Consider the following 243,103-nt stretch of genomic DNA (forward strand, 5'->3'; position numbering starts at 1 on the left):
AATAAACATTACATGGCAATTTCCCATTAAAAATTTATTAATTTTTTTACAATTTGGCACATATGAAATTAATTTATTACTAAACACAAAACGATAAATTTGAAAACGCGTATCAAACTGTGACTGACGGCCCACTTAGTACTATAATCTAATGGTATTCATCTTCATTTGGAAGTGAAAGGTCTTAGGTTCGAATCTCGTAGATGGCGAATTCAATGCCAAATTAGGTTGCTCATTGTGTGGCTTAGTTGAACCCCTTTTCTCTTAGTGTAAAAATACCGATGTATTAAAAAAAAAAAGCTGTGTGATTGACAGGATAAGTATTTCCCATTCTATACTAATTAAGCAACAAAAAGGGGAAAGCCAATATCATATAATTAGGAAGCTTAGTTGGCAACATAATTTTGTATATTAAAGTGACTAATCGAGTTCACGTACAAAGATACATTTTGAAACGTCCAAATCTGGAGAATCAACACTTGAAATACACATTTACAAATAAATTTATTTAGTCATAAAGTTAAAGAGTTAATTAGTTAAGCTTTTATGGTTTCTTTATGTTATATTCCCATCATTATCGTTGTTAATTAAATGGTTTATTTCTTTAATTGGTGAGACCCCACAAAAAAAAAATATGTGGTAAGCTCCACCATAGAAATCAGCCCGTTAAATGCAACCAATAATTCTAATCACAAGACGACATGAGCCTACAACTAGAGAAAATTTTTTAGTGTGTCGGGAACATTAGCCAGTACACCAAGTGTCATAATATTATTGGTGGATTTTTTTTTTTTTCAAGTTTCCAACTTATTGTATTATTACATTCAATATACAATACTGTATTTCCAACAAACTGTAAAATTTGTCCTACAGTTGAGTTTGGCACGCATAGTTGGTGTGGATCCATTATCTTAACTTTTTCCCTCTAATTCTATAATTTCTTTTAATCCTCGCCCGTTCATTTCACATAACACTTATTACTATATGATATTGTAAGTTTTCCGCTTAACAAGAACAATAAGTTATGGGGTTTTATTTGTCATGTGCTTAATGATTTTAACTTTTAAGCTTATGCAATTTCAACCATTCATGCTCAATTAATGGTAAAGTTATTGTGTTTAGTGGATAAACACACTATCTATGTTAATTAGGCTTATAATTAGTGGTTGGGCATTGGAGAACATACTTGAACTTGGATCTAACCAATGTTGGACCTATTGCAAAGGTAAGGATGAAACTTGGGCTTGGGTTGAGATGAAAAATTTGGGTTTTGAATTTTGATCAATGTTTTGTGGGTTAGCAATTGAACTTCTTGTTTGGATATTCCAATTTGTTGTTCTCATTTTGTTTATTTAAAATAAAGTGATTTTCGCATTCTTTTTTAATATTTTGAAATTCTCTACTTAATTACTCGTCTTAAATCCTCTGCGATGTATTCAAAACCTTATGCACTCCTCATGGTATTTTCTTACGGCGTACGCAAGTTGGAGTCCCAGTAATATGTTTCCGTTTCTGGAATGACGGAATTGCCCTTGCGCTTTCCGGGGCCGTCATTCGTACCGACATGGATGGATTTTGACTTTTTGTAGGCGTTTGGTATATTTCGATTCACTGCGTGGGACAGATTTTAAAGATTTGATTGGCTTTTAACCCAAAAAAGAACGTCCCCCCATAGGACTTACTTTTTCGGATTTTTTATATTTTTTTAGAGAATTATTATTAGGATTATAAAATTATTATTCTATACTCCTTATAATTATATTTTTCTTTCTAACTGTAAAAAGTTTAGAGTGTAAAATAAGATTTTTGAAGTGCTAATAACAATTATTTTTTTTAAACTAAAATAAATTATATCATAAAATTTCCCGCTTGTATCCCATTTTTAAATATTGCAATGTCATATGCAAAATTATTATTTTGTTGTCGTGTTAGATTTATGTTAATTATGATCACATTAGTTGTCAGTTGATGACGTGATAAACGTGCATCCCAAATATTACATTGACATGTTTTACTTGCTTAAGATTGAGCAAAGTAAATTAGGGATGTGAAGAAGGATTTTCTATACAAAAGTTCTAAAGTGCTCCAGAATATCTCATACTTCGAACCTTTTAACCATTATGTCACAGTTTTTGTGATTTTTACCAAATATTTAAAGAATAAAAGCCTCGAAATATTTGATACTCTATAGTATTGTGGAAATGATTTTCTATAAAATCAACTGACTCCACCAAAATGTGTGGTAAGCTCCACCATTAGAACCCGCATTTTTTTGTGTTCTATATGTGTGGATAAAAGCGCAAAAAGTCGACAATCAAATTATTTTTCATTTTACATAAATAAACACGCTCTAAAATTAAATTGTATGGTAAACATTACATGTCAATTTCCCATTAAAAATCTATTTATTTTTTTACAATTTGGTGCATATGTAAAATAATTTATTAAAAAAACACAAAACGATAAATTTGAAAACACTTATCAAACTGTGATTGTATTTTCCATTCTATACTAATTAAGCAACAAAAAGGAAAAAGCCAATATCATATAAAAACATATTTTAGGAAGCTTAATTGGCAACATAATTTTGTATATTAAAGTGACTATTTTTTTGTCAAATATTAAAGTGACTAATTGAGTTCACATACAAAGATACATTTTGAAACGTCCAAATCTGATTGAGAATCAACACCTGAAATACACATTTACAAATAAATTTATTTAGTCATAAAGTTAAAGAGTTAATTAGATAAGTTTTTTTTGTTTTTTGGTTTCTTTATTTTATATTCCCATTGTTAATTAAAGGGTTTATTTCTTTAATTGGTGAGACCCCACTAAAATTTGTGTTAAGCTCCACCATAGAAATCAGCCCATTAAGGAAATGCACCCAATAATTCTAATCACAAGACGACATGAGCCTACAGCTGGAGAAATTTTTTAGTGTACCAGAAATATTGGCCGATACATAAAGTGTCATAATATTATTGGTTGGAATTTTTTTTTTCAAGTTTTCAATCTACTGTATTATTACTTTCAATTTATGATACTGTATTTTCAACACACTGTAAAATTTCTCCTATAGCTGAGTATGGCACGCAGTAGTTGGTGTGGATCCATTATCTTAACTTTTTTCCCGTAATTCTATAATTTCTTTTAATCCTCGCCCGTTCATTTCACATAACACTTATTACAATATGATACTGCAGGTTTTCCGCTTAACAAGAACCGTAAGTAAAAAACATGAATTTATTAAAAAAAGATTATGGGGTCTTATTTGTCATGTGCTTAATGATTTTAACTTTTAAGCTTATGCAATTTCAACCATTCATGCTTAATTAATGGTAAAGTTATTGTGTTTGGTGGATAAACACACACTACCTATGTTAATTAGGCTTATAATTAGTGGTTGGGCTTTGGAGAATAAACTTGAACTTCGATCTAACCAACATTGGACCTCTTGCATAAGGTAGGGATAAAACTTGGGCTTGGGTTGAGATACCAAATTTGGGTTTTGATCAATGTTTTTGTGGCTTAGCAATTGAATTTCTTTTTTAGGTCTTTCAATTTTAATGTCTCATTTTGTTTTTTGAAAGAGAAGTGATTTCCGCACTCTCTTTTGACCTTTTGCAATTCTTTACTTAATTACGCGTCTTAATTCCTATGCGATGTATTCAAATCCTTAAGCACTCCTCATAGTATTTTCTTTTAGGTTTATGCATTCTCTCCTTTAAATCAACAGGGGAGGACGAATTGAAATTTATAGTTTCTTCGAGTTTTCATTAGTCATTGATCACTAGGCCAAGAACCAATTGATCCAATTATACAAGCTTTAGAGCATCTCCAACATTTTTGTTAAATTTTTGCTAGTTTAATAGGTGAATAGTGTCAAACAACTACTTTAGTTAATTTATTTAATTTTTGATCTCCAACAACTTGCTCTATTTTAACAAACCTTGAATGTCACATATCGGGTTCGACTCCACCGTAGCACGATATTGTCTGCTTTGAGCCCCGACCATGCCCTTATGGTTTTGTTTTTGAGAACTCACACAAGAACTTCCTAGTGGATCACCCATCCTGGGAATGCTCTCGCCCGAACTCGCTTAACTTCGGAGTTCCGATGAAACCCGAAGCCAATGAACTCCCAAAAGACCTCGTGCTAGGTAGAGATGAGAATATACATATAAGGCTTATAGGATCCACTCCCCTGGGCATTGTGAGATCTTACAATCCACCTTCCTTAGGGCCCTGACGTCCTCATCGACACACATCCGGCCAGGGATTGGCTTTGATATCAGCACGCCTTGATTTTGGTCGGGATGTGTCATTGAATGTTTTAGAGTGCTACTAGACCTAACCCATTATCTTATTTTCCCACCTACTTATAATTCCATTGGCCATAAAAAGTTAAAAAATTAAAATATTAGTTTCCCACCCCTATTAATCCTAAAATAACCTCCACATGTTCTTTTTCTTTCTTTTTTTTCATTTCTTTTTTCTTCACCTTACTCTGCCTCATGAAAGAAGCGCATATTGAAGCTCAGTATTGCCCTTGATTCATTAAAGTTCTTGTTTGGGGTAATCTAAAAGTGGTTTCAATGATTTGAGGTTATTTTTTTCTTTTAAACCATCAACAACCACATCATTTAATTTATAAAATTTAGTCTTCCTATTATTACCCTTTTCTAAAATCATCTTCTCTCTTCCCTTTCTCCTCGGCTCACGGGTACACCCTTGAGTTTTATTATTTTTTTAATATTCAGCGTATGAACAGTTGATCTCTAAATCTAAAGAGTAACCGTTCATTTTGCTATAACGAAGACTCTTTTATGAAGTATGTTGGAGATAAATTTTTTAGATTTCACTCTTGAAATAAAAATTTTAATAATTTTACAACTTATCTCGAAGATGCTCTTAATTCCCCAGATATTTAGGTTTCTAAAAACCTAGAAGATACTTTTAACATATCTTATTGCTTTACAATATTTTGAATCACTAATTGGAATCAATTACCTTTCTTTTAGGTTTAACAACTCATCAACTTCCTTTTTTCCCTACATATGATACGACTTGAAGGGAGTTGAGTTGTCTAATTCAATGGCATTGGCTATTAACTATCCCCTAGCCACTCAAACTAAATTTTTATGGACCACCTAGTGACTGATTAGCTTATAATAATGAAGGTTTGGGATAAAAGAAGACAGAATCTTGGCCCCTTAAAAAAGAACACCAAAGCTTTGAGAGATTTTTTAGAGTGCCGGGAATACGGTTTGGTATACAAAATGTCATAATATAAGTGGTTGGATAAGTGAAAAAAAAAAACACAATTACTTGTTTTATGAAACTTGATGTATCGAGCAGTGTTCCTGAATACTGAAAAATTTCTCCAAAGCTTTAATCCCAAATCTCTTGAATTAATGTGCTTATCTTTAATTTCACCAAGCTCCTCCATGCTAGATTTTAGTGTGAGATCAAAGGAGTGTAGACATATTAATTTAACAAGTTCTTTAGCACACAAAAGTTTCCCATTATTTTGATCTACTATTTTTTTTTCTTTTTCTGTTTGAGCAATATTTAATCTAATCTAAGTTATGGAGGAATATTCAAACTTAATAAAATTGTGGACGAGTATAAGCCATTTAGTCATTTAGACAATGCGACTTATGCTTGTCCGAAATCTCATATGATAAGTTGTATTTATTTGTTTTGGGAAACAAGTTCGGCAACACCCTTTGTCGTAGTTACATAAAGGCTCCTTTCCCGTTTTGCCAAGTAAAATTGAAGAGGCAAACATCAACGACTGCAAATAAGCAGAACACCCATAACTTCGACATAAGTTCAAAATGAAATTTCTTTCAGTTAGGAGTGTGTGCTAAACATTTAAATTAACATATTAGTCCTGTGTGTGATAGTCACACTGCACTAACACACTTAACTACATGATGCTGGAGCATTAGACAAACCAATGTGGAGAAATGTCACCAAGTGAGAGAAATTACATGTTGTAACTTTGCCCCTTACCTCCATCTTATTTGGTTTGGTCCAAAAGAGGCCAGGCAGCAAAAGACATAGAATTTTGATCTTGTCATGATTTAGGGGGAAAGTGCCATGACTGGCTTGACTCACCAGCCACAACTGCATATGATGGCCTCACTTTTCAACATGTTTTATTTATATGCTTCAAAATTATGAAAATTATGATAAGTTTTGGGTCCTGTTAGGTTGAGATTTTTTATTTCACAAAAAAAGGGTCAGATGATTGGAATTTGGACATTGGATCTTGATGTTCCTTCTACGTTTTTTTGAGTGTGCAGATCCAAAGTGCAAACCAAAGCCCTAATCCCTGAGCTTTACGTTGGTTCGGATATCTAGTGTTAAATAGCCAAAAGTGTTGGGTCAGTGAGATCCAAAATTGGAGAGAATCTTACATACAATTGACATCATGTATTGAGTGTTACTGAAAGACGATGATACATCTATACGTACAGCCAAAAACTTCTCTTATCTTTCATACAACCGAGATCATGTGTTTATTGTTATATGAAGGGATGTATCTCCGCAAACAGCCAAAAATCTCTCCTCAATCATGATTGTCCTTCGAAGCTAGCGATTTGGTGCAAATGGGGTGCCATTATCTAGTTATGGTGGCAAGGGATGATAATTACCAACACCTATAGTGGTCTTAATAACGAACAAGCTCCATGTATGTCAATGATTGACAATTATTGACGACTACTGCATCATTTGTAAAAGTAATTCCTTATCATGCAAAGCAACAATGGTATAAAAAAAAAAAAGACATTATCACATCACAGTTCACTAAACTTTGTGGGACTCATTAAGATGGATCCCTTAAGTTTAGAGATTCTAGTTAATTTGGAAACATAAGTGTCCTGCAACTTTAGACAATGACTAACTTGTTTGGAGATGGAGGGTCTCCCGCTTTGGCCAAACTAAAAAATATGCATGGTCTATTTGCAACCTAAACATGTGCACATTTGCTTTCGTCCCTAGGAAGGGACATGCCTCTAGGCTCTATCTCTATGATGTCATTCGTTCACATTCATTTTGATATCAATAGTTACTCGGTACTACGATATGACGGTATTCTTTTTCACTTATAAGTGAGAGGTCTTAGGTTCGAATATTGTACATGATGAATTCGATACCAAATTAAGTTGTCCATTATATGGCTTAACCGAACTCTCCTTCTCCCTTAATGCAAAATATATCGTTGCACCAAAAAAAGAAAAAAAAAATACTGATATCAATAAACTATAGTACAACCATGTTTACTTGGTTTCATTCCAAATTGGTCCTCAAACTTTTAAAAGGTGTTCGTCCGAAAGTTTCTACGTCAAACACATTCAGTACCGTTGTCCTTGTTTGACACATTAAAAGTTTTGAGGATCCACTTATAATGAAAACAAGTACAAGGACCAAAGTGGAACAACCACTAAAATTAAGGGGACAAATTTGTAATTAACTCTGATTAAAAATAACTTACGATGTGAATTTGTTGTCGTGTTTGTTTATTGGGTAGGTCTTTAACCGGGCCTGTGGGGCCCACTTGTGTGATTGTTGGGCTTGGGCCAGCAGCCTGATGTCTTTAACTAAATATTACAAAGCCAGCGTGGTGCTTTTGGGTCCTACTCGTGTGGACCTCTTAACTTTTGGGCCCCACAACGGCTTTTGTCAAATCTTCGACCAACGAACATTTAAAATTGGTGCCGAACCTGTCTAGGCTCGTAATCCGAACCGGGTAAGTTTGAATAATTCAACCGTTGGAGGTAACAGAGCCCCAATTGACACCGTACCTATTTCTCATTTTTTTTAACAAATAATATGATATTTACAAATATACTCACTAATATTTTTAACAAATAAAGATCGTTTAGAAATGTTTTTAATATGACTGAAAACTTTTTAAAAGTACTTACAAACGAGCTTGTATATCATCTTTGCAATTTATATGAACCAAACTTAAAACCTTCTCGAACAAGGTAAAAACTGAATACTGTTAGAACAACTGAAAAATGTGTTTTCTTCTTTTCTTTATTTACCATGATGCTCATAATAATTATTTTGTAATTGACAATCTTGAATTCATTTTTGGGGCCATTCCATTCAAATGGAGTTTGGATCATGAATTATAAGTTGCTTCCAATAGACCCTAAAGAAAAAAACTTTGAATATCATTTGCATATTCACCTTATCCCCACCCCACCACACCACAATGACAAAACCTAGAAGGATCTAGGGTTATGCAACTTTACCAAAAAAACATTAAAAAATAAGTGAACCCAAATGAAAGAAATATTATTAGCAAAGTTTAAAGTTGTTAGTTTATAAGCTTGTAATAGAAAAGAATTTTTTTTTTATTGTGACTACAAGTGGACTAAATCATGAAGTGGTGCACATATCATGTGCTATTCAAATGAGTCATCTATAATCTTTTAGTGACAAGTGGAATGAGGGGCAAAGTGGATAGGGTGGTGCATGCAACTGGTGTTTTTTATCTTTCAATTTCCTTTTCATTACTTTTAAAAAAAAGAAAAAAAAGAAAAAAGAAAAAGGGAACTAGCTGGTGGCTTTGTCATGACAGTACATTTTTTTAGAGGCTGAGAAGATTCACTGAGATATTTCAGCCTCTCCTTGGCAATCATCGTGTAATTCACGAGCGTTAAGAATCAAACACAAGGCATGCCGTGTAAAATACAGACTTAGAATTCGTCCTCAACCACTGAAATTTATATTTTAAAATTTTGTTTTTCATAATTGCGAATTTGTTTATATGGTGTTTAATTAAATTAAAGTGCTTTATGAAGAGTTTGATTAATTGCATGAGAACTAGCAGCTGAATAATATTAAGTTTAATTCAAGTAATAATATCTAAAAAGGCCAAGTTCTCAAATTTAGGTCAAGTACAATGGCCCTAATGATCATATCCTAAATTTGAAGATTTATCTATTTATTTATTTATTTTGAATATGGTCACATGTTTAGGCTTTACACATAAGCAAAGTGAAAGCATAGACTAGGTCATTTCTATCAATTAACCTAATGTCAAGTAGATGACTAAGTCATTTGAGAAGATGTAGACTTTTCTAAGAAATGTGTGGAAGATTATATTTACTCTTTGAACATAAAAAGGTTTTGACTACATTCTGACTCTTATCAAATGTTATGTTTCTTAATTTTCGTTGTGTTTATGTGGTGTAATAAATTCACTTACGTTATAATATGTATATTTTATTTGTTAGTATTATATATTGTTTATATATATTTTAATAATGTCATACAATGTATAATAACACATAAATTTGTAATAGCAAGACGATATTAAAAAATTTCTCAGTAATCTACCTTACACAAAGCGACACGAGTATTTATCAAATATAGCCAAAAATTAACTCTTAATTTTAAAAATGTCAAATTTGATAAAAACTTTCAAATATGTCCAAAATTTCACTTGAGTAGACACAAATACCCTCAAATTTAACAATTAAATAAATTAAAGGTTTTTTAGCTATTGTCACCTCAAGATCCGATCCAACTTCACCTTCACTTCTACACTCCACCACCACAAACCCTATCCCCTTCGACCCCCTCATCACCGACATTGAGCGCCGCCGCGATTACCGCAAGTGGGAGCAACATAATTTCAATCATGCATTCAACACCTTTTTTCTTACTAATATCATTTTTAGTTTTAAATATAAAAATAGTTTTTAAAGTTAATCTAAATGTCATTATATGATTGTATTTGTGAGACCCACGTGGCGCCACATCATCACACTAACAGAGCAATTGACAGATTTTTCACGAAAAAACTAAAATGACCACAATGGACAAATTCAAATACAGACTAAAATGATTCACGATAGACAAATTTAAGAACACTACTATTGATTATCATTAATTGTTAAGGACCAGATTAAAGAGTTATGTCAATGTCACGAATCATTTTGGCTAAAAAACCTTTAATTTATTGGGTAAATTACATTTTCATACCTCAGGTTTGGGGCCTATTTCAATTCCTTACAACATCTTCAAAATATTTCACTTTCATACCTTAAGTACTATTTTATTTCAAAATAATACATCCGTTACATTTTCCATCCATGAATCTGTTAAGTGCTGACGTGGCTGCCACATATATGCCACGTGGCTGCCAAATGTGTGCCACGGGGCAAAACAATTAAATTTTTTTTTTTAAATCTGATTTTTCTCAAAAAAAAAAAAAAAATTGAAACCCTTCCCATCTCCCCGCAACCACCCCCAACATCCCTAAACCTGCAACAACAACAACAAGAAGAAGGAAGAAGGAAAAAAAAAAAAAAAAACCTAGGAAACACAGATCCCATCACCCCACCCCTACCCGAAACCCCATTTGAATCTTCAACCAGGAAAGAGCAAAAAAAAAAAAAAAAACTTACAAAACCCAGAACTACACCCCCCCCCCCCCCATGTTTCCCATATGTAACCCAGAAAAGAAGGGGAAGAAAAAAAAAAAAAAAAAACCCATCCCATCTGCAACCCAGAAAAGAAGGGGAATCAGAAAAAAAGAAGGAAAAAAAATAAAACAAAAAAAACCCATCTCCCTTTCCCTGCAATCCAGATCCTGTCTTCCTAATGAGTGTGAATTTAAGGAGTGGGGTGTGTAGCGGAGATGCGAGGGTGGGACGAGCCCACTTGGCGATGCGTCGGGGAGCACTAGGTCCGGGTTTTTTGGGGGAGGGGGGGAGGGGGGAAAGGTTCGGATCTGGGTATGTTTGGGGGGGGGGGGGGAGAAGAGAAGGTTCCGGCAGGTAAGGGGAAGGGAAGGTTTCTGGGTTTGTTGGGGGGTATGTGGGTTTGTAAACTTTGTATGCGGGGGTGCAGGGATCATTGCTTCTCTTTCTTTCTTTTTTATTTTTATTTTTATTTTTAAATCAGGTTTTTTTTTCTCCAGGTTTTAAAAAAAATAATAAAAAATTATTCTTTTTGCCACGTGGCACACATTTGGCAACCACGTGGTACAAATGTGGTAGCCACATCAGCATTTAATGGATCAATGGATGGAAAATGTAACGAATGTATTATTTTGAAATAAAATAGTACTTAAGGTATGAAATTGAAATGTTTTGAAGATGTTGTAAGGAATTGAAATAGACCCCAAACCTAAGGTATGAAAATGTAATTTACCATAATTTATTTGATTGTTAAATTTGAGGCTATTTGTGTCTATTTAGATGGAATTTTGGATATATTTAAAATATTTTATAAAAAATGACATTTTTGAAATTAAAAGTTAATTTTTAGCTATATTTGATAAATACCCAAGCCACACCTCCTTTAGTCCTTTTTAACCAAAAAAAAAAAAAAAATGAGAAACAAAGGCAAAAGTCAAGTTTCTTAGAGATATTTGATCCAACACGAATCCAATTAACCAAAGAGGAAGGCAAGGGTCAAACTAGGTTTCATGTTACCACAAAATTGAAGAAATACCCCATTAACCCACTTCCAAGAAAGAAAAAAACTCATTCTCATGAGAATGACTTATATGGTATGGATACACTATCATGGTAGGGTCTCACGTCAATAAAATAAAGGCATGTGTAAGTTTTTGTTCACATATATATCCTTACTTCATTGATACGAAACATCACATTGATGATGTACTCGTATTGTGTAAGTTGTTCTCTTCTTCTCACAACCAAAAATGAAATAACAAAGTAACAAAGAAAATGTTAATATTAGAGACAAAAATGTTTGACTCAAGACCAATCCAATTCACCAAAGAGATTCTCTCCTCTTTTTATTATATTTCACACATTTTTTTTTAATTGGTTAAATTTAAAAGATTTTGTGATCCGTTAAATACAAACAGTTAAAGGCTTGAAGCCAAGTTGCCGGCGAGAGGCTCGGAACCAGGTTCGGGGTAGCTTTTGTCCTTCAATATTAGACAAACCCACAAACAGAGAAAGAGAAGGAAAACAGTGCTAAAGCCTAAAACGAGAGAGAGAGAGAGAGAGAGAGAGAGAGAGAGAGAGAGAGAGAGAGGGAGAGGGAGAGGGAGAGAGAGAGAGAGAGAGAGAGAGAGAGAGAGAGAGAGAGAGAATCAAGTCATCCGAACCCAAAAATCTTCTCTCTCTTTACTTTCCAAAACCTATTTTATATTTTTTGTATCTTCACATCCAAGTCTTCCCCTATTTCTAATTTGAATCTATACCTCATAGATTTCCATATTTTTTTATAAACTTCACATTTTTTTCAAACAAAAAAAAATTCAAACTTTTCGGTATTCCCATTGCAATTTCGGCTTCTGAATTGTGATTTGGGTAGTTTTAGCATGTTGGATTAATGGGTAGGAGTTGAATTTTAACGGTCAGATTTTTGGTGTTTTCCTGGGGTTTTTTTTTTTTTTTGGCGGTAAATGGCGACGGAGCAAGTGTTGCCGTTCTCCATAACTTCTGTGGTTGAATGCGTTCTTCAGGAGCATGGGAGTCGTCTGAGCGATATCGACTTGGCTTCCAGGAAGGCCGAGGAAGCATGTAATCATCTTTTCTTCATCTGTTTAATCTTTAATCTTGGATTAATTTTTGTTCTATTTATCTGTTTCATTGGTTCTTCCAAATTTATGACAATTCCATAGCAGAAGCAAATCTTCTGATCCTATGAATGTTGCCTTGTTGTTGAGCAGCCTTGAGAAGGTATGAAGCAGCGAGGTGGCTACGAAAGACGGTTGGCGTTGTGGGGGGTAAAGATTTGCCGGCTGAGCCTTCTGAAGAAGATTTCCGGCTTGGATTGCGAAGTGGAATAATCCTCTGCAATGTTCTTAACAAGGTTCAACCCGGAGCTGTGCCAAAGGTAATGCCTCAACTTGGTTTTCGCTTTGCATTTGTTCAAGCCCTTTTGTTTATTGACTGGTTTTGATAACGTTAACTGGAGATTTGTTTTTAGGTAGTTGAAGGCCCTTGTGACTCCGTTATTATTCCCGATGGGGCAGCTCTATCAGCGTATCAGTACTTCGAAAATGTTAGAAACTTCCGTGTGGCTGTGGAGGAAATGGGGCTTCCAACCTTTGAAGCTTCCGATTTGGAACAGGTTTGTGCTCAGAAAACAATTATCGTGTTGATGAATCCATATGATTTAGGCTGAAGTGCATGATTTCTGTGGTTATTTTGTCATTCGGGTGTGACATATTCCACATTCTGAGTTTACAGGGAGGGAAATCTGCGAGGATTGTGAACTGCGTTCTAGCATTGAAATCATATTATGAGTGGAAACAAGGAGGTGGAATTGGATCATGGAAATATGGTGGAGCTTTGAAACCACCTGCCTGCGGGAAATACTTCTTGCGGAAAAATTCAGAACCCTTTTCAAGGACCTTATCATGGGGCGAAAAGCCACACGAAAGTTTGTCCTGTGAAGATCTCTATGAAGCAGTAGGTGTTTCTCAATTTTTCATTGTACACTCGTAATATTGCAGGAAATTAATTGTTCTTCTTTCTGATCTGCAGAGTTCCTCTCATTCTTTACATGCGCTAGTATGTGAAGTGCTTTCGGACAAGAGGCAAGAAGACATACCAATCGTAAGGGTTCCTCTACCTTTTATGTTGATTATCTTAATAAATCACACTAATGCAGATGGCAGTCTCCACTCGTTTCACCCGAGCACGCTCCTGTTTATATATGCATATATGTCTAACTTAGAGAAACAATTTCTTGTTGCATTTGACAGATTGTGGAAAATTTGCTGAGTAAAGTCATGGAGGAGTTTGAGCATCGGTTAGCTAGCCAAGGCGAACTGGTAAGCAGCAGCATTTCTTCAGCATTGGCTTACCGTTTCATATGTGCATTGCTTTTTTCCCAAAGAAAGCTCATTGCCTCCTTTCGAGAAAAAATGTTATACGTGGGATGATAGAATTCTTTATAACATGACAGATGAAAACAACTTCCAAAGATATGATGTTGTCCGGCCCTGATAGACCTCTTTCTGACTGTGCCTCTGAATGTGCTTCTGGTGATATGAAGGTACAAGTTTTAGATTCACCGTAGAATTGGCAAATTTGTGTCATTATGATTTCGTTTTGTGCAAGTGTCTCGGTTTTGTTTGTATGTTTTATCAGTAGCACAATTGGGTGACATTTTGCTTCCATTGATGGATGATTAAGATTGAAGAGAACGCTGCCTCTGAAAACAAAGAGGAGGAAATATACAACCATGACGAGGGATCAAAAAGTCAGTCTCGAAAGCAGATAACATTGGTTGACCGACAACAGAAAGATATTCAGGTAAACTGCGGTTGTATCATATTAGCAGCTACAAAATTTTGTTTGCCCTAAGGTACTGGAAACTTATGTTAATAGTCTGTATTCTGTAGGAACTGAAACATACTCTATACGATACAAAAGCAGGAATGAAGCTTCTACAAATGAGGTACCGGCAGGAGTTCAACAACCTAGGTATGACTTGTGACGAAAAATGATTTGAAATGCTTTTAACAAGGCTCGCTTAGCTCACATTTTTTCGAATACTTTAAAGTTGTTTCAAGTTCTCAACGGAGGACCATGAGTAGTTTCCCATGCATGTAGGCAAGCACCTCCATGGTTTGGCTTCTGCAGCAACAGGATACCAGAAGGTTCTTGAAGAAAATCGCAAGTTATACAATCAAGTGCAGGATTTGAAAGGTACTATTTCCGGTCTTCTTTAAATTGTCTCGAGTTCTATAAGTTGTGTTTTGTATGAGATTAATTGGTCCATCTATTATTTTGGTTAGGTAATATAAGGGTATACTGTCGAGTGCGGCCCTTCTTGCCCGGGCAATCAAACCGGGCCAGTAGCTATGATCACATAGATGACAGAAGTCTTAAGATTATCACCCCTTCCAAATATGGCAAAGAGGGAAGGAAATCTTTCACTTTCAACAAAGTTTTTGGTCCTTTTTCAACCCAAGGTTAGCTACTCTCGATATGGATTCATTTCTAATCTTTCATATGTGTCAGCATTTTTCACTGCTACTTTTCTTTCTCTGCAGAGGAGGTATTTTCAGACACGCAGCCTCTGATTCGGTCTGTTCTCGATGGTTACAATGTCTGTATATTTGCTTATGGCCAAACCGGATCAGGGAAAACTTTTACAATGGTAAAATATGTGCATAGATGTTTCATCATATAATCTTTACTCTTTGACCAAACCACTCCTGACGAGTTATAAATTCATATTTTTCACCGATGTAGACTGGACCGAAGGATATTACAGAGGAAAGTCGAGGTGTAAATTACAGAGCACTCAGTGATTTGTTTTATCTCTCAGAACAGAGAAAGGACACCATTTGTTATGAAATTTCTGTTCAGATGCTTGAAATTTACAATGAGCAAGTCAAGGATCTCCTGGCGGTGGAGGGTTCTAGCAAACGATATCCTTCTTGAGTGCTGACAATAATAACTTCTCCTTACTATTGCTTTCTGTAGAATGCATATCATATTCATGTGTTTCCTTAACTCCAACATACATTAGAAATTCGCAACAGTTCTCAGAACGGAATTAATGTACCTGAGGCGAACCTTGTTCCTGTTTCATCGACATTTGATGTTATATATTTGATGAACCTTGGGCATAAGAATCGTTCAGTGAGTGCAACAGCCATGAATGACCGGAGTAGTAGATCGCACAGGTAAGATTAATGATGTCCTTTTAGACAGACGTTGAGTTGATCCCTTCTCGTTTCACATTACAAGTAAAACTCTGAAGTGATCATGAATCCGTCTAAACTAACTCCTATCACATTTCATAAACAGTTGCTTGACAGTTCATGTTCACGGAAGAGACCTGACATCGGGAAGCATTCTCCGGGGTTGTATGCATCTAGTTGACTTGGCAGGAAGTGAGAGAGTTGACAAATCTGAGGTGACGGGAGACAGATTAAAGGAGGCACAACATATTAACAAATCTCTCTCAGCTTTAGGAGACGTCATTGCCTCTCTTGCTCAAAAGAACGCACACGTTCCTTACAGAAACAGTAAACTCACACAGCTGCTCCAAGACTCACTCGGTAAGATTGTTTAATAAACTTGCAGACATTTTTCTCATTTTTGTTGGTCTCCGTTGTAATCATTTGATGCATCCTTATTCCATCAGGAGGGCAAGCGAAGACGCTCATGTTTGTTCATATCAGCCCTGAGCCTGACGCTCTCGGAGAGACACTTAGTACACTCAAGTTTGCAGAAAGGGTTTCTACAGTTGAACTTGGTGCCGCCCGAGTTAACAAAGACAATGCAGATGTAAAAGAGCTCAAAGAACAGGTAGTTAATTTATATCCAGTTATAACGTACAATAAAACCTCTTGTTTACCAGTTTTTCTGTCCATACAAGATTGCTACACTTAAGGCAGCCTTAGCAAGGAAGGAAAGCGAGGGAGCGCGAGCGCAACTTAAATATTCACAATCCATGAGTCCAGAAAGATCCAGAATCAAGTCTGCTGGGTCTTCCCCTTTGCATTCTAATTGGAAAAGCACCGGAGATTTGTCTGGGGCTTCCATGCAAGCAGCAGATGATTTTGGAAACACAGAGGTATTGGTTAAGTATTAAATTGATAAGCCGAAAATTTTGTTTTGTCCATGTTATTTGATGAATCTAACAATTGAGGTTCATCTTGATTGCAATAGGTTCGCAAATTTTCTGCATTGAAGCCAAAAAGGCGAAGTTTAGATCTTCAAGATATGATGACACAAGGGCGTTCGCCTCCCTGGCCACCCACTAATAATGAAGGACTAAATGTAAAGGAGGAAGCCGATAAGGATTCAGTACTCTCTGGAGATTGGGTTGATAAGGTCATGGTGAACAAACATGAAGGTGCAAATAGAGAAGAGAATCTATTAGGAAGTTGGGATATGGACAACAGACAGTTGCCGGAGATGTTTGGTCCAAGTAGCCTCCCTGACCCTCCGAAGTTATACATGGAACCACATTTTGGAAAGTTAACGGCGAGCAAAGAGGACAGCCCAGACAATGAAGCACAAAGGAGTCGGAATGAGATGGCCAACACCGATGACTCTGATGATCAACTTGATGCTGCAACTAGTGATTGTTCAGAGCCAGACATGCTTTGGCAACAAAACCTTCTGAAACCTACCTGCATTCCAAATGGATTGGGATCAAAAGCGAAGAAAACTAATTCAAGGCCAATAAGGAGCCCGGAAACTAGGTAAACTCCGATTGTTATAAGTTTACGTTGTTTTCTTTAAGCTGCATTATGAGCATATTGTTTCCTATGCAAAATCTCTTATATACCTATGTTCTAATAAGATGTTTCCGCCTTGTCACCAGGAGCATGATTCCATCATTGATTCCTTCGCCATCACGGAAACCACCCAATGGGGTGAGCCAACCTCTGCACAGGACCGCAAGTGGAAGGATCGGTGAAGGGAAGCGAAGACCTGGGAGTGCAAAGTAATATCGACGATGAGGTTGCTTTTTAATGGTGTGTTGAGGGAAGTTTGCTTTATGATTCCTCTTCTTTTCTTTTTTTGGGGTCATTTTTTGTGTGTTCATATATACCTAGAGAGAGAGAGAGAGAGAGAGAGAGAGAGAGGTTTTCTAAAAGTGGCAATATTTCCGGTTGCCTGAGTTTCTCCGGTGGTGCTCATAAAATGTATGTTGTCGATCGCACCCCGTTCCGTCTTTTTTTATGAGTGTTGATATTACAATCAAACAACGATGATATATATTTTTTATCTTTGATGTGTCCTTCAAAAGAAAAATGAGAGACAGTGTGGATTACTGTTTCAGATGTAGAGAAATCAAACGCAACATTCTGATGAACTACTATCCCCTCGGGACTGAAGTGAGTCTATATTTTTCTTTTCGATACAAACGATATTAGGAGCATATCTTGGATGCACGGTAACCGTTTTTAACAACTTGAGCTACAAGTCCTTCACGCATGATTGAAGTCATACTAGTTTGAAAAACCCTATGTAGTTCATGCAAGAGTATCCACATTATCAATTAACACAAACAAATCAATGTCGTAATGCAGTTCCTATTTGATTAATTAATTACTAAGTACAAATTTGGTCAAGCTTCCCGACTGGAGAAAGACTGGGAAACTATATCTTCCTCGTTAAGTTCTTGCCTCACTTAATCGAAAGTACGTGAGCATGCATGAAATGAACAACAGCTTGACAATGGTCGAGATACACATCGTCATCGGAAGGTACTTGAACTTTCCGGTACAAATGTTGAAGAAAATCACCGCTGATTCCTCCTAGCTGAAAAGTTCCTTTACGTGTTTTGTGAAGCAGCAACTCAAACCAATTGGCAATGGAAGGGAGGGGGAGTAGGGATTGTTGACACATTCCAGACAGGTGGCATAGTCATAAGATAAAATGATATGTAAAAAATACGAATAAATTAAAGATTGAAAGTAAAATAATAGTGGAATAAAGTAGACTGTGCAGTGAAAGTAATGAACCTTAAATAAATGTATGTACTCGGCAGCAAAGAGAAAGTGAAGCGAGCACAGGGGAAGAGAGTGATAATATTAACGGTTAAATCTTGCATATAGAAATTCGACGGTCGAAAATTGAGATAAATGTTGGGTGTGTGGATAGTATTATTATTAACTGAAACTTATATTATTGAGTGATATGTACCATTGTGGTAGACCCAATTAATTAATCTAAACTACAATTGAGATTTGCATCAAATGTAAATTTTTTTTTTGTCAAACGGTAAATTTTGTTAGATTATATCTAAGATACAAGATTCAAACTCACACCATCATGTAAGGCCATTACATCTCCAACCAACCTGACCAAAGAGTCATAGGCCAAAATATAGCCCATTTTGACATGAAAATCGTCTCTAACCGAGGGCTAGGCCAAATGGCTTGTGGGTCCCATTGGGCCATACTTCATCCACCAGGCCAGCGGGCTGGCCAAAAGGAGCCAGCTAGCCAGCCCGTTTGCACCAGCCCAAACCCATGCTAGCAGACATCAGGTTACTGTTGGATTTGAATTTTTTTTTTTAAGACAAAATTTAAAGATAAGATAAGAAATACTTAAGCTATTTCTACACCATTTATCACCTCATTTTTACCATCCCATACTACTTTACCTTATTTTATTTCAAATTTTCACATCCTTTTTATTATATAGCGATAAGAAATCCGAAGGCTTATTCATTTAGCAACAAATGACACTCAAAATATGTCTGAAAAGTTGAAAACCTTACTTTTATATGATAGTTTAATTTAATTAAACTACCATCTTAATTCAATTAAAATAATAAATTATTGAGGGAGCTAAAATATAGCCCCCTTCGGTTAAAGATGAGTTTTTTGTCAAACGGACTATGTTTTTGGCCCATGGACCTTTGACTCACTCGGTTGGAGATGGTATAAAATATGATCTTACACTATTCATTAAAAACAATTTCTTGCAGGACTATATGGCTAAACATGGAGAAATTTTTCATTATAACCGGAATACGGGTGATACACCATGTGTTTTTATATAAGTGGTGAAATTTTTTCTTTTTTAAGTTATTAATTTTTAACACACATATCTTACAATTTATATAATAATACATGATGTATTATACTGTATATTGATCACATTAAAAAATCTCTCGTAAACATAATACTCTTTCGGCTAGAGATAGCCTACCGGCTCATCTGGCAGATACGAACAGTGAGGCTCCCCAGTCCCCTCCACCAGCCGATGAAAAGTGCGGGTAACCACATCCAGCTGTCAACCAAACGCCACTCCATCATCAAAGGTCACTTTCGTCATTTCCCCCACGAATTCGCAATTCTCCGCCGGAAATTTCGGACATAAACGTCATTTCAATAGAATCTTGCCCACCCTCTCTCTCTCTCTCTCTAAAGCTGTCTTCCAATCAAATCACAGAAAAAGTGCGAAGCTCTCTCTCTCTCCTGGGGTTTATTTCCGAGCAACCAGTGCGAGCTCAGTTCCAATGAAGGATTTTTAGATGGACTTCAATGTCAGATCCTCCGTGCTCGATCCGTCTCTGGATACCAGTGTTTTTGCTCTGCATTCAAAGGTACCCCAATATTTCCCTCTGATTTTTCCTTTTTTTTTTTTTTTTTACTATTTCTGAATTTCCTCAATTTTTGAATATTTTTATAGTTCATTTAGTTCGTGGGTTAGCTCAATTTTACTTCCTGGGGATTCTGTAGACTTGCGTGTGAGTTAATTGTAATGGGTTCTGCAAGATTGCTTTAGATTTCGGGCTCTGAAGGAACTATCTTTGCATAGTTTGTGAAGTTTTTTATTTGAATTTGAATTTTGCTATTTAGGGAAGTTGAAAATTTTGATTGGTAGGTGGGGTTTTTTTTGTCAATTGCTTGTACTCTATATAATTTTCTCATGTTGATGGTGTAAAATGGCTTCTGATTGATTGTTTTGAGAAACTGGTACTAAATTTCAAAAATTATACTGGCAAGAACAACCTTTTCTTTTTGCCCTTTCGGTACGAATTCTGTTAGTTTTTCTTTTCCCTTTCAAAATTGTATGTAGTATGTTTCGCTTGTAGCTTACAGTTGTTTTGAACTATGTGCATAGAAGCACCAGGTCAGTTTCCGGTGACGGTTTTAGATTCAGTAGGCCTAGACCGATGGGCAAGATTCTAATTTATGCTTAACATTATTTTGTTTGCTTCATATTTGACTTAAAATTTAGTGTCATATGCTCCATTATCTAATTATAATTTTTAACTTTAATGTGTAAATCATTCAAGTCAGTTGGTGGACGTATGAGGTGATTTTAGTACATTTAGATGTACACGTTTGCAATGAAGTCCTGACAAGATTAGTTTAATCGTTTGGATGAATAGGGTTTTGGCAATTGGGTCCTGGAAATGTCACAACGGACACTAAAATGAGCCAGATTGAAGTATCGGCGATGAAATCTCCTCTCATCCCACTTGCGACTCTGATTGGTCAGGAGCTTAGGGGTGAAGAAGTTGAGAAACCTTATTTGAAGTATGGCCAGGCTGGTTTGGCGAAGAAAGGAGAAGATTACTTTCTTATAAAAACTGACTGCCAAAGAATTCATTCGGATCCGTCAACAACATTTTCTGTCTTTGCGGTACTTTCCTCCCTTTATTTTCTTTCTTTGTACCTATATAAAGAAAAGGAAAAGAATTTGAGAGTCATTAAAAGTGTAAAGATTACCTTGAGTGAATTTGATAGTTGCATTTGTGTCCGGTTAAGTGTAACTTTGTTTTTTCTCAGGTTTGAAACGGTGTGATAAAAGAGCAATCACTGTTTAGTAACTTTTCTTCTTTTCATACATTTGTCAGCACCGATAGAGCATCACTTCATTCCCTCACTCTTTCTGATACAAATTTGAAATTATTGTCTGCAGATTTTTGATGGGCATAACGGTATATCAGCTGCTATTTTTACAAAGGAGAATTTATTGGCTAATGTTTTGAGTGCCATTCCGCAAGGAATCAGTAGGCATGAATGGCTGCTTGCCCTTCCTCGGGCGCTGGTTGCAGGATTTGTCAAAACTGATATAGAATTTCAGCAGAAAGGTATACATCAAGCCGTTTGAATTTCCAATAATTATTTATTTCATTTGCTTGATTTTGCTTATCTTAGCATTCTGATTTAATATCAACCTCAGGGGAAACTTCTGGTACAACGGTGACTTTTGTTGTGATCGATGGTTGGACTGTGACTGCTGCATCTGTTGGGGATTCTCGATGCATATTGGACACCCAGGGAGGTGTTGTTTCACTCTTGACTGTTGATCACAGGCTGGAAGAAAATGAAGAAGAGAGGGAGCGAGTTACTGCCAGTGGGGGTGAAGTAGGAAGGCTAAATGTTTTTGGGGGCAATGAGGTATATCCTGGTTTATTCTGTTCTTCATCCTTCTGCCTTGTAAACGGAAAGGCATTTCAATTTTCAATGGAACAACATTTGTTTGATGGTTGTAAATTTCTTATGTTTACGTGGTTCATAGGTTGGTCCCCTCCGCTGCTGGCCTGGTGGATTGTGCCTTTCTAGGTCAATTGGTGACACAGATGTGGGAGAATACATTGTCCCAATACCACATGTCAAGCAAGTGAAGGTAAATTCATCTTGTGCTATAACCAATGGTTCTATTTACTATTCTCTTACAATTTAATTTTCAACTTATTTTTTCCCTGGTTATGTAGCTTTCAAATGCTGGGGGAAGACTTATAATAGCTTCTGATGGCATCTGGGATGCTTTGTCTTCCGATATGGCGGCAAAGTCATGTCGAGGATTGCCTGCAGAGCTTGCTGCAAAGATGGTCGTTAAGGTGATGCGCCTATAATGCAAACATTACCTTAAGCCCAAGAGAACAAGTCTGATTTTACTGATCTAGTCCTGCTTTTCTTTGTTCTGTTTCAGGAGGCTCTGAGGTCAAGGGGACTGAAAGATGATACAACCTGCGTAGTTGTTGACATAATCCCTTCGGGTCATCCTGTCTTACCTCCAACACCGATGAAGAAACCAAACATGCTTGCTTCACTTATCTTTGGGAAGAAAAGTCAGAATTCTGTGAACAAAACAAATAAGCTTTCTGCTATCGGAGTTGTAGAAGAGTTGTTTGAAGAAGGTTCAGCAATGCTTGATGAAAGGTCAGTTCAGCATGGTTTATTATCTAATTGCTAATCATAAGATTGTATTTCTAGTTTGAGTAGAACCCTAATTTCTTTCCTTTCTCGATGGAAATACAGGTTGGGGAAGGATTCTCCTGTGGATGCAAATTCTGGGATTTTCCGATGCGCAGTCTGCCAAGTGGATCAGCCCCCAGTAGAAGGTTTATCGGTAAACTCTGGGTCTTTCTTCTCCCCAGCATCAAAGCCATGGGAAGGCCCCTTCCTCTGCGCAAAGTGTCAGACCAAGAAAGACGCCATGGAAGGGAAAAGACTAACCAGACCTACTGTGGTCTTGTAGTAATTTACCCGATTACGTATCCTAAATTGCATCTTTCTTATCTGGCAGTGTGAGCATATACTTGGTTTTCCTTTTTCAGGTGGTGACTATTTATAGATGTGTGTAAGAAATGAAGTTGAGATATGCAGAGTAAAGTAGGTGTTTTGCAGTTTGAGTTTGTGTCGATTCTGGTTTGTGCTCTCGGCTGTTTGACTGACTCACAGAGGGTTCAAGTGTTCTCATCGCTAACAGCGTTAATTTGTAAGTAAATCGAAGATTTGTGTAATCGTTGTGTTAGAACGAATCTAACTGTGTGTTGTTCTCCATACTCATTGTGTTAGCACAAATGAATATATAATCGATAGGCAAATTTTTTTAGCAATTGTCTGCAAATGCTGCTTAGATTTTGCCTTGCCACTTTACTATGATTCTTTTTTGTAACGGGGTTGACAGAGTATTACATAATTCATTCTTTATTTATTTCTTATAAGATTAGAGCCGTCTTTAATTACCTGATTGTGTATTGCTCCAAATGTGCTTAATTGGAGAACAACTTGCATGAAACGAAATCATCATGTCTGTAGTGTCCCGGTCCATTTAAATCCCTCTCGTTTAATTGGTGTTTTGAAATACAAGAGTAAGATTTATAAGCACCACCTTATTCGTACTGGACATTGTTGCGATGTTAAAATTGACGAAACTCTGTTTAGGGACTCACTTGAATTTTTGTTATCGATTTTTTTTTGGGACTTAAAATTTAGATTAAAAACACTTATTGGACTCGATAAATGGTAACCCTGCTTCGAAATGGCTTGTAACAACTTCCTTACTGTGCAAGCTAAAGGTCTTGCAAAAACTCTACACATTAAGCTCCTTTACAATGTTATTGCGAAATGCTAAAAACAAAAAATTTAAATCCAATTTTTGTAGAATTTTCTCCACACCATAAGCTTCTTAAAATACTTTCAGGATGTTTTTAAGATGTTTTAACGTACAAAACTCCGTTCTGACGGAGAGTTCCTTCTCCCCTTGTGAGAGCTTGTTTTCAACTGCTTTCTCCCTCTTCCGTCGCCGGCCCTGGCTGTGTCCAGGGTCGGTGGCTGTCTCCTGTTTCTCTTTTTCTTCTTTTATTTTCTGCATGATCGTTGGCCTGCGTTGTCCCCGTTGTTTCGGCCCAATCTACCTGCACTCCTAGCTCTAATCCCCTCTTCTTCCAATCTCAGTTTCCCCTTCGCATCCTTATTTCTCTTCCTTCACCATCCTATCCATCAAACCTTGCTTTGTCCTTCCTCTATCTCACTCAATTTGGGCTTTGCAGACCATTTTTCCTCACGCGACTTGTCACAACCTCTCGGAAGGTGCGTACAGCTCCGGCTTCGGTGGAAACACCACCACCTTCCATGTGCATGCCTTTATTGGCATCGTTACTGGTGGGATCTCCTTCCTTTGGTTTCCTTTAAAATGTTGCTCTAACCACAATATATGGCTTAGATCTATTTGGTGCTTGATGGAGGCAGGTTGGAGCTCTCTTTTCCACCACTTATGGGACATCGGTTGGCTGGATCTCTGGTATTTGCTGGGGATGGAGGTGCACGATGATGAATTCTGATCGATGCCGATCGTGGAGCAGGCTGCTTTGGCTTAATTAGTTAGTAGTCATATACTATATTTTACTCTAGGGTTAAGAGTCTACGACTCTTTTTTTCTTATTATACAGTGACATAATGAAACGGCACTATGAAATAGTGCTTAAATCATTCTTCAAATATTCCAGCCAGTTCTCCTTAGAATATTCCAGCTAGTCCTCCTTCAAATATGTCGGCTAATCCTCTTTCAAATATTCCGAGTAGTCCTACTTTGAATATTCCTGATATTCTTTCTTCAAGTATACCGGGTAGTTCCTAACAGAATGAGGTCACTGAGTTTACATAGAGAAAGATGTATTTATTTTTTATTGATAATGAGCATATTATGCGACGTTTTTATGATATGAAACCTCGCTGGCAACAATTGTAATTTGTTTGTATTGATAAATTATGAAAGATACTATATAAAAGGATTTGATTGTTGCCATTTTTTTGAACCTTACACTCTTAAGTTCGCCTCTCCCCTCGATAGTTCTTGGCTTCGCCACTACTCTTACATTTCCCTTACCAAAGCAACACATGACAAATTTAAACATGAAACCTTGCATGAAAGCAACTACGAACAAGAGAAACGTCTTTCTAGAAAACAACATCATTTGGGAGTAAATTAGAACATCACGATGGACTCAGTTAGGAGGCATCCACTGCAGCTCAATGCCATAGTTCCATTTATCAGCAGGATCTTGGGGTTGAATATCGACCACAGAAGTATAAGCAGTGCACCCTCCAACCCTAACCCTAATCATGTACGACGTCATGTGCGAGTCTTTCAAGTAATGGCAGCACAGCCTGCTTTTGCATGCATTATTCCTCCCCTCCAACATTTTACCCTCAAAAACCCTACAGAGACTGTTTGAGGAACAGTTGAGAGGCGATCGGAGAAGATTGTCCGAGCAGTTGAGCAGTATGACGGTGTTCCGGGTAGACACGTTGAAGGGCAAGTTTTCGTCAAGTCTCAGACCTTCTGAAGAGAAATCAGTAGTGCGACACATGTCGTCATCCTGTACGAGATCAGGTGGTTTTATGATGAGCTTCTGAGCAGCTAGGTCAATGCTTAGGACCTTGTAGCTGAAGCCTTCAGCTGACTGGAACTCAAGAACTCCATTGTTGTTGCAGTAGAGTTTATACCTTGAGTCCCCGCACGTGTCGTCTGTGCTAAAAGGGTATGGAACTTCCATGTTGCCACATTTAGGGCAAGCACCAAGAGTTGAAACATGGAATGTTTTGATGGTGATCACGAGGCTCACGACCATGAACACAAAAGATTTCAAAGCCATTGTAGAAGTGAGAGGATGCAAGAAATGCTGAGAACTGAATGTCTATTTATAGGGTTTAGCATCACAGGGACCAATTATTTGAGAAATTCCAAGGTACTCTCTCAAAAGTAGGACTCTCTGTAAACTCTCTGTTATCTCGTACTTTTGACACAATATTTATAATGTTGGCACGGAAATTAACCTTAAACTGTGAAATGGTAGAGAGTTCACTGGACTTGGCGCTTCTATAATTAGTTTATCAATATGGGATCTTAAAATATCCGCACCTATTTATGTGATTAGCACTAATAGAATCTCGGCATATGTGAGTTACGCTAGTTGGCAAAAGTCATTTTTTCTGTTTCTTTGTATCCTAAATTCCTAATTCGACTTCCTTTTTCCTTTCTTTTTGTAAACAACGATATTAGTAGTGTGAAGAATTGCCTAATGCTAAACAACACAACAGGTCAATCATTATTAGGTATTGAACACGCCATTTATGGCAATCAAACTAAAACCGAAACCTCCCAATTAAAAGTCACGAGCAATACCACATAGGTAGTGCCATTGGCTTCCTTTCCTTAAATTCTAGTTAAACGTCACTTTGCCAAAAATAAAAAATACATTGTATCATCAATTATATGGGTGTGAAAGTAACGTCCTCATTGAAACTGAATAATGGTTAAGGTGGTGTGCCAACAGCTGTCAGTGTATTAGGAATTTGATGAAGAGATTAAGAAATGGGTTTGAATAATCAAATCCTAATTACCAAAAGCATTGATACTTTATAAGGCTTGGCACCCATGAAGGGTGAAGCTAATTAGCTGATTTCAACCATTGGTTTGTCATATATGATATTGGATCTAGAATTTTCCTCCACCATGCCCCTGCTTTCCCATTCTTTAAAATTTATAAACCAGAGGAAATAGCAAGTGGCAACTAATTTGGAAAGGAAACAAGAGAGAAAGCAAAGGTTAAGATCAATTAGGTTAATCGATCTTCAAAGATCAACTAAAACGTCCCCATTTTAAAATAGATTTCGAGTCTGAATTCACATTCTCGTCCCATTTGTGAGAGTACTTTCACATCTCTCTCTAGATATCTTTAGAGAGAGAGAGAGAGAGAGAGAGAGAGAGAGATCCCTTGCCCGACTGTGCATTATATGTGCTCTACAGGCCGCACTCCATCTTTTGTTCAAATTCGAATCCATCTTTCTACGATTTAAATTAATTTAATGTGGACTATCGTTTTGTCAATACGTTTGAAGGACGTTTGGGTTAAGATGATAGGCAGACTAATATTTAGATCATACTAGTGCTTAATACCCGCGGGTTTGAAGTTAAGATAAGATGTCAAAAATGAAAAAAATTCGGTTACAAAATAGGAACAAGGATAACAACAATGAATTTGGAAAAGCGTTAACTGGAAATGGTTAAATTTAGATAATATGACAAATTATAGTTATCCATTATATTGTAGCAGTTCTATGTATTTCTGGACCAGGAGGATTACATTCAGTTACAAAAAATAGAAATCTTGGTATAAAGATACAAAAAACATTATAATAACTAAATTTCTTCTAATAACCCCATCTAATATACTATGTTCCAGCTTTTGCATACAAAAAATGAGGAGATGCTGTTGTATGGGGATGCAAAAAATATTGTTGAGTTTTGGGCAAAAAAAGATATGTACAGGTTTTTACACGTGTTAAACATGATTTAATATAGATAAACAAAACACGGTAAACATTCTTGATCAGAGTAGTGAAAGGTGTCTTCAGCCCTTGTTGTCATTGATAAAGCAACCTGAACAACGAGGAATAGGGCATAACATATTTAGATAGGATTTAGTATCACATTTAAATGGTAATGGAAGAAAAGATAAAACAACTTGAAAGCATACTAACCAAATCATTATTTCTAGTGCTGATGTGTGGCTTTGCCTGAGTAGGAGGTGATTTTTTTTTTAATAACTTGATCGGAACCTCATCACATTCTCTTGGATCAACTTCTGAAATTTCTTCAGATTCACTGAGTTGAATGATTATGCAACATTAATATAGTTTTTCATAGAAAGAAGAAAATATGGTTCCTAGTTATAATTCATAGTATTGAAAATGTTTAATATGTAAATTTTAAGAAAGTTGAAGTGACCACATGGAAATTTTTTACAACATGATGTAAAAATATAAACATAATATTTGAGAATAGTATGAAATTAGATATCAAACCCTTGTTCGCCAGGAATGAAAAACGCTATTCTCACAGATTCTCTTTTTCGTTTATAAGATTGATCACTTGGTTCAGGTGTTGAGAACGATTCAAAAACAAAAGAAAATGACTGGCAAGAGCGGGAGAAGCAAACAAAGACAACGAAGAAAGCAAACAACTGCCAAAAGCGGGAGAAGCAAAGAAAAACAACAAAGAAAAATTGAAAAGAATATGGAAGAAAGAAGAACAAAAGTAGAGATACTACCTTGTGGTGATGACTGACACGTGGGCTGGTATCAATTTTTATTGTTTGTTATGCCACAAATCATGTGGCCCGGTTTTAATCACATTTTTTAAATATTTTTTTGTCTTCCCATCAGATAAACATGGGTTTAAAAAGTTAAGAAGGTATAAAAATTTTATTGTTTGTTATCACAGAAAAATTTAAAAAAATGTACAATGATAAATTATACATATACTAAAATTCAGTTCAGTAGCACAATAAAGAACAAAGAAAAAGGCACTTATTATAAATCACCTGCTTTGCTTATGTTTGAGCAGCTCTGGGAATCGATGGTTTTCATATCCTGCAAATTCAGACTCTTAACTTCGTGAGCTTTATATACGGCTGTAATTTATCGATAGGAGTTGGAGTTATATTTTTCATTTACCCTAGTCAAACAAAGCATAAATTTTTTAATTTCTCTTTCGTTCTTTATTTATTATTTCCTATTTTCTCTACTATAATTTAAACATCAAATTCATCCAAAAACAGAATTTTTTAATAATTATTTCCTATTTTCTGTGCTCTAAATTAAACACCAAATTTACCCAAGAACAGAAAATAAGCAAAAGTAAGTGGAAGAAAAAAAGAAAAAGAAAAGAAGAACAACATACCTGAAGTAGAACCAGCATGAAAATGACAGCATAACACTTGGGAAAAACGAAAAAAAGACGAAGCACCGTTTGCTAAAACGCGAAAGAAAGAAGCATAAAAAGCAAAGGAAAAATTAAGGAAAGAAAGAGATAAAAATGAAAGATAAAGGGAGAAGCCCTCTTAGCAGAAAATCCCCCGATGATCAACACGTGGAAGACAAAAAGCAGAGCAAAACCAAAAAATAAAATAACGAAAGGCAAGGTGGAAGACATCGGGGCTTCTCACAATTTTTAATATTTGGTTTCCATACAGTCAAAAATTTTTATAATTTTTTATTGTGTTATGTGCCACAAACCTGGATTAACTCATTTTTTAAAATATTTGTTGTCAGTTTTTTTATTATTATTTTATCTTTCTTTGTGCCTACACTCTGCATTCAAATGTTTTTATAATATTTTATTGTGTTCCGTGCCACCTATTGCAGGTGACTCGGCATGAAAGAAAAAAGCCGAGCAAAATCAAAAAATAAAATAATCAAAAGGCAAAGCAATGGGGACAGGTGGGTTTCTCACAATTTTTAATAATTATTTTGTCCACGCATTCAATGTTTTTATAATTTTTTATTGTGTTGTGCGCCACAAACCATGTGGTCTGATTTAAGTCATATTTTTTAAATAATTTTTTGTCAATTTTTTAATTAATTATTTTATCTTTCTTTGTACCACAATTCGACGATCATAGACACGCAATTTGGGAGGACAAAGGATGATGAACATGTGGCAATCATGGGCAATACATGTATTTTATTGTGTGAAGCAGGCAGCAAAATGGTAATGGACCGAAAAAATCAGGGGCATTTCCGCCCTTTTACTATTGTTGAACAGTGCTAAAACTCAACTAAGTTTTATTATATATAATTTGCAGAATATATGATTTTTTCACCAATAAAAAATAAGTATGTGTTGATTAATAACCTAATCATCAACCAGATCATATAGTTTACAAATTATTGTTTGAATTAATAATCTCTTTAGCATTAGAGAAATTTTGCAGTGTGCCTGATACACTGGTTGTACACCACATGCCATTATATAATTGGAAGGAAGTTTTATTTTCAAGTGTCTCTTCACTTGTATAATGACACGTGATGTATCATCTCGTGTTACAAACACTTTGGCAAATCACCAATCAATCAAAGTCACACCAGTCCTAGTCCTACTTTCCAATTTCCAAGGAAGTTTTTTGGTTTTTTTTTTTTCGAGAAATGCTAATGAGACTTTCTCAAATATGAAACTATTTGTCACCTTATATTTGTAGCACAATTTTTATGCTAACATTATAAATTATTATGCCAATATAGTAAAGTGGCAGAGAGTTGAGAATCACTTAAGAAAGTCCTTTAGGCCATCTCTAACCGAAGAGTCCAGAGGGCCAGAGTGTCAAAAATAGCCCGAAAACCGTCTCCAACCGAGGGTTAGGCCAAAGGGCTTGTGGAATCTGAGAGGGCCCCACATAATCTGAAAAGGCTGGAGGGTTGGCCAAAAAACTGATTAATCCTGTCGGTTATAACCGACAAGAATTCTTAAAAAGAATTTTGAATCCAATGGCTAGTTGGTGCCAATTACCTTTGGATTCAATTTTTTTTTTTTTTTTTTTTTTTTAGGGAGAATTGTCAAACAAATGACGGTGTTTGGACTCGTGTGTCCAAAAAATACTTAGAGTTCTATGAAGCTACCACTCTAGTGAATATTCGAAACCACGAGAGTTGTTCTTCAAGATGGAAGAAACATCTTCAATTAAGTTTGAACAAATGGCATCAAGCATTGTTAGCAGCTGCAAGTAGGCATGAAAGCGGCGCTAATTATTACGACGAAGTAAGTGTTTTCACAATTTATTTAAAATATTTAATTATATTACATTTAATTTCATAAATTAATTTCCTTTAATGTTTTTCTAGGTACGCCAAGCGGAGGAATTGTATATGAACAGTAGCTCGAAACCCTTTTAGTTTCACAGTTGTTGGGAAATTTGTAAAGGGTGGGTGTTATTTGAAGATCCACCACAGAGAGCTTCTACGCCGGTGTTCGGAACTGCATCCTCAACTGCAGATATGGATGAAGATGGATCTCCAACCATTCAACAAACAAGGGTAGAAAATCCGTCTTTGGGTGAAGGTTCCATACCTAGGACTATGGAACGAAACAAGGTGCGAAGGTTGAAGGAAAAGAGCAAGACAAATGATGATTACGCCGCTCAACATGAAGTGGTGGCCTCATTGCAATTATTGGCGGAGCAAAATGCCCTTGAGGCGGAAGAAATGAAGTGTAGGCATGAAGAACGGGCTAAACAAATACAATACAAGAAGAGATGGATAGTAAGAATATGGAAAGGAATACTTTGAATTACACTTCAATGAGCAAAGTCTATTTTGATAGGGAAAAAAAAAAAGAAATTATGAGCCAACAACAATTGTTTACCTCTGACTATACTTCTACGCTGGCGGATGATGGAGATGATGTTGATTATGGATATTAAATTTAAGTTGTTGTAGTTTTTAAATTTAAATTAATGTTGTTTTCGAATTTAATTTGTAGTTTTTAAATTTAATTTGTCGTTTTTAATTTTAGTTGTAGTTTTTAAATATAAGTTGTAGTTTTTAAATTTAAGTTGTTGTAATTTTTAAATTTAAATAATAAATTATGTTTTGCCCTATGGCCCTTGGTTGGAGACGGTTTTTTGTGACATGGCTAAAACGAGCTCTCTGGCCCTTTGGCATCGATTGGAGGCGGAGGCAAATATGGCCCTATACTATTCATTAAAATATTAATATCCTGGAGGGCTAGAGGGCTAAAACAAGCCCTCTGGCCAGCCCTCAGTTGGAGATGACCTTACAATTTCTCTTCTTATTCCTTTTGAGGGGCACTGAGGCACCCATTTCCTAAAATTTTGGCCCTCTACCCAGCCCTCGGTTGGAGATGATCTTACAATTTCTCTTCTTTTTCCTTTTAAGGGGTAGTGGGGCACCCATTTCCTAAAGTGGCCTCCAAAAAGCAACATACACTTTGGGATCAAGCAAAAGACAAACTTACAAACACATTGGAAAATCACCAATCAATCAAAAACACGTTTTGGTTTCTTTTTTGAGAAGTGCTAATGAAACTTTCTCAAATGTGAAACTCTCTATCATCTTATATTTTTAGCATAATTTTCATACTAACATTATAAATTATTGTGTTAAGATAGTGAAGTGACAGAGAGTCTAAAAATACACTTAAGAGAGTATCCTCAGCATTTCTCCTTTTATTTTTGGGAGTTTTAACGAAAAAATCCGCGGTACTGTTCACTTTAACAAAAAATCATATTTTTACACTAAAAAATCAAATCTGATACTATTCACTTTACCCTTTATTTTGTCGTTAAAACTCAAAGTTTTCAATCTTTTTTTATTAATTTTCCTCTTCTTTTTTTTTTTTTTCCTTTGATGGGCAGTGGGTCACCCATTTCCTAAAGTGGCCTCCATAAAGCAACATACACTTTGGGATCAAGCAAAAGGACAAAGTTCCAATTGTACAATTTAAGAACTGTAAATTTAAAACATTAGGCCACGACTCCTTAGTACTCATATTTTTGAGTTAAATAAATAAATTAAAATTAAAATCAATATAGATAAACAAATTATGTGCAAAAGAAGAAAAGTAGTGCAATCATGTGTAAATACTAGATTGTTGACATGTGTAAAATCTACTGAAAATTGTATCTTATATTGTAAGGAATCAAACTAATAATAACTCGTTTTTTGAAAGAATAAATGGTTTATACATGGACCCGATAAACCATCCACAAACAACTTTTGTTAATTAAATTTCTAATCTTTAAACTTGAAATTTTGAGTTTAATTCTTTCAGGTTCACTTGTATAAAACATATAATTTAAAGGTGTGTATAACTAGGTTATGACGAGAACAAGGATAGGCAAAGTATATGGAAACAAATGGTTTTTTTGTTTTCATTTTTTGAATCCATATAGTTAGACGGTAGGCCTGTTTAAAAGTGCTTTTAAATAACAAGCATGTCCATTTCATCAAAAATACTTCTCACAATATTTAGCTGACAAAGTTAAAAAGTCTTTTTGAGTTGCAAAGAACCCTTGAAGTGCGTTCTGAAAGAAACACATGCTCAAGAAGCACATAACAGGAAAAACTGAGTAGAAGTGCTTTTTTATTAAGAACACAGTTGTGCTTCTAATAGGCGCTTTTATGTAGAAGTGCTTTCTAGAGAAGCATTTCGAACCAGGCCCTAAAATAGTTCAAGGAACAATACATAACTTCATTAATGGGATTTAAGAACATTAAAAGTCTTTACAAGATCTCAATCGTTAAGAACGCTCCGTTCTGCGAACGAGAGGAAAGGATAAATGGCTTCACTCACTGGAGTAAGAAAGCAATGAAGAGCAGACTAATAAACTGAGTGATATATCAACACATCAGAAGAACGAAACCCCATCAATTTTTCTTTCCCGGGTTACAACCAGACTAGACACGCAAATATAACATGTGTTTCCTACAAAAGTGGCTTGAGCTAGGTTTCGTTTCCAAGTTGGAGTTTTCCCTAGTGTGCCAATCAATTTTTCCGTTAGCTAAAGCAAATCTTCTCCTGCAAGTAATCGATGAGCACGTTGATCAAAAATCAATGTCAAAAGATGGAATGGTGTAACTCAAATACCTACGGTGGTTGGTCTGAAAAACTTCAGCAGAAGCACATAAGTAACAATGATTACACGTAATTTAAGTATCCAACCAGAGTCTCAACTCGGGATAGCACAGGAGTACATTACTGTTTACTAGTTGGGCATGACAATGGTTTAGACGTTAAAATAAGTAAGGGAACTTACGCAGATCATCCAAGGATATACTGCTGATGCTTTCTCCGGTCTTTATAAGACGAAGCTTCCCTGTAAGATGTATATCACACTATTAAGAAATTTCACACTGCCAATATGGAAGGAGAACAAATGAATAATATAGCATCTACGGAATCAGCCTATATATCAGGCTACATGAATATGTTTTCGATTTCTACACTTGTTTATGAAAGATTGGAGGGATGGGGTAGACCTTTCAACTATCTATGGAATCAGCCTAAATATCGATGTTGATCCTTACGATCTTATTTGCCATATCAGCATTTTCTATTGATGCAGAACACGACCAAAAAATATGAATCCTCATGGCCATGTTTATTCATCTGTTAATGAAAGCTTAAACTCAATGAATTTCGGGCATCAACAATATCCCATCTAAGATTACTATATCCCTTCAAGTTATCGTCGCAACAAATGTTGGAATACATAGCAAAAGTATACATATGAAACGCAATTCAATCCAAAAGAACTGCAGAGCAAAGAAAACCGAACTAAAAAAATAACATTTAGTAAAATAAATGGAAAAGAAAATGTTGGTTTTTATACCATCGTGACGAATACATATCTCTGGAATATGTTTCACTTCACCATTGATGCTGTCATTGTAAACTCTAGTTTCAATGTCACCCTCGACATAAATTGATGCACTGCAGAAAACCTCCAATCATTAGAGACACAACATATAAGGACATTCATTCATATTAAAAAATGGACACATACTTCTTAACCAATTGTTTAACCGCATAAGCCCCAAGTGCATCATTATGCACAGCAATTCGATGCCATTGAGCAGGTCTTGGCAAGTCCTTTGCTCCCATTACCCTTTGGTCGAACATGCCTCCCGTCCCAACCGTGAAGATGGTTACAGTTCGACCATTCCTCAAGATCTTTTGCACAGGGGCTTGCCCAACTTTTCCACAGATAATTGCCTATATAAATTCAGCAGAGCCTAGCATAAACATATGAAGAACATATCCCTACTCAACTTTTTGATTGCTCATATAAAAACTAAAGCAAAACTACTATCTGAATCTTTATGCTGTTTCTGTTTCTTAGCATCCCCAAAGACATATAATTTTTTTCCGTGAGACGTTAAAGATCTTTTACAAGTTATAACATAATGCACTCAAATTTGTAAACTTCTAAGTAAATCTATATGCAAACGACAGCTCGTTAACATACACATGAGTAACAATTACGTTTTTGTTTTCTACTGAAACGACATATGAAATACCTTGTGCACACCACGAAATCCCCATCCCCTCCTGGGATCAACACCTTGGGGTTGCAAATTCACATCTTTCTTCGCACCAATAAAGTCATCAAAATCATCTTCTGCCACATTGTTCTTTGTGTCATCGTTGCCAATGTCAGAATCAGACGGGGTGCTCGAGAACCACAACTTTGAGCTTCTTTGCACACCCACTGCTGTAATAATGGTAAAAAACCAACATAAACACCAATTAATCCACCTAAAACAGTCATTCTTCACTATTCGAGAAAATTGTTCTTCGAAAAACATGTAATCATGCCGAATTTTATGCAACATGTTATTGAAAATGCTTTTCTGGACTAAACCCATCTCTGGAAACATAAGATAGAAAACAATACAGCAAATGAACCAACAAGATCATCAAATTTTGCAGAAACTTGCATTGGGGAAAATTATCTTCCATTTAGAAGGGGTTTGAACCCAACCCATTAACAAAAATAAAAACTTTAAGCAAATACCAAATAAGAAATCAGTAATGAGCAACAAAATAATAATATTTTGGGAGAGAGAGAGAGAGAGAGAGAGAGAGAACCAAGTGAGGATGTAGGCGAGGAAGGAACGGAGACCCTCAAAAACTTGACGAATCTGGCAGCGACTGAACTCATTTTCTCTGCTGAAAAACTCAGTCAGTGCAGGGAAATCGAATTGGGAAGGAGTGTGGACTGCGGCGGGTTCAAGGAGGGTTTAGGTGTCAGGAGGCGAGACCGAGCGGGGGTAGACGCGAGCTAAACGAGCCTCCTTAATAATAAATAAAAATAAAAATAAATGTTCTTAATCCCAAATTTACTCCAATTTTATTTTTATCGTAAGTATAATTTAGTGGCCCGAAAAATTAATAATTTCATCTAACATATAGAGATTTGATTAGTCTTTACAAACTATTAAATCTTTGCAGGAAATTCATACTACAAAGTGAAACATAGCATTGTCGCGGGACTTAATTTACACACAATTGTATCTTTTTTGGGCATTGTCGCGGGACTTAATTTACACACAATTGTATCTTTTTTGGGTTTTGTAGCTAGAGTGGCTTAAGAGCACACCGTTTCTGTAAGTTGATAACTTGACATTCACAACATCGAAAAGTTGTTGAAAAGTTGGCAACGAAGAACAATGGGAAACCACCATCGAGAGAAGCAAGCTTTGTGAGAATCTAAATACGCATGGTGAGAACAAAATCAACTTCCAAGTCTGAATTTTCAAGATAACAACGAGCATTCGACCGAGAAGAGAACATTCAAATTCGACGGAGAAGAGGCTCGTAAGTTGGCAACGAAACAGGCAAAAAGAGAATTTAACTTAACGCAAAGGTTATATCCACTCTAGTTTATCTAGTACTTCAATTTAAATGACCACTTCTTAGTCCAAACCCGGAGCACTCCCAGCTTAAACAAAATCAAAATGCCCCGGGATCAAGAAATGAGAGACCAAAACTCCGCATAATCAGCGGGTTGGACCCCTGGATGAAGACCACTTTGCGCCACTGCTACCAAGGGTGGGTCTGCGCTCATCGCTGCCGCTGCGCCAACTACCACTTGAAGGTGGTAGGCGGTCATCTGGCCTGCTTCCCCTTCGGTCAGGCTCTGGAGGAGCCTGCCCGGGTGCCTCAGCTCCCCTTTGTCGAAGGTGTCTGGGTACATATTTCCCAGGAGCAGGTGCAGCAGCAGCAGCAGCAGCAGGAGCAATAGCGGGCTCCGCACGTGGCTCAACAGGCCTAGGAACCTCAGCTGGTTTCCCAAAAAGTGCTTCTTTCCTTAGCCTTTCTTTTTCTTCCAGTTCCCTCTCTCTTTGCCTCTGTTTTTCAGCTATGTCATCCAGTTTGGCCTTGCGCTCCGCCTCCTCCTTTCTTTTCCTCTCAGCTTCTGCATGGTTCAAAGCAGCAATTATGGATGCACATCAGAAGACAATACTAACAAGACATAACAACCGCAAGAGCCATCATAGAAAGTAAAGTTACTCAACAATGTTTCCCTAAATTGCCGAGAAACAGCCAGAGGAATCAGAAACAGTAAAGCAGTAAATAGTCAGGGAGGACAACTACCTTCACGTTTGCGCGCTTCCTCTTCTTCACGAAGCTTCCTCAGTCTCTCCTCTTCAGACCGCACGAAGAATATCTTCTTTCTCTTGGCATCCCTCTCTTGCTTCCTGGCCCAAATCAGTTGGCTAATCTGTTCCTCTCTCTCTGCCCTCCTCCTCTCGTATTCTTCATGCCTACGATGCAACACCCTTTCCTGGAAGATAGTCTGCCAAAAAGAAAAAATACTCACAATAATTTTGTTTATAGTAAAAGAAATTTTTGTGCATGCATACATAATCTCTCTCCCCAGGATTAGAGCATGCACATTTTTTAGGGCAGTATATATAATCTAGACATATCCATCTATGTTAAAAATGAAGATCAGAAGTGTAACTCCTTTTTTGAGCAATCCTCCATAGTTAAGCCACATAAAACTGCAAACTCACCTTATTGTCCATCATCCGTGACAGCCTATTCTTCTCCTTCAGATCTCCTTCATGGCGCTGTTGGCTCAGCTCAACTTCCAGCTGTTAAAGCAAAATATTGAATTACGGTTAGCATACAAGGCAGAAAGACAAAATAAAAACGAATTTTAAGAAAAAGAAATGATAATGCAGTCATTAAAATGGCCAAAATCAGCAGAAAACAAAAGGAAGAAACCGCAGGCCATGGCCAACATTGAGGAAAGTTGCAGTTTAAAGTGAAAACTGAACTTTAAGACAAGAGTACTATATAATGGATTGATTTAGTTGGTAAACTAAATACAAACAAAAATGCAACCATAATACATACCGTTTGTTCGCGCTCATGAAGCAACTGCTCTTCAACTAAACGTTGTTGATATGCAGCTTCAATTAGAGGAGCAGACTCTTCTCTTTTTGCTCTTTCCAAGTAGTCCATTGTTTTCCCAAGTTTTAGTAACTTCTTCTCCATTTCTTGCCTCTCCCTGAGCTGTTCGCTCAGGGCCAACTCCATTAAAGTTGCCTTGGTCACCTTTTCCTGTACACAAATAATATAGATAAAGATCGGGTCTTCCATCTAAACCATAATTCATGAGAAAACTTTCACTTACTCCATCCAAAATGTGTTTCTTTCCTTTCTTTTTACTGCGTACTTCGTGAAGGAGCTTCTGTGCTTCATCAATTTCTTTCTCCTCTATTTCCTTTAGGATCCTTTGATTCTTCCTTTGTTCTGCTTCTTCAGCAAGCCTCTTCTGTTCTGCTGCTTCAGTTATTTTCTGTAGTTTGAGCCTCTTAGACTCTTCCTCACGTTCCTGGGACATTGAAAGCTTAGTCTATGATTTGTCCATTCCCGTACTATTACTAATTGCAACTCAAGGTAGATGTAAACAGAGACTTACCATTTCCAGAAGCTGACGTTCTTGGTCTTCCTTCCTTTTCTCGATGATTGATTTCCTAGCAAGAAGCCTTTTGTGTTCCTTATCAACAGTATCAGCTAAAGAAGGCAGAATTTCAGCTAGTTTTGACACTCCCTTAACTGGAAGGTACATCATAGACCTAGCCTTATTTAGAGACTTGGCAAGATTAGTCAGGTGGTCTCTAAGCCCATCAGATTCCAGAACCTGAAAAAGTTAGTGAGAAAACAGTCAGTCTGACTTGTACAGCTTGGAAAAATGATGAAATTACTGTCTGCAAGCTCAACTTACCAAGTTACCAAACAACATAACACCCTTCATATGGTCAACTTTCATAGCTATGAAGTTATGTTTAACAGCATCCACATAAATCTTCTCAACAGCAGAAAAGTCGTAAAATGGGATCATCTGGGATAGACATTCAATCTTCATTATCTGATACACTTGGGAGACCTGAAAATTGTAGACGGAAGAATCAACAACTATGTTAAAATTTATATGAACTCAGAGATACTACTACAAATCATTGAAGATAACACACCTGCTGGAGCAACCTCAGAGTACCAAGCTTTTCAAGGGCAGGAACATATTGAGACAGTTGCACTTCTGGAACAGAAGATGCTGAAGACAGCTTACCCCCAAGTTTTGAGATTTTGGTCAACAATGGTTGCATCTTTATAGCAAGATCTAGGGGTAGGAATTCATGCTCCACGAGATGGTAAAGATCTTTAACTTCCTGGGTTGCACAGCTCAACACACCCTTTGAGACCTGGAAATGAAACCGAAATCAGATCATATTACTTGCAACTTAACAAAAGACAAAATATTCCATGGTGGACAAAACATACACATTTAGAAAACATTTGAAACATGAAAAAAAAAAATTATTTCCTTTATGGTCTGCAAATAAATATTCCCAAATATCACTTTATGAGCAAATCTCAACAGCTATTAAAATTTGAAAAGAAAAAAAAAACACTACTGAGTACTGTGTACCAATAAGTAATACCACATAAGGAAATGATATCACAGCGAGGCATATATGACAAAATAAAAGCCAACTTTCATCCACAGTACCAAAAAGATAAAATCTCAACATGATACATAATTGTCATGGTCTGAAAATCACGCAACATTACGAAGAAGCATTGGCTTTATTACTAAGAAAAGTTTTTGCTAACGTTCCTCAGAAGAAGGAACTCAAGCTCAATTGACCATGTAAATAACGATAACACAGCAAACTTACCAATTCTGAGAGAAGAGCTGATCTTGACAGCTGCACACAAAACAGATGGTCAGAAAGGAGAACTGAAAAAATGGAATCATAAGAAAAACACTGGAAAATGACAATACCACATCTCCTCTGTCAACTCTTGGTTCAAGATTAAACCCGATGAGATTAGCCATTCTCAAATTGCGTTCTTTCTCATTTTCAAGTTCCAAATGCGATGCAGCACGTGTTTGATCATAGGGTGGAACTGATAGTGCAGCCAAAACTACAGATGATGCTATCAGTTGCAAATCCTTCTGGCTAAGGTTCTTGTTAAAGTTCTTTTGCAGTGTAAAAAGCTTGAACCATGCATAAGCATGATTAAGATGGCTAGCTGAAATCCAAAAGATCTCTGTCAATTTGGCATAATAAACCACCATCAAGGACGCTTTAGGTGTTTTCTTGACCATGCACATCAAGCCATGAATATCTTCAACGGAACGAAACGCTTCCTGCAGACACATTCATGAAAAACCTATTGTGAGAAATAAACAGGACTTACAAGCAGATAGAAAAAAATTTCAATTTGTTCACAGAATCCACGCATAATAAAAACTTTAAAAACAATTTAGACACCTGCCACAGTTCAAGCTCGGTGGCCATCTTCAACTGCTCAAATCTCGTGTCCAAATACAGCTGCAAACTCTCAGGTGCAGACAGGTCAGGTCGGTCCCTTTGATCTCTATATTTGTTCAGATTCGCAAGATGGTTTCTGATGATTTCACATAACCTACGAAACTCTGTCGTTCTCTTATATTGTTTGCAGAACTGGAATGCTCGATGTGCCGTCATCTAAAGATTAAAGATTGCAATAAGACCCCATATTTTCTTTCATGTACCAGAAATATTAAGTATTACAATACTATTTAACACAAACAACAAAAGTAGATCATGATAAAAAATAAAAAAAAATACATAGCACCATTATGTGGAAAGATTGAAAAGAAATACCACTCATCTTTCTGTAACAAAACACAGCTAGAACAAAATCCAGGTATAATGCAAAACTATAAAGTGTATCCTTCCAACTCCACTGGTAATTGACATTAGTATTTTGAAAGAACTATGAAGTGTTAAACAAGTTTAAGTAAACATCAGCAGGATTTTACTACTGATTGATTGAATTCCCTTAGTTTCGTCCTTCGAAGCAAGAACAAGGTTTCTACAAAAATTTAGCTAAATCTCAACCAATTAACCTTGGAGAACACCCAATAATCCAGAAATTAATATTTGATTACTGAGTTGATTTCAGTACTAGAACCTTGGAGAAATTCAATATGCCACAACCGCATTTTCAGTAACCGAGTGGTTTTAACAGCTAGAATCCGTGCAACTTATGGGTGATATATTTTAAGGAGCAGAACAACCAAAATAATGGTATCAAAAGTTTGTTCTGGACAAGAAACAAATTACCGCGTAAAGAGCTTCCAACTTTGAGTTATTTCGCAAGATCTCCAGTACTGTCCTGTACGTTTCCCACAGAAACTTGAACCAGGGAGTAACGACTTCACGATCAGACCTATCTTTTCCTTTCTCACCACTGACATAGCTCAGCATCAGATCTTCTGGCCTTTTATCAGCTTCAAGGTCGTCGACATCAAGTGCTTCTTCAAGGGCTTCGGCCTGAGTACGCGCCTGCTCGGCTTTCTCAGTAGATAGATGCATGAAATGCTTGATAACTTCTTCCAGAGAACTAACATTAACTTGCTGGCATATAATACGGTATTGGATGAGACCATCTTTGGCGAATCTACCCTTGCGCAATTCAACACAAAGCTCTACATATTTGAACATGATCTTTTCAAGTGGTTTTTGCCAAGCTCTGTATCTCTTTGAAGTGATAAGATCATGAAGCGACTGTAATGCATCTTGCTTCTGCCCAACATTGATCAACTCTGCATCCACACATTATAATTGTCAACTAAGATATACAGGGCATTGCTGAAGCCAGATAATTGATCCTCAAAAAATTGATATCCCAATCACTATCATAAACCAACATACAGTAGCAAACCACTCGTGTGTTCTAAAGAAGCTCTGTCATTGACATCATGATTTAACCAAATTTATTCATTTACTAATTTACCATAATATAGTGAAACAGTAACATGCTGACAATAAATGGTTAGGACAATTCAGTAACAAAAATTATAAAACTAACGAATCAAACATTCATATTAGCTAATAGGCCATAATCAGCCATATCTCACCTTCCGCTCGCTTCAATGCATTCTCCGGTTTTGCAAAATTCGCCATGTTGAATTCAAAACTCCAGCCGCCTCACACAATGCAACAGTGACCTGAACCACAAAATTCCATCTTGTCAATATTGAACTTTACCCACAAATCATCGAAATCAAATCAGTCTGCTTAGAACACCAATCAATCACACAATTCAAAAACATATGCAGATACTGTGTTATTTTAGGGCACACTTCAACGTTTCATCCCAAAAAAAAAAAAAATGCAAAAATTGGCAAATCAGAATCGTTTCGGGGAATAAATTTCCTGACTTTTCCTGAATCCAAGATCCGAGAAATACATGGCGTCCGAGATTTCACGAAATCACATAAAAAAATCCAATCTTTCTGAGGGATTCATCGTGAAATTTATATATCGCGAAAAAAAGGGAGAATCTTCGTACAGATTCGGTTGCTACCAGCTGCAATTACGAACAGAAGAAGGTTTCCGATTGGAAACGAAGTTGGAGATAGAGAGATAGAGAGAGAGAGTACCTGAAGTGGCCGCAATTGTATGCACAGAGAGAGGAGCGAGAGAGGGGGAGAGGAGAGAGAGAAGGGGAGAGAGATAGTGTTAGGGTTTTAGGTTTGTCGCTGTCGAATTCGAGATTGGTTTTAGTCAGATTGGGCCATCTGTGGATATGGTGGGTTAAGTGAATGCAGGGTGGCTCATTATTATATTGGGCTGGGCTTTCGTATAGACATACACCCAATTCCTCTTGGAGTTTGGATTTTTATAGGAGCAACTTCCTTATTTAGAAGGGCTTTTATAACAAGGAAAACTAAATTATTCACTTGACCTGTTTTATGTATTCCGTTTGACAACCTTTAAGTTTAGGCTTTATTTCTAATTACGTTCTCTGGAATTTGATTGTGAGTTCATTTTGTCATTTGAAATTCAAAAGTAGTCATTTTATTTTTGGAAACTCAAATTTTCACTCCACATTACGTTGTTTATGTTATTCCCGACTCTTAAGACGTCACGCTCCTATCTCTTTCTGATCCCCCATCTCTCCTCATCTCCCTCTTCCCATAAACGAAATTCAAATCCCTCATCTACCATGGCCCGTTTGACACCTCTACTACGTCCACGATTGTTCTAAAAGAATTAAAAAAAATAAAACTCAGGGATTGTTTATGTTATTTTTTGGATTAAAAATATAAGAAATAACAAAATTAATGGAACTAATGATAAGGTAGTTGAAGATTGAGGGAGAAGGAATAACAAAAACAAGTCAAAGTGGAAATGAGTATTGAGTTTGAAAGAATAAAGCGATGACTTTTAAGTTTTAAAAGGCAAAGTGGAATCAAAATCAAATTTCAAGTAAAGTAGCTAAAAAACTTATTCTGAAGCTGTATATTTTTAATCCACATCAGCATATTGACGATTTTTTGACGCAAATAACATAAAACGCGGCAATGCAGAGCGAATTTTGAGTTTCAATAAGTAAAATGATGACTCTTGAATCTCAATAAATAAAGTGAAATCAAAATCGAGTTCCGAATAACACGTTGAAATTAATCACATTACTGGTGCAAGGAGCTAAACCGCGCCCGCTCACGTGTATGAAAGAAATCGAAAAAAGAAAATCACAACGTCTCCGCCCACGTCTCCCAACTGCTCTCCACTTTTCAAATAAACTTTCATTCGATTCAACTCAACCTATTTTCTCGGACGCCACGAAAAATGCTGCATAAAAATGGATATTTTGGCAATTAGCACAGACAAAGCATTCATTCGCCATTTTGATTTGCAGATGGAGAAAAACATGAACGAAATCACAAAAAACAGTAGTTTCAGAGGTCTTGATATTTCTATGGACCGGAATAAAATTCCACAAAACCCCCCGTTATCGTACTTTATTACCATCTCCATCCCTCAGCCGAAAATAAGGATCAAGGTCCCCAAGTTGCTACTCAAAACCATGCAAAAACGGTTTCGCTATGGATCCAACGTTAACGACGCCGACGGAGGCAATGAGCACAGGCAGCATTGCGCGAAAACAAAGAAGGAAGTGAGGAAGAAGCCCGGAAAGGTTCTGACAACGAAGATCCGTTCAGTGTTTGTCAATGCGTTCGGCAGCATGAGGATCAAGTCACCAGATGGCGGAAGCTTAACAAAAAGCAAAACCAAGAGAAACAGAGTGGTTGGGGAACATGGAAGTTCTGGCAACTTGAATCGGGCTCCATCGAAACTAATGGTAACCGATGGCCGGAAGTCAAGTACGGGAAGGTCCCTAGGGAGGATGTTAAGCAGGGAGTTTGATGAGGGAGATGATTCAAAGCAAGAAGAAAGAGAAGGGGAGGAGTTGTGCAAGAAGAGGATTCTCATGGGAGGCAAGTGCAAGCCACTGAATTTATCTGGGACTCTTCAGTACGACGAAAATGGCATTTTGGTAACTGAGTTCATCCCATGATTTCTGTTGGTGAATATTTTGATTTCAAATCCCTTGTATTTATGTTAAATGGAAGAATTTAGCATTATTTTCATAAGTTTTTCGACGGGCAAGAGACGTACATGCAACCGGGACAGGGCGACAGAATTCCACCTTGACGTCCGGTTGCATATCTACTGTAAACAGTAAGGCTCATAAAAGACACAAGCAAAGTATGTATAATCGTTAAATCATCTCTCTATACGAACTTGGGTGCCAATTAATGGATATACAGCAGATACTGAAAGGACTGGCAGTAGAAAGTCTAGATGTAATACGACAGTGCAGACACATTAACATGAACTAGTCGCCAAGATTATCGCTACTTCAGGGGTTTCAACCCAAGAGATGCTCGGAGTCTGTTTGCTTCAGCAATCTCTGGATCCGGATGGTCTGTGCCATCATCCTTCTTCTCCTTCTTCTTTTCTTTCTTCTTCTTCGGCTCCTCACGATCAGGTCTTCTGGGACTAATGCTGCGGGCGTGTCTCTTGTGATCTCTATCCCCACCATCACGATCTCTACTGCGACTTCTGCTCCTTGAACGGCTCCTCCTCCTGCCACGATCCCTTTCTCGCCTGTCCCGATCCCTTTCCCGATCCCCATCCCTATCACGACCATAACCCTTTTCATCTCTTAGCCGATAATGGTCCCGATCCCTATCCCTGTCTCTGTCCCTATCTCTATCACGCCCACGTCCACGTTCCCTGTCAAAGTCTCTATCTCTATCATAGTCTCTGTCATAATCTCGGTCCCTGTTTAAGGTAAGGAAAGAAACAGAAATGACAGTGTCAGCTTATAAATGACAGTTCCAATCCTTTAAGAAGGGAAAGGGTACGCAGCAGAATTCAACATCTACAAATGAAAGGACATCACTAAAGCATAGGTGACACAAATCACAACCGTGGCCTTCAATTAACTACGTCGTGGAATTAAATCCGAAAGAGCTTATGATTCTTTCATCGGGATCGATCACAGCCAATACATAGTAAATTATACTCTAACGCCAGACAAAAAAAGAAAAGCAAGCAAATGTACGATCCATCATACTTCTCACTGCACACTGTCAGTGCAGAGAAATCATGGATATCACTGTAGGAAGCCATTATATAACACCTATGGCCTAAAATGCTATGGTAGAAACCTCAATGACATATGAATGTACTAGTCTGAATTTGTATACACAGGCAACAGCTTCCACTACAAAAGTAATACAATCACAAGGTAAAACTTCAAACTCTAATGAATTTCTCACAATAAGAACAAGAATGATTCACCCAAAGAGAGACGAAACCGCAGAAAAGCAAGTCAGTTGAAGTTCACCCAGACTCTCATTTACGAAACAAGAATAAAATCAGTTTTAACTTGCTTATTTTCTTTTCTAAGAATTTTCTTACGCCTGTCATTCTGTTACTTTTTGTACTCTGTTTACAACAAAACTTTACTTACCCTAAAAATAAAAATAAATTCAGTTCATTCCAAAATCCTAAAATAATCTCCATTCACCACAAAGAATAAGAAGCTAAACAATATGACATTCTCAAAGCTACCAACCAATATGATATGCTCAAAGCTGTCAGCCAATCTAGCATCCACATAAACCACAAAAAGGAAAAAAAACAAACCTGTATCTGTGACTGTCTCGTCTTCTATCCCTTTCCCTTTCCCTGGCAGGGCTTCGGCCATGATAATAATCCCTATCATGGACATCTTCATCCATTCCATCAACTTGATCATTCTCCTCTTTCTCTTCCTCCTCCTCAAAGTCCTCCTCCAAAGCACTTTTCCTGAGTTCCAATGAACCAGTTGCTTCAAGAGTCCATCTGTACGTATATAGAAAAGAATCACATATACAAATCCAAAGTTCAAAATAAAGATTGGGGGGGCATGTAACTGTCTATAGCTAAAACAAAATAAAGGAAACAAAACAGACCACTATGATAAAATCAACTTTGAAAAAATTATTCCAAAAACAAACCTTTTTTTAATTCGTGGCATTGCAATGTCACATGAGTAATCCTTTGTGAGAAGTTCATCAATAACCTCATCCACATGCGTCAACGTAAAATCTGGAACAATTAGAGCAAGAGATTAGTCATACTTGTGTTAGCATGCTCATAAATATTCAATAGTAAGTATGGTAGCATAGACTAGTCATAAAAAGTAATCAAGGAAAATTTCAGATAAGGATCATATATCTTACTCCCATCGGGCAGTTTCCTCCTCAACTTCCGATAGTCATTATACAAAGGCTCTAGGTACTGATAGACATCAGTATCAGTTCCCGTAAGCCGCAAATAAAATGCACCGAGTATCCGGACGTATCTGAAACCCAAGTGAAAAAACGTTAGATCACATTTGAAAGAAGAACTCGAAAAACGCCCACATTGAAAATAAATAAATATTCAGAATTAAGACTCATAAAGGCTACTTCAAACCAAAAACAATCTCCACCATACTACACAAACTTGCACTACTATCTAAATCATTTCTGTTCAAACCTTCCTAAACCAAAATTCGCAAAGAAAAAACACCAATTTGTACTACTGTATGACATATTAACAAGAAGACCCGATTACTTGCCGCCTTCTTCCTTTACCTTCACCTAACACAGCAGAGAATATTAAATCACTCCTGCATTTTTACATAAAGAAACTAGGGTTATTCATTTCATACTCCAATGTACCCAAACCACCACAAATACCTGATTTCAACTCATGTTCTCTAATATTATACTAATCATACAAAAACCAGAAGAAAAAAAAAATCAACCGTTGATATCCACATCCGAAAGAGATCAATGTTGAAAACACAATTTTAGGATTAGGGTTTCTCAGAAAAAGACCACAAATCCCAAATTCTCAGCCCCGTTTAACTCTATTACACTCCCAGCTTACCAGAACATGCACATTGCCAATCATATACGCACATCCATAACAAATTAAAATAATTTATAACACGCAATTAATTAATGAGACAGTGAAACGCACTTGTAATCGTCATTTTTTATGAACTCGATAACGATCTCCTTCTCCGGCTGGATCTGAAGCATCTTCATGACGAGGCACATGAAAGGCGTGGGCTTCCGGTTACCGCCGAAGGTGCCGCCGATGTGGTCGAGCTCCATGGCTTTGTCGACTAGGGTTTCGGCCGTCAACCCGAAGCACTGCTCCTTCCAGTACGTGTTCTGGTATATCTTCGTCCGTACGATCTTCTCCACCAGGTTCTGCGGGTTCGTCCCCCTTATGCTCTTCGCCGAAGGGTCCGTACGGTTCGCCATAGCTGGAAGACGGAGAAATTTAAGTGGACGAGACTGAGGATACTTGGGGCAGAGAAGGACAGATAAACCCTAACCCTAAAATTAATGTGTGAGCGAGAAATATGGTTGCCGTTGGGGAGTCGTACGGTGCCTTTGGATATTAACAGGAGTTGTCCCCGCCAGGTTTAAAAACGAAGTGTCGTACCTTTCCAAAAAAGAAAAGAATTGTGGAAAGCGTGTACTTAAAAGCCCCGCCACCAAAGATTTTTTAATGTGATAAAAACACGGCAGATACTTAAAATGTCATAATACTAATGATTGATTACATACTTAAAAAAATATTCAACCGCTTATATTATCACATTACATATTCAAAATTTTGTTTCTTACGAGTGTCCATGTCCGAAAATCAGAATATAAATGAACTCGAATTTTGGATTACACCGATCCGATCCAAATCTGATTTGTTTACTGTCTAATCAGAACCAAATGTAGGGCTTCTTTTGGAAAACAATCAAACACATAAACCCTTTACATGGGTACAAATAACAACAAAACCTTATCCCACCAAATGAGATCAGCTATATGAATCCTAGAACGTCATTACATCCAGTTTTACATCAGGTCTTCTGTTTGCTCAAAATACCTTCTCTTTTCTTAAAGTCTCGTGAAGTCCCTTTGAAGTAACATAACATTATCTTAATTACCAAAATAAGCAAACATGACGTAAAAATTGTCACTTTCGAGCTGACTACTCGACTACAACTAAATGCTACACAAAATGTCCACAATACCTTTGATAAGGGACAAAAGAGCAACTTAACCTAAGTTCTGTAATCTGTACCCGTAAATTACAGCCAAAGACATGTGCCAAGAACTCGAAGCTACTCTCGTCTTTGCTTTTGATCAAGCGCGTGGTTGCTGGTGGTAGACGACGATGTTCTTCCATTAGGTATTCCGTTGTCAACAGGTGGAGACGAACCCCACTTCCCTTCTGATTCGTTGGGTTCAATAACTTTAACAGAACCATCGCCCAACCCAACAGCGAACTGGGTTGGTTCTTGTGGATGTACTGCAACGACCAGCGGGTACATGGCTTGGCTTCTACAATGCAGTACGCCACGCGATTAATTAATAATGACTGAATCAAGAACTAATAATAACAATCTTGAATGTTCGTGGTGAGTTTTTGACAGCTTACCCGTTCAAGACCACTTGTGGTAAGTATGCTGATGGAGCAATACGGCATCTGAGTCTTAGGCTATCGGCATCAAACACCCCAATGTTACCGTCACAAAAGGCGGCATATATTAGTTGGCTGTTGCAGGAGTATGCTGCATGAGATATTGGTGCAGGAAGTGGATCTTGTGGAAGCCACTGAAATGGAAGAATAAAGTCAGAGTAAGCTAATCTGTGATCAGCCCTTGTTTATGTCAAACATTCAAGAGAATTTACTACCTGTCGGATGCGATCCATCTTTGAGGCATCATATATTGCTAGTTGTGTCTCGTGAACCACCAGCAAGTGAATTTGATCGGAATGGAACTGCACTCGAGTCTCACCAACAGTTGCCTTTGCAGAAACCATATGAATTGCAACCGATTTCCGCTTCTCCCATGTATCAATGCTCCACACACACAGCTGCAGGATGTAGTTAAAAGTATACTTTAAATATGGAAAGGGCAAAACCATCAAGCATGGCAAAGGATCGTTCAGCCTTTTATCAAAGTTGGCACATAAGAAACCAATTCATTTAGCAGGTAGATTAAAACGAAACACGTGGGGTCAACATATGCACAAATATCAAGCACTAGAATACTGTACTTTTTACACATGTACGCTTCACTATTTTTCATTTCAAATATGACATTTGTAACAGTTTGCATAACAAAAATTCTCCGTGGTTAAACGAGATAAACAAGACAAAAAAGAGCCAAAATTTCACTTACTTGAGCATCAGCACCGGACGAAACGAGTATATTAAGATTGGTTGAGAAAGCTAAACCAGTTATCCGCTTTTGGTGACTCTTCAATTTTGATTTCACCTAAAATCAACAGAAATCATGTAGGTCTTTAGCAATGCAACATAAGAATTAAAATCTTTGTGGTGAGAAAGAAAATAAGACTATGTAGAAAACAGAAGCAATTACCTCATCAACTCGAACATTGTAAATGTGGATGGTAGAATCTTCCATTCCGATGGCAAGGATGTTATTATCTTGAGGATGGAATGCTAGGAAAGTGGAAGCAGGAGGAGGCGCCATGAATGTTGTCATTACCTACAAAGCAAACAAAATCACGGGGAACCATAAAAAAAGAATCCCAATTTTTAAAAAATTAGCTAGACATGCATGTAAAAATTTACCTTGAATGTCATCATGTTGAATAACGAGACCTTTCCGCCACAAGCTGACATTACATACGAGTCATTCTTTGAGAGCGCTATGCATGGAATTGCTTCTTCAAGGTTGACGCCTGCGACGTCGTTAGCCATAAGAAGACCACTGTTTGGTTGCCAATGCAGCGGAGCAACACTGGCAGTGGCCTTTAAACACACAAACTCAGAAGATTGCATTTACAAGGAAAAAAAAAAAAAAAAAAAAAAGAAAAAAGATGATTGAAACTTTTCTAGGTTAGGTGTTACCTTTCCACTTGGATTTTGTTCATTACGGACCCACTTCCACAGCTTCTGCACACCATGTGACCCAAGTGCCAAAATGCCAGCACCCGAGTTTGTATATAGGAGTCGAACGACCTAAATTGAAATGCATTGGTTTAAGAATCTCATGGCAGATAAACATTTCAATACAATATCAAGAGCGTGAAGTACATAACAAACCTTGCTAGAAGTATCAGTTGTGTCAGGCATGGTAACTAGCCGGCACTGTATAGGATCCTGAATTTCAGTCAACAGCCAGGGTTTAGGTTTATCCACTGCATCCTCTCCGCTTCTCAGTTTGTCGAAACTTCTACTGAGGTGATCAACTCCAAGCTTGAAAGAGAGCCAAAGAAATCAAATCAACGCAATGCCACTTTAGGAAAAAGAAAAAGAAGATATTTACAAAAGATCGACTGACATACAATAATTGGAGTAGACCTAGCAGGAGAGCTCCTTTCCACTTTACAATTGACCGCATTTGCATTTGTAACAGAAGCCGAGCCGGATGCCTGAGACAAATAAAAAGGTTCTCAAAGATGTAAATGAAGAAAAAATTGGTAACAAATTCACAAAAAGCAGATTAAAGAAATTATTGAAACCTTGATAGCAGTGGATTCAATGGGAGGCCTTAATCCCTCAAACAATGTGGTGGACTCGATAGCTTTCAAAGTTTTAACTCCAGCAGCATTTACAAGTATTTTGAATCCGTTGTCTGCAGTTGTGACAGCAAGAAGATTTCCTTCCTTGTTGAATCTCAAGCGAGGGAGGCTCTGAAACATATAATATGATAACATCATGCTCTAGTTCAACAGCCAGGGGAGTTTTCACGATAAACGAGAAGTTATAACAATATACTCACCGGAAGTCCACCCTCAGCATCTATGGTAGTCATAACATTGTTATTGTCCATATCCCAAAACTTTATCTGGCTATCTTCACCGACAGCCAAAAAATGATTTTGTGTTGTGTCGAACTGCACAACACCTGCTGATTTCTTCCTGAGTCCAGAATATGTTCTCTTTATTGCTCCTTCACTTTCATTCCATTCAACTAGATACGAGTCTCCCTCTTTACTTGTTCCACAAGAGAACAATCTGAAGGATAATTGGAAATGATGGAACTCGCATAAGTTTTGATAAGACATTTCAACTATGATGTAAAAACTCTTACATTCAAATAACATGGAGTAAATTGTTTTACTAAATATTCAGTTTGTAAAGGTCCATCTTTAAAAATTTTACATACCGACTTCCATCTGCACTGTAAAGCATTGTGGTACACGACTGGCTAGGAGCATCATAGTCAACTCTTGAACCCAAGTTGTCGTACAGCCAGGCCTTTATTTTCCCATCAGTAGCAGTTGAAAATATGAACTGAAAATTCAACGAACACCAATTACTGCAAATGGTAATGAACAGAAGACAACGAGGTTGCAGGGTAGTTGACCACACGTTCAAAAGAAGTTTCAAACAAATCGCCTCAACCGATAAATCTAAGTAATTAGTTGTTTCAGATAAGCAAAAGGCCAAATAAAACTTCAGTAAATCAGAACAATCATTTGAATTTAAGCGAACTTGCTCGAAAGATTTGCTTCCCAAAAAACTAGCAAGAAATTGATTAAGCGCACAAAAGCATTCCATGTTTCGCAAACATACCTGAATGTTCTCCTTGTAATGAGGACAGATCGAATAGACAGGAGCATCATGACCTTCAAAGTTATATAGCTTTCGTCCGGTTAATTCCCATACCTGTTTCACTTCATTTAGATAAAGTGGAAACTTTGCATACAAAAACAAATATCATGATGAGAACTCTAATTCTACCTTTATTATCTTATCATCTCCACAGGTCACAACACACAGTTGTTTATTTGGATGAGCAAATGCTAAGTCGTTCACAGCACCGTTATGGGCATCAACCTGCGAAAAATAAGGGATGCAATTTGAACAGCTGTCACAAGTTTAGCCTTCTTGATCAATTTGAAAAATTATCGTCATATGACCTCACCTCCAAATGTTGGCGTAGATCATTAGGTCCAGTATAAACGTACAAGTGAATCAAATGTTTGGTAAATGCAACCCCTACAGCAGATAAAAATAAAAAATAAAAAAATAAGATACACAAACAAAAATTCAAGAAATATTTGCAAACTTCGAATTGTACATACCCACAAAACTCCCATCTTGACTCCACGTCACACGGCTGACAGATCCTGGTGTGTCCTTGCCAACAGTGGCCTGCATAAAAACTAAATTGTTACTATAGCCGCATTTCAAATCCCCAAACACTATACAAACGTATAGGCAAAACCCAAAACTGCTTCCGTAAAATTGCTTTATTTAACACCAGACCATATAAACTTCATAGCAAGCAAAATTTTAACATGAAAAAAAAAATGAACAGAACATAAACATGACCTGAAATTGCAGTGAACATTTTGTTATATCCCATATCTTGAACGGCTTTGAAACCAACCTCTCCCGCGACATAAGTTCCCAAAGCGTAATGTCGCCATTATTAGAACCAACTGCCAGACATGCAGTACAGAAGACTTAGAAGAGAATGTGGACAGCCCAGAGGCGAGGCAACATATTAAATAGGAGCTTATTTATAATACTACTCAAAGTTTAAAAGCCAAACAAGATGAGAAAAAGTCAAACCTAGCAACAACGTATGGAGAGCCGGGTGAAAATCCATGCTTGTGACAGTAGATCCTTGATGCAAGTTAAAAGCCACTGTTCTGGGTAGATCATCCAGTGACCAAGAAGTTTGTTGTCTAGACGTTGGATATGCAACCTATATGTAAATCAGTGACAAGATTACTGCACACAGAAGGGAAAAAAAAAAAAAGGAACACCAGATATTCCAAAATTAGATATGAAACAGAATATTGCCTAGATTACCTCCTCAATAGATTGAACAGGTCGTAGTCGTTTCATAAGTTCATGATCAGCACTCTGATGATCAACCATACTTGGAGCAGCTGGAGGTGTTCTTGGACGTTTCAAGATTGCAATGCCTTAAATTCAAAAATAGAATGTTCCGACATAGATATGCTAGGAAATAAGTAAATTTGCAGAATGGAAACCATACTCAAAAAGATGAATTCCTTTGATCATGAAATCAATTGAATATTACTATAACCCGTACTGTAACATTAGACCTAGAATTGCTAAGAGTTTCCAATTTGGCTAGCCACGTAAAACTTGAAAGTTGTCGAAAGTTCATTCCACAATATGTGCACCACAGAACTCGAATAACATTGCAGGGAACATCAACATCACACATATATCCTTTTTCCTTATAGTTCTTTTCTTTCCCAACTGGAAACAAAAGAGATATTATATTAAAAAAAATCCAAGTGAAGTACTTACCTTGGTTCTGTGGAATGGGCATGGATGATGCATTAACAACGGCTGCTTGCACAGATGAAGAGACTGAGGAATTGGCCATCCAACCTGCTAAAGCATTAGAATTCACAGCGGCTGCACCGACCGAAAAGGGCTATACAAAGAAGACAGTTATTAGTCCGCACTTTTATATCCCTAAATTATAATCAAGGTGGCAAAGAAAAAAAATATCAATGCTTATAAAATGTAAAATATCATACAGCATGAGGTCCGAGTGAAGGATAAGCAGTGGGTTTTGCAACTGCGGCAACTGGAGGAGTAACAGGTGTAGGAGTAGAAGTATGAGGGCCATTTGGAGCTGTACATGTATGATCAGTAAATAAAGTCTTGATGTCCGGATTTACTCTTGGATTTTTGCATAACTGGTGCTGCCAGTTCAAACTACATGAAAGTATCAGATATCAGACAAATATCAGCTTAGCACAATAACCCGAATAATAATGACAACTTTACAATACGAAAGTTTTAAAAGAACTTCATTAGCCCTCCAAACCCTTACCAGGGTCCCAGACTGCTATACAACCCAAAAGAAGCACAAAAGGCCTCTACTAGCGTATGATTTTCTTTCCCTTTGGAAAGAAGAAAGAAAACATGAAAAAACACAAATGTTATTGATTGCCGGTTGGGCACAATTTCAAAATAAAACCAGCTTCAGTCATTCAATCGTCGTTCATAAAGGTGACACAAGTGCTAGAAGCAACCTGTGCTTGAACGAAATGAATCAATTAGAAAATAATCGATAAATAAGACTTTATTTGAAACGTTCAAACCAAAGAAAAAAACACTGAAACGCTGAAGCACAAGCCAAGGAAGTCAAAGCTTAGCTAATTTACGGAGATAGGGGAGGGGCAGAAATCTCTATTTCAAAATGTATAAAAATGTTTAAAACACCTATGAGAGGAAAGACAAGGGGGAACCCAGGTTTTTTCATCCAAGAATATCACTCTGACCTTTGATTGATTAGAGTCCGCAGTCTTGATGCCTTCAGAGCGGGAAACACAAGCTTATCACGAAAGAGGGGATTTGCTTCTATAAGTTTCTTAAGCTCTATCAACATAATGCTGCGAGCCGTTTTGGTGTCCCCATACTTGGAAAGCTGTTCATTTTCCCTGGTAGTTATTTCCAAAGAAAGAGGTTAGTTACATACATGTACCGTAAATTAGGAGTTCTAGAGTATCATAGAAAAACAAGCAATCCATATAGCCGTACATTTTCTCTTTCCTTTTTTTTTCTGCTAAATTTACGACATATGGCTGAGGAATTTGAACTTAGATCATTATAGAACAGGTCCAACAACCAATTGGCTACACTCTGGCCACCCTAATTCTAGATCTCAATTGTCAAGAATACGCATTGCATCTCCTTTAAAGTAAAATTTCAACTACAAGATGGCCCACTCAGTTGATGACAATACATCAAAGACGTAAAAGAACTCACTCCTCGATAAATTCTTGTCTTATATGCTAATTTGGCTTTGTCGTAATAAAAACCGACATTAAACAAATATATGCAAGAAACTACCTGAAATTTCCAAGAGTTAGAAGCTGTGTGATTTCTTTGAAAAGTTCTTCATTAAATGTGGAGAACACTCTCAAATCATTAACTAAGATTTCAACAGCCTTCGGCTTTTCTTGCCTACACAAACAGAAAAACAAAACATAAGATTACTCTTCCCCTTCCGGAAAATGATATTTCCAAAAAGCAAAGAAATACTAACAACAATAGTAGACTTAAGGATTACCGATCAAGTGCTTCCAGATATTTCTGCTTCCTTATTTCGAAAAATATCTTCATAGAGTATCTGTTGTCATCAACTTTTGTAAATCCTGATAAGTACTTCTCCACTTCGTCCCATTCTCCAGCCTGAATTTTCTCTTCAAAGTACTTCATGTTGAAAAAGAATCCTGATTCTTTCTCAAGCCTACAACGTAAAGGTGTCAGCTTTTATTTTTTTATGAAATTTACAAACAACAAAATAGAACAATTTGGGGAGCAAAAAAGAAAATAAATGTTGAAACGATATCTTTAGCTAAAAATCAATTACACACATGGAAATCATTTGAAATTTTTGTCAAACAAGTGACTTCTGAATCTTGCCTTAGTTTTCTACTATCCTATTGTTTGTTTACGTTAGATCTCGTTATCATTATTTACCAAACTAAATCCCAATTAAAACAAGACGCTTGCTTGACCAAGCTTAATAAACCAACTTAGATGAATTTCTCTATCATTATTGTTTGTTGTATATTCCTATCTTCATCTTCCATCTCTTCTTTACTTTCTCAATTTCTCTCACACTACAACCTCATTTATTAGTCAATGAATTCAGATTTCAAATAGAGACAGAGGCCACGTTATTGACTCTAATTTTCACTAATCAACTAAGCTTAAATGCTACTATTTTGCTCAAACTAAGCAAAATGTACCTCTCTCTCTCCCCCGGGAAATGCTAAGGAGACTCTCAATGTCCTGTCTGCCACCTCATGTTTTTGGCACAATGTTTTATAGTGTTGGCACGGAAATTATCATTAAACTGAGAGGTGGCAGAGAGTCCGTGTAGAGTCTCCTTAGCATTTCTCCTCTCCCCCTCCCCCCACCCAACCCAATTTTCCGCGCAAGTCGCCACCAAAACAACGCAATTTAAAACCGACCACAAGGGACTTTACACATGTATATCCTTCCATCTCTCAAAATTCACACCAATAACGCGTGTAAAAACCTCAATTAAGCCAAAAACCGGCATTAATTGTCCATTTTTCACAACAAAACCGGCATAATCAAGGCCAAGCCAGCAAACACGACTCACTTTCGTAAAAAAATTCAAGATTAAAAACAACAAAATCGAATACGAAAAGACATAAACTCCATCAATCAAAACCACACAATCAGCACGTAAATCCAAAACCAAAACCGGCCTCAAAAGTAACGGGTTTCCGTACATGCATGTATTAAACCGTACACACACGTGCACACGTGTACAAATATTATATATGCAAGTACAAGAGGATTTGGGAAAGCTTTCAGCTCACCTGTGTACGGACTCCTTGAACTTCTCCTCTTCCAGAAATTGGAGTATCAGAAACACCAATTCTCTGCTCAAAGACGACATTTTTCGATCCTCAAACCCTCAGCCCCCAGAAATCCCTCTCTTCTTCCCGAACAAAAACCAGACCTCTCAACTTTCACTACACAAACAGACACAGATTAACGTCAAAATTAACACGCTCGAGCTCCGAATCCGAGCTCAGAGAAACCTCCAAATCCCAGAAACCATCGATATTTCTGAGGATGTTGTACCTCGCGCTTCGAGGACTTCTAGGGTTTTGAAGACCGCACAGATAGAGAGAGAGATGGGGGGAGAAAGAGAACGCGATGGATTTATAGAAGTCTCGCTGCGTTCGATGCAGGAGTCTTTCCCTTTCTACTGACCTATCACTGATAAGCCTAACTACTTATCGATAAGCAGTCGCACTTATTTACGTACGTTTTTGAACTTATCGTGCGTGTGGGAAGGAGATGTCGCGGATTCGAAATCAAAATACAAAACCAAGTTGAATGTTCGGTACTCACGTCCATTCGAGCACCGTGCCTTTACTTTTCGTACTTTCGCTTTCGAGGGTGGGGGCATTAATTAGGGGAGTTTAATGAATGGAAGCGACTGTCTTTCTGTCACCGATATATCGGGAGATAATCGTGAGACGATATGAGCGAGGCTTTTGGATAAGAAGGCTGATTCTCTGTTCTCTTACTTTCTGCCATCTTCTGTTTTATGTAATCACAGTTAAGTCATATCAATATTTTTTATTATTTTTTATAGAGATAATAAAACAAAAATGAATAGTAATATAAAATGTTGACATGATTTAACTGTGATCACATAAACAGAAAAGCACAAAAGGCACAAGAAGTAAGAGAGCAAAGAATCCACCTCCTTTGGATAAGGTTTGTTTGTTGGGACTCAGCAGGCATGAATGGACGAGGTTGCTTACCTCACGCGAGTTTTTATCGAACTCGTGGCTCGCCTCGATATCTTACAATTGCTGTCGTAAATTGTTATTGTCTGTGGTCCTGTCGGCGCGACTCAAATGGGTTGGGCTTATGTTGCTAGCCCAATAGCACGATAGCGTAGTTTCGTCCTTTGTAGGGGTTGTAGTTTTCAAGTCTTGTCCTTGAAGCTTTTAGAAAATTCGTCGAAATAGTTGTCTCGAGGCCTTTGTGGGAGCAGAGACTACCTACTAAACAGCAAACAATGCGACATTTGATAGTCGTTTTTTATAACGAAAAACTAATAAAAATTGTTTGAAAATTTTGAGTTTTAATCAAAATGACAAAAATATGTTATGAGTGAATAATATCAAGAGTGTCTTTTTGGAGGAAAAATATCATTTTTCATTAAAATAAACAGTACGGAAATATTTCGTTAAAACTCTTTTTTTTATAAATAACATCTTTTTGCGATAAAAAAATTATGGATGGGGTTGCAGCGCAATAAAAAGTGATTATGAAAAATACCTGTCAAAACAGTTGTCTCGAGTTAACATCTTTGGGACACTGCCCACTCGCTAGCAAACGATACGGCCTTTGATCGTCGTTTTTCTAAAAATAACAACGTTTATTCGCCATAAAAAAAGTGATTATGTATAATATTTGTACCGACGTAATGACGAACCTTACAATACGAAATCAACAAGAGATGCAAAGTTGATTAAGTTGGTAAGGATCATTCTCTTCGCTAAATCAAGATTTACGTTTGAGTCTGATTAACTCCCTCTTGGTGGTCGATAAACCAAAAAAATGTCTAAGGTCCCCTATGTAAGTTCTTAAAGAAACTTATGGTATGCCTTGATCCTGAAATAAGTAGTCTACCCTGGTCTTGAGATGTGTAGCCTCCCCTTCCCCTAAACTTTTTGTTTAAAGAACAAGTGTTTCATATGCTTGTATCTTACAAAATTTAGGAATTTAGGACTAAGTTGATGGAAACACCGATGACTGTTGGATTGAAACTTGAACCAAGATCTTTTGGTTGCGGAATTTCCTAAATAAAAGACCAATAAAAATTCAAAGGTACAAGATGAACAAGGAGAAGGAGCAAAGATTCTGCGTTTTTTATTTTGGGGTGGCAACACTAATAGGGTGCACTTGCTGGGATTCAGAGAGAGGGGAAGTAGAGTGAAAGAAGAGGCAAATGGCAGAAATGTCGTCCATCGCTATTCCCCTCCTCTTCCGCTTCCATGCTTGCGCAGCGCACTCCACCAGACGCCTTGCAGCCTTCGCCCTGTCTGCCGTGGAACCTACAATCTGCACGGCTTCTTGATTCGAAACAACATCCCAAACCTACAAGCAAAAATATCAAAAATGTCTTTAGAGTCCGCGAGAAATGGCTCTCTAGAAAATACTTATGTTCATAAGCGCTTTTCCTAGAAACACGTCAAAACTTCATTAAACGTTCAAGTGCTTCATGCAGAAAGTGCTTTTACGACATCAAATTACTTTTGAAAACAATGCAGTACATACCCCATCAGTTGCCAACACAACAAACTGATCTTTCCTTGTTATATTTCTATGTGACACTTCAGGCACAGAAATGAGACCAAAGTCCTTCAAACAGTAATCTCCAAAGGCTCTGGACATGGCTAGACCGGGTGTTTCCCCGTCCGGCTGCCATACCCTTTGCACTCCAGGCTCATCATCTAAACAAAAAACCTGCCCATTGCTTTGAATTATTCGCTCCGCCTCCTCTGCAAACAAAACCATTAAAAACATGTAAATATGTGTAACCATATGTTATCTTCTTCAGTTTTATGTGTTGGGAGAGGCATAGAGACTGACGAGGTAAACTAGGCTTGAAATCGACAGTAAGCTGAACCGGCATTAAGCTTCCATCGTCTAAAGTTGTAGCCAAAACAGCACGAGAGTCGCCAACATTGGCTATGAAAATAAGCTCACCCTAAACAAACAAAATTCGGAGATACTTTCGTGTCAATGCCGATGAAAACTGCATAAGGTCATTAGTTTATACTTGATTTTTTTGGTAAACATCCAGCTACAATTGCAAGCCTAACAACAATTTAAACTAGTTCAAGTGAAAATGAATCAATACCTGTCTGACAATACTCAGGGCAGTTGTTCCACTGTAAAAGGAATCGATCCTACGATGCTGTTCGAGCTCGTGATCAATGGCAGCACAAGTTTTGATATAGGAATCCTTCCATATGTTAAACCGGTGATGCTTTTTATCCGACTCCAAGTCCGAATCCGGGCCAATAGAAGTTTGACCTAGTGTCTCTTGCCAACTGCACAACAAAGAGGGTGGCATTGTTTCTCTTATCTGTTTCGCCACGAAATGTCCCCATGGACCGTGCCCGTCAAAAATCCCACAAAATATCATGTCTTCTTGGCACCCAAATTCCTAAAACCAAAACAAATGTCAATATTTCGGAGACGGACTGTGGAACTCCTTGCTTATATATCGTATTCTATTTTATCAAGTTTTCGTCACGCGATGCGTATAAGTTTGTTTTGTATTTAATTTCCAATGAGTACTAATTTAAGGTAACAAAAATGCACAACATTTGCTTACCTCCCACACAATGCAGCAATCCTGGTTGACTCCTTTCTCGCCTCTCTTCGAAAAAACAGAAGCAAAGTTATTTGAACCATCGACATTGACAATCCCCGAAGAGCGTAGGATCATGTCATTCTTCTTCGCCTCCTTCGCCATCGCTTCTGCAGCTCCTCTTGCACCTGAATCCCCACCATTGTTCTTCCCTTTCTTGATCAATAGGGATCGCGCCAATCCGCTGAACATGGAGGATAAGTGCCCCATTAGCTATGTCTTTACTTAGCTATTCCAATTCCGGATTTTCCAGGTTGTAGATTCAACAAAATCTGAACAATATTGAACATTTATAAACAATTAAACATCATTTTAGGCAAGAAAATGCTTGACCTATTTGTTTTTTTTGAACTTTTTTAACATTCTTCTTAGAAAAATACAGAAGATTTAAGCAAGTTGAATTGAACAACTTGACCTGAGTGAGAGTACTGTCACTGACAAAAAGGCATTCTCTGACTCAGGCAATTCTTTCATTAAAAGAGCAAAAGTTCATAACATACGTGTATGGTAATTACAAGAAGGGAGACTTTGAATGAGGTCTTAGATATGAATATTTTTTTACTGAAATTTTGTTGGTTTTCAATTTTTTATCAAAGTTCTTAAAATGAATGTGACAATTTATTTCTATGTATGTTACTATATTTTTTACATTAAAATTTGAAATTTATAGTTTATATTAATGAGATTTTAAATAAAAATCATAATTTGTGGGATTAAAAATATTAAAATATAAATATACTATTGTGTGTGTGTAAACATGGGTACATTCATCAAAATTAACCAAAAAATTATTGTACCAAAACATGGGTACATTCTTCAAAATCACAACCAAAAAAAAAAAAAAAAAAAAAAAAAAGAGAAGCTTAAAAGTAAATTTCCTCAATTAAACTCGATATAGATACATTATCAAAGAAAAAAGAATGTACCAATATAAGTTTTAAAATGGATTAGAAAAAAAATTGAATAGATTTTATTTAAAGAAAAAGGGTACATTATACATATAACAAATTAGTATATTTAAGAATGAGTACATTTTAAGATTAAAATTTTGAAAAAAATTACATGAATGGGTACATATAAGATTAAAAAATTGAAAACAGTTTTTAAAAAAACTAATGGGTGCAAACTTATTCTAATTTATTTATTTATTTTGGAAATGTTTTGAATTGAAAATTAGTTAGGAGTTTAATAAAGGTGTGAGCATTAAAATTCTAAATCAATTATTAATTTTTATTTTAAAAAATTACATAACTGACATGTAAATTCATTATTACAACATTAATGTTAAGTACTTAGATCAAAATTTGAAATCTAATAAAGTTTCAGTCAGTGAAAATTAGTTAGGAGTTTAACTAGGGACGGATACTAATTTTTCCTTAGATCTATACTAAATGGGGAAATAAACAAGTAAATTATTCTCCTTTCCTTCACTTTCTTCGCTTCCATAAACTAAATGCTCTGCCGTTTGAACCCCCTAACCCTTGCCTACAAAAGTTACTGCAACCTAAAGAAACCCAGATGAGACTTGATTAAGAGAGGATTAAAATAAAAAAGTTGGGTTTTGAACTTTCACAGTTACCAAACAAAACCCAGAAAGGAACATTCATAAAGGAAGCCAAAAACAATTCAATTTGAGCTTCTAAGCTACCCCAAAAACAAAACTTTTCATTTTCTCAGCAACCAAACAAAAGGCTCCAGTAAGGGAAGAAAAAAACAACCGAAGTAGACAAAGAGATCAAAACCTTGATATCAACTCCAGCAAAATTTGACCAGAAAATTTCAGAAGCTAGAAAGCTGGAAACTTGACGAAGTTGCTGGAAAGCTGGTAATCCGACCGGATCCCGGCGTAATCCCTACGAACCCAGCTGAAAACTTGAGGAACTGAAATTGGAGACCGATGAGAATCCATAACACCCAGTCTCTCTCTCTTCCTCTTAGTTTTGTCTTCGTGTTTTTGTTTGGCAATGGTGGAAGTGAAGTGATATATATTTATCTGAGGAGGAGGAGAAGATAACAAAGCTTGCTGTGCATACAAACAACACACTATTTCTCAACGCAAACTCTACGAGACTACGTCATGAAACCAAAAGGGTTTTTGCTTTTTCAACTTACAAAGCTATTTTATTTTATTTTTCCTTCCACTTATATAGGCAACTTATGTTTAAGTTTCAGAGAGGACCGGCTTCCCTGCGCTCTCAGTTTCATACACTCTCATCCCCTCTTATCTCATCCCCTCTTATTTTATACGATGACGGTTAAGTTACGTTAACGTTTGATATTGATTTTTTTTATAAAAATAATAAAATAAAAAATAATAATGATATAAAATGTTGACAAATAAAAAATGATGAGAGTGTATGAGAAATGAAGGGGCAGAGAAGCCAGGTCATTCATAGAGACGGTCACAGTGCATCCATTTGATATAAGATACGATTTGTTTCGTGAGATGGTCGATGAGGTATTTTTTTATTTTTTCAACAACTTGTGTTGCAAATACAGAGAAATTATATGCTGTGTAAAAAATGCTTGAATGATCTTCATAGATATTTGGCCTTCTGTATATTACGTTGTACACATGTGATGTGCATGTAGACGGTCAACAATTTGTGGCTAAAATAGTGCTGAATTTTCTAGATATTTGTGGAAGGCCTAACAGTTCAATATTTTTTAGCAGCCAAAACAAAACCAAGAAGAACGAGAAAGATGTTTTATTTTCCAGTTAGGAAATTAGTACACCGAGTTAGGTTCTGTGTGTTGACTCATTTGCTTACCGTTTCTGAGTTGCTTCCCTCTTTCTGCGGATGAAAATATTTTGGGTGTGACGGTTATACTAGAATATGGTAGTATTAATTTACATTATGTGCCATAATTTGATGGTTGACTTAGTTAATACACCCCATGCGCCTTGGAGAGTGTATGCTTACTTGCACTCAAGTTTGAATTATTTTTTCGCATCATTCATATTAGATTAAAGTATCGTTCGAATAAAAATAATGTGACTAATAAATAAATGCACATGTTATATTTTAAGTCAATTTGTAATGTCACGTAGAACTATGGCGGGTCACAAAAAAATCACCTTATATATTGATACAATTTGAAAATTGTTATTAACCCTTTAAAAATTTAATTGTGCACTGTAAATTTTTAATATTTAGAAAGAAAAATAATCTCATAAGAAGAGGTCAAATTAGATTTTCAGAATGTAAATAGTAATTCCCTTGTCTTTTTATATACAAATGATATTCAGAATAAAAATTTGAAACAAAACCTCATATGCAAATAATTACGAGCTCCTTGCATGTTAATTAAATATAATATAAAAACGACAATTATGTCTCATTCATAAACTATTATATGCTTGCTTTATATATAATATTATGTCTGGTACATGAAATAATTGAGAAGAAATGATAAGGGGACTATCTCAAAAGTAAAACGTTATATGAACTCTTTATTACCTCATGTTTATAGCACAATATTTTATAATGTTGATCTAAAAAAACGACATTAAATTGTGAGGTAACAGAAATTCAACTTTATGAAGAATTACTCTTTTGAGATAATCCCCCAACATTCCTCCTAATTAATAATTGTTTGTTGTATAAATAAAAATTAGATTTAAAATAAATTAATGGACTGTCCCAAACATGCCTGCCATTAAATAACCACACAAAAATTAAAACCAACGGTCGATGCTAATTTTATAGCATGTAATTTGTTGATCATCCCTATCAATCAAGAGTGGTCTACCGTATATATGACTGTCTCTTTGCCAGTTGCAGCCATGGACGAGTGCAATGTATTAAAATAAAAGTTTAGTAAACCATCATAATCATTTGGTTATTTATTAATTCTACAAAAATTAACATAGTTAGGTGTGCATCGAAAATAATAATTGTATTAGCTCAAGATATAAGAAATTAACTAATTAAGCTGATGAACACGTAATGTCCATTTTTAAGTTTATGTTTTGTAAGTTTAAAAGTGTTCAGTAAAATTATTCCACCGTGAGATCGTCAACTAAATTTTTTTAATTCCTTGAAAATCATTGACAATCACATAAATTAGAATTCTTAAATAATTCAGAGGCTGAATGTTACCTAAAATAAAGGAACTGATTGTTAAGTTTGCTATGATCATTTAGGGAGAATTGTATTGAGATTTATATGGCCGAGTTTTTTTTTTTTTTTTTCCATGTGGTATACTTTTGTAGATTTCGTAGGTTTTTATTGATTATTAGAAACTTTATGAAATTGACAAACTTTTTAATGTAGATGTATACAATTTTTTTTATAGAGTTAATGATAGAATTTGTAGAATTCAAAAGGAATTTAACAGACTTTTGAAATAACTATATATATATATATATATATATTTTTTTTTTTTTGTTATTGAGAAAACAATTAGGAGTAAAAAAGGCTACCCTTATGTAATGTGGTGTTGTGGTGATAAAGAACTGGGGGTTTAGGTGGTGATGGGCAAGACGGGTGTAAAGGTTGCGATCATGATGTTGGTAGTGTTAGTACGTAGTGGTCATGGGTGGGGTGGCGGCAATAGGAGGTTATGGTCACAATGACCGTTACAAGTTGGTGGTAATATAGGTAATGGTGGGAGTGGTGGTGGCGGGCAAGGTAATACGGTGGTACTATAGGTGGCGATTATGTTGGTCACGTCGATCGCAACATGAAAATTCATATACTCTCTTTTTTTCTTATATACATTCTGTTAACTTATGTTTTTTAATTTTTTTTAATTTATTAAATTTAACGATCAAAAATTAAAATGTGTGAAATTAAAAAGAAATATATAAATAATTTTTACAACAGAACCTCTATTTAAATTTATTCTCGAGCACCACCCTATTTTTTAAGTTAGGTAAAAACAAGCACAAACTTCCACAGAAAACAAACAGACTTACTAAAATGCGAAAGCAAAGCACTCAATCATAGGGCTTACCAAAAGGAAGAAAAAGTTGCACAAAAGTAAAGTAATAGCTCCACGTACTCATCCAAATCCACAAAATCTATGAGATGAAATCTATCAATGTCCCATAAAGTTAGAGAGTAAGAGACCCGTTTCAATGTAACAAGAACAACTGTCCTGTTGGGCCTCGAAGAAAGTTGAAGAAACGCCATTTCAGAGGGTCCTACTGACTTCCTCCCATAATATTATGCTCATTTGAACATGCATGTTAGTTTCTATCTGTCAATCATCTTCGCTTTCCTCTCAAATGGGGTATTAGGTTTGGAGGATGATTCTCTATCCTCGTAATCTTTTTATATTTCTATGTCCTCTTATTTGAACGATTACGGTTAAACAACGTCAACATCTTATATTAATTTTTTATAAAAATAATAAAATAAAAAGTAATATGTGAGAAGAAATGATGAAAGAGAATGAGAATAGAAGGGTAGCGAATCCTCCTGTATTAGGTTTTCCATAACATTGTCGGTCCATGGAGATTTATATGGTCGTGGATTAATCTCTATATTAAATAGTTGGCAAGGAAATTATTGGTGAACATATGGTGACAGCAACTTTTTACCGTATGAAGTTGGGTAAGTGGTTCAGATCTGCAATCTGTCACACCAGAGGACTGTAGGGAGACTCTTACCGGCACATCTCGACTCTTACAGGCACTAGATCTAGATGTGCATTTCATGTTTACTATTTCTCCCTTGCGTATGCGAGGAAATTCTTCAATGTTGTTATGGAGTGTTATATTTCATTACGTTATTACTTGACGTGATGAGATTCTTAAATGTAGTCATAGGATATTCTTCTAGTGATGTTTCTTTCATCACGTGACTTTCATCTCATATGACTACTGAGATAGTTCATATTATTAATGATGCAGCAGCAATAGTTTATTAATTGGCAGCCCATGCGTATTGGAAGTCTAAAGCTTAATTAAGTTTGAAATATTGTCACATAGGAAGTTGTCAAGTTATTTTCGGAGTTGTAAAGGTTTTATATAAACTTGAGGTTTATTAATTTGTAAACTCTTATAAATAATGTACTAGAAAGCTTTAAATAGCAAAAACTTGTTTAATTAAAAAAATTATATATTTGCTTGGAACAATTGAAGTGAGTGAGTGTTTCTTACTTTTAAAATCAACCGTTTAATTTAATTATATTGAGTGACTCCACGATTACGAGCGTCGGGCGAAATCCATTGCTGATAATTAAATGTTTTTCGGATGATAATCCCTCATCTTCGAGACTCGGTTCTCCAAGTGAGTTCCTCATCTTTGACCTTACGAGATCATGTATTAATTCTTGGTCCTTGCATGATATTGTTTAGTGCGCAGAATACTATATGCATGATGAGAAATAACATATATGCACCCCCAATTGTAGAATCAAATCACACGTAAGATGACTACTAGGGTCTAGGGGATGGGATGTTCTCAAGACTTTGTGGCATAATCCAACCTGTTCATGATGTTGTAGTGATTTGATCCTGCATATTTTTCAACTAATAATCGTATGTCTATGACACTTGAATGAGGATATTTTCTTAAGTCGACGCGGAAGCCAAATATCATTAAATCAACTAATCAACAACTTCTAATTCTTCATTTTAAACAGTACTTTTTATTAAATAAAAATTCAAGAAGGTTTTGAAGCTTATCTAACTCTAAACGAAATCCGAACTTGAGCATATTCTTACCAAAATAATGAATTGAATTATAGAAATGCTAAATAAACTCTCTAAGAAATAAGAGTCTTATATAATCTTCGTCATCTCGCAGTTTAATATTAATTTCTGTGTCGATATTACAAAATATTATACTAAAAATATGAAATAACAAAGAATTTACAAAGAGCTTTACTTTTAAAAGAATCACCTTAGCATTTCTCGTTGAATTATTGGTTGAGGAAAAAAGAAGACAAACTCAAGAAGGTTTTGAAGCTTATCTAACTCTAAACGAAATCCGAACTTGAGCATATTCTTACCAAAATAATGAATTGAATTATAAAAATGCTAAATAAACTCTCTAAGAAATAAGAGTCTTATATAATCTTCGTCATCTCGCAGTTTAATATTAATTTCTGTGTCGATATTACAAAATATTATACTAAAAATATGAAATAACAAAGAATTAACAAAGAATTTACAAAGAGCTTTACTTTTAAAAGAATCACCTTAGCATTTTTCGTTGAATTATTGGTTGAGGAAAAAAGAATTCGTTGAATTATTGGTTGAGGAAAAAAGAAGACAAACGAGTACTTATACCGGCAGGCATGCATGAGACACGAGTCTAACTCTGCTGCTTTTTCACACGTGATACCTTTGAACAAACTTATCCTGTGCTCCGCACCGCCATCACACATGAGGTCGGTGCAAAGGAGCAACGATTACGTAGGGTCCGGTACAGCGTGAATTCCGACAAGATGCCACGTAAGAGCCAACAATCGGGTGTGGGGCGGTGCACTGGATGGCAACATGCGATGGCAAAGTTTCCGGCGAAAACGTTAAAGTAGGTGAAGGACTTGGGCCATGCTAGGACCTACGAACAAAGTTCATTAGAATTTATGGGTCCAATTAACAATTTTTTGTTTTCCTTGAATTATGAAGTGATCATTGTCCCTATGCTTTTGCCCTTTTACCGTTCAGGATTTCAATTTTCACTGTTGAATTGGTTGGGTGTGGGAGGGTAATTTGGTCTTTCAATTAAATTTGCAAATAAAAAATAAAGAAATGATTTCCGCACCTTTATCTTTTCTGGAAACCACGGTTTATTTATGACATTTAGATTGGATGATCAAAAGACATAAGAGGTGCAGAAGAAGAAAAACGTGCACGACAATCATTTCCCTTAAAAAGAAGGAAACTGTGTATGAGACTTTATCAAAAGTGGGAATTTCCACGAACACTATGTCACCTCATATTTTTTGCACAATATTTTATAATGTCAACACTGAAATTAACGTTAAACTATAAAGGTGTTACTAGAGTAGGATTCTCTCATTCCCTATCCCCATCCCCTTCCTCTCACACTTTACTTTTTGTCTTTTTGTCCCTATAAAAAATCAATATAAAATATTGACGTAACTTAATCGCAATTGTTCAAGTAGAAAAGGAGCGATGGGGAGAGAGATTAAGAAGGGAGAGAATCATCTTCCGGCAAAGAGTTCATATAGAGTTCCACTTTGAGAGAATCTCCTTAGCTCTCTCGAAAAAAAATGTTTACAAAGACGAGAGAAACTTACCCATACATAGGGTGCAAATGTGGAGTTGCTAAATACACTTTGTCAAGTATTTTAACTTTACAAAATGATAATGTATTATCAGCTTGAAATACTGCAACAATGACATATCAAGCGTAGGTAAGGTCTTTTCAACAAATGCGTAGGTAGGGAGTGCGACACGAAGGGGACCAGGATAAATTTCAACCACATGAGCCTTTCCAAAAGAATAATTGCATTAAGTTGCTGGCTTCTTCAAATGGTTGGCCTGAAATTGTCCTATCAGTTGCAGAGACTGATGATATAGATTGAGGTCAATGCCGTCGACATTCCTTTCCACACGTGCCTGCAACACTGCCTGAGAAAAAAGAGTACGAACACTTGACCTTTCTTGCTTTCACATTCATGCGTGTGTGACTCGTGAAAAAGACCGGCACCAAAAAAATCATCAAGTGAATGTAAATGTAAGTTACCACTTACCTCATTATCCGGTTGAATAAGCAGCTCGCCGATGAACTGGTAGATGGATCCAACTCGAAAGCTGAGCTCCCGGAGGTGCTGCGTGTTGATTTTTAACCTCTCACTTCCATGGGCGATTGTGGCAATGGCCGTCTCTACAGAGTAATCGTGTAACCTACGAACGAAACAAGGAATACTAATTCATAAGCTGTTTAATGAATTTGAATCTGTTTGATCTATCACCAACTGTTTTGGGTTGTATAAGTGACATTTTTCTAATTATTAAGCTCAGTCAGAGTCTAAAGTGTTTCTTAATGTCTACTTCGGGCACAACCAGAGATGCCAAATTTGCCCGAAGAAGATCATCTCGGACAGTTCTGCATCCACTCCAACACACTACCATCTTGATGATGATCTAAGTGAGTCAAAAGTAAGACCCTGGGATAGGAAAGTTTCCCTCGTCCTGAAGACCAACCGAGCCAGCCTTAGCTATAAACTACTTGTACCCTAAACATGTGGAAGGGAAGAAGTCTTACCTTCCGGTTACTCGTAACGATGCTCCTTGCTTGAAATATGGGGAAGATGGATGCAAATCTTGCAATGTAACCAACGCCCCCGATGTTATCTCAGATGATGCCATCGACTAAACTCTCTAGCTTCAGAAAAGCATCCAAATCTCTCCTGCAATTTTGAGTAGTGAATAAAATCAATTACCAAAAATTACTAATGCAAGCATTTGAACAATAAGTTGGAACTTTTAGCAATTTTAACAACCTATCGAAAGAAGTAAAATTTGGAAAATTAAGAAAAACAATGGGGTTAAAGGAGCAGAAGGCATATATTTGCACTTCAAAGTTCAAAGTTCAAACCCACCACCCAATTCAAAATATACCCAATGTCTCAAATAGGCTCTAATGTGTTTTTAGAGGAAAAATCATGAGGGCAAGAACAATTTAGCAGAAACCCCATCCCCCAGATTCACTATTCAAACTAAATGCAGATAAAAGATGACATCTTTCTCCTTCAATCCATTCACCCAATTCAAATCAGCATAAAACCCAGTTACAAAATGATACATATCAACAAATCAACCATACCCAGATACCCATATTAAAAAAAATAAAAAATAAAAAGATTCAAACTTTAAGAAAATAGCAAAAGGGGGAGGCTTACCTCGCTCGCTTTCTGTGTGAGGAGGAGAAGAAGGAATAGAGGGAAAGAGATGATCGTTCGAATACTGGTAGTCTGGAAGTATCAGCAAAGATTCAAACTTTAGCAGCAGCAGGCCTCCAGCCTACCTCATCTATTTTATCTGGGCTTTTACGAAATCGAATCAGTCGGTTTCATTGGTCCTTTTCTCAAGGAAAGTTATGCTTTCATTTGGGCTGGAATAACATCATGCCCAAGTGGACCAAATTCAATTTTTTTTTTCCCAAAAGAATATAATCTCCGTATGAATATTTTTCACCCTCTCCACACGCTATTATCTCTTATGCACGAAAGTTTATTTTGTGAAATTTGTTATATTTATCGTAAAAATAATTTTGCTGATGATTTGACTCTTTAGATTTGTCATGCAGTTTGAGTCCAGTCTTTTTTTAGCAAGCTATTTCTTCATACAATTCGAATGAAGTGAGGATGAGTGACCACATAACCATGGTGACATAGGATTTGATGATAACACCACCTTTTATGTATATTTTGCCAAAATGGTACTTCATATCCTTAAAGCCAAATACTTGAGAATTGGTACGAAGAAAAGATATAAAATTTGCTACATTCCAAATGAACAGGTGTTGTTTAGTTAGAAAGTAAAAAATTGAAAAGGAAAAGTGTCTCGCATATAACTGTTGAAGAATAATTAATCTCGCCTAATTGTCTTTATAAAATAAAAAATTTAAATTAAAAAAAAAAGTAGTTTGGAGAGGGGGTGGTGTCTAAATGCGCATGACTATTGGGGGAGGGGGAGCTTAACTTTCTCTTTATCTTCCCCTTGAGGTGGTTGACAGCTGAGGAAGAAAGAAGAAGTTAAAGCATTTTGTGACTTGTGATGTAAACCAATCAATATCAAGGCACTAACCAATGCACGCCCATGCCCTAGTATGATATCACCACTTACTATTAATTCTTGAGTGACACTTCATCTCTTTTTCAATGCTATGCTCACGATAACGACATATTTTTTTAGTATAATCACCACACTACTAAAATGAAGATAAAATTTTCAATAAGACTGCTTGATTGTGCTAGTTCTCATACTGAATTGGACTAGCTACCTTGGTGTGGGGGTATGACCCTAACATTTTTATTCATATGACTTTATACGAGATTTTCTCTTACGACGACTCATCCACTTATGTTTGAAATATAGAATATGTATCCATTGTACTTTAGGTGTATGTGTTCGTCCAGACGTACTTCTATACAAGAGTAAACAATACCAAATACAATACGTGACCATCACATGAATTTACATTAATTGTCGTTAGATAAATTTACATCTTGAAATTTAATAGAAATAAAATAAATCACCCTCATACAATGACAATATTGTGGAGTGCCAAATGTTAATATTGAATAAAGTTATTCATATTATGTTTTTGTACCACATTTTCACATCACTTTAAGTAACATTTGATATGGACAGCCACATCATTTAAAAATCAAATTATTAAATTTAGTTTATTATGTAATAAACTAATAATTAAGAAAAAATAGTTAATTAAATGATGATTGTGGTATACGAAAAGTTTTCTCTTTCATTTTCTTATATTTTTCTCTTTCATTTTCTTATATTTTGCAAATTTTTCAAATGATTATGGTATAAAAACATGATATGAATAACATTCTTCAGGAACTAAAGTCAGGACAGACCCCTAATATTAATTAGTTTTTTGTATTAAATGCCCCTACCAAAAAGCCACCACCCATTAATTGCAGAACAAAAAGTATAGCTGTATAGATCATCCTCTTCTCCCCGCAACCATCTCTCAGAATTCGCAGATTCAAACTCTCCGTCAGAAATGGAAAACAACGCCAACATAAATTTAACTCCTTTTTAAGCAGTTTCTGATACCAAAAGATTCCAACTTTGAACACGCTCGTTCTGCATGGGAATTTCAAATTTCCATTCTTTGTAACCAACCTTCGGTCAAATTGACAGAGTCTTCGTTTCCACACTCACGTCTGTGGTTCCTCGTCGTCCTACATAAACACGAGTAGAAAGCTCTTCTGGGTCGTGTGCAATATCGGGGAGCTAGCGAGAAATTAAGTAACATGCCATACGAAACTGAAAAAACGAAGAGTTCAGCAGCGGCGGCGGCGGCAGGGCATGCTATGATCGAGATAGAAGTGGGAAAGCCGTCAGGAAACGGGGTTGTGGCCGGAGGGCTGAGCCCTCTGAGTGAGACTCTGTGGAGGGGGAGAAGACAAGTTTGGAGATTGTGGGAGATGTGTCTGCAAGGCTGACGTGGAAGGATCTGACGGTGACGGTGACTCTGAACAACGGCGAGACGCAGAAGGTGTTGGAGGTTTTGACTGGTTACGCTGAGCCTGGAACTTTCACGGCTCTCATGGGGCCTTCTGGTTCTGGGAAGTCTACTTTGCTTGATGCTCTGTCGAGTCGGTTGGCCGCCAATGCTTTTCTTTCTAGTACTATTCTGCTCAATGGCCGCAAACGGAAGCTCTCTTTTGGCACTGCTGTGAGTAGTAATCTCTTTCTCTCTTAATTTGAATGTTTTTTGTCTACTGAGTTGCTTTACGTTTGTTTGGGACTGTTTACGTAGGAAGCACTTCTGCTCATAAGCGCATTTGCTAAAAGTTCTCTTTTTAAAAAGTTAAAAACACCTTGAAATTAGTAGGTTATGTTTGATCAAGCTAGCTAGGAAGGCGTCTAGATGTGATGTATTCATGATGTTGTTTTTGTGGATGTTGGTGCAAATTTAAACAGGCCTATGTGACCCAAGATGACAATTTGATTGGAACTTTAACGGTGTGAGAGACGATTTCTTATTCGGCAAGACTAAGGCTGCCGGATAAGATGGCTTGGTTGGAAAAGCGGGCACTGGTTGAGAGTACAATCATAGAGATGGGACTGCAGGATTGCGCCGACACAGTTATTGGAAATTGGCATTTGCGTGGGATCAGTGGGGAGAGAAGAGAAGGGTCAGCATTGCTCTTGAAATCTTGAAGAGGCCTAGATTGCTGTTCCTAGATGAGCCAACAAGCGGACTTGATAGGTATATTTGTATGCCTTCATTTAACTGGTTTGAAGTGCTTTCAAATTATTGTGTTGTAGGGTTAAATCTTAATGATCAATTGGTTTTTTGTGGCAGTGCTTCGGCGTTTTTCGTGACTCAGACATTACGCGCCCTGGCACGAGACGGAAGGACTGTCATAGCCTCAATTCACCAGCCTAGTAGTGAAGTCTTTGAACTGTTTGATCAACTGTACTTGCTTTCTAGCGGCAAAACAGTCTATTTTGGTCAGGCGGCGGACGCATATGAGGCAAGAACCCTCAGTCTTTGCGTTATGAACATCTATTTGTTGATTTAATGTAAGTGTAACAGAGCTCTTACGAACGCATTGGTTGGTTTTTTCAGTTCTTTGCACAAGCCGGCTTTCCGTGCCCTGCTTTGAGGAACCCATCTGATCATTTTCTTAGATGCATAAACTCCGACTTCGACAAAGTAAAGGCCACACTGAAAGGGTCCATGAAACTCAGGGTACGCATAGTACTTTCTCTTTTCTACTTCTATGTTATGTAAGTTTAAATGTTCACAATTCGTAGCAATAGTTTCGGTCTTCTGATAAAATTCGAAATGTTTTGTTTGTTGTTATCAGTTCGAGGCAAGTGATGACCCGTTGGAGAAGATTACCACTGCTGAAGCTATAAGAGTTCTTATTGATTCCTATCGTTCTTCTCAATACTCGTACACAGCTAGAGAAAAAGTTGAGGAGATATCGAAAGTTGTAAGTGTTCATATAAACCGAGATTTTTAACCAGTTGATCATTAATCTGATTACTCTGACTGACGTTTCTTTTGCCATTTGCTGCAGAAAGGAACTGTGCTAGATTCTGGAGGAAGTCAGGCTAGTTTCTTTATGCAGGCCTTCCAATTGTCCAAGCGTTCGTTTATCAATATGTCGAGGGACTTTGGATACTATTGGCTCAGGCTCGTCATTTACATTGTCGTCACAGTTTGTATCGGAGCCATCTATTTGAATGTGGGAACAGGTTACAGTTCGATTCTGGTATGTATTATTTGCAAGGCGGAACCATCTATTTGGAGTCCCAAGTTCATTCATGCACTAATACTTTCCCCTCTTTCATTCTGTTGCAGGCACGGGGTTCATGTGCATCTTTCGTCTTTGGTTTTGTCACGTTCATGTCAATTGGCGGGTTTCCTTCTTTCGTAGAGGATATGAAGGTTTGTTCCCTACACCCTTCTACCGGTTCACCCCATGCGAAAAGACCCTAAATATTTACTTGGACAGCAATAGTCTAATTTTTCACCACCTAATTTCTCCAGGTTTTCCAAAGAGAGAGGCTGAACGGCCACTACGGCGTTACTGCATTTGTCATCAGCAACACGCTCTCTGCAATGCCATTCCTGATACTAATTACCTTTCTCGCTGGAACTGTTTGTCACTTCATGGTCCGGCTCCACCCGGGCTTTGAGCATTGTCTCTTCTTTGTGTTGTGCCTTTATGCAAGTGTCACTGTCGTTGAGAGCTTGATGATGGCGACAGCCAGCATCGTCCCCAACTTCCTCATGGGCATTATCATAGGGGCTGGAATTCAGGTTTGTAATAATTTCGAAGCGTACGACTTAGAAGCTTGTGGAAATCGGCACTTAGTAACACTTTTCCTCTTCTTGAACCATGTTTGATGAACTGTGTGGTTTTCTTCACATGTCAGGGTATCTTCATGTTAGTCTCCGGGTACTTCAGGCTCCCGAATGACATCCCAAAACCCATCTGGCGTTACCCTATGTCATACATCAGCTTCCACTTCTGGGCTTTACAGGTAAAAAATACAAAATTTGTTTGATTTTTGAGTCGACGGGCCAAGGGTGCCACTAACTTGATAATTACCACCTGCTCAATTGGTCAGATGTGGAGTTCTGTCACAAAAAGTCTTGGTATTAGTTGATAATTACCACCTGCTCAATCGATCAGATGTGGAGTTCTGTCACAGAAGTGGGATAGCCGACCTCTGAGTCAAATCCAACAAGAAAAAGCATAGGCAATGTGAAGGAGGCAACAAAATTTTTACTCGACAACATGACATCCGGAAAGCTTAACGGCAAGTCGACATCAAACACGAAGCTGTCAACGTCTCTGTAACTGAAACCATCGAACGGTGTTTGCTCGTCTTAACGGAGGACCGAAGTGGGCGACGACAGAGCCTCACTGGGCTGCGACTCTACCCTTGCCCACTTCAGTCCTCCCCAGTGTTTACGACAGAGCTGCCATCCTTCTCACGGGTCCTGACGTCGTCACCAACTTTTCTAACGTTGTTATAACGGAGGAGAAATTTGTTGCCGATGTGGTGGTCCCAGCTGCAGAGGAGGGATGCAGTTGTGTATTTCCGCCATCCAGCGAGGCTCTATCGTCACCCACTTTGGTCTTCCGTTACGACAAGCAAACACGTTTGATGGTTTCAGTTACAGAGCCGTTGACGCCTTCGTGTTTGATATTGACTTACCGTGGATATTATGTTGCCGAGTAACAACTTTGCGCGCGATGAGCTCGGCAAGTTTGACGTCGAAGATTTCTTAGCTGACGTCATATGTTGAATCCAACAGTATAACTGTATACTCCGAGTGTGCACGTGGATGTTAGAGGATTGTTTTGTAATTAGCTAGAGGGAATTGTGCTTCAAAAAACTGATGTCTATGAACATGTTTCACCTTCAGGGACAATACCAGAATGACCTGAGCGGCTTATTGTTCGACAACCGGACACCGGATCTTCCTAAGATCCCCGGCGAGTACATCCTGGAAAATGTGTTCCAGATTAACACAGCCAGATCGAAATGGATAGACCTGAGTGTGATCTTGAGCATGATTGTCGTGTACCGGATCATCTTCTTCATCATGATCAAGTTCAGCGAGGATGTGATGCCGTGGATTCGAGGTTACATGGACCTTCTTTGAGGAACTATGCAAGAAGGTAGACTGAAACCTCTGAATGCAATTCCACAAAATTAAAATACACTTGAGGGACTTTAAATTTAGAGATTGTACTGTATGTTCTGATGCTTGATTTCTAAATATTATGAGTTTTTAAGGATGAATGTAGGTTTCATCCTGGTGATCATTTACTTACCTTGACGGGCACGATCTTGCGTAAGTAAAAGATGTAAAAATACATTTAGGGTTGGTTTGGAAGTGATTTTGAAATGTCTAGAAGTGCTTTTAATGATGTCTTTAAAAAAAATTAAAAGTGATAAAGTATAAAATTATTTCGACTTCTGTTAAAATTTCCAATGTGCTTCAATGCGCTTATGAGAAAGCTCATGAACAGTGTCTTTTCATAAACATTTTAGAGGAGAAACTTCAAAAGGGTTACTGCAATAGGGCACCTCCCTCAAAAGGGTGGGATTAGTGGGGTCAGATGAGATCATCAAGCTTTGTTACGTGAGAACTGACAAATAGTACACGTGATCCGGCTGTCCTACACAAGTTTTTCTTGCAATCTAATTTCACTCATCCGATAATCGAAGTATAGTTTTTGTTCATCTAGTATTCTGATTAGGGTTAGTGGCATGAATTGGGTCATTATTCGTCTACGAAGCATGGACACGATGGTATCCCCTTGTATCCCTATGTCGTATCATGTCATATTCTCTTGTGGGCATACATCAACTCTTCTTGTTAATTTGACGTATCCCCGTAATATCACAATCGATTTTTATGAGGAACTATGTACAATTTCAAGTCAACAGATTGTTCCTGCTATTTACACATCAATTTCAGATCAATGGAAAATCATACCTAATGAAATACTTGAGGGGATGTATAAAATTCACTTTCATTGAAAACTGGCCTCAAATCTTCTTGCTGCATAAACTCTAAAGGGAAGGAAACAAGATGCCCCCTTACATGCTTCAGTCTTTCCATCGGATCTGTTTCTTTCGCCTCTCCCTCCTTGCCGGACTCCAACAGCTTCTCGGGGGCTATTCCCAAATCGATCGTTGTGTGGCCATGTTTGTCTTTCCATTGAGCCTTGCATTGTCTGAGAGCAGCTCTGCATTTTAATGGCAAAAGTAGAGATTTTAGAGTGCATAGAGCAAATAAGTAAAAGGACGACCCCAAGCCAACAAAGCTCCCCGCTTTGCAAGGGCCGGGGAAGGAACGTCTATTGTACGCAGTCTTGCAGTCAATATTGCACTGCTATTGTTAACAAAGAATCGAGATATCGACACTATTGATGGCATAATGCCGGTTCCATAGACAGGCTAAACCTGATCATTACTGTACCTTGAGTGAATAGAATCATTTGGGATGCAAGAAAAGACATCGTCGTAAATAATTGAATTTTCCTGGAAAACAGAAACATGAGAAAGTTACTGAAACTGAAAAACAATCGATCAAACCAAAAATAAACACTAAACATATCTTTTATTAGAGAATTGCAAGTTTTACCTTCGCAGTTTCTAACCACAGATTCTTGTATGTTGTGTCTAATACAGGATCACTGATTTGATTTATCTGAAAGATTTGAGATTCACCAAACAATGTTAATATTAACAGAGGAAAGTATACGTCAGTAATGAACTATAAATTAGTGAATGTTTCATCGATGTTTCCAACCTCCCCTGCCTGGAGACCAAGGTGCTCGGACCACAGCGAGCACCTAAGACTATATGCAAATTTTCCGGCCTTCCATGGTTGTCCATTCATAGATGATTCAAGAAACTCCTTGTCCTCAATTACTACACCAATCTGCAATGAATATCACATTGTTCATAGGTCATGTGTTTGAAGGATCTCTTTCTATGCAAATTTAAAAAAAACTAGACGATTATCCAAGTACAACTACGGAAAACAGAGAATCTGACTGCTATAGAAAACTATTGCTTCGTACTAGAGCTGTTGCGGAAGTATGAACAACTCATTTGAGCAAAAAATTCTTAGGGAAGCGGGAGTATTACACAAGTAAAGAAACACTATGTTTTCTTCACAAATATGTCTAGATGTCAGATAAAAATCAACTTCTATGCTCAATGGTCTGCACTGCAGCACACAATAGCGTTTCTGTTACTAGTGAACTTTAGTTGAGGTGAAATAAAAGAATGAATGAAATGCAATGAACGTGCCGCAACACTTATTTGCTTGACAAAAAAGAGAAATTTACCTCAGAGTCTCTTGATCCGAGCAGACTTCTGTCATTAATATTAGATGATCCAATCAAGGAAATACGATCATCTATTATCATCACTTTGCTGTGTACATAAACCTGATAAATTCATACAAAGAATGAAATCCAGCAATCAATTGACAAACGAAAGCACATATCATATGTACCGCAGAAAATTACCTGACTTGTTGCCACAGGGCCACCTTTGAAAAGTCTTCCATATGTCCTCAGACCATAGAAAGAAATGTAATCGTGTGTCTTAGGACCAAGCTTAACTTTAAGCTTATGCAGTATTGAGTGTTTTTCCCAGCTAATGGTACGGTACTGCCAATGCATTATGGCTCTAACGGTAGCTGCACCACCATCGTCCACACCACCCTATTACATGTACCATGAATTAAAACCAAGAGAAAACATTGTTACTGAAAATTCACAGCAAATAAATGGGCAATCAAATTAAGAAAATAAACCAAGAATTGTACCTGAAAGCCGGGTAATAGTGGTATGACAACAATAACCCTAAAACACTTTTGTTCTTTGTATGCTAGCACAATACGCCTGTACAACGTTTCCAGGACACGATTCTGTATAATCTCATCCCCCGAAAGACCTGATATGAAAAATTGATTCTGGAAACAAACATCAACCAACATAGCAAAATAATCAGCACATGAACTGAAAATCAAGACTTTAAACAGCATCTATTCATATTTAAATTACAAGTATTTGTTTGATTCAGATTAAAGAATGATTCATAAAGTGAGGACAGTGGTGCAACCTCAATATAAACAAAATGTTCTGCGTTCTCAATGAGAGAACAATAAGCGCTGTGTATGCTATCTTCAGTTTGGCTAGATCCAGCAGACCACTGGCTCACACTTCTCACAACCTACACATCACATATTCATTAGATAGAACTATATGCCTAGGCCTAGCCAAATCGTGAAGTCTTAAAAAACAAAATTCCAGGTATCCAAGAGGCCTCTCTAACCTGACAATGGCATGCAGTACGAGGACCTATTTGTCCGTAATCATCAGCAGCAACAGTATGATCACCTCCCTCTGAACTTTCTGACAATTCATCTGAAGTTGTCGAGCCAGATTGTGTCATGTTGTTTAAATTTGCTTCACTTTTGAGATCCTTAGAATGAAGGTCATCTGTGAAACCTTTCATCTGTGTATCAGGGTCTAGATCATCAGCATTCAAGTTCACGGCGCTTAACTTTTGGTTTTCAATAGGAGCATCCAAACCATCTTCTTGAGGCAAAAGCAATGGAATATTTTGCACCGGTGATAGCGAGGAAAAAGAGTTCTCTCTGCAGATTCCATTCTGGTTTTCTTCTTTGTTTTTCTTCTCAATGTCTATCTCGCTACTTCTTCCCAAGTAGTGGGGGAGAACCATGTGGTGCTGAGGCATAAGTAGCGGAATTGTTTGTTCATTTGGAGCTTTGTTTCTCTAGAAAAGGTTCGTCAAGTTAGCAAATTTACTTAATTAAAAAGAGAGAATGTCTCCGCAAGACCAGAACTAGCAGAAACTCAACCTTAGCATGATTCCAACGCTGAACAAAGTGCCGAGCAATGTCACGACAGGGCGGTCCCCAAAGAGCACAATGGACATCATGCCATGGCATACGCGGATACTTTTCACGGTCCAATTCATCTTGCATTGCGTCCTCCCAAGAATTTGGTTCGGATTCTCTACCCCCCATCGCAAAAAGGAAAATGAGTATGAGTTGTATATGATGATTTTTTTAGGAAGAAACCGAGAAATACCTTGGGTTATAATAATCCTTTCCCGGCCATATATGAGGAGGGCAGTCACCCACTTTGTGTTCAACCGTGTCATAGCGGCCAAAGCACAAGTCTAATCCTCCCATGAAGCAAATCTGGTAATCAACAATGACAAGTTTTTCATGATGTGACCTGTACGTTTACGTAAATAATTTATGGAGAACCATCATCAAGCCAAACAAAAAACAAGTTAATTAAAAAAATGTGGATAATTTTAATTCAATTTTGCATACCATAAATAAATGCCTGTGGGGAAACGATCAGGATAGCGCATTACTCTCACATTCTCATGAATGTTAGAAAGCAATCTCTTGCTGTAAGAACTGTTGATTTTTAAAGCAATAGAAACCTCCTTGTAGAGAAGAATGAAAATCTGCATATAAATCAACATTCGAACAAAAAACATGTCAAATCAACCCACCAAAACAGAATAAATGCCAACAATGAGAGAGAATAGTTGTGTTTGCACCTGAACTCCTTGCTTAGCCTTTTCTTCTAGTAATGCATCAAGCCGAGAAGATGAATTGCTATGAAACGGACGTCTAAGATACAATTCTGGGCAAAGCCACCAGCCAGTAATGAAAATCTGGAGGCAAGCATTTTACGGTTGAGACCTCTCACCACTAGAAATACACTTTAATTGGCGTAAACAAGGCAAGAAACAAACCTCGGATTTTGCACCTTCAATAGAAGTAGCAATAGCTTCAAATGCTGCTTCGCCATCTACAAACCATTGAGCTTGACTCCCGTCATCGGCCAAACCCCTTGGAGGAGCAAAGGAACCAAACTGATGAGGATGACACCAACCTTCATGAGGCCTTGAAACAGCATCATTTATTGCAGTAACCCATCCTTTAACTTTAGCATTGCTAGTGGTTCTTAACCTTAAGCTTTGATTTCCGCAAGCAACCTTTTGACATTTACAAATCATGTGTCGGTCATCAGAACTAAGCCAAAGATGCTCAAAGCACATATAAGTCATACATAAAATACAAGAACTCACCCTAAATGTATAGCGCAAAGGGTTACGTTCCTTTATTTGATTAGCCAAATATATTTGAGACTGCCCAATTTCATTGGAATCTGGCAGTACATTGAAAACAATAATGTCTAAAAGTTCGGTGTCAAAGGGATCCTCCAGTAAGGCCAGGAACCCAGGTTTTAAAACAGCCCACACCTGCAGTTAGATGAAAAACATCACGATAATCAAAATACGATTCTCTCGAAATAAATAGACATATTGTAGGAAGCATAGTTTGATTTTTCTGTAACAAACAACTAAAGGAAAAAAGTTCATTCAAAAAACCTTTTGCCAGTTGTTGCTGCAACAATCAAGACAAAAGTATGCACATGATTTCACATCAGAGTTAGCCCCGGTAATTTTTGGTAGATGCTTCACCATAACATAACCTTCTTTCAACTTTGGTCCATACTCCTGTAAAAAGGAGAGCTTTGACACCTCCAAAAATTTGCAGACCTACAATCCGAAATCACATCTTATAACAAGTGTGAAGAATGAGTACCACCAAATTACAGCAGCAATAGAAAAGGAGCACACCTCTCGAGAATTGACTAGATCCATGTTCCCCAAAAAATGGTTCAAATAGCCCTGCATTGCCACCTTTCCTCTGTCGGAAATGGACTGCTGGCCTCCTAATGCTGGACGGAGGATGGGAAGAGCAGCACGAGATGGAACATCTCTGCATCATAACCAAATTTAGGGAACCATAAGTACTATTAGCATAAAGGCTTAATTTGTGCCCAAGAATGAAAGAGAAAAGGGGATACGAAAGTCAGAAAATCACCTGTTTCTAACACTTTCGTCATGATGTAAAGGGACCGCCCCATCATCTGGTTCGTCATCATCTTGCACTACTGCTGTCTGATCAACTATTCCAATACTATGAAGCCATTCTTTAACCTTTCGTGTAAAGTTCCCATGAAAAGTACATTTTTGTGTTAGGCCAAATTCAAATGAGAAAAATCCAGTATACATAAATGTTACGAAAAATGAAAGAATGGCAGAGACATATCAAATAAAATTGGCAAACCTGTTCTTGTTTCTCATGAAACTCCTCAATTATCGCGCGTTTCTTCAAAGCAAAATGTAAATAGAGAACTTGTGATGCTTTCTTCAGCAACCGCCACTTGAACTGTTACAGCAGAATACAAAACAAATCGTTTAGTATGGAATAACAATACTTCCAAACCATCTGACAATCGAAGAGTTTTGCGAATCGTTAGATGAGACAATCATGAACAATGTACCCAAAAATTACTATGACATAGCATTGGTATTAGTTACGTGGAAATATTGGAAAATCAGACAAAGATATGGAATGGGGTGCCATATCGGGGAAACTCTTAATTAAATATCGACAAACTGACATATGACATTCCCCAAAGTTTTATTTTAAATTTCCATATTTTTGTCCTTCATTTCCATAGATGGCAACCGATTCAATATCGATATATCCATCCATATATACACAAATTTGCATATCAATACTTGTTCTGGTACCAATATTTTAAACACGGGTACTAGTAGAAGAGCAATCATATGATCCAAAAACAACATATGCTTGGAAATTTGATTAACAAAGTACCCAAACTATTTACCAATATTCAACTTCAATTGATTTACCAAAATAATAATAAAAAATTACCAAATTTTAGTTTCTAAAAACTTAAGCTTTGAAGAACAACCATCCCAAACAGTTCATACAGATACAAATTACACAGAGAAAGAGAGAGCTTTGCCTGCTTGTACTGAAACTCAATGGTGTAAGACAAAAGCATGGGGCTAATATCTCCGGTTTCGGGCCGCGAAACCGACACGATGGTGGCAACCGGAAGCTCTTCGAAAATCGGGGTGAAGGAGAAAGACCCCACATTCATATTCACTGCATCGGACTGCACAAAACCGGTGGCAAGGAGCTTCTCCGACGACATCCGACAGTTCTTGCTTTCGGAGTCCCAATAAGCATATCCTTAAAAAACCAGACCAAAGATTGAGACTTTTGGGTTGTTTAAGAAAAACCCAAATGAAATAAACTAAGAAACAAGAGCTTGCTTGTGAAATGCAGCGGTTTTTACAGTTTGCAGAACTCCCGGGAAATTGAGGAAGGTGGGCTTCGGGTTTTGGTGAACCCGCGGGTTTTTCACGGTATTTGGTAAGTGAAACGACACGTGTCGTATTCAGGTTTTGAATCCGTCTGTTTATCCACGTGGCAGTAGATAAAGTCGGTAGTATGCACTTTGAGTGAGCCCTATGGTCACAAAAAGAGTTGGAATTAGAAGAACAATTAGCAAAACTAATTAGAGTTATTTAGTTGGTATATGCTATATATGGATCTGGTATTTGTATTTCATAATGATGGCAATGGCTGCTTGCCAAATGTCCAAAATACCCTTTTAATTTTTTTTGCTTTCATTGTAGTTCCTTGAATCAAGAAACCAAAATTCAGATTGTACTTTCTTCCAGAGTTGATCAATCTGAAGTCAATTAATAATTTTTTTTTATCAAGAATTATTTTTAAGAGCAGGTACGGTTCAGATTGGATTGGTCAAGTTTAATTAATAATATGGTTACAAGCCAAAGATCAATAGTTTCAAAATTGTACTAAACTTCAAATTCAACATTTGTATATAGTAATGTCAGCGAAATACTATACATGTATCTTAATTCTACCAAATTTCAGTTTAAGCCAATTTAAAAAGCTCAAAACTACAACCAAACCAACCTATTACCGTCTGTTTTGGTCGGTTCAGCCAAATAGATGCGTGCCCCTAACTGTTTCCTATGAGATTCGAACTCAAAATAGAATTTAAACATTAGTTAAAAAGAACTCCCTACATAGAAGCCAAATTTCATGAAAATAAATTGAGGGCATTATGGTAAATGCACATAGGATGTCATTAGGGTTCATGTACTCACAGCGGCAGTTGCAGACGGCATATCCCATTGGAGGATCAGAAGAAAAAGAATATTCAAATTTATGCGCTTACCTCTGCGAATATGCCGAAAAGGGTGTTAGGGGGTATCTTCCAAAACACTCACTCGTTAAGCATATGTAATTATCTTTGAGAAAGATTAATTAGACTACATAATTAAGCATAAGTAAGCGTAATTACTAAAATAAGGCATGCACATTGTTGTTGGAGATTCCATTATGCCAACCACTAAAGCAACAAATTAGTACTTATTTAAGTTTTTTTAGCTAAAATAATTCATGAGAGTGACAAAATTCTTCATTTTGGTTCCTGAGATTTAAAATCGATAGAAGCGGTCTCTGAGATTGTCCACCATTAATTATTTTGGTCATTTCATAAAAAATTTCCATTTTAAATAAGAGTATTTTTATCAAATCAACCTCTTCACTTGACCTAGTGGTTTTTTTTTTGTTAATTTAATTGAGATTTTTCATAAAATGACCAAAATTATTGACTGTGGGCATTCTCTACCACTTCAATCAATTTTAAATCTTAGAAACTAAAGTGAGGTTATGACAATTGCAGAGAATTTTTTTGTTTGAACAATTTTTATTTCAAAAGAGAGACAACTATTGGCATGCCACAATTATCCACTTTTTCTGGACCTAGAGAGCTTATGGGGAATTTCACTATGCCCATATCCACAATCAAGCAGACTCATCAACTCTAAGCATTGAACCCAAAACCTTTCACATTTTTTTTGTTTATTTAAGAGTCACAATCTGCTCATTTACCACTAGATCACTTGCTGTGATTTTGCTGAGACTATTTAAAAAAAAAAAAAAAAAAAAAACCCCTTAATGTTAATTAATGTTTCCGACCACAACTTGTCGTGCACGGCTAGATTGTGCAGTTTATGTGACAAGTAACGAAAATAAAATTGCAATTTTTGGTTCAATAATTGCGTGGCACTGATGGTTGCATAATTTGACACCTGTTTAAATTTTATTTATTTTTGGTCGATGACGCACACCGGACAATAACCAAACTCAACAAGCAAGACGAAAACAGTCATAAACGTGATAATGAAGACTCTTGTGTTTCGTTAGAGGTAGCAAGTCTGATTTTATTGAGAAATATTTTAGTGGTTAAGAACATAGTTTGGTATACTAAATGCTATTAATAAGTGGTTGAAATTTTTTTTTCAAGTATTCAATCACTTGTATTATGACACTTGATGTATTGAGCTGTGTTACTGCCATACTAAAAAAATCAAGAGATATAGTCGACCCTTGTGAAAACTCCTTAGAGCATCTCCTCCAAGATGTACACATCAGCTACAACAGTAAAAAAGACCACACTAATATTCTCCAACCGAAGTGCCAAATCCTATGTGGCGATAACATAGATTGGCGGCAAAAGAGGTTGCTGTCAAATTTGACAGTAGCTTCAAATGTTTGTTTATTAATTATTAAATGCATTTTATTAATTTTTAATTAGTTTAATTAGTTATTATAATTAAGTTGAGTTGACCGATGCAATTATCATACTTTTTTCTTCTTTTCGATCAAGGAAGATGAATAAATTACTGATTAAATTTTAAATGTCATTTATTAAATTTTAATTAGTTGAATAATTTATTTTATAAAATAACAATTTGATATGACATATCGGTTGGAGAACAAAACTTTAAAAAATATCAAAGTGCCATATAAGCTGTCAAAATTTAAATCCTCTTTGTGAAGAGGCTCAAAAAAAAAAAAAAAACAGTTGAAATATCAAATGATATATTTAAATCCATATATCCTAAGCCCATTAGGAAGTAAGAATTCCTAAGCCCATTAGGAAGCAGGAAGGATTTCCTAAGCCCATTAAAAAGTAAGAATGCCCAGTAGGAAATAAGAATTCCAAAGACCAGTAGGAAGAAATCCGACGTCTTTAAATACCAAACCGGCAGCATCCCACCAACATATCTCATCAGTTTTACGCTTCTCACGAGCAAAGCTTGTACGAGAAACAGCACAGACACTCCAACTCAGTTGATCAGTTTTCTTTCCTTGTGTGAGAATCCATCTCCTCCGTCGACACCACGATGAAGAACCTCCGGCTCTCAGTTTTCAGACACGGCTTCAACTCTTCTGAAAGCAGAAAAACAGCGGAGAATGCCCTTGCTACTGCTACTGCTAGAATACGAATGCTGAAGCAAGAGAAAGCGTTGGAGGCGGAAACTAGTACTGACATTGCTCGTGACTGGGATGAACGTTTGATAAGGCTCAAAACAACAGAACAGCTTTTAGATTTGTATGTTTTGTTCGGGAGCTTCTGCAAATCGGTTCTGGACAACCTGTCGATCATGGAAGAACAAAAGAAGTGTCCGGCTGAAGTGAAAGAAGCCATCACTAGCTTGATATTTGCAGCTCCGACGTGCTCTAAAGATATTCCGGAACTGATGACACTCCGGAAGATTTTCGAGAAGAAATATGGGGAAAAATTTGTATCTGAGGAAACTAACCTGCAAAGTCCCGATTGCGCTGTGAATCTGGCGATGGTTATGAAGCTCAGATACTACTACAAGGAAGCGTCGCAAACTCAGGGAAAATGTTTAGATTGATCAGCTGTCATGAACCATGTAAAATGTGTTTCCTTTTTGTTCATGTAAAACTCTTTCAAGTTCGTCGCTCTAAGTAGTATGTAATATCCGATTGAATCGTTACTTTACTTATAGGTTCCTTAGACTTGTCTGTTCTTATGCTGAAAATCATCCCTTTTTGAAGTAAAATCATCGAAACAATTACACAAAGAACAAGTAATTTCTTCTAGGAAAAGCACACATCCATATTAAGATTGTCGCTGCACACGATAAACCAACTTGCGTGGAAGATTGACAGAGCTTCAGCCAAATGCTTCAACTGGTCGTCCAATTTCGACAAAGACAGTGAACTTTGGCAAGAGAAGCCATGTAATCGTCGGACCTAATATGAAATCAAATTTATGTTTTTTAACGGATACTTTAACTGTTTTTATTAAGAAATGAGTTTTGATTGAAGAACTAAATCTAACCTTTGTCCATAAGGAGACTGGCATGCAGCAACAATATGGAGTTTGGCCCCGTCGGCTTTCTTCTGCACGGGTTAAGATAGCTAGTTAGCAATCACTGATAATTTCTCAGCACCATTGTAGCGTAACATAAGAGATAGTATAGCTAAAAACAATTAATCAATGTATAGGTAACGAAAACGAAGATAACTTGGACGGTTAGTATTTTCTGCAAGTGTTTTGTTTCTATGGCTCAAGAATTTAAAAGGGATGTAAAGTTAAAAACACATGATTTCTGACTACAGGATCAATGGAGAACCGTTTCCTGCCGTCTCTAGTTATTGCAGGAACACTCATATTCGGTTGACATACAACATGTGACACCAAAAGGATATCAAAAGAAAATTATCATAGTTTGAAGCAAACCTCAGATTCGTAATAAAGTCCGGCGTATAAAGAAGCGTAGAAAAAATCACTCTCACGGCCATTCAAAAACGCAGCAGCAAGCTAGGCATCAACATCAATCAGTTAATTTAGAGGAAAGTCATGAACCACACAACAAGCTCAGATAAGAAATGGTTTGATCAAAGAAGAAAGGTTTCACTCAACACCTTTTCCGGATCACCACCATCTTTAAACATGTTATAGGATTCTCGCATGACAGGTCTTGGATCTCGGCCAACCTGCATTCGATCTAATATATAGTTAGAAGAATTTATTCAACTTTCCGCTCAGTACAACGGAGTAAATAGCACTTCAAATTACGTCTGCCAGTCTATAGTGTCAAGCTTAAAGCCTAATTTAACTTTGTAGCATTGACTTGCCTGAAGAAATCGTTCCCTTGCTTCGTTAACTCCATACAACTGAGCTTCACAGAGAAAGCACCAAATGGACTCCTCTGTATCATTTGGATTCTGCGCAACATCTAACCGAAACTGCTCTGCCCCATCTTCAAACCTGTGTGGAATATATACCCGGTTTAATCCTTGACATGAATCTCAACCAATCAGTTGGTAACAAAACAAAAGCATATGGAAACAAGAAGTAGTACCTATCAAGATAGTAAAGTGAAAGCCCCCTTTGCCAAAGATCTGATCAGAACAACAGGAAACATTTACTGAAACAATTAAATATCCCCAAAACCGTGATTAGTAACTATAATCAATAGACTTACATGCCTTTTGGCGAGGATCCAACTCAATTGCCTTGTCAAATTCTGCTAGTGAACCTGAAACATCACCCTTAACAAATAACAAAGTTGAAAACTTTAATTACCAAACTATGAGAGCAGGTTTCAAAAGAAAGTTAGGGTCAATTCGGAATGCTTTTGGAAGGGTAAAGTGTTTTCTGACAATCAGAAAGCCTTTCTGACTACACGTTTGAAAGAAAAACTTCAAACCTCTTCCGGGGTGATTGTCTAGTAAACACTTCCAAGTGATTTTCTACAATGCAATTCCAAGTGCTTTCCATGAAGCTATTCCAAGTTCTATCCATGAATCACTTCTATTTGATATTTTATAGCTTGTGATGAAATTGAGGTTCCACCATAAAACCAATTGGCAATATGAGGAGTAGCCCAAGATCATATAAGCACATAGCAAACCTTGTCCCTCACCGATGTGGGACAACTCTCAACACGCCCCCGCACGTGTGGCGGATTTTCAAGCCTACACGTGGACAACAACTGGGTGACGTGGAGCGCGTGTGGCCGTTTGGCTTCACACGAGGACAACTCGCTCTGATACCATGATGAAATTGAGGTTCCACCATAAAACCAATTGGCAATATGAGGAGTAGCCCAAGATCATATAAGCACATAGCAAACCTTGTCCCTCACCGATGTGGGACAACTCTCAACAGCTTGTTCGGGAAGTGCTTTTAAATGACTGAAAGAACTTTTAGAGAAAATAATTTTTAGTGCAAAAAGCACTTGAGTTTATAAAGCACTTCTCTAAAAGAGTTTTCAGTCATTTAAAAACACTTCTCAAACGAGCCCTTTACTCATTTTTCCATAAAGCACTTGGACACTTCCAAGTGCTGATCAACAAATCACTTGAATTTTCAAAAACATGATTATAATAAAGCACTTGAAACATAATTTCTTTTGAGCAAAAGTGCTACTTACAGGTGTGGAAATCACTTGCCAAAATGTAACAAGGAGTAGAAATTACCTGCCTAAAAAGCACCATCCCGCGTCGAATCGCCGCAACGGCTTCACGGGGATTGTTGCCCCCACTAGTCAAGGCATCCCAGATGCCGGAAACCTTAGGAAGGAAGAGTCTTCTGGTGCTGAAGATTTGCGAGTTAGTAGCAGTGCGACTTCTGAATGTCAATGGCGGCGGCTGGACTCCGTGGCTGTGAACTGTTGAAGTAACAGTGCCAAAGAAGAGTGAGGAATTGTGGGTTTTGGATGAAATGGAAGGGGAAGCCATGGAAATAGGGGGTTTGAGGTTGTGGGTAATCGCCATGGAAGAAGAAAGATGCGACCTTTGATGTGTTCTCGTGAGGAATTTGAAGGTGGAAGTGGAAAATCTGGTGGTTCTTGCAGTTGTTCTGGACTTGCGGTTGGAAGGGAGAGATAAGGCGCCAAAAGCCAACCGAGCGTGATTGCTAGAGGACTGTCAACGGTAAAATTTTTACTTTTTACTTTAACCGAGTGGTAACTTATTGTTTTGTATAATAACAAAAAAATTTGTATTGAGGCAACTTTTTGTTTGCATCTTCATATTCGTAAATTAAAATTAAAATACCGTCTTATTGTGAGAGGTTTGTAATTCAAGTAATTAATGGTGTTTATCATTGCACACAAGAATCTAAGTTCGATTTAGTCCTTCTATTAAATCGATTGTATGTAGAAAAATATGTCAGATTGTCAAGAGAAAATAAAGAGCTCAAACGGTCATCTTAAAGACTAAAATTAGAATATCGTCTTATTATGAGATGCTTGTAATTTAAACAATTAATAGTATTTACAACTGCACACAAAAATTTAGGTTTAATTTTATCCTTCTATTATATTGCTTGTATGAAGAAAAATGTATCATCTCAAGAAAAAAAAAACCTACCTAAAACGTTTTACATTTCTATTGCCTTTTATAAAGAAAAGCTCAATAAGACAAAGGAGCACATCAGAAATTTAGTAGAAACATGTTATTTGAAATCAATTGGAGAATGACTTATACGAGATGTATTAACTGCTACTGTGATACCTTAATCTAATAATACAGTGTCATGCACAGATTTCTCATCACAGAATATTATATTATTGAATCAAAACGTTATGTGAAGTAAATACATCCCCGCAACTTGAACATTACCTTTTATTATTCATCTAATTTTCAGTTTCATAATGTTGTCATGATGTTGACTAGAACCAAATAGATGTTGCCTGCATGTTGTCATAATGTTGACCGGACATTCGAAAGAAAGTGTTGTCACATTAACGATATCACCGTCGATTAGGAGTATAAATTACGTGCCTCCCTCCAGGCAATGTCACACCAATTTCAGAGATGAACTTCGATCACTTGCCTGAAGACTGCTGCGCGCACATTTTATCGTTCACGTCTCCGGGCGATGCATGTCGTTCCTCGTTAGTTTCATCGTCTTTTCGGGCCACGGCGGATGCCGATAGTGTGTGGCGGAAATTCTTGCCATCAGACCACAAACAGATTCTATCCAGATTTGTGAGTCCCATAGCTTGTTCATCTAGCAAAGATTTGTTTATGAAGTTATGCAGTCCAAACCTAATCGACGGTGGTGATAAGGTAAATTTATCGATCTGTCTTTTGGAATTTTACTTGTCTTAAAACGTAAGCATCATTGTTAAAAATTGTTAAATATAAACGTAATGTTCTTTTGTCATACAGACCAACAATATTAGATGCTTAAACTGTTATGTGGCAATGTAACACATTCTCAAAGAAAAATTAACCCAAGAGCAAGTCCACCCGTTGTCAAACGGCAAAGGCAAGAGCTTGAAAGATGCCCTTCAATCCAAAAAAAATAAAAACCTTTAGCGGGCCAAATTGAAGAGGGCAAGTGATGGGCCATGCAAAGCATGCTCAAAAGCCTGAGCAAGTTATGCTCGACCTTGTGCCAAAATGTTGCTTTTGCATTGACAGGCGGGGAAACAAATATGAATTTTGCTAAGTCGTCAAAATTCATATTTGTTCTACCGCCGGTGGATGCACTAGCGGCTTTAAAAACAAAACTTATCTAGATTGAGAATGTCACTGTGACAATTTCTTATCTACAGTATACGTCGCTCTAGGCTTAAGAGGTGTTCTATAACTTATTTATGTACTAATGATTTGATTTTGATTGAAGTCACGTAATTACTTTCTGATTGGTGAACAACACAGATGTTCTTCATAGAGAAATCAACAGGTAAAAAGTGCTACATGTTAAGTGCAAGGGACCTTTCTATTACATGGGGCAGTCATCCACTGTACTGGACCTGGAGACCTTGTCTTGAATCAAGGTTTGCACTCTTTAATTAACCCTAATCTACTTTCAAGAAAGTACAATTTTGAGACCCTTGGTCTAAATTGCACTGTCTTATATGATTAACTTAAATTAAAATAAGTTATGGGCCCTTTCGTTTATATACCTCTATGCTTTGACGAAAATCTCATTTCACTCCGTGAAATTGTAATTGTTTAACTTTACCTTTTTGCTTTCAGTTTGTGTCTTAAGTCATCCCGTTCCGTCAAGTTGATCAGGAAAATTGTTAATTAACTTGGCTATTGCGGAACCAGAGTAAAAAACTTGGCATTTTCTTTGTTTTAGAAGTTAACGGTTTTCTTGACCACCTTAATAGAATGAGATAACTTTTAAAAATATAATGAAAAGCACACGAGACAAAATCATACAGTTACAAGTTTGGAGTACAAAAGTGAGATTTTCATCGTTGTGCATATAAACACTTACATGAGCCTGAATTCTAAAGGAGCAAATTCAGATTTGCAGAGGTGGCTGAGCTTAGAACAATTTGGTGGCTGGAAATATGTGGCACAACAAATACTCAAATGCTATCACCAAAAACTGCCTATGGGGCCTATCTTATTATAAAGATAGCCAATCGTGCTTACGGGTTAGACACTTTGCCTTCTGAGGTTTCACTTGAAGTTGGTAATTCAAAATCACAAAGTACGATTTACTTGAGCAAACGCAATGATAGTGGGAAGCAAGCCTCATCAGAACACGAACATTTCCCGAAAGGTTCAAGGTGGAGGGTTCTAGACGAAGATCGCAGTGGCGGCCGCGGCGGCGAGCGCGGGGATGGATGGATGGAGGTTGAAATAGGAAGCTTTTACAATGGTGAGTGTGATGAGAAGGATGTAAGGATGAGCCTAAGAGAAGTGAAGGGTGTGCATCTTAAAGGTGGACTTATTGTTGAGGGAATTGAGCTTAGGCCTAAACAATAATGTCACATGTCATCATGTGAGATGAAATTGCTTAATTTAAGAGTTTATTCTTTTTGTAAGCAATGTTCTTAAGTTCAATTTACTCTAATTTACGAGAGAGACATTGAATTCTTGCATAAAAGGACGGAAAATAAATAAGTCAAACACAACATCGACTTACATTTGCGCTATATAATTGGTAATATATTTTAAGTTGTATACCCTAACTTGAAAGACTTTGGTTGTCACCGTTATAAAATGATACATTTGGCTTCAATATGTCATTTTTGTAGTAATGGAATATGATTCTTCTACTTTTTGTGAGTGGTTGAATTTGAGAATTAAAGTAGCATATCTCATATTTTTCAGTGTTCATGTTCCAGTAATGCGGTCTGATACACAATTGATTGATTTTAATCATCAACAAAAATAAGAAGAAATTAACAACCAAATACATGATATTTTATCAAAGATTTTATGATAAATAAATGAAAAACTGAAACAAAAGAACTTACAAAAATCAAGGACCACAAATTTTAATGATTTTAAAAACCAAGTTAATTCAAAATAAACCCTTGAAGTACTTCGAGTAAAAATATATTTTCCACTTTTCAAATATTTTCTTTAAAATCGATTTCAGTCATTTCTAAGCCTTTTTCCCAAGCGAATCCTCGATCAACACAAATAAAAACTAAACAAAAAAAATCTAAAAAATCAAAGAAATTAAAAATAAAAACTAAAATAAAGATTGATTTTCTGGGCTCAGATATATATGGATAACATTCTACTCCCTGACCACAAAAGGTCTCATAGAGATGGGATTATCATGGATCATCATTGCAAAAAACAAATATAATTAAATCGATGAATAAATATGAAGAAATAAAACCACGGACCAGAAAATCTTTGAAATTGAAGAAGAAAATGGATGGAAGAAAACTGGTAGGTTCTGACGGAAGAGGATGAGACGGCCACAGACGAACTGGAGAGGAGAGAGTAGGGTTTATAGAAGATAGCAAATCATGTTTTCTCTAACTTCCGGTTGTGCCCCTGGAGATTGCTTGAATTACAAATTTGTTTTGGATTTGTACAACTGGGCTCATAATTTGAAGCCCAATTTTCTCTTCCTCTTTCTGGCGTATACATGCACTATACACTTACGCAAGGTTCTAAAAAACGCTAAGAGCTAGTCAAACAGTGGACTGGGGCCTGATACTTAGGCAGACTAGATAGATTTAATTAAATTTATTATATTTTGTGAAAATAAGTATCTATTTATACTTAAAATATATATGATTTCATCATAAACTACAAAATGAATGACATATATATTATGAGCTAGTAGAACATAATGAAAATATGGGGAACAAGTATATAATATGTGTTCCTTTAAGTATTCAACAAGTCTCTTACAATATATTGAAAAAATAAAATGCAAAATGAAAGTTATCTACTTTCTGTCTAAGTGAGTTGCAACCTAGACGGGTTTGGGTGGGCTAGGCGATTTAGACACCTTTTCTTAATTTTCAAACGCCTAGACATTAATTAAGACGGTGGCCAACCGATGGTAGGTGGGGATTTTTAGAACAGTGCACTTACGTCGTGGTCTCTAGGTCTCATATGTACTACATATAACTAGTGTTTAAAATATCAGTTTTGGTGAAAATATTAATACGCAAATTTTTGAAATATCAATAGATATATATAATATTGATACCTATTGATTTCGAGTTTCGATGGGAATTTAAAATGAAACTATAGATTGTAAAACATTAGTTTGAATGAAATATAAGAGTTTCTCATGTATATGATAAAATCTAAACTAAACCTTTCATTTTCATGTCTTGCTCTGATTTTTTAGATATTTTCGTAAAAGTATCGACCCCAGGTCCATATCGAATAAATTTTACACACTGATTGACCTTTGTTCTTCTTTCCAATATGATTTTGTGACAAAAAACTGAAACTTGTTGATGTGTATGTGTGCATGTAATAATGTGACACGTACAAATAGAAAATAGTTAGGAAGATAAAACAGCAAATAACTCCAAATAACGTGACACGTAGATTTGTGTTCGACCCTACGACTACACAAAACAGCAAGAAGACCATCAACAACTTGCCGGCTTAGTTCAAACAAAACAAGTGTGCTTAGGTTTAACTCCAAATAACGAAAACAAACTAATAAAAAATAACCTCTTAGACTAAATGAATGCATATGCATGACAAACTAATTACAAGAGCGGATATCTTTGAAATGTTTGTAATTTTTTTTATCAAGAGCATGAGAGATAATTTTAGATTAAAATAATTACAACAAAGAATATATATCAGTTTAAGACATTACAAACTTGTACATTTTGTAAGGAATTGGCAATTTTACACTAACAATCTTTAAATAGTAATTTAAAAATAAACGGTTTTGTTTATGACATATTTATACTACTGTCATTGCTAGTTCTTAGCCCTTGTTTAAAGGATATTAGGCTTGATCAAGATACATGTTCTTATAGAAGTATAAGGGCATGTTCAATACTCTTTACTTGAATTCAACTTTTTAGACTCAAAAACACTTTTTTTCCACCTTGAAGACTTGTTTGGTAGGATTATTTAAAAAACTGAATTCAAAATTAACTTAAAAATTAGTCTACTTCTAAAAAACACTAAAAGCGAGTTTTTGAACTTTCATCCCACTATTTTTTCTCTCCTCTCCTCACTCCCAATTTTACTCTATCTCTATCCTATCTTACTCTCTCCTCACCTCCTCTCCCCGAATCTTTCTCTTCTTTCTCTCCTCCCCCTCCTCCCCTCGAATCTTTCTCCTATTTCTCTCCTCTCTATGATCCTTCTCTCCTCTCTTCCTCCCCTCCTCCCTGAATCTTTCTTCCCTTGCTCTCTAATCTCCCTCTCCTCCAACCCTTCCTTTGAATATCTCTACCTGTCCAATTAAATTGTGCAGTAGTTTCCAAATCGTTAGTTGTTGTTAGGGGTGGGCATAAAAACCGCCAAACCGCAAAACCGCATCGAACCGTAAGAAAAAAAATCGAAAAAAACCGTGTTGACCGGAAAAGTCAACTTTGAGTGAAAAACCGAACCGAACTGTTCAAACCGGTTCCGGTTCCGGTTTCGAATGACCAAGAACCGGCCGAACCGAACCGAACCGTTTTATTAATAATAAATAAATAAATTATATATACACACACATGTCATGGTATAATAGGTTGAAAAATAGGTTGAAAAATTGTGTACAGGAGCTGCTGCTTCTTGCTTGCTCTCTGAAGTCTGAAAACTTGCAATTTGTTTCATCATTTTTTTGTTTGTTGACTGATTGACCAGTGCATATGTATTTTAGTTGTCTCTTTTTGTTGACTTGGTGCCACTACCAAAGACATTTGCATTAAAAAAGATGTGTTGTATGCAACTTTATGTAATCAGTTTTAGAAGATGTATTTGAATGCATAATGATTTGGTGTTCAAATAATTTATTATTAGGAACCGTAAACCGGCAAGAACCGAATCAGAACCGGTGTAGACCGAACCGTAATGTTCTAGTCATAAATTTAAGTGGAACCGCACCGAATCGAACCGTTAATATATTTCGGTTCCGGTTCCAATTTAGGGGTGGAACCGTACCGAACCGCACCGTGCCCACCCCTAGTTGTTGTAGAATTTTTTTATATTTAATTATTAAAATTTACAAACAATTTTGAATCTCATACCAAATGAGTTTTTAGATCATAAAGAAAATTATTCTTAAAATATGTTCTTAAGAAATGATTTGAGAAATTATGATTTTTTTTTAATACCAGACCTAACAGACTCTTAAATTTCCAAAAGATTAACAAACCAACTGATATTATAATCTACATAACTACTCTAAATAGACTACGATGAAATGAGAGTTTGAACTCAAACCACAATAGATTGAAAAGAACAAAAATGTTATTTTTACTATCTATTTGTAGCATCTCTCTATTAGAGATAAAAACTATATGTGATGCTAAGCCCTACCTCTATTAAAGAGATAGTACAAATAATATTACAGAGAAACTGCAAGAGTAATACTTTCATAAACATTCTATCTATCAGGAACATTCACAGTAGCCGATAGTGAAATTATTTTGAAAAGCATAAAGTGTTCTTTCAATCTCATCACAAAATTTAAAGGAAACTAAAGAAAATGATTTAAAAATTTTGAATTTTAACGATAAGGATAAAATAAAGGGTAAAGTGAATAGTATCAAAATTGACTTTTTAGTGTAAAAATGTAATTTTTCGTTAAAATGAACAGTATCAGAAACTTTTCATTAAAATTCTCAAAATTTAATCGAATTAAAAAAAGTTAAAAAAAGAGTAGTTTTTTAATCACATATAATGATTAAAGGCAACGAATCATCCAAACCCTTCTTCTACCTCTTGATCCAGATCCAGACACAGAAAGACAACTATCGAGCGGCGCCACCTGTCACAGCCCCTCCCACTTCCACTTTCTTTTAGTTTTTGGTTTTGTTTGTTGCATGGAACGACCACCTTTCCACTTAGAATCCGGATCCACGCCGGATGCTTTACGAGGATTTCATAGATCTGTGAATTATGTTTTTTTATCGTACATTGTGTGGTTAAGAATTATTTTAAATATTTTTATTTAAAATTAAACACAAACAGTACTTGACAAAAACACAATCACAATGTACAATGAACAAACACGATTCACAGATCCCCAAAATCCTCATCAAAAGGATCCGGAGAGGAACCTGTTGGTTCCAGAATTCGGATCCTCGTCGGATCTTCTTTGTGAGGATTTCGAGGATCTGTAAATTGTGTCCGTTCATCGTATATCATGCGATCATAAATTATTTTGAATATTTTTATTTAAAATTAAACATAAACAGTACGTGACAAAAACTGACTGCACGATATACATGATTGATATATTCCTAAGATCCTCACCATCCTTTTGGTTCCACTCCAGCGAGGATCCTCTTTGTGAGGATTTTGGGTATTCTCTAATCATATCCGTTCATCATATATCGTGCGGTCAGAAATCATTGTAATCTTTTATTTAAAATTGAATATAAACAGTAATTGACAAAAACTGACCGCACAATATATGATGAACGAATGTGATTAGAAGATCCCAAGATCCTTATAAAGAAGATGATCCAGCGTGAATCCTCTCTCGGTTCCACTTAACCATCCACTGTTTTGCTCCTGTCATGTTTCTTTAAATATTCTCTCTGTTCCTGTTCCTTCTCGGACATAATTAATTCAAAAAACTAAAACTCCAACCTCTTTGTCTCTCTGATTCGCTCGCAGCTCGCTCTCCCTACCACCTACGACATGTCGTTGAGTACTGGCGGCTCCATGTCCGCGGCGAGCAGCCTCAGCGAGATATCGGATATGGAGACGCTGAAACTCGGATTGGATCTTGTATCGGCCGCCAGGCGAAATATCGGGTTCCTGAGAACGGTGGCCGAGTCTAAGTGGCTTCATCAAAAGGCGACGGCTGTTGAAGCCGTTAGAAGGTCAACTTTTGGGTCCGGGGTTTCGGTGAAGTAGTTGTGTGATCGGACGGTGGATGTTAAAGATTGTTGGGTTGGTGTTTTGCAGGTACAATGAGCTCTGGATGCCGTTGGTTTCTGATCTGACGGCGGAGTCAGCGGCGGTTCCTGTGATTCATCCTCCTATAGACATTGAGTGGGTTTGGTTCTGCCACACTCTGAATCCGGTAAGCAAGCTCTGCGTTTAAAGTTTTGTTTGACTGCTGGGAAAGTTAGGATTTATTGGGCTGCTTGTGTAGAAAGCACTTTGCTCACAAGCACTTTTGTTAGAAGCGTGTCCAAATTTATATCAAGAAATCAAAGTGCTTCCTTTAAAAACAAATGATTTTCCCAGAAAGCTTTAATACGAACAAGGAATGTTTTAAGTTCTCTGTCAAACGGAGTTAGAAGAGCTTTTATCTAGTAAGTGCTTTTGTTAGAAGCTAGGTGCTTTTGTCAGAAACATGTCGAAATTATATGAAAATTGTAAGTGCTTCCCAGAAAAACAGGAGCTTTCTCAAAAAGCGCTTATATGAAGGAGAAATTTTTTTCTTTTGTTCAAAAGCGCAAAGATATGCAGGACAAAATTTCAAGTTTTCTACAATCGAAGTCAAAGCTGTTTTAGCCGTTCTAGAAGCAGGCGAAACAGACCCTTGATAATACTGTTGGGTTTTCCTGGCAGGTTTCTTACAGGCAATACTGTGAACAAAAATTCTCAAACTTGATAGGAAAAGCAACCATTTTCAACGAAGAGAACAAAGAGTATGCACTGATGAAGTGCAGAGAAATATGGATTAGAAGGTACCCAAATGAGCCGTTTGAGAACGAAGCTGATTCGGATTCAAATTCAGAGTTGAGGGTTTTGGAGGTAGCCGATGAAGAAGCAGAGCTTTTGGAGCAAGTGAAAAAGAATAGGTTTTTGTATTCCAAGTTTTTGGAGCCATACAGGTCTGAAATTGTGTATTTAATAGCAGCAAGGCAGAGGTACAAGAGGTTTTTGTTCATGGTGCAGAGGTCCTCCATTGATTTGGATTCTCCTTTGGTCCCTGCCTCTGATATTATGCTCATGTGGCTGACCCATCAGGTGCTTCATCTTTTTCAATTTTGTTTAATATCTCTCTTTATCCTACTAGTAAGTAGTCAGGTAAATTTTTTCCATCGGCATCCCGTTGCAGGAAAGTTCTTCTCGTGTGTGTGTGAAACGAGTTACATGTGACATTTTCAACGGTGCGGTTAGACACAAGTTTATAAGTAGTAAAAACAGTCTGACAACTATAATTTTTATTGAAATAACACTGTGAAAGCTCAATTGAATCCGTTTGTTATGTTAAAGTTAGGATTGAAAATCAACGCGGTGTTTTGTTGAAGTATTGGATTTGAAAGTGTTTTTCTCTAATGTGTAATGTTATCAAAGGTTTCTGAAAAACCCGAGGACTGGGCTAGTTCTGATTAGGGCCGTGGTAAAAAAAAGGTTGAATGTTTTTCTGAATTGCTGCTTGTTTTGTTTTTTATTTTTTGTATGAACCAGAGTTACCCAACAGTGTATGCTGAGGATTTGAAAGGAATGGAGGGTGATTTGGGGAAGGTGGTGACCGTGTGGGCTGTCGTGAAGGAAAAAGAGGTGAAAGAGACCAGGAAGCTTTGGGAGAGGACGTTTGATCAACCTTATGAGAAAGCTGGTGGAGAAATAGCTTTAAAATTGGACGGGGGTGTCTCATTCAAGCCGCTTGTTTACTGGGAGGCATCTGATACAGATGTCAATACCAAATACAAGCCCATGCATCCCAGGTTCTTACTTGAGGTCAGTTTAACACTCTCTTCCGCCCGTTGCTCTCTTAAACCTAAGGAAAGAAATTATCACAACTAACATGAAAATAAAGAGAGTATTACTCGAAACAGCAAAATACCAAGAGTTGTATTTTTTCTGCTAATCTGCTAATGGTATTATCTGATAATGATAACTTGTTTCGCCAGGGCTCAAAGTTGCGTGCTTCTTTTAAGACAAGCTATTTGATCCTGGTTAAATATTGCGTATTATACTGATGGTGCCTTGGTGCCTCAATGTAGGTCTGTGTGCTTGTCAGGCTTACGGATAAAACAAAGGTAATGCAAGAGGATACAAAGCGCAATATCCTTCGTCTTCGGATGGTGAGGTGCCACAGGGAGTTAAAGCTTGAAAAACCCATTTCTGACTTTCCGTATGCAACCTGGCAAAAAGCTTGGCACCTCTATTGTGAGTTTGGAACCAAAGGAGTCGTACTTGAGCTTCGCCGGCGAGGTGGCTCCTGTTTTAAAGGGACTAGCGTGCAAGAGACTGTTACATTCCATTGGAATGACTTACTTAGAGCACCGTCTCTAACTTTGGATAAAGAATATCAACAAGTGGATATCGTTGCTTCAATAACTCCACCTGTTCAAGCACCATACCTTTTGAAATGTGTGCCAGACCGTGTCACAGATGACTCGGGGGCAATGATATCGGATGTGATTCTGAGAATGAACCAGTATCGTCCCCAAGAAGGCCGGTGGTTGTCTCGCACTGTTCTTGATCATGCAGGGAGAGAGTGTTTTGTGATCCGAATAAGGTTAAGTTCTAACTACTTATCCTTTTCCTTATGGATGGGAAGGACCAATTTTAATCTTTTGACAGTTGTGACTTTTATAGAGACATTGTACCTCGTACTTATCGAATGAAATTGGAAATGCAATAATTGTAGGATGGGAGAAGGATTTTGGAGAAGAGGAGGAGAAAAACCGTCAGCTGTGAAATGGGAGGATAGGATTATAGAGATTCGAGAAGGTTCTTGGTCTTATGTTGCTGGTTCCATTGGTAGAGCCCCTGGTATGTTTTATATAGCAATCTACATGCACTTTGTTGACTGTTTACACAGAAATCTTAGACAACTTTTTGTTAAGAATGGTGCGTTCATTGCTTTTCTTGGGACAAATTGTAAACATTTTGACGCTGTTCTAGTACAGCGAAACTGGTAGGAACAGCAATACCCAAAGAACCGCTGGAAGAAGGGACAGCTGCATGGAATTTTTCAACAGGTGATGAATTGATGATACAGTGGGACTTGTCATCATCGATATCAGGTCTCAGTTTTGGTATACAGAATCAAGATGCAGAATCAACGGTACGGTGGAATTCCTTTTCTCAACTACATACAATAGTACATAAATTCTCATAGTTTGCTTTAAAAATTAAATCATAAATTGCAGGTTAAGCTGTTGAAAGGACGGAAAATGCAGTATCGAGTATGGAAAAAAAGGCCAGTGACCGAAGATGAAGATCATCAATATGAGGAAGAAGGTGAAGACGAAGGAGGAGATGAAGAAGAGGGGTTTTTAACGCTAGTACGGTACACAGAAGATAATCCAAATGGAAGAGCAACAGCTCTCTTAAATTGGAAGCTATTGGTAGCCGAATTGCTGCCTGAAGAAGATGCAGTATTGGTGCTTCTTCTATGCATTTCGATACTAAGAAGTGTATCGGAGATGAGAAAAGAAGATCTCGGATGTTTGCTGATTAGAAGAAGACTAAAGGAAGTAAAACTTGGGACTCGAGATTGGGCTTCGGTAGTACTTCACCCTTCCTCAAGTTCTTCCATTTCTTCACCTTACCTTCAACCCTGGTACTGGAATGCAAAGGTAATTATGGCATCAGAGGGTGCAGATCATTTTACTAGGCAACCGGCTATTAGTTATTCGCCGGAGGAAGGCGGCGATAAGTTGTACAAACGAGGGATACTAGCTGAGAGACGGTGAGCCCTTTTCATTTACAAGCTTTGGGATGATTTGTACATACACAATCATGCATGATGCATCACACGGTTGCATATTATTTTCGGAAACATGTGCTCCTTCCATATGACTCAAAAGTGAGGAGAAAAACTTTAATGTACCTAAGATGCCATGTTGGTGGTAAAGTTAAAATACATAGCGTGTATGATTTGGTTGAAATATCGTCAGCTGTCATCCCAGATGCATGGAAGTTTTCTTTTCCAAAGCAAGACTGATTGGGAAGACTAGGGTACGTCTCTCTAATATTTTAAGCAGTGTGAAAAGGTTAACTTGTATGACAAGGCAACCTAACGTGTCAATCCAAAATAGCATGGAATATTAGGGCCACGCCCTACAGAAGAAAGCATGACGTAGAGCCTTAGACTTCGTCTAAAAAGCCAAAAAAAAAAAAGGAAAAAGAAAAAAAAAGAGGTTAAATATTCCTAACTCCAAGGACGAAACTTTCCTCTACAAACAAGCATTCCTACATTCGTCTCCTTTCCCACACGTATAAGTAAATATCTTCTTTTTACCATGATCCTAAAAAAAATTACTTCCTTCCCTCCAACATAGCCAAACATGGCCTTGGCCAATTTTCTGCTTCTTCTACTTTCACTTTCATGTTGTTCTTATGGGGTTACTTCCTCCCATTCCATTCAATCCATGGTTACACAAACTTGCACTGATATCGACGACCGGAATTCGTGCCTTGCGAATGTGCAAGCCGAGCTCCAAATAACGGGGCCTCAAATTCAAGATTCGGTGTCGATCATAACTGCTGCTCTTAGGCACACGCTCAATGAAACAAAAAATGCAATCCAAATGATAACAAAGTTCAACTCTTTGTCCATAAGTTACAGGGAGAGTGTAGCAATTGAGGACTGCAAGGAGCTCCTGGACTACTCCGTCTCCGAGTTGGCTTGGTCTCTGGGCGAAATGATCAAAATCCGCGGTGGCGACACAAATGTTCACTACGAAGGAGACTTAAAATCTTGGCTTAGTGCTGCCCTGAGTAACCAAGATACCTGCCTTGAGGGTTTTGAAGGAACCGACCGACGCCTCGAAAGTTTCGTTAGGGGAAGTTTGAAGCAAGTGACGCAGCTCATTGGTAATGTTCTTGCCTTGTACACTCAACTATACAGCTTGCCCTCTCCTCCTGGGGATCATGGTCCCCCGATGAATAAAAGTTCGTCAGGGGATGATTTCCCGGCGTGGATGAGTGAGGATGATAAAGCGCTGGTTAAATCGAATCCAAAATCTGGTGCGAAGCATGCTGTTGTAGCAGCAGATGGGAGTGGACAGTACCGTACGATCACAGAAGCTGTTAACGAAGCTCCAAACTACAGCCCTAGCAGGTACGTTATATATGTGAAGAAGGGAATATATAAGGAAAACATCGATCTGAAGAAGAAGAAAACCAACATTATGTTCGTTGGGGATGGGATCGGACAAACTATCATCACCGGTGACCGGAATTTCATGCAAGGATGGACGACGTTTAGAACTGCAACAGTCGGTAAGTTGATGGTTTTTCACGTTCAGTGCATGCATTTGTCACACATTTTGCTAATAGTCCACGTAAATTCACACTTTCTCATGAATACCATGTTTGATACAGCGGTATCCGGGAAGGGATTCATAGCAAGAGAGATGACAATTCGCAACACCGCCGGCCCTCAGAACCACCAAGGCGTGGCGCTAAGAGTCGACTCCGACCAGTCGGCCTTCTTCCGGTGCAGCATTGAGGGTAACCAAGACACCCTCTATGCTCACTCCCTCCGGCAGTTCTACCGGGAATGCAGCATCTACGGCACCATAGACTTCATATTTGGCAACGGAGCTGCAGTCCTCCAAAACTGCAAAATCTACACAAGGGTCCCACTCTCGCTACAAAAGGTCACCATCACCGCCCAAGGTAGGAAAAACCCGCATCAGAACACCGGGTTTACGATCCAGGACAGTTTTGTTCTGGCCACCCAGCCAACTTATTTGGGCAGGCCGTGGAAGGAATATTCCAGGACTGTTTACATGAACACTTACATGAGCGGGCTGGTCCAGCCCAGAGGGTGGCTCGAGTGGTATGGGGATTTTGCTTTGAGCACCTTGTGGTATGGTGAGTATAGAAATTATGGGCCGGGTGCGGGTCTCGCGGGTCGGGTCAAATGGCCTGGTTACCATATACTCAAGGATGCCGCCGCCGCGAGCTTCTTCACCGTTGGGAGGTTTATCGACGGGAGGGCTTGGTTGCCGTCGACAGGTGTCAAGTTTACAGCGGGTTTGAGTAATTAAATTAAAATATTAGTATTGATTATTATTTGGACCCTTATAATATTTGGCTCTTTTGTATCATCTTTATTGTGTACGTTATCTATAAATTACAATGCAGTGAATGTAACCTAAAGATTAGTATTTACTAGTAAAATTGCCTGCGCTATGTTGCAAGGAGTACGAGAAGTATGATCTTATACCATCTTATTTGTTTTGCAATTCCAATTTCTTTTTAGCATCATGTGCAAAAAAATGTAAACTTCGAGCACCAAATTATAAGATGTGGAAAAAAAAAATGCAAGCACATAAATTAAATTTCAAGTTAATTTTAAATTTTCATTACATTTAAATTGTAATTAAATAAAATAAATACACAATAATCATATCACAATAAAAAAAATCTCAAAAAAAAACTGACGCGCATTTCTAAATCTCCTGCTTCAAATTCCAATCCAATTTCCACACGAAAAGGGATCATTTTCATATCCTTTCCTCCTAATCCACCAAATCGGGAAATCCGTGCTATTGAAATTTGATCAAACGGCTACAAACAAAGGGCCACTTTAAAAATTACAATAACTTCAGCCGTTGGATCAAATTTCAATGGCACGAATTCTCTGATTTGGTGGATTAGAAGGAAAGAATCCCGGAAATGATTAATTTCCTTTCAACACAACTATTGGGAGCTTTGCAATTGTACACTCCAAGACAATATGAACATCCTGATTATATAATTTCTTTGCCAAATGCAGATCACGGTGTATAAACAAAAAAGAAAACATAAGAAACGGGCACGCCTCTTCAATCCTATCTTCGAATGTAGTCTTTCGCGTAGATAAATTCATATAAACATGGAATATTGTGAAGTGTGTTAATAGGAGTGTCATGAGGTGCTATTAATTGCGTAGAAATCATATAAATATTGGGAAGTTTGTTATGAGGAGTGTCATGAGTTGCTATTAACTGCTACAATATAAATGACAAATATGGTTGATATTTCATCGACCTAGGACATAACCTTAATAAATTGCTCATCAAATTTACAGTATAAGTAAATGTGTAACATCACGTGACAATTCAACGAGTTTCTCCCAATATATCATCTCTACTAATCAAAATGGTGATATACTACTGAAAGGAATTGCTGCTTCAACTGCTCCTTTACTTTTAAGAAGCTTTAATGGTCGTCGATGTTTCTCTGTTCTCCCTGTTTTTTTTTTTCAAAAAAAAAAAAATGCTGAAAAGAACAGTGCAAAGCTTAGCCATTTTTTGGGATACATCTGAAAACAAAACCCCATAATCATAAAACAGCAAAAAAAAAAAAAAGAAAAAAAAAAAAGAAGCAAAACCCAAATTCCAATCAAGAAAAATAAAAATTTATGTATGTAAATTTAAGTTTTACCTGCAGATTTGCAACAACAAAAGCAAACTGAATCCAACGATCTGGATAAATTTAGGTTAATTGAAATTGATCTGGATGAGCAAATTTTTGTTTCGATTCGTCGTGGAGCGAATTTGGTGAAAAAAATGGTGAGAAAATTTGGATGAGCAGTATTTGGTATCGATTCGAAGTCGAGCAAGAAGGAAACGGTGCAGATGAGAGGAATAAAGCGGTGCTGGTGCTGCAAAGAAATCTCCCTAGCACGCCACGCGTGCAAAATAATTTTTTTTAGAAAAATTAATGAAAAATGTTTGGAAATTTTGAGTTTTAACGATAAAAACAAAATAAAGAGTAAAATAAATAATACCATGATCGACTTTTTAGTTTAAAAATATAGTTTTTCGTTAAAGTAAATAGTACCGAGAATATTTCGTTAAAGTTTTTTGTTTTTTAATGCAGAGAGCCAACACGTATGCCTATAGGCAATTTGGGGATTTCACTGTAGAGGGACAAAAAAGGGAATCACAGAAACATTAAAAATGAGGGCAAAAGAGTAAAAATGTTGTTGCTTATTTCGCAACTACATAAGAATGAGAATAACGTATTTTAAGCAAATAAACTTAACAATTAAAATTGTTCAACTTCTTAATCATCGTTTGTAGATCACTCTTGAAAAAAACCCTTCGAATTAAATCGTTGAATCATCCAAAAATATCAAATAAATGAGCATTTAATAATCAATGTGTTACTTGGTATCTACACCGTTGATTTGTTCTATATATTTCAATTACTAATGATTTACAATTCAAATATTTTTTTTTGTAGGGGTGCTCTCCCAAAGAAGATAAAGAAATCAAACGGTTTCGGTTATGAAATTTTTAAGGTAAGTATACATATTTGCATAGGGAGAATGAGCTCATCCCTTTAAGGGGGAACAAAATTATTATCCAAAAGAAAAAGGGGAGTGTGATTTTCTATTTTTGTATAAAAGTAGGTGTCTTGTCTATTTATGAGTACTTTACGTCTGCACTAAAAGTTTTAAGTTCGATTTTCCCTATTGCTTGTATCAAAATAAACACTCATAATTTCAAATATGATTTTGCTTGCAATTACTCATCACATGTAATTCGTCAAGTATTTTCCTTTTATAGACGAACACTTTTATTTTTTGAGAATTTCAATGTTTCATTGATTCACGACTACTTGAAAAAATATAAAAATGTAATTTCTTCACTTTTTTTTTGTCAAAATGTTATTTCTTCACCAAGGGCATGTTAATCTTGATGCGACATATCACTTTTGTAAGAAATTCTATGCGTATTAGAAGAAACGCTAGCACATAAATTTTCTATTTCATTGTCTAAATATAGAAGATACTTGCATGCAGCTGTGTGTATATCTTTGGGCCTAAGTTTTAGCCCAACTATTTGAAAGATGTTAATTATTTTCCTTCCAATTTTATAAATTAAATTATTCTTGATTACAAGCATCCATATAACCACTTTTTTTAAACATTTAATTAGTAATTAGTAATTCCTAATCCTGTCAAAGTTAAGGTAGCCTTTGCCAGTAGGTAGAATTGTTCTTGTTTTTGTGAAAAGTAACGACATCTAGCTTGGCATGGAACCTTCCTTGCCCGCCAAGTCACATCTTCTGCTAAACTGTTATAGCCTAATAAGGACCACCATTCAAATCTCCCTTCCTTCTTCTTCACCCTTACAAATTCACATTTCCCCTAATGCATTTCCCAAAAACAACAAATAGAGAAGAAAAATAATATTTTTTGCTTCGAAATTGTTCGAAAATGGCGTACGGAGACGATGCAGATCGGAGATCGAGAAAGCGAATCGTCATTATCAGCGTCTCGGCGTTTTTATTGGTGGCAATGGTGGTGGCGGTGACGGTTGGTTTCGCCGTGGAAAAGAGTTTCTACAACAGTCCATATAGTGGCAACAAAGGCAGCTCCCATGACATGTTAGCTTCAATGAAAGCAATCAAAGCCATTTGCCAACCAACCGATTACAAGCGAGAATGTCTCGACAGCCTCAGCTACGCCTCCGGAAACACCACCACGGATCCAGTACAGCTCATTAGATACGGCTTCAAGGTTGCAATGAAGTACATTTCCGATGCTGCCAAAAAATCCGACTTCCTGCGAAAGCTCGAGAAGGATCCCCGAACCTCCAGTGCCCTCGACACATGCGAAGAGCTCATGGAATTGGCGCTTGGTGAGCTCAGGCAATCGCTTGTGCGATTGGGGTTCATCGATGATCTTACGAAGTTTAATGAAATGTTGATGGATTTGAAGGTTTGGTTGAGCGCTACAATCACTTACCAAGAAAGCTGCTTGGATGCTTTTGAGAATACAACTAGTTCTACTGATGCAGCGGAGGAGATGAAGAATGTGTTGAAAACCTCCATGCATTTGAGCAGCAATGCCCTTGCCATGGTTTCTCAAGTCTTTTCAGCCTTCACTGACTTGAACAACCCTGACCCTAGCCACCGCCGCCTCCTCCAATTTGATGCCTTCCCTGTTATTGGCCACAGTGAATTCGAAGACCCCAAGTGGTATGGAGGTGAAGGCAGGAAACTCCGCCGCCTCCTCCAATTTGACGCCTTCCCTGTTATTGGTCATGGGGAATTCGAAGATCCCAAGTGGTATGGAGGTGAAGGCAGGAAACTCCGCCGGCTCCTCCAATTTGATGCCTTCCCAGTTATTGGTCATGGGGAATTCGAAGATCCAAAATGGTATGGAGGTGAAGGCAGGAAACTTCTCACAACCAGTACCACTTCTGCTCCGAAAATTAATAAGCCCGACATCATTGTGGCAAAGGATGGAAGTGGAAGCTACAAGACCATCACTGAGGCACTAAAACATGTCCCCAAGTATGGCAATGAGACCTTTATCATCTACATCAAGGAAGGTATATATAATGAGCATATCCTGGTTTCTAGGAGCATGACAAATGTGATGATGATCGGCGATGGTCCGAATAAGACCAGAATAACCGGAAACAAGAACTTTGTAGATGGCACGACCACCTACCGTACTGCCACTGTTGGTAAGCATGCTTCTCGTAAATTGCCTTAAATATACTCTTAAACACACTTATGTCTGTAGATAAATGTTTATGTTGTCAGACTATGAATTTGCGTAATAAGACATACGATTAATTTGGTTATTGGATGCATGCAGCTATTCAGGGAGACCATTTCATGGCAATGGACATAGGGTTTGAGAACTCTGCTGGTCCGGAGAAACATCAGGCTGTTGCATTGAGAGTAAGCGCTGACAAGGCAATCTTTTACAGGTGCTCAATGGACGGGTACCAAGACACCCTCTACACTCATGCTCAACGCCAATTCTACCGCGACTGCACCATCTCTGGTACCATAGATTTTGTGTTCGGAGATGCCACTGCAATCTTCCAAAACTGCACTTTCTTGATCCACAAGCCATTGCCAAACCAGTCTTGCATTGTGACAGCTCAAGGCAGGAAAGAACGGCGCCAGCCATCTGCAATCATCATTCAAAACAGCACAATCACCGCCGATCCTGATTACTTCCCTGTCAAGGATGAGAACAAGGCATATCTTGGCCGTCCATGGAAGGAATATTCGAGGACAATCATCATGGACTCATACATTGATGACGTGATTCAACCGGAAGGTTGGTTGCCATGGGAGGGTGAGTGGGGGCTCAACACATGCTTCTATGCAGAGTTAGGCAACACAGGCCCTGCTGCTAACAAGGCAAGGCGCGTGGCATGGCGCGGGATGAAGAAGATTACTGAAAACCATGCTGCAGATTTCACACCCGGTAGGTTCTTCAGGGGTGATAAGTGGATTAGGCTCTCCGGTGTGCCTTATATCCCCGGCCTGACCGCTAGGAACCAACCGAAAACTGCAACTGTAAGTACTCCATCTGTCTTGAAAGGCGTCTGATTTATATAACTTGATAATGTTTGAGTTGTTTTTGTTGGTCTGAAATTTGTATACAAATGTATAATTATGTAAAGCTCGATTGAATTAATTCTTCAAATATCTTAAACCACATGCCATAAAAAGTGTTTTACGCTTCCTTAATTGCTTACCATCAACGCCAAATGGGATTTACGAATCGAAAACACAGTAAATATGGCAGCCCCAGGCATGATGCCGGAAGAGATGGTGGTGTAAATCTTAGCAAGGCTGCATCCGAAATCTCTAATGCGATTCAAGTGCGTTAGAAAGTCACGGTATGCACTAATCAATGACCCCCAAGTTTGTGAGCAAACACCTCCATTCGTACAACGATGTCTCCTCCTCCACACATCCTTTTCAAACGGACCATGGCCAAGGAGACCGAAACTACCAAGGAGGAAGTTGCATTTTCGTTCCTCGATCTTCCAGTATGGCGAATGAAGAATTTATGATAGGCGCAAATCGCGATTAGAAATATAATGCATTCCTCAAATGTACTAAACACTGTTCTCTTTTGGTGAACTGAACACCACGTTGAAATAATAGAGACAATTGGAGCTTAACAGTGAAATAAAGTAAACACGATCCCAAACACCTAAAGCCAAAGCAAAATTGGATTCCAGAAACAGCGTTTTCAATCCTAACCGGCTTAAACTCTAAAGCCCTTGCTGTTCCTCTTTCCTCTAGCCTTCTCAAACTTCCTTCCCTTGGACCGCACGTAAGGTTTAGTGTGGCTGTGTGGTACACCAGGAGCTGGACCGAAGTGCTTCACTGCTTCACGAGAATTCTTAGGACCTCTGAGGAGAACCTGCATTGGCGGCCAAAACAAGGTTACTTAATATCTTGAGAAAAAGATTTTAAATTTAACAGTGAAACTATTAAGTGGTACGGATCAATTTAGCAGACGTTAAATTAAAACTACTTGGCCGTGTATTAAGAACTCATACCACGTTCTGACCCAATGGTGCTCTCAAAGCAAGCTGATCAAATGTCAAGCACTCTCCTCCTGCCTTCTCAATCCTGGCCCTTGCAGTCTCAGTGAACCTCAGTGCTGTCACCTTCATTTGTGGAACTTCATAAACCCTAATGTCATCGGTGACAGTCCCCACAACAACAGCAATCTTGTTGTCCTATACATAAGACCCAAGACTTTTTAGAGCAGAAAAGAATGATATAAATACAAATATCTCGATAGTTTGTATAGAATTTACTTAGAAGTGAAAAGGTGATGAAGATTGAGAAAAAACTAACCTTTCCTTGCATATACTTAATCAACCTCGATAGAGAAAGTGGTGCCTTGTTGACTTTGCTCATGAACAAACGTTTAAGAATGACTGCATTGAACTTGCTTCCAGTCCTCCGGACAAGAAAACGGTACAGCTGACCAGGGAAAAACCAAGAACCCAATCAGACTACACGCTCATACAATTATAAAATATGGGAAACTAAAACGACCATAGATTTACAGAGAAATGAGGGAGATTTCATAAGCCTTGCTAAACAAAATCTGACCAACTCAAACGATCAAATTTGAAAAATAGAAGCTAGTTCCCTCAGAATATTTAGAAGTAAATAATCATGAAAAATCAGGATTAGCATGGTTCATAAACATCACAGGGAACAATTCCTCCAAAGTTCAGCAATGTCAAATAGGAAGATACCCAAACTTGGGATCCAAAATAAAACATAACCGCTTTCTAGATATTTCGAACCAGAAAACAATCGAAGAAAAATACTAAATATGTTGGCATGATAGTACTAATCCCGAAAATCCAAAATCTTTACACCAAACAATGCTCAATTCCATTGGAATGTAATTCAAAATCTTTACAGAAACAAAAGTAGATTACTTTTCGATACGATACATCCAGATTTAACAGACCAAAATTACGAAAGGCTCAGATAGATATGGAATTAGTTTTATTCCCTGACCACAAAAGGTCTCGTAATGAGCTGGGATTCACATATATCATCATTGCACAAACAACAACATCCCCAAATTATCAAACCCAGAAATTAAAATTGGATTTAAAGAAACTGGAATCAACAAAATACGAACTTTCATTTGCTACAAGCCTACGAACATTCTTCAAGTAAAATACAAAATGGCAATCAAATCATAATCCGTATAAATTCAAATACGTACAAGTGTTCAAAGATATAAAAAAGTGTATATACCTTGACGAGGAGCTTGAGATAGATATCATCGGACTTGGGCGCTGTGCGCTTCGTCTTCTTGCTCTTACCTCCTGCCACGAGATCGATCCCCTGTTTCGCACCACACCACACCCAATGTTGTTTACATATTAATACAGATGCTAATAAAAATGGGGAGAGAGAGAGAGAGAGAGAGAGAGGGAATGATACCATTGTCGCTGCTGGTGTTGAAGCTCGGTTGCTCGGGACGCCGCTTAGTGAAGCTAGGGTTTTGACAAGCTTTATAAAGTTTACAGTTGATACTGATGTCGGGCGGGTCTGTTGGGGAGTGGTCCAATTGGAGCCCTAGCAGTTTTACATGCTTCTGTTTTCGGCCCAATCGAACAGCCCATTATCGAGCTTGGCCCAATGAGATTTGTAAATATGTATAACTTGAGTAATGATGGACTTGTTTGGCGCTGCTTTTAAGATGGCTGAAAACGATTTTGTGAAATTGTTTTTGTAGCCAATCTTGTTAAAATGCAAGTGAATTCTGAAAAACAAGTGATTCTTACAAGAAGTACATAACCAGTGCTTACCAAAAGCATTGAAGTGATTTTTGAATTCAAAAATATTTTTTATAAAAACGCTTTCAGTCATTTTAAAAGCACTTTCCAAACGAGCCAATCTTTGCCGGAAGTTCCCCATCGGCAGCTATCCATCTTTTAGCTTGGAATGAATCACTCTTTTGTGGCGCCTGTGTATTTGGAAGTTGGGGTGAAATTATTCATCCCAAGACGTGTGAAGCGTGGGTGATGGATACTGGCATTGATGACCCAAAAACTAATCGACTCGGATCATATGGGATGACATGGTAAATTAGACGCTAAAGAGTGATTAATTAACTTGTTAGTACTTGGGATGGATCACGATCAAAATCTTTATCAAAGGAAAGATCGACAAATGGAAAAACAAGAAAATAAGAGGGTGTGTGAGAAGTAAAAAAAGACGTGTGGATAGCACCATCCTTGATTTAAAGAAGTGAAGACTAATCAGGAAACCAGCGAAACTTCTGAAATGCTGTGACGATAATTTACAAATGCTCAACAAAAAACAAACCAGAATGAGCAGATATTGACCAAAAAGTAGAGTCTAAACCGAAAACCTCTTCCCTGCACAAGCAAGAACAACATATGCAGTTACGATTTACAAATTTCATAAAAACACAAGAAAATCTTCAATGTGATCAACGCTTGGAACTCTCGGATTAAGATGGCGCTTCTCCCTTGTCAAGCTCATCTATTAAACAGAATCCAAACTCTAGCACCTGTCGAGCTTCTTGTATTTTCTAATTGAGCTGTGAGAAATCTCCAAATAATCAGTTCTTTTTAGGAGGCTGCCCAAAGACGCACAACATAAGGACATCGTGATTAAATAATATCATCACACAATTGCTATCGAAACAAATATAAATGGCGATACAAATACCTTTTTAAGATTTAACTTTGAACCGCTCGGGGATGCTTTATGATCAACTGGTTTCAGTATCTCAAAGGAACACACCAGAGCTTCATCAACACTCAATAGAGCACCGGCATTATCAAACTCCCCGCCATAGTTGGGAGCTGAAAATATTGTGACTAATCTTCGTTTTGCGAAAAACTCATAGCCATCCTCCACCACCTACAGTGTAACTTAAATAATCATTCATCTGGACAACTTGGATTAAATGATCACGAAAAAATTCAGCAAAAAGTCATAATGGTTTGCACAAAGGATGCCTAGAGGTACCATCAACCATAAAAACCGAGGTAAATTGTAATGCCTACAATATTTCTACAAGTCCAAAATATTGTGGACATAATTTATAAGACTACTAGGGGAATGGGAAAAGAAAAGGCGGGGAACACATATATGGTTAGGTTGTTTGTAATTAGGATTCAATTTGTTCAAGTAAGTATAGGATTACCTGATGACCCCGGCAAATGAGATCAAGCTCATTCTTATCTAAAAAATCACTAACTCTATCAGCCCCAAAAGTACAGGAAACACCTCGATCACTCTCCGCCCAACCCTCAACCCTAGCATCAGGATCAGACCAAAGCAGATCGCATAACAGACCATTATCTGGAATGTCAGTTGGCCGTGAAATTTCTTTTATTTGGTCCAAGTTTTCCAACTCTGGCGAGAGACCCCCGTGCATACAAAGTATCTTCCCATCAATAAGTGCAGCCACAGGCAAACAATTAAAGCACTCGGTAAATATTTTCCAAAGCCTTACATTAAACCTCCTTTTACACTCGTCATAGAACCCATATATTCGATTAATCTTTGCATCTTCATGGTTTCCCCTCAAAAGGAAAATTTTGTCAGGGTATCTTATTTTGTAGGCCAGAAGCAAACAGATTGTCTCCAAACTTTGCTTGCCTCGATCCACATAGTCTCCTAGAAACAGGTAATTTGCAGAAGGAGGATAACCACCATATTCGAACACCCTTAGTAGGTCTTGGTATTGTCCATGTATATCACCTGTAAGACGCCTGCAATATTAGGAAGACCGTGGACATAAAGAAATATAAGGAGATAATTGTACTATGTATGCCTTCAAGTATCATTTCTGCCCTCTATTTCATGCAAGAAACACTAGAGCATCATCAATACAGTGTACCATGATGTACAATTAGAGGACCAAGAAACGTTCTGAATACAAATTCGACGATACCAAGTACTCAAAATGCAGCAAAGGAACATCCAAGTCAAGAAATTCTAAGGTGAATTTTCAAGGTGAATGTGTACGTTGGCTGATTAAGGAAAAACACAATCCAAAAGTACATGATTGTGATATCCTTATAACCAGGCAAAAAACCGGTCATTACGAAAAACAAAAATCATTTCTTTGTCTTTGTCTTTTCTTTACATTACTGACCAAAAAACGAACATTATTGGGCAGAAATTGAGACTAATGAACCAATGGCGTCCCAAATTGATAACTCAAACATATTCCAAATTCATCTAACGAAATGAACGTAGTGTTCCCCCGACCCGCTTGCGGTCCGCCTTGTTGGCTTGGGGTCACCCTTTATTTCGCACCTCAATTTAATCGAATTATCAGTTCTGCCACCATTCTGATTCAGTACCAAATTTCTTACATAATCATCCACAAGCAAACACCAGAAAATAAACGGGGTACAGTAAATTAGACAATTCAACACCATCATGATCATGAAAGATACTGTAAGAGAGGATGAGAGAGCTGACCGCAAATTCGAACCGGAGCTCGGACCTCGAGAAGATTAGGCTGAGAGAGGAAGATTTGGCGGGCGTTGACGCAAAGTTGACGGATCTCCGCCTCCGAAAGCTGCACTTGCTTCCCTCCTTTGCCTTCCAAAAGCCTCCTGATTATATCATCCAACACACCCTTATCCATCATCCCCTCCATTGTCATCATCATCATCTGCTCTGCTCGAAAGAACCCAGATTGAAAGTTCTAAAATTTCTGAAGAACCAGAGAGATTGGAGAAATGGGTTGCTTTAAAAATCCAGAGATTCGAATCAAGATCCCAACTTTTTGGATTGAAGGAGAAGAAAGGTCAAGTGGGTCAACAGAGAAAAGCTGAGAAATTTATCAAAACCTGAAAGAAAAAAAAAAAACAAAAAAAAAAATGGTGCAACTTGAGTTTTGGAATTAGAAGGAGAAGCAACAGAAGGAAGGGAATGATTGATTGGGATTAGAAAATTGGGATTTGCCTTGAATGTTTCTTATCTCTAATTCTTTTTCTATTTTTTTTTATTAATTTCCTCCTAAATTTTTCTCGCACCGCCATGTAGGTTTCAATTTTGTTGAAACCTTCAAATATGGACGGACAGGTGGGGGTGGTGAGAGGAAGATAGACCGGCGCATGATAGCAACGTTGTACACGTGGGTTCATGTTAGGAATCCGGATAACAACGTGGGTTCATGTTAGGAATCCGGATATGATCCGGATTTCTTTTATAAGAATTCTAAAATTCCATAAATTGTATCAATTTATCATATATCATTTTCATATTTGAGCCATCAGAGGAATAAATCGTGTTCGTTCCTCAGTCAGTACTTATTCATGAGATGACGTGACCTCTCATGAGATTCGAATTTAATATTATGTATGCCATTTACATGAGATTTGAATTTGCATCCAAAACTACTGACACAGAAATTTGTAATATTATTTAAAGGTTTGCGTTTTGCATGTAAAATTTATCGTGGATGAAAAATTTGGTGTTAAGAATCACGTGCTCCAAAGATTAAAAAGTGATTTTCGCACTTTTTTTTAACTAGTCACCCACCCTCTTATTTATGGTCATCAAATTGAATAAATCAAACAAAATCAATATGAGAATTAGTGAGAAGCTAAAAACGATGTGTGAAAAGCAAAACTTCGTTTGTCAAAATTACCTAGTTGGGCCTTAATAATGGATCAGTCTCAGTTCACAGAAAAGTCACCTTGCCGAAGATCACACATAGCCCTACCCAAAACCCAAATTCTACCTCCAGGCGAGCCCAATGCCAAAGGGCCCAAAGATGGGTTACCAGCTACACCGGCGCGGGGACACAGGGCGCAGCCGAGCTAACTGATTCCGCACCAGTCAGTGCTTCAAAACAAAACTTTAGAACCAGAATTCAAGGTCCATTGTTCGATCTTAAAATCAATCGTCGAAGGGTTTTATTTGCTTGCTGCTGAAGATCTTAGATTTTCTCTATCCTCCATTTCCAGAATGTTCAAGAAGTAAGCTTTATGTTCTGTATTTCTAAATATATGCTATGTGCGTTTTAATTTGTTGATCATTGAGGCATATAATTTCTGGGTTTGCTTTGATTCGATGGAAATACAAACAGTTTGTTTTAATTTGGATTTTCGATTATGTGATTATATGGGTTATGAATCCTAGAACGCCAATGCCCTCGGTTTTGCGATTTATGCCTTGAATTTTATTGTTGCTTGTGTAATTGGAATGGTGCCATTGATTCTCTGTGTGTAAGCAATCGTTCTTTTAGCTTTTTCGGAAGAGGAGGTTCGTGGAGGATGGTTAGGGTTCCCAGTAGTTTGTTTTCGAGTGGAAGTGGTTTGGATTAGCAAATTCTTCTTGTTGCAATCGAGATACATAAGGGGAATATTTTGTTGTATAATTGCATGTATGTGTTACGTTGTAGGTTTTCCACCGAAGAGGTGTCTGCACAAAACCAAGTTAAGGCATCCGTCCAGCGCAAAATTCGGCAAAGTATTGCAGATGAGGTAAGATGTTCATAGGGATTTAACTGATGCTTTAAGATATACTTTACATTCGTTTTATCGAAAATTTAACTTCAACTGCAGTACCCTGGGCTCGAACAAGTGTTGGAAGATTTGATTCCTAAGAAGTCTCCTCTAATTGTGGCTAAATGGTTTGTTACTCTGTTGGATTTACTTCTTGACTCAGCTGTTCGTTTGGTGCTGTCTTATCCCGTATATCTAACATTGTTTCCCACTTTCTCCACTTTTTTCAGTCAGAACCATCTCAATTTGGTTGTGGTAAACAACGTGCCACTATTTTTCAACATTCGTGATGGACCATATATGCCTACCCTAAGACTCCTTCATCAGTGTAACAATTTCTTTCCCACAAATTTGTTTTCTCATTATTCTATTTTCTTGAAGAATCATTTGTCGGTTACTTTATTTGTTGATCGTCATGTCTCTCTGCTGATAAGTTGTAGTAAGGTGAAAATGCAATTCTGGTGTTTTGGAAGTAAATAATTTGGAATGAACGTCTAATAATGAGAATGATAAACTTTAACTGTTACTTATACCAAAAGAGTTGCTTGTATTTTTAAATCTTAGGATTCAATGAATTTAATGAGAGTGATTAGAAGTTTTCTCAATCACAGGCCGTACAATCAGTAAATAAGAATGCAATGATTTGTTGAGATCACAGTGGAAAACCAACTATTTTGTGGGTTTCTTGCTTTTCTTGGCATCCTGCATGGGGTTCCAAATGTGATATGAGCCCTACTGTAGTGGAAAGCCTAGGAAGATTCTGTCAATATTTTCAGCCAAGGATTTTGGGTGCGGGCAGGTGGAGCCATTGTACATCTACTCTAGAAAGTGAGAATTGTTACCTTCGGGTGAGACCTACCAGGTGAATTGATTCTCATGGTCGAAAGTTCCGATTCAACAATGTTCCGGTACCTTATTAAAGAGGAGAGAAATATTTCAGACTATGCCACAAGTCTATGCATATGAATTTTGGGATTTTTCTTTTTTGAAGGACAGCGAAGAGGGCTTTGTGCTTTTGTTTTTTAAGTCTGGTCTATGTTTTTCTATCATGCAATCTTCCTTTTTCATCTTTTTGTTAAATTAAAATCTATGTTATTTGTAAAGTTTTCCTTCCAAAAATATGTAGTTGAGAAAATTCAGGGTTTCCTTGTTGGGTTTTACAGATCCAGATGTTATGAAAAAGTTGCAAGTAGATAGGGGTGCCATAAGGTTTGTTCTCTCTGGTGCAAACATAATGTGTCCAGGTCTAACTTCTCCCGGTGGTGCTTTGGACAACGAAGTGGGAGCAGAAACTCCTGTGGTACGAGTTTGTCTTTTTTTTATTTCTTTGGATTAATGTAAATGTCATACTCACGCTAGAACAAATATGATGTTGAGTCGATTTAAATAATTTCCGTATAATGAGATGGAAATGTTGAAGTTCAGTTTGATTTGTATGTATCCCAGGCGATAATGGCAGAAGGGAAGCAACATGCTCTCGCTATTGGCTTCACAAAGATGTCGGCAAAAGAAATGTAAGTTATTATCTCACTTGAAGGACGTTATAGTTGCTTCTCCTATACTATTGCCTGAGAAACCCTTGGAATATCGAGAACAAGATATGTAACATATAGAACCTAACTTGTCTTCACCGACCTCAGAATATGACATTAAATGATAAAAGCTTAAAAATTCAGAATAAATCATAAACCTCTGATTGTTAGCTTTTTAAAGTTTCTTCCCTTGTTCTTCGTAAATTTGGGCGGTAGGGCCAAGTTCACTCTACAGTGAACTAATAATTGTATCAAATCCAGCTTAGTAATCCATTGCTGATTGCCTTATCTGCATGGCTTACAGAAGAGATATCAACAAGGGAATTGGAGTTGACAACATGCATTATCTTAATGACGGTCTTTGGAAGGTATGTTGTTAAATTTTACTTCGTATCTATAGCCATTGCCGGTGTTTTAATTATCGTTTCCTCGATAAATGTTTCACCTTGCTTTGCAGATGGAACATCTAGATTGAGGATATTGAAGACTAACCGTGGTATCATCAAGAAGACATGAAGAAATTTATGTTACGGTTTCATCGATGTGGTGTTGAATCTTCTGTCGCGTTCGGCTGTTAGATCGGAGCTTAAAGAGTTATTTGTGTACCCTATTCGAAATTACTTAGTTTTGTATTTGTATGTGGAACCTTTATCGAATATTTCACCCCTTAATCAAATTGATTGTAAGATGGTCATATCCATTATGTCATACCATTCAGAGGTACTTCTCTTGTGTTTATGTAAGGTGGTGAATTCTCAATTCCCAAGCAGATGTTCTAGAGATTTCTCCGGTGATGGAATATACTCTTTTGCAAAGGAAAACTAATCAAAAGAGTTTGAAAACTTTGAGTTTTAACGATAAGGACAAAATAAAGGGTAAAGTGAATAATACCATGATTGACTTTTTAGTGCAAAAATGTGGTTTTTCGTCAAAATGAACAGTATCGAGAGCTTTCTGTTAAAGTTCTCCTTTTGCAAAGATAAATTAACAAAATTATGATATCCTCTTAGGGATGAGTCAATTTAATATTATTAAGAAATTTTAAAATGACAGTATTTTATTTTTTTTAAATTTGTGAATTTTATTGTTTGGCTAACCTAAAAAAACAAAGGAATTCAAATATGAGATTAATGTGTGTATAGAGTTATCTAAGTGAGCACTCTAAAATGGTGAAATATTCAAAATACCATAAATTGCCCTTTAACAATTTCATGAATTACAATTGAACCAAAAAAAGCTAAAGTATTTAACCATATTTTTATTTTGAATGCATTTAATATTTAAAATTATAGAAAAAAAAAAAAAAAACAAAACCTCCCACATTAGGGGGTGGTTTCACGTCTTTAATTCATTTCTTTTAAAAAAAATAAAAATGTAAATTAATTATTTAAATAAAAAATATATAAAAAAGCCAATTGCCACATGCATACGCGTGTGGCAAGAGGCTAGTTAATATATAAATGAGAGATTGTAGTTGGGAAATGTGCTAGTGACAGTGATGGTGATGGAGGTGATGATAGTGGATGGTGGTGGCAACGACAATGGTGGTGATTATGGTTGCGATGGTGGTGATGGTAGGAGGCGGTGGTGGTGGTGATGGTAGGCGGCGGTGGTGACAATAGTATGCAGTTATAATAAAGAGCAAAAGGCACAAACTTTTTATAACAATATATTGATACATCAACTGTAAAATAGTCATAACTAAACGTTTTCCCGTGCAAGAGAGAAATTCATCTTTTACTTGTTTTTCCTACTTCCTGGACTATTAGGTGATTTCTGGCTTTTCTTGGCTTCAAATTTCCTGATTCGTAGAGCGGCTACATTGTGGCGCTGGTTATGTCTTTTCCGTTTGCTGCATACACACATGAACAAAGAAAATATCAACAGCGGAGCAAAAACGATCCGCCCTAGCTACGCTAGCAGAATTTCATTTTGGAAATTGACATCGCAACAGAAGAAGGGCATACCTTACAAACAATAGGCCTGCTGTAAGCACCAATCCTCCAATGGCCCAAGAAACTCTTTCGCTAAATGGCATTTCCCTCCACCGCTGCTGGAATTCCTCTAGCAGCCTCAAGCTCTCAGCTTTCTGGGGCACCTCAGATGGTGAAGCCTTCCATGAATCAGCAATCAAATCAAGACTGGCTTTACCGCCATAGCAAAATGGTTCTTCCTTGCTCGCCGATAGGTCATCTTTAACGTCAAATCCTGCAGCATGGCAGAACTCTGTGCCATTACGAATCCATTCAGAGGCCCTGCCGCAAACATAATCATTTACTCCACATGGTGCTAGAACCTGGCAGAAAATATTTAATCATCAAAGTCGTTCTCTAATACATCTGGAAGGAGATAAGTTTGATGTCTTTAGCAAGCAGTGTCAGTTCAACTACTATTTGCATCGTTAACAAAACATTGCACACGAAAGAAACATTAATACTATCAATGATGAAGATACTTCAAAGAAGACCGTCTAGGCGGACAAACCAAGCAGCATGTCACACCCCCTCCAACCCAACACTTCATATTCCCCCTTCACTTTAATAAACTGGCAAGGAAAATCTTGGACTGGAAATTAAAAGCCACCCACACACCTGTGTTATTGCATCCGTAGAGTAGTAAGCCTCAGCACAAGCCTCAAAAACCCTGTCACAGAAAGAGGCACAAATAACCGGAGGTCCTGACTGCACACCAATGCGGGGATCACAGATGGAACATTCCAGCAATTCCCATAAATGCAAGCACTCTGGGCCAGCTTCCCCTGATGAAGCCAACTTCCTAACAGATACAAGTGCAGGATGTGTCTGGGCTACATCACAGCAAGTTTTTTCGCGGAACACCCTGCAGAGAGTCAGATCTTTGGATCCCTTGGTCACACGTTTTGGAGGCTTTCCCTCAGAAGAGAATGGCGGGAAACGACCACCTTGGGAAATGCATACACTGTCAGGCTTACCTGCAGGAAAACGAATTCAGATAATGTTTCGTAATAAGTTCTACACAACTATTAAAGAAAAACAAAAACTCGATAAAGTGACATATTAGAAGTAAATATCTTCTGATAAGAGAGCAAATTCAGAAAGCAAATGCCATTCTGCTGATTAAGGAGAACATAAAACAGGGAAACAACAAGCAGATTGCATCCAATTTCCACACCACCATTACATATGAAAAACGAGCTATGACCATACACTCGTAAGATGTGATAACGCAGTCGAGGCACACCAAAGATCAACTTATGCCAGCTTTAATAAAAAGCATGCCCCTCCATGGCTTGTCAACTACAAACATAATAAACATAGAGCTCCACCTCCAAACTGATTCTAGCCCATCTCAGCTTCCCTCGAGCCGAGTCTGTTGCATCCGCCACACCGGAACTACTGCTCATATAAAACCTATGTTTTGACACTCTGGGGACAGGGAGTCTAACCTAGTGTGAGAAAATGAAAACCCCAATGTTGCAATTCATGTAACAGCAGCAATACAGTGTTTCTGCATATGGTAAACTAAACTGCACCGATTAAGTGCAAAAAGAACGAGGCTTTCTGAATCCTAACTAGATTTTGACCAATACCCAATATCTATAATCCAGAAAAAAAAACAAATACAAATTCATGATGTCGTTATTTTCATAAAAAGATGATAATATGATAATTTTCGATGGCTGAAAAGCTGGGATAATATGAAATCGACCCCAAAACTGTTCGTCGAATAATTTCAACACAGAGCTCCCGAAAATCAAACAATTAGGATCTGAAAACAAACAAGAAACTTGAAATACACACACACACATATATATATATATATATTTATGTAATTACCAGATAAAGAGGGGACGAGTGTATTGAGAAGGAGCAGCAGGATCAGAGACGCGCAACCCATTTTTTTGTCAATCGGTGGTTTCTTCCATTGAGCTCCTGGAAGACTCGGAATCAGAGCATTGACGGAAGTGTGAGGCAAGAGAAAAATTGACTCGCTGAGAACGGTGGCTCGGTGGGTACCCGATGACCCGGTTACTAAAGACCCGTGTTGATTGACCCAACTTGCTAACTCAGTTGAAGGGCAGACTTGGGCTCAGATTGCTAGTACCAGCAAAGTTGAACAAGATCGAGGCCCACATACGCGCCCCTTTCGATTCTATACTAGTTTTTAGGACCTGTTTGGTATCCTATTAACAAAATTTCATCATTTCTCAAAATATTTATTAAAAACAACTGCTAGTGGAGGAAGGCCTCCAAAGAATAAGAGACATAAGGCTAAAGAGAGAGCCAAAAAGGGATCCTTTGTGTATAATCCTGCATAATCTCGAATGTTATCAGTTCCGATACGTAGACCAAATGATACAAATCATACAATACAAGCAAAAGTTCCCAGATTCATGGAGATATAGAACAACATATAAGTTACTTTCAATCAACAAAATGAGAAATGGGGGAGAAAGAAAAGAAAGAGAGAATGAGGTCTTTATTGAATAGGCCTTGCACCAGAAATATGACTAATGAAGATCCAGAATAATGGGTATGGGCTTTCGAAAAGATGAAGATGCAAAGGGTAAAGAGAAAAAGTCTTTTGAATAACCAACCTGACATAAGGATTCTAGCTCGCCCACTTAGAGCATATGGAGATTCTCGGACGGGGAAAATCGGCACTCAAAATCCATTAAACAACACCAAACTCTATCTTTGGATCTTTTTGATGTTTTTAGAGAATAGACTATTTTTTTTAGTTAGTTGTGAGTCCAATTTCTAAAAATAGTCATACCAAACAAGTTTTTAAAAACCAAAACTTAAAAAGTGTTTTTGAGTTAAAAAAAAAGTTGGATTCAGTAGAGTATCAAACAGACTCTTAATTTTTAGAAAAACTAATAAGAAGATCTTTAAATTTGAATCTCAACAAAAGCATTTAAACAACTTTATTTAATAATTAGAACAAAAAAACTAATTTCTTAAAAACATATCTCTCTCTCCCTCGTACTCTTTTTTCCAACTTCCTTATCTTCTTCTTACACAAAGGCCACAAAGAAAATTCATGAAAGAGGAGAGGGGTGGGGACGATGTGTGAGCGAGAGATGATGGGACGGGTGAAAGAGAGAGAGTTGACCAGCGCATGGTATTCACTTGTAATATGCACGCTTTAGTTGCCAAGGGCATATCTAATACTTTATATTTTTTTTGTTAGAGAAGTATTATAAGCACTTCTAAAATCTCATTATACATTCTTTATAAGTGTATTTTTCTTTCTAATTATAGAAAATTTGAAGTACAGATTTTTGAAATGCCAATAACAAACTCTTTTTGTTATTCTTATTAAAAAGTTGAGTGTGTATAATTTGTGTCCTTTCTATTAAATAAAAGTTGTTGAGTGCTTTTGGTTAAGAAAAAAAATTTGTTGAAGCCTTTTTAATTAAAGTGCCCTCATTTTTTTAGCTAATTACAAAATACACCCACGAAGAAGGTTGCGATCACTTTCATGTTGAATCTTTTGTTTGATATATTTGGACAAATAAATGACTTATATAAGTTTCTGTTAACTGTTTTCGTAGATTCCACTTTTTAAAAGTGTAATCAAATCACACCTAAATTTCAATCAGACATTAAAAAATTGCAACTTAAATTGTTAAAAGTTAATGTTTCGTTTGCATTTACCAACCATACTTTGGTTTTCAGGTAACCTTCAACAAAAAATTGATGACAAATTTTCTAGCAAAAGAGCTTTTACGACATTTGTTTCAACACAACATAATTGACAGCAACTATGAAACTAACAGATGTTAAAAGCTAACCTTATTCATTTTTCTTTAATCTCATTCTTCGTTTGTCTTCATGATAGACTGTCCCTCGTTATCTCATTCATTTTTCTTTAATCTCTCTTCTTTTCAATTTTTATTCGTATGTTATGTATCGTTTAGTGCTCTGAAAAATATGGTTAAATCTTGCATATAATGAATCTTTTAACGGCTATATCTTGTATAAAACTTGTATTTTAATGGTATACATGATTTTAACCGAACTTTTTTTTAGCATATTTAACCAAATTTTTTTTTATTTTTCTTGCTGTTCTAATATTGGATAATAAAATATTTAGTATTGACACTCCACAAGTGTAGTGTCAACTTCCCAACAGGATCCTCTCCGGATCCTTTTGGTGAAGATCTTAGAGATCCGGGAATCGTGTCCGTTCATCGTACATTGTGTGGTCAGTTTTTGTCAGGTACTGTTTGTGTTTAATTTTAAATAAAAATATTTAAAATGATTTATGACCACACGATGTACGATCAACGGACATGATTCACAGATTCTCAGGATCCTCACAAAGAGGATCAGGCGAGGATCCGGATTCGTCAACTTCAACTCTCATATTTTTCTCTCCTCCAGTTCAACTCCGATGGTCCAATGACCATTTGAATGCCAAGAAAGATGTATATATGTACGCGACTTAGTATTACGGTCTAGTGTTATTCTTCTTTACTTGTAGGTAAGAAGTTTTAGGTTCAATTCTCGCCAAAGACAAAATTGAACCACATTATTATGACTGGCTTATGGTGAGATTTAGCCGACTAATATCGTTTATTAAAAATAAAAATAAAAAAAGATGCAAGTACAAAATCTTTTTGTGCTCATCAAGTGTATGATGAAATGCTTTTCAAAAATGACATGACATTGATGTCCACAACACTCAACATGAAATCTTAACATCATTCGGCAAATTGCTTTGACATTTGTTGAATGAATGCATATACCACCCAACGCTCGACAAATTTCCTCATTTATTTTTATTTTTGCGTGCACAATTTCCGTCTAAAACGACTAATATTGACACAAGCAGCAAATTATAGATATAATATAATTTTCTTATTCAAACACCAAAGCAAGAACTTGCAAGGGAAAATTAAGCACTCACTTTATAGATAACAGCAGAGATCAGATGCAACTCCAACTCCAAATCCATTGGCATTCTCACATCTTACAAACAACTACTACTATATTTATATAGTCGCGCACTCACTAGATTGCAACCTAGAACAAACAACACCCAAACCCTAGCATACAAAATGCATACTTATATCAATACATTATTAGCACGTGGAAACCCTAACTAAACAATTTCTTTTTCCTTCCGGCCATGCATGGCTGATCCGTCCACAGAAAACACGTCTATGCATGGCGGGTCCCATGAGCCGGAAAGGAATCATCTCTGGATCTTTTTCTCCTAATCCACCAAATCAGAGGATCCGTGTCGTTGAAAATTGATCCAACGACTGAAGTTATTATCACTTTTAAAATGAACCCATGTTTGTAACCGTTTAATCAAATTTCAACGGTACGGATCCCTTGATTTAATGGATTAGGAAGAAGAGATCTAGAAAGAATCCCTTTGCCCATAAGCCCATCCCATTTTCACACACGGAGCCCCACCCTCCTCCTTTCTCTCCTCTTTCCACTTTGCGAATCCCACCTATCTCTCTCTCATCTTTCCTTTTCACTCGTCCCTACCTATCCCTCAAATCTCGATGTTTCTCCCCCTTCTTTATCTTCTTCTTACACAAAGGCAATGATAAATGGAGTATGATTATCTCCCCTCTTTTTTTCCTTCTTTTTTCTTTCTTTCTATTTGAACGGTCACGGTTGAACCACGTTAACATATTATATTAATTTTATATAGAAAGACAAAGACAAAATAAATAATGTGAAAGAAGAGGAAGGAAGGCGATAGAAAGAGGAGAATGAATCCTAATCATTAAGAAAATTCATGAAACATGAGAGGGGTGGGGACGGAATGAGATTCTCTCTGGATCCATTCTTCCTAATCCACCAAATCAAGGAATCCGTGCCGTTCAAATTTGATCCAATGACTGAAGTTATTATAACTTTTAAAGTGGACCTCTATTTGTAGCCATTGAATCAAATTTCAACAACACGAATTCCTTGATTTGATGGATTAGAAGGAAAGAATCCGAAGAGGATCCCTTTCCGATGGGGACGATGTGTGATCGGGAGATGATGGGACGGGTGAAAGAGAGAAGGTTGACTAGCTTGTGACCTCACATGTGGTATGCGCGCTTTAGCTGCCATGGCTTATTAAATAATTTATATTTTTAGTTCTTATTGTTGATAAAAGTTGAGTGTGTATAATTTGTGTCCTTTCTATTGAACTAGCTTTCATGCACGCGCTCACGCGCCAGCATAAAATATTTTTTAAATCACAACGTGCTATGCGCGATTTAAACGTTTTAAATACATATATGCGTAAATTGACAAAAGAAAAGTCAAATATTTGAAGTAAATGAATAATCTTAGATCATACTAGAAGAAACCTCTTATAAACCAATCAAAGCAGTTGAATTTACATGATAAAACCGGTCTCTATTTAATTTACATTAAGAAAAGAGAAAATAATATTTAATAAACAACTGATTGAATCATATTATTGCTAGCCCATTGTGAGGCTAAGCCCACCCCTCTCCCTTAATGTAGATAATATCGTTTGTTCAATAAAAAAAAATCATCGGACAACTAATTTAATCACGTTATTATGCAGGTACGAAAAACCTTTTTTATAACCAGTATTACACGCCTATGTTTTGAACGTGTTTTAAAATAGAGAAAATAATATTTAATGAACAACTGATTGAATCATATTATTGCAAGCCTATGGTGAGGTACTAATTATTTAAAAAAAAATGCACAAAAAAATTAATTATTAAAAAAATCACTGTTAAAATGACAAAAATACCCATGCCCCATTTGATGCATTATTTTGAACTGTTTTTAAAATTTTTTGTTTGAGGGGCATTTCTGTCCATATCTTTTGATGAAATTTGTGACCCCAAAAGGGACTTTATATATGTATTAAATAAAAGTTGTTGAGTGCTTTGATTAAGAAAAAAATTGTTGAAGCCTTTTTAATTAAAGTGCCCTCATTTTTTTAGCTAATTACAAAATACACCCACGAAGAAGGTTGGGATCACTTTCACTTTTATGATGAATCATTTATTTGATTTATTTGGAAGAATAAATGATTTCCTCTTCGAGACTCATATAAGCCTCTGTTAACTATTTAGGTAGTAGGTGTAGATTCCACTTTCTAAAAAGTTATCAAATCACACCCAAATTTCAGTCAGACATACAAATTTGACAACTTAAATTGTTAAAATTAATGTGTCTTTTGCAATTATCAACTCTATTTTGGTTTTCAAGTAAAACAAAAATTTGATGACAAATTTCTAGCAAAAGAACTTTTACTACATTTGTTTCAACAAACATAATTGATAGCGGAAAGGATCCTCTTCGGATCACTTTCTCCTAATTCATCAAATTAGGAGATTTTTGCTGTTAAAAATTGATTCAACGGCTAAAGTTATTATAATTTTTAACGTGGACTCCTGTTTGTAGCCGTTGAATCAAATTTCAATGGCACGGATCCTTTAATTTGATGGATTAGGAGGAAGGGATCCCTTTCCATTGACAACAACTATGAACCTAACAGATGTTAAAAGCTAGCCTCACTCCACAAGCATTCCTCGTTTGTCTTCATGATTGAATGTCCCTGTTTATCTCATTCATTTTTCTTTAGGGTAATACTAAAGAGACTAAATTTAAAAACTAAATTTGCAAATTAAATGATGTGTCACTAATAGAAATGAGTACGTTTATCAACGCTTAAGTAATAAACCAATCATCAACTTTCATGTTCTAATGCCATTCCAACTCGGGTGAATTTGATGAAGCGTAAGGTCTTGCCGGAGGTGACTTGTATGTTCTATGATAAAGACCGGGAAACGGTGGAGCATGCTTTGCTGCAATGGTCGAGGACGAGTGCAATTTGGTTATCTAGTGCACTTGGTTTGCACACTGGCACGGACTTGCGTGAAGGGTTCATCATTGGCTAGCTAGGATGGTATCTTCTCTGTTAAATGATAGCTTTGAGCTGCTGCTGCTTACGGTGTGGAGCATATGAACGGATAGAAATTCCTTCTTATAGCGGGGTGGTGATATGCTCCGTTCACCCAGTCGAGGGGGGGAGTTCGTGGCTGCAAAAGTGCAGCAATTTGAGGGTATCACCTCACCACTGCTGCCTAAGAGTTTGGCTGTTCGTGGAGCAGCTGAATTTGCGCAGAAATGAGGGGCTCTGCAGGTGGAAATGGAAGGGGATGCCTTCATGGTGGTGGCGAGTAACCAGAAGGACACTAGCGCCAATTTCAGTCAGTTTGGTCATATCATTGATGGCACCTGGCGTTTATTGTTGAATGTTTCTCAGGAGAAGATCAGTTTCTACAAACGTGAGGCTAATAAAGTGGCTCACCACCTAGCAAGGTTTAGCCTCACTTCCATTCTCGACGCGACTTGGTTCGAAGATCCACCAGATATCATTTTATATGTTCTTGTAGAAGATAAAATTTAAGTTATGATTATGTTGGTGTGGGACGTTCTTTTTCCCTTAGAGCGGGTTGAAATTCCTAACAATATTTTTATCAAGACCCATGTTATGCACCTTTCTTTCAGCTTTATACGTTTTCAATTGTTATCTATGAATATCGTACTTCAATTTCAAAACAAAAAAAAAAAAAAAAAAATTGTGTGTGGAGTGTAGTGTCAACTTCAACTCTTATATTTTTCGCTCCTCCACTTCAACTCCGATGGTCCAATTACCAAATCTACATAGGAAAATGCCAAGAAAGATGAATGTACACGACTTAGTACTACAATCTAGTGTTATTATTCTTTACTTGTAAGTGAGATGTTAGGTTCGATTTTCGCTAAAGGCGAATTTGAACCACATTATTATGGGTGGCCTATGGTGAAATTTAACTCACTCCCCCACCCCCTTAATGTAAATAATATCGTTTGTTCATAAAATAAAAAAAAGATATATGTACGAAATCTTTTTGTACTCATCAAGTGTGTGGTGAAATGCTCTTAAAAAATGATAGGACACTCATGTCCACAACACTCGACATGAAATCTTAACATCATTCGGCAAATTGCTTTGACATTTGTCGATATGAAAGCACATTCCACCAAGCGCTCGACAAATTTCGTCATTGATTTTTTTATTTTTTTATTTTTTATTTTTTTGCACGTAGCATACAGGTTCCATCTAAAACGAGTAAAAGTAATGCTAGAAATACTAAATCCAATCATCAACTTTTACATTGTTTAGTTTAATTTAATCTATAAATTCAGTATTCCTAGCATTACTGAACGAGTAATATTGACACAAGCAGCAGATTATAGATGTAATATAGTTTTCTTATTCAAACACCATAGCAGGAACTTGCAAGGGAAAATTAAGCACTCACTTTACAGATAACAGCAGAGATCAGATTTTACCAACTCCAACTCCAAATCCATCGGCACTCTCACATCTTACAAACAACTACTACTATATATATATAGTCGCGCACTCACTAGATTGCAACCCAGAACAAACAACACCCAAACCCTAGCATGCAAAATGCTTACTTATATCAATACATTATTAGCACGTGGAAACCCTAATTAAACAGTTTCTTTGTCCTTTCGGCCATGCATGGCTGATCCGTCCACAGAAAACACGTTCATTTCATCTCATGGAAGATTTCGATTGGACAAGAACGCAGCTTTCATATGTCACACGTCGTAAGGAGAACGGGCGCTCCTTCCTCCAACGACCTGGCTCGCCTTCTCGTATGCATCCGACCCTGACTTCCTTCGAAACCGCCCGAATGGCTCCCTGCCACCTAAAACCACCGTCAACACAACACTATCAACATTTGCTTACGGACACTGCTCGACTCCTTACAATGCATTTATAAATCACTAACAATTAGACACAAATCACTATAATCTAACACGTACGCAAAAAAATATACTCATAACAAAGAATAGCTCTATATGCACATTCTTCATATTCGTTATTGTTACTAAATGACAAAAAAAAATCTGGTTTAAGAATGTAAGATTTGATGATATTTCAACAAGGGCAAAAACGTCAATTAACAAAGACATCCATACCAAATTCTAGAACATAGATATTGAGTTAAATTACTACTACACCCTTGTCTCCCAAACACATCAGTGATGAGTGGAGGCTCCACCATTTGTGGAAACCTGGTCCCACATGCAATGAGGCAGAGGCATATCTGACATTTCAAATGCTTACCAGAAAACGGGGACACCGGCGGCGTAGACCCAGCTGGCGAAATTGGAGAAGTAACCCCAGCTGGCGAAACCGGAGCTGATCCGCCGTTACCGCTCCCATAACCTGGGGGCTTCACTATCATAATACTCCGCGTAACTTTAGCCTCTTCCGGCGAATTCCCATCGAACGATCTTACGTTTCCGCCATCTGACGATCCTAATTCAACCAAACCAAAACAAACAATTAAACTTCCAACAAGATTTCCACCCCTAATTAATATCAGCCGCATGATCTCAACATTTTCATGTTTTAGTTTCATTTTCAACCGTTTGATCTACTTGCAAATGATCAGAGATTTTCGATTAAAAACTTTTATTCCTGGAGAATTTAATGTAAAATTGGTAAAGGCTTAGCAGTTAGTTGCGTTCATCACGTGTGCTAACACGCGCCGCCAGAAAAATACTAAAACGACGACGCACCAGTGGCTGAGCTGGACCGGAAACTGAAGGTTTTGTGCTTGCGAAGTTTCCCGAGACCGCTGTCGGGCTGAGGCCCGGCGAGGGTGTCGTCCCAAAGCTGATCAAGTAGGCCCATGTTTCTGAATGAACGGCGTAAGTTAGCAGATCAGGCGTACTTTAACGACTTTGTTAGTGCGATTGGACTGGAGACCAGAGAGGGAGTGAAATAAGGAGACCGGGTAGTTATTTATCGGCGGCGTGGGCGTTAAAGGTCGAACAAGTATTCAGATCGAGAGAGATCTGGAACGTTCGTCGGATCCAGAGGGAATGCTCATGTGGCGTGTAGATTGAGAAGCGTGTAGTTGGGGATAAGACCGATGTGACATACGCGGACCCCGGGCTAATGGGAGATTTTAAGGGCGGCTATCTCGCATGAGTAAGTGAGAGTGAAGATACTAGATTGCCCTCAACTTTATCCAGATTTATTTTTAAAAAGTTTTAACGAAATACTTCTGATATTGTTCACTTTTAATGAAAAATGACATTTTTACCTTTCATGGTACTATTTACTTACATCTTTATTTATCATTTTTTATTAAAACTAAAGTTTTTGAGAACTTTTCGTTCGTTTTTCTTTTTATATATTAATGAGAAATATTAAGGATAGTCTCTCAAAACTTGACTCGGTATGAACTTAGTTAGTATCATCTCACAGTTTAATGTCAACTCTCGTAACTATTTTATCGGAGTATGTTTTGTGTGCATGGTTCATCAAAATAAGTTTGACTTCATTTGTGTTCTCCATTAGAGATGATCTAACAAGAGCATTCACCTTAACATTTGAAGTCTTGCTCATGTTTCGTTAGAGTACATCCAACTTGGACGGTAAGATGATGATATCAGATAAACCAATCACGAGATGTCACGTAAGTAAGTTAAAACATATGCTAACTTGTGATAAGTTTGAAATATTGCTACCGAGCCAGTTTGCGCACTCCATCCAAGTGGACTTGGTTTGTTTGCTGAGTGCGCTCACTAGCTTCTAGGCCTACCACTTGGATTTGGATCTGGTTTCGCAACATGGCCCGGGCATATGCGCACTCCATCAAATTCAATCCGTTCAATCTCTTCATCCATGTTAGTTTTCTTCAATCAGAATTCAGAACCATAAAACATCCTATAAGTTACACTTTTGCTCATAAACGCTTTATCTTCTATTAGTGCTTCTCCATTACATAAGCACTTTTAGTTATTTATGTCACACACCAGAATCGCTTTCTGCTTCTCGAAAACTCTTTCAACCCCGAATACGCCCTAAACCAAGCCGATGATATAATGACTCTCGTGATCACAATTTATAAGGTGTATTCGGATGAATAATGTTATCGAAATCAAAATCAACATCCAACGGGAACATTACATCGAGAATCAAAAGTTCCACTAGTGTTCATCATCACAATAGCATAGCAATCAAAAGACTGATCCTACTACACAATCCTCCAGTTTATATTCCCTCGCAATCCATCCAGGATTAAGACATGATACTGACTACCGTAATGTAAGCAAACTCGAATGATTCATCAGAGTAGTTTGACACCTGCTTCGACCACACTGTCGATGACAGCTTTAACCTTACCATGATATTTCTGTTCTTTCTTCAAGTGGACAGATACAGCGGGAATGTTTTTGAGCAGCAAGCGCTCCCCCAATATCTTTCCTATCTTTGCAGCAGCAGCAACGTCCCGCTGTATCTCCATGCTTTCTCTCAAGGCCTTTTCCTGGGAGCTTGCAGAAGAGGCTACAGTGGCAGTAGGTGTGTGGATCACCTGGGCACTTACGTATTTGTTTGTAAAGTGCATTTTCAGAAGATACGGCTTCAGATACTTTGCGATACTTGGTGGCCTGACCGGAGGAATACCCATCTCTGTTTGCAAATAAGTCAGAACTTCAATCAAAAATGTTAAACTGGAAATTTTGACTATCTATGGACCACGATTAGGCACTCGAAAAATGAAACACGAAGAAAAACACCAGATTTATTTAGAACTAGACTAGTACTAGAAGTAGAAGAATGAAGAAACAGTGCAGTATTACCATCATACATAACTCCTATAATGCAGCAAAACATCAAAAAACAAACCAAAGCTACTAATTTAGGTAGCGATTGAAGGGAATTCCTCAATTTCCACGGGCTCTACAATTCGGTAAATCAAACCAAAATTCCCAAAAGATCTTCGGTTCAAACTTTCCAACCTGAATATACTCTCTATCCCTATGCCTCTATGGTACCTACACCTACACAAAGTATGTGAACCCCTATGATTGTATAGGATTCAAACCACATCGTGGCATGTATCAGATCAAAGGAAGAGACATAAAAGCTCGAAGGGAGAGATTGAAATTGATTGCTCAATGTTTGGTTCTTTGGGTTTTTCATTCGCAACTTCTATCAAACAATTGGTGTGCAACTTCTTAACCTCCAAACTTAGAACAAATGCGCTTAAAGTAATCGATTTCACGACATGGGTTCTTCCTAATGCAATACCTAGTAAACGAAAAACGAAACTTTACATTATATTAATCTCTGTTTAATAACCAGGAATTTAAAATAAAATGCAAAATGAAATGGGTATTGAAATTTAACCAAGAAAAAACCAATTTCTCCGATCACAATTGGCACAAAATGAGAGTTGGGTTGAATAGACTGAAGGTAAGAAATATATAGATTTCGATTTTCAATATTTCCTGGATTTTCTGGGGAACCAAACAGAACCTTGACTGCCCGTTTGAGAGATTTAAGTTCCGAAAATAAGATCAAGAGAGAAGTAAGTCTAAGAATGGCTTACCAAATCGGATGTCTCGCAAAGGAAGCTTGAAGCGATAGATTCAGAACCCACTGAAGTGCTCAAAGTTCAGCACTTTCGAAAACGGTTTGATCGGCCAAAACGAAGCAGTTGAGGTTTAGTACGCCTTTTCTTTCTTTGTTTTCTGTTTTCTGATGGCAAGAGAAATTACAAACCGAGAAAATTAAGGCAAAGGCTGTTGGGCCATTTTTTACCGGGATATTTGAGTTTGGGCTTTTCTTTTTTTCAGGTGAGAAGCTCATATCGTAGATATGAGAAAATAAGAATTTAAATATTTTAAATTTATTTTAATTAATACCGATATTTTGTGACAGATTGTAAGTGTAACATGTGAAGTAAAAAATAATCAAGAAAAATAAGGAGGCGACACGTGGATTATAGGGTTAAAATGACAAAATTACCTTCGAGGAATACCGGAACTCTTATGCACACATTCATGACTCAATCAAGGTCAACAATGCTCAAAATATGTAATCATTCAAAACCTATTTCATCAATCCTCATCAAATCTTCTTATACCCTTAAATCATTACTTTCAAATTATATTTATTAGCTAATTAATTGATTTATTACTCAATTAATTTATTAATTAGCTAACAAATTATGCATCACACCCAAAAAACTATCCAAGCGGCAAGTCCCCATCCTCCCAAAGGGGCTGGCCATACCCCTATAAATACCACCTCATTTTCTTCAAAACTCAATTCCAACTATTTTGCAAAATTCTCTAAATTCTCCAAACACTTTTCCCTCAAAATTCTAACTTTGGCATCGGAGGTTTTTCGTAGGCACGTGAGGCTCTTGGTCTTGACCAAAGATGTTAATTGTTTTGTAGGTGCAATTTTGTCCAAAAATAAGAAGGCATAAATTTGCATCTACATAACCTACTAATTGGATCTCATGTCAGGAATGGAAACAATATCAACATTATTGGAAGTGTGGATCTTTTGCCCGTCACTTTAATAGTTTCACAAGAAGTTTGGGCATGTTTTTGAAAGTGTTAGTTATAATTTTATAACAAAGAAATGGTGTTATACCACTCGCCTCTGAGACTTTATTACCTCTCCTTTCCGAGAACGAAGATACTCGATCGTTTTTTGCAAACAATCATTGAGAATTTAAATTTAGTTACCGTAACATATCAATTCGAACAATGCAAGCAGTTCATTGTTTTATCAAGGTATAAAACACATGACATGCATAATCTTTCTTTCACATACATTTTGTGTTTTCAGAAGTATGATAATAAAAATTGAAATGTAAACTTGGAGGTGAAATAACTAAAAATGAAAAGAAAGTCATGAAGATTACACGTCAAATTGTATCCCTAAACATAACAGAAAGTTGATGCTAAGAGCTTAATTAGGAGTTCATTATCAGCTATCTAACTTAGCTGAACTCCCATTCCTCCTAATGTAAAAATATTAATGTATTTAAAAAAAATTACTTGATTTATAATGATCTGTTTATAAATGGAGAGTGCATTGAAAATTCGAAATGTGAGAGCGATTGGCTAGCAGAAGATCACAGGGAAATAAAAAAAATTTGTGGTGGTGGTGGGTGGGGGTAGGAGGAAAGAGGTTAACTAATGAAAAAGATTTGAAAACTTTGAGTTTTAACAATAAAGACAAAATAAAGGATAAAGTGAATAATACCAGGATTGACCTTTTAGTGTAAAAATGTGATTTTTCGTTAAAGTAAATAGTATCAGGATTAACTTTTTAATGTAAAAATATATTTTTTTGTTAAAGTAAATAATACCAAAAAGTTTTTGGTTAAAATTCCTAAGCACGTATTTGTTGCTCTTTTAGGAGTGGGGTGTTGTGAAGTCTTCGGTTGTTTTGCCTCAGTACATTAAGTTTTTTTTTATTTATTTATTTTTATTCGTTTTTAATTTTACAATAATTAGTTTAAAGCATTGTTTTAAAAAAAAAATTGTCCAGGCGTTAGGCGGTGGCCAATCGTCCCGATTAATGCTTATACGTTTGAAAATTAAGAAATGATACTTAGACCACCTAGGCACCCACTTAACCTGACCAGACCCGCCTAAGCACCCACCTAGATTACAACTTACTTAGATAGGTAATAGATAACTTTCATTTTGCATTTTAATTTTTTCAATAAATTTTAAGAAACTTATTGAACTCTAAAATGAACACACATTATATGCTTGTTCCCATATTTTCATTATGTTCTAATACTTCATAATATATATGTCATTCTATTTTGTAGTTTATCATGAAATTATATATATATATATTATGTATAAATTGATATTTATTTACATGAAATATAATAGATTTACTTAAATCCGTATAATCCGCTTAGGTGTCCGTTTAGGCCTCGTCTAGCCTCCTAGGAGTTAGGCCCCAATCCACCCCCCCAACAAGCGTCTAGCGTATTTTAAAACCTTAGTTTAAATGACATTTTTAGTCATTTCAAAGTTCTTTTAAATGAGCTCATAGCATTATAAGCTTATATAAGGATTTTTCGAAGTCTTTGAGAGGAGGGGAAAGGTGAATTCTCTCCCCTCCTCTCTCCTCTCTCCCCTCCCTTCCCTCCTTTTACAGTTTTTTTTTTCTTTTTTTTCTTACTCTCTTTATAAAGATGAAATCATAATCGTTGAAATTAAAAAAAGAGAAGATGAAGGAAAAAAAAAGAAAGAAAGAAGAGAATTTCGAAAAGGACCTGGCTTCTCTGCCCTCCCAATTCCTATACATTTTCATCTCTTTCTATTTGTACAGTCACGGTTAAGTCACGTCAAACATTCTATATCACTATTATTTTTTGTCTTATTATCTCTATAAAAAATTAATATAAAATTTTAACGTGACTTAAGCATGATCGCACAAAATAAAAAAAGATAGAAATATACAGAAACTGGAAGGGCAAAGAAGCTAGGTCCGTTCGAAGAGGGCTACTCCTAGCAGAGACAGGGTAATCATATCCACCTAGGGACTCACCCTGCTCTCCCCAGAACCAACACAAGAATCAAACGCTTTTGCTCCCAACACGCAAACCCTCAACAGCCAGTGTCATCTTGTCATTCACTCACTATCCTCCTTGTCTTGCCATGCAGATATGCAGTGTACCATTTTCACCCAGCTTTCACTCTTCATCCTAATCATGGATTCATGGCCATTGCTTGGTCAAATATGTCATCAAGTATGGTACCGGGAAGATTATCTGCAAACATGTGAAAATTCGGGCAAATTTTACATCTTTTTGGTACACAGAACTGGATCGTGGCACTGAAGAAGCATCCAAAATTTATGACACGTAACGATATTTGATATTTTATTTATAATTTCAAACAATACAAAAGTGTTAATTGGATACAATATTCCAATGATCAAGAAGATAATCTGAAGATGAATTTACACAAACAAAAAGCACCCAAATTTATAATCATCAAACAAAGGTTTTGAAGGAAAATAAAAAGAAGTACACACAAATTAATTACAAAGCGTTTGGGGAGGTGTACGTGTTAAGTAAGGTGCTTGCTCACATCATCCGCATGGCAATCTCGCAACCAAGTGAAACCCATGCATGCATTGCAGACAAAACTATTTTGAGTTCGAGTGGGACTTTAATACATGAAGACCTGCTTAATTATGAGAGAGAGTTTTCAATTACCATATTCCGACGATTTTACTCAAGATTTTCTAGTTGGAGGGACCTCTATTTCGCAAATTGGCGGCAGGATGTACGTACCTCCACAAAATGACGTTTATTGTTCACTGAAAATATCTCAAGGTGACTTGATCAAACAGGTAATCATGAAAAGGGCAAGAATAAGATTCATTGAACTCGGATCCTTCTCATGAGAATCCTAAAGATCATGTGATCGGGATTGTTTATCGTACATCGTGCGGTCAAATATCATTTTAAAATTTAAAATTAAATATAAGTAGTACCTAATAAAAACTGATTGCACGATGGACGATGAACAATCTCGATCATGGGATCCTTCGGATTTTCAAGGATCCTTTTCCCATTGAGCCAATATCATAAGGAAAACTAAAGAAAATAGTCTGAAAACTTTGAGTTTTAATCAAAAGCACAAAAATGTGTTGTAAGTGAATAATACCAAGAGTGGCTTTTTAGAGTAAAAATGTATTTTTTGTTAAAATTGAACAGTACTGGAAGTGTTTAGTTAAAACTCACAGTATCATTCGCAGGGTCAAATCTATTATAATGCCATGCCATCAAACTTCTGTTCATTAAGTTGTGAGAAAAGGAAAGGGATCCTTCCTTCCTCTTAATCCACCAAATCTGAGGATTCAGATCATTGAAATTTGATCTAACGGTTACAATAGAGGCTCATTTTAAAAATTATAATGACTTTAGCAGTTAGATCAAATTTCAATGGCTCGAATTCACAAACTTGATAGATCAGGAGGAAAGGATCCGGAAAGAGTGCATTTCTGTAAGAAAACCTACTTCCGTAAATAGTGTGTGGATAAGGATTATCCTTTTTTTTTCCCCTCTCCTGTTTCTTCTCTTTCTATCTGAACACTCAAAATTTTATCTTTGTAGAGAGAGGAAAAAGAAAAAAAAAAAAAACTGAGATGAGAGAGAGGAGGGAGAAGAGGGAAAAAGAGAGGAGATAGAATCCTCATTTATTGTGTGTTACTTTAGTGAGGGAGGGGAGGAAGCTATGTCTACGTGTGAGTCCACTGTTTTTGAGTAAATATGTACATTAAACACCTTCAAGTCTTTTTCTTCTTTTTAAATAGTTCAAGTGGCTGCAAGTGATGCATTATTGCTCGGGATGAATAAAGCGTTCTTTTCTAAATCACTGTTTTCAAATTCTCTTTTATAATTGTAATGTAGCGTAGAGTAGTAAATATTGTTTTGAATAATAAAAAAAAAACCAGTTGAAATCCTTTTATTATTCAAAACTTCGATCCATTGCTTTTACTTGTGAATTCAAATGAGGTATTTAAAGAATGGACACTCCAAGACTCAACGTCTTTACTCTATTTCTGTTCGAGTCTTTCTCTCTCCTAGAGAAATTTATTTATAAATGCATGGGCTCCCTCAGCATTTTGATTCACTCTTTTGGTTGAATCAAAACCAAATGGGTAAAGAGTAGATAGGGTTATGGGGGTCTTTGGGAGTTACGGCGGGTAATCGTGCATGGGTGAGTAGCTTCTGTTGGAGAAGCAGGGCACGTGCAAATTCTAGCTCAAGCACTCCTCCATGGGAGCTTAGCTTAAGCTTTAACAAAGCTTTGCACGTGCTCCCCTTCTCCAACACAAGTTTCTCACCTCTCTTTCTTCCTCACTCATTTCTGCATGCTCAGCTCGCCCAACCAGACCAGCCATGTGAACGCTGTACGTATGTATGATAGTAAAGTTAAGGAAAGTAAACGTACAACTTTCGATTATCTTCCCTTCGCACTCTCTTCTTTTTGGTCTTGGATTTCCACTGCCACGCGACATGTTTCGTTTCATTTGTTTCTTTGACATATTTGCTGTGACTCTGATTCATATATGTTTTGGTTTTTTTGTAGATCTCCCTCCCTCCCTCCCTCGCAGAGCATGAGGATGTCAAATATGGGACGGTGACCATGATCACGAAGACACTGAATTCTGCATGTACAAGACACAGATGAGGCGTGCGGTGCTGTCAATTTTATGGGCGGTTGAATCCATTTCAAGCGCTAAATTTTTTCTTTAAGTTCCCTGTAACGCTAGCTTGTATACATTTCTGCTTCAATCAGCACAATTAGCCTTTTTCTTGTTTTGTTTAGCTAAAAAGAACTTGTTTTAACATTTACTTTTAAGATGCAAGTCACGTAAGAACGGATACCATCACCGGGTGACTGCGCCCAAAAGGAAAGAAAAAGAGGATATCATGACGAAACCACAGCTTGAGAACAAGAAATCTCTAGTAGGTAAATGTAATTTTTAAGTGGAGAACAATTTTCTTGTGAACTGTGAACCATGCGTCATATATATACTAAAGATTCTTGGCTCAAGATGCTTGTCAAGTAAGCAGCTTCAACAATCTAGCTAAATGATGAGGCTTTTTGGTTACTCAATTTAACAAAAAATGCAGAAAAAGTAAGCTCCAACATGCTAGCTAAATGACTAGCTATTTTACTTTGTGTACTGTAACTAGCTAAATTTAGCTACGAGGAGACAAAGTTAAATTTTTGCTAATTAAACATTAATAAATATAAAATTGCATTGTTTATGGGCTTCAAGAGAAGAAAAAGAGCTTGGATTGTTAGGTTTAGAAAATAATAATTTTAAAATATTTTAGCTTAAGGTAAAATAGCCAGTAATGTGGGCAGTGATGGCTAGTCAAAATAACTTTTGAGTTATTCGGCTGAATATAATATCAAAAATTTAGCTAGTATTGTTGAAGGGTTCTTAAAAGCTTTATTTCCTAGAATGTAGGAGCTTATTGGCACATCAAAATTACAATTTAAACTAGACTCAACTTATTATACTGATTTTTGGTTAAACTAAGTGAAGTGACAACTTCTACGTGAATAATATCCATAGTGAATCAATCTAAATAGAAAACGAATGAAACATTGTCCTATCAATAAAATATTAAAAATCAATGTAATGAATTAATGTCTCTAGTGCTACTATTTGCAAGAGGTTTGCTCATCCGCGCACTTGAATTTGTGGGTTTGTGCGCATGATTTGCGTATGACTCAGGTAGATATAGTATTGACAATGTATTTTGACCATATTAATAATATTTAAATAGTATCTCATTATTATAATGTCAATACGGTGAGGTCACGTCGTGGCCCACAAAACTTTTATACAAATAAAAACTAATGAAAATGATTTGAAAACTTTGAGTTTTAATGATAAGGACAAAATAAAACTCCCTTCATACAACCTAGGTGCAGAGGTGATCATTTCTGCGGAATTGGATCCTCTCAGGGGCAAAGCTTCAGAATCCTTCTGACCCACTAACACGGATCGTTAGATTTTGATCGAACGACTATAATTATTATAATTTTTAAAATGACCCTCTGTTTGTAGCCGTTGGATTTTGATCCAACGGCTCGTGTTATTGGATCAGGAGGATCTCGAGAATTTACCTCCTCTCCAAAATCCAACGGCTCGTGTTATTGGATCAGGAGGATCTTGAGAATTTACCTCGGAGAGGATCCAATTTCTGCTATTTGCAACGCCAATCAAAAAATTGTGTCATATGCATGATTTTTGGACAATAACTGTTTATGAGAAGTAAACTACATTAGTCCCATTTTGTCGTTTGTTGAAGAGCTAACTCACAGTTTAAAGTCTTCACCACGCCATTCAAATTACTTTCCAAGTCCTCCTCTCTTCCTTTGACCACACTATTCTAACTTAAACACTATACAGGTTGAAGCAAACACACACGTCTGAGACTGACCAGTTTTGACAGAAAGATGGCGTAAGGTTTTGTAAATTTGGCAGTCAAAAAGAAGGGACCGTAAGCAAAGGGTAGTACTTGCACTCTGCCTAAAAAAGTGGGGGACTCTGGTTTTTTTATCTTCTCTTTTTTATGTGCTTTATGTAATCTTAAGATTTTGAGAAATGTTAAGTAGAGTCTTAAAAAGTTGGACTATTCAAGTACTCTATGTTATTTTATATTTTTAACTTAATATTTTATAATTTTAACATAAAAGTTAATATTAAATTATGAGATGTGAAAGAGTTCACGAAGAGTTTCGTTTTGATTTTTGTGGGGCTTTGGAGGGTTGGGAATTGAAGTGAGGAAAGGGGACAAGAAAGAAAGACATGCAGTAGTGCTGCCCTGCCATATATATTGATGAACGAACCTTAAATTGCAAGCAATGCTTTAAACATGAGAGAGGGAAAAGAGGACGTGAAGGAATATGTTGTACGTGAGAGTGTTTGTACACGCATTGCACAAATATCAAAGCTTGTAGAAACAACAATCATCATGGTACGTGCTTGGTTATTTATGATTGGTTGTTGGGAGAAATTCAGTTGCAAAATAAGTGTCGCATGGTGTATCATTTCATACCTAGTAATTCATGATTTTAACTTCCGAGGGTTTTACAGAAAAAAAAATTGAAGTTTTTTTTTTTTTTTTTTAAAACGGAAAAAGTGCAACAAGGTGGGAAATATTTTCACTTCTTAAAGTAAGGTATTTTGTTGTACTTAGTAAGCATGTAGTTATTTGTCGAGTCATATTGCGTATTTATAAATAAAAGTCTAGATGATGAATGAGTCACATCAAATTCCTTCGACACGTATTACAGAATGTTGTCAATGTGTATTGCCTAGTGTAGTCGACGTATGTTGCCGAGCGAACATTTCTTCAAACACTTCGTGGGGACTCTTTGGGTCCTGTGCCAAACTACCATCTGCCAAGTCCCCGAAGAACTTTCTTAGTCATTTTTTCCCGATCTTCAGTGGCCCCAGGACCACACCCTGGTCTTTTAGTATGAATATAAAAATAATACAAACATACTACAATTAAAATAAAATAATAACACTACATGAGTAAGATATACCAAAAGATGAGTGGTTGGTCTGCAATAATTCACATGTCATAGTGAATTTTTTTTTGGTCAAAACATGTCATGATGAATAAGCAAAAGCAAATTAATTTTACTCTTTTTTTTTCTCCTTAGGATTTTCCAATTTTATGGTTTCAGAGGCTCCAATCTTTCTTGACTGCGCAATACCATATTGTTGTTTTTTAGAAAAATCTCTTCATCAATCGAGGAACTATTCCATATCATGCTTATATGTAAGATGGTTAAATAATGAAGTACAATAGATAATAGGTTTTTTAGGTTTTAGTTTTAGTTTTTTTTCGTTGTTTTAGTTCCCATGCATTCCCTATCATCAATTCGGCTACCCTCATTGTCACATCTCGATCCGGACGGGACCACTTTCCGGACCCGCTCTACCACCGTAGCACGATATTGTTCGCTTTGGGCTTACCATTCCCTCACGGTTTTGTTTTTGGGAACTTACTAGCAACTTCCCAGTGGGTCACCCATCATGGGATTGCTCTAACCCCCTTCTCGCTTAACTTCGGAGTTCCGATAGAACCCGAAGCCAGTGAGCTCCCAAAAGGCCTCGTGCTAGGTAGAGATGAGAATATACATTTAAGGATCATTCCCCTAGGGGATGTGGGATGTTACAATCCACCCCCCTTAGGGGCCCGACGTCCTCGTCGGCACACCACGGCCAGGGTTAGACTCTGATGCCAAATTGTCACATCCCGGCCCGGGGTGGATCACTTCCCGGGCCCGCTCCACCACCGTAGCACGATATTGTCCGCTTTGGGCTTACCATTCCCTCACGGTTTTGTTTTTGGGAACTCACGAGCAACTTCCCAGTGGGTCACCCATCATGGGATTGCTCTAGCCTCCTTCTCGCTTAACTTCGGAGTTCCTACGGAACCCGAAGCAGTGAGCTCCCAAAAGGCCTCGTGCTAGGTAGAGATGAGAATATACATTTAAGGATCACTCCCCTGGGCGATGTGGGATGTTACACTCATAGCCGGCCTTGCATGTATGAAGTTGGATTACACTCATATCTGCTACCTGAGTTGATTTAGGAGATAAATTAGTCGTTTGATCATGCAGATTAAGATAGTTAATTAGTTAAGAGCATATGGATCCGAGATCCTTAATTCGACTTTCGCCTTCCGCTATTGCTTGTATAAAAGAAATAAGCAAAAATTCATGTAATCAACTGATGAATAACACATATATGCATACACCCACTAGCTGAGCTAATGTGGGGGCATTGGGCTCCCTTGACCCCAATAGATTTGTAATTTAATCCCTTTAAAAAAATATTTGACCCCTTTAATAAACTTTTCAATTTTATCCTGCCCTCTTCCTTTCTCATGTTATAAGAAAAGTGACTTTTTCCAGAACCCATTTCTCAAGCTATCAGAAAAGTAACTTTTCCTAGAACTCCACACCAGAACCCAACGATCTCTCTTGCTCTCCAGATTGCGCTCTTCCGGCTCGGCGTCCTTCCTCTGGTAAGTTTCTCTTGTCTGAAATTTCATTATTTATTTATTTGGGTTGTTAAATTTGGGGAGGGGAGAATCTGAGTGAAAGAGGGGTGGGAAATTTGAAACCATCATAAGAAAAATTGAATCAATTCAATCATGTTAATTCCTGTATTGTAATTCTAAATCAAAATGAATGATAACAATATAAGATTTTAACATACGATGAAGTTGTAGCATGAAAAAGATAAGGCAATCAAATGGAAAATAAAGGAATAAAACAAATTCAATCACATGTAAAATGAAATCTGAATTGCATAATTGAATGGATTTATAACTGAACCCAAAGGAGAAACTTACTAGAGGAAGGAGGTCTGGGACCCTGGGTGTCGGCAAAAAAAAATTGTGGGGTTTATCTCAAGGTTTGTAGACAAAAAGAATTGGGGAAGGAGGTCTGGACCCTGCGTGTCAACAAAATGAATTGTGGGGTTTGTATTGCTCTATGAAAGTTGAATTGTGGGGTTTATCTTAAGGTTTGTGGACAAAAAGAATTGGGGAAGGAGGTATGGGACCCTGGGTGTTGGCAAAAAAAAATTGTGGGGTTTGTATTGCTCTGTGAAAGTTTATTTGGGGGGTTTATCTGTGGGGTTTGTATTTGTATTGGTATGGAACTCTGCTTCTTTATTTTTTTTGTCATTAGTTAAATTTAGGGGTGGGGGGGAGTTGACCTTGGGTGAGGTGGGAGTTTTCTTGGCTCTATTGCCACTGCAACTAGGCCTCCATCCTCTATGAACCTTGTTTCTCAATTGTTGTTAATTTGATCAAATTTATATTATGTTGTTGACTTTTCTTGGTATTATTTAAAACAGTTATGAAGAGGTATTTTAAGAGAAAATCAATGGAAGATAACCTCTCACCCTCTATGGATATTCCTGAAGGTTCAAATGAAAATAACATAGAAAGTATATTGGCAAATCTTCCAGGAAATCCTGGGCTTCGACTTCGGATATCGGAATATGATCCAAATATTAGAGATCATATCCGAAGAGCTTATTTACAAAGGGAATTGGTTCAACCTCGAACCCATCAATTTTCATATACATCATTTGCAGGAGTACAACTCCTTTTCAATCCGAAATGGTTCAATGACTTTCCTAGGTTGGAGTATAGCATATCCAAAAATGCTTTTTTTTTTTTTTTGTCTAAGTTGTTATCCCTTCAAGCTAGAGATTCCAAACCAAGTAGGTAATGACAATTTTACTAGCAAAGGTTTTCATAATAGAAAGAAAAAAATGTCGACTTCGAGTTCATGTTGGAGATCCTAATAGTGCTCACAACCAAGCTTTACTTCATTGTGAAGATTTAATGAATCAAAATCAACATATTCAAACAATTGTCCAAAGCAGTCGGATCAAGCATGTATTGATTATCGCACTTGTTTGAATGCATCATTTGATTGCATTCGCTTTTTATTGCGACAAGGTCTTGCTTTTCGTGGTCATGATGAAAGTGAAGATTCAAGCAATAAGGGTAATTTTCTTGAGCTTTTGAAGTTTCTTGCAGATCATAATGAGGGTGTTAAAGATGTGGTGTTTAGAAATGCTCCTGAAAATCTCAAGTTAACATCACATGATATTCAAAAAGATCTTGTGTATGCAGTAGCATGTGAAACAACCAATGCTATCATGTTTGATATTGGTGATGATGCTTTCTTTTCTGTTTTGGTTGAAGAATTGCATGATATATTAGTCAAGGAGCAAATGGCAGTTGTACTTCGCTATGTGAATACCAACGGACAAGTAGTTGAAAGATTTGTGGGCATAAAGCATGTTCCTAATACCACTGATTTTTCACTTAAAGAGGCAATTGATCAGTTCTTCTCTATAAATGGATTAAGCATATCTAGATTGCGTGGACAAGGTTATGATAGGTCTAGCAATATGCAAGGTGAGTTTAATGGCCTTAAGACACTTATTTTGAAAGAAAATGAAAGTGCATTTTATATTCATTACTTTGCACATCAACTTCAACTTGCTCTTGTAGCCGTGGCGAAAAATCATATTCAAATTGGCTCTTTTTTCTGCTTGGTTAATAATGTTGTTACTATTTTCGGAGCATCATGTAAACGTCGAGACATGGTTAGAGAAAGACAACAAGCCAAAATTATGGAAGCTATTCAAAATTTTGAGCTTCCAAGTGGGCAAGGCTTGAACCAAGAAACTAGTCTTAAACATGCAAGTGATACACATTGGGGCTCACACTATGGTACTTTGGTAAGCTTGATTAACATGTTCTCTTCTGTAATTGAGGTGCTTGAGATGATTGCAGATGATGGTGTAAGTCTTGATCAAAGAGGTGAAGCATATATTTTGTTGAATCTTTTGATTTTGTCTCTAGTCTCTTTCTAATGAAAGAAATATTGGGAATCACAAATGTGTTGTCACATGCATTGCAAAAGAAAGATCTCGATATAGTGAGTGTTATGGCTTTAGTCAAAGCATGTAAACAACAACTACAAGCAATGAGGGATAATGGATGGGATGCTTGGCTTGATAAAGTTTCTTCTTTTTGTGGCAAGCATGATATTGATATTCCTTATATGAATGATATCTTTGTAGCTCGAGGGAGGTCACGGCGTAAAGCTGAAAATTTGACAAACCTTCATCACTACCGTGTTGATCTCTTTATTGATGTTATTGATAAGCAACTTCAAGAGTTGAACAGTTGTTTTAATGAGACAAGTACATAGTTGCTTCTTTGTGTTGCATGCTTAAGCCCAGATGACTCATTCTCAGCTTTTGACATTGAAAAGTTAGTTCGATTTGCTCAATTTTATCGAAAAGATTTTTCTGATATGGAGCTCACACTTCTTGAAGATGAACTGAAGAGTTATATTTTTGATATGCGTTTGCATAATGAATTTTCTGTGTTGAAAGGAATTAATAGCCTTGCACAAAAGTTGGTGGAGACAAAGAAGGATAGACAATATCCTTTGGTGTACTTGCTAGTGAAATTAGTATTGATTTTACCTGTTGCAACTGCTTCAATTGAAAGAGCTTTTTCAATGATGAAAATTGTAAAGAATCCACATCGTAATAGGATGGGTGATCAATGGTTGAATGATAGTTTGGTTGTGTACATTAAGAAAGAGGTATATGATTCTATTAATAATGATGTTGTAATACGACGTTTCCAAATATCAGAACACGTCTTGGACAATTATAAATAAAAGTATGATCGATTTTTGAAAGCTATTTTTTGACCCCATTGTCTTAAATTCCTGGCTCCGCCACAGCATACACCTACATGTATACCACGGGAAAAAAACTGATGAATATCAGGGTGTGGTTATTAGAAGTTATTACAGGTAGTAAAATGGGCCACAGAGTTTATGCAAAGGCTTGTTAACCTAATGCAACATACTATATAAAGAATGTCTAACTGAAACTTCCCTTCCCTTCCCTTCCCTTACCATCATGCCAAGTAAAACTGTAAATCTCCCTCCAGTCCGCATATCAATCAATATTGCACATCTTTTTGTCTCTCCCCTCTGCATTCTCGACCTTAAGTATGTTGCCCCAACATTCTTTGGTATGATTTCGACGATATGTTTTCGCTATCTTTTTAGTCCTAGCTCAAAAGAGTTTTCTAAATTGTTCTTTGAACTTGCTTGAATATTTTTGTTCTTCGGGATGGAAAGTTTTGCTTCTGTGAAATATCCCTTATCCCTTGTCATCTGATTTTTTTTAAAGAAACTATTACCTGACCATTGTTATCATCTGGCATTGTCCGCCCATTGCTACTCACGAAAGGTGAGGAACGGAGCCGAAATGACATACTTCTGCAACATCCCAGACGAAATAGGGTTGGAAATCCTAGCAAGGCTGCCTCCCAAATCCCTAATGCGATTCAAATGCGTCCGTAAGTCGTGGTATGCTCTTTTTAACAATCCCCATTTCGTAGCCGAGCACCTCCGTTTATACAACGACCAACCCTCCACCTCCTCCACTTGCATCCTTTTTAAGCGTTCCGTCCTCAGCACTACCGAATTCAACAACGAGTAACTCGTGTTTTCATTCCTTAGTCTTCGCAATGACAAAGACAGCGATGTTGATCATAACCCTAATTGTACTGTTGAGGACCTACATTTTCCGCTTTCTATGGGATTAAAAAGCAGGGGACAATTTATTGAGCTCCCTGGCCAAGAACTTGGTGAATCTGTGAGTATTGTAGGTCATTGTGATGGGATTTTTTGTTTATATCTTTATACCGGAAAACTTGTTTTATACAATCCGGCAATCAAGGAATTTAGGGTTCTTCCCGAGTCATGCTTCGAAGATGCGTTTTCGTGTACGTTGGGATTTGGCTATAATCCGAATCGTAAAGATTACATGCTCATCAGCATCATATCTTATGGTGAGGAAATATTAGAGGATGATCGTCTCATTATTCATCCTCCCCAAGCAGAAATATACACATTGAGTACTAATTCTTGGAAAAAGATCGGGACAGACTACTTGGAAACAGAAAATACTTATTTTTGGGGTAACGATAATTTGTCGACCTACTTCGAGGGAGTTTTTTATGGGTTGGGATATGAGGAAAAGAAGGAATTTCTGCCATTTTATGACAGACTTGAGGAGGAAAAGAAGCAATTGGTCATTTCTTACGACGCGAGTAATGAAGTTTTTCATGATATATTACTTCCGGATTGTTTCTACGAGTTTCCGACGCATGAGTTCTCGCTTACAGTGTGGAATGAATCTGTTGCTCTTTTTGGCTTTTACCATGGTGAAGATGAAGAACCCTTTGAAATTTGGGTGATGGATGAATTTGATGATGGTTGGACAAAACATTTATCCGTTGTGCCCAAACTGGATCAAGAGGTAGATATTCCATTAATACTTTGGAAGAGGGACGAGGTTCTTTTGGTTGACATAGATGGACGCTTAGCCAGCTACAACTTCAACACCGAAAATCTTACGTATCTTCCTGTTCATGGTGTGTCCCGAGGAGATTTTCAAGCTGTTGTTTGCGTCGATAGTATGGTTTCTGTCAATGGAGATAAAAGGTTAGAGATCAAAGATAGCTTTAGCTAACAATACAATCCCTCACTTTTGCACGTCATTAAGCTAATTAGCTTGTTAAAAGATATTAGTAGAATTAATCAAATTTTGTTCAAATGATTTGTCTTTTTGTTCAAGGCAAGAGTAGTGATACTGCTAGTTCCTAGTTATTGTTTTTCAGCATATAATAAAACTATTTGAACACATAAATTTGAACATGCTCTCGATAGAGTTGGGTGCCATCATTGTATGTACTCCACCTGTATTCGAAATCGTATCAATAAATGTGTCAGTTTTGTGTGTCTAAATAGTTGCATATATAACAGCATTGGCATTTTAGAAGAGAGTTTGACATTTTTAGTTGTATAGTACTAGGTAGATAATTCAATTGAGTTTTGAGTTACTAACTATTTATTAATAATTAATCGAGCTTAATGTATGGGGCTAAATTTAATTAATTTTTTTTCTGTTGGAATTTAATTGAGTTACTTAAACAATTACAAATAGGAAATGCCTCCAAATCCTAGACGGAAAAGGAAAGCCATCCAATTCTGAACAGAAGAGGAAAACTCAACCCTAACCCTCCGCTATATATAGCCTTATGCTCTCATTTTACTTTGCTAATCGCTTGCGTTATTACTCTCTCTCTCTCTCTCTCTCTCTCTCTCTCTCTCTAATGGGTTCTCAAGAAGGTAATGAGAGCGAGAAAAGGCAAACTTTCCTCGAAAACTTGTTTTTCAAAAAGGTGACAAGGTGGAAGTCTCCAGCAAAGAATATGGATTTATCGGCTGGTACTACACAGCAACGGTAGTTGCAAACTCGGGGGACAAGTGTTACAGGGTGAAGTGCAAGACCCTTGTGTAGGAGGACCACAAGTCCAAACCTCTAGAAGAGGTTGTCATGGCGGATGAGGTCCGGCCTCTTCCTCCTCAGCCTTCTCGAGAAGAAGCGGATTAGGGTTTGATGTCCTTGACAGGGTCGATGTGTTTGACAACAAGGGTTGGTGGGTAGGTACCGTTACTGAGAAGAGAGGGGAGGACGAATGCTGGGTGTACTTTGAAACAACTGCGGATCATACTGCGTATCCTAAGAGCAAACTGATGTTTCATGAGGACTGGATCGATGGAATATGGGTGAATTACAACAAGAAGAAGAAAGCTTTTTGCGCCGACGGAAAGCCGGTGGAGTGCAAGAAGAGAGCGTGGGTCGATGAAAGGGTTGAAGACTACAAGAAAGTGCGCATCGATGGAAAGTTGCTGGATTGCAAGAACAAGTTAAGAGTCAGCGTTGTAACTCCTGTTTAAATCTTTAGTGCTAGCTAGTCGTTTGTTGATTTTTAACTAGAAAGTACTTTGTTTTTTAGTTTTCCACTCTGATTAATTTCTTGGCGTGTGGTCACGTTTGTGTTGTTCGGAACCCTTTTTTTTTTTTTTTTTTTTAACAAAAGATACGATAATTCATGTTTTTCTTCAAAATAATATTCAAAAGTTCATGCAGTTTTGAGTTTATGATTTTCTTCAAAATAATATTCAAAATTTCATGTTCATCATACATCTGGGGATACTTCCACTAAACCAATAGCAATAGAGAAGAATTCTGTGCAACAGGGATGCCGCGGGAACAATATCCACACCAATCATGCTTAGCTGTATAAAAAAAGTTATAAACACATAGCATTGCATGATTGACTTGAAAACCTAACACCGACGGTGGAATCCCCTACGACGGCCTCTCGCCACATGTCACCGACAAACGATCAATTCACGTAACGAAAGTAGTCATACTCGGAATAGAAATTTAGATTGTGCAGCAAGAAACAGAATAAACAAGAAAGCAAATGAACTAAGAAAGACCGAGGCCTAATTACAACATATTTGGAAATCAGTAGCAGGGAAATCCCGATGCCGGAATTATTACAAACAAAGTTATACATTAATGGCAACCAAATCCAATAATTATTACAAACAAAAAAATAAATAATAAAGGTTGAAGGAAGGCTGTTCCAAAAAGTGTTTTTATTATCCTCCAACTATTTTTTAGCAAAACTTCCACAAGGCCATGCCATGCTATATGGGATTGGAAGTTACCCCATGAAGGGTCGTCGCACGCCTTGCTTAATCCTTGTTAAAGTTCTCAATTGGGAAGTACTTCGCGTATTTATCATGCTTTGCTCCAGTTTTGTGGTCATAGTACTCGACCACTGCTGCACCGGCTAATGCGGCGAGCGTCAGAGCCTGTGCGTGCAACCTGAAAAACATCGAGGAGTAAGAAGTCAGAAATGAAACACAAGTAGTCAATGTGAATGCAAACAAGAATTAGGGGAGAATTCCCGGTTGACATGGGGAAGAAAAGTTATAACCAGAATAACTGACAATGAGAATTCAATCTGGACCTCCACAATCAAATTAGCAAGAGTTCAGTGACACTGAAAACTTAAACACTCTATACTCAACGCATTGTTATTTTTTTGTCAAATTCGGGAACAATGATACATGCACGCCAGAATTCATTCTCACATAAATTATAATACAAAGGTCCAATTTTTTTGGTATTCCGTCCAGCGACTTTGTTGGGAGGAGAAAATCACTAATTCTATCATACCAGTTAATAAAATTTATAGCTGAATGGCAATCCTGATCAAGGCATTAACTTTCATACCCGGGCCACCTATGGACAGGACTTAAGAGACAAATAGCACTGGCAGGGTAGGGAATACCGGAAGGGGCATAGTTTGAGGCATAGATTGACATCCAGTTCAAAGAGAGATAGCCGAATGCCAAACAACATGGCACACACTCATTCACATTACAAACTACAAATAGTATCATTTAATCATCAGAAATGTGCACAAGCTCCCGCGGTTCAAATATTCTTTCGACTTCAAACGAGTATGCAACCCTAAACTCTTGCCTCAACAACATTTAGTGAAAGATCGACCTACCTGTTTCGCATAAAGTTATAAATTAAGGTTAGAATCCAGAGACACCCATTTTTCGACACACATTTTGTAGGCACACCCTGTAATGTATTTCAACAATCTAAACCATCCATCTTTAGGTGTTCTCTTAACAATCATGCTTATCAAAACAATGTGTCAAAATGTGTGTCAAAACAATGGGTGTCCCCGGTCCTAACCCATTAAGTAAACGCAAATATTCACAAAATAGCAAATCTGCACATAGCTATCGGTCGAAAAAGAAACTAAGAATCCACAAATTGGAAAACTACCTGGCGTGAATGATCCTCACACTGGTTTTCATGCCGGGCTGAGACCAGTTGTAAGCTATCGAACCCACAATTCCACTTAGCCATAGACAACCTGCAAGCGTTATGGAAAGGAAAAACAAATTTGTCAAAAGCTGAACCACAATATCAATAAATTACATTGGAAATTTGGAATTAAAGCCAAAGGACAGATTTTTTTTCACCAATATGATACAGACGGATGCCGAAATCGATCGAAATTTGAAAACCCAGATCACAAAACTCGAACCCGAATCAAATAATTCAATTAAGAACACGTATTTAATCCCTAAATGCGATTAAACCAAAGAAAATACAAAAACATATTGCATTTTCCAATAAAAATCGAAGAACAAGCAGGGAAATTTACCAACGGATCGAAGCTTGTGCTCGACAACCCATTCCCTGAGAGAATCGACCTTGCTCTTGGATTCCGACATTGTTGAGAGATACTTTCTTCTTCTTCTTCTTCTTTTCTTTTGCAGAGAGAAAACGATTGAAGGGCGTTTTGAAGTTGTGGTCTTGTGGTGGTGGCGGCGGCTTTTGGTTTTACGAGGACGCGGAAATAAAATCGAAGTTGTGTGCCTGCGAATCGGTGGGCGAGGTGTGCGGTAGTGGGATACACGTGTCCCGTATTTTTCATATGTTTCCTATCCTGGTCAAACTCGTTGTCTTTTTGGTCAATACCGCCGTAAATATTATAGGAAGGGTAACGTTGGTATTCGCATTATGTTTTTATACTATATTTTTATATTACATTAGTAGCATTTAATATAGATAGTCATATCATTTAAATTAATTAAATTTTTAAATTTGGTTTATTATTTAACAGATTAATAATTAAAAAAATAGTTAATTAAATGATGATTGTAGTATACGAGAAGTTTTCTCTTTCATTTCTTTGAGTTTTGCAAAATTTTCAAATAATGATGTGACTGTTCACATCAAATGCTATCTAAGATGATATAGAAATATGGTATAAAAATATGATATGAATATCATTACTCTTATAGAAAAATAAAAATTTACCCAAAAAAAAAAGAAAATACAAATGATTTTGGTCACTAAGCTTTTTTTAAGGATGCCCTTCAAATAATTTTTTGTCGTTAAGGAGACCATTTATAGATTTAGCAACTGTTATTTTATAGATATAAAAATTTATAAAAAAAAAACTAAAATATAAATAATTTTGGTCGTTAAGCTTTTAAGGGATGACTTTTAAATATTTTTTTGTTGTTAAGGATACTATTTATAGATTTAGCGACTGTTGCTGAATTCCGTCACTTTCTAATAATTTTTTTTATACTCTTTTAATTACAAAGAAAATTCTACGAAATAATACAGATTTTTCTTCAAAACATAAAACATTTGGAATGCACAACAACACCACCCTATTTTCCTGTCAAATTAAGTAATTTAAAGGTTCTGATAGATCGCTGACCGTACACGCATCTTATTCTGCCAGTTGATCTAACGCCACGTGTATAACCGTACAACCACGGGAAACACTCAATCTTGCACCCCCTTTATTCTCCTCCTCCCTCCTTTCAAGCCAACCAGATCATCTTGGTGAGGATGTTGACCGTTCGTAAATTGTGTCCGTTTAATGCATGTATCGTACGATAAAAATGTTTAAAATAATTTTTTAACTACAATAAATAAATGAATACGATTTACGAATTTTCGAATCTTCAAAGAGTTGGGGAAGGATCCGGATACTTCCAGAAGATCTCAAAACTCTCCAGTCTTCAGAAAACTCCCAACTCTATCAGACCATAACTGACCCATATCCTCCCTCTCTCTCCTCCCTCCCTCCCTCCCTCCCTCCCTCTCTCTCTTCCCCCGCAATCTCTGAATTAAAGGTAAATAAACCCTTTTTTTTATTTTTTATGAACAGATTAAAGTTTGGATTTTTATTTTTATGGTTATGTAATTCTGATTTTTTTCAGGGGAGAAAAAATGAGCAGACGATCGAGTCGCACTATCTACGTGGGCAATCTGCCCGGAGATATTCGTATGAGAGAAGTTGAAGATTTGTTTCTCAAGGTCGCATTTTTTTCACAATTTTAATTGAAATTTATAATTATTTTCTGATGAGTGTTTAGTTTTTGATGTATTTATGTGTGAAAATAAAATTCTTATCTCTATCCATTTTGTTTCTTAATAAGATGAACAATTTGTTAGGTTTAATGTTAATTTATTTTTGTTAGGTTTTGCATGGACAATCATTATTTTATTTTTCACGCAGAAAATGGTTTTTTTATTTAATATTTATGTATCCATTTTGATTTTTGGTAGAAATTTTTTGGGCTTCCCCTAATTCAGTTGTAATACAGTCTAGTGGAATTCCGTCTTAGGTTAGATTCTTGCTAAAGATGAATTTGAACTCCATTATTGCTAACACATTGTGAGGCTTAGCCCACTCCCCAACCCGCTTCCTGTAGATAATATCGTTTGTTAAAAAAAAAAAAATTTCAGTTCTTAATTTTTGATGCTTGCCCTAATTCAAATGTTACCTGCAAATTCTTTAGTTTGTGTCTGCCTTTAATAGTTCAATGCAAATTGCAGTATGGGCCAATTGTTGACATTGATCTCAAAATCCCTCCGAGACCGCCAGGTTATGCTTTTGTTGAAGTAAGTTTAAATTTCATTTGCATCTGGGAGTTTATTATTTTGTTTGAAAAGTTGCTTGATATATGTTTTAAATTTAGAGCTGCACGTGACTGTTGGCGAATAACTTATGTTTTGTTGCCTGATATTTGTGTAATGCTTTCAAATTCGATGCTTAATTGCAGTTTGAAGATCCTCGTGATGCTGATGATGCAATTTACGGCCGGGATGGGTATGACTTTGATGGGTTTCGTTTACGGGTTAGTCATACTTTCTTCGATTGCATCTTCTATCTACCATTTCTACTTAGTGCATATTACTTTATTCTCTCTTTGTGTTAATATTTTTATCTGGCCTTATAGGTTGAATTAGCGCGTGGTGGCCGACACTCCTCATCAGATCGCTACAGCAGTTACAGTCGTAGTAGCAGTAGCCGTGGTGTTTCCCGGCGCTCTGACTATCGTGGTATGGAGCGAGTTAAAATAATTTTTGTTGCATCTTTTTGGAGTTGAATTCATTGGACTTATTATTTTCACTCCCATGTGCAGTACTGGTCACTGGATTGCCTCCTTCTGTTTCGTGGCAGGATCTGAAAGTAAGAACCTACTTTTATTCTGTAAATGTGTGCTCTTCATGTACATATGTTTTCTGGTATTGCATTAAAATATTATAAGATTAGATACTTGAAATGTTTTTATCATATGACTTAACTATAGTTAATTGTATTTGATGATCAGGATCACATGCGTCGAGCTGGCGATGTCTGTTTTTCACAAGTGTTCCGTGACCGTGGTGGTGAGTTGATTAAGTTCTTGTGTCCTTTTATTTTCCAGATTCATCGGCTCGGAACATGTACTTTTTTCCTTTTATGTACTTTTATTTTGTTGAAATTGTATGGTCGTTGTGTTTAGTAGATTTTTTTACAATACTCTTGTAGGCATGACGGGAATTGTAGACTACACAAACTACGAGGATATGAAATATGCTGTAAGTTAAAATACTGAAAGGATGATACATTGCAATGTTCTTTTGATTTTGTCTGATTCAGCGTGCTCTGCAGATCAGAAAACTTGATGACTCTGAATTCAGAAATGCCTTTGATCGCTCTTACATACGGGTATAATTTTAACTTTGACTTATATTTGAGGTGCACATTGTGCTGAGTCCGAGATTCCACTTATGTCATTTTGGATTTTCTTCTTCTATGTACAGGTGAGGGAGTATGATTCTAGGCGTAGCTATTCCAGAAGCCCCAGTTATGACTATAGACGGAGCTACTCTAGAAGCCCCAGTCGTACTCCATATATGTCAAGAAGTCCAAGTGTCAGCCGCAGCTATAGCTATGGTGGCCGGAGCAGAAGGTCCAGATTGGTTTTCCGTTTACATTAGGTAGGTATATTACTTTTGGACAGTGCAGTTTTGACAAAGGTTCTCTTGTTGCAGCATATCACCGGAGGCAACATACTCACGTTGCCGCTCAAGGTACCCACATGCTACCTAAAAGTTCTTTAACTTTTTCTTCTTTGGTAGAATCAACGGGTTTACTGTATTTTGATGGGGATGTCATTTTTTAGGCACATAAACAATTGCTTGTGGTCTTTCTTTCTCTTCGCGTTGCTAAATTGTAATTCAAATATGTTCTACCCCTTGCTTACCTTTTCTCTAGTAGTTGCTTTCTAGTTTTTTTTTTTAATTTTTTTTAGTATTTAATTTTTTTTATTTTTTATTTTTAAACGTCAAATTAGTGTTTCTCCTACGTTTTCTTTCCATTTTCTGGTAGTTGAGTATTATGCATATAGACATCCATAACCTTAATGCTTTACTCATCATTGAGCTCTAGCTTAAATTTTCAGAACAGCTACCAATTTGGTTTTTTGTTTGAGAAGAAAACTACCAATATGTTTGGATTACTCATTTCAACTTGGTAGTTGTGCTGCTATAATGGCCAAGTGCTTAGCTTTGGCTTTATTGTGGGTCAGACGCGTCCTTGTGTTTCTACATTTGAAGAAAACTTCAAATTAAATTTGTTCATGATGGGTTCTCGATCTTGGAAGTTTCTGGCATACAGGCCAGCGATATCTTTACGTTTCCTATCTAGTTGCCATAACTTCAAATCATCAAATCCTTTAGATTTGTTCTACAGGATTCGAGTGTTTCCTGCCTCTTTTACCTTTAAAAAAATTTCCGAGTATTGTATTTTGGAAAAGGGTGCGAGGTTGTCATCTTCCATCTCTTTTGTTCTTTAGAACAAATTGGATTATGTTATTTGGAAAAGTGATGTTAACGTTCATGTCTATTTTGAAGTTTACATGTCATGTTTCTAGCCTTTTCCAATGCGGGGATCTTACTATCACGTTCTTTGAAAACTATATTTAGCACTCCCACGAACTTGGTGTACAAAATCATTTGTCTTAAGTTTTAGATGGTGTAAAGGGGTTAAAAGGGTTTAGCAGGTTAGCCAGTTATCCTAACCTGTTTATGAAGGTTTCCTTCTTTCTTGCCAGATCTAGCTTTTGCGGAGATCTGGGGACCAGATCTTAGGAACTGGATGTGGTGCTCATGCCTCCAACTCTTAGTTGAGGTAACGCGACTTTGTTGATGAGCACCTCTGGAAAAAAAATAAAAAATAAATATCTAAATGAAAATAATATTAATAGTTTTCAGTTCTAAAGATGGATTGCTGTCGAACGCATGCTATAGCTACCAAAAACCACAAATCAGTGTTGGGGAAGCATAGAGCTCAGAACTTCTATGTTCACTAAATTACGACAATGATGAGTGGAATTTTTTCCTCTTTTCACGAAGGATTAGATTTTGTGTGATTCTGGCTGGTATTTTTATTTCTTACTGTTGTTGACTGGTTTAAATTTTAAGACCTGCTGGAAAGATCATGGGGTGCTTGGTGTAGAGCATCTGAGGATAAAGGTCTATGATTTTTACTTTCCTACGTTTCGAATTACGGTAAGCCTTTAGGTCAATAGTAAAGGATAGTGTTGTGGATATTAACTTGGATTCTTGGAAATATTGCAGATCTTGGACAAGATCTAGGTCTCCAAACTCTTCTGTAAGTTCCGTTTTCGCTCTGTTTCATCTTGTGTTGAATTAAAAAGGAAATAATATGGAAAACAAAGTGAATCATAAAAATGCATTCTATTTTTATGCTCCTAATAACAAAAATTGTTGCTTCGCAGCCTCGTCCCAGGACTCTGAGCAGACCAAGGTCAAGATCCAGAAGCTTATCTCAGTCTCTTTCGCCTTATGCACGGTAATGCTGAAAATTTTCCTGATTGGTACTCCGCTTGTTCAGTCAATACTTGTTATCCGCACTTTTTACCTAATAAGCGGCTGATTTAAGTAGTTGCATATCAGCTACTAACTATGGTTGTGATTTCCAGGTGAGCTCTGAAGGAAGCGTCTTTGTAGGTTCCAGACGCCGTCTTGAGTATCGTTTGTCTGTTCAGAGACGGAAGTTAGGAACTTGATGTACTATAATACACATTCAGATTCAGATTAGGACGTACCTTGAACGGTCATGATTTGCATCTATGAAGTCTGTGACGTTGAAGTTAGTGTCATGTATTAAAAGTGATCTTCTTGACAATGCTGTCTGTAGCTGAATTGGTTTGTGTTTGTCCCGCAGTTGCGTTGCTAACGCAATCTTCTGAATTAGAAATGGTCTTATCGTTCATTGAACCTTACACGTTTCGCATATTTGTGACCAAAATCTTGAAGGTCGGAGATAAATTACTCATGAAGAAAACTGATCGATCCGAATGCTCATCAAAATAGTGGACTAGATAGATAACCTTTATTTAAAATGAAAAATCGTTCTCATCTAATGTCAATATGCCGTATCCCCACTACGAAACAAGGCCTTGGCCCCTAGTTAAACACTTGCTGGAATTGGTCAGAGGTCCACTTTTGTTCTTACTGTCCGGAGCCCAAAGACAAGACAATCTATACCTCTCAAATTGAATCTGACGACTTGCTTTAACTCATCCTGTAAACTCACCTTACATAAACCAAGAGCATCCAAATTCATTGGAATTGGATCGCACTGCATCAAATATAATATACATAATTAACTTTTATCTGCAATGAAAAGCAGATTATTTGTTTTAGTTGCCAGGTTATACAAGCAATTGGCAGGAGAGTAACTGAAAATATTTGATTTCATGTACATCCATCCAACAATTGTTCAAAAGAAAACCAAGCACTGCAGGAATATATGTTTTCGGACATAAATAAATGACCCACTCATTACTTATCCTGAACAAAAGTTGGTTCTGGTCATCCAGATAAAAACCGGGACATTTGCAGATGACCCGAGAATCATAAAATACGGCCAAGCAGACGCTCGAATCATAACTTTGCCATCCACAATGAGCTTATTTTCATACCCCTGATGGCGAACAAACTAGACGAATGTTATGTCCATCACACCACCATGTGGCTGCAAAAGGAGCGTTTTCCGAGCCACACTGACAGTATTTTGGCGTCTTGTCATGACTTGACAAGACGCCAAGCATTATATATCGTTTTCAAGCATACATAACTTTTGATTTCAGTTATAGATAGCGGTAGTTTGCTTCACCAACCAAAGGATAAGGAGAAAAGCCTATGACCGGTTTTGTGAGGATGACCTCTCGGACCCATGCCTTTGCCGGAAGCTGCTCCCTCTGATGGCCGAGTCTGAACCACTGCCACCTTGGTTAAAAGCAGACCAACCTTGATCTCGGTCTACCTGATTCATCGAGAATGAAGGCATGTGATCTCTTTCCCATGGATGAAAACGATTAGGCAACGGATTTTCAGCTTCTTGGTAGTTACGACCTGATGAACCGGACGGGAAAAAATAGAAACCACCATTTTGGTCTGATGATGAAGCCACTGGCCCTACTTGAGCTACCCCTCTTTGACTGCTGGATCTCCGGGCTCCTGGAACTATGGGTGTACGCATGGTTGGTGAATTACTAGGTTGTTGCTGTTGATAATATGCCTGAAGAGCTTGGACTCTATCGCGGGCCCGTGCATTGCTGCCAGGATAAGGAGGAATCATCGACGAAGTGACTGAGCTGCCAGCTCTAGCACTAGAACCGCAGGAAGCAAACACAAATTATTCAATAAACATAACACTTCTATTACATATAAGCATGTTATGCAGCATTGTATTGAGAGAGATTTGTGTACTCTCGCATCGTTAAACAAATTCAATGATAAATTTGAGAACCATGAATGATCTTGCTGGTGTGATTAACTTTTCTAGAAACTAAACTACAACCAATTAAAATTGCTTCATTTAGAAAAAAAGGATGTAAACTATCTAAAAACACCTTGAAATTTTGTCAAAGGCATACCTGTGACCGACAAGGAATGGATGCATAAGAGATCCTGATCTTGGTATATCTGCGCTCGGCCTAGCAGATCTTTGAGTAACAGATGGAACTGAAGCCTGGTCGGCGCCAGCAATATGATTGTTGGTTGTAGAGAATGGAGGCGGGGAATGATGCTCCCAACTGTGATAATGAAGATCCATGGCAGGAAAAGCATAGGAGTTGGGCATTTCACTAGGTACAGATGTGCTGCTCCAATGATGGTTGAAGTTGGAAGCTTCTGACACATTTCCACTGGAGTTTGAGGATGAAGGGTGAATTGGCCCAAGGTAAGCGATATATGGGCAAGGATGGGCGGCAGATGATACAGCTGTATGCTCAGCGAAGATAGCATGCTGTCCAAGTAATTCATGATCTGCATGACAACATTTAATCATATGAATATCACATTGTATTATAATCCTCTGCAATGCCAGAATAGAATATCACAACTTAAAATGACAAGAAGAAAGTCTTACATGATGGTGGTGAAAACTCCCCTTCCCTGTTAATTGTGAAGAAAAAAATGTTCAATGTATAGGAGAAAATATTAAACTTGAATAGCAAGTAAAATGAAAAATGAACGTCCGCATGTAATAAATAGTTGATATAGAGGCGATTCTGTTTTTATTTTTTTCTATTTGAACTCCTCTCCTCCTCCCCGCAACACCCTCACCGTGTACATGAATACCTTGCGAGTAAAAATAAACTTTTAAACCTTCGTATTTAAAAATGTAACGTGCTGCATGTCTACAATATATTCATATTTTTTTCTTTCAGAACACATGCATTCAAATGTTATATGATTTGCTTTAATATTTATAAAAACTTCTCAATTGGTCGCTTATCCGGCAATATGGACCAGCCAGGTCATATCTCATAATATCCAGACTAGGATAGTATCAAATTTGAATCTATTTTTCAACCCCTAACAAATTTCTAAAACTTGAAAGACATAAAGATACAAGAGTAAAATGATACAACAAATACATTATGAAGTCCAAATAGCAAGCACCCAGTCGAAAACCAAATTCTCATTTTTTTTTCTTCTGAAACTTAGAAGCATATAGGAACCATGGAAACAAAATATAAATAGAGTAACCACAAATAACTGTGACCACGTAGAAGGATAATAAAAGACTCTTTATAGATAGAAAATAATCAGACGATGGGGTTCAGTACTTTCATGTAACTTCCCAGGAAAACGCAACTGCGCCCAAATGTGTACAACAGAGAAATAAAGGTCAACTGGGAATAACACTTTATGTTAATACGATTCCACATGATTTGCTAACCCAGCCAATAAGCAAAATTAGCAGCATCACTGAAGTTATATTAAGAAAAGCACTGGGGTGGTAAAAATAAGAAAAGCACTGGGGTGGTAAAAATAAGTCCCCAGAATTGAATCCATGTAGCCACATATACCAGGAGGAATATTTTATTGTAAAGATCAATACGAATGTTTTTCTGTTCAAACTTGCTACTATAACAAACAAAAAAGATGTTGGGGTCAAGGTACCACTTTGCAGGGGTCCATTGGAATACTAACCCCTTTTGAAACAAACTTGAAAACTTCAACTGCTTTAAACTTGAAAGGACCAAGCTGTGATCTATGTGAATCAAGATGGGGTTTGAGATCTTGAATCCCCATCTCAACGCATATCTCAACTCAATCTCGATTTAGGCCAAAATCAAGTTTCTTAAGAGCCTAAAAGCCTAAGGAAACTGGTATCCTTTGAACCCAAGAAACTAAATGCTAACTACAGCAAAGAAACTTCAGCAAACATAAATTTAAACATGAGCTTTAGCAAATGAGATCACTTACTCAAATGATGAGGGAAGTCGTGCTAAGCTACCAAATGGACACCAGTGCACACCAAAGGACTGCAAAAAGCATTAATATACAAACAATATATCAAAATGACAAACGACATTTTTACACTGTAGTCTATACAGCACATCAGTTTATAAGTCTTTATCTTTTCTATACACACACATGACATAGAACTTGAAAGTCAGAACATGTCACTTGGATTTAATACTATCCAACACAGAATAACATGCAGAAGACATTACATTGTCCTTACAATTATGTGGAAAGCTACTCATGAGACGAAATAAATGCAGTGGTATCAAACTTCTTCACGTGGTACTACTACTTCACATGAAGAATTCTAGGTGGGCTCTATCTACAATTGTTCATCCATTTACTCTTCATAAGGTTTTGCCAGTAGCGGCTTTTGGGAGGAGGGGGAGGAAAGGGGGGGAGTGAAAGATGCTATCATAGGGCCCCAAATTTTTTTGCCATCTGGTATATATATAATAATGTTATATGTTAAGAAAAGGTGCTTTTATAGCACTACAAATTCTCATTGTGCACTCTTCATAAGTGTACATTTTTTCTTTCTAAATATAAAAATTTGGAATGCATAATGAGATGCTTGCAAATCCTATAGCTCCTTGTGCAACAATGGATATCTGCAACATTTTCCACCCTATTCTCAGATTTGGAAATCAAAAGCTCCTCCAAAAGTCAAAGTTCTTGCGTGGTTAGTGGCTATTGGGAAGGTCAACACCTGTGACCAGGTTCAAAAGCGAAGGCCCTTTATTTGCATTTCTCCTCAGTGGTGCAGTTTGTGTAAATCAGAGAGTACAGTGTTGACCATGTTTATCTCCATTGTTCTTACTCAATACAGCTGTGATGGAAATTGTTCAAGGAAGTTAGAGCTAGTTGGGTTATTCCAGGGGGATGTTTCAAGCTTCTAACCACCAAGTTCGAGGATTTATGGAAGGGTAAGAAAGCTAAAGCTTTGTGGGGCTGTTTGGTGTTGGTAGTTTTTTGGAACATTTGGTTGGAGCGTAATAGAAGAATTTTTTAGGATTATAAGGGAGTGGAAGTAGAGGAACTATGGGATAGAGTTAGATACTGGGCATCAATTTCGAATGAGTTCATGGATTATTGTCTTTCCCATGTAGTGACGGATGAATTAGCAGCCATAAAATGAAGTTGGTTTAGTTTAGTTCCTAGTAAAGTAGTCCTAGTTGAAAGGTCTTAGCTAGTTTTTCTAGTTGGTGGATTTCTTATCCACCTATTGTAATTCCTTCTATTGTTTTAATAAAATTCTATCATTTCTTATCCAGCTATATATTCAAGTGAAACTTTATTGTAGAGTTTTTGAAGCTTTTTTTTGTTTGTTTGGTTGTTTAAGACCGAATTGCTTTTGATTATTCAGTTGACGTTTGTAGATCTTTTTACTTATTATTTAATGATAATTGAAAACTTATAAACAGTGTGAGTCCTGCAGTTTGTTTTACCTTAAGTTATTGCTTTCGAGCATCAATACGCTGTCTTAATTTTTTTGGAAGACCATCTTAAGGAGGGGCCCCATTATAAATTTCGCACAGGGCCCCCAAAATCTCAGAGACGACCCTGGGTTCCACTCTTCGATTCAAATGTAATGGGAAGAAAATAAACAGCCAACAAACAATAAGAGGCCGCCTTTGGTTCTCTTCCATTCCACTTTGTTCCTTTACAGATTTGAAGGCAATGGAAGCCTTATAATTGTTATAGACCCTTCAACTGAATCGTCTATTGATAGTACTACTACTACACACTAAAATCTTACCTAATCCGTTCACGCTCTTTCACCTTAATAATTGTCAGCTTACTGGACTCTGCCTAGTAACCAATTTTAGAGTTTGCTCCTCAATATCATCACTAACTTCAGAATTGACAAAAATCACCCACCAACACGCAAAATAGACATCCATATCCTGAGGCAGAAAGTAGGTTACCTCCTGTAAGGCTATAAGCTGAGGTGATGGCTCACCACTAGCAAGAGAGAAAATTGAGATTTTTCCTATGTGTTAAGAATAGCAATAAATATCTGAAGCAAGTCAACTATTTCTGCTTTTGTTAAGCTTTACTATGCAGATGTTATTCCTAATAAATAACATACATACAAGGACAATCTAGAAGCATGGCCCTTGGCTTGAAGGGAATGCACTCTTTAATTAAGAATGGGTTATCCTAGCCTTTGAAGCAGAACTTCCTTTTGATGCTATATTGATTCTATCAGGTAAGTTAATCTATATATTGTTTACAACCTTACTATTTGTCATAACTAAGTTGAACCCACAGAGACAGTATCTAAACATGAACAAAGTGCCGTAACGATAATGTCCGCATATAGAAAACCATTAACTAGAGTTTGTGTTTGAGTACAAAAATTGAATATTCACAAAAAGTAACAGAACATTAAATTAAAAAAGGATCCAAACTATTTACCATTTCAGAATAACTTAAATCATAGAGATCCTCATCATGTGTCCAGTCATCCATGCTAAATTCCGGAAATGAACGGCATCCATTAGAATAAAGCCATTGACCTTTCTCAATTTTCCGACAATTAGGGCATTGCATTGCCCCCTTTACATTGAAGGCAGAACCAATGCAATCTGAAAGGACGTCACCAAAGAAATCAAGAAACATGAAAGCTCCATATCATCTTTACTGAAAAGGCATAACTAAACTTATGCCCTTGTAAGAACTATACAACTATGCCTCAGCAAACATGCAACTCCACTTGCTGATATGAGATGATTTGAGCTACCAAAGGAAAGAAATTGCTATTGGGAATATCTAAATGTCATCTTTAAGATCAAAATAATTCTATATTAAATATACGAAGACAAAGTTTATCAAAGTAATCTGAAGAATGATCTACTGAACCTGTGACTAAATTATGACACCATAGGCTCTCAATGCCATACAAATTCAGGTTGTCAACACTGCACTTTCGACAATTGGAGTACAGAAACCTGTTATATATTTCACTTAATTGCAGGTTCACAGAGAAATCAAATCTCCCAAAGTATCCAGTTCCAGTACCTCCACTGGTTCCAAAGAAAAATATTCAAGAGACCATCATGCAAAACAATACTTCATTTTCATTGACATATTGTATCGATTCCGCATCTTCCAGTACAAATTCTGGTTCTATCCATTGAATGAAATTACAAGAAATTGAAACGTAGAAATCCAACTACATGGTTCTGCAAGAAAGATATCATCATCATATCTTGCATAAGCAACAGATTAATAATGTTGATAAAATGAAAAATATATATATAAAATATATGTAAGTTCAGAACAAGGCAAACAATGACAACCCAACAAAACCAAAGCTTTAATAAAGGAAGCAAAATTCAGTTTAAGTTTCGCATTTTTTTTTTTTAATTTCTTATCTTTCCTCAATTCTTGACCAATCAAACAACCCATCACCGAAAAAATCAAAATCCAACATAATTGCGAAATCAGAAACCAATTTTGAACCCGGATCTTTGAAATTGCAGTTAGAAAAAAAAAAACGAAACTTCCAACCGATTCAATTTTGACTCACCTAGATGAAATTGATGCCCACATTGCAGCTTGGCCCAAGATCTATCCCCTTTATCGGCGACGACTTCAAGGCAAATCGAGCAGGAAACAGAGCCTCCGCACGAGTTGCCACCACAACCACCGCCATCGCCACCGCCATCGCTTTCGTCAACCACAACCTCTTCATCACTGCCGAGCCCCATAGAAACCCCCAAATCCAGCCCTCAAAACCCTAAATTCCGATACGCCGGTGTTTCAACGGTCAATTCCCCTCCCCCTCTCTCTTTCTCTCTGTTTTTTTCTCAACAGCGCAAAAAAATACCCAGACGAAGTAAATCCGGCGGAACAGAGCGTTTGGTTCGGCGAATCACGACGAGACCACGACGACGTCGTTAGGATCGAAGCAGAGACGGAGGAAGACCGTCAGTCGTCAGAGATGGTGTCCTGGGAAGAGAGAAAAGTTTTGATTTTTGATGGACAATCGAGAAATCGTTCAGCCTCTCTATCTGCGTGTCGTGTAATTCGCACCGTTGGATTAGGGAGAGGTTGGACTTCGCGAATTCACCGCTGTCCAAAAAAAACCCAATCAACGGCTGTAATTCGCTCTCGTGATCTTCTGCGGTTTGATTGTTGTTTTGTCTAAATTTTTTTTTTCTTTTCATGTTTTGGTGTTAGATAAGATTTTGTATCTACCGTATCGGGTTAGAGAAAGGTTTGGTAATGTGAAAATATATATATATATATATATATATATATAATATAAACAAAAACGTTTGTAAGGTAATTGTAGACATCGAAATTTCAGTAAAACAAATGTTCACCAATGCATTAAAGTTTTGACGTGTCAAGGCATACATGGCATACGCCACGTGTTGTACAAATTGTACACATGGCGTGTGACTCAACAAAATAGGAAGAAATACCCTTGAAGGACTAAACAAGTTTTTCTTCTCATTTTGGGCAATGACAAGGCAAGTACATTTCAATCCATTGAGGATCAAAACAAGTTTTTCTTCTCATGTTGGGCAATGACAAGGTAAGCACACTTCAATCCATTACGGATCAAAGCAAGTTCTTCTCATTTTGGGCAATGACAAAGCATACACATTTCAAGTTTAAAATGGTGTTAAGTGGGAAATTAGGCCATAAGTTACACCACTTCAATTTCAATATTGCATTAAGTGGGAAAATTAGGCAATGGTGCTTGGAAAGGAAAAAAATATTTTGTGGTGGTGATTCATTCTCAAAGCCTATAAATAGGCTTCTCCATCAAGGTATCAAGCATCAAGGAATTCACAAATACATTTCTTTACTCCAAAATTAGAAGAGAATTCCCCAAATCCTTGAAGCTTTGAAACTCCAAAGCTTCCAACCATCCAAATTCCCAAGAATTCCGAAGGATCAAGAAAGCTCTATTCGTTCTTCGTTAAATCCTCTTTCAAGATCAAGCCCCGACGGCCCTTGAAGAAAGTGTTCATCCGTTCATCCTAAGCATAAGCCCCCAACGGCCCTTTGGATCAACAACCTCAACAAATCTACACATCCAATCGTTCTTCAAGATTAAGCCCAAAAGCCCTTGAAGAAATCCACACAACCATTATTCAAGATCAAGCCCCGACGGCCCTTGAAGAAAGTGTTCATCCGTTCATCCTAAGCATAAGCCCCCAACGGCCCTTTGGATCAACAACCTCAACAAATCCACACATCCAATCGTTCTTCAAGATTAAGCCCAAAAGCCCTTGAAGATCCGCTCATCCATCAACCTTCAAGATCAAGCCCAAAAGCCCTTGAAGAAATCCACACAACCATTATTCAAGATCAAGCCCCGACGGCCCTTGAAGAAAGTGTTCATCGTTCATCCTAAGATCAAGCCCCAACGGCCCCTTGGATCAACAGCACAAACAAATCCACACATCCAATCGTTCTTCAAGACTAAGCCCAAAAGCCCTTGAAGATCTGCTCATCCATCAACCTTCAAGATCAAGCCCAAAAGCCCCTTGAAGAAATCCATACACCCATTCTTCAAGATCAAGCCCAACGCCCCTTGAAGATCCGTTCATCAACTGTTCATCCTTAGATCAAGCCCCGACGGCCCTTTGGATCAACAACTCATCCACAAACCTACACCCTACGAAGATAGAATCAGAGGACCAAATTTGAGAGAGATCGTAACCCCAAAATCATAAACAAAAAAATATTATTTTGTACACGTTATTCTGGTTTCTTGTTTCAAGGAATCTTTCGTGTTCACAAATTTGGCACGCCCAGTGGGACTATCTCTACCTCTCATCTCTGTCTCCGTTCAAGATATTTAAGCACAGTCCATGGCTTTAAACAAAGAACAAGTCATAACTATCGGCACTACCTCCATTAAAAAACAGTTGGTTCAGATGAAGGAAACAATTGCAAGGCTGCTAAAGACTGCAGAGGAGAAAAACTTGCAAACCGCCGGACTCATCAACCGTCTGGAGGCACAACATGGCGTCAAAGTGAAACCAAGCTCTCTTCCAAGTAAGAAGACCGAAGAAGGCTTTAACCCAAATGCCTACGAACTCATGTCAAAGGCTAGGCATGACTTTGCTTCCTCTTCAAATCTTGGAAAGAAGGTTTCAAACACCGTCAACGACAAAGATCGTGACCTCACCAAAACTCAAAAGAAGTTGAAGGAGCATGGTTACGGAGTTGACAACAACCAAAGCTCCTCGTTCGCACGAGCCTAAAAGGCGACAACCAAAAGCTCCTTGTCTGCACGAGTTGAAACTGCAAACGACACCACAAGCTCCTCATTCGCACGAGCCTAAAAGGCAACAACCAAAGCTCCTCGTTTGCACGAGCCTAAAAGGCGACAACCAAAAGCTCCTCGTCCGTATGAGCATAAAAGGCGACAACCAACGCTCCTCGTTCGCACGAGCCTAAAAGGCGACAACCGACGCTCCTCGTTCGCACGAGCCTAAAAGGCGACAACCGACGCTCCTCGTTCGCACGAGCCTAAAAGGCGACAACCAAAGCTCCTCGTCCTCACGAGCCTAAAAGGCGACAACCAAAGCTCCTTGTCCGCACGAGCATAAAAGGCGACAACAAATGCTCCTTACCTGCATGAGCTGAAACTGCAAACGGCACCAAAAGCTCCTTGTCTGCACGAGTTGAAACTGCAAACAACAACCAAAGCTCCTCGTTCGCACGAGCCTAAAAGGTGACAACAAACGCTCTTGGCCCACAAGAGCATAAACTGTGTACGGCAAAATCATCAAAAAAAAAAAAAAAACCATCACTCATTTGAACTACGTCATGACTTGATCCCTCCTCAACCAAGGGTACGTAGGCAACTTGAAACTTCAAAACTTCAAGTACAGTCACATCATCAAAAAAAAAAAAAAAAAAAAAAAAAAAAAAAAAAAAAAGGAAATAACACATCTTGGTGATGTATATGTTTTATCTGTATTTAGCACAATACACTAAATAAGTAAAGCATGTTCATTAATCTCCGAGAAATTACAAGTGCGTACAAAAAAAAAAAAAAAAAAAAAAAAAAAAAGAGATGGAGCTTTCATAAAGGTTGTTCACGTGAAGCCCCACTACTTGGGAAAACTACAGAAGCGGGAGGCATCAAAGAAGAGGCCTCAATACTTGGTGGAACGCTAGATGAGCCAGGAAAAAGGTGTCTCTGGAAAAAAGCAGCAAGCCTTTGACGGTCACTTTGACGGTCACTTTGAATTCGACCACTGGATTCTTGCAGCTCATCAAGCTTCCTCTTCATGCCCGTCGAATAGTTATTTGCAAGCACATGCAAACTTCTATTCTCGTGCTTAAGCTGTTTGATCTCTTGCTTAAGAGTTTCCACCTCCGCCATCAATGATTCCACTTGGCGGGATCGAGCAAGTAGGCGTTGGCCCATGTTGGATACAGAGCCTGCGCACTGAACACTGAGAGTTAGGGACTCTTGAACGGCCAACTCATCGGACCGTTCTGAAAGCAGCCTATTATCTTTTGGAGTGAGGAAGTTCCTAGCTACTATCGTAGCTGTTGTTGCGTCCTTCATCACAGAATCTTCACCTGTCAAAGGGCCATTAGAAGATAAGAAAGAAGGGCACCATACATTTACCTGACGCGGCGCACTCGGATCACTGCTGAGACTCAAATCTAAGCAAATGTTAGACGGGTTAGCCATTGTCAAAAGGTTAAAAGAGAAAGGTGGATGGAGTAAAATCAGAAAGGGCCGAAGACGATTTTCACAAACGGGCGATCTTCAAAGTGTGCATGTTGGAGGTAATCGATACCTCTATAAAAAGCCAAGGCGACACGACCACCGATTCAAAAAATCGGATTTTCCTGCGTGAAGTTCGGCGACGCTTTCGCGGCTTTTCAGATAACGCGTTCAACTTTGTCAAAAGATCTCTGACAAAGTTGAAAACACGTGAAGTTTATCATCCCAACTACGCGCCTTTGCCAACAAGCGTGGTGACAGAGCCGCACCCGTGACTATTTTTTCGAAGAGGCGCTCGCTCAGAAATCGAAGAGACGCTTGTTAAAAAATCGAAGAGACGTTTGTCGACAAGGGTAAAAGAACATAACCACCATTTGCTATTGGGAAATCCCTATATATGTCGACCTTCATCTTTTATGGCAAGGCATACCTGAAAAAAAAAAATGCCCAACTCTTCCTCACCTCTGAGGGCGCACTCCCAACAAAGCCTTTCGAAATACTCAATTTTTTCTTCTTCCCCAAAGAAGATACCAGATGCCTGGAGTACAGATGACCCAGGAGGAAACGGTAGATTGAAGTATGTGGAGACAAGCACAACAAATACATGTGCTGATCCATTCGCCGCTTCTTCAAAAGCAAAGGTATCTCATATCATCAAGGTCGAAAGCAAAGGTATCTCATATCATGCTTTTTCCTTGTCTTTTCCTTTGTCCTTGTTCTTACTCGCATGGCAAAGTGAAAGAAGCAATCAGCCGGCACTTGGAGTCAGTCTTCCGATCTGGAACCGACTGCTTGGAATCTATTCCCTGGTTGCTTACCTAGCGTTGCTCTCGAGTAGTCATCTTCAACGGTTGATACACTTCCAGAGAAGGGACCACTTCTGCAAAGGGGAGCAAGTAAGGCAAGTGAAAATGATACATTAAAGCATGTGGAGACAAGCAACAACTGCATATGCTGAGCTATCCTCTAACCCTCTTCAATACGAATTGGAGAGATTGAACAAAGAAACAGAAAAAAAAGGAGTAAAGCTCAGACCTTCGGGGGAGACCAAAAATATCCTGCTGCCCAGTTCAAGAGTAGCACAAAGGAAAATCAACGATTGGAGGAAACCAGAAAATCTTCCAGTCGAACTCAAGATCAAGCCTCGATGGCCCTTGAAGAAATTTCCTGCTGCCCAATTCAAGAGTAGCACAAAGGAAAATCAACGATTGGAGGAAACCAGAAAATCTTCCAGTCGAACTCAAGATCAAGCCTCGATGGCCCTTGAAGAAATTTCCTGCTGCCCAATTCAAGAGTAGCACAAAGGAAAATCAACGATTGGAGGAAACCAGAAAATCTTCCAGTCGAACTCAAGATCAAGCCTCGATGGCCCTTGAAGAAATTTCCTGCTGCCCAGTTCAAGAGTAGCACAAAGGAAAATCAACGATTGGAGGAAACCAGAAAATCTTCCAGTCGAACTCAAGATCAAGCCTCGATGGCCCTTGAAGAAATTTCCAGCCCAGTTCAAGACTAAGCCTATGGAAAATCAACGATTGGAGGAAACCAGAAAATCTTCCAGTCGAACTCAAGATCAAGCCTCAATGGCCCTTGAAGAAATCCTCCAGCCCAGTTCAAGACTAAGCCTGTGGAAAATCAACGATTGGAGGAAACCAGAAAATCTTCCAGTCGAACTCAAGATCAAGCCTCAATGGCCCTTGAAGAAATTTCCAGCCCAATTCAAGATCAAGCCTCGACGGCTCTTGGGTTGACATCTACATTAAGGGACTTCAAAACGCATCTTCTACACGTGACAAACACATGTCTACGACGCGCCTTGAAGTGGGGGCATTTGTAGACATCGAAATTTCAGTAAAACAAATGTTCACCAATGCATTAAAGTTTTGACGTGTCAAGGCATACATGGCATACGCCACGTGTTGTACAAATTGTACACATGGCGTGTGACTCAACAAAATAGGAAGAAATACCCTTGAAGGACTAAACAAGTTTTTCTTCTCATTTTGGGCAATGACAAGGCAAGTACATTTCAATCCATTGAGGATCAAAACAAGTTTTTCTTCTCATGTTGGGCAATGACAAGGCAAGCACACTTCAATCCATTACGGATCAAAGCAAGTTCTTCTCATTTTGGGCAATGACAAAGCATACACATTTCAAGTTTAAAATGGTGTTAAGTGGGAAATTAGGCCATAAGTTACACCACTTCAATTTCAATATTGCATTAAGTGGGAAAATTAGGCAATGGTGCTTGGAAAGGAAAAAAATATTTTGTGGTGGTGATTCATTCTCAAAGCCTATAAATAGGCTTCTCCATCAAGGTATCAAGCATCAAGGAATTCACAAATACATTTCTTTACTCCAAAATTAGAAGAGAATTCTCCAAATCCTTGAAGCTTTGAAACTCCAAAGCTTCCAACCATCCAAATTCCCAAGAATTCCGAAGGATCAAGAAAGCTCTATTCGTTCTTCGTTAAATCCTCTTTCAAGATCAAGCCCCGACGGCCCTTGAAGAAAGTGTTCATCCGTTCATCCTAAGCATAAGCCCCCAACGGCCCTTTGGATCAACAACCTCAACAAATCTACACATCCAATCGTTCTTCAAGATTAAGCCCAAAAGCCCTTGAAGAAATCCACACAACCATTATTCAAGATCAAGCCCCGACGGCCCTTGAAGAAAGTGTTCATCCGTTCATCCTAAGCATAAGCCCCCAACGGCCCTTTGGATCAACAACCTCAACAAATCCACACATCCAATCGTTCTTCAAGATTAAGCCCAAAAGCCCTTGAAGATCCGCTCATCCATCAACCTTCAAGATCAAGCCCAAAAGCCCTTGAAGAAATCCACACAACCATTATTCAAGATCAAGCCCCGACGGCCCTTGAAGAAAGTGTTCATCGTTCATCCTAAGATCAAGCCCCAACGGCCCCTTGGATCAACAGCACAAACAAATCCACACATCCAATCGTTCTTCAAGACTAAGCCCAAAAGCCCTTGAAGATCTGCTCATCCATCAACCTTCAAGATCAAGCCCAAAAGCCCCTTGAAGAAATCCATACACCCATTCTTCAAGATCAAGCCCAACGCCCCTTGAAGATCCGTTCATCAACTGTTCATCCTTAGATCAAGCCCCGACGGCCCTTTGGATCAACAACTCATCCACAAACCTACACCCTACGAAGATAGAATCAGAGGACCAAATTTGAGAGAGATCGTAACCCCAAAATCATAAACACAAAAATATTATTTTGTACACGTTATTCTGGTTTCTTGTTTCAAGGAATCTTTCGTGTTCACAGTAATTCACTCAAAAAATTCATCATGTTTCAGTGTATAATACTGAAACGACTAAGATTTTGTGTTGTATTTGTGTTATACATGTTGGTGTCGTATCAAGCTTGTTATTATAATGAGTTTTTAACAAGTGACCAGATAACGACTTGATTCGTTAACATGTCATATAGTTTCGTGTCAGGCTAACGGGTCATGCAAAAAATTGTTATTCTTAATTTCTAGATCTAGTAGACAATGTCTAATCGGGTTCTTAACGAGTTACTCGATAACAACCCAACTCTTTAACGGGTTCGTAACAGACGACTTGATAATGACTCGACTTGTTAACACGTTGATCCCAAATCTATTATTTTCATGTTTGTTCATGTTGAGTTAACAGGTCATACAAGTGGCCCTTTATCACAATGGTGAAAAGGTGTTGATGTTTTTCATAACGACGTGGATTCAAACCCTGTTAGTGATGGCTAATCTAACATTTAATCTAACAAAACCCTGTTAGTGATGGCTAATCTAACATTTAATCTAACAAAATATATCGTTTAACAAAAAAAAGGTCATACAAGAAATTATCAAAGCTAATTTAGATGCATATTAAACAAATTTTATTCCATTTTCATATTGTAATGTTTATATTTTTCTTGAGCTTTAAGTTAGGAAAGATTCTATTGCCATTTAGGAGTACAACTCATTCACCGTCAATACATTGCCTAAAATGTACATTTTTTGTCTTAAAAAACCTTCCGTGTGAGTTTGTGCAGGTGGTGTGCACTATGTTTGATGAATGTATTATTTTTGGTATATTAGAATTGATGCATGCACACCACAAATTGTATAAATCTGCACATGATGTCAACTTTATGACTTATAAATTGCACATGCATAATGTTTGAACTTTAAGAATTTTGCATCGGAAAATTAATAAAATAAATTATAATACACGTGCCGTAACGTGCATGTAAAATAAATTATAAGATGTAAGTTGATTGTCAATATTAGGTTGGTTAGTTGTGAGCCGCTTACTTATCTTTCTAAAATCTTGACAAAAGCTAATACTTATATTCGGTTCTGTAATTTTTCTTTTATAGTCACTTTATAATTTTTTTACATTTTATGACAAGAATCTTACATTGGTTGAAGGGTTTGCTTTATCCACCTCTTTATTTTGCAACTTAAAAAAAGGTGATAATATTTCATGTTTATAATTTAGTTTATAAAAAATAATTAAAATCTCAATGAATTTTGCAAGGATTTGGTTAAGGGTTGGTACTTAAGATTGAGCTTAACATTTTTTTTTTTTGGTAACAAGAAGTTTAGGAGGAGGGGAAACTACTCCATCTTAGTGTTAGGGCATACCACAAGCTACAAAGAGTCTTAGCCCATTTTTTGGTTTTTACGGATCATCCATTAAGAGAAATTGCCGACAATGGGATTAGAATTCACTTTTGGCCTAACAAAAAGAACGATCTTTCCTAACTAAATCATCCTTCATTGGCCGAGCTTAACCTTTTATATGGCTAATCATATAATAACCAATAGTATCATCTCCGGATTCTTTTGGTGAGAATCATAGAGATCTGTAAATTCACTCTTGGTCTAGCAAAAAGAACGATCTTTACTAACTAAATCATCCTTCATTGGCCAAGTTTAACCTTTATATGACTAATCATATAATAACTAACAGAATCCTCTTCGGATTCTTTTTATGAGAATCCAGATTCATAATTTTTGAGGTGGTTAACAGACGCTATTAGTCGATCAAGCTTGGCGTTTACAGCAAGCTAGCTCAATGTATTGAGGACCTTCTGACATTTTTGACCTTATCAGTATAACCTAATTATCTCCTAAACTTAACGAATTATCTTGTCATTGTGTTACTTGCATGCATCGATAAGTCCGCAATTGCCAAGCGGATGATTTTGTCATAACGCGCGTTTTAACCCAAAAACGTGAGCAATAACGCGCGTTTGTTCGTCGTTGACTTGTCCTCCCACCCGTTTTGCACATCACAGAGAGAAGGGTTGACATAAAATTCACAACCACCACCTGCTTTGCATGTCAGATAATGTGAACTTCCCCCTCCCTAATTGCATATCATAATTATGCAGTTACCTCTGCATTAATATATGTTATATTCTCATCAGTCATATCAGTTCATCACACTGTTCTTATCTATTTCCACCAACTTATCAACGTCTGTGTGCTAGCTGCCTCTTATTGAAGTCATAACAAAAAAACTGAATTATTTCGTGCATTTTTTGGAATCATCCGCTCTGTTTCGACGTATCGTTTGACCCATGCGTTAGATATATAATATTATCTCATGTGGTACATGTGGAGCTGTATGGAGATGAGGATTAGTTGTCATTAATATGTAATGAAATGCCTCTTATATTAAAAAGCCAAAAACTATATATAAAAATATAAAATAAAATAAAAAACTGAAAAGGATCATTAGTATGAAAATGACGTATATGACACTTATACACCGTCATGCTGTGTCATGTATCAATGAAATAAAATTATGTGTAAATTATTATTCGTACATCCTTGTTTCATTGACACAAAATGTTACGCGACAGTGTACATAAGTAATGTAAGTTGTTCTCAATGGGTTCATTTGAATCAAATTTTCTGTGTGCTTACAAAAATTTAGCATCGACATATGCCTAACGGTCCTTGTTTCTATCACTCAGTTTAAATTGTTGAAACGAATATGTGCCAACAATGACTAAGCATCTCCAAATGAGATGTCAAAAGATTAATGTCAAATGTTAATTTGATGGCTGACGTGGCAATGTCAGATTTTCTTTTTTTCCAACCGATATGTTTCTTTGTTATAAATGATATTTCTATGACCCATTTTAAAAAGAAATCAACTAAACTACATTTTCAAGATCTATAATTGGTGCATTAATGAGATCCACACAATAAAATAAAATAAAAAATTTGACATTACCTTTTCTCATATGCCAATCCACATAGGATTGACATATCAGTTGGAGCTTGCTCCTACCTTCAAATTTGATTATATAACATTCCACTTAAAAATTGACATCTCTTTTGAAAATGGTCTTACATGTGAATCGCATCGTGCTCCATCCAACTTGTAGTGTCTAAACCTTCATATCATCACCATCACGTTCTATTAATTCCTTCATTTTTAGTAATTGTCAAAGAGGAAGTCTTGTTAAAAATAGTAGGGTTCGTAATCTAAACAAAAGTGCAAGCTTTTCTTAATTATGTACTCTTTAAATCCACGCAACTATTGTGAAAATGTGAGAACAAAGTTCTATATTGGTGTGAATCAAATCATATAAGTATTTATAAGAAGTTGAGCTACTGTTTTTGTCAGCTTTTGGTAAGGATCATGGGAATCCGTAAATCATGTTCGTTCATCGTACATCTTGTGGTCAGTTTTTGTCAGGTACTGTTTGTGTTTAATTTTAAATAAAAATATTTGAAATAATTTTTGATCACACAATATACGATGAATGAACATGATTTACAGATCTCCGAGATTCTCACAAAGAGAATCCGGATTCATATAATAAACAATTGAGGTGGCTGACAGACGCTATTAGTCAATCAAGCTTGGCGTTTACAGCAAGCTAGCTCAATGTATTAAGGACCTTCTGACATTTTTGACCTTATTAGTATAACCTAATTATCTCCTAAACTTAACTAATTATCTTGTCATTGTGTTACTTGCATGCATCGATAAGTCCGCAATTGCCGAGCGGATGATTTTGTCATAACACGCGTTTTAACCCAAAAACGTGAGTAACAACACGCCTTTGTTCATCGTTGACCTGTCTTCGCACCCGTTCTGCACATCACAGAGAGAGAAAGGTCAGCAGCTGCTGCTGATCTGTTCAGCAGCGAAGTTGTATCCAACATAAACTTCACAACCACCACCTGCTTTGCATGTCAGATAATGTGAACTTCCCCCTCCCTAATTGCATATCATAATTCTGCAGTTACCTCTGCATTAATATATATTATATTCTCATCAGTCGTATAAGTTCATCACACTGTTCTTGTCTATCTCCATCAACTTATCAAAATCTGTGTGCTAGCTGCCTCTATCTTGTTGAAGTCATAACAAAAAGAAACTGAATTCGTTCGTGCATTTTTTGGAATATATGACCGATGAGAATAAGGATGATGTTCTTTCATATGGGGAAAGAGATCCTCTTCCATCAAGACTATATGATCAACTGATCTGGACCTTCTAAATTTCATCAAACGTTCAAAAATTATCACAGTTTTTAAGGAGTCAAAACAGGTGGGCCGTTAGATGAAATTTAGAAGGCCCAGATCACTTGATCCGGTGGCCTTGGTGGAAAAGATTCAGAGATGATATCTTTCCTTCATATGGTATTTGTTGAAGTTGTATGCAAATAAGGATTAGTATGTCATTCATGTGTAATGAAATACCTCATATTAAAAAGCCAAAACCTAAAAAGGATCATTAGTGTGAAAATGTTGTATATGACACAGATACACCGTCACGATGTATCATACATCAATGAAATAAAGTCATGTGTAAGTTTTTATTCATAGATCCTTATTTCATTGACACGAAACGTCACGTGATAATGTTTATGAATAATGTAAGTTGTTCCCATTGAGGTCACTTGAGTCAAACTTTCTTTTTGCATACCTACATAAATTTGTTGTCAACATATGCCTAATGATCCTTGCTTCTCGACCACTCAGTTTTAATCGTTGAGACGGTTATGTGCCGACAATAACTGTTTACATGTGAACCGCATCGTGCTCTATCCAACTTGGATTGTCTAAACCTTCAAAATCGTCACCCTCATGTTCTGTTAATTCCGTCGTTTTTAGCAATTGTTAAAGAGGAAGTCTTGTTAAAAATAGTAGGGTTCGTGATCTAAACACAAGTGCAAGCTTTTCTTAACTATATGGTCTTTTTTTAGGGTTAAAAAATTAGAGGGTCAAGATTTTTGAACAAACGATATTATCTACACTAATGGGGGATGTCGGTTTAGCTTCACAATGAGTTAGCAATAATGTAGTTCAAATTCGTTTTTGACAAGAATCGAACCTAAGACATTTTCACTTACAAGTAAAGTAATACCACTAAAGCACTAAGTGGCATTAGAGGATCAAGATTAAAGATTAATGGTGATGCATGTGCGTTGTACATACTAATGAACCTTTTCACTAATCCCACTACGTTTCCATTGACAAAGTAATGGGAACATCTCTGTCCACAGGAACCTAATATCCCAGAACCACTTTTGTGTGCATACTGTGGCCTTTACTTTCCCGACTAGGGATGAGCAACGGTTATGACGGACGGGTAACCGTGGTTATTTACCCATAACCATTTAAGTTTTTATCCACATAACCGTTTACCCGTTAGGTATTTACATAAACGGGTATACCCATACCCATAACCGTTTATAAACGGTTAACCATACCCATAACCGCATACCCATTTACCAATAACCACGTACCCATTTACTTTTTTTTTTTACCCATCTACCTATTTTTTTAACAACTTGAAAATTAAAAAGAAATTTGTTATAATTTTCTTTTTTCTAACTATTAAATACCGTTATAAGTACATTTAACATGTATTTTTATATTAACGGCAATATTATTTATGAATATATGCGATGTCTCCTAATTATTTGATAGTCAATCTATTACAAAATCATACATGGTTGTAGGTTAATTAATATTCTTGTATACATATACATATACATACATATATATATATATAAGTACACATTAGTCTACTAATAGGCTAATTTGATAAATATTTAGAAACATATGTTCATCGATCTAAGCCATTTAATCGATTTCTAATTTTGGGGTCAAATATTTATTGAAAACTCGAGGCCAGTTAAATATATATATATATATAGGAACGCATCATGTCACATCTCGCCCCGAGGCCCCATCACATCCCAGGCTCAACTCTATCGTAGCACGATATTGTCCGATTTGGGCCCCTACCACACCCTCACGGTTTTGTTTCTGGGAACCCACACGAGACCTTTTGGGAGCTCACTGGTTTTGGGTTTCATAGAAACTCCTAAGTTAAGCGAGTTCGCACGAGAGCAATCCAAGGATGGGTGACCCACTGGGAAGTTCTCGTTTGATTTCCTAGAAACAAAACCGTGTGGGCGTGGTCGGGGCCCAAAGCGGACAATATCGTGCTACGGTGAAGTCGGGGCCAGGAGGTGGTGGGGGCCGGGGCCAGGATGTGACATATCATCTAATAATAACATATTTCTAAATGCTCAAGGTAATCATTATCTTGAATTGGTCAAAGCTCCAAAAGATTTCAAAACAAAACTGTCGAACACTAATGCTTTAGCACATCTAAACACATATATTAAATATTAGCCTGTTCTATGAACTATATTTTTCTCTAAGTGAGGCATAAATATATATATATATATATATATATTATGGCCCTTTATAACTAAATATATCTCCGGGATACTAAACCTAGTTAGAAACTAATATTTTTTATTTTATTTTTAGTTTTACATATATTAAAATAAACGGTTAAATGGGTATCCGTTTATAACCGCGAGTAATACTCATAACCGTCCATTTAAATTTCACAGGTAAACAATTATACCCATAACCATTTATTTATCTAAACGGTTACCCATAACCATAACCGTCAAATTTAAATGGGCGGATAACTGCGGTTACCCATAACCAATGGGTATTTGCCCATCCCTAGTGAGGATCCTCCTGACCAAACCCATCGGGCCATTAAAATTTTATCCAACGGCTACAATTATTATAACTTTTAGAGGGGTCCCCTGTTTGTAGTCATTGGATAAAATTTCAACGGTCCGATGGACTTGATCAGGAGGATCTTCACCCTTTGCTCAGGAGAGGATCCTGATCCGCATGTTTTGATATGGGTCTAATGTATTGCACAGTCATAGGTAGGGTCTAATAAGTAGAGCAATTAAAGTGTCCATAATTTGAAAACAAAATTGCACTGACTGTCGTTGTATGTTTTATCATGACTCTTCCAGAGTTAACATGGAACTTTAAGTTACACATCAAATCTCATCATTTCATAAAAAAACTCTCATCTTTTTTGGTGTAAAATATATTGTTGTATTAAAAAAAAAAAAGTTACTCATTAAATCTCGTCGTTTCATCAAAAACTCTATCTGACTCCTGTTTTGAATTTTCCTCGCGATTCCTATAGATTAGTATCCAGATTTGAATTTGAATTCGCATGAAGCTATGAGAACTAAAAGTAATTTTACATGTTTTCGTTGAGTCGTTTACAACAGTAAGCTTCATTTTTGCTGGTATTTGTTACATGATTCACGAACATTATACATTGATTGTCTTATGTAAGTAATTGTTCAAGAGGCTTTTGACATTGATTGTGTTAGCTTCGGGGGCTTTTAACATTACCAAGATGGAGGACTACATCTTACTATTAGAATCATGTAAAATTACTTATTCCACCATGATAGGTAGTTACAATACGATAGGCAGTTTAGCTTGTACAAGTGCTTATATGGCAGGTAGTTCAGACTGTAAAAGTACTTATATAATAGGTAGTTTAGATTATAGATCAGTTGAAATATAAGTTTATGCTGACTAATATTATAATATGATAGGTAGTTTATCTGGTACAAGTACTTATATGACATGTAATTTAGACTGTAAAAGTACTTATATAATAGGTAGTTTAGATTGTAAAATATTAGCTGAAATTTGGGTTTATGCCGACTAATAGGGTACCTGAGTTGAAAAAAAAATAGAAAAATAATATAACTAATAGCGAGGCCCCCTAAGAGATTTATAGGTGTCCGAAATTTCGGAAATGTCCTAAGTTAATTTTAGGAAATATGTGGTGCGAATAGAATGACTCTAATTTTGGCTTATAGCACACAGTTTTTTGTGAAAAAAAAATTGAAACTTTTAGCTTTAAGAAATATTTTGCGCTGGAGTTAAGGAAAATATTGCAAAACCTTTGGATGTGATCATACCAATTATTATGTCCTGGAACTATTTTTTATTGATTCTTAAAGTGAGAAAATAGAAAAATATCTTTAAATTTAGGTTTTAAATCATTGATTACAAGTGCTTAAAAATGAATTATAATATATTTTGTACGGAAAAAATATATTTTGAAAAACACGAATATGATAGTTTGTTGTTATGGTAAGAGAAATAAAATAAACATTAACAAAATAAAAAATAAAAATAAAAATTGCAAAAAAAAATGAAAGCGGAGGGATCGGTAAGAAGGTAGCGACTTCTTTCGTTATTGGTCACTAGCTTTATAGCGATTATTCTCAAGGAGAATAGCTAGTAAAGTACCGATCGTATCATTTTCTTTTTTTCTTTTTTTTTTTTTTGCCTTTTTCCATTGAATAGCTATAGTAGAGTAAAATAGTAATCACAAGGCAAAGTATCAACCTAACAATAAAAAGTGCTCACATATGGAGTCCTATTCATGGACCTAAATAAAAAAATAACTAAAAATTGGACTAATTTAATTGTTAGGCCAAAAAATTGGGAAAGGGATCATTTCCGGATCTCTTCCACTAAATCCACCCAATCACCTAATTCGGACCCTTGAAATTTAGTCCAACGGCTAAATTTACTATAACTTTTAAACAGACCCTCTATTTGTAGCCGTTGAATCAAATTTCAAGGCCCTGAATTGATTGATTGGGTGAATTTGGTGGAAGGGATCCGAAGAGGATCTCTTTCCATAAAATTGGACCTATTTCAAGTTAGTTTATTTACACATAACAAATTTGTAAGGAAGAAGTTAATTTAAACCACATATTAATGAAACTCTTTTTGTCAACTATAAGAGGGTGGAAAAACATTTTTGTCTTCTATCACAAAATAAAATTATGGACAATAAAGTAATTTGCACAAACTAAATTTTACAGTTGTTTTTAAAAGTATCATCTACATGTAATCCTAACAAATCACCTACAAGAACTCCGGATTTTTACGGGTGTATTGTTTTATGAAACTTCGAATTTCTATGGCACTTATTTTCAAAACTTCAAGTTTGAGTTTAAGTATGAACTCTAGGTTCATGATACCTGCAAACAAACACAATATACATATGTAGTGAACAATAATAGCTTCAGGACCTATGTGTGAAAAGAATGAGTGACGACCCAAAATATGGGGTTGTCGTGGTTTGCAGGCCCGAAAGAGTGGTTGTTGGGTTGCTAGGCAATAAAGAAGAAGTAAATGGGTTAACAGATTATATACCCAATTATTGGGCTAAGAAGGAAAAGTGAAAAACAAGGCCTAACCCATGGGCTTGTTATTTCATGCGAGCCAAAAATAAAACAAGGCCCAAAAGAAAAAAAAACAAGTGGGACGGTTTGGTGCATATGCCCAATCGGGTTGCGGGTCAACTGTTGGCAACTCAGGTCTGTAAGAAAGGTGATGCAAAACGGCTTTGTTTTGGACCTTAGAGTTTTGAAGCAGGAACGACTTGGTGGCTCGAGCAGCGCGGCTTCAAGCTGCGACTCCCATGCGTGTAGGGTTTGAAAAATCCCAGTTTTTTTCTTCTCTTATTCACGCATATTCAATTCACCACAATTATAAGAACAATAAATTTAAGCTGAATCTATAATTTGAAAGGAAAAAAAAAAACATAAAATTAGAGTTCATGCTTCATGATGAATGTTTCATGCAATCATCGCTGAAAAAATATCGAAATTAAAACCATGTTTTATAGATTACTTGGATTGCTTGATGAATATTGTGAACGGCTTTGTAGTAAACAAGCATTCAGTTCCTTAGCTCAGTGTCAGGAACGTGTTTAACAATGCGTTATGGCTTAAATTTAACTGAATGAGAGAGTGAGGGGTGGAGCTGCATAAAGAGAAAAGATAGGCTTGGGAATTACTGTGATGATATTTCTCCGTACATTGTGCCTTTTTAAAGAAAAATAATGGGGTTGCCCTACACGTAATACAAAGTTGTGCCTTTTTAAGTTTTGTAATTAATTCTTGAATTGTTTCTCACTAACATTAGTAGTTGTTGAGACTATAAATACTTAAGTAATGATTTCTGTTGTAAAATTGGTGTGCATGCCCACATAAAGAAAACAATCACATATGGCTAAGGGTGGAAAGTGGAAGAATAGAAGTCAAAATTATATTGCTTAAATAGTAGAAGTTTGGTTTTTATTGTTTTGGTGTGTAAGCCTTTTACATGCATTAAAAGGGACGTATGCTTGTATCGTATGGGTAGAACAAAAAGATGAAAAGCAGAAAGTAATAATCATGTTCTCCTCATTTGTCCCTCTCTACGTTCATTTCTCTTATATGATACTAGTGAATAAAATAAACAGAATAATACATAACTCCCGTTTCACTTCAATCTCTAACAACTCTAATAATATATATAGGTATGCATCATCTAATAATAACATGTTTCTAAACCTAGTTAGAAACTAATTATTATTATTATTTTTAGTTTTACATATATTAAAATAAACTATTAAATGGGTACCCGTTTATAACCGCGGGTAATAGCCATAACCGTCCATTTAAATTTCACGGATAAACGGTTATACCCATAACCGTTTATTTATTTAAACGGTTACCTATAACCGTAACCGTCAAATTTAAATGGACGGATAACCGCGATTACCCATAATCAATAGGTATTTGCCCATCCCTATCCCCATCCCTATCCTCGACAGACCGTTTTACTTTCCTGATTAACTTCAATTAATTCTTGTTTGGTTTAACAAGTGTATTTACTTTTAGCTAATATCTGAAATGCTCGTTTTTAGGGTGTACCAAGATTTATACAGCCGACCACTAAGATAAGATTTGCTTCTTGTTGTTGTGGTGGTTGTTTTAGTTATTTTTTTAAGATGAGCTCATTCTTCCAGTTGTACCACCGCCAGGTTGACTTGGTTTTCTCTCCAAAAGCTATCCCAAATCCTATGACCCTAAAAAGCTACTCAAATTTTGGTGCTTACACAGAAGACTTCGTGTGTGTGACCATTAGGTTAATGAATCAACACCATCAGTTTAATGAATCAACTATTGCAGATTTCATCGATAATGTCGTTAATAATTGATGGATACGTCGTCGTTAATCGACTTAATTACAAGTCCTGTTAGAAGAAAGAAACATGAGACCGACGGATAGAGCGAGTCGAGAAAAAGGATCTAATATCTTTCACCCTAAATTTCAAGTATCACTGTTGAATGGCTGTAGTGCAGTGGCCTATCCATTTACTTGATACAGAAAGGGGGGAAAAAAAATACAAATTACATAAATTTGTCGAAAAAAAAAAGAGAAACAAACTACGTGAAATGATTTCATCTAGGCATAATAATTGAGGCTAGCCTTTTTCTTTGCCTGAACTTGGATAATGCCCTCGTTAAAGTCCTCGTGGTTCACCTGGGGGAGAATCAAAACAAACACTCAAGATTAGTACACTTCGTTAATTAGTAGACTGAGCTAATTTCGTGTACGGAAGTGATTTTCAAACTCCTATTTTCTCCCCCTGCACTCTATTCTTTCTTTTTCCTAGTATTTGGATGAATAAATTAGAGGAAATCAAAGGGACAGATGCAAACTGAGTGCAAAAGGAGAAAACGGGAGAGTGAAAATCACTATCCTTTTTTAGTATGAATAGTTTAATTGAGAGAGAAGCACCTCTGTGGCATCACGTCGGAGGGCAAGCATGCCTGCCTCCACACATACAGCTTTTAGCTGTGCTCCATTGAAGTCATCGGTTGAGCGAGCCAATTCTTCGAAATTGACATCAGGATTAACATTCATCTTTCTTGAGTGAATCTACAAAATTAAGAAAAAAATAGTAATAGATTAGAATGTTGTCAAGCGCAGAGTCATCACAAAACACATGCAATTGTAAAAGAGAAACCTGCAAAATTCGAGCTCTTGCTTCTTCAGTGGGATGTGGAAACTCAATTTTTCTATCCAACCTACCAGAACGCATAAGAGCGGGGTCGAGGATGTCAGCACGATTGGTTGCTGCTATCACCTGCATTTAAGACAATAAAGTTGGTTATGTCATCAAAATGAAGTTGGTTATGCAGCATGATTGGTTGTTGCTATCAACTGCATTTAAGATACCAACCAAGTACTGGAACTGGAACATCTACTACGTATTTCCAAATGCATCATAGTTGCAGGAAAAGCAAATAGACTTGCAGACAAGGAAACAAACCTTAATTCGATCATCGCTACTAAAGCCATCAAGCTGATTAAGCAACTCAAGCATTGTACGCTGCACCTCCCTATCTCCACTCACTTCACTGTAACCATAAATGAGAGAATATATTTCAATCAAGAAAGAATGCAATGATCAAATTGGATATCCACGATGAAATTGAATTCAACAAGTATAGTATACCTATCAAACCGCTTTGTACCAATTGCATCAATTTCATCTATGAAAATGATGCAGGGAGATTTCTCCTTTGCAAGCTGAAAGGCATCGCGAACAAGTTTTGCTCCATCCCCAATGAACATCTACATCCATTCCAAGTACAATTATTTTATTAAGGACACAGTTATAAATCTGAAGTTACAACAGTTGAGCACATTTACACAAGAGAGCAAGTTAATTCAGAGACTATTTACTCTCCCAAAAAGGATCAGTTCCTCCTAATCAGAAACAGGTAAAACGAAAGAAAATCTATGGAACAACTAATTTAAATCAACAAAACCCAAAGTATACAAACAAATCTATTATGCACTAGTATGTCAAAATCATTAGAAAAACACCTACCCATGCTCAACACACATTCTTAATTGGAAAAAAAAATGGTGTAAGTAATAATCATATTGAATTATGCTATACCTGAACCAGTTGTGGACCAGCTAGTTTCAAAAAAGTGGCATTTGTCTGCGCAGCACAAGCCCGAGCCATCAATGTTTTACCAGTTCCGGGAGGTCCATACAATAGCACTCCCTTTGGTGGACGAACCCCCAATTTCTGAAAACGCTCCTGGTGGGTCATGGGTAAAACAATTGCCTCAACTAGTTCTTGAATCTGTTGCATTGAAAAACAATTTAGGGTACAAAATCCAAATGTGTGGTATCTAAGTCTAAGAACACCATGAATGCCTCAAAAGCATGTCCAAAGTATGAAACTTGCCTGCTTCTCCAGCCCTCCAATGTCATTGTACTCTTCAGTTGGCTTTTCATCAACCTCCATAGCCTTTACCCGAGAATCATACTCAGACGGCAGAGTATCCAAGATCAGGTAACTATCTTTGTTCACACCAACAAGATCACCAGGCTTCAATTTATCAGGATCAACAAGCCCAACAACTGGCAGAAAGATCGTCTGGAGTAAAGCAAAACCCATAATTTGGCTTGTCAGTAATGCTTCCTATATAGTCTCTTTTAACCGAGAACACATATATCAGAAAAAAGAAAATCAATGATAAAAGTCACCAAAGTCATTCGGGTAAGATAAAATTATATAACATAAGTATGCAGCCTTACCTGACGAGTAGATGTTTTCAAAACAACACACTTTCCCTTTCTTTGGGAGTCAAGATCAATATTTGCACCATCCTCCTCAGCCTCATCTTCTGGGTTCATTTCCAGAATCTGACAGATACAGAATATTAGAGAATAAGGCTAACAGAACTCCCTCCCACACACCACCAAGAGACTAACATCAACTCAAAGAGCTTAAAGTTCTCAATACACTCTTATTGATATTAAATGAAAAACAACCACATAATAACTAGTTTAAATTACATCTTTGTAGACTCGTTATATGACTAAAATTAGAACAGGACTGCGCGGAAATAGATGTCATGCTGCAATGACATGCATAAGGAGCCAAGTCCTCCAATTTGTTACACTTTATATAACAGCCATCATTCGTACTTCCATCTCTGAGATATTTGCTCGCACGGCAAATTAGGAACTCAAACAAGCCATATGGCCCATATCCCCCTTTAAAAAAAAAAAAATTCTTTCATGGTTTCAAAGAGTGTAGTTCAACTGGATTGTATGCTAACCATGGTACAAGATCTTATGCCAATTTCGATTCTCATATTCAGCGTATTCTACTTTTCGCTAAAGAGAGTTTCTATAATGACCTCAACTTCACTCACCCTAATAAAAAAAAATCAATACTTTCTCTAAATTGTCTATATAACGGGCTTTTCGCACGAAAACAATTGAGAATACAAGAAGACAAATACCTCAACAATGTTGCCCACCAAGTACGGCAGCTGCTTATTGAGCTTAATCTTTTCCTGATTCTCCTTTGTCTTCTCTTTGTACGAATCCAGCTCCAAATTTGATCTTGACATTTCTTCCTTCAATCCCACAAACAAAAAATCAGAAAGAAAAAAAAAAAAAGGAGAACACAAACATTCACATAATAAAATCTCAAAACCACCCATTCAGAAAACACCCACACCCTAATTAAAAATTAAAAATTAAAAATTTCCCAAACAAATCAATCAGTAAACAGAAGTACAAATAAACCCTAAACTCAAAATCAAGTCTTTCATCCTAATTTTGCATCGACCAAAGCAATCCCTAAACAAGCGCAAGCACAGACAGTGAGAGAGAAGAGACCTTGCGTATTCGGATCTTGTTGTCGAGAAGACGGGTGGCTCTGACAATATCTTCAGTGGTCATCGCGGCCAGCTGATCATCTTCAACACTCGTTTCCTCTACCATCATGTTCGCCATCGATTCCGATTCTTCTCAGAGCAGAGTTTTCAGATGCCGATTGAGAGAGTGTCGGGTGAGAGGAAGAGTGCTTCTCTACTTGTTCTTAAAGAAAGGATTTTTCTGAGCAGGAGTAAAAAAGAGAGGTTTTTCTTGTTGGGCCCAATTGCGTATAGACAATAACTGCTGGGCCCGGCCCAATAGATCGACGACGAGACCAGGATCGAAACAAAGATAATTGAGTTTGTAAGGCAAGAAATCAAAGGGAAGCTGATACAAATACTTGAGATAGTCCAATGAAACAAACGCACATTTAGTAGACTATTTATAACGGATTAATTAATCCAAGAGAGTATACACCACCTGTGGGACGTTTAATATATGATACAAAGTTGTAGTTGAAGACAACTCCGAGTAACAAATACTTGTTTGTTAGATTGGAACATAATAGAGTCGCACATCGTTTGACAAAATTCACTTTAACTAATGAACTGTGCTTGAATGGTTTGAAGAGTCGTCTAATATAATTCAGGACGCCCTTTTGAAGATAATTGTAATTTTTTTACTCCTAAATAAAATCTCCCTCGTACCTCGAAGTTACTTAAAAAAGGAAGAAGAAATACATAGACAAATAATGCAATTATGTGTTGGGACAGTGTAATGAAACTAAAATATTCAAAGTCTTGAAGAGTTGACATGCGGTGAACGAGAATTTTCAATGGGTACTTAGTGTATCAGATCGAGTTCCCAGCACATTAAACAGGAAAGGTAAACCATATTCTTGCAAAATGTGAAGGGAAACAGAGGCTACCAAAGATTCAAGATAAACAATGAAAACGAGAGAGACTAAAAAAAGGAACCACTTCACGAAAACAAATCAACAAATTAAAATCAACTAAGATATGATATCCAGGAAGAGGTATTTACCCATCAACTAACATTTCAGTTACACAAGGCCAGTTGCTGTTCTAGCAAGACCTGAATATCTTTTCACAAAATTTCAAGTATCACTACAACGATGAATACACAAGGGAGGGTTTGGTTTTTCCGAACGAAAACTCGCCAACGTTCGATCTATGCATAATAATTCAGGCTAGCCTTCTTCTTAGCTTGAACTTGGATAATCCCCTCGTTGAAGTCTTCGTGGTTCACCTGAAGTAGAATCAAAACAAAACTTGAAGATTACTGCACGTCTTATCGCAGGTTTTTAAGTAATACCCACAAAGTTAAGACAGTAGACGTATGCAATAAGTGATAGAGAGAGAATCACCTCAGTCGCGTCACGGCGAAGGGCTAGCATGCCTGCCTCCACACAAACAGCTTTTAGCTGTGCTCCGTTGAAGTCATCGGTCGAGCGAGCCAATTCTTCAAAATTGACATCAGGATGAACATTCATCTTCCTTGAGTGAATCTACAGGATTGAGGTAAAGGTTTAATAACAATGTTATCACCAAGCACAAAAGTAATCACAAAACATATGCAATGGTAAAAGGCAAACCTGCAAAATCCGAGCTCTTGCTTCTTCAGTGGGATGAGGAAGCTCAATTTTACGATCCAACCGACCAGAACGCATCAGAGCAGGGTCCAGGATATCAGCACGATTTGTTGCTGCTATCACCTGCATTTAAGACAAAAGAATGGTACCACTATCAAATTTTACGTGCTAAACTCCCAGTAGTTAAAAGTCTGGAACGTGTTAAGATTCAACTGAAGTTAAAAAGTCTCTAACACCAAGTATTGTGAAGTGAATCATAGTTGTAGGAAAAGCAAATACATTGCAGACAAGGAAACAAACCTTGATCCGGTCATCGCTACTAAATCCATCAAGCTGATTTAGCAACTCAAGCATTGTACGCTGCACCTCCCTATCCCCACTCACTTCACTGCAATAAAAAATGTGAGCATAAATTTCAAACAGGAAAGAATGGAGTGATCAAAATAGGAAACAATATCTATGGATAAATTTGTTATTTCAAATGACTGCTCAGGAAGTACAGTTTACCTATCAAACCGTTTCGTGCCAATTGCGTCAATTTCATCTATGAAAATGATGCAGGGGGATTTCTCTTTTGCAAGCAGAAAGGCATCGCGAACAAGTTTTGCTCCATCTCCAATAAACATCTACATCAATTACAAGTACGATTACTTCATTAAAGACCGAGTCACAAATCCAAAGTTTACTCACATCCTACAAAGTTGAGCACATTTAAAGATAAAGAGCTTGTTAATACAGAGATCATCTCCCCAAAATGATCAATTCCTCTTAATATGAAACAGGTAAAACGCAGGACAACCTAAGAAACAACTAATTTAGATCTAACAAACGCAAAGTCACAAACAAATAATTCAATTCTTCAGGTTGTGGGGACCCTCTAGGTGTGTACCCAAAAGGATCAATTCCCTCCTCATACAACACAGGTAAAATAAAGGACAATCTATGAAACAGCTACTTTAAATCTAGCAAACCCAAAGTCACAAACAAATAAATTCTTCAGGGCGTGGGACCCTTTAGTGCATACAAGGGCATTATAAATTTAAGAAACAGACAATCTTTGTCTACTCTGAGCAATAAGAGCAACAACAAAAGCTATGCCAAAATGCAGAAAATTCAACTACGAAAATAATGTCTTAAGTGGCATTTCTCAAAACCATTAGAATATCGGCTGCTCAATGCTCAACGTGCACATAAATCAACATATGCATAAATACTTAGCTTAAAAAAAGGTATCCGTGATAACTGTATCGAATAATGGTATACCTGAACCAGTTGGGGACCAGCCAGTTTCAGAAAAGTGGCATTTGTCTGAGCAGCACAAGCCCGAGCCATCAAAGTTTTACCGGTTCCAGGAGGTCCATACAATAACACTCCCTTTGGTGGGCGAATTCCTAACTTCTGAAAACGCTCCTGGTGGGTCATGGGTAAAACAATCGCCTCAACTAGTTCTTGAATCTGTTTCAATAAAAACAAATTAGCGTACGAAATTCAAATGTTTGGTATCTAAGAACAACCATGACTGCCTCAACAGAGAATGTCTCAAATATGAAACTTGCCTGCTTCTCCAGCCCTCCAATGTCATTGTAGTCTTCAGTTGGTTTTTCGTCAACTTCCATAGCTTTTACTCGAGAATCATACTCGGATGGAAGAGTATCCAAGATCAGGTAACTATCTTTGTTCACACCAACAAGATCCCCAGGCTTCAAGGTATCAGGATCAACAAGCCCAACAACTGGAAGAAAGATTGTCTGCAGTAAAACAAAACCCCATAATTTTGGTTTTGAATAATGCATCAAATATGATTTTCACACAAGTCTCTTTTAGCCGTAAACACATATCACAAAATTAAAATTCACCAATATAAAAGAAAAGAAATGATGCAGATGACTGCAGTAATTTGTTTTGCTGTTGGTATAAGGGAATAAGTTCATAGCATTAGTCGCTGGATTACCTGGCGAGTAGATGTTTTCAAAACAACACACTTTCCCTTTCTTTGGGAGTCAAGATCAATATTTGCACCATCCTCCTCAGCCTCATCTTCTGGGTTCATTTCCAGAATCTGAAAGATACAGAATAAAAAAAACCAGTAAGAGAGTAAGGCTAATAGAACTCCCCAAGTCCACAGACCATCAAAGACTAACACCAACTCAAAGAGCTTAAAGTTCTCAATATCGTCTATCAACATTAATAAAACATTACGTCAGAATAACTAGTTAACAATTTAAATCACATCTTCATAGACTCATTATATTACTAAAATTAGCAAACAAGGGTTGCCCAGAAATAGATGTGTGGAGATGGCAAGCAAGGAGCCAAGTCCTCCAATCCAACACACTTTAGTAACAGTCATCATTTGTCCCTCCATTCCTGAGATATTTAAGCTAGGGTCAAATTTGCTTGCCCCACTAATTCTTAACTCAAACAGGTAAACCCTAAACTACAGTACAACATTTTAAGTCCACTTCGATTCTCAATATTTATTCTAATTTTCACTAAAGAGAGTTACTTTACCGACCTCAACTTCACCCACCTTAACAAAAAAAAAATCCTTTTTCTCCAAAAGAAGACACACATACCTCAACGATGTTGCCCACCAAGTACGGCAACTGCTTATTAAGCTTAATCTTTTCCTGATTCTCCTTTATCTTCTCCTTGTACGAGTCCAGCTCCAAATTTGTTCTTGACATTTCTTCCTTCAATCCCACAACAAAAAATCAGAAAAAAGCACAAAGATTCACATATTAAAATCTCAAATCCCCAAAATTTAGAAAGAAAAAAAAAACCCACCTAACAAAAGCATCGACCAACGTATCTAACTAAAAATTCAAAATTTCCCAAATAAATCAATCGGAAACCCAAATCATAAATCAACTCTAAAATCAAAATCAAGTATTTTATCCCAATTGTGCACCGATCAGTAGTACCCTAGAGTACAACAAGTGCGTGAGAGTGAAAAAGAAGAAAAGAAGGGACCTTGAGTATGCGGATCTCGTTGTCGAGAAGACGAGTTGCTCTAACGATGTCTTCCGTCGTCATCGCGGCGAGCTGATCGTCCTCAAAAGTCGTGTCCTCTGCCATGAGGTTCGCCATGGGATTCCGATTACTCCTCAGAAACCGAGAGAGAGTTTTCAGCGGCAGATTTCAGAGAGTAGGGAAAAAAAAAATAGAAAGCTTTTTGTCCTTGTCTTCCAACGAAAACGATAATTGACCCAAAAAAGAAAACGATAACTAAAAAGGTTTTTGTGTGAATCGGCGGTGAATTTATCCTCGTAACAAGATAGAAATAATATGATTTAAATTTATTTTTAGAGAAAATCGAATCTAGAACTTCTAAGTTATAAGTAAAGAAAAATATCACTAAATCGTAATAGTAGTTTAGTGCTACAAACTAAATTTTGTCTTGAAGATTTGATGCCCCATCGGGGGATACCGACTGTGGTGAACATATTTTAAAAGAAAACTAATGAAAAGGGTTTGAAAACTGTGAGTTTTAACGATAAAGACAAAATAAAAGGTAAAATGAATAGTACAATGATTGACTTTTTAGCGTAACAATATGATTTTTCGTTAAAATGAATAATACTGTGGATTTTTCGTTAAAACCTCTTATTTCAAATGCCAAACCTACTTTATCTTAGGCTCCACACTCCAACGCCAATTAAGAACTTTAGTGTCACTTGATGTTCGATTTTGTTATTGTTTTTTTCCTTCAATACTAGAGATGTCTGGAGATAAGGGAATCATAATCGAACTTAAGATCTCGGGTGCAAGGAAAAATAAGCTCTTAACCTAGCTAGAAACTCTCTTGCATCAAAAGTGAGTGTAAAATGAAAATTTTGATGGGTGGTAAAAAGCTATAAGAAGAAAACGAAAAATCATGGGTGGTAAAAAACTATAACAAGTGAAATTGGAGGGTGAGGGGAATCAAACTTAGGACTTTTGAGATAAATAATGTTAACTACTTGAGTTACAATTTCCTCGTCAATAGGATGGCACTTATGTTTACAAGAAAATTTACAATTCAAGGGCCACTGCTATCCAATCATATGTACAAAATATTTCATGCTAAACTGCTAATTATTCGACCTTCCACACTTCTTCAGATACTAACAGAAGCATTCAAAGCTTCCAATATATGCCCAGCCGATGCAAAACGCCGGCGACAATGCCCCAAAACAAGATCTCCGCAAAGAGGACGTAGAGTAGAATGCCTACTCTCCTCGAATGCCAAACCCCGACGAAGACGTGCTTTTGAATCCAGTACACCTGCCATGCCGCAACTCAACACAGTTCAACACAAAAAACAAGGCGATTGCAGGTAAAAATGAAGGTAAAAACACATGGTGAGCGAACATACAAGCGTGTTATGGGGGTCCTTGTAATACCACCCGTTAACGAATCCTGCGAGGATGCCTTCAGCTGCCATGACATAGACAAGCATAGCATTCATGCCGATCCATTCCAGCGGCAGGAACAGGTACCTTATGCTCCAGATATCAACCTGGCGGGAGACGATGTTATCCTTCATTCGAAAATTTATAGCCTCATGAGAAAAAGGAAGGAACTATAAAGTCTACATGAGAAGAGTTAATATACCATAAGGTAGAAGGCTGAAAACACCAAGGCTGCCGCTCCCGATGTTATGCATACGTAGCTAAATGTGTACAGCTGTTTATTTGAAGGAATTGCTGCAATGGGAATAAAACATTAGAAAGAATAACTTACTGGTAAACACATCAATCGCTGCATAAACTTCTCCAGTTCGCCTCAGTTCTCACCATGACTGAAATGAAGAATAATTCCTAGGGCGAGGAGAGCACATCCTGTCGGAACCCAATGCTTCAGTCTGGCCGGATGACCCTGTAACCCGGAAAGACAAGAAAAATGAGTTAGAGTCTTCCACATGCTAAGCACCGAATATACAAATCAGAGACTTAACCTGCATATGTATAAGCACATGTCCGAAATGCACTCCAATAATCGCAGAGAGAATTGCAGATATAGAGCTGCAGGTGGAAAGAAATCCACATAAAACTTCTAAAAAGTACCACAGAATTAACATCTATCGGATTATCTGGAAGCAGAGGCCTGATATTATCTCTTAAGTGTCCGAAACTAGTACAGGACAGCGGTTCAAATCCAACAAAGTCAAGGGTTATATATACCTTACAATTCCTTCAGGTTCAAAAGGACCACGGCACCATGATGGGGCATCATTTCGGAATGGTCCTGCATATGGGGAATTCTCAGTGCAAGCCTGCAGAATTTCAAAGTCAAGAAGTTTATACATTAAAACTGGCACTGATGTAAGCTCTTGATCAGAAAATCATATAAATGATCAATCAAGGAAAAGATTAAACTACATACATTGGATCGTTTCCAAGCCGGACGCTGATACATGTGACTGATTCCCAACACTTCTCTGTCAATATATCCTACTGCATTACACGGAGGATCTAGTTTTCCTCTCACGCCACAAGTTACCTAACGACAAAGAATATTCAAAGCAGAATATATTGTAATTTCATATTTTAGATCCCTACCACATCCAAATTTTCCAAATTCAACAATTCTCAAATAATTTTAAGAGATGTGCTTATCATTTAGAAAAAATTTGAGGATCAAAGGCTTACGGTGTAACTTTTCCCATAATCGGTTCTCTCTCTGTCCTGGACAGTAAATTGCCAATCAGGAACATATGCCCCATAAATCACAGCAAAGTAAATAACGAGAACACATGCAGCTACAAGCCTACAAATTTTGGAACGAAGAATTCTTCTGTCATCATTTTATTAAATAAAAAACACACACTTTATAGCATTATAGAAATATAGAATTACCAGTGCCAATAGTACAACTTGAATATGGAGAACGTGCCGGGTGCCATATCTTTGGTTTCTGCACCTCTCGATACAATTTCAATCAGTGCCACAACCAGATATGCAAGAGCAATTCTCTACAAGAAGCAACAAGAACCACTCAATGTTCAACGTACGTAATCAATATAAACCGCATAAAAGTGTATGATTACCAAAATTACCTGGAGAATACCGCACCACCTTATTTCTTTCACGTCGACACCATATGTTAGTTTGTCAGGAGCGTGCGAGTAACCTCCTTCACAACATATCAAAGTTATGTTTGTCATTGTCTACGTAAGAACAGAAAAGCAGGGTTTGCCACATTATCACGAAAGAGTTTTGGTAACTGTTCTCAGGATTTAACTTGTCAATGACCTTTGGGCCTACTTAAAACAGAAATAAGTTTTGAACAGTGCATCGACATGTTCTAGATTACTAAGCGCCACCTGAGCTAATATCTAAAGACTGTAGGCATCCAGTTCACCTCACGACAACAAAAGCAATTGACAGTTTCTCAAATCACCTGGTAATTTCAAGTCTGAAATAAAGTAATGCATCACACAGAAAGTATCATTCGATTAACAATGATACGAAAACCAAGGTTTTGATTGGCATTGAATTCCCTAACTAGTTATTTAAGTGTTTAAGCACATTATTGTAACGTTGCTTTCGCGCAAGGCTAGAAACTATAAAGACAATGAAGTAAATAATGAACCCAACAAATAAAAAGACAACATATTTTCAAAGGAAGAACTCAAACCTTGTAATAGGAGACCCCAAAACAGTAGCTTCAGAGTTCTAAGAGTCACCTTCTTGACAGCCACAAATTGGTCCGGTATTCTCTATAAGAAAAACACGCTGTGTTATCATTTCCTACGATGCGATATTCTAAACTAGTCTAATATAGAAAAAAAGAGGGGGATTCAAACTAGGTGCAAGGGGTCGTCACACTGCCCTACGAGTGTTATCATCTAGTTGAATTCCGATTTGGGACTGCTCCTCGAAGAGCTTAACGCACAATCTGCCAAGTAAAAGCGCTTCTAACAGTATTTGGAAGGAAAACTTAAAGGCCTTATGAGTCATAAAAGCGTTTTATGAAGAAGCACACATTGCTAGGTTGTGTGGAAGTGTTTTAAGATGGCTGAAAACGCTATTGATGAAAACTTTTCTAGAACCAATCTTTAGTAAAAATGCAAGTAAATTCTAAAAAAACACTTAATGGAAAAAGCACATAATTGATGCTTCTTGGAAGAAAGCACATAAATGGTGTTTTTTTGGAACCTAAAAACATTTTCTCTAAAAGCCCTTTCATTTTCAAAAACTTCCAAACGAGCTCTAATTTAAATAAAAATTTCAATGTGTTCCTAATAAAAGTGCTTATACCAAAAGTGCTTACAAGCAGAAGTATTTCTTACAAAATTAGTCGACGAAACGGGCCTAATTAAAAGAAGAAAGTTACAAAGAAAGAAATGGAAAGCAAACCTTGAGAGAAAGAGCAATGGCCATGCCCACAATGAAGAGGAAGAAGGGCATCACAAAGTCTGCAAGATTGCAGCCATTCCATGGCGCATGGCCAATCACTGGCCACTCTCCACCCGCATCGTCAACCAGAATCATCAACTACATCATTCAAGCACAAAGTAAAACAGTGAATCAAGTAAAAAGAGTAAAAAAATAGTGTGAATTAACTACCTACCGAGACGGTGAGGCCACGAAAGATGTCCAGGGATGCGAGGCGCTTCGATTTGGATGGCTTCGGGTCGGAAACATCGGGTTCTGACACGATTAGACTCTGGTGGTGGCTCGTATCGGCTTTGATTTCTGCCATTTTTGTGGGTTCAAGTTCAACCGTCCTTGGTGATGAGCTGAGATAGTGATGACTGATGATTGCATGGAAAGTCGCGTGTGGGGCCGCCAGTTCTGACTAACCAAGGGCTTAGGATATCCATGAACTGCATTTTGGCCCATAGGATTGAATCTTTTTTGTTTTCTTTTTAAAAAGAAAACGGATGGCAAGTAACGGCTATTCACTTCTTTTCGTAAGTCGAGAAGACTCAGAAAGGCATTTTAGCTTCTCCTGACCACAAGTCTGGCTTCTAACCCAGTAACGGATTTCGAACCGAGACCTCTAATTTTTAGTTTTAAAAAAGCCTCGTAATCCACTCTTTATTATTACACCACCAGCTCGTGATTGATTGAATCATTGAGATGTGACAATATATTCCCCTGTGATTTTTTTTTTTTTTACACTAGGTTGAGTGATTTTTCTATTTATTCCGAGCACAAGCCGATACATTGCCTTTTGTTCTAAGTACTCTAAAAATCTCTCAGGCCAGGAGCATAACCATGATTAATAAAAGAAAATTATTAGTCTAAATATTGTAATTTTTACATTTTTTTTATTTTTTTCTGCATGTCGTGTATAGTGTTTAAAATATCTACGAAATATTACGAAGAAACGAAAAAAAAAAAAAAAATGGTTGCAATGGTATGACTGCAGAACCAAACCCAATCACTATACACAAATCCTCAAGCATTTCTCATCATATGAACAAGGAGATCGTCGCCCACAACACCTAAATTTCACTTCACATACAAGTAAAAGAAATTAGCCCACCCTATGTAGTTTTCTACTTCTAGCGCCGCTCTTCGTAGAAAAAACACATCAGCTCTAGACAATGTGACTACGCTCACGTTTGCGGTTTTTCAATACACAACTACTTCTTCATGGATTAGTATTTGGGAGGAAATATACGAGAATGTGGGGAGATCACAGCCTCCTGAATGTACTTCTTGGAATTATTAGGGTCAGGAACCCAACGAATCTCACTCAAATTTGGGGTCTCAACATATGCCATCAGAAACTCCCCAACCTTCTCAATTTTGCCTCTCTTGCCTGCCCTGAGCAAAAGGTTGTTCCTGCAGTAAGAGAAGATGCCATTGCTCAACTGCACGATGTCACCGGGCTCAAAGGCGTCACACTCGTCCCCCCACAGCTGGAAGTGAACCGCCGCAGTCTCGTCCGCCACTAGCGCCAGGCACGTCTTGTTTTGGGTTTGTGATGAGGTCGTAGTTGTAGTCTTGACGATGCCTTTGTCCAAAAGTATGAACCTTGTGTTTATGTTGTTCTGTGCTGCTGGCACTATGTCTTTCAGTGGCACCATCTCTCGAAGAATGCTCAATGCTTTTGAATCGTCGACATATCAACGTCTGCCTCTTTTCACCAAGCAGATCCGATGGCTATGGTGATGGCAACGAGCTCTAGTTCAGACTGCAGTACCGATACATACAGTTGTTTTAAATGCTTATGCAAAACGAAACTATAAACAATTGAATGTGACACAATAAGAACCGATTATCAAGAGAGGAAAATTCCGGTCAGCAAGGAACCCTATCTCTATTGTATCATCAGATAGATACGCTTCTACAAAAGGCAAATTTCTAAAGCCTTGCCAAGTCCATAGAAGAGACTGGCAAAGCGCTTCGAAAAATTTGCCTCGTGGAGCACATCGACGTATGATTTGGCTAATTTGCATCATCCCAGAGAAAATTAGACACACACAAACGACATGAATTCAAACCAGAACACACACACATCGGGGGAGTTCGAATCAGATCAAACATAAAAGACGCATTCAAAGAAGATGCTGAGGGAAACATTTCATTGACAGATTGAATATGTTCAAGAACAAAATATTGATTGTAACTACAACGAATCAGTAGACAAGTATATTCCTTTTTTATTTTCTAGTTAGTTCGTCTATTCTATTTGTTTAAATTAGATTTTCCTCCTACATTTTCTCAGCAACCAAACATAGTAAAATTGAGAGAAAGATCTTCACTTTACTAAGCAAATTATGGGCCTGCACTAATTTAAGCAGAGAGAATGGAAGCTGCAATCAAGCCAACAACAACTACAACACTATCAGAACAAATACAAAACAAAAATTCAAAATACAATACCAAAGTTTCAAAATTTCAGCGAGAAGAGAATCAAATTCAAAACCCTAACCCTAAAATTCAAATATATACCAGTTTCTACGCCGACAAGTAAGAAATTGCCCTGCAACCCAATCTTCTTCCATCGCAATTTCTCACAGAGAATAATCACAGGGAAAGTTTCTTAACAACAAAAACGTTGCGGCGAGCAATTGTTTCCGAGGCTCGCTAGTAAGTGATAAAGATATTATAGACAACTAATTAGCGCGGGATTTTGACCTAATCCCACTTATGAGTCATCACATATTGGTGAGCACGGCCGGAGCGGGCCTAAAGTCGAAGGGATCAGATCAGACCCGTTTATTACCATCTAAGGTCCGTTTGCCCACTCTAGTCTTGTACCCAAAACTCCTCCTTCAATTTTCTTCTTCGTATGTTTTTTTTATGATTCTTTAGGGAAGTTCGACCCTTCTCAAGCGATCCAGACACCGCTCTATAGGAGCAACTCTACCGTTGCTTATTACCCTGAGGATAGGCAACCCAACCCGCTCCTCCCCTTCTCCAAAACACTCCAACTCACACGGGCAATTGGGCTCAAGGTGAGCTTGATGGAGAAGTCAGACAATAATCGTATGGCCTAGCACCCTACCTATGTGACTAAAGGTTGACGTCATCATGATGTCAGCCACAATTTAAATTATTACAAATTATAATTTAAAAAAAATCTATAAATCCCTAACCATGTTCTTCCATTTTACACCACATTTCAATATTTTTAAATACTTTTAACTAATCTTTTATTACTATCTGAAATTAAAAATAAAGCTATCTTTTATTATTTTATAAAATAAAAAATGCTAATAATTTAATACAAATTGTTTGAGCTATTCAGTTTAGAAGTGGAGATGCACTTAAGCAGTTATTATTCACGACAGTTACCGTTGATTTAAGGGATTTGAGTTGCCTATTGCCCAGAGGACCTTACTACACTGGAAGTGCTCTAATAGAATGATAAGAAATTTTCAGATAAAGACATTTTAACCGTGACATTTGTAATGCACTTCTTATAAAGTATGAGACTCCTCAATGAGTTTTGATACACCTTGAAAACTCGTTAAGGACAACGCCACCCCACCCCATGCTAGTGTCATTCCATGTGAAAACTGCCCTATGAAGTTTTCCTCGTGCTTGAAAACTAGAGTACATCGGCATGGACATTCCGTGTGAGAACAGCCCTACTTCGCATGTGATCTAATATCCTAATGAATAAAGTGTTAAGTTTCTAATGCATCTTAGATTCGAAACTCTCTCTCCCCCAAATTAGCTGGAATACAAATCAAATTATGCTAGATTTGTGATGTGGTTTGCGCGGCTTTTGTCCGCTTTGGTTTTTCCTTTTCGGGTTGTTGCTTCAACAATCCTATTGGGTTTTTTGTACACATCTTTGATGTACTGTTGAAACAAACATCGTTGATTTGATAAAAGGAAGCCAATACACAAATTAAGCCACTCTTCATAACAATTACAAATACAAACTCCGCAACGTCCTCCGCATTGACAAGTTCATAACACAACGAGAAACAGCCACAACCCTTTTACTATACACAACATAAACAACAATTATATTACAGTGCACCAAAACTGAGGGAGAGAAGCTCCAATGGCGGAGACATGACTCAGAATGGAAACGAGCAAAAGGGAAGAATCATAGGTAGGCAAACTCTAAGTACGACTGGCATACTCAAGCTATGGGTCTACATGGGAAGAAACTCGCTCTCTTGGCTGAACATCTTCATTTGAAAAGGTGAACTCACTTTCCGATGCCAAGTTCTTTGGTGATGTCTCTCGTCAAGCTGAACTGCAAGGTATTCTGCCACGGAAATAGGGTGCGCGTAACTGGAAGCTTTCTTCGAAGATCCTGCATCACATCGATTAAGTTTTGAAGGTTAGTACTGACATCAATTACAAAGATGTTTTGGGGTAAGGTAATAGTAAAGAAACAGTTTTTCTTATGCGAATGTGTTTCATGTTCATAATGAACATATTATGTTCGAATATGTTGAACGGTGCAAATGTAATAAATTTAATTTCATTCTTGATGGAAGTTATTAGTACCTTGAAAGTGGTATCAGGCAAATTTGAGTAAGATGCCTACAGAAGTAAATTTGTTAGTGAAGAGCTCAAAAAGTTAAAACATCGGCTATTAACTAGAGAAATTGGTGTATTTTGAACCTCAAGAGATGTTAAGTACTCGGTCTCGTGTTGACGAATAATGTTGCTAATGGCAATTGCACTATCTTCAGAGGACTGCAACAAATAAGAATCATAGGAAATGTTAAGTTGTGAAAATAAAAGTTCAAACAGCCACAGGACATGTTTTATCATTAATGTATCAGAAGCATGACATGGGAACTCATAAGATCACCGAGCCTTGTATCAATGCTTAAGTATTTGTATGAATAATATCAAATTCAACTATAGCCTTTCTGTTTCTACACACAAAAAGTGTCAGATGATTCATAACATGCCGAAAAGACTAAGAAACTGTTGTGATTAATACAAAGATGAAATAAAAATTGAAGTACAAAGTTATACTAAAAGCAATACATTAAAACCTCATTTGGTGGAGAGGATTGGATTAAAATGGATAACCCTCTAAATTCAATGTATTTTGAAAGCTGTGGCGGATGATTTTTCATTTTGAGGGGATTAGAAGAGATGGACATGAAGAAAACTTCTCCCATTGGAATGGATAACTTTTATTTATTGAGTAATCCATCTTCTACCTCCGAGTTCACCACAAATTTTTTTTATTTCTTCTTTCAACATACCTTAAAAATAGTGGCTTCTCCATTTTATATTAATCCTCTACACCAAACGAGCCCTAGGGTTCTAACTAAGGGAAGGTACAATGACCTTGTATGATAGATCACCAAAAGCAATACAAAAATAAAAATGACAATAACCAGAGATAGATATTGTAACATCAACCTGAAAAATTGTTGTATCTTTGCATTCATGTTTTGCATCTAACTGCACATTGCCCTCCTCAAAATAGTGGGCACCTACCTGAAAGAAGGAGAAGAATAGAAGAGCATGGATGAGAAACAGTTCCTTCTTGGTTAGGTGCTTAAGCTATGAACTCAATGCTCCATACTGAAAGCCAAATACATATGAAATACCTGCAGTTTGCCTTTTAATTCCAGCATTTGTATTTCATCTTTGAACTCAATGCTCCATACAGAACGCCAACTACCGTTACTACGCCGCATGACAAATAAACTTATATCAGAAGATTCCCACATAAAAGAGGCAAGAAAAGGAAAATCAACATTTTCTTCTTTCATGTAACTAAGAAAGGACCTGGTATAATAACAAGACAGATTTTTTTAGTAGTTTATAGACTATATATACATCTGTTCCAACTGAAATACAAATGTTAAGGAGAAATAAACAAGCTCGCGGGTAGGGAACAGCACTAATTTCACATACCAGAAATTTTGTGGGCTGTGTCTAGCAGCTGAAATCACCACTACAAGCTCAAAGTCAAATCCAGGGCCCTCCACATCTTTACCATTGCCACAGTACACTGAGCAGACTCCTTTCGGATAAGCTTCACCAACATATTTAAGTATTTCTGCATCCAGAGCACACCTGAAAGGAAAGAATATTAACTTATGCACAAGCCCACCAAACTCCCACAGACACAAGCACACCAATGTACGCATGCACACACAACTGACATAAAAACAGCTATGGTTCTATTTGTGTGTTGCTTCCACAAGCTTCCAATAATTTTTATATTTGTTTCCTTCTTCAACGAGCATGTTACGAAGATAACAGGACGAGAAGTAACACATATATTGCATAGTTCTGTCTAGGTCATTATGGAAAGGGCACTCTCAAATATTAACTTTCTTTGGTAAAAGTATTACTGGTTTGGTAACTCAATATTAACAAAGTAGTAGTTCCTACAGGATTAATGTGAAACTATTCCCATGCCAAATACTTGGAATAAGCACATAAAGATAAGCAGCGCACTTAAAACCCCTAATATGAAGCCAAATATCAACATGTGTAAAGTTTCACGGAAAATAAAAGCATACCGGAATTCCTCAACATATGCGGATGGAAGTTCCTCATCCTGTGCAGGTCTCACCTCTGTACAAACCTGAACCAATTTTAGAACATTTTAATGAAATAATTGGTAACAATTTAAATGAAAAGGTAATAAAGGGTGACAAACAAGGAGAATAACAGGCACACATGTCATATCATACATGCATGGACAAAGTCCAGATGGTGAATGACTCAGAAAAATAGGATGTAATTACAAACAAGAGTAACGAAAGATACACGAAAAGCTTTTATATTAGCCGTATGAATAAATGCACTCATGTGCTTGCCCATCAATTCTCTCAAAAATGTCATAACGGAACAAATGCATGGATGCTTGATTTCTATCATCAGGATCTTCCCCATAAGCAAGGTTCATGCTTTACTAATACTTAATTACCAGTATCCAAGCAAAGGGTTTGTAGCTCATCTTCTCAAGAGCATTCACCCTTGCACCCGAGATCCCCAGTTCGATTCCCCCCTTCCACCACTGTCGCTTATATAAAAAACTACCAGTATCCTAAATTTTAAATATGAGAAACTATATTCTTCACCCCCATTTTCGGTATCATCGGATTTGTGTAATGGAAGAAAAATGAAACACTTGCCTGTTTAATGTGGTCAACTACAGCAACTTGAGCTGTCCTGGGATCAATGAACTCGGTCTCACCGAGCTCACCATATGATGTAACTATAACCTGCTCTCACAAACAGAAACAAAACCCCATACATTTTCAGATTCTGGAACCAAAAATACATCAACAAGGCAATAAAAGTCTGCAAATTTCACAAATTGGGAACTCGAAAATCCATCGAAATGCCGATATTTCATTCGAAAAAGGAAAAAGGAAAACTTACGTCGCCGATTCGGCTCGGCATTTCGATGGAAATCAAGTGGGATTTGTTGTACAGTGGGAAGGCCTCTGACGCAGCCTCCCCGTACAAAACGTCGTCGTTGATTACCGCCTTCACATCTGCCAACCCAGAAGAGAAAATCAAATACAGAATGCGTTTCGCATGATCGATCGAAATTTGAAATTTTACGAAATTAAATAAAAATTAGAGAAAAATGTGAACTTTTGGGGTGAAAGGTGAGACCTTTGGCGACGAATTGGATTTCTCCGGGGGGAGAGTTGAGGAGGAACCACTTTGCTATCTCCTTCTTCTGCTTCTCGCTTAGCTCTGCTTCTTCTTCGTCCGCCATTTTTCTCTGTTTTCAGTCTCTCTCTCTCTATCCTCTCTATCTCTCTCTTCTGAGATTTGATGGGAAATGAACCGGTGTACTGTAAGATTCAGGGGGCAGAGAAAGGAAGAGAGAAACGTGATTCCCTGCGGAGCACGAATAACCTGATCAATCTTGTCCGTTTATTTTTGCGGCGCCTACAGAAATAAACGTCCAAGATTTGTTGTGATTGAAACGCGTGACATAGAAGAGCTGCCTTTGAGGTGTGATCCGTAAAGGGTCACTTGTGGGACTTTGGGAGATGTGTGAGCCTGTGAGGTGGTGACTCTGATGATGAGTTGTTTTGAAAAAACGATATTATCTACATTAACGATAAAAGAAGTGGGTTAAGTTTTATAATAAGATAGTAATAACTTTGTTCAAATTCATTTTTAATGAAAATCAAATTTAAGATCTTTCATTTATAAATAAAAAAGAATACTATTATATCTTAGTGCTAAGTGGCGATGAATTTATGAATTGTGAACCGAAATGATTTTGAGCGGTGGGGATGGCTTTGTAACCACTAAAACCTATTGGGTTCAATGATTGATATGATCTGATCCGTTCGATCATTAGACCTTTATGAGGATAACTAGATGAACGACTCTAATGATTGCTTCCACTGTCACTATGGTGATCTCTCAAGCTAATAACTCGATGTTAAAGAAATTTTTCCATACATAATGCGTTATTGGTCCAAGACGTAAGTGCATGTAAGTCTTGGATAATGATGTTAGATTTCATGTCTTGTTCGACAGATCATAGTCAAGTAGCAATAATTTTAAGGAACTTTAACAAAAAATTCTTAGTACTATTTATTTTAACGAAAAATCATAATTTTACATTAAAAAGTTAATCATGATACTATTTATTTTACCCTTTATTTTGTCCTTTATCTTTTTCAAGCAATTTTCATTAATTTTCCTATAATTTTAACAATGTGGGTGACATGTCAATGATAGATAGTGGGTTGTTAGACATACCTCGTCCAATACACCATTAAATGGCCTGTCTGGAAATTGCTTTAATTTGGCTCAAAATAGTTTTCATAAAAAATGTTTTTTAAAATCATTTCTTAATAAAAACTAGCATACGGGCGCACACAAAAAAATGTAAGAAATTTTTTTTTTTAATTAGAGATATGTTAGGATTACATGTAGATGAGGTTTTGAAAAGAAAAAAAAAGCTAAATTTGGTGCCCCATATTTCTTATTCATGTTCTATTTTAATTAGAGGGTTAAACTGATAATTTAATAGAATTTTGGTTGACAATAAGTATTTTATTAATTAGTAGAGATATAAATGAATTCTGAAAACACACTTAATTCAAGTACTTCTGCAAGAAGCCAAAGTGCTTTTGAACCCCACAAACGTATTTTTCTACTGCATTTAGTCATTCTTTACCCAAAAACAAAAACAAGTGCTTTTAGTTATTATAAAAGCACTTTCAAACAAGTTCAACAAAATAAGGAGGTGCACTGCCATCTGCTAGAATCTTTCACTTTAACTGAAATGAAACCATACATATAAACAAAACGTTCTAAAAACACACCACTAGTAGGAACTTTAACCATTTTGGTACTGAAAACGTTCTAAACCAAAGCTTGATACTTGAAAACAAACGGAAAATTTTCAACCAAAATTTCAGTTCTTTTATGATGAACACCAAAATTTTAATTTACATAAGCCTGTGCTAGATTTATGTTAGAACTAATTCCATTGTGGTAATACATTGGCCTCCAAGTATCGTCTCCATGCCTTCAACGGACCAACCCCGCTACCGCTCGGAGAGGTTTCTTGGACTCTACGGTTCATAAATATGCCTCTAGCTGCGAAACCCATAAACTCACTCTGGTCCATGAAACTACGCATCCGTGATGCAAAGCCACCTTCACGAGAGAAACCCACTCTGTAACTCCAATCAGCAGACCGGGGTTCTTGTGTATGGGGAGGAGCAGCTAGTTGGATCTCAGGTTCTTGCAGCGGTGAACCATCATCTTCGGAAGGTGTAAGGTTCCCCATTCCGAATGATTCCCAATCAACATGCTGCAAAATCACTGCAGCTCGGTCTGTGTTCCGCGCAGGAAGATTTTGTGACCGAGTTACTTGAGCTAATTTGTCGACCTGAACTTTCAGTTCGCTTAGTCTATGACCAATCCTTGAAGATACAGCATCGTACAGCTTTCCTCTTGATACATGCTTAGCTCCTTCAGAATTCAACAAATCATCAAAGTAGATTGGATCGCCAATAACCACCGTCACCTACATTGTCCAATTATATGTGAAAACAGTAAGCTGGACATTATATAAACTACATATTAAACAGGTTTTTATCTGTCCAATTAGTAATCTTAACGTCTCGCCAGCTTATGTAGATAAAGACATGAGCATCTCCAAAGGAGGTAGGGTTATATATAGATGGTTTTTTTTATTGCTAATTATTTTAGATAATAATTGTCAAAAATATAAGCAAAAACAAAAGAAAGTATACAACTTGTATTTGCTTCAAACAGAAGTTAAATTTGACAAAATTTTACACAACTTGTTTGTTATACGTAAAATACGAATAGAATGTTAATATTAGAATTAACCTCATATCATGTCAAGACTGGTTGGGTAGATTTTTTATGGGAATGAGATAGAGATCGGAAGAGACATGTGGCGGTGATGAGTTAAGGGCGTGGTGCGGTTTCCATTGGCTATGATGCATGCTGGGTTCTGAGTTCAGTTTCGCAGAGCAGTTTTATTCTTTGGTAAAGGCACATGCGGAACTTGGGGATTTGGGATCGAGAACGAAGGAAGGTTATTCAATTGGCCGAATCCAGAGAGAGATTTCATGCGAGGAGCTCGTGATGAGAGAGAGAGAGAGAGAGAGAGAGAGAGATTTGGTATGCAAGGCGAAATGGTGAAGCAGGTGAGAGAGAAGGAAAAAAAATGAAATGGTTTGGGGCCAAGAAGGACGATATCGTATCAGGTTGCAAAAGTTTTTTTTTGTTTGTGTCAAAAATAAAAAATTGGCACACACATCAGGTACATGAGATTTGATAGAGGTAGACGTAGGGGGGGCGGCGGTAGGAAGGCTTTTATAGTGAGACCACAAAGAATTTTTACATGCGCATCGCGTGTGCGACTTAGCTAGTGTATCATAAAAGAACAAAACATTGGATAAAGCGTGAAAGGCATCACGGACTGTAATGGTAAAAACAACAATCAAATCCTACAGCAGACAAGGCTACATACGAAGGTATATCTGCTCACTCATATGGTTGCTAAGTATCAAAGTATCTAGCTGGAAGGATTACACCCTATCGAACAGAAACTAAGCAGATCAACACTGAATATGTACTGATAATAGCAAGTATTGGACTTACCATATTGCCTATCCTTGGGATGCTAGCACCAATAGGCATAATGTCCTGCATCCCGCTATGCACAAATGGAACAACCATGGGAATATTGTCGGCGTCAAGGACCAACCTGCCAAGTAAGAATATGCAATAGTTACCGCAAAGTGTTCCAATGAAAAGAACACTACATCCAATTACTGGTTTAATCAATGTGCCATAAGTTACTATCGAAGACTCTCTTTACCGAAAAGCTTACAGATAAAAGCATGGGAGCAATATATCTTTCAAGAAAGGAAGATCAGATCCTCACCTCCCGACACCTCTCTTGGAAGACCCCATGGTTTTTCCACCATCTCGAGAACGACTACCTTCTGGGAAGATGTGAACCCAACCACCTTGATTCAATTTTGAAATAGCTGTGTCCATTCCCTGAATCAATCAAACCATAAAGATGAGAATGTGGCATGGTTATCACACTGTCATTACTCAAAAAATAAAATAAAACATGACATAGAAGAACAAAAACCAAATCAAACATCACTAACTAAAATCTGCATATAGAGTAAATAGAACTGTATCCATCATTCTGCACCAGAATCATTCAGTTAAGCGCCAATTAATTATAAGACAAATTGATAGCTTTTAGCCCTTCCATAGACCCAAGGTACATATGAAATGTTCAAAACAAGTAAGGAAAGAGCATCGTATCTTTTGATTTATCAAACTAAAAGACCCATTTCTAGAAACATATGAAAAGAAGAAGATAAAAATCAAAGCACTACTTATATGCTGCAGAGGTTTGGTTTTATTTGCAATCATACGTGTCATGACAGCACTAGTCCTAACAAACTACCCAACACTTTCAACAAACTTATTGACATAATTAAAAGAATACCTTTTGATAAATCCCATCACCACGAGAAACTGGCAGGACTTTGACAGATCGAAAAAATGCTGAAGTTACAGGATTTGCAAAACAACGATCAGACGCACAAAGTGTCCACCTCAAGTTCTGAGCATCCAGAAGAACATGTCGAGGAAGCAACGCAGAGAGAACAAGCGGATCATCCATAGAAGCAACATGATTGCTGACCTGAAATGGGAATTAAAAAAGTAGCCATAATTACCAATGGGACGACAGAAATAGCGAAGGAGCAAATGGTACTGATGCCAATCAATTCATATGCATTAAGTTTTAGACCCGTAAATAGGATGCTGGGGCGTTACCGTTATAAGAGGCTTGCCTTTGGGTCTGCATAGTACAGCATCATGTAATTTTTCTACACCATACACCTATGACACCCGAAAACCCACATTATTCTTGCAGCCCTCAAAATACAAAATTACAAAATAAAAAACATTTAATACCCCACAATCTCACCTACCTGAACCTGATTCAATCCATTCATAAACACATGACAAACACTGCCAATGACCGGAACAGCCACAGCTTGAAGCATGCGTAGAAGGATTGATTCTTCTTCAGCATTGAATTCCTTACCCACTGCAGGCACCACAATACAAAAAATCGCCCTTTTACTGCTGTCCTCACCGAAAACCCGCCGCAAATTCTTACTTGGGTAGATTACAAAAGCGCAAACTAGTCAAATACTCCTAAAAACATTTGCAAATTCTTCAAGCTCAAAGATTTTCACTTCACTAATGGAATCGTAGCGAAATGCAAGCCTATACCGATAGGAACCCGAAATTGTCCTCAAGATGCAACTTTTACATTCGTGCTAATTCGAACAATGATCAGTCTTGCCTCCTATGCTAGTTAGCTAACTGATTTTTAACAGTAAGACACAAGGTTTTACTACACAAAGTTAGGAAATTGAAATTCCTTCACAGAAACAAATCAATCAAAATTTGCAATCCATCGGAAACGAAAAACACAATAAAAAGAAAATGAATTCAATTTAATTGAAGAAAGGAGGGAGGAAAGGACCTCGTTTGCGGTAGAAGGCGGTGGAAGAAGGGAGGGAATCACGGCGGAAGTCGCGAAAGCGCTCGAGCCAGCGCTGCAATGTGGAGGAGAAGTAACCGTCGTTGGAAAAAATGGGGTGGTGCCGGAGGCGGCGATCCACCTCCACCCTGAACCGCTGCCTGAGCCGCAGCTGCACCGACAGGGCCTTGCTCTTCCATAGATCGCCACGCTCAACCCTCGCAGCAGCCATTACAATTGAATCAGAAATCGAAGAGAGAGTGAGAGAGAAAGGGAGGTTCGAGAAAATTCAAGAGAGAGAGAGAGTAGCTAAGCGCGAGTATAGAGAGTGGTGGGGTCACGTTCGTTGTGCCGGGGCCCGGGGTGCCTAAACTATTCGTTATCGGATAATGTTAAGTAAAATTTTTAGATCATATTTATAAATTATGTGATGCGTTACAAATAATAATAAAATATGTTTGTAATACTTAATTCCCCCTCATTTGGGGCATAACTATCGGAGGAAAGCGTAATGAATATTATACAATTTAATTATCAATAACCATATTATATGATTTACAAAACAATATTTTTTGTTATTATCCCAAAAGTTTCTCTCCAAGTCTTAAAAAAAAGCCTTTTCTTGTCAAACTTTTGTCTCAAAAAGTTGCACGCGACAGATTGTCTCGGTGGATATGATATTTATTTTCAACTCAAATATGTTGGGGATTTTTTTTTTTAAATTATCATTATCATAAAGAGGGAGGGATTCAAAATTCAGGAGGGGTAAGTTATTTTAGTAATTGGAAACGACAATTATAATTGAAAAAATTATCAATGTAAATTTCTACTCAATCAAACAATGGGGAGATTTGAGCCTAGAATCATCTCGAAAAAATTTAGATTTTGCCACTAAATACTACGGTCTAATGATATTCCTTTTACTTATAAATGAGAGGTCTTAGGTTCGATTCTTACCAAATGCGAGTTTAAACTATATTATTTCTAACTCATTGTGAGAATAAGCCCACCTCTCCTCTCTTAGTGTAGATAATAAAAAAAAAATTTGAGATTTTGTGCTACTAAATCAACTATTACATGGCGAATGCTTAAAGAATCATAGCCCAAAACATGGCACAGACTCACAATGGGCTTTCCGCCTAGTGCTTGGGGGTATCCAGACTCAGCCCATCTCAGGCCCAAGTGTATTGCCCCTCGGTTCATTCTACGTTATATAAATCTGAATCATAGTATTCAGAACATTGTACGGAACAAACCGAAAGACGATATGAGAACAACATCGTATGCTCATTAGTCATTACACAAAAATTTCAAGAGAAGAGGTACAGGAACCGAATTCCGATGTCTTTACAGCCTATGCCGATTTAAAGAAAATTCCGAAAGAGAAGAGGTACAGGAAGAAGGCGGGACGTTCTTAATGCCGTCACATTCAACAATTCCATCTATCTAAGGCTATTTTTTGTCGAACTCCCATATGACGCCTCCATCCTCTGCAACACCGAAGCAGGAATATATTAGCATAAGCTCTGTAAACGAAATGGAGTGATTAAAAACCGAAGGACGTAACTTAAAACAATCAGAAATGTATATGCCAGTTCAGAACAACCAAGATCGCCAAAACTGATTGCACAGATAAGGAGATCTAACGTGTTCCTACGGTACATGTCTTGTTAAGGCATTACAACAAACAATTCCGTGAACGTCAGCAGCCTGATCACATATTTCGTACTTTAACATCTTTCGTAATTTCCTAATGTTCAGATGTCTAATATAAACCATGAAGGAACCCCTAAGTTCATGGACAAGGCTCAAAGATAGCGTCTACCGCTAGCATTGCATCTAACCAAAAACATTATTAAACTTGCGAAGGTGAAATTTATATTCGTCTTGATCAGACCAGAACCTGTGATCACTATGCAGAACGCAAGGCGTTCAATCCTACTCTTGTTTTCGGCCCTAGAAGTTGAACCACTCCCTTAAGGAAAGAAACTAACATCGGAATTATAGGGTATACCTCTAACTTTCTTGTTTATCCAGACCTCCAACAGCATGCCAGCACCAATTCCACCAGCGATGCACTCTCCAAAAAACGCAATGTTGTAGGGTAGGGATCTTCGAGGAAGAAAATAGCAATCCGGAATCTGCCTAATCTTTCTGGGAAGCCGCTTCTTTATCCCTGGTTTAACACCGGGGTCCTTCTGCATGTCATTGCCAACAGCTTTCCAATCCACCCCTTTGAACGGGTCTCTTGGCTCTTCGGTTGCCATGACTGTAAACTAGTTCAGTTTAGAGCCTGCACAACCTTGAATCTGAACGTCGTACGCCAAGCAAAAGAACAACAGTAAATAAGAAATCCAATGGAAAAATAACCACAAAAAACATGATGGTAAATTGGTAATGAAAAAGTTTAAAACTTAATCAAGTACATCAATGCCTAATCCAACTTATCATTAGCCAATCCCATAAGCAAATCATTGAGCACTAATTATATGCAGATTTTTTTCAATCCATAATTTCATCCAATGCTTTCTGAAAAATATGCAGAAATCTTAAAACTGGAATTTGCAGCAAAATAATTACCAATTAAAGGAATTTAATTGGGCAAATAATTAACAATTCATATGAAGAATATAATCCCAAAATCAAGCCCTAGAACACCAAATTCTGCATCACAAATTCACAATTAAACAAATCGGGGAAAAAAACATCCGAGTAAGAAAAACGAAAATTTCCCAATTAAAAATCGTGGGTCTATGCAATTCAAGATCACTTATACCAAATAAGTAAAAAGACACTATACAGCAATAAGCAAATGTCACTCAACTAGTGCAAGTTTGTGTTTGGTTGCTGAGAAAATTGAGGGAGATACGACGAGAAAGTAACTTCTTACCGAAAATTAAACCTTCCAGACGAAACAATGAGCGGATTTTGATTAGAAGGCGATTGAAGATTGTTTGAGGTGCTTTTTTTTTCCAAAGGTGTTTGGTTGCTGAGAAAATGATCACAAGAGTAACCAGTGGGAACAAAACCCTGGGTTTTTCTCCCCTAGGTGCTGTTTTAGGGGACGTGACCCTCTCACCAATCAATTAATTCAATTTCTTGAAATTTGATATGACGATTAAAATATAAGTTTTAATAGAAGAGGGCCGGCTGTGTGAGCCCGGAGTCTGGATAGAAACCCGGACCCGACCCGTACTACTTGGATTACTTGATATTTTTAGGGGCCGGATTAAAAGTCCCAAATCGAGTCCCATATGGATTAATGGATACCATACTCTAGCTTTTTTTTTTTCTTTTTTTTTTTTTTTTTATGCAAGTAATAATATGAAAAGGGAATCGAACTCAAAACTTTCAGTGCAAAAATAAGAACAAGAGTCGAACTCTTAATTTTATCAAGCATACAAAGCTAGAATGCTCCGCCGTGAAAGTTTAAAACTCCAAAACAGTTTGCAATGTAAGTGTTCAACAATGCAGATAACTCTAATTTATCATTCAATTCCAAGTTTCAACCTAGTAACAAATACTTGAAGGGATTTCATTCATGGCCCCCCTAATTTCTTGTTAAACAAGCTATTAAATAGTAATACACATTATTTGCAGATCACATCCATCGCGCATTCGGTTTGCTTGCCTTGCAATCTGCCACCAGAATAAACCAAAGCAATCTCTTTTGCATTCCCGGATCCTACTTTCTGCAAGCACCAAAGGAATCATCCTGGCCAGCATACATTGCCCCTCTCTCGTTTGAGGTTCACCCTTGATACATAATCTGCAACTGGCCCGAAAAGAAACTAGAAGCTCATTTCATCAATCTGGATGAACAGAAAACGACCAAGGAAAACTTATAGACTAATAGGTACAAACGAAGAGAGATCCTGTACATGGTTACTTGGCATTGTTGCGTAATAGACTAGTCGATGATGGGAAAGGATATGGCATGAACCTTGAAACAAGCATCAGCAAATAAAAATTTGAAACTTTGACCCTGCATTCCCAACATCCAAGTAGTTCACATCAACTGCAACTTCCCCAAGATCGTCTGAACAGCACCAATGAAAAACATTGTATTCTTAATCTTCGGGAACTTATTTTAGAAAAAAACAAAAATGGCATATCACAAGTTAAAACATCATACCTTCGTATATAGTCCTTGCAACATTTACATATTCAGGTATGAGATCCTTATATATGATTCCATCTGGACGGGCATCCAGTGCTACAAGGACACCTGAAAATCAACAAGCCGCATTACATAACGTTTATGAAGCCATTGAAGCTACTTTCTTCAAATTGGTTAGGCAAAGGTACCTGGTGCTGCCCAAGCTTTGGTTGAATCGCTTGGCAATGGAGCAAGCCAGAGGATGTTTCGCAAGTTCATTGAATCATCATATGTCACATTCGACCCTAAAAGAGGTGATATTAGAACAACAGGTGTAACACACACATTTCGCTGCAAGGTATTACAACATTATATCACCAATTGTAATTGCTTGATATGAGAAACCAAAAAGTTGTGGAACAAATTAGTACTGTTAAGCGGAGGATTTAACTTTAGCTTATTTCTTCGTTAATTTTTCTATTTTCAGACAAATCACTATCAAAGACAGAACGGCTAGTATTCGAGTACTAAAACAGATCTAATAATTGCAAAAAATCAAAGATGTTATTTAGGGATTTACCTACTTGACAGTATCCCATGTTGTATGGAAATACTTCCTTATCATATGCAGGGTATTCTTTGGCATGGAACCTATCAGACATAAAGACATAATCTTAAACAAACTGATGATAGCTAAACATTGTTTGCCGTGCAAATTACAGCTCAAATGTTCCAACAAAAGGGTGCTGCAAGAAAGATACCAACTTACAATATACCAAGTCTTCCACTGTCTATGGCAAGAAAAAGGTGTCCATGGAATAAATCATAGCAACTCAACGACACGTTCAATCCAATATCGGGACCCCGAGCAAGAATAAGTTCAAACAAAAATTCAAGATATGAATTCAACTCCTGCAATGCAACAGAAAAGCACTATATAAATTCACACAGAGGATAAATTTCATGACTAGAACAACTCAAAAACTTGAAGTTTCATTTTTTTTATGCAAACCTCACTTATGAATCGTCTCCCATACGGAGTTCTAGTAAGCTCGCATCGGTCCTCTCTCGATCCCTCAACATCAGGCACCTAATACATTACTAAATTAAACATCCTCTAGTTACAACTAGTGCAAAAAATAACAAGACAATCCGGACATTACTTAAATTCATCAATATTTCAGTTCCATCTCCAAACTAACTAAAATCCAACACAATGAAGACCGATTACGGAACAATTGGAAATCAATGTGCAACAATTTATCATAATCCTACACCAAAGTTACAATTTTTCCCCAAATTCAAGCACAAAAGGCAATCACATACATGAGAAATTGGCAATTACTAAAAGCAATAATGAAAAGGAGACTGACAGTGATCATAGTCGGATCCAAAGCGCGTTGAATCGCAGCCGGGTCTCCGCCGGAGTCAACAGCCAGGCGAGCCAGCTCCAAAACCGGCCGAGGCGGCCACCAAACGAGCTCATCCTCCTCCCGCTGACACAAATCACCACCCTTATGCTTCAAGCTCAAGACTTTCCGATTCGAATAACTTGGCGGGCAATTTCCCTTGGCAATTGGCGAAAAGGGCACGAGGAATCTGAAGCAGGAAGTGAGTTCTTGGGCAACAATGGGGTCAACGGACGAAGAGTGGGATTTGGGGCCCAGCAGAGAGAGCAGGTCCGAAGGAGTGGCTTTGAGAGAAGGGTTTGGAGAAGATCGTCGTGGAAAGATTGGGGAAGATGAAGAGGCTGAGATGGAGTAGGAAGCAGTGAGAGAGAGGGAGAGGAAGATTGTCAGTCGGAGTGACAGAGTGGGCTTCCCCATTTGCCCTCTTCCTTCCCTCTAACATCACCCCTACAAAATATGGTTGTGATTTATATTTGCCAATTGATTCGGTTAGTGGGTTTACCAATTAATCCAACTGAAATTTGTTAGGTTGGTTTAAGTTCTGAAGTTTAAAAAATTTATTTCCGGATAGAAACCCGATCACCCCGTTTAATGCATGAGTTAAGTTAAATTAAAATATTACCAGCATATGAGCTTACATAAAATGTGTGATAAAATTTTTTAGAATGATAGAGAATGTGGGAGCAGGAAGTTTTTTTTTTTTTTTAATTAGAAATATATTAAGATTACATGTAATGTAAGTGAGGCTTTAAAAAAAAAGTAAAATTTGGTTGTGTAAAATTACATTTCTACCTCATATTTGTTATTCATGTTTTGTTTTAATTAGAGTGTTAAACTAGTAATTTCATAGGATTTTGGTTGATGATGAGTGTTTTATTAATTAGTAGTTAAAATATTATTAACCGATTAAAAAGGATCCATCTGAATATCAACAATTTTTTATCATACGTATATGTTACATACTCATATGAATAAAATTTAATAGTTTTTTTTTTGTTTGTCGAAATAAAATTTAATAGTTATTAAACACACTTGTTTATTTACAACTTTAGTTACATGATAAAATTTAGGAAACTTTAACAAAAAGTTTCCGATATTGTTTACTTTAACGAAAAACCACATTTTTACACTAAAAAATCAATCATGATATTATTCACTTTACTCTTTATTTTATCCTTATCTTTAAAACTCAAAGTTTTCAAGTTATTTTCATTAGTTTTCCTTAAAATTTAAGTATTAAGTAACAAATGGTGATTCTACAACACCAAATTCACAAGATTTAAGTTTACTATTACATATGTTTTAAATTATTTGTCACTCATACTCCCTTGGAATAAGAAAGAAATTAAATAATCTCAACTTGTTAAATTTGTCCAACCTAACCCGCCTTACAATGGTTTGTGTAGGTTCATTCGTCCATTTCTTCGGTGAAAATGAGTTTTCAGATTCAATAATGTCAACCTGAACCTATTGAGTTAGCCAATGGATTAAAATCCAACCCGACCAACCCATCCAATGCCCACCCCTGGTGGTAACTATAATGAGACAACTAATATTTAATAAATCTCCTAATACTTTATATTGGATATTGGAATTGAATAGTTTGTTGCCTCCCTTAACATAAACAATGCTTTCTTCATAAACACGTTGATGGCAGGCTGAGTTTTCCTGCCTCGAAAGGGTGGACTGTCATGACGAAACCTCCAGTTGATCCTTTTCTAAAGAAAAAAGAAATTGACCGCCTCCAAAATGTCATCCATAAAAAAGATAAATAAAACAAAATAAAATAAAACTTAATCAAGATATGATATTAAAAATTTCCAAAGCGTTCAACACTATAAACAACATAAGTGTTGTCATTCAACTTTCAAATAGTATGTGTTTTGTGCACCGTCCAGGTTTGTGCTAGAGGCAATTTTGGCATCACTGTTCCATCTCTTCCGTTCAAACAATGCACATAAACAGGTTGTCTTGTCGCTTCATCTTTATACTCCCCACATGAAGATTTCGCACTCTTTACATTAATGCTTCGCCGATCACCGAAGAACCTCCAACAAGCAACCAACCATGTAACAACTTCTACAGTATCCATGTTATAACTCCTGCACCAAGAAGCGTTCTGATCAGAAATCTAGCCAAAGGGATCTTGCCATCAAACACATTAATAACATATAAGAACAGAAATATTATCGACACTAGCTTGCAATGTTCTTGTATAACCATGAGTTAATCTGTCGTTCGTGCCATTTTATTCAAGTTGCAAAGCAGCCTGACATGCATATCACGCCAACACTTATGCACAGATACAACTAGTTTAATGGCGTTGTAGCCTGTGCACTTAAAATAAACACTGATCGACCTGTCATGCCCGTGCACTATTAATTAGTGAGCCATGAATGACAGTCGTTGCATACTGAGGAAAGGTTAACTTACCTATAACGACCACATTGCTTCAATTACAGACCACCAAGTTCATCTACAACTTTGACGCCAGCTTTATTATCCCATTCCTCAGGGGAGGCTACATCTGCCATTATCTTTTCTTGACCACGCCAAAGGATCTGCAGGAGGTATTCCCGCCCTAGATCAGTCAACTTTCCACAAATATTGAAGAAATAGGTTACATTAAGACTATGTAGAAGGACTTACCTTGTCAATCACCCCGAATTCTTTAGCAGTTGTAGAATCCATATAAAATGGTCTTCTCATCACTTTAGCAACAGCCTCCTCTGACTAATACAAAATAACACGATAACATAAGTTCCCTACTTTTGCTCGTACGATGATTAAATCTTATAAAGAGAGCTTACATTTCCAGTGTGTTTGGCCAGAAGCTTTACGAGAATGTCCCTATTTGTGATTACCTGCAAAGTACTTCACCCAATGTAAAAGTTTCCACAAAATGCACAAAATAAATTAAATTCAAAAGATTGTGATGTTATAAATGAAATGAAAGCTTACGTCACAGCCCCTCAGAAACTTCCTCTCATTATATTTTGCATAATGAACAGATAATAACGAAGTGAAAGAAACCTTCCTATTTTGAATCCTCCAAATAAGTTCAGAGGCCATGGAAAAAAAAGAGGTGATGCACAAATATGTGATTAGGACAAGAACAATTAAATGGTGGAAAGAAATGAACGAGGAATTCACCTCTTTTGCACGAATAAGAACATCACTAGCAGGCATCAGTCCAGATGATGGGACACGAGGTTGCTGGATCATTGCTGAAACAGGATTGAAGGAAGTTAACGAAAGTTTTAAAGATCTGAGATTGCAGCCTTTTAAAGCAAAATGTGTCATACCTTTGGCATGTGGCATCATAAATCGTTTGCCCTTAGTTCCTGCTGAAAGCAAAAGACATGCTTGACCTATAGCGGCCCCAACGGCAACCGTATGTATCTGAATGAGCAAGAACAAGTATGTACTAAGGTAAAACGTACAACATTCATATCATAAACAAAAACAAATCATTTCCCTATTTTCCAATGCCCAAATCCCTTCGCATATGTAGTTTCGAGAGTAGGAAGAGGAACATAAAAATGTCAATAAATATTAAATATGCATATAAAACTCTATACACACTACTTGAAAGAATTTATAAACCATCGCCACAATTTCCATTGTTGCAGCATCCCAACCATTTCACCACAAAATAATCACTACTAGCACCAAAGCAACACATTCGTCATTCGCACCACTGCCATGGTGCCACCACTCGCATGCATATCTCCACCTTAACCAATTGCTTTTCTAGAAACACCCCATGTAGATCCAAACCCACACCCAGAACACTAACACCATGGCCAACACCAATTATGCGAAGTGCAACAATTCTTAAAGTGAATCACCTCATTTTTCAACTGCATCATAGCATCATAGATAGCAAATCCCTCTGACTCCATGCCAACCTGAAAAATAAGCAATTGGAATATATTATATAAATAATTGGTAGATACATCATTTCATATCCATCTTACTTTGAACAGAAACACCAGACTTACGGTTTCACCATCATCACGGGTGGTTCCCGTCGAATTAATATAAATATATATTGGTTGTTTAGGATCCATCCATTGCAGATACATCAATTCCGCAACAATAAGCTCTGTGACTGCTGGCACTAACTGAAACATAAGAGCAATTTTCAACAGATTTCACAAAAGGCACGAACAAAGTGACAATAAGATTGATTGAAACCTATTATGAATAGTTTTTCCATTATTCCAGTCTAATTCTAGTCATATCTTCCCCTTCTGAATTACCCAGAGAACACCCCCAAGGCTTACACTCAGAAACAGTGCTACTTTATCAAGACAAACACTTCCCCGTTTTGTTTTTGCATCTCAGCCCCGAAGACATGCCCTGACCTCCCACCAAAAACACGACATGTACTATGAAAAGACAGCAGAATTTGATACTTCCATAAGATGGCATCTACAATAATATAAATATTGGATTCAAAAACTCACAGGCATGCCAATATAAACTATTCTTCCGTGAAGTAACAACGAGGGCAGGTCTGGAGGTGGCTTCTTGGGCCTATGCTCGTTGTAAGAAACCGATCTTTCCACCTAGTTCAAGCAGAGAACAGCATAAGATTAATAACCAAACAAAAAGAATACGGATTAACCGAAAATAACATGGAAACAAATCATTAATTACTACTACAGCACTAACTATATTACAAAAATCAATGTACAGTGAAAAAACCAGAAAATCCAACTAGCACCACCATATCATTAAAACCCCATTAAAATAACTAATTCAAAATTTTCACTTCAATCCTTCAAAAACAGAAGCAATTCATACTTTTAAGTAAAAACTTAGAGAGAGAGAGAGAGAGAGAGAGAGAGAGAGGGGTACTTGGGCAGGAGTGGCCATGAGAATAGGTTCATCAAACACATCCAAGTACGGGAGAGAGTCGGAATTTTGAGGCGGCCGGTTCAGCAAGGTTTCCGGGGACTTGGCAGCCACCGCAGCGAGCCTCGAAAGAAAGGGGTCCTTGGGGTTTATTGGAGGAGTTGGGATTTTGGCCGTTGCTTTGGCGTTAACGGAGCAAAATGCTGTAAGCTTCCGAGCATTTCTGGGTCTAAACGCCGACGCAGGAGCTGACGATATGGAGATTGGCAGCTGCAAACTGCTCGCCATTTGAGATTACTTGGTGGTTGGTTCGTTGTAGTCGGAACTGGAAAGGCTTCGAAGCTTCGGCTGGGAATTTGGAATGGTGGTGGTGTGGAAAAGGTTGGGGATGTTGACTGTGGCTGTTTTAGAGCCCACAAAATGTTGTCCATCTCGGCCCAAAAATAAACCTCATAATCATAGACTTTTTTATGTTTATTTTTCACGTAGAGAGCTTTTAAAATGACTGAAAGCGTTTTTGGTGAAAATATTTTTTAAACTAATTATTTGCAAAAATTCAAGAGGAACCTAGAAAAGCACTTAAAGTTTCCTGCAAAAAGCACATATCTGTTGCTTCTTCCAAAAGCATTTTAAGTTCAAAAAGCACTTAAAATGCTTTTGGAACTTAAAATCAATTTCACCAAAACCGTTCTTAGTCGTTTTAAAAACACTTCCAAACGAGTCATGATTTATTAGTGGAGTGTAATTGTACTTTTATAGGGAATATTTTTGCTCACCAACCTCAAGTGATTGTGAAGCTCACTATTATATTTATCACCGTTAAATAAATTTTAAATTTCAATATGTTTAGTGGATGGATCAAAGAAAATGAAAAGAGTAACGTATACAATTCACCTCGCTTAGTTGTATTAGGATCAATTGTCTACGTGTGAGTTATATAAATTTCGAAGAATATTTGTTTGGCATCGCATTGCGATGAGTAGATGACAAAACAACTTCTAGAATCACATTTACACGCCATTTTTAACTTTCCACACTCTTCTTTATTTATAGTAATTGGATTCAATAAAACGAAATCAACGGAATAAATGAACAAGAATGTGTAAGAAACTAAAAAAAGTATGAAAATCGCTTCCTTTTCACAATAAAAACTAATTATTATACAACAAACCATTATGAATTAGAGCTATCATATAGTTGGTTGCGCACACGCGAGTCATAAATTTTGAAAAACGTTTGCTAAGATTATTAGCACTTTAAAATAGTCATAAAACCCTAAAAAGCAATATAAAATCATTATACACTCTAAAAAGCAATATAAAATAGGGCCTAACTTCTAAACCTTTTAAAATAATTGAAAACCGTTTTTGTAAAAATATTTTTAGAATAAATCTTTAGTAAAAATGCAAATGAATTCTTAAAAAACACTTGAAATGCTTCCTACAAGCACATAACTTATGTTTCTTACAGAAAGCACTTAACTGCTTTTGAAACCCCTTTTTTTTTTTTTCTTTTTTTTTCTTTTTCTGAAAACGCTTTTAGTAATTGTAAAAGCCAACCGTACGAGCCCTCAACGAAAGCCAAGTAAGGCAATTTAACACAGTTACACAAGACGGTAGTAAAAACAAATAAACATATATAAATATTAAATATTAAATATTTGACACAGACTAAAATACCATGCCTAACGGATGGCCGAAATTCTTACGTAAAATCATCAATCCAAAGGGTAAAACAAAACCGACACTTGAAGAACCCATTCAATGAGTGGCGACTTCAGTTTCACCGTGACTTGCAAGCAAAGGCTCCGCTTCGGGCGCCTTCTCGGCGAAAACCTTGGCAATTTTCTCCGTGGGAACCAAAGGCAGATAGGAGGAGACCCTGTAGCCCTTCTCCGCAGTACTCTGCACAGTCTGGTTGTACTTTTCGGAACAATACGCCGCGGTTGGTACAACAACATCAACTACCTTCGGGAGGACTTGGTTCACCTTTCGCCAAGCAGACACAGCACATTGCTCGGCTTTTGGTTCGTACTTGGCATACAGGTCTTTAGCTGTGGGTTCACACTTGGAGTAGACAGATTTAGCACAGCTCGAGGCAGTGTCTACAACCCCTGCACGCTTAAGCTCAGAGGCAACCGCTCGTGCTGCCTCTGGGGCCTTTTGAGCGGCGGATAGAGCTTTGGATGAGGCTTGCTTAACCAGTGGTGGCACACGGCTGTCCAGCTTGGTAACAGATTGATCAACCTGAAGAAGTTCCAATTGCATCATAATTAACAACTTCGCACCTTTGTAATACAACCACCAATTTAACTAAGCTAGTTGAAATCGAAATAGATGCAATCATTGATTTGCCACACAGTAACCCAAATACTGTAAGGCACATCATAATGTACAAAGAAACGATCCCATTGATCAAGATGCACAATGAGGATCACATTTATACCGGTTATTCTCAGCTCTTGGGTTCGAGAATTCCTACATAACTCAAGCGCCACAATAGCATGGAAAAAACCTTGAAACATGAAAAATCGAAGTACCTTGTGGTCCACAAAGGTGAGGAGGTGAGCGGGGACATCATGGTACTTGTTGTAGACAGGTCCAACAACGGTCTTAACTGTTCCCTCCACGGACTCAACACCAGGCTTTAAAGGCCCCGACCTTTCCTTGGCAAAACCGTACAGGTTTATGAAGCAAACCGCAGCGTGAGCTGCAGCCACTTGAACAAATTGGAGGTACTTGAGCCTCTGTTCCTCCTCCTCGGTCTAAAGAATTTATAAAAACAAAAACATATCAATAAATACATTAGCACTTAACAAAGAATTTGTTTATGTATTTTAAGAAATAAGAACAAAGGAGCAAATGACAAAACTTGGGTAAATGTAAATCACTATTTCTTAAAATCCCCTTATATTTTCTTTCCAAATTTCCTAGGCAGCCAAACACTGCCAATCTCAATCACAAATGAACATAGCAATAACATAAAGCCAGGGTTATGGTAACTGCTACTCAGCCTAAATAATTTCAAAAACATAAGTAATTAACACTAATTAAAAAAAAATTATTCATTGTTACCAAAAATAAATGAAAATAAAATGGCCAGAGCAAAAGGGAAAAACTACAAACCTTGTGTTTTCTTAAAATCACATTATATTTTTTGTGTTACAAATTTCCCGGCAGCCAAACACTTTCAAACTCCAACCAAAATGAACAAGGAAATTGCTAATAAGAACAAAGGGGGTATATTACTTGGGTAAATCTTAAACCCCAATCCCATGATATTTTAAATTCCAAAACTTTTCTGGGCATCCAAACACTATCAAACTAACACGGTCAAAGAAATTGCCAATAACAACAAATGGGGGAAATTACAGAACATGGGTATTTCTCAAAACCCATCATCTTTTCAGTTTCAAAATTTTCTGGGCATCCAAACACCACCAATCTCGTCCAAAAATCAACAAATAAATAACACAACAAGGAAAAACAGAAGGAATTTCACGGTCCATACCATCTGTTGCTGCACCGGCACGCTCAAGTCTTCCTGGGCCATAACCGAATACTTTACTTTCTCGTTGGTTGGAATTGAAAATTGAAGGTAAAGATTGGGTTTTTGCTGTAATTTGTTGGAGATTTGGAGGACGACGACTAGGGTTTTATAGGAGGAAGAAAACCGAATGTTAAATCTTAGCGATTAAGAAATCATCGGTGGGCGTGTGTTTTGGCGATGCCAACCGAATCCCAACTCCGCGTGAAAGTTTGTTACGCTTGGCGGGGAAGGAGTCCGTCAACGCTAAGCCGTTGACTGCGTGGGGGTAAATTACGTTTTGGACCTTTTGGCGGTGGGGCTAAGTTCGAGAAGGTTCTGGGTCGTGCTTGACCCACTGGGTCAAGGTGGGTTAAGTTTCAAGGTCCAATATAATATGAGGCATTGAGAATCTTTGGACTTTAAGGCCCAAATTGAGAAACAGCACATATATAATGGAATTGACAATGCTAGAAAGATTATTTACTTGAATTATATATCGTGGACTACATGATGTGGTGTTTTAATTTTTAATTGTCATATCACGTGATTTATAAAATATGATATAAAAATATGATCTTCCTAGTATTTTTCTAATGAAAAAATTTGGAAAACTAATGTTGTTGTTATATATGTGTTTAATATAATCATCATCAGACCGTTGAGATTGTGATTGTATAAAATACATGCAAGTAAGCCAAATCTCTAGCGACTAAGGTCTTTTAGTAAATTTTAAAAATATATCACTCGAGCAACACTTAGATCCTCCTTGAATGAAAATTTCTAAAATTCGAAGAAAAAGGTAAATTCAATAACATGGTCCATCCAAAATTTGGTTGATTATGAAACTTTCCCCAAATTAGCGTTCAATTCAAGCTCATGGCTAGTTCAAATATTAGGAAAAAAATTTCAAGATTTACCTGTCAGATCACGTGATAATACGGGTACACAGAAAGACACTATGTAATTTGTTTTCTCTCATCCTTACTTTTTTTCTCACCCGATAGATAGATGGAGTCTCCCCCAATAGATAGATGGAGACGCCGCATGGAGCAGTCGTATACAAAACTCTCTCTCAACTATCAGATAAAATTTTAATTGTGACAGGAATACGGAAGATATACCACATATTTTTATACAAGTGGTGGAAACTTTTATTTTTTAAGTTATTAATTTTTTTAATATACATATTACATCATTTATATAATGATACGTGATATATCATCCCGTATTCTAATCACTCTAAAAAATCTCTCTATATATCAGCTTTTCATTTATTAACGGAAGGGAAAGGAAGGTTTTCAGTTTCTGAAACATTAAATACATTCACTTAGTTTTCTGTCAAACACATGCGAGTGTAGGGGGAATCTTCTGAACCGATCTGATTGTGTACTAGCGGCTCGGTTGGAATAGTAGTCCCGTAAAGATGTGAAAGTAAGAGTCTCACATCACAAATGAGATTATATGCATGTGTGCGACTGTTAGACTTTATACGTGGAACAACATAATTATGATATTATGAAGAAAATTGATCTATCATAAAAGGAACGATCCAACTTACTTATAAGACTATGCAAAATCACTTCTTCTGCTAATATGTGATTTATTCTCAACAGGTTAAAGTAGTATTATCAATGTTAAACTTTGCAAACTTTTCTGCAGTATATGCTCATCAGACTCAGCACAAACCAAACTGAATTTATGTCAAGCTGTCCACCTTAAATACTAAACCTAATAAACTTCGAGCAGTTCATCCCAACAGACTAAAGGGTTATTTTTTCTCATCATTTTCAAGTGATGATGATGTTGGTAATGTTCATCGTCTTATTTATTATCGTTGAATAAGTTTAAATTTTAAGATTTGTTTTTATTTACTACACAGATTTCAAGATTTAAGCTCATTAAACGATAATAAATAAAATAATAAGCATTACCACTACTCAAATAATAGTGCGCAAAATGCAGTCACATAAGCCATATTTAACTGTTACTTTTTACCTACCTAGTATTGTTTCAATATAAATTTCCACCAACTCAATTTTAAAGATTGTGAAAATCAGTCATGTTAACTTATTGGGTTCATTATATCATCATGTTAACTTATGAGTATTAGCAATGACATCACCATTATATCATCATCTTTGTTGACAACTTTATTGGGTTCATTAGCTAACTTTAACTTGGACTGAGTATTGGAATTGTTTCGATTCTTAATTTCTTTTGTGTTTACTAGCACATGAGTGTCTGGAATTATTTTATGGCATGGTTACTTATCAGAAATGTACGAACAAGGGAAGGAATAAGAATCGAATCAACTACTCTCCCTAATTTGTCCAATTCAAGTTTTCGAAAGTATTTGATTATTGATGTTAAGATCTAACCTTCTTTTCTTCATCCCTTCGATGTTAGTGAACGTTACGAAAATTAGAAATTGGAATGTTTTTGTGTGTTTATTAACACACACATTTTGTTACTCCCACATACCAATACTTCAAAACTTGTAAACTTAATTATTAAATTAATTACGGAAACGTCGAAAAATAGTTGATCGCATTCTCATTTCTCGTCTCCATTTCAAGTGCTTAAACATGCTATAAGTTTAGACTGTTCAGCATGCGGATAACTAAAACAAAACAAAAAGAAAGAATCCACTTTTTTCCATCGTGGACAGGTGATGTGCTTCAAAAGTAAACCTAAGAGATTCCAAACCCTCAATAATGCAAGCAAAAAGCTACCGGCAGCCTAAAACCAAAGAGATTTCATAGGTCTCCTTTTGCACTACTTAATTGGCAAAAGGGACCACAAACAACCATTACCTTTAATTTGATCATATGTCTATTAAAGAATATTTTTGCTCATCATCTTCAAGTGAAGGTGATGTTCACTACTTATTTTTATTACTGTTAAATAAGTTTAAATTTTAAAAATTATGTAACGCATAAACATAAAATTTTAAAATTTAAACTTATCTAAAAATCCAAAAACGCTAAATAAAATTGTGAACATTAATTCCACTATTGGAGGGATGTGATGGAGTGCCTAAAAGCATTTTAACAACCCAACACAACGCACACCCATTAAACATAAATTTAAAATCATGGGGATCATATCATCTTTTGATGACATAGCTCTCATAACATAAAGCCAAAACTTTCAATTGCTTTCATACCTTTCACGTGGAAGAGTTTAATGTGGAGCTCCAAATTATATTTGAAAGAGATGGGTGCAATTGAGACCTTCTGACTTATGAGTTATGAGACCATTATGATCATGGGCGCATGGGTGAGGACAATTTCAATGGAGCTATGTTGGTAGAACTAGTTTGTGGACCTTCTAATAAGTACAAATTCACTTTGTTCATGCAATTAAAGCATAACCCTACAGTGCTGATATCTCAAGTCAATGACACATTATCATGAAATAAAATCATAACATGTGTCTGCGCGTGATTGGCTTGAAATACTTTCATTGTCATGGTTGGTAAGTTTGAATCGAATGAGCTTTTGAAATTCATGTCTAAAATTTGAGAACTTCCATCAATGGGAAATCACTGTAGAAGTATTCCAAGCCCATTACACATTGACATTTGAAACAATAACAGACCACCATAGTGACATCCACAGAGTAGGTAAATTTTTTTTTTTTTGACATTTACCAATTGCAAGTAGAAATAAGGAAAGTGTTATTCACACACTTATTTTTACCTTCCACACACACACTTGTTAATTATTCGCCAATAATCATTTTTGATTCATTTGATCTGAATGTCAAAAATTGAGAGAAGTGTGTAAAAAGTAAAAACGGATGTTTGGTTAGCACTACCCTAGAAATATCCATCTACTCCATCCAAATTTAAGCTTATAGTAATCGAAATCAACAACTTATTTGTCCCTCTTGCATGAATACCATTCAAAACAAAGAACTTGAAATAAAAAGGAAAAAAACAATATGAAATATCAAGATGTTTATACTTCATAGAAACAATTTTGGATCAAGAGAGATCCAATCTTTGAATGTCCCTTCCCCTTTTTGCAAATTTACATCTTTCTTGCCATCACAAGTCACCAATTCCTTCTCTTGTTACTTTGTCACTTGCTTTGTTTTATTTCTCAATCTAAGTTCCCATTATTTGGTTTTCCTTTTTCTTGTTTGAGAAGAAAAGGAGAAGAAGCCAAGCACCAATATTGGAAAGAGGATTTTTCTACAACTAACACTACATCCCATCAAACACAAGTCCCCAAAAGATGCTAACTTTCATAAACAAAATATATATAATTTATTACATGGTATAATTTTCTATAGAGACAAGGATATGTTGGTCATGAAAAAATATGAGGGGGAATAATCAAGCAACATTGTGAGAATTATCTTCAATCTAAACCATCACAAATTTTCTGTGCAGAACGTCCATTTTTATAACTAAACTATCTATGTTCTGAAAAAAAATAACTAAAAAGCGATTCCAGTGAACAAGGTTTTTCGTTTTGCAAAAGTTGAAGGGGGACGCCTATCGTACCGAATCTTAGTCTTACTTTGCAAAATTACTGTTTCTACGACTTGAACCGTGAACTTTTGGTCACAAATAAACATCAATTCCGTCGCATCTCTCTCTCTCTTTAAGAATGACTAATATATTAAAAAGGGTTCATTCAAAAGAAAGGCAAAATCTACAAAATTCGAAGAAAAAAGACTAGCAAATTATTAATTTTTACAACAGTCACTCCAAAATATGATTTGTTAACATCAATATTTCCATTAATTAACAACAAAAACAATGACACATCACCTCCAAATCCAAACCCCATCTTTCTCTCCCTTTGTTCATGTATAACAATCAAACCCCATTTCCAAATGAACAAAAACAAGAACAAGAACAAAAACAAAAACAAAAACAAAACAAAACAAAAAAATAAAACGAAAAAAAGAAAAGAAATTTAACTCCTGCACCTTGTGATGGCGCTGCAGCCGCGGCTGTAGGGGTTCGCCTGGGCCCCGGGCTTGCAATTGTAGTAGGAGGCGCCGCGCCTGGAGCAAGGCACGGTGTTCCTCTGCAGCGCACCGTAGCTGATGTACTTGGTGGTGGCTAAGATGCGACGGCTGATCTCCGAGTCCATGTCAAACTCCCCATCATCCCCAGCAGCCAAGGCGCACTCGGCTATGGAGCCCTTGCAGGGGGCTGACTTGGCGTCGGCGGTGGGTATCCAGGTGAGGTGGTGCTGGTCCCCATTTGACGAACCCACCACCAAGATTGAGGCGCAGATCAGGAGGAGGAGTGAGAAGCTGTGCAGACTAGCCATTTCTGCCAAAGTAAGAAGCTTTTTCACTCGCTCTTTCTTCTTCGTTTGTAGATTTTCTTCGAAGCTGAATGCTTTCTTTGATTTTTGCTTGAGTTGCTTTACTTGTTGCTTTCTCTTGGTCTCTTCTTTATTTTAATTTCTTGCTCTGTGTTTCCTTTTGTTTGTTGATTATCTCCACCAGTAGGGGGGAGAGAGAGGGAGAGGGAGAGGGAGAGGGAGGACAAAGGAAATTAGACAAGAGCTAAATCTCGGTTAAGGACTTATAAGAGGCCCGTTGTCAACAAATGACATTGGCATTGGGCATTATTTACAATGGTGCCCCTTTGAGTGTTTATTTCTTTCTTTCAAACTGAAGCTAGGCATATTCTATTTTAAACTCACTTAAATGATGGAGAAAATTGTAGCAATGGTTTTAATTTTAATCTAATTGGAGCAATAATCTTTTAACTAAAAATATGTGATCATTGATCATTTAATTCACCAACATGTGCAGTTATGGTCATTTTCGCCAACTTTGTTAAAACTTCCATCAAAATGAGTCATATTAGATGGACTATGCTACAATTGAGTTAAAGTTGAGGGACCATTGCTCCAATTAGTTAAAGTTGAGGGACCATTTCTTTAATTGGTTAAAGTTAAGGGACCATTATTACAATTTTTTTTACTTAGTTTTCCATATTTACTCATTGATTCAGTCTCACATGTATAACATGCAACTCATTTTGACGGAAGTTCTAATGAAATTGATGAAAACGACCATAGCTGCATGCTTTGATTAGTTAAAGGACCACTAGTCACGCATTTTTAGTTGATGGACCATTACTCCAATTAGGTTAAAGTTAAGTAACTATTGCTACAATTTTTTCTAGCTACGAGAGGGAAATAGAACTTTGGGAGTACAAAGAGAGCTTATTCGTTATTCAATATGGCTACGTTCATGTATGTTTTTTTTTTTTTTTTTTTTTTTCTGAATCCATTTTTTTTTTATATTTTTTTAATTTTGGAATTGATTATTTTTCTTTTTACAACAATAACGTTAGTAAGTTAAATTGATAATTATGAGAATCAAACCCACACCAAAATACATAAACCAAATGACAAACTTAGTAATTAGAAGCAAAATCATATGCACATTCATAATCCAACCTACTATTAAGAATCACATATGGTTGACTACTAGTTGTCTCTTAAAAAAATGGAGATTAGGGAGAGGAGGGGAGAGAGGATGGAAGACGGCATCTAGGGTTTACATTACACCTATCCCAAGTAGGCACGTCCATCCAAATAATCGTTAACCGAGACACGTTTTCTCCTTCCAAATCCCATTCCTACCTGTTCTCTCTTTTATTTATTTATTTGATAATTTTATTTAATATTTTATCAGTCCATCCCATTGGCGTCATCCTTCATTATTGTGCCCTTTGTAAGTTTTGTATTACCTCACTTGTAGTTGTTAACCGTCCCCCATTTTACTCTTCGTTTTCATCCATTACGAATGCATTAATTTATCAAATCCAATCCACGTAATAGGATAACTAGTCTTCGTGGTGATAAGACATTCGGAAGATAGTCTTTATATTAAAAAAAATTAGGATTTAAACACTTGTGATGTAGAACATTAGCAAATTTAGTGCTAAAATAGTTGGATATAGATAGAAAGGCGTGAAAAGGTGAAGATACAAATTACAGACAGAAGGAAGAGAGACGAAGATAGGAGGTGAAACCAAAGAATGAGTAAGATAGAAATACGTTTTTACTCCTGCATTTAACAAAAAATCATTTTTGAATTAAATTTGTTAACGAATAACTACACGAGTGTTCAAATAATACTTTTCTTACTACTAGAACTATCCTCCAAATACCTTATTATCACGGAGATCATTTATCCGATCAAGTCAAATCCAATATATGAGTTGAATCATTCCATCATAAAGGAAAAAACAAAAAAAGAAATTTGAGTTGGATCCACGTTGAAATGTTGGAATACTTCTTCTTCATGTGTATGCCATTGACATTTGCATATAGCACGAGTCTATACTATAGTTGCTATGGTTTTCAATTAAATACCCGCGCTTTTTTATCATATAGCTAGGAGTCTGACCATTTCAAAAGGAACAACGGTTTTACCTTGTTTAAATAAGCGGCGTTAGGTTGGGCGGCTACGTGCCGTAGCCCTTAGATAGGTGGCGGGCCCGCTGCAGATCGCTAGGACGGTGTTTGCGCGTCGCAACACCAAATCCTCAGTCCCCCTCAAGCCAGCTGGTCCCTCACCAATCTCTTGCCACTATAAATATTTTTAATTTCGCTTCCTTTATTTTTAACAAAGTAAACTATTATATTATACTTTTTTAAAAGATATAATATATGCAATTTTCTAATTAAATTCCTGTTTCCTCGTGAATCTTGCCGCATCATTTTTAAAATTTTGTTTTTGGAAGGGAACATTTTTTGGTAAAGAAATTCAAAGGTTGAAAAGGAGGAAGAGACATTCTCACAGATGGACAGAAGTGCCCTCACTCCAAATTATTATTTAATTAATATATCTAAAATAACTCTAGGTGTTGTCATTCTAGTTTGATTCTTACTAAAGACGAATTTAAGCCACATTATTACTAGCTCATTTAACGCTAAACACATCCCTCTTTTCTTTTAGTGTAAATAATATCGTTTGTTAAAAAAATAAATAAACAAAAAAAAATCCGGGTGCTAAAAAGCACATGAGAGATCCAAAACCTGCAGTCCATGCGTGCCAAAAGATAAAAATAGAAAGAGCACGTAAGCTATGTTCAGGGTTCATGCTGACATTAACTAGAAAAACACATATTGCCCCAAACTGCTTGAGATAACTAGCCAACTAGGTGTAAGTGGGTCCCACCTGCAGGTTTTAAGATTTCACAATCAACGACTTGAATGGTCCTAAATTGAATAAGCAATCCAAAGAAAGGTCCTAAATTGAATAAGCAATCCAAAGAAAGGTCCTAAATTGAATAAGCAATCCAAAAAAAGTCCTAAGTTAGAGACAAACTTCCCAGATGTTACGGTGACAGCGTTTCAAACTAATAACTCTAAACCGTGTTTCTACACCACGCATTGTGTGTCCTCTATGGCTGAACGTTGAAGTGAGAAAAAGGCAGGAAATCACTGCTATAGAGAGATAGAGAGGCAGGAATTCACTGCAACTGAGTTTTTCCGACTGTTTTCGTTACCAGTTATACGGGAAAACCATCTCAAGACAGACAGAAAGTCATTGCAATAGAGACTAGAGAGGCAATGTTAAATCAACTCTAAGATCTGATTCACATTTAAGGCAATGAAAACAGCAGAGGTCCTATAAGCTGCTGTGTGATGGTGACGGATCAACGTCCGTGTGTGAATTCTTGATCCAAACCCACCAACTTCGTACGTTTGGTAACATTGACACCACGAATCGTTTCACAGTTTTGTGCATACAAACTATATCAACAACCATTTGAATTTAATGATATATTTCAGTTTCTGATCCATTTCTTGCGGACTTAATTCTATTTAAATAATTGCATAATCCATTAATCCCTCAAACTAAAACACAAAGCAATCGTGCTCAATATGTAAAGCTAAGTACTTGACAAAAAGGAAATTAGAACTAAAGCATGTCATTTGAGGAGAAAGATGGACTTACAACAAGAGAGTGAGAAGCAATTCGGCCAACCACCACTCCAGCCACGAACCTACTGTTCTTCATAGTATGGTGGTGTTGCCTGAATACAAAGGTCATTCTCTTCATCCTCATCACTGTCGTCTTCATCTGCATCTACCCAGTTACTAGGATGGTGTTGTGAAAACCCACCGCTGTTAATTTGTGATCTATCTGGAAGAAACAGAATGCACAAGCTTTAGTTAATACAGTTGTATAAAACAGGCAAGATTAACCTAACTATTTTCTTACAAACCTCTAGGTTCTTCCATATGATCATTTTCCTCAGGGTGGCAGCTAGAATGACAGGTCAAGAGAACAATTTTGTAATAGATAAAGAATATATTTCATCATGCAATGACTTCGGTCCGACCCACATGAGAGAAACAAATACGGACTGGAACAGAAGTCGTAATGTAACAAGAAAACTTTCAAAATTATCGTATAAGCAAAAACTGAAGCAAATAGTGCGGTTTAGGATACGCATTGGGATCCACAGGCTCATTTCCCCCAGCAGATGCAGGATTCGAAATATGCAGTTTACTCATCCTTTGGACTTCTCTCTGTCCATTAGCATTCAAATTTCTTTCCCCTTGAAACTGTCCTCCTTCAGCGCCGTTGCCACTTCTTGCACCACTTCCTGAAAAAAGTAAAACAGTTAACAAATAAGAGAACAACATCTTGTCACTATTAAAACATTCAAGAAACTGTTACCTGAGAGATCAGACCAAATTCTGGTGTGGTCAGATGGATGCTCAGAGCCACTTGGCCTACACCTTTCTCGTCGTGCTTCTGACCCTGTCCCATGCTCATCCCGAATGTGCATTTCGGTAGCTGCTTGTGGAGGTTCTGCTGGATTGGTTTCATGCAGCTGTGACACTAGCATGGTTGCAAGTACAAGTGTAGCATCAAAATTTGAAGTGGACCCATCATCTAGACCAAACTTTGGTGCCATTAGAATAGGCCTGCAATCCCAACATATAATTAAGCGATCTTTAAGTCACAGTTTGCTAAATATAGTACTTGCATATGAGCTTTAAGCTCTTAGCTCAAACTCTCATGGGATACAAGAAAAAGAATGCAAGAGGAAGATGAAGAAACTAGGTATATCTTACTGTCCAGCTTTCTCAAAATATAAGTGGATGTCAATTTCACAGCCCTCGCAGAAAGAAAGGAACGCCTGAAATAATTCGAGAAAAAAAATGAAATGACAAATTGGAGGACCTAGGATTCAGCTAAAAAGAATGTGAAGCACTCTAGAAAAAAAATAGGCTAGGAAGTCTATACACCTTACTAGAAAGCCTCAACCAATGAAGGTAATTGGGATGATAACAACAGTAATTAGCTGCATATTATCTCTATCTAAAAGACGAGGCTTATCAAATTGGACAATGCTGTTCACAGTGTAAACAAATTCAAATACAATTAGATCCCAGACAACGAATTTACTGACCTTCAACTCCTTCACACCGAATGTCACATCTATGGGGTCTCCAGTGTGGGTATACTGCACAAACTCTTCAGTAGGATCTATCCATAGTTGAGTATGCAGTGACGAATCACTGTCTGCTGGTCAAAGGTTGAAGCGTAAACATCCTTTTGTGGTAATTTCAATTTTAAGAAACTGAGATGCAAAATCCTTATTACCTTTGGTTGGGTCAATATAACTTCTAAGTTCAACAGCTTTTCCTCCAATTTCACTTGCTGCATCAGAAGGCAAGGAAGTGGGTTCTGTTGCTATGACTGTAATCTCCTGAAGCGATGACTGAAAATTAGCAAGCAATCTGTTCAGATCTCGGGGTCTCACAACTAAGCTGCTTGGGAATTTTCTCCTATCAAGAGACAAATGTTGTATATCGGGTTCAACATTGCAACTAATCCAATAGGTTTTTTTCATACCTGCATAATGTAGGTATGAAGTTTAAAATGATGGAAAGTGAACGACGTATATAAAAGGAAAATTATGTGATAAGGAAAGCTGCACAATGAAGTTGTCTAGTACGACATCATGACGCATCTACACAATAAAACTCAACGCATTCTAAATTTTATTGGTGTGCTCAAATTACAGTTCCAGAAGCCCCCTCGTTTTGACTGTGAATAGAAGTTAAATCAGCTACAAAAAGTTGATTGAATTCTGTAATACCAAATTTTGTATAAAAAATCAACAGCACATAACATGAAAAAGGATAATTTACCACTGAAGCACTGTAAAGTCCATTGCAGTTTTGATGCATCGGGATCAGGCAATTTCACGCTCAAATTATCTATACTTGCTAAAGGTGTCCTAAGCACAGAGCAAACAGCCTGAACAAACTATGTCAGTAAGATTACCATGTTATTCAAGCCTGTTAAACAACGCAATTCCACAGAAAGATGATGTCTTACCTTTAAAAGCACACTACATTGCACCTGATTACCAGTTACAGTATAGACGTCAAAGAAATCAGGCTTAAATGTGCTCGATTGATAGGCAGAACGTGATGTATTGAGAGAGTGCAAGGCAAGCTGGATACAAGAGAATAAAATCTTTAGTAAAGCTGTGGTGGTATCAAAATCGTTAGTAACTCATTTTCTCAATTTTGGTCTCCAATTATGTCCACCCATTATATTTCACATAAATCAGTACACAGGGTAACAAAACAAACTATGAAGTAGACGGTCGAATAAGTACCGAGAACCTCAAGAGTTCTTTTCACTGAATACCAAACAAATACCAGCCAATCCCCAAATTAGGATACATTTCAAACCAAAAGTAACAATGAATTCGAGCTTCAATCGGAAGCAAAACTAGCGTCCGTTTACTAATTTCTTTAACTACTCACAAACGATTCATCCAAACCCCGGATAAATTTAATAACTTACCATACAGATCTTTTCCAAAACCCTAAAATGCACAAGCAAAACCCTAAATACTCATCATCATTTACCAACAGATAATTGTTTCAAAATATGAAGCGGTAGTACTAAATATATGAGAACTCGATCGAATCTTACGCCACAGATTTATAGTTAACAGAATATAAAATTGATTCTATCATCAAGCATCATCACAATTACAACAATAAAATGCAAACAACTGCGCTGAAATTAAGGGCCCATTTCTGCATAAAATTGAAATTAACTAACTCATCAATTTAGTTGCATTAAAACCGAATTAACAAGAAATACGTACGAATTTGAGGCGTGCAGTGTTAATTAATTACTGATAAGTAAAGACTGTGCGGAGTGTTTGGAGGGAGGGAAAATGCGAGGGAAAGTTGAAAAAGGGAAGTTTGTGAGAGAACCTGAGAAGGAGAAGCTTGGACGGCGAGCTCGTTGCCGATGCGTGCGAGGCACGTGATGGAGCGGGCGAAGGTCTTCAGGGCGTTGCCGCTCACACTGAACTCCATCTCTATCGGTCGCAGACGAAGACCGCCGCGCTCTGTAACTTGGCGTTGGCGGGAAGGATTTACTCGGTTTTGGAACAAAATATCAATGGAACTTTTCTAGGCCCGTTTTACTTGCGGGCTTTTTTATTAGAAGAACTTAAAACACCTTTTGCAAGGCTAAACTTAGAAATGCTTTTCTAAAAAGCACTTTTCAGAAGCGGTTATTAGAAGAACATTGATATTTTCAACAAAATAATTTTAAGTGCTTTCTTAAAAAGCACTTGAAGTGCCTGCTTCCTATAGTACAAGGAAAGTTTTAACTTTTGCAAAATATTATCATAAGTGTTTTAAGTGAGTTCGAAAGTATTTTTTAGTAATTTTAAAAGTATTTCTAAACAAGTCATGCGCTTTTTAGAGAAGCATGAAATGTTCAAAAGAACTTGGTTTTTTAATAAAACATTAAACTTGTTTACAACAAAATCACTCCTAGTAGAAGGGCTTTAAGTAAGAAGCAATTCAAAATACTTGAAGTGTTTTCTAAGGAAACACCTAATAAGTTATTTTTCGTAACCCACTTTTGTGATATAGAAAAATTTGATGTCAAACTAGCCAAGAATGTTTTTTTATTAAAAACACTTTTAGTCTTTGCATAAACAGTATGTCAGTCCCCACACATGGAACTAGGGCTCGTTTAAGAAGTGCTTTTAAATGGCTGAAAGCAATTAAGTGAAAATGTTTTTAAAATCAATTCTTAGTAAAAATTAGGGGTGGGCACGGTCCAGTTCTACCCTCAAAATGGAACCGGAACTGAAAAATTTCAACGGTTCGGTTTGGTGCGGTTCCACTTATATTTATTACTAAAATCGTACGATTTGGTTCATGCTGGTTTACGGTTCTAACCAAAATTATATATATGTTTTTTCTAATTTTCTACTTCTAATACCAAACACATATTTCAACCACAAATTCAAGTAAATTTGAGTTTCCACTACTAGATCTACAAGATTTGTGACCGGAGGATAGAAAGTGTGCATATAAATATAAATCAAAAGATAAAAAGGCTCATATCAAGATCAAAGTGTAGATCTTAAATTAAAACTAAAATGTACATTATACATAATACACTGGAAAAGAATGGAGAAAAATAATGTAGGGGGAGAAAAGTGATAAAACAACAAAGGAGGAGGAGATAAGTGAAGAAAAATATTGGGCTTATGCACATGGTCTTCTTGGAAAAATGTCTTATTTATAGAAAAATAATAATAAAACAATAATTTATATTAAAAGCGGTTCGGTCCGGTTCCTCCGGTTCTTAATATTTCCAAACCAAAACTAGAACCGTTTGAAACGGTTTGGTTCGGTTTTTGTCCCAGTTTTGACTTTTTTGGTCAGTGCGGTTTTTTACGGTTCTTTTTATCACGGTTCAATTCGGTTTTCTGATTTGACGGTTTTTTTGCCCACCCCTAGTAAAAATACAAGTGAATCCTGCTAAAGCTTTTGGAGATGCACATAACTGGTATTTCTTACAAGAAGCACTTCAAATACTTATGAATCCAAATCATTTTCTCTAAAAGCCTTTTTGGTAATTTAAAAGCACTTTCTAAATAAGCCCTTATTTGGGTTGTAGTTTTGCAACGCTTGGGTACCTTAAAGGAGATGTTGACCCTGATTAAGAGGATTGGGCTGGAGTTGCTTGGTCAGGTGGGTATTTACTTAGTTGGGTTTGTTGATTTATAGGCCCCTCTCACTGTGTATTTAGAAAGCTTGCATTTAATTTTTAAAAAGAAAAACTTGAACAAGCTTAGATTTAATCAAAATCCTTATAATCCTTAGAAGGAGAATAGTTCTCGCAAACATATGGAGTAATTTTACAAGTTTGCTAGCATTTTCCACCTTCAATCTAACCATTGATGTATTAAGGGTTCCACATATATCAACAGTCAGAGTTTAATTGTTGAAGGTCATGCATACACACGTGGGCGACTGACCGTAGCATATTTTTAAATTTTAACCGCATAAGTTGATATTGACTAACTTGAGTAGTTCTCCATAGAGTAAACTCTCCATTAAAGGTTAATTGATACAACTGAAATATCGTAGTAGTTAGAATTGGCTAGTAAAATGAGAGTATCCTAAACCATGAAACCAAAAGGAAGAGCGATACAAAACTAATTAACCAAATAATGAATCGTTTATAGTCAAAACTATTTATGTAATATGTGGTTTACCGTCATATGACGTACCGGTCTAATATATATTATGCTTGTGTATAATTTTTGTTTACATGTCCATACATTATTAAATGTGAGGAGGCTGTTGTGTCAACTCTTCATTGGTCCCTTGCCTTGGTCAATACAAACACGCTACACTTCTCAAACCCACCAACCAAACGCAAGCCTCCAACTACTTATGTAATACGGCCTGTCGTTTTCAACTCTTTTTATGGCAAGAATACGGCTCAAATGTTGTGTTTTATTAGACAAAATTGCTTTTGCATGTTTAGAGTGTGTTTGTCAGTGCTTTTCAAATTACTGTAAACATTTGAAAAAAAAAAAAAATTTAGAATTAATTTTTAGTAAAAATACAAGTAAATTATGAAGAAAAAAAACTTGAAGTTCTTCCAAAAAACACTTCAAGTGTTGTTGAAACTTAAAAACATTTTCACTAAAAATGTTTTTAATCATTTTAAAATTATTTCTAAACAAGCTCTAAAGCTACACAAACATATGAATATTATCAAACACTTTGTTGGGTAGTTTTGATCATGTAATTTAATTATACGAGAAATATGCTAGTATCAATCGTTCGTGCGTTTGAAACTATCACAATTATAAATCTGTGTGATTGTATTAGCTTCATGCTTTATTGTGATAGTTTCAACTTTTCATTATGTTTTTTTTGTCTTTTTATATACTGTTTTCATGATGTTTTGGATTTGGTTTAAGTTGAGAAGATTGAGTTTAAGAAAAGGGAAATAAAGCCAAAGTGCTACCCAGCACATATTTTTTGATGGTCATGACTTACTACTCTTTCACTTTACACCAACTTATAGCATGGGGCTCAAATCCCATATTATGCAATGTTTATGTGACATGGTTTCATTTTAAGGAGACATCTCCCTAACTTTAATCTCTATTTAGTTAGTATTTTATCCTCGATAATATTATTTAAACACAAAACTAATTACATTGTTGATACTCCTCTAATACATGTATATGACTCATATTATTGTTTGTGAAGCCATCTCAAATTTAAGTGCTCAAATAACATTATTGAAATTGATCGCATTGTATTGAGGGTCTGAGGCACTCTCAAATATTACATGTGACTTTTGTCATTGTATTTGAACCTCACTTGTATTGGAGATGGTATCAACAATGTGATTAGTTTTATGTGTTTAAATAGCATCTTAGGCACAAAAAGTTTAAGTGGCTCTGATTATGCAATGGTAAAAATGAATTCAGATCCACTCTAGAATCTCTGTATCTGGAACTGAAGGATCAAAGAATCCAAGTTGTTCAAGAGAAAGAAAGAGATTCGGACCGTTCAAGGCTAGATTTTATGTAAGATGGGTCAGTGTGATGTGCTAATGAGGACCACATAATTTAAATTGAGTAATCCTAATTTCTTGATCCGTTCGCTCCAGACACAAAGATCCAGAGAGGATCTAGATTCGGTAAAAACCATATCATATAGCGTAGCTTGAGGTGTTGCATCATTGTATTAATGTGTCATGATTGGGGTCAGTACCAACCTAATTAGCATCACCCCAACTAATTACCCACACTTAAGGTTGTAATTATTGATCCCCCTATTCCAGTTCCCTCCCAAATGAACACAAACATATCCAATTCCAACCTTACCTTTTAAATAAATGAAAACTAATAAAAAGTGTTTGAAAATTTTGAGTTTTAACGATAAGAACAAAATAAAAGGTAAAGTGAATAGTATCATAATTGACTTTTTAGTGTAAAAATATGATTTTTTATTAAAATTAACAATACCGGAACCTTTTTGTTAAAGCTCCCTTTAAATAATTGAATCGAACCTTCCTCGTGTGCACTAAAAAGCCCATCTCCCATTTGATCCTGCAGAAATGTGTACTGTTCATTATCCAAAGGAGTATGGAGTGCAATGCTCAATCTGCCACACCCCTTTGATTCTCGTGAAGTAAGTCTGATTAACTCAATCAAAAGAAACAAAGAAGTCGAACAGTTTGAGAAAAGGGACAGAGAACATTGTGTGATTGCGAGTGCAAGTGCAGACCTAATTGCAACTAATGTGAGTTGGCAGATGTACAGGAAGTAATGTGGGAACTCTGAGCAACATGTAGGCATAGCTTTCTGGTTAACTTAGAGTTGTGCTTGCAAAATTAGGGTCTTGTCATTGCTATTGTGCAAAGGACACTGTTCACCACCAATAAAAAGTGTATATACATGTATATACATATACATATATGTATATACATATACATATATACATATATGTATATACATATACATATATACATATATACATATATCTCTCTGTGTGTGTGTGTATATAATATTCCTTGTTCGCTGTGCATGTGATCTACGGTGGTTAAAGGGTTAAACAGCTAACCAGAGCCGTCGATGAAGGGGAGCAACATGGCCCCAGACTCCAGAGGTTCCCCATTTTTATCAGATATATATAGCTTTGTCCACATCCTAGGATATAAAAAAAAAAAAAACGGAAAAATTTGAAATAGGTCTAATTTTATAGGCCAACTTTTGAAATAGATCCAATTTTTAGTGACTTTTGACTTTTGAAATTGGTCCAATTTTTAGTTATTTTGGATTCATATCAAAAGACCCCTAAAAGGAATAAGCAGCAATTAGGTTCATGACTCCCAACAGATGCTGTAAATGTCATGCAGATTTAGTTTTTATCTTCTTTTTTTCATGGATATATATATATATATATATATATATATATATATAAGTTTATATGTTAAATACTTTGTACAAAACTATGCCAAAAATTACGCTTAAAAGGGTCTTAATGTTTTGTTTGAAGAAAATAAGGGCCCTCATATGTGATCTTGCCACCTAAATTTCAGTCAAGCACATACAACTAACGTAAATAAAGGCTAATTGAGGTCTTATGTATTGGTGTAATATTAGAAAATATGAAAATAACACAAAAATTCCAATAATAATAATCATAAAAAAAATAACATCAATAGTATACAAGATTAATATAAAAAATTAGAGATAAAGTTAGAAAAACTAACAAACTTGAAGATTGAAGCTTGCATAAATGCAATGTCGTAAAGATAGAATTTCGCCCCTACTTTTATGCTTATAGTTCGGTAGGTGTCCATCTTTCAGGATTCAACAATCTATAATCCGCAGTCAAAGTACTTCAATCTTTGGACTTTAGCTAACTTTATATATTCCGTACTCTCAAGACACGACTCGAAATTTGACACACAAAGCATGAGAGAAATAAAGTGGGGAATCCTATTTCTCAAGAGTAAAAATTAACTCTAATTTTCTATGTTTATGATGATGGTTGCATGAGTTTATATAGCTCCCAGTACTTCTTGTTAAAGATATGTAATTTTTCATCTATAATTATACATCATTTGACAAGAGAATGCATCTAAATAACATAACCTTTCTAAGAAATATTGACACATCCTGGCCCGGTCCCCACCACATCCTGGGCTCGACTCCACCGCAGCACGATATTGTCCACTTTGGGCCCCGACCACGCCCTCACGATTTTGTTTTAGGGAACTCACACGAGAACTTCCCAGTAGGTTACCCATCTTAGGATTGCTCTTGCGCGAACTCGCTTAACTTCGGAGTTCCAATGGAATTCGAAGCCAGTGAGCTTCCAAAAGGCCTTGTGCTAGGTAGAGATTAGAATATACATATAATGCTTACAAGATCCACTGCCTTGGCGATGTGGGATGTTACAAACCACCCCCTTAGGGCCCCGATGTCCTCGTCGGCACGCTTTCGGCCAAGGATTGGCTCTGATACCAAATTGACACATCCCGGCCTGGGCCCCCACCACATCCCAAGCTCGACTCCATCGTAGTATGATATTGTCTGCTTTGGGCCCCGACCACGCCCTCACGGTATTGTTTCTGGGAACTCACACAAGAACTTCCTAGTGGATCACCCATCCTGAGATTGCTCTCATGCAAACTCGTTTAACTTCGGAGTTCGGATGGAATCCGAAGCCAGTGAGCTCCCAAAATGCCTCGTGCTAAGTAGAGATGGGAATATTTACAAGATCCACTCCCCCAGGCGATGTGGGATGTTACAGATATAGTTAACACTATTTTTCATTAAATTCTTAAAATTATATATTACAATATTTATACTATAATATCTAATTTCCAATATTCTGTAGTGAATAACGCTTAACGCTTGTTTGATATTACTTTTAAAATGATTAAAAATGTTTTTTGACAACTAAAAGTGTTTCTATCTACGTTTGATATCAAACGTCGCAAAACCTCTGTTGCTGTGTGAACGGCCTAAGGGCAAATTAAGAGGGTATTTGTGATGGGAGATTGTTGATTGGATTTAAGGGAACCGGGTTCCAGATTGTTAGATGGAAATTTCCCAGAAACTCGTCAGGAAGAATATGCAAATGGGGACAGTATTTAGGCTCAAGTGATGGAATATATATAAATATAAAGTGTTTGTTTATATATTAAGATTCTCTAATGAATCGTTGGGATGGGTTTCTTTTTGAATTAAGATTCTCTAATGAATTATTGGGATGAATTCATCATTCATCTCAATAATTCATTATATTTTCGTCATGTCTTCCATTCCTGCATATGGCAAATGATAGAACTTCGCTGCTAAAAAGATCAGCAGCTGCTACAAGTTTATGCCCAATCACAGCTGGTCACGCGTTCAAAATCAAAATTTCAACACATGTCCAGCTGTGATTGTACATAAGCAACAAGGATCTTTCAACAGCCAAGTTCAGTTCTGTGGCAAAACCTTGTAACACACTTACCCTTTTGAGCTACTTCAGAATTCATTTTTTTGGTCGGAAGCTTCAGAATTCATTTATCTGAAAAGAAGTGGAGTTTACTGTTTTTGTAGGTGGGTAAAAATTTGCATAGAGTAATGCAATAGCTGCATAGCAGCACAGTTTATGTTTTGTTTTTAGGGAACAGTCAATTTGTGTTCCCTTTCTTTTACTTTCTGCA

At 37.1% G+C, this 243,103-nt stretch overlaps 36 protein-coding genes, 1 long non-coding RNA gene, 5 other non-coding genes and 3 pseudogenes across 79 annotated transcripts; 12 read left to right on the forward strand and 33 right to left on the reverse strand.

The window, feature by feature from the left end:
- The first annotated feature begins 12,056 nt into the window (after window positions 1–12,056).
- Window positions 12,057–17,721, forward strand: LOC137723294 (kinesin-like protein KIN-14I). The gene is made up of 19 exons (XM_068462448.2): window positions 12,057–12,536; window positions 12,686–12,852; window positions 12,946–13,089; window positions 13,209–13,430; window positions 13,506–13,577; window positions 13,727–13,795; window positions 13,930–14,019; window positions 14,160–14,279; window positions 14,369–14,450; window positions 14,580–14,675; window positions 14,765–14,941; window positions 15,023–15,129; window positions 15,225–15,403; window positions 15,500–15,661; window positions 15,786–16,039; window positions 16,126–16,289; window positions 16,360–16,557; window positions 16,653–17,191; window positions 17,314–17,721. Exons 1-19 carry the CDS (start codon window positions 12,419–12,421, stop codon window positions 17,438–17,440), a joined length of 3,087 nt encoding a protein of 1,028 aa, XP_068318549.2. The 5' UTR covers window positions 12,057–12,418; the 3' UTR covers window positions 17,441–17,721.
- Window positions 17,722–19,637: 1,916 nt separating this feature from the next.
- On the forward strand, window positions 19,638–23,304 carry LOC137722775 (putative protein phosphatase 2C 5). The gene is made up of 8 exons (XM_068461862.2): window positions 19,638–20,052; window positions 20,845–21,098; window positions 21,378–21,549; window positions 21,642–21,859; window positions 21,981–22,088; window positions 22,177–22,302; window positions 22,395–22,624; window positions 22,724–23,304. Exons 2-8 carry the CDS (start codon window positions 20,889–20,891, stop codon window positions 22,941–22,943), a joined length of 1,284 nt encoding a protein of 427 aa, XP_068317963.1. The 5' UTR covers window positions 19,638–20,052; window positions 20,845–20,888; the 3' UTR covers window positions 22,944–23,304.
- Window positions 23,305–25,155: 1,851 nt separating this feature from the next.
- LOC137722152 (wall-associated receptor kinase-like 20 pseudogene) lies at window positions 25,156–25,845 on the reverse strand (annotated as a pseudogene).
- A 1,552-nt stretch (window positions 25,846–27,397) lies between these two features.
- Window positions 27,398–27,929, reverse strand: LOC148697626 (uncharacterized). The gene is made up of 2 exons (XR_015961280.1): window positions 27,734–27,929; window positions 27,398–27,632 (listed from the first exon to the last, which is right to left on the reverse strand). It is a non-coding gene; the product is annotated as an uncharacterized LOC148697626 (long non-coding RNA).
- A 5,289-nt stretch (window positions 27,930–33,218) lies between these two features.
- Window positions 33,219–35,839, reverse strand: LOC137722345 (single-stranded DNA-binding protein, mitochondrial). Its single transcript, XM_068461325.2, has 6 exons — window positions 35,640–35,839; window positions 35,069–35,262; window positions 34,555–34,763; window positions 34,381–34,481; window positions 33,805–33,864; window positions 33,219–33,566 (listed from the first exon to the last, which is right to left on the reverse strand). The coding sequence occupies exons 1-6, from the start codon at window positions 35,710–35,712 to the stop codon at window positions 33,550–33,552; spliced, it is 654 nt and encodes a 217-aa protein (XP_068317426.1). The 5' UTR covers window positions 35,713–35,839; the 3' UTR covers window positions 33,219–33,549.
- A 435-nt stretch (window positions 35,840–36,274) lies between these two features.
- On the reverse strand, window positions 36,275–42,660 carry LOC137722344 (eukaryotic translation initiation factor 3 subunit A). Of its 2 annotated transcripts, none has more exons than XM_068461323.2 (14): window positions 42,505–42,660; window positions 41,980–42,069; window positions 41,183–41,664; window positions 40,346–40,561; window positions 39,853–40,221; window positions 39,746–39,775; window positions 39,041–39,268; window positions 38,791–38,952; window positions 38,485–38,706; window positions 38,197–38,397; window positions 37,917–38,123; window positions 37,571–37,651; window positions 37,149–37,350; window positions 36,275–36,969 (listed from the first exon to the last, which is right to left on the reverse strand). In XM_068461323.2, the coding sequence occupies exons 2-14, from the start codon at window positions 42,023–42,025 to the stop codon at window positions 36,551–36,553; spliced, it is 2,865 nt and encodes a 954-aa protein (XP_068317424.2). In that variant the 5' UTR covers window positions 42,026–42,069; window positions 42,505–42,660; the 3' UTR covers window positions 36,275–36,550. The 2 variants fall into 2 exon arrangements, with proteins under 2 accessions (XP_068317424.2, XP_068317425.2); XM_068461324.2 differs by having other exon boundaries at window positions 42,414–42,506.
- Window positions 42,661–43,696: 1,036 nt separating this feature from the next.
- Window positions 43,697–44,565, forward strand: LOC148697627 (uncharacterized). The gene has a single exon (XM_088692981.1). The coding sequence runs from the start codon at window positions 43,710–43,712 to the stop codon at window positions 44,424–44,426; it is 717 nt and encodes a 238-aa protein (XP_088549107.1). The 5' UTR covers window positions 43,697–43,709; the 3' UTR covers window positions 44,427–44,565.
- A 53-nt stretch (window positions 44,566–44,618) lies between these two features.
- Window positions 44,619–47,937, reverse strand: LOC137721786 (pre-mRNA-splicing factor 38). The gene is made up of 5 exons (XM_068460803.2): window positions 47,432–47,937; window positions 46,645–46,766; window positions 46,420–46,510; window positions 46,067–46,264; window positions 44,619–45,196 (listed from the first exon to the last, which is right to left on the reverse strand). The coding sequence occupies exons 1-5, from the start codon at window positions 47,719–47,721 to the stop codon at window positions 44,767–44,769; spliced, it is 1,131 nt and encodes a 376-aa protein (XP_068316904.2). The 5' UTR covers window positions 47,722–47,937; the 3' UTR covers window positions 44,619–44,766.
- A 312-nt stretch (window positions 47,938–48,249) lies between these two features.
- Window positions 48,250–57,237, reverse strand: LOC137721785 (topless-related protein 3). 4 transcript variants are annotated; one of them, XM_088692980.1, is made up of 26 exons: window positions 57,067–57,237; window positions 56,799–56,954; window positions 55,511–55,690; window positions 55,291–55,404; window positions 54,720–54,878; window positions 53,970–54,150; window positions 53,734–53,863; window positions 53,263–53,342; window positions 53,020–53,155; window positions 52,777–52,886; window positions 52,527–52,596; window positions 52,367–52,440; window positions 52,183–52,278; window positions 52,015–52,107; window positions 51,605–51,732; window positions 51,219–51,453; window positions 50,959–51,129; window positions 50,782–50,868; window positions 50,540–50,692; window positions 50,345–50,455; window positions 50,066–50,245; window positions 49,851–49,979; window positions 49,650–49,745; window positions 49,159–49,341; window positions 48,902–49,077; window positions 48,250–48,804 (listed from the first exon to the last, which is right to left on the reverse strand). In XM_088692980.1, exons 2-26 carry the CDS (start codon window positions 56,876–56,878, stop codon window positions 48,585–48,587), a joined length of 3,372 nt encoding a protein of 1,123 aa, XP_088549106.1. In that variant the 5' UTR covers window positions 56,879–56,954; window positions 57,067–57,237; the 3' UTR covers window positions 48,250–48,584. The 4 variants fall into 4 exon arrangements, with proteins under 4 accessions (XP_088549106.1, XP_088549105.1, XP_068316902.2 ...); XM_088692979.1 differs by having other exon boundaries at window positions 53,263–53,378; XM_068460801.2 differs by having other exon boundaries at window positions 53,263–53,378; window positions 56,799–57,233.
- A 1,502-nt stretch (window positions 57,238–58,739) lies between these two features.
- Window positions 58,740–62,588, reverse strand: LOC137722362 (putative protein phosphatase 2C 34). 2 transcript variants are annotated; one of them, XM_068461348.2, is made up of 6 exons: window positions 62,128–62,588; window positions 60,350–60,569; window positions 59,870–60,178; window positions 59,599–59,716; window positions 59,284–59,507; window positions 58,740–59,103 (listed from the first exon to the last, which is right to left on the reverse strand). In XM_068461348.2, exons 2-6 carry the CDS (start codon window positions 60,488–60,490, stop codon window positions 58,876–58,878), a joined length of 1,020 nt encoding a protein of 339 aa, XP_068317449.1. In that variant the 5' UTR covers window positions 60,491–60,569; window positions 62,128–62,588; the 3' UTR covers window positions 58,740–58,875. The 2 variants fall into 2 exon arrangements, with proteins under 2 accessions (XP_068317449.1, XP_068317448.1); XM_068461347.2 differs by having other exon boundaries at window positions 60,350–60,657; window positions 62,128–62,521.
- Window positions 62,589–68,581: 5,993 nt separating this feature from the next.
- Window positions 68,582–70,372, reverse strand: LOC137723681 (CST complex subunit TEN1). 2 transcript variants are annotated; one of them, XM_068462877.2, is made up of 4 exons: window positions 70,214–70,372; window positions 69,577–69,721; window positions 69,062–69,215; window positions 68,582–68,939 (listed from the first exon to the last, which is right to left on the reverse strand). In XM_068462877.2, exons 2-4 carry the CDS (start codon window positions 69,678–69,680, stop codon window positions 68,820–68,822), a joined length of 378 nt encoding a protein of 125 aa, XP_068318978.2. In that variant the 5' UTR covers window positions 69,681–69,721; window positions 70,214–70,372; the 3' UTR covers window positions 68,582–68,819. The 2 variants fall into 2 exon arrangements, with proteins under 2 accessions (XP_068318978.2, XP_088549108.1); XM_088692982.1 differs by having other exon boundaries at window positions 70,218–70,310.
- Window positions 70,373–72,177: 1,805 nt separating this feature from the next.
- On the forward strand, window positions 72,178–76,340 carry LOC137722153 (ABC transporter G family member 11-like; annotated as a pseudogene). Its single transcript, XR_015961835.1, has 10 exons — window positions 72,178–72,741; window positions 72,990–73,278; window positions 73,375–73,546; window positions 73,642–73,764; window positions 73,883–74,011; window positions 74,099–74,293; window positions 74,383–74,469; window positions 74,572–74,844; window positions 74,961–75,068; window positions 75,961–76,340. The product of XR_015961835.1 is annotated as an ABC transporter G family member 11-like (transcript).
- Window positions 76,341–76,903: 563 nt separating this feature from the next.
- LOC137723014 (phospholipase D zeta 1) lies at window positions 76,904–83,333 on the reverse strand. Its single transcript, XM_068462167.2, has 20 exons — window positions 82,958–83,333; window positions 82,249–82,350; window positions 82,003–82,118; window positions 81,756–81,897; window positions 81,504–81,674; window positions 81,201–81,374; window positions 80,865–81,107; window positions 80,667–80,783; window positions 80,431–80,570; window positions 80,180–80,329; window positions 79,948–80,104; window positions 79,398–79,862; window positions 79,185–79,295; window positions 78,889–79,035; window positions 78,587–78,784; window positions 78,404–78,505; window positions 77,860–77,991; window positions 77,692–77,757; window positions 77,527–77,588; window positions 76,904–77,293 (listed from the first exon to the last, which is right to left on the reverse strand). The coding sequence occupies exons 1-20, from the start codon at window positions 83,147–83,149 to the stop codon at window positions 77,041–77,043; spliced, it is 3,240 nt and encodes a 1,079-aa protein (XP_068318268.1). The 5' UTR covers window positions 83,150–83,333; the 3' UTR covers window positions 76,904–77,040.
- A 3,494-nt stretch (window positions 83,334–86,827) lies between these two features.
- LOC137723594 (Tetratricopeptide repeat (TPR)-like superfamily protein) lies at window positions 86,828–89,750 on the reverse strand. Its single transcript, XM_068462792.2, has 8 exons — window positions 89,338–89,750; window positions 88,341–88,407; window positions 88,218–88,257; window positions 87,991–88,123; window positions 87,778–87,849; window positions 87,593–87,673; window positions 87,191–87,252; window positions 86,828–87,102 (listed from the first exon to the last, which is right to left on the reverse strand). Exons 1-8 carry the CDS (start codon window positions 89,632–89,634, stop codon window positions 87,036–87,038), a joined length of 819 nt encoding a protein of 272 aa, XP_068318893.2. The 5' UTR covers window positions 89,635–89,750; the 3' UTR covers window positions 86,828–87,035.
- An 896-nt stretch (window positions 89,751–90,646) lies between these two features.
- LOC137723765 (F-box protein PP2-B15) lies at window positions 90,647–92,694 on the forward strand. 2 transcript variants are annotated; one of them, XM_088692983.1, is made up of 3 exons: window positions 90,647–90,933; window positions 91,531–91,649; window positions 92,118–92,694. In XM_088692983.1, exons 1-3 carry the CDS (start codon window positions 90,679–90,681, stop codon window positions 92,593–92,595), a joined length of 852 nt encoding a protein of 283 aa, XP_088549109.1. In that variant the 5' UTR covers window positions 90,647–90,678; the 3' UTR covers window positions 92,596–92,694. The 2 variants fall into 2 exon arrangements, with proteins under 2 accessions (XP_088549109.1, XP_068319056.2); XM_068462955.2 differs by having other exon boundaries at window positions 90,649–90,933; window positions 92,130–92,694.
- Window positions 92,695–93,328: 634 nt separating this feature from the next.
- On the reverse strand, window positions 93,329–93,419 carry LOC137724026 (small nucleolar RNA snoR69Y). The gene has a single exon (XR_011067149.2). It is a non-coding gene; the product is annotated as a small nucleolar RNA snoR69Y (small nucleolar RNA).
- Window positions 93,420–97,754: 4,335 nt separating this feature from the next.
- On the forward strand, window positions 97,755–102,077 carry LOC137722667 (enolase (DUF1399)). Its single transcript, XM_068461720.2, has 8 exons — window positions 97,755–98,099; window positions 98,185–98,302; window positions 98,797–99,198; window positions 99,643–99,915; window positions 100,182–100,699; window positions 100,832–100,956; window positions 101,094–101,251; window positions 101,337–102,077. The coding sequence occupies exons 1-8, from the start codon at window positions 97,915–97,917 to the stop codon at window positions 101,880–101,882; spliced, it is 2,325 nt and encodes a 774-aa protein (XP_068317821.2). The 5' UTR covers window positions 97,755–97,914; the 3' UTR covers window positions 101,883–102,077.
- Window positions 102,078–102,353: 276 nt separating this feature from the next.
- Window positions 102,354–104,351, forward strand: LOC137722668 (Plant invertase/pectin methylesterase inhibitor superfamily). The gene is made up of 2 exons (XM_068461722.2): window positions 102,354–103,413; window positions 103,516–104,351. The coding sequence occupies exons 1-2, from the start codon at window positions 102,477–102,479 to the stop codon at window positions 104,184–104,186; spliced, it is 1,608 nt and encodes a 535-aa protein (XP_068317823.2). The 5' UTR covers window positions 102,354–102,476; the 3' UTR covers window positions 104,187–104,351.
- A 2,999-nt stretch (window positions 104,352–107,350) lies between these two features.
- On the forward strand, window positions 107,351–109,606 carry LOC137722155 (putative pectinesterase/pectinesterase inhibitor 28). Its single transcript, XM_088692984.1, has 3 exons — window positions 107,351–108,169; window positions 108,359–108,608; window positions 108,743–109,606. Exons 1-3 carry the CDS (start codon window positions 107,351–107,353, stop codon window positions 109,489–109,491), a joined length of 1,818 nt encoding a protein of 605 aa, XP_088549110.1. The 3' UTR covers window positions 109,492–109,606.
- Window positions 109,607–109,977: 371 nt separating this feature from the next.
- On the reverse strand, window positions 109,978–112,645 carry LOC137723352 (large ribosomal subunit protein eL18y). The gene is made up of 5 exons (XM_068462523.2): window positions 111,877–112,645; window positions 111,688–111,777; window positions 110,761–110,889; window positions 110,457–110,639; window positions 109,978–110,317 (listed from the first exon to the last, which is right to left on the reverse strand). The coding sequence occupies exons 1-5, from the start codon at window positions 111,877–111,879 to the stop codon at window positions 110,159–110,161; spliced, it is 564 nt and encodes a 187-aa protein (XP_068318624.1). The 5' UTR covers window positions 111,880–112,645; the 3' UTR covers window positions 109,978–110,158.
- Window positions 111,056–111,131, reverse strand: LOC137724031 (small nucleolar RNA snoR53Y). The gene has a single exon (XR_011067153.2). It is a non-coding gene; the product is annotated as a small nucleolar RNA snoR53Y (small nucleolar RNA).
- Window positions 111,400–111,495, reverse strand: LOC137724028 (small nucleolar RNA snoR69Y). Its single transcript, XR_011067150.2, has one exon. It is a non-coding gene; the product is annotated as a small nucleolar RNA snoR69Y (small nucleolar RNA).
- LOC137723351 (serine/threonine-protein phosphatase PP1) lies at window positions 112,638–115,549 on the reverse strand. 2 transcript variants are annotated; one of them, XM_068462521.2, is made up of 4 exons: window positions 114,904–115,549; window positions 113,615–114,174; window positions 113,134–113,328; window positions 112,638–113,041 (listed from the first exon to the last, which is right to left on the reverse strand). In XM_068462521.2, exons 1-4 carry the CDS (start codon window positions 115,097–115,099, stop codon window positions 113,024–113,026), a joined length of 969 nt encoding a protein of 322 aa, XP_068318622.2. In that variant the 5' UTR covers window positions 115,100–115,549; the 3' UTR covers window positions 112,638–113,023. The 2 variants fall into 2 exon arrangements, with proteins under 2 accessions (XP_068318622.2, XP_068318623.2); XM_068462522.2 differs by having other exon boundaries at window positions 112,638–113,002; window positions 114,904–115,520.
- A 638-nt stretch (window positions 115,550–116,187) lies between these two features.
- On the forward strand, window positions 116,188–119,194 carry LOC137722958 (uncharacterized). Its single transcript, XM_068462093.2, has 8 exons — window positions 116,188–116,411; window positions 116,837–116,918; window positions 117,000–117,067; window positions 117,170–117,267; window positions 118,103–118,239; window positions 118,386–118,453; window positions 118,776–118,839; window positions 118,929–119,194. The coding sequence occupies exons 1-8, from the start codon at window positions 116,401–116,403 to the stop codon at window positions 118,944–118,946; spliced, it is 546 nt and encodes a 181-aa protein (XP_068318194.1). The 5' UTR covers window positions 116,188–116,400; the 3' UTR covers window positions 118,947–119,194.
- A 912-nt stretch (window positions 119,195–120,106) lies between these two features.
- Window positions 120,107–123,054, reverse strand: LOC137723047 (folate-binding protein 1). The gene is made up of 4 exons (XM_068462198.2): window positions 122,287–123,054; window positions 121,063–121,421; window positions 120,439–120,767; window positions 120,107–120,323 (listed from the first exon to the last, which is right to left on the reverse strand). Exons 1-4 carry the CDS (start codon window positions 122,345–122,347, stop codon window positions 120,209–120,211), a joined length of 864 nt encoding a protein of 287 aa, XP_068318299.2. The 5' UTR covers window positions 122,348–123,054; the 3' UTR covers window positions 120,107–120,208.
- Window positions 123,055–129,693: 6,639 nt separating this feature from the next.
- LOC137722818 (dormancy-associated protein homolog 3) lies at window positions 129,694–131,429 on the reverse strand. 2 transcript variants are annotated; one of them, XM_068461914.2, is made up of 3 exons: window positions 131,065–131,429; window positions 130,607–130,801; window positions 129,694–130,177 (listed from the first exon to the last, which is right to left on the reverse strand). In XM_068461914.2, exons 1-3 carry the CDS (start codon window positions 131,177–131,179, stop codon window positions 130,068–130,070), a joined length of 420 nt encoding a protein of 139 aa, XP_068318015.1. In that variant the 5' UTR covers window positions 131,180–131,429; the 3' UTR covers window positions 129,694–130,067. The 2 variants fall into 2 exon arrangements, with proteins under 2 accessions (XP_068318015.1, XP_068318014.1); XM_068461913.2 differs by having other exon boundaries at window positions 129,694–130,184; window positions 131,065–131,345.
- Window positions 131,430–132,388: 959 nt separating this feature from the next.
- LOC137723493 (uncharacterized) lies at window positions 132,389–134,031 on the reverse strand. Its single transcript, XM_068462685.2, has 2 exons — window positions 133,890–134,031; window positions 132,389–132,967 (listed from the first exon to the last, which is right to left on the reverse strand). Exon 2 carries the CDS (start codon window positions 132,963–132,965, stop codon window positions 132,624–132,626), a length of 342 nt encoding a protein of 113 aa, XP_068318786.1. The 5' UTR covers window positions 132,966–132,967; window positions 133,890–134,031; the 3' UTR covers window positions 132,389–132,623.
- A 9,713-nt stretch (window positions 134,032–143,744) lies between these two features.
- On the forward strand, window positions 143,745–147,098 carry LOC137722157 (uncharacterized). Its single transcript, XR_015961836.1, has one exon. It is a non-coding gene; the product is annotated as an uncharacterized LOC137722157 (transcript).
- Window positions 147,099–147,690: 592 nt separating this feature from the next.
- LOC137722158 (F-box/kelch-repeat protein At3g06240-like) lies at window positions 147,691–149,314 on the forward strand (annotated as a pseudogene).
- A 1,447-nt stretch (window positions 149,315–150,761) lies between these two features.
- LOC137722778 (Hypoxia-responsive family protein) lies at window positions 150,762–152,743 on the reverse strand. The gene is made up of 3 exons (XM_068461865.2): window positions 152,553–152,743; window positions 152,168–152,258; window positions 150,762–151,186 (listed from the first exon to the last, which is right to left on the reverse strand). Exons 1-3 carry the CDS (start codon window positions 152,620–152,622, stop codon window positions 151,054–151,056), a joined length of 294 nt encoding a protein of 97 aa, XP_068317966.1. The 5' UTR covers window positions 152,623–152,743; the 3' UTR covers window positions 150,762–151,053.
- Window positions 152,744–153,680: 937 nt separating this feature from the next.
- Window positions 153,681–158,485, forward strand: LOC137723655 (serine/arginine-rich splicing factor SR30). 18 transcript variants are annotated; one of them, XR_015961838.1, is made up of 16 exons: window positions 153,681–154,044; window positions 154,132–154,228; window positions 154,751–154,816; window positions 154,978–155,052; window positions 155,155–155,257; window positions 155,341–155,387; window positions 155,530–155,587; window positions 155,730–155,779; window positions 155,853–155,909; window positions 156,005–156,153; window positions 156,236–156,274; window positions 157,277–157,373; window positions 157,450–157,717; window positions 157,823–157,856; window positions 157,984–158,012; window positions 158,188–158,393. XR_015961838.1 is itself a non-coding variant. In XM_088692985.1 (16 exons), exons 2-14 carry the CDS (start codon window positions 154,142–154,144, stop codon window positions 157,838–157,840), a joined length of 933 nt encoding a protein of 310 aa, XP_088549111.1. In that variant the 5' UTR covers window positions 153,737–154,044; window positions 154,132–154,141; the 3' UTR covers window positions 157,841–157,856; window positions 157,984–158,012; window positions 158,188–158,393. The 18 variants fall into 18 exon arrangements, 9 of the variants coding, with proteins under 9 accessions (XP_088549111.1, XP_088549112.1, XP_068318953.2 ...); XR_015961837.1 differs by having other exon boundaries at window positions 153,737–154,044; window positions 157,984–158,057; window positions 158,188–158,485; XR_015961839.1 differs by having other exon boundaries at window positions 153,737–154,044; window positions 157,667–157,753; window positions 157,984–158,057; window positions 158,188–158,485.
- A 449-nt stretch (window positions 158,486–158,934) lies between these two features.
- On the reverse strand, window positions 158,935–166,185 carry LOC137723656 (E3 ubiquitin-protein ligase RFI2). Its single transcript, XM_068462855.2, has 6 exons — window positions 165,567–166,185; window positions 164,453–164,622; window positions 161,990–162,048; window positions 160,644–160,669; window positions 160,150–160,540; window positions 158,935–159,882 (listed from the first exon to the last, which is right to left on the reverse strand). Exons 1-6 carry the CDS (start codon window positions 165,745–165,747, stop codon window positions 159,411–159,413), a joined length of 1,299 nt encoding a protein of 432 aa, XP_068318956.1. The 5' UTR covers window positions 165,748–166,185; the 3' UTR covers window positions 158,935–159,410.
- An 18,021-nt stretch (window positions 166,186–184,206) lies between these two features.
- LOC137723687 (26S proteasome regulatory subunit 6A homolog) lies at window positions 184,207–187,908 on the reverse strand. The gene is made up of 10 exons (XM_068462881.2): window positions 187,639–187,908; window positions 187,257–187,373; window positions 186,544–186,651; window positions 186,191–186,382; window positions 185,894–186,085; window positions 185,444–185,562; window positions 185,258–185,345; window positions 184,952–185,071; window positions 184,723–184,863; window positions 184,207–184,464 (listed from the first exon to the last, which is right to left on the reverse strand). The coding sequence occupies exons 1-10, from the start codon at window positions 187,753–187,755 to the stop codon at window positions 184,387–184,389; spliced, it is 1,272 nt and encodes a 423-aa protein (XP_068318982.1). The 5' UTR covers window positions 187,756–187,908; the 3' UTR covers window positions 184,207–184,386.
- Window positions 187,909–188,597: 689 nt separating this feature from the next.
- On the reverse strand, window positions 188,598–192,463 carry LOC137723688 (26S proteasome regulatory subunit 6A homolog). Its single transcript, XM_068462882.2, has 10 exons — window positions 192,203–192,463; window positions 191,806–191,922; window positions 191,181–191,288; window positions 190,786–190,977; window positions 190,493–190,684; window positions 189,737–189,855; window positions 189,530–189,617; window positions 189,233–189,352; window positions 189,005–189,145; window positions 188,598–188,886 (listed from the first exon to the last, which is right to left on the reverse strand). Exons 1-10 carry the CDS (start codon window positions 192,317–192,319, stop codon window positions 188,809–188,811), a joined length of 1,272 nt encoding a protein of 423 aa, XP_068318983.1. The 5' UTR covers window positions 192,320–192,463; the 3' UTR covers window positions 188,598–188,808.
- A 681-nt stretch (window positions 192,464–193,144) lies between these two features.
- On the reverse strand, window positions 193,145–197,058 carry LOC137722877 (heparan-alpha-glucosaminide N-acetyltransferase-like protein (DUF1624)). 2 transcript variants are annotated; one of them, XM_068461987.2, is made up of 13 exons: window positions 196,787–197,058; window positions 196,573–196,710; window positions 195,851–195,932; window positions 195,270–195,346; window positions 195,070–195,185; window positions 194,863–194,980; window positions 194,597–194,713; window positions 194,395–194,486; window positions 194,169–194,235; window positions 194,008–194,089; window positions 193,826–193,917; window positions 193,587–193,730; window positions 193,145–193,495 (listed from the first exon to the last, which is right to left on the reverse strand). In XM_068461987.2, exons 1-13 carry the CDS (start codon window positions 196,916–196,918, stop codon window positions 193,349–193,351), a joined length of 1,404 nt encoding a protein of 467 aa, XP_068318088.2. In that variant the 5' UTR covers window positions 196,919–197,058; the 3' UTR covers window positions 193,145–193,348. The 2 variants fall into 2 exon arrangements, with proteins under 2 accessions (XP_068318088.2, XP_068318087.2); XM_068461986.2 differs by having other exon boundaries at window positions 193,587–193,751.
- A 527-nt stretch (window positions 197,059–197,585) lies between these two features.
- On the reverse strand, window positions 197,586–199,263 carry LOC137723439 (uncharacterized). Its single transcript, XM_068462636.2, has 2 exons — window positions 199,123–199,263; window positions 197,586–198,361 (listed from the first exon to the last, which is right to left on the reverse strand). The coding sequence occupies exon 2, from the start codon at window positions 198,252–198,254 to the stop codon at window positions 197,823–197,825; it is 432 nt and encodes a 143-aa protein (XP_068318737.2). The 5' UTR covers window positions 198,255–198,361; window positions 199,123–199,263; the 3' UTR covers window positions 197,586–197,822.
- On the reverse strand, window positions 198,464–198,634 carry LOC137724035 (small nucleolar RNA snoR127). Its single transcript, XR_011067157.2, has one exon. It is a non-coding gene; the product is annotated as a small nucleolar RNA snoR127 (small nucleolar RNA).
- A 1,259-nt stretch (window positions 199,264–200,522) lies between the features above and the next one.
- CPA (Subunits of heterodimeric actin filament capping protein Capz superfamily) lies at window positions 200,523–204,553 on the reverse strand. Its single transcript, XM_068461985.2, has 10 exons — window positions 204,244–204,553; window positions 204,004–204,119; window positions 203,754–203,843; window positions 203,136–203,200; window positions 202,522–202,683; window positions 202,212–202,290; window positions 202,021–202,098; window positions 201,262–201,336; window positions 201,145–201,180; window positions 200,523–200,947 (listed from the first exon to the last, which is right to left on the reverse strand). The coding sequence occupies exons 1-10, from the start codon at window positions 204,347–204,349 to the stop codon at window positions 200,840–200,842; spliced, it is 915 nt and encodes a 304-aa protein (XP_068318086.1). The 5' UTR covers window positions 204,350–204,553; the 3' UTR covers window positions 200,523–200,839.
- A 1,303-nt stretch (window positions 204,554–205,856) lies between these two features.
- LOC137723241 (Phospholipid/glycerol acyltransferase family protein) lies at window positions 205,857–210,017 on the reverse strand. Of its 3 annotated transcripts, none has more exons than XM_068462397.2 (7): window positions 209,666–210,017; window positions 209,103–209,221; window positions 208,945–209,010; window positions 208,613–208,810; window positions 208,028–208,146; window positions 207,742–207,847; window positions 205,857–206,632 (listed from the first exon to the last, which is right to left on the reverse strand). In XM_068462397.2, exons 1-7 carry the CDS (start codon window positions 209,892–209,894, stop codon window positions 206,081–206,083), a joined length of 1,389 nt encoding a protein of 462 aa, XP_068318498.1. In that variant the 5' UTR covers window positions 209,895–210,017; the 3' UTR covers window positions 205,857–206,080. The 3 variants fall into 3 exon arrangements, with proteins under 3 accessions (XP_068318498.1, XP_088549118.1, XP_088549119.1); XM_088692992.1 differs by having other exon boundaries at window positions 209,103–209,502; window positions 209,666–209,974; XM_088692993.1 differs by having other exon boundaries at window positions 209,103–209,331; window positions 209,666–209,796.
- Window positions 210,018–210,695: 678 nt separating this feature from the next.
- LOC137723752 (uncharacterized) lies at window positions 210,696–212,764 on the reverse strand. Its single transcript, XM_068462944.2, has 3 exons — window positions 212,553–212,764; window positions 211,677–211,971; window positions 210,696–211,152 (listed from the first exon to the last, which is right to left on the reverse strand). Exons 2-3 carry the CDS (start codon window positions 211,927–211,929, stop codon window positions 211,115–211,117), a joined length of 291 nt encoding a protein of 96 aa, XP_068319045.1. The 5' UTR covers window positions 211,930–211,971; window positions 212,553–212,764; the 3' UTR covers window positions 210,696–211,114.
- Window positions 212,765–213,108: 344 nt separating this feature from the next.
- LOC137723054 (T-box protein) lies at window positions 213,109–215,693 on the reverse strand. 6 transcript variants are annotated; one of them, XR_011066841.2, is made up of 8 exons: window positions 215,135–215,643; window positions 214,774–214,851; window positions 214,531–214,673; window positions 214,342–214,412; window positions 213,971–214,066; window positions 213,798–213,890; window positions 213,544–213,701; window positions 213,109–213,437 (listed from the first exon to the last, which is right to left on the reverse strand). XR_011066841.2 is itself a non-coding variant. In XM_068462208.2 (8 exons), the coding sequence occupies exons 1-7, from the start codon at window positions 215,585–215,587 to the stop codon at window positions 213,619–213,621; spliced, it is 1,017 nt and encodes a 338-aa protein (XP_068318309.2). In that variant the 5' UTR covers window positions 215,588–215,693; the 3' UTR covers window positions 213,109–213,437; window positions 213,606–213,618. The 6 variants fall into 6 exon arrangements, 3 of the variants coding, with proteins under 3 accessions (XP_068318309.2, XP_068318310.2, XP_068318308.2); XR_011066842.2 differs by having other exon boundaries at window positions 213,109–213,431; window positions 215,135–215,635; XM_068462208.2 differs by having other exon boundaries at window positions 213,606–213,701; window positions 215,135–215,693.
- Window positions 215,694–216,957: 1,264 nt separating this feature from the next.
- Window positions 216,958–220,420, reverse strand: LOC137723021 (ATP-dependent Clp protease proteolytic subunit-related protein 3, chloroplastic). The gene is made up of 10 exons (XM_068462176.2): window positions 220,037–220,420; window positions 219,643–219,744; window positions 219,175–219,297; window positions 219,022–219,081; window positions 218,476–218,572; window positions 218,324–218,397; window positions 217,981–218,034; window positions 217,820–217,903; window positions 217,604–217,731; window positions 216,958–217,272 (listed from the first exon to the last, which is right to left on the reverse strand). The coding sequence occupies exons 1-9, from the start codon at window positions 220,319–220,321 to the stop codon at window positions 217,627–217,629; spliced, it is 984 nt and encodes a 327-aa protein (XP_068318277.1). The 5' UTR covers window positions 220,322–220,420; the 3' UTR covers window positions 216,958–217,272; window positions 217,604–217,626.
- A 1,232-nt stretch (window positions 220,421–221,652) lies between these two features.
- Window positions 221,653–223,732, reverse strand: LOC137722835 (Rubber elongation factor protein (REF)). The gene is made up of 3 exons (XM_068461937.2): window positions 223,544–223,732; window positions 222,573–222,797; window positions 221,653–222,279 (listed from the first exon to the last, which is right to left on the reverse strand). Exons 1-3 carry the CDS (start codon window positions 223,583–223,585, stop codon window positions 221,794–221,796), a joined length of 753 nt encoding a protein of 250 aa, XP_068318038.2. The 5' UTR covers window positions 223,586–223,732; the 3' UTR covers window positions 221,653–221,793.
- Window positions 223,733–228,281: 4,549 nt separating this feature from the next.
- On the reverse strand, window positions 228,282–229,082 carry LOC137723517 (protein RALF-like 33). Its single transcript, XM_068462717.2, has one exon. It carries the CDS (start codon window positions 228,853–228,855, stop codon window positions 228,493–228,495), a length of 363 nt encoding a protein of 120 aa, XP_068318818.1. The 5' UTR covers window positions 228,856–229,082; the 3' UTR covers window positions 228,282–228,492.
- A 2,272-nt stretch (window positions 229,083–231,354) lies between these two features.
- Window positions 231,355–236,072, reverse strand: RAD9 (cell cycle checkpoint control protein family). 3 transcript variants are annotated; one of them, XM_068462812.2, is made up of 11 exons: window positions 235,816–236,072; window positions 234,917–235,036; window positions 234,727–234,835; window positions 234,176–234,427; window positions 233,982–234,094; window positions 233,644–233,708; window positions 233,243–233,493; window positions 233,012–233,168; window positions 232,785–232,825; window positions 232,514–232,702; window positions 231,355–231,730 (listed from the first exon to the last, which is right to left on the reverse strand). In XM_068462812.2, exons 1-10 carry the CDS (start codon window positions 235,918–235,920, stop codon window positions 232,563–232,565), a joined length of 1,353 nt encoding a protein of 450 aa, XP_068318913.2. In that variant the 5' UTR covers window positions 235,921–236,072; the 3' UTR covers window positions 231,355–231,730; window positions 232,514–232,562. The 3 variants fall into 3 exon arrangements, with proteins under 3 accessions (XP_068318913.2, XP_088549121.1, XP_088549122.1); XM_088692995.1 differs by lacking the exon at window positions 234,727–234,835 and having other exon boundaries at window positions 231,579–231,730; window positions 234,176–234,293; window positions 235,816–236,036; XM_088692996.1 differs by lacking the exons at window positions 234,727–234,835; window positions 234,917–235,036 and having other exon boundaries at window positions 231,579–231,730; window positions 234,176–234,293; window positions 235,816–236,035.
- Between the last annotated feature and the right edge of the window lie 7,031 nt (window positions 236,073–243,103).

This window comes from Pyrus communis, chromosome 4, assembly GCF_041283825.1.
Source record: "Pyrus communis isolate YQ-2024b chromosome 4, ASM4128382v1, whole genome shotgun sequence".
Taxonomy (NCBI): Eukaryota; Viridiplantae; Streptophyta; class Magnoliopsida; order Rosales; family Rosaceae; genus Pyrus; species Pyrus communis.

Coding starts and splice junctions, on each gene's coding strand:
- LOC137723294 (XM_068462448.2), top strand. CDS start 12,419: ATGGCGACGGAGCAAGTGTTGCCGTTCTCCATAACTTCTGTGGTTGAA. Junction 14,942..15,022: donor TGGTCCTTTTTCAACCCAAG/GTTAGCTACTCT, acceptor CTTTCTCTGCAG/AGGAGGTATTTTCAGACACG. Junction 16,558..16,652: donor ATGATTTTGGAAACACAGAG/GTATTGGTTAAG, acceptor TGATTGCAATAG/GTTCGCAAATTTTCTGCATT.
- LOC137722775 (XM_068461862.2), top strand. CDS start 20,889: ATGAGCCAGATTGAAGTATCGGCGATGAAATCTCCTCTCATCCCACTT. Junction 21,099..21,377: donor CAACATTTTCTGTCTTTGCG/GTACTTTCCTCC, acceptor TATTGTCTGCAG/ATTTTTGATGGGCATAACGG. Junction 21,550..21,641: donor TATAGAATTTCAGCAGAAAG/GTATACATCAAG, acceptor TATCAACCTCAG/GGGAAACTTCTGGTACAACG.
- LOC137722345 (XM_068461325.2), bottom strand. CDS start 35,712: ATGAGTTCAGTCGCTGCCAGATTCGTCAAGTTTTTGAGGGTCTCCGTT. Junction 35,263..35,639: donor CTCGCCTACATCCTCACTTG/GTTCTCTCTCTC, acceptor CCATTATTACAG/CAGTGGGTGTGCAAAGAAGC. Junction 34,482..34,554: donor GTTAAACAATTGGTTAAGAA/GTATGTGTCCAT, acceptor GGTTTTCTGCAG/TGCATCAATTTATGTCGAGG.
- LOC137722344 (XM_068461323.2), bottom strand. CDS start 42,025: ATGGCGAATTTTGCAAAACCGGAGAATGCATTGAAGCGAGCGGAAG. Junction 40,562..41,182: donor AGTTGGAAGCTCTTTACGCG/GTAATTTGTTTC, acceptor TTTAATCTTTAG/ATGACGGCACATCGAGCATT. Junction 37,652..37,916: donor TTCATGAGCGCGAACAAACG/GTATGTATTATG, acceptor TTGCTTTAACAG/CTGGAAGTTGAGCTGAGCCA.
- LOC148697627 (XM_088692981.1), top strand. CDS start 43,710: ATGGATATTTTGGCAATTAGCACAGACAAAGCATTCATTCGCCATTTT.
- LOC137721786 (XM_068460803.2), bottom strand. CDS start 47,721: ATGGCGAACCGTACGGACCCTTCGGCGAAGAGCATAAGGGGGACGAAC. Junction 46,511..46,644: donor GAGGAAACTGCCCGATGGGA/GTAAGATATATG, acceptor TAATTGTTCCAG/ATTTTACGTTGACGCATGTG. Junction 46,265..46,419: donor ATGCCACGAATTAAAAAAAG/GTTTGTTTTTGG, acceptor ATATACGTACAG/ATGGACTCTTGAAGCAACTG.
- LOC137721785 (XM_088692979.1), bottom strand. CDS start 56,878: ATGTCGTCTTTGAGCAGAGAATTGGTGTTTCTGATACTCCAATTTCTG. Junction 55,691..56,798: donor TTCAAGGAGTCCGTACACAG/GTGAGCTGAAAG, acceptor TTTACGTTGTAG/GCTTGAGAAAGAATCAGGAT. Junction 51,454..51,604: donor TACAGTGCAGATGGAAGTCG/GTATGTAAAATT, acceptor ATTATCCTTCAG/ATTGTTCTCTTGTGGAACAA.
- LOC137722362 (XM_068461347.2), bottom strand. CDS start 60,595: ATGGGGCACTTATCCTCCATGTTCAGCGGATTGGCGCGATCCCTATTG. Junction 59,717..59,869: donor CCCTGAGTATTGTCAGACAG/GTATTGATTCAT, acceptor TTGTTTGTTTAG/GGTGAGCTTATTTTCATAGC. Junction 59,104..59,283: donor TTGTGTTGGCAACTGATGGG/GTATGTACTGCA, acceptor TTTTGCTTGTAG/GTTTGGGATGTTGTTTCGAA.
- LOC137723681 (XM_068462877.2), bottom strand. CDS start 69,680: ATGGCATCATCTGAGATAACATCGGGGGCGTTGGTTACATTGCAAGAT. Junction 69,216..69,576: donor TCGTTACGAGTAACCGGAAG/GTAAGACTTCTT, acceptor TTTCGTTCGTAG/GTTACACGATTACTCTGTAG. Junction 68,940..69,061: donor TTATTCAACCGGATAATGAG/GTAAGTGGTAAC, acceptor CTTTTTTCTCAG/GCAGTGTTGCAGGCACGTGT.
- LOC137723014 (XM_068462167.2), bottom strand. CDS start 83,149: ATGTCGTCGGAGAAGCTCCTTGCCACCGGTTTTGTGCAGTCCGATGCA. Junction 77,992..78,403: donor TCGGATCAAGAGACTCTGAG/GTAAATTTCTCT, acceptor TATTCATTGCAG/ATTGGTGTAGTAATTGAGGA. Junction 77,294..77,526: donor AATGATTCTATTCACTCAAG/GTACAGTAATGA, acceptor ATTAAAATGCAG/AGCTGCTCTCAGACAATGCA.
- LOC137723594 (XM_068462792.2), bottom strand. CDS start 89,634: ATGGCGATTACCCACAACCTCAAACCCCCTATTTCCATGGCTTCCCCT. Junction 87,850..87,990: donor CAAGGGAACGATTTCTTCAG/GCAAGTCAATGC, acceptor GATCGAATGCAG/GTTGGCCGAGATCCAAGACC. Junction 87,103..87,190: donor CAGTCTCCTTATGGACAAAG/GTTAGATTTAGT, acceptor ATTTCATATTAG/GTCCGACGATTACATGGCTT.
- LOC137723765 (XM_088692983.1), top strand. CDS start 90,679: ATGAACTTCGATCACTTGCCTGAAGACTGCTGCGCGCACATTTTATCG. Junction 90,934..91,530: donor TAATCGACGGTGGTGATAAG/GTAAATTTATCG, acceptor TGAACAACACAG/ATGTTCTTCATAGAGAAATC. Junction 91,650..92,117: donor AGACCTTGTCTTGAATCAAG/GTTTGCACTCTT, acceptor TGAATTCTAAAG/GAGCAAATTCAGATTTGCAG.
- LOC137722667 (XM_068461720.2), top strand. CDS start 97,915: ATGTCGTTGAGTACTGGCGGCTCCATGTCCGCGGCGAGCAGCCTCAGC. Junction 98,100..98,184: donor GCTGTTGAAGCCGTTAGAAG/GTCAACTTTTGG, acceptor GGTGTTTTGCAG/GTACAATGAGCTCTGGATGC. Junction 100,700..100,831: donor TGTTTTGTGATCCGAATAAG/GTTAAGTTCTAA, acceptor CAATAATTGTAG/GATGGGAGAAGGATTTTGGA.
- LOC137722668 (XM_068461722.2), top strand. CDS start 102,477: ATGGCCTTGGCCAATTTTCTGCTTCTTCTACTTTCACTTTCATGTTGT. Junction 103,414..103,515: donor GTTTAGAACTGCAACAGTCG/GTAAGTTGATGG, acceptor TGTTTGATACAG/CGGTATCCGGGAAGGGATTC.
- LOC137722155 (XM_088692984.1), top strand. CDS start 107,351: ATGGCGTACGGAGACGATGCAGATCGGAGATCGAGAAAGCGAATCGTC. Junction 108,170..108,358: donor TCCAATTTGACGCCTTCCCT/GTTATTGGTCAT, acceptor AAAATTAATAAG/CCCGACATCATTGTGGCAAA. Junction 108,609..108,742: donor CTACCGTACTGCCACTGTTG/GTAAGCATGCTT, acceptor GGATGCATGCAG/CTATTCAGGGAGACCATTTC.
- LOC137723352 (XM_068462523.2), bottom strand. Junction 110,640..110,760: donor TTAAGTATATGCAAGGAAAG/GTTAGTTTTTTC, acceptor TCTTATGTATAG/GACAACAAGATTGCTGTTGT. Junction 110,318..110,456: donor CACCATTGGGTCAGAACGTG/GTATGAGTTCTT, acceptor CCGCCAATGCAG/GTTCTCCTCAGAGGTCCTAA.
- LOC137723351 (XM_068462521.2), bottom strand. CDS start 115,099: ATGATGATGATGACAATGGAGGGGATGATGGATAAGGGTGTGTTGGAT. Junction 114,175..114,903: donor AGCTCCGGTTCGAATTTGCG/GTCAGCTCTCTC, acceptor GGCGTCTTACAG/GTGATATACATGGACAATAC. Junction 113,329..113,614: donor TCATTTGCCGGGGTCATCAG/GTAATCCTATAC, acceptor GTTACACTGTAG/GTGGTGGAGGATGGCTATGA.
- LOC137722958 (XM_068462093.2), top strand. Junction 117,068..117,169: donor CCTCTAATTGTGGCTAAATG/GTTTGTTACTCT, acceptor CACTTTTTTCAG/TCAGAACCATCTCAATTTGG. Junction 118,240..118,385: donor TGGGAGCAGAAACTCCTGTG/GTACGAGTTTGT, acceptor TATGTATCCCAG/GCGATAATGGCAGAAGGGAA.
- LOC137723047 (XM_068462198.2), bottom strand. CDS start 122,347: ATGGGTTGCGCGTCTCTGATCCTGCTGCTCCTTCTCAATACACTCGTC. Junction 121,422..122,286: donor ACTCGTCCCCTCTTTATCTG/GTAATTACATAA, acceptor GTTTTCCTGCAG/GTAAGCCTGACAGTGTATGC. Junction 120,324..120,438: donor GCAGGCCTATTGTTTGTAAG/GTATGCCCTTCT, acceptor GTGTGTATGCAG/CAAACGGAAAAGACATAACC.
- LOC137722818 (XM_068461914.2), bottom strand. CDS start 131,179: ATGGGCCTACTTGATCAGCTTTGGGACGACACCCTCGCCGGGCCTCAG. Junction 130,802..131,064: donor CCGGTCCAGCTCAGCCACTG/GTGCGTCGTCGT, acceptor TGGTTGAATTAG/GATCGTCAGATGGCGGAAAC. Junction 130,178..130,606: donor GCCGGTGTCCCCGTTTTCTG/GTAAGCATTTGA, acceptor TTTAGGTGGCAG/GGAGCCATTCGGGCGGTTTC.
- LOC137723493 (XM_068462685.2), bottom strand. CDS start 132,965: ATGGGTATTCCTCCGGTCAGGCCACCAAGTATCGCAAAGTATCTGAAG.
- LOC137722778 (XM_068461865.2), bottom strand. CDS start 152,622: ATGTCGGAATCCAAGAGCAAGGTCGATTCTCTCAGGGAATGGGTTGTC. Junction 152,259..152,552: donor GCACAAGCTTCGATCCGTTG/GTAAATTTCCCT, acceptor TAACGCTTGCAG/GTTGTCTATGGCTAAGTGGA. Junction 151,187..152,167: donor GTGAGGATCATTCACGCCAG/GTAGTTTTCCAA, acceptor GATGTTTTTCAG/GTTGCACGCACAGGCTCTGA.
- LOC137723655 (XM_088692985.1), top strand. CDS start 154,142: ATGAGCAGACGATCGAGTCGCACTATCTACGTGGGCAATCTGCCCGGA. Junction 155,910..156,004: donor TTGATCGCTCTTACATACGG/GTATAATTTTAA, acceptor TTCTATGTACAG/GTGAGGGAGTATGATTCTAG. Junction 156,154..156,235: donor TATGGTGGCCGGAGCAGAAG/GTCCAGATTGGT, acceptor CTCTTGTTGCAG/CATATCACCGGAGGCAACAT.
- LOC137723656 (XM_068462855.2), bottom strand. CDS start 165,747: ATGGGGCTCGGCAGTGATGAAGAGGTTGTGGTTGACGAAAGCGATGGC. Junction 162,049..164,452: donor ATTTAAGTTATTCTGAAATG/GTAAATAGTTTG, acceptor TGCTTTTTGCAG/TCCTTTGGTGTGCACTGGTG. Junction 160,670..161,989: donor CGACTTCCCTCATCATTTGA/GTAAGTGATCTC, acceptor CACAATTAACAG/GGAAGGGGAGTTTTCACCAC.
- LOC137723687 (XM_068462881.2), bottom strand. CDS start 187,755: ATGGCGAACATGATGGTAGAGGAAACGAGTGTTGAAGATGATCAGCTG. Junction 185,346..185,443: donor GGTACAAAGCGGTTTGATAG/GTATACTATACT, acceptor TTATGGTTACAG/TGAAGTGAGTGGAGATAGGG. Junction 184,465..184,722: donor TCCGACGTGATGCCACAGAG/GTGCTTCTCTCT, acceptor ATTCTCCCCCAG/GTGAACCACGAGGACTTTAA.
- LOC137723688 (XM_068462882.2), bottom strand. CDS start 192,319: ATGGCGAACCTCATGGCAGAGGACACGACTTTTGAGGACGATCAGCTC. Junction 190,978..191,180: donor TGAAAACATCTACTCGCCAG/GTAATCCAGCGA, acceptor GTTTTACTGCAG/ACAATCTTTCTTCCAGTTGT. Junction 189,146..189,232: donor CAAGAGCTCGGATTTTGCAG/GTTTGCCTTTTA, acceptor TCAATCCTGTAG/ATTCACTCAAGGAAGATGAA.
- LOC137722877 (XM_068461986.2), bottom strand. CDS start 196,918: ATGGCAGAAATCAAAGCCGATACGAGCCACCACCAGAGTCTAATCGTG. Junction 195,933..196,572: donor CCATTGCTCTTTCTCTCAAG/GTTTGCTTTCCA, acceptor TTTTTCTTATAG/AGAATACCGGACCAATTTGT. Junction 193,918..194,007: donor TATTCTTCATTTCAGTCATG/GTGAGAACTGAG, acceptor TTCCCATTGCAG/CAATTCCTTCAAATAAACAG.
- LOC137723439 (XM_068462636.2), bottom strand. CDS start 198,254: ATGGTGCCACTGAAAGACATAGTGCCAGCAGCACAGAACAACATAAAC.
- CPA (XM_068461985.2), bottom strand. CDS start 204,349: ATGGCGGACGAAGAAGAAGCAGAGCTAAGCGAGAAGCAGAAGAAGGAG. Junction 201,337..202,020: donor AAGATACAACAATTTTTCAG/GTTGATGTTACA, acceptor TATTTGTTGCAG/TCCTCTGAAGATAGTGCAAT. Junction 201,181..201,261: donor AGTACTTAACATCTCTTGAG/GTTCAAAATACA, acceptor TTACTTCTGTAG/GCATCTTACTCAAATTTGCC.
- LOC137723241 (XM_068462397.2), bottom strand. CDS start 209,894: ATGGCTGCTGCGAGGGTTGAGCGTGGCGATCTATGGAAGAGCAAGGCC. Junction 208,811..208,944: donor AAGGCAAGCCTCTTATAACG/GTAACGCCCCAG, acceptor TTCCCATTTCAG/GTCAGCAATCATGTTGCTTC. Junction 208,147..208,612: donor GTGATGGGATTTATCAAAAG/GTATTCTTTTAA, acceptor TGATTGATTCAG/GGAATGGACACAGCTATTTC.
- LOC137723752 (XM_068462944.2), bottom strand. CDS start 211,929: ATGGCAACCGAAGAGCCAAGAGACCCGTTCAAAGGGGTGGATTGGAAA. Junction 211,153..211,676: donor GATAAACAAGAAAGTTAGAG/GTATACCCTATA, acceptor TCGGTGTTGCAG/AGGATGGAGGCGTCATATGG.
- LOC137723054 (XM_068462208.2), bottom strand. CDS start 215,587: ATGGGGAAGCCCACTCTGTCACTCCGACTGACAATCTTCCTCTCCCTC. Junction 214,674..214,773: donor GGAGACGATTCATAAGTGAG/GTTTGCATAAAA, acceptor GTTGCATTGCAG/GAGTTGAATTCATATCTTGA. Junction 214,413..214,530: donor AGTGGAAGACTTGGTATATT/GTAAGTTGGTAT, acceptor TATGTCTGATAG/GTTCCATGCCAAAGAATACC.
- LOC137723021 (XM_068462176.2), bottom strand. CDS start 220,321: ATGGCGAGCAGTTTGCAGCTGCCAATCTCCATATCGTCAGCTCCTGCG. Junction 217,904..217,980: donor TGGCCAAACACACTGGAAAT/GTAAGCTCTCTT, acceptor ATTTTGTATTAG/TCAGAGGAGGCTGTTGCTAA. Junction 217,732..217,819: donor AATTCGGGGTGATTGACAAG/GTAAGTCCTTCT, acceptor TACCTCCTGCAG/ATCCTTTGGCGTGGTCAAGA.
- LOC137722835 (XM_068461937.2), bottom strand. CDS start 223,585: ATGGCCCAGGAAGACTTGAGCGTGCCGGTGCAGCAACAGATG. Junction 222,798..223,543: donor TGCCGGTGCAGCAACAGATG/GTATGGACCGTG, acceptor TAAATTCTTTAG/ACCGAGGAGGAGGAACAGAG. Junction 222,280..222,572: donor TCACCTTTGTGGACCACAAG/GTACTTCGATTT, acceptor GAACTTCTTCAG/GTTGATCAATCTGTTACCAA.
- LOC137723517 (XM_068462717.2), bottom strand. CDS start 228,855: ATGGCTAGTCTGCACAGCTTCTCACTCCTCCTCCTGATCTGCGCCTCA.
- RAD9 (XM_068462812.2), bottom strand. CDS start 235,920: ATGGAGTTCAGTGTGAGCGGCAACGCCCTGAAGACCTTCGCCCGCTCC. Junction 235,037..235,815: donor TCCAAGCTTCTCCTTCTCAG/GTTCTCTCACAA, acceptor TCTTGTATCCAG/CTTGCCTTGCACTCTCTCAA. Junction 234,095..234,175: donor TTATATTGACCCAACCAAAG/GTAATAAGGATT, acceptor TTTGACCAGCAG/ACAGTGATTCGTCACTGCAT.